Below are 228257 nucleotides of genomic sequence, written 5' to 3'. Positions count from 1 at the left end.
AGCCCAGTCTGGATGGGCAGGATTCAGCGTCTAACTCAGCCGTTCCCCAGATAGGGATAATTTCCTGCTCCAGGGAGGTGGGCTGTAGGGAGGATGCTGCTGTCTCTCCCTGGCTGTCCCCAGCACCCCCTGTCGCTGCTGTCAGCCCTTTATCCTCATTGAGATGCAAGGCTGGCCACTGCGGCCATCCGCTGAGCTGTCTGCTCCTGAAGGCACCTTCCCTTCCTTCCCCCCTCCTCCCGGGGCTGCCTGTGGAGCTATTCTTCAGCCTCTGCATTTCACAACAGCTCAAAGGCAGATGCATCAATCCTTTCAGGGGATGGGGACGTGAGGAGAATGGCAAGGGGGCCGCAGGCAGGTGTTGGTAGGTTCCCAGCCATCTCACAAGCCTTGTCCCCCTCCCTTGCACCCAGTGGCTTGTGCCCAAGGCTTGGACTGAGGCATGGGGCAGGGATGGGGAAGGGAAGAGGATAGGGAGGGAGAGCACTGGGATATGCTGACCCCATAGGCACGCTCAGCTGGCATGCAAGCGATTCCCAGCTGGTCTGCTCACTGCAGCCTTCCCCCGTGCATGAAACAAGGGATGCAACCCTGTCTGCTGAGGGTCTACACCAATATAGCTGTGGTGTGGACAGCTGAGGCAGGGGAACAATCCCATGGCCTCAACGAAAGTGAAGGGTGAGGAGAAAAGGCAAGGGCTGGGGTTGGGGGGGTTGTTCCTCTCATCTCTGCCAGGTGCAGAGAAGAACAGCACTCCTGTCTCACACACCAGAATGGGTTGGGATGAATCAGGAATGGTTTTTAGGATGCCCCTCAGCCCACTGGGGGGTCCCTTCGGTGCCACTGCTCTCCTGCCCCAGAGAGGGAGGGAGGGCTGGGTCCGGCCGACGCGCTGTCTGCGGGAGGGCAGCTGGTTCCCGGTGTGTGTTTTACCCGTAGGTGCCACAATCCTTTGACTGTGTGTTTGAAAGCCTTGAGTCTATACAGTTAAGAATCAGCAAATTAGAAAAATTGTCCTGAAATGTTGGAGGGAGGAAAAAAGGCAGGAAGGCAGAGAGGGGCAGGGAGGGATGGAGAAGGAGGAAAGGGCTTGGTAAAAGAGTTCATCCAGGGGCACTGCCCTGGCTTTGCGCCCATCACCTGTGGGCTGGGAAGGAGGAAGGGAGGCGAGGACAAAAAGGAAGGACTGATTTCACACATTCAGTGCATATCATACAACCGGGGCAGGGCTTTCCTCCCAGAGCTCCTACCCAGGCTGGCATCACTGCTGTAGCCAGACTAGAGCCCTGCCCAACAGCCCGAACCATACTCACAGCAGGGTTACAATTCACTGCTTCATTGCTCGGGGGAAGATACCTTCTCCTTTCTTCTTTTCTTTTCTTTTCTTTTCTTTTTTTTTTTTTTTTTTTTTTTTTAATTATATATATATAATTACTTTTTTGTCTCCCATTTTTTTGTTTCTTTTTTTTTTTTTTTTAAGTCTTATTTTTCTGTAACAGCAGCTTCTTTCTGTATTGGTGTGGAATTTATATAGAGAGAGATATCTATAAATATATATAAGCCAAACTGCCTTACAGGTCATTTTTTTTGTGGGATTTTTGTTGTTTGCTTTCTGTTTTGTTTTGTTTTGTTTTCAGTGTTGTATGTGTAGCAGGCACTTGAGTTTATATGAAGATGTTTGCTTGGGAGCTGAGGGGCAAAGGACTGGGGAGGGGGAGAGGAAAGGAAGGACGGAAGAAAGGAGCAGGGACTTTTGACAAGTGGCCACTGCTAGCCAAGGATGTCCAGGTAGATTGGTGTGGCCTTGCCCAGAGCATGAAGAATCTTGTAGATCTCCTTGATGTTGAGCCGTTGCTGAGGTTCTCTCTGCCAGCAGCCCAACATGATGTCGTAAACCTCCTTGGGGCAGACTCGAGGTCTTTCCAAAACTCGGCCTTGGGTAATGCACTCAATGACCTGAAAGAAAGAAAAAGAAGAATAACTCAGCACGATCTGGGCAGTTTCTGGACGATGTCCTGTCCCGGATACTTCTTGGCCATTGAGGGAATGGGAATGCTGAGGAGCCTAGAGGTCCACAGATCCTCAGTGCTCATCTGTGTGTCAGAAATAATAGTTTTACAGGGAGAAGTTTGTCTCCAGAAGCAGTCTTGAAGCTCCTCAAAACTTTCCTCATTTGACACCTCCCTCCCTCACTGCACCCTTCAGGCAGGAGGTTACAAGCAAATTGCGTGATGTTTTAATTGAAGTTGTCAGGTTTTTCCTGATAGTTGAAGAATGAAAAAAAGAAAAAAAAAAAAGCTTTACAATCCCCAAACTAAACTGATATTTTACACAGCTGAAATGTTGTTTTATTTCCCTGAAAATCAAGAGTCCTTTCCACTGCAAAGCCCAGGAGAGTTCCACGAGAGAGTTCAGCACTTCTCTTTCTACCTTCATCTCCAAGGGCAGCTTTGCTTCATTTTGACACAGAAAAGCAGTTGGAAAAATAAAAAATAAAAAAAAAAAAATCATCTCAAATCACATCTGTGATGGAGAAAAAAAAAAACTGCCGTGTTAACAGTTTGTTCTGGGTCAGGTCAGTGCTGCTAATGAGAGAAATGTGAGCTCTTGGACAGCATGAAATTCTCTTCAGAGGGATGCTAGTGGCATCCCCTATGTGTCTGTTTGAGTTTTGCTCACCGAAGGAATGGATGCAAAGGGAATGAGGGTACGAGTTGTCAGAGAGCTGCTACTACCTCCTGGCCTCCTTGGCTGGAGCCGATGAGCCCTGACATTGCAGTGTGCGAGTGACCTGCCACGCTCTGCTGACAGACACAGATCCCAAGCAGTGTGTTGAGGGAAGCCACCCAGCAAGGGGTGTTTGGAATTTATCAGTTATGAATAGTAATGGCCCTGCCACACAGCTCAATGGATACTTATCGCTCTGCTGTTTGCATATAAATGCAGAGGGGCGCGATTAGGATCTGCTGAAAGCAGGCCAAGGCGGATGCAGTGTGCAGAGAAGCCTGCATCAAGGCAAAGCTGTTGGCAGCATTGACATGTGAGAGGACGTAGGAGGTATAGGAGGTAAGTTATGGTTTCTGACAGGCATCCTGGACATGCAGAGGAGCCCTGCGGTGGGCCCTGTCTCTCCAGAGCAAAGGGCACAGGGCTAATGGACTGGCTGAGGCTTTCAGATTAAGTCGTTCCCTGCCTCATCCACCTGCTGTGGAAGGGTGTCCTCCAGCCTTGAACAAACCTGCTGAAAGTGCTCTGGAGGCCACGCAGGCACTGCAGAAAGGAAGGCAAACCTAAACCTTGGCAATGCCCTCACCCAGCGTGCTGCTGCTTGGCCCACCAGGCTTTATGGTGGCGGCCAGGCTGCGCTGCTCTGATGTCTCCTCGTCCAGGAGCTGGTGGAGCCATCAGTCCCCTGGGTTCTTCCCCTTCTCCATGACCAACAAAATGAGCCAAATGAGAGCTAATACAGCTCCCTCCCAGCAGGATAGCGTGGTGTGGGTGAGACTCCTTAGCTCTCAGAAAGAAGTGGACACAGTGGTAGGACAGGGAATTACACAGCTCTTCCAGGGATGGTAGGAAAACCAATACCCTGCATCTGTGCAGCTCTTCACTATCCCTCCTCCTGCCTGGGGTACGTTTCTCAGCCCCACTACCCTGCAGAGGAAACTGAGGCAGAAAACACGAGGACAGCCGAGCTCTCTTTTCCAGCCTGCCTCTCACCACATGCTCATTTGTGTGTGTTTGTATTTACCCTCCCAGGGAAATGCAAGAGCAGCTCATTAAGTAGCGTGACAAATAACTTCTGTCGCTGTCTATTCCATTGTTTGTGTCTCTAAAATGTTTGCGTGTGCTACTTTGGGATATGCAGTCAGGCCCCATTGAGCACACGAATGGGCAAGTATTAGAGATGTAAAGCAACACCTTGGATTTGCCATCTCTGCAACTCACTTAATTAAGGGATCTGTATCCAGAAAGCAGAAATGCACATTTCTCATTACAAAAGGTGAAATTTCTGAAATCCATTAGATACACAGTAGGATAAAAATGTGCAAGGTTCCCACACACGGCTCTGTCAATGCATCCGGCTCCTCGTCTATAATACCCCCTGCTATTCTGAGCAAAAAATCTTCCAGTGCCTTTCTGCTGATGTGCCTCAGACCTTGGCTTTGACACTCTGCTAATCCTAGCCAGCCTTCCCTCGACTTTTTTTACAGCGCAGCCCTACACTGTTATTCAAAGAAATAACAAGGATGAACCAGCCCCTCAGGTCCCATCCTCAAGGAACAGGGGCAAACTCTATAATAGGTGTCCCCGTGGCAAACAGCCCCACAGAAGTGTGCCACATGCTTCAAACACTTTCTCACAAACTGAAGGCTGCAGTAACGGTGTCAGCTACAAAATAAGGAGAAAGAGAGCATAGGAAATGCAGGGTGACTCAATAACTTATATCTGAGCAGTAATTTGGGTATTCTGTCAGCACACAAGAGTTTATCAGGTGCGGCTGTTACAGAGCAATGTCAGGAACTCAGAGGGCAGAGACTGGGGATAACCCACTGCATGGCTTTGGCAGAGCCCTTTCATTCCTGTGTGCCTTGCTTTCCCCAGCTCTTAAATGGAGATAATGACACTTTTGCCATCTGCAGTTTCTTATCTCTGTATCTGAAAAAAAACAAATAATTATCACGGGTGCCGAGGAGAGGACAATCAGCGTATGGATTGCTTTGCAAGCAGTCTGGAAAGCAGGGATGGTAACAAGCAGTGTTTCCAGCTGAAGGTGTCTCAGCACTGTTGTACCTCTGTGTTTGAGAGCTGGAACCAGGGCTGCTTCCCGTACGTGAAGATCTCCCAGAGGATCACCCCGAAGCTCCAGACGTCGCTCTCCGTCGTGAACTTCCTGTACATGATGCTCTCCGGAGGCATCCAGCGGATGGGCAGCATGGTGTGTCCTCCAACCTGCGGGAGGACAAAGGCATGAGGAGATCTGAGTGAACGGAGCCCTGGGGAAGGGAGCAGCCCTTACATAAAGTGAACAAACTCAGGGCTTCCCCGCGAGCTCCATCAACAAGGAGCTGCTCAAAAGAGCTAGGTTGGATGCTGTCTCCCTGCCCGCCCAGGGGCTTACCCGCCAGTCCCACCTGGTTAATATGACGGATAGGGAGTGAAATGTATCGAGATAAATGATGTTGTCTCCTCCCAAAACAGGCTTGTAAAGAAATCAAATGACAAACTGCCAAGCACATCCTCAGACCCTACACTGGTGGTGAACCAGGAGGCTTGGCAAGGAGCAGAGCATTCGGCAAGGTGCTGGGATGAGTTTTGCAGGGCCTCAGTGCTCTGAAGCATCCTCCAGAAATACAGAGAGGGCTTTGTCCCTCCTCGGCAAGGCTTGCTAAAATCCATACACAGGCATCTGCGCATCACCTAATTACGTGGAAGATTTTTTGCACTCATAAAACTGTGCTACAGGCCTTTTCAAAGAGTGCTTTGAATATGTAAATGACTGCAGGACCGCACTGCAAAAAGGCGGTCTGTTTGTAAAGAACAGGCTCTTACAGGCAGGGATATGCCCAGTGTTTGATGGAGGCAGGAAAGCCAGCCCCTTTGGAGAGCCTGGAAATGGAAGAGCCCATGGATGAGGTCCCATCAGGGCGTGCTATGTGAGGGAAAGGCCCTCTCTCCATCACAGTCTGCCTTTCTCTAGGGCACTTGAGTCCAGCAGGTGAAAACATGCAAAGATGTCGAAAGCAGATGGATTTACCTTCAGATCCACTAGAGGTTTCTAAACAAGTGTCTCTAAGCAGGGAAAGTTTTTTTTCCTCTGTTCTGTCCTATACAAGAAGCACCATCTGTGGGGAAGCAGCTAATTGATAAGCCCTGCCGGTGCTGGGAGCAGCACAGCCATGAGGCTCCAGCACTCGTTTCTGCTGAGGATAAAGCGTCCAAGGGTTTAGCAGTGATGAGAGACAGTGCTTTTGTGATGCTGCTCAGAAGTCTGCTTGTCTCATTACGGACACCAAAAAAAAGCAAGCGCTAAAAACTTTGTAGCACCACAGCTGAATCAAACAGACAGAAATCTCTCTGGTCCTATGAAGGAGTGGGGGAGAGGCTTTCTAGTTTTCCTGCACGTGTGTGCCTATTCAAAATAATGAGATCGTTGTGCTTGTTTGGATGAAAACGTTTCTTGTACAAACAAAAGCTCTCCTCCAAGCTCCTGGCTTTCCAAAGCTCCCACTGGTTTCTGTGCCTGATTAAAACCAGAGTGGGGAAGGGTCAGTACAGAGACCAGCCACGTTTCTTGGAAGCAGGAGGGACAGGGTTGGTGAGCAGTGCTGGAATAGGTTGTGAAATGGGGACAGTGCCTTGCAGGCTTTCTGCATGGAAGGTGCAAGCCAGGCCCTTCTGGGGTCTGACAGAATTTGGACCTGAGCTCGCAGCATTGTGCTCAGAGGTCTGTGGACCAGCCCTTTTTCTAACTCTGAAAGTCTCTTTCTACAAAAGAGAGAAGGAGTTTAAAAAGTCTCGGGAACATCTTTCATGCCTAAGTGCAGGGATGCTCAGAACTGCGATGCGTGAAGATAAAAAGCTCCGTGCAGCTCTACACCTCCTATGCAGAGATGCCTTGGCTGGTGTGGTCTCAGCTTGTTGCTCTGCACTCCCAAGAATGTCCTCCCTTAATGGAAATGGAAATACCCTTTCCTTGGTTTGTTCCTTTGAAACCCTGTCCGCAATTTTAGCTCTTTCCTGCTTTCTCAGCTTTTACAAGTTGCTTTCCCTTTCTGTGAAGGGCTCCAAGGAAATGTTATCGACAGAACATGACATACATCAAACTTGATTGTTGCAAAAACTCTTTTGCACTAATGCTTATTTTTTTCCTCCTTTAAGTAGCTCTAGCTCTTCGGTTTTCTGGCAATCTCAAAATGATTACAGATTGCCAAGCTCTCTGCATTTGCAATGTCCTGAATCTTGCAGGATCATCTGAGATTACAGGTAGTACAATGTATTGAGCACATTTAACTCCCTTTCGAAGAAATCTTAGGGCAGTTCAGAATCTATGAACCAAACCCTCAGCTTACACAAACAGTATTAGCACTACTTCTCGAATGGGAGTGCCCTGAGTCACACCACTAGAGGATTTGGCCCCAAAAGCAGCAGAGAAGCCAGTAGACCCATTTCACTTCTAATAAACTACAGAGCAGTCAAGGTCTTTGGTCTCCTCTAGACACATCCTAGTGACAAATTGCCAGTAAAGTGACATACACAGTCAATAGTTGTCCCAAGGACGTGATGACATGATCTTGGCTTAGATCATATGGTAGAGTCCAGTGACTGCCAAACTCTCTGTTTGGCATCTCTGCCCTCTATGTCACATGAGACATGTCTTTTACTAAAAATAAATCTGGTACTAAGTAATACATTAATTCTGGGGAGAAAACCAAGCCAAGCAACGCCCAGAACTGTGCGGATCCTGGCATATGGCTCAGCTGTGCTCATAGGTAAGAACCTCAAAGGTATTCTCTGCACCTCGCACAGAATACCACATTTTTGAGAGCAAATGTTAAGTCTCGTCTGCTAGCTAACTGTATGCAGAACAAGCATCAATTAAATTGCACCACAAAATCACTCCGATGCCTAGCTTAGCACACAAAGCTGAATATTACATTTTAAAGCATTTCCTTCGACTGTCCCTTGGTGCTCCCACTGCAAACTGATTAGGATTAAAATTCCCATTTCACAGATGAGAAAACAGATGTAAGAAGGCAGGGAAAGGTCCTGCTCTGACACTGTACAGTGAGCAAACTCTAAGTTGAGCCTTCTTGGTCTGCAGTCAGCTGTACCCTGCTTTCTGCTGATGTAGCAAAATGATTTAGAGCTGAGCACAGATGGATTGAGCTACTGATGCCATAGGAAACAGAGTGTGTCCAGGATGAAGGAAATCTTTTGCATAACATGCAATGGCTGTGATCTGTGTTATGCCAGCATTCACTTGCACGTGATTGCCACGGCTGCATGCTTCATTTGCAGGACCAGCCATTGCCAAAAGCATGAAAGCAAAATGATGCTATTAAATCAGGCTAAAAACAAAACAAAACAAAACAAAACAAAACAAAAAAACTAGATGCTGTTTTTTGGTGATTTTTTTTTTTTTCCTTTTGTGGAGCCTGTTTACTTGGCATGTCCTTGGCTCTGGAAGGAACTGCTACTGTGTCATTAGAATCTGAAAGTTTGCTTTGGTCAAGTCTCTGCTCACAGCAGGCTTCTGAACTAAATGACCTCGCAGGACTTGTGATCTTGATGCTCACCATGAGCATGGTATTGCTGAGCCTGTTCTGAAATAGTCAGGTCATCTTCCCACCCATCTGCCTCCATCCCCCTGGGGAGCCAGGGACAGGAGACCCCAGGCCTCATTCAGGTGCACATCCCAAAGCCACTAAGGATGAAACGTCCTCTGACAGCAGCACTGCAACATCTCCCCCAGAGGCACTCCACAACCTGGAAGAGGCTTCTGCTTTCAAGTAAATATGGCAAGCAAATCCTCTGCTGTTCTTCCCCTTAAATCCTACAATGCTGCCAAGCTCACCCTTTCTCCTTGTTATTTTAATGCTTCATAGACCTGCAGACTGGCCTCTTTATCCCATTGCCATGGCTGTCTAGCTTTGCTTGACATTTTTAGCTAACTTCCTCTCCCTAGATCAACTCCTCGTGCCCACATTGACATGTTATTCCCACTGCTTTGCTCTTTCGGTTTGCAGTACTATCCTGGTAATAAATAGAGCAATCAGTGTGTATCCTCTGAGCTGCCAAAGTTTCCTTCTTCTGTCTCCATCTCAGGGTTGCAGCATCATCCACTCATTTCCATCGCCTCCTAATGGTTACTCCCAAGGGCACGACCTGGTCTCCAGCCACATGTTTCTGATACTCCAGGGCACCAAGGCTGTGCTCTGAAGCCTCATTACACATCCAAGCCCCCAGACGGCGAGATAACCAGCCACCCCCTTTGAGCAGCTTATTGCTGTATTACAGCTGAACCTCGGGGAGCTGGGGGAGGTTCGTGAAAGGCCAGCGTTAATGGCCATTAGGGAGAGAGATAATTACTTAATGCTAGTACAGCACTTTGAAGATGTAAAGCTATATAAGTGCTATGTACAAGTAGTATTATAAGGCTCTAGGTTTGTCTGCTAGGAAGGAAAATGGGTGTCTGGGGAAAGGATTCTCCTTGTCCCAGCTTTCTGAATGACATCCAGCTGATTAGGAAGGGAAAAGATGACATGTCATCCCCGATGAGTTCGACAGTACAGCAGCAGGTAGTGGAGCAGCAGCGTTCAGCAAAGGCAGTGCAATATATCTGCAGTTTGGGCCACTTGCAGAGATAACATGAAAAATCAAAACCAGAGCAGAGCTGAAAAACCCTCATGAGAACTTTGTATGCGTGGGAATCCAGACCTCAAAGCTCTGAAGGCAGGCATTAGCAGGCAGCACTGCTTCCCCCCTCCTGGCCCCCACACTAGCTCCAGGGCTGTACCCCAAGGCAGCATTCAGAGGGGGGTACCGAGCCATCCACACCATGCTCACAGCTGAGGGCTGCTTCAGAGATCTCAGCTCAGAATGGAATTTGCTCTCTGGCATGCTATAAGGCTGTGTTTTAGTTTTCCTTTTGTGCAGTTGCCTTCCCAACTTTGAAGTAAAAAAGAAAATAAAAAAAAAAGAGAAAGAAAAAAAAGTAAATAAATAAATCAGTGCATTGCTTTCCAAGGTCATTTGACATTTGTTTTCCAAGGCCATCTGACAGCTGTATTCCTACTCTTGGCTTACTTTGGGGATGTTCTGTTCCTGCTCCTGCCTTGGGAAGTCACAGGAAACACTGCAAGGTGTCTTTGCATGGTGCAGCATTGCTTGAATGTCCCTTAAGTGTGCAGGAAGCCGAGATGTTTGAGTTTGTACAGAATCATGTAGCAGTAGTGGAGACCTTGGAACTATTTCTCTCCAGGAGAACCCACTCAACACATCACCTCTTTTTAGAGGTAGCAATAAGACATGCATTCCCTTGGTTTCTGCTGCTGTAGGTAGGGATGACCCGGGCTCTTCTTTAATTGCAGACCTGGCTGTCATCCCAGGCTGGGCTGCACTACAACACGTGGCCTTTAGACCTCAGCTTTAGGATCTGGGTGATCCCTCGAAGATTAACTCTGAACATTCCCCCAGCAGCCAGATGTACGGCCTCATCAGGACAAAAAAAAAAAAAAAAAAAAAAAAAAAAAAAACCAACAAAAAAAAAACACAAGGTAATGGAAACAAGAAGCACAAAAAGCTGCATGTTTTGGCTAAGTTGAGTTCTTGGACAAAATAAAAATAAAATTGAAAAAAAAAAAAAAAAATTGTAGATTGTGCCCTTGTAAGCTGAAGTTTCTCAAATGAGGTTGGGGCAGGAGAGGGTGGCTTCTCAGGGAGAAGGCAAAGGGATGTAGATGTTTGTGGGTGAAATTCTAGGAGGAAACAGTCCTTCCATAACATCAGTGCTGGATCCAGAACTGAGACACATCCCTCTATCAGTCAGATGGGCCAGCATTTACCTGTGTGAATCCCAAGAGATCCCTGGGCACCTTGTGCAAAGCAGAGGGATCAACTGTGACATGCCAGCCAGATCGGGGCTTTGCTAATGATTAGCTGTCCCAGAGTTCATGGTCTTAACTGACACCTTACTGGGCTCTAAAGCCCCTAAGTAGTTTCCATCAGAGGCAGCTGCATTAAAGTGCACGTTGTGACTGGTTGTGATTCCCCAGTACTTTATCTGTAATTTCCTTTGGGTTTATTCAGGAAGGAAGGTGCTAGCTGCATCTTAGACAGCACCATTTCCAGAGTTATTCTCACCTCCAAAATCCCAAAGCTGTTCTCCTGACTCTGAAAGGCATCACGGCTGTAGCAGCCACAAGCTGAAGCCCCTGCTCCCTCCTCTTCTTAAAAATTTGTAAGATGTCCCTGCAAACTCTCTCAACCAAGGCCTTGCCTTCAAGTCTTGTACCTTTGCTGTCCCCGCTGTCACAACCAGTGCTGAAGGTGGGTTTTAATACTGTCAACAAACAGCAAAAAGCTTCTGCCAAACATTTCAACTTACTTGGCTCGTTGTGTCCTCACCATGCATCACTGCACATGTTTGTGGCACTCTCTGGGCATGGTCTGATCCTGTCCCATCCTCACCCCCTGAACACAACCATCTCTCCCAGGCCCTGGAGGTGCTGTAGTGTGGGGCTTGCAGCCTGTTCCTCTGCACATCAGTGAGTGAAGACACCTTATAGCAATCTGCAAGGGGTCTCAGAGGGTTTTGGGGGGCTTATGAGGTGAAGAGTGACCGTAGCCATGTCTACTATGTGTATGCACCTGCACCGGGTGTCCCAGACTCACCCAAAGCAGAAGAGGTGCCTGCTGCCAGAAATTGGACTTACCCAGGGAGAACATGGGGAAACCAACTGTCCCTGTCGCGAGGTGATGTAAGGAGCCAGATGGACTTGTTTGGGAGCAGGGAGAGCTCAGGCAGGGTTAATGCGAAACTGAGAAGGGGGTGAGACCTTCCTGCTGTCGGTTGGACTCTTTGGCAAGGGGCTGTTTGTTCCCCCCAGCTGCACATACTGTGTTTAAACATGAGCCTAAGAATAAAGCCTGCCATTGACATTGTTTTTCCTTACTTCATTTAACAAACTAGTTGCTTTATGACCTGTAATTCTGCATCACGTTGAATCAAGCAGTGTAATTTGCAAGCAGGGACGGTGGCCTTTCTCCCTGTTCCCCTCATCTCTGCTCCACCGAGTGTGTTTTAATCCCACGGTTTTCAGCATTCCTAATGAGCCATTAACAAGCTGCCAATTACTTACGCAAATGAGGGGGGGCAGACATGGAGGGGTGGCTGTAGCTAGAGGTAAATTCTGCTACCTCAAAACGGCCTGAGATAAATCACTGCTTCTCTAAGAGCTGCCTGTACCCAAGAGTCCTCTCACTTATATTATCTGCCATCTAAAAATGCCAGAGGTAATGCAGAGGATGGTTAAGAAAAGGGAAACAGAGGAGTAATTGCACATATATTTTTAATTATGTTTGCCAATAATCTATTTGGTGCGCTCCTTACTACAGATCACCACTCCCCTTTCCTTTCCAGCTCTCAAAGCAGCTAGGAGAGGGCTGCACAACCAGCCTGCAGAGGAACAAGGGCCAGTTTCTCATCTTCATGTAAAAATAAAAGCTCCAAAAATAATGATCTCCATCATGAACATCAGACATGAGCTATGAGGAAGATATATTTGGGAAGAGCAACCGTACTTTGCAAAGCACTTGGAAAAGAGGTCAGTGAGGCCACCACCAGCTCCTCAAACTCTCATCCTAACAGGTGCTGCTAGAGCCTCCTGCCCCCCAGGCCAACCTACTGAAAGCTTTGTCGGGCCCAGAGTGAAGAGACCCCACATGAGGACATCTCAGACAGCTGAGGGAACTGGTAGCACTGGGATGGAGACACCAGCAGGACACCCAGTGTCTTCCCAGGAGTCCCACTGTTTGGCTGTGGCTTGGTGCTGGGTGGCTGGTCGGAGGGGTGCATGCAGACGGTGGCCTCTGCAGTGTTTTGCACCAAAGCCCCCATGTGGGCACTCTATCCAGCATAATCTGGGAAGCCACTAAACCCTTTTAAACTCCAGCCATCAGATAACCAGTTTGTCAGGCACCACATGGATTTACTGATTTTCTCCACAAGGTAGGAGACCCTGGCACTGCACCACGCTCTTTTTTAGGGCGGACATGCTCAGAGATGTGCAATACCCATGAAACAGCACAGCTATTAGCTGGTTCCAACTTCAAAGGGGATCTGTAGTCTGCAAAGACTGCGAGCACCAACAGAAATTGTCCATGACTGATCTGCATTATCATTTTTCAGTGAGCTGGTAATACTACAAGAAGTGTTTAATAGCTCAAAAGCTAATCAGATAGAGGCTAAGTTAAACCATCACGATGCAAGGAACATGTCCATCAGGATTCCACTCTTGTGGCAACACAGGGAATGAAAATCAGCTCGGTTTCTGGCTCCAGAAAGTAGGAAGAATATTTGACCAATAAATCCTAACCTGGTGATATAAAAGCAACATCTCGACATGGCCTGAGAAATGCAGCTTAGGAAATAATACCAATAAAGCACTTGCATGTGCTATCACTCTATGCTAAAATGCTTTCAGATTGGTATCTCATAATCTCCCCTTCCATCGTTCCTCTCTGTCTGTCCTGACAGTGACTCCCCTCTGGGTACCCAATAAAGCTCCGTCTTTGTCTGCAGCCAGAGCCGTCCCTGACTGACGACTCTACATGATTTAGATAAGGCTCCATTACTTAACTTCTGGATGCTGGATAATCAGTTCAACTGCCTTGGCATTAATCATAATAATATTCAAAATTCATTAGGTTAGATTGTTTGGGAATCTATTTCTTATTAATGTCAGATTCGCTGAGCATAGGCCTGGCAGCAGAGAGACACAAATTTAATACAACGCAGGGCGTGGGGACTCCCAGCAGAAGCAGAACCCCTTCCCTTATGCACAGCTGGGTGCTGAGCTGACAGCCTGTCAGCTGGGAGGGCTGGTGGATAGCAGAGAAATACCATGAGCATGCTGCCTATTGGCTCACCGAGGGGTACCTATAGAAACATGTAGAGGGTGGAGATTTGGGGGAGTCAGATCCGCATGTAAATCTTATAGCATCTGTTCTATCCAAAAATTGGGCAGGCAACTCAGAGCTTTTTGTGCACAGTCATAGTATGGAAGCACACAAAATAGAAGTCTCTTTATGATAGAAATCTGTTCCTTGCTTTTCTGAAAAAGTACAATATTTTAGCTTAGAGGAATGGGCTGTAGTGCTTTACCACAATGAAAAACTTTCAGCAATAAAGTAGCTGGATCATCCCTTCTAGCTGATTTCCTGTAAGCCAGCTGAGGATGGTTCCCAGTGCTGTACCTAACAGTTTTTTTTGGCCTGTTTAAACATTTTGGGTGCTGGTACTTTCCTTCTGGTACAAGTTCTCACCCTGCAGTTGAACAATGGTTGCTCAGCAGGGAAACATCACAGAAATACCAAACAGCTCCAGAAGATGCTTATGCTTTCTCTCCTAATGAAGGCAGTGCAAGCACAGATGGCATCTCACACAAACACGTTGCAAGCCATGTTAAAATAAAGAGCTCATTATCGGAGGCTGCAGTGTCACACCTACTAACGAAGTGATTAAACTCATCAGTGCCTGTGTGAAAGCTGGGCTGGCTCTGGCACTGCTGAACAGAGAGCCATGTCTCACCACAAAGGCAAACCCCAACATCCTCCCCCCCAAACACTCATGATTTCAGCCACTGCAGAGACACAGGAATTAGAAGAGGCTAATGGCTAAACTTCCAAAGTAGAGAAAGTTGCCCTGGATGTGTCCTTCCCATGCCTGCCTCCAGCATCCTTGTTACAATGTGATGTGGCACACTTAGAGACCGTGCGTAGTGGGCAGGTGGAGGAGAAGAGCGCACCCACACCTGTCTAAAGCTGGGGCTTGGCTGCAGGTTCTGATGAAAAACAAGCTAAACCTGAAACTGAAGAGTCAAGCGTTTCATCCTTCTCTACTCAAGCACTTTTTCACCCGAGACTTCCCGTGCATTGAAGTTTCCTCTGCTCTTTACCAAGTTTTGCAGATGTCCTTGATTAGGACAGAGTTGCAGGAGTCCTATGCCTTTTAACCACTGAGAGTTAAAATCCTTCCTCCCTGCTTCACTTAGCCAGGAGCTTAAATAAATAAGCAAACCCACAAACACAGGAACTGGGTTGCAGATGCCATTAGAGTCTTCCAGCACTACGAGGCCATCACAGCGATCACTGGTTGCCTTCTGCTCCCCTTCCTGCAGCCAGCCAGGTGCTCCACGTCACCTAGCCCACTGGAATCATTTTACAAGCCCAGCACCTTGTAGGACACATGTGGCTGTTTTTGCCATAAGACAGGACTAGCTCCTAGATAGCCAGCTCTCTGAACAAGGCAGGTCTTCCTAGCGGAGTCTCCAGACACCAGCTCTCCATTAGGGTTAGCCACAAGAGGAAGGACGGAAAGAGAAAGTGAGCCTAAAGAAACCGCTAATGTTCTGCAGCGTCTGGTAGGATGAATGACCCCCGCAGACATATGCTGAGCAGACAGGACAGTCCTCAATTATGTCATTGCTGGAGCATTTACTTCAAGGAGAAACGTGACTGCAAACGCTGGGCTTAAAGCCCTGGCTGGTTTCGCTGCCTCTGGATAAGCTGCTGGAGCCCAAGAGCATTAGGTATGTGCATGCAGCATGCACAGGCAATGACACGCATGTCTGTGTATGAAACAGCTTTACAGATCCAGGAGAAGAGCTGGAAAAAACCTGTTAAGTTCCATTCTGCCCTCTTTCCCTTGTGAATGAGGGACCTAAAGGATTTGCTAAGGTATTGATGGGCACCAATTCAAACATCCCAGTGGGCAACCCCCAGCTTCCCTCAGGAAATCAGAAGCAAATCTTGCCTACACAATGGAAAATTCCTGCTTGCCACACTGATTTTCCCCTGCCTCATCTTCAGCATTTTATCCTTGTGCTAACTTCTACGTACTTCCCTGAACAATGTTTCGTAACCTTTAGGCTCACAACTATGTAAATATTTGCAATCAGGCAGCACATCTCCCCCCTCTGATCATTGCTTAGCCAAACTATTTATGTACAGCTCGTTCCACCCTGCCTCAGAAATCAATTGCTTCCCCCTGTCTTTGTTTCAGCTTTACCTCTCCAGAAGTAGTTGACCTTATGGATACTCTTTGTGGGGCTAAGTCACAAGAATGTGGCTGTGTAATATTTAAAATGATGATTGCTGGAGAGGCACACAGGGGTTTCCATTTTGCTCTTTGGCATGGGTTCTCCACGTGCTCACTGGGCAGCTGTCACCCCACAAGGGACCATGAGTGGTTTAAAGAGGATGGGATTTATGAGGATGAAGTGCAGCATGGCCCGGAGCAGGCACAATCTCACTTCACAGCAACATGCCGTGTATTGATCATGGCCGATTTGTGTTTGTTAACCACCCGAGAGGTGAAATGAGCTGCTGCTGGAATTTGTGCTAGATAATCAAAGGTGTTTGTCAGTCTTCAAAACACTCTGCGAGTAGGTGCTTGATTTGGGTGCACGGGGAAAAAAAAAAAAAAGAGGTTAGGTTCCCTAACCCCCTGGCTCCCATAGCTCCCTCACAGCCCTGCTTTCTGCCTCAGCTTCCCTGCATTTCCTAGACAAACTGCTCTGTTTTTTCCCCCCTCTTGCTGACTGAGAGGTGCTCTTGCTGCCTTCTCGTTTCACCTCCCCCAACCTGAATTTTAAGCCATTTAACAGCTTTAAATGCACCTAATGAGGTTTCAGTCTGCACTTTGCTGCTGGCCCTCGGCTTCTCTGACACTGGGAAGAAGAGAGGTTTGGAAACCTATGGTGGATTTCCCTGCGTTGGAGGTCTAATTATATGGTAACTGGTGACCCTGTAAGTACAGGGTAATCTGCTGTGTAATGCTGGAGTAAATTATCCCACTACTGCTGTCTTTTCCACTGCAGCCTTCTGCGGAGATGGAAATGCAGCCGGCTAAATGGTAATTAATCTTTGACACCCGCCCAGGCCGGTGAGGAGCAACCTGCGAGAGCCCCCGGCTCTGCAGGGCCACGGGACCTGATCAGGAGCCACTGCTGCGGTGTCACCTGGCCCTGCTGTCACCTGGGGACCAGAGCAGGGGACACTTGGTCACCCAGGTGTCAGCTGCTGGGGGCAGTGCACGTGGGCTGTGGCTCTGGAGCTGGATGAGGCTGGCCCGCTGCCCAGGATTTAGGCATTGCTTATTCAGAGGGACTCATCCAGAGTCATCTGCAGGAGGAAGAGGGCATGCATGGATGGGTTTCCTTGGCTGCTTCCTGGCTGAATTTGGCTGTGGTGGTGTCCTGAAAACACCTGGGAGGGCAGAGCCATGGCCATGTGGATGCAGGGTGGGAGCATCAGCACCCTGAGTCAGCAGGATGGGGACAAAGGTCCCAAGAGGCTCCTCCACAATGGGGTGAGCTGCCTGGGGCACTTACTTTTTCTTATCATAAGGGAGGTGGGTATGAACAGCACCATTGCCTTCCTCTGAAGCCACCCAGAGCAGCTGGGCACAGACCCAAGCATTCACCCATCACAACTCCTGGAAAACCAGAGGAGAGGTCTGCTGGCTGTCCGCCCATCAGGAGATGTTCCTCATTCTCTCCCCACCTTAATCAGCCTGCTGCTCTGGGGCTGGGGGCTGCCCGTCTGACCCCTGGGATCTTTATGGCGATGAAATATATTTGCACACCTTTTAGACCTACTGACATCCTTCCCTCCAGACCGCCTCAGGTTTTTATAGTAACCCCGGTGATGATTTTCAGGTAATAGACTAATAAAATATTTTAATTTGTTAGGAACATTAAGGTGGGCACTGTACAATTCTTATGACATTTAAGTAGTGATTAAAAAAATAATAAAAAAAAAAAAGGGTTTCTGAGTGAATTTCTTTTCCAAACAGGAGCACTGAAATAGAATGTTAAAAATCCCACACGCTGGTACCCAGAACGGCTCTGACACCTCCTGCTCATGCCTGTTTCACTTGAATACCTGCCAAGTTAAATAAGCAACCATGTTTTTGTCAAGTGAGCCCTCCCCCTGAGTGTCTCCAGCAGTTTATGTTGCATCTCAGCCTGGATGTCTCCATGTGCCATTGCTTTCCATGGGCTGACTCTGAACTAATGGGTGCTGAGTTGGCTAACTGCGTGTTTTTGCACCTCTGCCTTTCTCAGCTTGGCAACATTCACCAAGGTCCTTCCCCCCATCCCGTTGCCACTTCACTGTGCACTCTGATTGACCAACAGAACAAGAATGAGAGCAAGCCAGGGCTCTAGAGCATCCCACCATTCCCATGGCTTGCAACAAGCTGCTGCACCGGCCCCTTTCCTCTGGCTCTGCAGCAGTTGTGTGGTTTGGAGAGAGTAAGGCTGCCCTAAGTGAAGCAGGGGCATTTGAGAGGACAGCTGCCCTTGTGGCAATGCAGGTGGAATTTTATTCTGGCTTTTTTTCATGGATTTTCTGTGTGCCCTTGTGCTCTGTGCTTCCCTTCCTAACCTAAAAAGGGGCGATGCAACCCACTCACTTCACAAAACTGCTGTGCAGGTAAGGGCTTGTACAACGAAGCAAGAAATGTCATGGAAAAGCCTGCCAAGAAAGGGGAAAACAGGCAGGTGTTTAGCTCAGGGTTAGTTACACCTTGCACAAGAGACAGGGTGTTACACAACGAATATTATGTAGAAGAATAGCGAAGAAGTTCCTTTGTTCCGTGAGCGTTTCTGCCTTGTACCTCAGCTGAATCATACAAGATTAATGGCAGGCGGTGATGTAAAGTCTGCACTACAAGGCAGAGGCAAGGCGTGTGAGCTGAGGCCTTGCCATTGTCATTACCTGACCTTGCACGCTCCCTTTTGCAACCTCAGCATTTTTTTCTCAATAGTATTTCTGGGTGGTTATTTTAAGAAAACTGTGTTAAGTTTCTTGCTTCCGTGCCAGGCACCTGCTGCGCGGCGAACGGGCCGTGACTAAGCACGGGCTGGAAATTAGAAGAATCTGCAAGTTCAAGCAACGAGATGCTGGGCCTGTCTTCCCTTAGGAGCACATTTAATAGTGCTGCTTGATTATGAAAAGATAAATCTGATGTGATTGATGCAAGAGGGGATTGGCTTTGATGATCCTGGGAATCCCTTCCTCTCCACTCCTAATGAATTTATTTTCTAAGGGCGGGGGAATGGCAGAAAACAGCAAAACACACGGATGCCTGCTGATGCTGGGGTCTCCACCCCCAGATTTATCTACTTCCCATCACAAGAAGGGGGAACAGATCTGTCTCCAAGGTCTGCCTGTCCTGAATGTGTCAAGTGGAGGTGGAAGTAGGGATCCCCCCGCTTCTCTCTTCATATTTTCCAGCTACCAAGAACATCCAAAATTCACTGTCCTTGAACCAGTACACCAAGTGTCTCAGCTCACAGGTTCCCTACATATTTCCCCTGTACTTACCCGTCTCCTGTCTTTTTTTATTTACTTATTTTTTTGGTGGATGTGTATCTCCTTGCTGAAGATGACCAGGGATCACCTTTTAAGAGTGGGGAACTGAGACACAGAGGGACTAGCTGAATTTCCTATGGTGACAGACTACAGATGGCATATAGAAGGGGCTCACAGCCCAGTCCAAGACTGATATCACTTCTTCTCCATGCACCTAAGTGGGGTCTGCCTTTCAGAACAGGAAGAGCAGAGCAGAAAGTGTTTTTTGGGATCCTCTATCAAGTCAAAGGGCCTGAGCTTGGGATTTCTGAGGACACAGTGCAAGGTTGTTTCAGAAGGGATGCAGAGGGTGAGCAGTAATGTTTGTGTTTTTTTTTCCCCTCAAAGAATTATAATTCTTTAATTGCTACTTACTAATAAGTGAAAATGCTGTGATTTCTGCAGGATCAAATGGTGCAGGATAAGCTGTTTATTAATTAGCATGCTTCTAAGGCTGGGAAAAAAAATAATAAAAGAAGCAACATGATTGTAGATGATAGCTATAAACATGACCCAAGCATTACCTGCCATGATATTTTAGCCAAGGGGAGGCTGTCGTGTTAGTGCTGGCCACGCGACCCTGACAGTGAATAAAAAATCTCCAAAACACTGCTATTCACAGACATGTGCTACATCTCTCTGGGGCCTGATCCTGTGAATAACACCAGGTACAGCACTTCTGCATGTCAGTGCTCCTCTAGTTTCCCCAGGGATTGCTCGGGCAACTGAGTGCTAAGCCCAGTGGTAAGTGGTTGCAGGATCAGATTCATAGTCTGCCGAGCATTTGGGATGAAAAGAGCTATAAAGAAGTCACATATTATTATGTCACATTGCAAAGGTCAAGTCCTGTATTTGTTCTGTCATAAGGGCATGATTGAAAGGCAAAAAAATAGTGTCAGGGCACAGGGGGAAATCATTTTTTAAAAGCTGCCTTCAGGCCTGAGGATACAAAATTACATCAGAGCTTAGAACTAAATTCCCATCCACACCCTGCAATTCGGTTTTGGCTCAGAAAGGCATAAACATAACAAAATCACCTTTTGGTGGCACGTCTTCTTAGCCGCTGACATAGCCCCTGTAAAGCCGGCGAGACCTAAACTCACACTCCCTTGTGATTTGGGCAGCAGTCAGAAACTGCCAGAGCCCTGCTCCGGCACAGGTTCAGGAGGGCTCTGCAAACACACCGAGCTGCTTTACACCCCGCAGGCATTCGCTGGATCCCTGTTGCTGCTGGGGCAGGAGTGCAGTGGTGCTGGGAGGAGGCTGGGCACTGCGATAGCTGGTCCTCCATCACCTGGCCAGGAGCACACACTGGGGGGTTGGAGCCTTTAGTTCTCCCCGTCCCCAGGAATTTGTCCAAGTCATGGCTACTTTGTGAATATTTATGTGCGTCTCTTAAGGCTTGCTGGCACAGGGAAACTATTGAGAAATAAACTGGGGAGCCATCACTTTCCTGCCATAACCTGTTAGGGTGCATCACACTCTGCAGAGTGTCTTTGGGTGGATTAGCTCAATCCAAAACAGATTTAAGCAATGGCTCCGCAAGTTTCAGGATCCACAGAATGCTTCTTTGTGCACAAGCAGCAAAACCACAATGGACAATTGAGTTCAGTATTTGCTCCTCTCATCAGCTCCTGCAGCTGACCTCCAGCAGCCCTGCAGATTGCCAGCAGCAGCCTCTGGGATGCAGCAAGTGTTGGGGACCCACCATGCTGCATCCCATCTCGCTGCACCCCGAGGCTCCAGCATCCAGCACACCACACTGGGACTAGGGCTTGCCTCTGTGGGAGAGTAAAGAGGATTCACCAGCCCTCAGCTGGCTGGCACAGCTCCCATCAGCCACCATCTTGGCAAAACCGAGCTGTTTTGCATTGCTGGATCATCGAACCCACGCTGATCTCCCCGTGCTACTGCACCAAGGAGGGAGGGGAGCAGCAGTGGGGCTCTCAGTCTGCTCAGCGGCTGCTGCAGGCACCCAGCTGCTCAGGCACAGGGGCTGTGTCTAGACTAGCAAACAAAAGACATGAGGGTCGGCATGTGATGGTCCAACTGTTTAAATGGCCAGCGTTAGGTCCCCGCCAATTCAACAGCATCCAAGCAACTGCTGAGAGGACAATACAAGGCAGGAATGGTCCCTGGTAGGCAGAGCAAACACCACCCTGCTTGGAGGTGGGAGAGGTTTGCATGGAGATAAACCACGCTGAGCACGCTGCCATCAGAACCAGAGGATGTCCCACACCATTTGCTAGTGCAGACACAGCCTGAACGCCCATGGAGGAGGACTGCACTGAGGAACTTTTGCATTCATCCCGTTACCACTCCATACAAGCCCCAGGGAGCTGCTGGAGTAGAGAAGCACAGACATTTCCCACCGCACACGAGAGCCCCTCGGCTACCACACGCACTAGACCCGACCTAGTCCCGAAGCTGCTTGGCCCCACGGGTGTTTCCACGGCCAAGCAGCACCAGTCCCCCGCCTCCAGCTGCCCCAGGGGTCGGGATCCACTCACTGTTGCAGCTGCCGGCGGTGCCAGTCTCTGTCGCTGCCACGCTGCGCTGAACTGGCCCTTCGGACGCGGCCCTTCCTGACAGTGAATGGGCGAAAACAAGGGAAGGAGACAAACAAAAGAGAAGGGGAGGGTGAGAGAGGGAGGGAGGGATGGGGGGGGATGAAGCAAGGGGACAAGAAGGGAAAGGGTATGTCTTTAACCGAACCGTATGTCTTGCACTGCCTGCAGCACCCCAGCTCTGCGCAGCCCTCACCAGGGGGGACACGGGGCAAGCGAGCCCCCAGCCCTGGTGGCTGTTACCTGGCACCCCAAAGCATCACCTGCACCTGTGCAGAGGGAGGGCAAGGGGCGAGCACTGGTGCTGGGCAAAAGCCAAATGGGGCTCCGGGCTCTTCAGACTTCTCCTTGGCCAGAGAAGCCCCATCCCCTGGCGGCCCTGAGCCCCTCTCTGGACAGCCTGAAGGAATTTTATGGGTCCTGAGAGGTTGCTGTGGATCTAGTAGCTAAGCTTCCAGCTCCTGATCCATTGCCAGCCCTCCTGGGCATGACGCAAGGACCCATCTGTCTCTGCCAGCAGAACAAGACCCAGACCTGATGTCTGTACTCAACCAAGTTCAGGGGTAGCCAGAGAGAAAGGGCATCTTTAGCCAAATGTCCCAGTGAAGCACCTGGTACATCAGCCTGCTTTTCCCCCAAAGTCTTTGTCCCATCACTGCTGTTGCAGGTGCTCGCAAAGCTGAACCCTAGGAAGGGATAAGGGAATTGGAAAATACGATGCTACAATTTCCAGTGCATCGAGGCAGGAAAGGTTTGGGGAATGGAAGGGAGGAGAAAGGGCAAGGATCTCAGCGTGCAAATTAAAAGTAAACGATTAGCAAAAAGTCTGCTGGCTCTTTAGTAAGGTCTTTGTGTTCCCACCAGGACAAAAAGGAGGCAAAATCCCAAGATGAAAGGGCAGTTGGTGAGAGTGGTGGTTCGGGGGCAGGCTTCTGGCTGTGGTCCTTAGGAGCTCAGGCTGACAGCTGCCCAGGGAAAACCCAAAATACGGGCTTAGGGTGTGTCTGGCTAGTCATCACCCCGGGGCGCCTTCCCACCCTGCTCCAGAGGTGAAAACCGAGCTGTTAAATGTAGCTGACAGCTCATTCTGCTTGGGGAATTGCTCTGAGAATGACTGACTCGCCTCCCTTCCCAAAAAGTTGAGGTAGGAAATGGGTGGGGGAAAGGTTTAGAAAATTGTTTCATGATGGTTGTTTAAATTGCCTCTGCGTTACAGGGTTACAGTTGGGGAAAAAGAAAGAGAAATATCTATCACATAAATCCGCATCCTAAAGCCAGCTGTGGCAGAGGTATGGACATTGGAAGGAAGCAGAGCAGATGAAGTCATCAGTAGTGGAAAAAAAACATCAATATAATATAGTGCAGAACAAAGCAAATTCTACCTCAAACGCAGAGCTGAAAGAGAAACATCTTCTCCTGTCAGATCTATTACCATGCATTTATTCCAATAACAAATAACTAACCCAGAGAGTAACCCAAACCTGATTTATTCCTCCATCTAAGTAAATATGAAGAGGCAGCTGAATCTGACTCCAAAAACCACTGATCTCATATGTTTTTCTTGTATGTATTAGAAAAATTAGGAGTGGAGTTTCTGCCTTACTGCCAGGGGATGCTGGCAAAGCATCTGAGCTATAGATATTGTATCTTGTCACTAATGACTGCAGGGAACTAAAAGGGATTTGGATTTTTTTAATGCTTCACATTAATTGATAATTTGGTCTCTGAATCCACAGTGGAACACAGGATTTGCTATATTGGATCAGTCTGGTGGCCCATCAAATCTGGCGTCTTGCCTTGGTGATGCTCAGAAAAATTATCTGCCAGCATCTTTGCTTGCAAGGTGGCTGGCCATTTCTGTAAGGCCATACAGCTGAAACGGAGGAAAGGTCCTTCTGGTCTCTCTAAGACACTGAAACATGGTTTTGGCTAGGCTTATAATCATCCCTGTGTCTTTTCTTTTTTAATGCAAGGAAAAAGCTCTGTGACTACAAACATTTCCAAGAGACGTGCTGCTGTTTTTCCTCTTGGTCACCGCAGCTCAAAGAACAAGAAGGTGAACCTGTGTTTTCAGAGGGTAAATGAAAACACAACCAGGGCTGGGAGGGGGGCGAGATGCCTTGTACTGAGCAGAATGATATTGATTAGGCAGTATAAAGATTTCACTCACTAATTCCTTTAGCAATCTTATCGTGTGTTGCCCACATAATTGGATGGGGAAGAGAGAGGTGGAATCACTTAAGCGTTCAAAGCTCAATACGCACCAAGAAAAGATTCCTATTTTGTGTGTGTGTGCAATTTTGTGCATCGTTGCCCCTTGATTGTACATTGAACATGCTCTCTTTGACAGCCCAGTCCTAAACAGCCTGTTTATTAAAGACAGCTGCTTGCAAACAGGGGCTTTCTCCATCCAGCTGGCGTGGAGAAGGAGCTCTCTGTGGCTGCAAGAGAGGCAGGACTATGAAACAGGGGGGGAAATCAGGAAAGGAAAGCCCATGGGAGTTCCGGCCATGCAGGAATCAGGAGGAAAACAAAATATGTTTTCTTTCCATGTAAATATCTTAATTAAGGATTGCAATGAATAAATTTGCTTCTTATCTTTTCTAGGGAGGTCTTCATTTTGTCTGGAAGTAAGGCCGGTTGCGTGGGGGACATTTTCAAGTTTCACTTGAAAAAACACTAAAAGTCACACAACACATCAGGAAAAGGGAATAAATAAAATACAACCCAAGTCATTTTATCCATGCTCCCCCTAAAATGGCTATAACACCTCTGACTCGGGTTCTCTCACTGCTCACCTCAGGGCTGGGGCTGCTCCCCACCTTTCCTGGCTGATCTCAAAGCTGTCCCCCAGTAAGGACACCTGAGAGTGGGGTGCTGTGGGTGGGAAGGCAGCAGAAGGCCTCTGACAAATGGGGGGCGGTGGGGAAATGGGTCCAACAACCTACAGGAGGTGAGAGTTTGGCACATCCATGCCTCCCCTAAGTGGTGATGCTTCTTCCAAAATATGGGTGATTTTTTGGTATGCTCAGAAACACACACATTGCTTGTGGTGTTCCTGGAGCTGGAATAACGCAGCTTGCTGGCATATGGTTCTCTACCTTCTTCTGCTCTAGCTACACTTTTAATCAGGCCACCTTGGTAAAAAACAGGAATCATGATCTCCTCCAGCCTGCTCCATACACAACCTTTCCTTGTTTTGGCACAAAGGAGCACATTCTGGCTGGATATCCATCATGGGAGAGTCTCTGGCTTAAGCTAGGCACCGTGCTCCTTTCCATGCCTCTCACAGTTTTTAGGCTAATGGGGTGTTCAGAGCAGGGACTGCAGGAGGAATGCAGGACGTTACAAGCAAGCAGCTTCTAGCAGGTGGATATTCACTCTTGGATGGGTCTGCTACTCAAGAAAATAGACTGCTCAAGGATGGGTGGGGTTCACAAGTTGCTTCCTTTGCCTCTCTGGGTCTGTTTGCTGTGTTTGATTACCTCTAATAGATTATTTTTCATCCACAACTCTTTTCAACCACTTTTTTAGCCCACCCTAACTGTTGGCACCTACCATCTCTTGGGACAAGGAGTCCCAGCACCTTACTACCCACTGTAGCACCTCCATTTGATCTCAATGTGCCATGAACATCACCAGCTGCCTGAGATCAGAATATATTGTCTACCGCTGTGATCCCAGCAAACGGGAGGCCAGGTGTTAAAAACCATCAAGAAGTCAAACTGCAAAGCTTCAAATTTCCCCTGCACTCTGGAGTTCAGGTCTGGTGGTTAGGAGAAAGCACACACCTCAATTCACACCTCTGAGAACTGGACTGAGCTTTGAGTTAAAGATCATAAGCTTGATTAGCTCTTGGTGAGCGTGCGAGGGTTTGGGGGGGCACATGGAGGGGTTAAGTGTGAAAGTCAGCATTAGAGACAATATTAAATAAAATATATGAGCCAAATGACTTGCAGTGCAGCAGCAGCAACATATCCCAGGCAGCAGCAACGGTGAACATGGAGGTCAAGTACCGTAGCAGGGAGTTTTCATTTCCCCAAAACAAACTGCTCTTTTGTGTCTCAGCTTCAAAGAAGATGTCACTAGATTGCGAGAGCTCTTCACCTGCCACATCCCTCTCATTACTGAAATGAAATAAATGGCAACAGCATGAAAACAGCAACTCAAGCAAGAGAAAGACAGGTCGACAGTGAGGAGAAGGGAGGGGGGACAAGGTGCGAGCGGAGGGCTTGGCAGGGTGGAGAATTAGGGCAATTACCATTTCTGAGAAAATGCCAGAAATACAACACAACCTAATTTCCCCAATTAATTCCTCTGCACTTGAGCTGTTTTGTGTGAAGGGCTCTTAATGTTTCAAACAGGAAGAAGGGTGAAAAATAAAGACTCTTCAACATTTGTTTTTTTTTCCCTCGGTGCAGAAATGAGCAAGACTTGAGAAAAAATGTCTGTCTGAAACACAAGATGATGCTGTTACATCTTCCTTCCAGGAGATAAGGAGCTGTGCCATGAATTCAATTTGCAGAGGGTTTTATAGGAGCCACAGAGATATCAGAGAGCAGCACATTCAGTATCACACCGACTTTTCCTGAACGCAGAGCACACCAGGACAAGCACAAAGACACTTACCCCATGTACCCACATTTGAGCAGTTCCTTCACCTCCCCTCTTTCCAACCCTACTACCACTTTGGGGAAATTTGCCCTTTTGGCCCCAAACCACCAGTTGGGGCAGCTGTGAGGCACCATGCTGTGAGCCACCCGCACCTCATGGGTCATACAGGGGGTGATGGCCATGAAAACAAGCAAAAAAATAACAAATCAGGGGTTGGGGTAAGGGGACACACGGGCAAACAGAGGTTGAAAAGGGCATGTAATGTTTTCAACAGCATATGAAGGCTCCTGCACATAGCAAGACTATGGCTCTGCCTGGCTGGCCCATCTGTATCTACCTGCACCAGGGGTCTCCAGGGAACATCTCCAGGTCACTCTGAGACTTCCCTGCCCCTATTTGGGCATGACAAAGCAAGACATGCTCTCCAGAATCCCACCTGTTACAGGAGAAAATGAAAGTCCTTTTCACTTCTAAGTCCGTTCCTTACTGTACCGTATAATTACAGGCATGAAACCTTCTCAGCACCCTGGGAGAAAGGGTGGAGAGAGAGTAGCACGTTATATTTTCCACCTGGGAGAAGGGGCAGAACAGACAAAAGGTGATGCTTTCCTGCTTAGCATCTGCACAGCATTTAGCTGCTGGAAATTATCCTCTGCTGGAAGCTGAATGTGGCACACATATTAAACCCTATACACAAGACCCCACAGCACTGCCAGCACAGCTGGGGACTGAGCTTGCTCCTGTTCTCCTGCTGGCATTCCCTTTTGTAGGTGAAGAGGCCAACCTCTCCTTTCCAGAGCTTGCTTCAGAGAGTTTGCACTGTCCACATTTGGGGGAAGAGGGTTGGGTGCTAACAGGGCTGGGCAGCAATTTCCCTCACTAGGATCAATCCCCCATGCTGTAAACATGCTGCATGAGATGGACAGCAAAGCAACAGAGTTTTGGAGGACAGGAAAGCAGTAGTTGCACGACCAAGGGACACACACACAGGCACTGAGGAGCCCTGGCATAGATGCACAGAAAATGCTGGTGGGCAGAGCTAAACCTCTGCAGTGGGTTCAGAGCTGGTGGGGACAGAGCACCGTGATCACTGAGGGACCCTCTGTCTAGGAGGGTGTTGGTCAGGCTAAATCTGCTTTCAGTGGAAGGCTTGTCTATTAGTCTTATCTGCCACGCTGAATGAGCCTCCAAAGGAGCATGACCCAGGCAGCTGCTAAACCTCAGCGATCTATTACTTGCGTGGAGACTTCGCTGGAAAAATAGCTGACTGTAGCCCAGGAAAAAAGAAAACAATTTTGATCTCCAGGGAGGAGAAATAAAGTAAGAGATGGTCTAGATGGGAGATGGTCATCAGAAGGCAGCCTGACAAGGGGCACTGCAAATTATAAAGAATATGGTTTTTATGTAGCCATTCTAAAGCGAAGAAAGAAAACATTTACCGAGTAAACCTTCATGCTTCAGAGGAGGAGACATCTGCCAGAGGAATCCTAGAGTTTTTAAAGAACACTGACCTAAGGCCAAAGTCATAGCAGAACCGTTGTTTTGGCACTGATGGTCTAAGGATGTGAGAGCCAAGGTTCATAGGAAGAGATATTAATCTTTTATTAAACCAACAGATATCACTGGAGAAAAAAAAAAAAAAAAAAAAAAAAAAAAAAAAAAAAAAAAAGAGCTCAGAGAGGACTTATGTGTCTAAAATTCATTCTTTTCTTTTTTTTTTTTTCCCCTCCAACAATATCAGATGTTCCAATAAAAGATATTGCCTCTTCCTGCAACCCTTGTCTCACCCAAATCCAAAGAATGCTCCAGAGTGGTGAAGACACAGAAGTGGGGGGTGGGTTTTATTATTCTGTTTAGCTCTGCATTGCCAGAAATACAAATTTATTTTCAGAGCCATTTGCAAATCCTGCATGTGCCATTTTTTATTTATTTATTTATTTTTTTTGATGAGCGTGTGTCCTCTGCATGATGAACAGTGGCCTGGATATACTCAGGACAGATCTCTGGAAAAGGATTCCTAAACTCCCTAGGGGTTTTGAACCCAACACAGGATTCGGGACAGGCTGCCAGAAGGGCAGCGCATAGCAGAGCTGGACAGGAGGTTGTCTTCATGAAATTTAATTCCTACATAAATCCTTCTTCTACTCAACCCGTGTCTTCACTGCCAATGTCTCACCCATGTCAGCGCATTACCTTGGAAGTTATTGAGGACTGTTGACTAGGATTTAAGACTGTGCTCTCTTCCACAGATGAAGAAATACTGTCCTATCCCTGGGCAGCTGCCAAATGACTTTGTTTTGGAATTGCATTACTCATTCTGGGGCAAGAAAGGGAAATGATCTGGACATCGCCGGAGCACAACTCGGCGGGTGGCTCTGGGCAGGCTCCACGTGCCTGACCTTCCTAAAAAAGCCCCTACTCACATATGGTTTTGAAGGAAAAGTAAAGGGAAAATTTCCTCCCAACCCTTTTCTCTCCAATATGGGTATATTCTGCCCTGTGTTCCCATGGAGCCAAAGCTTACATGGCACATTGCACAACATGTCACAGAAGTGCTCCTTCAGCATCCCTGCCTTTTCTCTTCACAGCCCTGCTGGGCTACTTCTCCCCAGTACTTCCACCTTCCTCTGCTTTCTAATCAGATGCCATTTCACCTCTCCCCTGCCTACACCTCCACAACCATCCTCTCTCCAGCCTGTCTCACTGAAATGAGGTTTAAAGGCAACAGCTGATGAGATTCCTCTGTGAGGCACGAGGAAAAGGACACATCTGTCTCCAGGCAGATAGAGAGGCACAGAGAGGAGAGGAAACAAGCCTCTCTGCTGCTTTTGTTACGCAAATGTTTGTTTTCTGTATCCAAATGTGTAACAGGAAATTAAGCAGTTCACCTTTGTAAAGCACTTCTGCATCCCACAAATGCAGGAGCCAGATGGTGTTTTTTCTTTGTTTTAAAAGATTAAAAATGGGAAAGAAAGGAAATGCCTAGAAGTTAATCCTCAGCCTGGAACACACTCACACATCCACATGCCCATGTCTCTGTGCTCATGGGGCCCGGAGCAGCTGGGCAGGAGCAGACAGAGGGACCCAGCAGACTGAAGTGAGGCCGTCTGCAGAGATCTCCAGACCTGTCACTTTACATCAGCCTCGAAATTGAGTCTTTCACAGTGTTCCCAGAAGATGACAAATTGTGGCGTTCCACCCACCCTCCAGCTTGGGCACACTGGGATGTATTTTATAAAAATCACCTGAAACAGAACTTTGCTCCACTGGGAGCTGCAGGCTGTGTCAGCGGTAAAGGGATGTGCACTACCTCTAGGGATCAGTCCTGAGAATTGTACCACATGTGGATGGGACCAGGGAGAGCACAAAAGAGTTTCAAAGTTAGCTCTTCAGCCACATCTCCACCTTTCATGGGGAAGACCCAGGAGCAGGTTGGTTCTCACATCTGAGGTCATTTGTTTTCTCTATCCATTCAAAAGCCCTCCCTTGGGGTATCTTGGTGGATTTTGTGATGGGTCTGGGTACTTGAAAGGATTGTCTAAGGAGCCTTGAAGAACCAGCTTTCACGCCAGGGGTGTTCGGAATTAAAATTGTGAGGAAGACAGAGCAGAAATGCATGATTGTGAAGCCAGATTGTTTTTCTTACCTATGTTTACAGGAGAAAATAAATGCACATACCAAAGTAAATATGGGCAATCAAACCTTAATTTGCTGGAATCCCTCTTTGGACAATAACAGAGAAAAGGTCTCCATGCGTGCAGAGCACAGAGTTTTTAAGGTACCAAAAGTCAGGGAAAGCAGAGAGAGGAAAACCAGCTGAGAACACAGGGCTGTACTGCTCTGAAGCTCAGCTGTAGCTCTGGTACATGAGTGATAACTAGTTGTTGGTTTGGCGTGCATGGCATTTGTGTGAGCAGAGAAAAGTCCACTAGGAAATAGAAAAGCCTTATGACATTGCACAAAAGAGCACGGAGCAATCATCAGCAGAGTGTTTTGCACAGACAGGATGAGGTTTGCAGGACACCATCACAGAGAAGACAAAAAATCCCACTATGGTGAGCTGGCCTATGATGTTCTTCGCAGTTCTCGCTTCCTGGGGACCCTCCCATCCTTTCTGTGACAATAGCAGCCAATTGTCCCATTGCAGAAAGCTGTTGGTGCTGCGGTTAAACAGCTTCTGCTGGGATTGTCTCAAGCAGCAGGATATCACCTGCAGTAGGGGTTGGTCTAACATGGCTGAAGGAGAGGACCCAAGCAAGAGTGTGGATAGTCTCACAAGCTGCTTCTCCTCCTCCCCTGGGCTCTGTTTTTCCCTACTTGCTGTTTCCTGAAGTTTCTGTGGTGATGGGACCATAGCCCCAGCAGTCCTCTGAGACCTTTTCCCAGCATGGGCTTTTGTGCTGCACAGGGAATATAAGTTCCTTCACTGGCAATTAAACTCAGTGATAAGGCAATGTCCTGGCCTTGGAGGGGTGATAAGTCTCAGCAGAAACTTGATCACATTTTTCTTCCTCCCCAGCTCCACTTGGCAACTGCCCATCACACACAGAAAATCTTTCCAATCAGATCAAGCCCACAGGTCAACCCTTTCTTAAGGTAGCTGATGGAAATCAGCCTCAAAGCCAGGCATCCATGCTGTAATCAGAAATAAACCAGCCTTACACCAAGCACCAGGCAAGAAACCCCTGCTCTTTTCTTTCAAGAGCCCTTCCCTGCTGGCGGATGGCCCAGCCACAGATCCCTGCCCCAGTGTGCTTCCAACACTTTGCTCATCCCGGTTTCTCCTCCAGCAGAGGACGGGTGACAATGCCACTCTCTCCCTGGGGACGTTGCCATCCTGGGCTGATAGGGCAGTGCCAACGGGCACAAAGGGAGTGTGAGAGGCAAGGGGACAGAGCGAGCATAAATCACAGGAGATAAGACTGCAAAGGCATTCCTGACTCATTGAGTCAGTCCCCAGAGACTAGTGCAGGATTAGCCTCTGCACTAAGCCCGGGCGTTTTTATCTAGCTGCTTCCTGAACTTCTTTAATGACAGGCCCTCAGCAACCTACCTCTGGCAAATTATTCCATTGTCTAAATGATGTCCCTGCTGGAAAAAGTGTTTTGAGGTTGAACTTAAATTGCCTATTATTTCCTCTTCCATATTTTATGCACTTATCAGTCAGTCTTTCAGTTGCCTTTTCTCTAGGTCCCTGCATTAAGTTTCTTTAATCTAAGACAAGAGGTCACAGCCTGTAGTCTTTTAATCATCATTGTCACCTCTTTGGATTACCTTTAATTTATCAATGTCTTTGAAAAAAAAATGAGGAAGAAAATAGGAAGGAAGGAAGATCAGGATGACTTCAGAGGCATCCCAGAGGCTGTGGCTGTGTGCTGGGGTATCACAGAGCTCTGTTTGTAGGCATCTGCATGGATGTCTGAACTGCAAGCATGCCCAGGACTGAAAAGGAGTGAGAACAGTGGTTCAGGGATAAGGCACACACCGATGTACCTGATGGACACCTGTGTGCATGTTTCACTGAGGGAATAATCAAATGTGTAGCCCGAGAGCTCCACAAACTGATTTACGGTCACATTTCCTAGCCTCCCTTCTCTCTGAGCATCGCACTGCCGCTGGAGCCGCCTTACCCTGTAGTAATCAGTGCTGTAGACATCTCTTGACATCCCAAAGTCTCCAATCTTCACCAGCAGGTTGGCTCCGACCAAGCAGTTCCTGGTGGCCAGGTCTCTGTGGACAAAGTGCTGGGAGGCAAGGTACACCATTCCAGAGGCGATCTGGCTAGCGATGTGGAGCATCTGGGATAGCCCTAGCTCCCCTTTGGCTTGTCGAGGCTGCCCATCCACGAGGATCATAGCATCTGGGCCATGTGCCCTATAGGGAGGAAGAAGCAAAAAGCATAGGGTTGGGTTTCAAAAGTGACCAGGAGATGGGGATCCCACACAGTCACTGGTGCTGCTGGAGTGGGGACGAGCCCCCAGCTCAGCAGGGGGAGGATGCACACACAGCTCCAGTGGAAAAAAGAAAGGAAAGCTTAAGAGAACAGGAGGTTGGGTGAACATTTGTTGGTTGAGGATGTGCCATACATCCTTCTCCTATCTTTACTCTTTTATCTTCAACCTCTTATGGCCACAGGCTGCTGGGACAGCAGGACCTTGAGGACCTGCCATCCTTCTCTCCAACAAGACCTGTGCAAAACTAATGGGCTTCCAGATACTTACATGTTCGCTCTAGTTAATTCTTACACCTTTGAAACCTTCTCAGATGTGCAGACATAACCCTCTTTTCTTCCACAGCCATCCCGTTCTTGTTGCCAACCCTCTTTATTAATCCCAAACACCCTCCTTTATTTCATCCAAACACATCACCAAACAATCTAGCCCCAGTCAATACAAAAACAACCAGAGATTACATGAAAACTTTCAGGAAAACACCAGCAGCTTCATCCCTAGAAATTATCTTTTATACCCTAAACTATCCCAGAGGTAACACAGGTGCTATAAACTGCGAAGGCACAGGTAGAGGTACAGAGGTTAGACCTGGATGCCAGCAGAAACAGAGAACATCCTGGGCAACAAAAGGAAATATTCTGCTGAACCAAGTGCATTGTAAATGCAGGACTTAAGGTCAGCCTCATCCCTGTCCTGTCCCCTTTTCTTATCCCCTCCCTCACTGAGTACCAAGCCTGTCTTGTCCTGCTCCCTCTGTGATGTCTCTTCCCCAGTGGAGCTCACCCTGCGGTGGACTCTGTGAAGGTGGAATAAAAAAAGCCTTCATATTTAGGGAAAAGGAAGAGATTTTGCTGTGACCTTCCTCCTTGTGACTAAGACGCAGCACAGCATCTCCTCTGAGGCTTTCACACTGTTCTCTTTGAAATGGTTCTTGGAGTTTCACCCCTGCCACCAGCAGTAACTCCGCAGAGAGCTACCAAATTGAAATGCAGGTTCCAAACTTTCTCTCCTTCTCGATACAGGACTGAACAACCCCCGAGACCCAAACTGTTTCCCTCCTCTGCCTCCATTTCCTAATTGCTCTGTTGGGCTTATGGTGCACCAAGGAATTAGCATCCAGGCATTCAGGGTTCAACCAACAGTTGTTAAAATGCTGCTGCCTTCAGCTACCTCCCGCTGCTCTGCCCTTGGGTACATGGCTCCGAAGGTCCCCTCCTGGTTGCAGGACAGCTGGAAGAGGAGAGCAACTCCAGAAATGAGTGCAGAGGGACCAGGAGTGTTTTGGGGAGCCACAAGTGAGTGATGCTGCAGCAAGTGAGGCATGGGCAGATAGGGAGCAGCACCGCAGGCTGCAGGGCTGGGGCTGCCCAGGGAAATGTGGAAGCTTTTGGGCATGGTGAGAGCAGCAGTGTACTGGAAGGACTGCTAAACACAAGGAGAGGCTGCAGAAATAGCTACTCAAAGGTTTTAAACAGCCCTTCCTGGGCTACAGTTTACCCCAGGAAATTACCTGGTGGTGACCACAGATATTGACAGCAGGTGAAGCTGAGCCAGGACTGAGCGGGTTAACTAAAAACTGCAAAGCAGGACAAAAATAGCTCCTAAAATTGTGCTGGACAGTTTATACCAGTTGTGCCTTGCAGTTACACCGTATTTAGCTGCAAATGATACCTGGTGTCATTGAGGGTAAATATTCCTTGGTGAGAAGTGAAGAATATATTGCTCTCTTATTACTGCTACCTTTTTCAAATACATTAGTTGTCCCCAAAGAAGTCTGCATCTGAAGGGAACAGGTCACGTGTAAAAAATGGTCAGCCAATGCCTTTATTTGCCTGGTTCTTTTTACACCCTACTATAACAGGAGATACCTGGGTATGTCTTACAAAATCCATATTCCTCTCTCCATCCCTTTTTCCATCCCACGTGGGTATAGTCCAGAATAAAGAAGTATCAACACACTCATGAGATTAATAGGAGGGATTTTAGTGCATTTAGTTCCATCAAAAAACCTGCAGAGAATACGAGAGGGATCTGCCCATCTCTTCTTGGAGCAAGGGGTTTAACTCAGCTTCACATAAAGGTCATAGGATTGGGTAGATCCCTGCCAAAGAATGGTGGTGTTTTGTTTTGTTTTGTTTTACTTTTAGGGTGTGATAGAGGCTTTTGTCAACATGGGGAGGAAAATCACCTCTCTCTGTGCTCCCTCTGCTCCCAGGGCTCTTTCTGTCCCAAAGCAGTCTGACTGTGGGGCTGCTCCCCTGGGAGGACTGACACAAAAAGCTCAGAACTACACAATTTTTTAAACAAAAAATACTGTCTTAGGTAACAGCAAATGGCAACAACTTACTGTAGATTGCAAAGAGGACTTGTAATGGCAACATGCACATATCCCCACAACAAATTTGCTGCTGCCACAGACAGAAACACAATAAAACCTAGAAAACAAGTGACTGAAGGAAAATGAGAAAGTGATGGGGATTTTCAGTGAGCAGTTGTTGCAGACCCTCCAGCACAGATCTGTGTGCTTGGGAGCCCCCAGACCACGTACACCAGCCCTAGGGATGCTGTGCTGCCTGCAGAGTAATGTCCGTATTTCTCCATGGCAGGATTTTTCAGAACAGGTTCCCGTTTCACTACCCATTTATTTATTTATTTGTTTATTGTGCTTTTCTCCGGGAAGCTGGGTCTAAAGTCAGCCTCTTCCATTTTATAGCTTTTCCAATTTCTGCAGTTAAACTGGGAAGAGCTCACCTGAGTGTCTCTTACAGACACACCGTGCCCCTGGCTCCAGTGCCCGAGGGCAGCTGTCTGCTATGGGCTGGGTGAATCATGCCACAATAAAACCTGCTACTCGCCAAGGGGTGCTCAGCACTCCTGCATCACCCACACTCACTGACCCCTCTTGCAGCTCTCATCCCCCTGAGCCTCCCACTATTGCTGCTGTGAGCAGAGCAGGTAGCTGACCTCACAAACAAAGCCCAAGATTTTATTTCCATATAGATGTGAAGATTCCCAGTACTGGGCCAGGCCCTGGACATTTCCATGGTGGGGGTGGGATGTGGAGGTGTGGTGGTGTGTGGCTGCAGCACCAGCCTTAGGAGCACATCATTGTGTGGAGCAATTATGTGAGGCAGTGGTAGAAGGCATGAGCTGTCCCTCAGAGACAGCAGGAGAGCCAGTTTCGGGCTGGTCTCTTTGGGAGGTCAATTAGAGCAGCAAAAGAGGCCATGCCTCAGCTGTAGTATCTACCTCCTCTAAGGAGAATAAGGCTGCTGCTTCTGCCAGGAAAAAAGATGGGTCAATTTTCTTCCTTCCTAGTGAAGGACTTGAGGAACGTGGCCTCTCACGCTCTGCTGTAGAGTGGCTTCCCTCGGTCACGAGGCTGAGGCTCTGACCTTAACACTGCATCACCAGTCTGTACTATCCAGGGCATGACACAGGGAATGAGCTATAAACTTGTATTCAATCTACCCACTACCATGCCAAAATGAGGGGGAAAACCACTGCAGGGGTGTCCCCGGCCACTGCCCTGTGGGTGCTCCAAGGGATCTGCAGACAGCTTGGCTCTGCTTGTCAGAAGAAAGAAGAAGCATTTGGCATCTTTTCCCATGGTCCTTGTGCTGAGGGTGGTTGCTTAGAAGTGAAAACCTCAGGAAATGATTTGTTTCCTTGTTTTCCTTGGTCAGAAACAGATTGTGATGATGAAAAAATAAATTCAGAGTGTATCCCAGCCCCAGATCTAGACCTGAGGTGCTCAAGCTTCTTGTTCCCACTGCAATCATGCTCCCACTTAACAGTCAAAGCAGGAAAATATCAAGGGTCCAATTTTCTAAATACTGGGAAATAAAACTACTAATTATTTCAAGAGGTAAGTACCACTCCACTTGCACGCAGGTTGCAGAGCGTAATTTCTGTATCAGGGGAGAACAGCACCACAAACATTTCCCCACTGTTGTTCCCTGCCCCTCGCCACTGGTGGATTCAGGGCATACAAACCATCTGCCTCATGCTGATGAGATGGCTGAATGATGGCTTGGGCGGGGGGAATCTAGCAATTTGTGTCTCTCTAGAGACAGGGAGGCAATTACGGCACTTGGTCTGGCCTTGCCAGGCATCTCGAGTAGCACGGTGCCACAGGTTAGGACATTTTGTCTGATAAGATCCAGGGCATGAGCACCAGGGATGGGCTGTGCAGGCACTGCACGAGGCCCCTCCAAAATTTCTCGTCACTTTTCTGAATATAGAAATAAGAATTATAAATCAGTAAATGCCCCAGATTGCAATCAGATCAAGGGCTCTGGAAAGTTTCTCTAGGGAGTATTTTGGTTGTGGTGCGATTGAAGTAGAAGCTGGGTGACATGGGGAGTCATGGCTTGTGACGTCCCAGCCTTGGGAGCTGTAGGGCATAGATACATGGGACTTTCACAGGGCAGAGAGGGACTGCAGCCCCACTTTCTGCACCTCCAGCCTTGCAGGGGTGGGAGAAGAACCATCTGGTTTCCATAGCTCACCTGGAGGACAAGCCCTGGGACTGCCCAAGAGGAAATGCTGGGGTAGGGCTATTAAAGCACCAAATCTGGTGAGGACCCTCATCTCCTTTGAACCACCCACTCCCATTACCCAGCCCTCCAACACCCAGATGACTGCGATGTCTCTGGAGCACCCCATCCCCTGTCCCCCTTCACATGTACCTCAGGAACTTGTTCAGGTCCCCGTGCTTCATGTACTCGAAGACCATGATGAGCGGGTCGCCGTCACCACACACGCCGTAAAACTTGACGATGTGCTCATGCTGCAGGTTGGTGAGCAGCTCTGCCTCCCTCTGGAAATCCTTGCGGGCTGCCAAGGTGGGGTCTTTCAGCGCCTGAACGAAGGGACACAGACACGCACGGGGTGGGCTCAGGCAGGGCAAAGCCTGAACAAAGTGGTTGAGGCATCACAGAGGGGCTGATGGAAGGGGATAGGAACCACTGCCACCACCAGACGTACTGGGAGGGTGGGTAGTTGGTGCTGGTGGCACCACCTCAGCATTTTGTTCATGTATTTACCAGCCCAGCGGGTTCCCCGGCTCATTTCCCAGGAAGCAGCAAACATGCCTCAGAGGGTAATAGCTTCCAATTATTCCCAGCTTGGGCAGGATTCGTACTGGTGACCTAGGGGTGAATGGCTTCATATCTCATTATTATTAAATTCCTGAGCCAGCCAGTCCTTGCTATCCGTCTTTTATTTTGAAATAGCTGACTATACTACCTTTATTCAGAAGATGGATTTGCCTGGCTGTGCAGTTATTGTGTGGATTTTTCAAACTGCCTCTGAAGAAGGACACTGTCAAGTATTTTCTCATAATTTTTAAAATCATGTTTTTATTCCCTGCTGTTTATAACAGCTCCCCTGGCAGACCGATGCTGAAATAGGTATCCTTATGGAGAATATCTCATCTTCCACATTTGAGTGCACCAGATTGCCATCGCAGGGTAGGTTGCAGGCTCTGGGCTGTGTGCTCCAGCCCAGCATTGTAGGGCTGCTTTGAAGATGCTGTTGTGGGTGCAGCTGGTGATTGAGGAGGGTTGCACATGCTTGGGGGCTGGCTTGTCCTTGCATTATTGGGCAGTTGCATAGGACAGCTGGTTTGAAAGCAGCTTGTTGTCATCTCAGGATACCAAGGGAGGGCTCTGCCGTGAGCACTTAGCAAAAAGTTGAAGTCCAGAAAGTTTGACGAGATGGGACAGCCATGAAAATCCGCTGTCTTCACAAACGTTTAAGGAAATGAAGAAGCAGCTGTAGCTTTGAGTCAAAGAATCTCAGTTATATGCTGTCCATCCTCCACTGTTCAGCACCAGGTTGGGCTTTAACCATGCAGCATGATGGGAGTCAAAAAAGACTTAAGGCAGCTTGTTCCAGTTTATCCCAGTTTCAATCTGAGTCCTCTCTCCAGGCAGCTTTGCCTGTAGCAGCCGGGGCCAGCAGGTTGCTCTCCTCTTACCTACACACACACACCTGCCCCTTTCCCCACACCTTGAATCTCCCCATGACAACAGGACAGGTGACATCAGCTGGCTCTAATTTATGAGCAAAAAGGGGTGCTGAACATCCAAAAGCTGTGTCTGGAGGAAGGGGCCCAAGCACCCTGCTAAGGCACCCCAGGCTGGTCTCTGGCTCTGCTGGGATCAGTGCCACCCTCAGCAAAGCACTGCGGCTGCTTTTTCCCATCAAGCAGCAATCCTGCGAAATTTTTACCTAAGCCTTAGGACACTCCTTCATCTCCTTCTTCTGCCCCCAACCTGCTAGACACATGGCATAATTTTATTTTAATTCTGTGTCCTCTGGGATAGCTTGACTAGAGATATTTAGATGGATGGTAGTTACACTGTGCAGATGGCAAAGCATCCATCCTTATCTCAGGCACCCAATTACTTTTAGTCATTTAATATCTTCATAATGTTGATGCTACCCTTTTTTTTCCCCTTTTTTCTTTTTTCTTTTTTTTTTTTTTTTCCTCCAGGAAAACACTCCTCCTCCCCCATCACTCTTTTCTCCATTTTTTTTTCCTGTAGTTGCACATAATATTTCAGGTTGCAGTGAGTTTAGGTTTCTTCTCCTTCACACACTACCATTTCCACGAGGTGTTAGGACTGTGACTTTGTAAATATCACACGGAATAAGGTATTAAAAAACATAGCTGAGGTTGCACAGCCAAGCATTTCGATGCAAAGCAAAAGGAGCTGGAAGTGGTGGAACCAGGAGAGAAGATGAGGACAGAAGGAAGACGAGAGGAGGCAGAGGTCTCAGCGGAACCAGAGGCAGAAATATCTCTCCTAGAAAGGCTTGGGGTGAATTGAAATTTGTGCTTCCTTCACAAGGTTGCTACAAATTATCAGGCAGTTCTCTCACTATCTGTAGGTTGCAGCTCTTGCCACCAATTGTCAGCTCTGATGACATTGCCTGGGAATTTCTTGCTCATGTGGGATCAGGGCCAGGTCTCCCCAAGTGCCGTGTGTTTGCTGCAGCAGCAGGGCTCAGTGTCGGTCTGGTACCTGCTGCCTGGAGCACTGGAAAAGCAGGTCAATAACTCCGTCCTCTGGCTAAGCCGACCGTTTCAGCTCAATTTCCCAAAGTCTCCATCTGCCCTCTGTGAAATGGGGATCGTACAACCCCAGCACTTGTCTGGGAGGCTTCGAAAGTGAGCACTCATCTAGGGAGCTCTCAGACATGGGAGTGAGCATGACAAAGGAGAAGCCCACAGAGAAAAGAAAAAAATGTGTGTTTGGAGAACATGCCCTGAATACCAGCCCTGCCAACATTCCTGGTGCTTGACTCTGTAACCCCAACACTCTTTGCTGACTATACTTTTTGTGCACTTCTTAAGATGTTTTTAGAAGCAAGCTGAACAAAACAGGAAGCTTGTCCGTGCCATCACATCAAAACTCAGCTTATTTTCAGGGCTGTAATCTTTAGATCTGCTGCAGATCTGAGTCCATTGAGCCCAGTGAGGCATGCAGCCACTTTCTTTGCCCATGTCCTGGCCCTGGAAGGGAGCCCCAGACTCACGGTTGTGGACTCAGTTGCCCTAAAAGCAGCAAAGCAGCACGTCCTGCAGCTGCCAGAGCTGCAGTGACCATGGAGGTAGCTCTTAGCCTCTGTTGGGAACATGAGATCTTCATGAAATGCAGCCAAATCTCAACTTTATACACAGAGCCTTTTTGTTTTTCTTTCTTCTTTCTCCTAAGACTGATAATGTGGTCCAAATTAGAAGGAATTCCCCCCACTCCACTCCCCCACCCTCCCCTAAGCTGGGAAAAAGCCAGACTGCAGGGCCCCGCTCTGATTCTGGGTCTTTGTGACCTGGTAGGATGAAAGGCACTCTGGAGATGTAAGCTCGTAATAGCAATTAGCAGAAACAAGTTTGGATGTTGTTTCTGTCTACATGCAAACGAAACTGAGCAGAGACCTGAGAGACGGCATCGCATAAGGGACGGCTGGCACTGATAGGCAGGTGCCAACCCTATAATCAGGCAATTAATCATGTGGGTACCTGTGCTACCCTGGTCTTAACCAGTCTCTGAGGTGGAAGGTGCAAACTTGCAGTTCGTGGCCAAAGCATGAGGGGACAAATTAGCTTAAAAAATAATAAATAAAAGCAAAAAGGCTCAAGCTGTTGATGATTAAAACAACCCTTGGGCATTACTCTGTGTATTTGCTGCCTGGTGCCACCTGAGAGCAGAGCACACTCCTGCCATGGTCCCCTGCCCCAGAGCCATGCTGGCATGGCACAACTCACGTGAGGAGCCCCACAAGGATGCAAAGAGCACAGAGCAAGTCAAACTGAACTAGTGCCGGCCCAAAATCACCAAGGGAAGAGCAATTTGTGGCCCCACAAACCCCACAAACTAAGCAGAGCTGGTTAATTCATCTTGCAGCAAAGCTGTCCCAGCAAACAGATCCCAGCAAGTCAGTTGATTGTGCTTATGTTTCGGGTGCTTGTTTTTCCTGGGGCCTCTTCATATCTTCTGTATGTTCCACAAAAAGACAAAATCCCAGAAGAGAAGCTTCCCAGTCCCTCACAGAGGGGAGTGGGCTCCACACCACACTGCTGCAGCTGCGCGGCGCTGAAACCTCCCAGCCCAGCTCCAGCTCCGTGTCTCCTGGCCCCATCGGCAGGAAGAGGAGCTTTGGCATTGGCAAGAACAGATGATCTTGAAGCGAAACACTGAAACTTCATGTGACTAAGTGGATTTACCACAACCTCCAGCATCAGATAAATCCCCGCCTCTGGCCCCCAGCCCTCCCCTGCCTCCCTTTCCCATGCAGGCTCATCTCTGCACTCTTCTGCCATTTGCCCTCGGGATTTACCTTCACTGCCACCAGCATTTTGTCATTGGTGGGGCTGAGGTTGTAACACTCGGCCAAGAACACCTTCCCAAAGGCACCTTCTCCCAGCTCCCTCTTCAAAACGATGTCTCTCCTCTTAATATGCTGGACATCTGTTGGAGGGAGGGGAAGGAAGAGGGAGAGGGTTGGGGGAAGAATGAATCAGGGTTAATTCAGGGAATGGAAAACAACTAATTCAATTTTCTAGCAAGCTGCAAAGGATCTGAAATTGCTTTGCAAAAATATCTACAAGGATCTTTTTACCCACCCACAGAACGCAGCCATCTCTGGGATGGAGCTAGTCTTATGCAAAACATCTGCGAGGAAAGTACTTGAGGTTTATCACGTCGTCACTGCAAGCTTGTAGCAGCCTAGTCCTCAGGGAGAGGAACCTTTGGAGTAAAATCTGCCACAAAGACCTGGATCTTTTCAGAAATAATTCATCTCCTGTGAGGCGTAGCAGAGGTCGCATACTTCTGATGCCAGGCCAGGTGAGATTAGGAGGTTGAGTTCCCAGAAGCCGTTGGATTTTGCATTTCAACAGTGATCAGTTTAAACCCAAACTCAAGCAGATTTCTGAGGCTGAATTTTGGCAAGTCAAAGAGTTCCCGAGGGGAAGAGAAGCACTGACCCCCCTGCACCTTAGGGCACTAGCAGGAGCTGGTTGGGAGCACCGAGCCCTGCCCTGTAGCAAGACCCTGACCCTGCAGCCATCTCCTGCGCAACCGTTCCCTCAGAAACCAGGTCACCACGGTATAAAGTCCCCGGCAGAACAGATGAACTCCAGCCATTAGTTTCAATGATCCTTTCCACTGACATTTAGGATGGCGAGGACTGACAGAAAATAGCAACTGAGGTTCCAGGAAGAATCAAAAGAGCAATAGCTATTCATTTAACGGGGATACAGAAGCCTATAAAGATTGGTCTGTGCCAACTGTTCACACATCAGCTAAAAGGGTTGTTCATAAGGCTGGATCCACCCAGGTATTAGGCATGTACAAGGGAAAACAACTACAGTGAGATCTCCATAAATGCAGGGCTGTGATTAAATGTCACGGATTGCAGGGAGAGTTTGGGAGTCTCCATGCTCTCGTTTGGGGATGACACTAGGGCACGGCTACTTCCTGACAAAGCTCCAAGCACCTTTCTAGCATTGCATTGCCCATATAACTCCTCTTGAAATATGAAGAAGCATTTTTTTTTATCCTGAAATGAACTGTGAAGGCAGATAGAGATGAACAGCCACCACAGCACTGTCTGCAAGCATGATGTTCAAAACTTCATCCCTCTAAATCTCACTTTGCTGGAGCTAACTGCCTGCCTTTGAAGAGTGTTGTAGCACAGATCACCCGCAGCTTCAGCCTGATGGTCACAACAGGGCAGTGAGAGATACACACTCTCCTCCAGTGCTTGGTGAGCAAAAAGATGCATTAGAGGTCTCCTCAAACCGAGGCATTAGATGGGATAATGCCCTCTTCCCATTCCCACCCTGAGGCTTTATCTTTGCTCTGAACCACCTTTGAATCTTTTCCATCCCTTCCATGTGCCACAGGAGCTGTAGGAGTATGCACCCCTCAGCTCAGATGCATTTCCCTTGCAGCACTGGAGATGCAAGAGATAGAGGTGACCGTCAGCAAATTGTCTGCAGGGAGGCATCACTAACAGCACTCACAACCTGCCACCAGCTCCTGTCGCCCAAGTTTGATTCAGTAGGCACTGACACCAGCCCAAGAGAGCAAATGCCTCACAGCAAGCTAGGTAAAACTCAAAGCATCAACAAGCCAATGGCTTGGAAGAGTAACATCATAATAGCTTTCATACAATTAAGATTTCTCATTAGGAGCCCACAAGCAGGTTTAAGGAGCTGCTGTCTCTGGCTCTTTTGCTTGTTTGGGAAGATGGATGCAGCAAGATTGCATAAGCAATGGGCCTTGTAATGAACGATGCTTCTGTAGAGAATTCCCATCGACCTTTTCATTAATCGTTCAATAGACTGAAAACTGTTAGTAACCAATATTATTAATATTAGCAACATTAATGCAGAGGACGGGAGGCACATCCAAAATGACTTTGGTTTTAAATCCGTAATGACAGCCAGAGAGAACAAATCACATGTGGACTTAGCTTTCTCCACCTGTTTCCACTGGGTGTTTAAGGAATACCTTGAGAAATCTGAAATACTACATGTTGAAATGTCAAGTGATGCACTTAGGTGAGGAAAGTCCTAATCTAAGAAAAGCTCAAATGGCACAATTTACTTAACAGAGTAAGGAAAAGTGTCGTGGTTTTTGATGTTGGCTTTTTATTTGTTTTTTATTTTTTATTTTGTATGTGTGTGTGTTTTTCCTCCCTCTTTCTCTTGGCAAGCATTTCTTTAACACTCATCACTATAGTACCTAGTATTTACTGTATTGACAAACCGTGTATTTGCATTCTAGGACTCTCGATAAACAGCAATCAAGAAAGCTGCAGGGAAATGATCATGTATTAAGAGGAACCCAAGCATACTTAAAAAAAAATAAAAAAGTAGAATCCCAACAGCAATATAGCATTGCCCCTTTTGATGTGAGATAAAGTTAAAAAGGAAACTGTTGCAGAATAAGCAGTGATAGTATTGGAAATTATTAACACATCTAATAATTGGTAACATCATGAGAACTGAAGCAAACCTCTCTTTCTGAACTCCCTAGGGTCTTGCTCCAAATTTTCAGCTCCCAATTTTACTTCCCAACAACATATTAATAAATGATGAGACGTTTCTGAGAGCCAGTGTCCAGACTGTGTAATTATGTCTACATTATTAAAATAATACCCCATCTGTCTTCAAAACCTAGATTTCATAGCAAGTTGTTAGGGTCACCTGTGAAGCTTCAGGGAAAATGCGTATGAAGAATTTAAGGGGATATTATGACAGAAGGAGATGAACCGAGGGAGAAATGCTGCTGAGGTAGCAGACTCATATAGCACTGCTGGATTTAAAGTAAACTTTGATGGTTATTTAAAAAAATAAAATAAAATAAAGCTCATGAAGTTAAGCAATTAGACAGCAACTGGACAATCTTAATGGAGAATGAGAAAACAGTTTTACTGATCGCAATTTCCCTCAACCTTGAACAGCCGTATATTTTGCTTCATAGCATTTTAGGCACAAATGGAATAATAAGTGAGTTACAATAAATTGCTTTTTCACATGCTATAGGCTTAAAATACTGAAGTTTACATCAAATTCTTCCATTAGCAGTGAGATCAGCGCTGTGATTAATCCTGCATTATTATTAAATATGGGCTTGAAGCACAAAGTGGTGAAGAACCTCCCCGGCGCTGTCCGAGCGGCCGTGTTATTGTGCTAACCTTGCATCTACTCTGTGCTTGTCTGCCCTGGCTGTAACTCATAAAGAAGACCGAATAGCCATGAAAGACGCTGCACTGCAAGGGCACCTGGGAGGCTCATCTGCATAAATCTGTTTACCTCCTCCTGGAGGAAGCTGAGCCCTGTCTGATAAACAGCTGGTGTTTATTTGTTTTAGGCAGGCATCGATGCGCTAATCTGTCTCAGCTGTGTTGCGGTCAGCCCTGCTGACAAGGTGTATGCAAACTGTCTTCCCGTAAGTACCACTCTCTTATTTTCCTCCCCCCTGTACCATTAACTTATAAAAACAAGCCAACAAGACAGTTCAAAAGAAGAATCTATGCGGGAACCACAGCAAGACCCGACAGGAAAATAACCAGACTTGACAGCATGATGGGAATTCATTCAAGGCCGTGCTGTATCTACAGGAAGGATGTGAGCACACAACACTGAAGTAATTCCAGTTTAAAATGAAACATCTTGCGGTCCTTGTTTCAGGATTACTATGCTGCTGTCTGATACAGAAGGAGAGTAGGCAGATCCTCCACCTCCCTTCTTGTCCATCAAAGTTTAACACGTGGAGAACATGTTTCAAGCCCTTGCCTCTGCTGTAGTTGTGAATAACACATGAACCGCAGCAGCAAACAGCCGACCTGCAGCTGGTTGGGAATGCCTCACAACTTCGGTTCAACGATGCTAGCACGTGGGTAAGCAAGAAGGTTAGCAAGAGGGTAAATCTGGGATGCTGCACTTGCTTTTACAAATCACCTCCAGAGCAGAAAGCTTTCTGTTTCTCTCCAAGACTCAAGGCAGAAGGGTTGTGGCTTTGGATCTGCGATGGGATCTTGCCTAACCTCCTCTGAACCTCCTGCGGAATGGCTGACTTTATCTGTGCTTAAAGTGCATTCAGTCAGAAAAGCGGCTGTCTAAAAACAGCAGCTTCTTCCTCCCTGTATTTGTTCCCGTGTGTCTCTTAGTTGCATCTGCTCCCGTTCTTGATACAAACATATTCTACTTTACTAACCTTGCAGACCCAGCACAGCAAGGAATATAGGGGAGGAGAAAAGAGGGAACAAGATTAATTCTGCTTTCCTCCTCATACATCAATCTACCATGCCCTGATAGGTAGTTTCTGTACTAGCCCCTGGGAAGGAGCCTGGAAAAGCCAGAACTTTTTCACTTATACGACTGATTCAGTGACTCTTCACGATGTTTTACACCGATATTGCAGAATCTCTCTTGCTTATGCCTTGTGTCAAGGCAGAAAGACCCCAGCTGAACTTCCAAATCCCAGGTAGAGCTTATAGAGCAGATGACAGATGGTGTGCAGTGAAAACACCCTTTTTCCAATAACAGCTACATTTCAATCACATGAGAACAAATTGGGAACTTGCTCGGGCCCATTTCATGAATCTAATTTTCCAATTATTGTCTCATTTTCAAATCAGTCCTGGGGGTCAGGCAAGGAAGAGAAGGGTTCAGTGATACAGCAAATTCTGCATTTGAGATTCCCATCACAGCCAGGGTCCTTAAAACCACAGTTTGATAATATTCTTGCAACCTGCTTGCGCATGATGCAGTGTTTGGACACAGACGACTACAGTGGGAGGTAAATGGACAAATCAAACTCCAAATAGAGTAAACCATAAGCAGAGACAGTACCTAAGTCACAGCAAAATGCAAAACTACTTAAGCTGGATCATCTGTTCCGAATGGAACTAGATCTGAAATTAATTCCTTGCACCTCCTTTCAAACTCCTGAGCAACAGTCTATCTGGGTGCTGTATTTCTAGAGGATTTCTTCTCCTTGGACTTTTAATTCACAAACAACACGTAGTTTTCTGGAGAAACAGAGCAAACCTATGGAAGTCTTTTCTTTTACTTTTGCAGCCCTCTTTACCAGCAGTTTTCTTTTCTATCCTAGAAATGACCAATATGAAATTTCTACCAGTTTCTTCTCCTTTACACATGGCTCCATTTTCCCTGGAGATAGCTCCTTTCCTGCACCTCTCCGTCATCAGCTCCTCCGCCTTTAGCTTTGTCACTTCATGTCATTTCTTCTCGCTTGACCTGGCTTCCTGTTTCTTCCCTTTCTACCTGTCCAGTCTCTGTTTTAATATTGACTTCTTTCATATGTGTTTTTAGGGTGTCCCAATTGGAGTCTGATCCTAGGCTCTTTGTTGTAGTGGCCTTAATTTCCATAAGCTTCTAAAGCTTCATTTGCATCAACAACACTCTATAAATGATAACAACAGTGACATTTTTCAGTAGCAGCTGAGTCATTTGCTGTAACAATTAATTTATGCCAAATAATTGTCTCTTTTTTTCCCTTTATACATAAGTTTTCCACAAAAAGGTAGCAAAGTTCTCAGTTAGTCAATATGATTCATTCACTTCTTGCCTGACACACTGCTAAAATAATTCTTATGAATAAATCCTGCATTGCTTTCCTGCTCCGTGACAATTAAAAGCAAATAAAACAAGCTCGCTATTTGCACTGGAAATTGTGTCATTAAGAGGTGTAACTACCAAACAGAGCGCCTTTCATGTCAGGCAGTCAATTGCAATCTCGATGTCAACCAAGTATCTCGAAGAGTTACCCGATGTACCTGATCAGAGCAAAGTGTGCGGATCGGGTAGGACCAGATCAAAAGCCTTGCCACTGGAGGGCTGATAAGTCATTCTCTCACAGACTTGTAGTGAGAGAGGATAATGCATAAGCTAGCTGCACAGAGTGTGGGTCTGCCTCCTGGCCTGGTGCAAATCCATCAAAGTCAAAGGACGATATTGATTTCAATTGCAGGCTGCCGTGAAGAACATGTAAACAAAGGGAGAATCAGTCCCACCTCATTTTAAAAAATGGAGAAATAAAAAGGCTGTTTCTTATCTCCATATGGACTCCGAGTAGGTAGCCCTCCACTTCTGGTGGCTCCTCTCCCAGCTCTGACATGAGCAACCTTTGGGAAAAGGCCTGGGCACACATTTTGGCAGCTCAGCGTTGTGCCCAGATGCTGGTGCTTTGCCAAGTTCCCCTGTCAAGGCATGCTCCAAGGACTCAGGTTCAGAATAGTTGTGATTATAAGCACCAAGCAGTTCTGCAAGTCCTGTCGAAAAGATCCCAAAGCCATGGAGTTTTAGCTAAAACATGTCTGGATCTCTGGGACCTCCGTGGAGCAGGTCTAGTCCTCGGCTGGACCATGTGGGCCCCAACCCACAGCTGCACCAATGTCCTTCCCCCCCTCTGCTTTGCAGGCCCTGCAAGACCACCTCGGTCACACCTTTCTCTGCACTTCTCAGGCTGTATTTCAATCTTGCTAATTCTGACAGCTCTCACAGCCATTTGTGTGTGTCCACACAGCAAAAATAGAGAGACTTTCCATCTCACATCTACATTACTTCAGCTTCTCTCCTTTGGCCTTGATAGAAACAACCTGAAACGCAACAGATGCTCTCGCTTTCACTGTTACCCCTCTCTTTGCATCCCTCCCCAGGCTTTTCTATCTCCAGCAATCCTATATGTGGCATTTGGCTTCACAGCTTCTCTTCAGACTTTTTCATATCTTCAATCTTACCAAGGTGCTGGCAACTTGCTTTCAGGCAGCCAGCCCCTGGTGCCTGAATACCTATTGCATTATTCATGATCATAGTCATCCGTAAAGACCTTAAAAAGCACCTACATTAGGTTTCTGCAGTTCTTTGTATTTTCTTGTAATTCCCCTCATTCTCTGGGAGCAGCTGCAAGGCACCAGTGCAGATCCCAGATGAGGAGGGGACAATATTGCCCAGATGACCTGGAGCTAATGCAGTACACGCTGCTAAATGGACCTTGGCTAAAATAAAATAAAATAAAAATTAAATTAAAAATAAATACTGTGTGCCTTGATGCGTTTAGCTGGACAATCTGGGCTAAAAAAAATAATAATAATAATCCAGAATACCAGCCTGTGACGTTCAGTTTAATCAGGCTCAAGAAAATGGGAGAACAGAAGAACTACCTCTGCAGTCTGCATCTCTGATCCTTTCAAAATACCTTACATGCACCACTTCCAAGCAAACCTCTGGCAATCAGGCCATCATCAGCTCCTCTGGCCTTTGCTGTTGCGATGCCACGTGGAGAGGAAGCACTGACCCAAAGGGCTGCCTTTCACTCATCAGCTAACTCCACCAGTCCCAGCTTGAAGGAGAGCTGCTGTTCTGCCAAACAGCCCTAGAGCTGCACAGAGCGCTTTGATGAGTGGCAAGGAGCGGCTGGATGAGCCCCTGCTGGGCTGCAGTAACTGGAGCTGCTGCATCTCCGCGGCAGCACCAGCCCTGCTATCAGCCACACAGCATCAGCCAGAGCCCCCGCAGCAGCACTCTGCACATACAGTGTGCTCCGAGGTGAAGGTGAGCATCAAGGGATGGGGAGGTGTGCGTGTAGGAGCTGAGAGGAAGGTGAAACAACCACAATTTCAACCAACAGATCAATGGGTGCATGCCCAGACGCTGCCCAGCTCCCATCCTGCATTAAAAACCAATGCCTTGGTTTGGCTGTGGGTGACACAGGGTGGTGTGACATGCCTGGGGGATTTATACCCAAACCAAAGCTAACTTTCATTTTCTTCCTTTAAAAAATCTGAAAAATAATAGTAATGTTAAAAATGCATTTAGCACCAACCCCACAAATGCCTTTTCAGGGAAAACTAGTCACAGCTTGAAGTATCCATCACTCCTATAAAAACAAAATGATTTCAATCTCTCATCCAGTTCAGTCCCGCAAGTCAGAGCACAAAACACTTGGTAGTTATTTTTACAAAGAGAGGAAGATAAAGCATCCCACAGCTACAGGGTGCAGAGCAGTCTCAGCTGGGATGCACAACACTTTGCAGAGTCTTACAGAAGCACAGCCACACCATGACGATGGCATGTGATGAGATGTCACTGGGTGAGGATAGATAACCTTGGTCCCACCTCTGCAAAGCATGGGTGCAGGTTTGCCCTGCACCTGCCCATGCCTCTGTATACACTGGCTCCTCTGTAGCTCCCAAGGGAGCACAAAATGCTGCTGATGGGACTAAAACCTTATTAGCATTCCAAACTTTAAAACAGACCAAAGATTCCCATCGTCTCCTGCATCCCCTCAAATAATTTCTGGCTGACAGCAGGCTCCAAAACCAAAGTTAAATATACAACTGGCTTCTTCTGAGGAGCAAGACCATGCCCAGCAGGAGAAAGGTAGAAGAAGGACCAGAGTGGGCTGCAGTGGACTTTACTGGGTAAATGCCTTATGACAATGCATCATAAAAGGGGCTTTGCATAAAGCATCATTCTCACCGACTTGGTACACTCCAGGATCTCTCAGAAGCAGGGATCGGGATTCTTAGGAAAAGGGGTTGTGAGAGGGGAAGTGAGTCTTCCTGGCAAACATGTTTTCTTTCCACCAGCCAGGCCCCTAGGTCCCCTGCTGCCAGAGCGCTCAGAATAAAACATTAATTCAATACCACACATTTAATTACACATTATTTGAAAGTGAATTTATTTAACGGAGGAAAATAGTCTTCAGAGAGCATCTGCCTCCCTCAGACTCACGCGTCTGCTGGGAGGGGGGCTTGGAGAAGAGATAGGAGGAATAATGGTTTGTTTTACATCAGCAGCTATAGCTGTTCAGCTCAGCCCTTCAAAAAGGGAGATTTTAAAGAGATAGAGTTGTGTTTTGCAGGAACTTACCGGCTGATTTGATTTTCCAGCTACTTTTCACTTGATTGGAAAGCGCTGCTGCAGACAGATACCACTTGTCTTTCTTTTTTATTATTTTCCCAGGGAAGGGAGGGATTACCGGTGGAGGGACGGAGGAGGATTGGCTGCCCCTTGAGGGACCACGCAGCAGTCAGATTTCAGGCTTAAGGCTTTAACAACACAGTAATCAGACACTTAGCAGCATCCTATTGCTGAGATGGATAATCACAATAAAGCTGGAAGCGACCAGGTCTCAGCAGCAGCCTCTCAGCTTTAAGACTGTCTCCCACCAGGAACACAGAGGCTTACCTTCTGTCCCTGAGGTGGCTTCCGAGACCCTGGGCAGTCGGCTTCCCCAGCCTGAAAAGTCACCACCACGGCTCTGCCCATGCCCCTCAGCAGGGACCAGAAGCCTCCCAGTGCCTGCTTTCAGGCATTATCAAGGCTCACCTTTCCCCAGTCAAATCTCCGCTGCAGAGAAATGGGGACTGGCTCTGGTGCCTGGCACAGGCATCCCCTCCTTGGCTGTGTATAAATCACGATGAACTGCTGCAAAGCCAGAAAAGAGCTCTTAGGTCCACATGAACCTTTTTTCTAACCCTTATCCCTGCACAGAATCTTCCTCCCACTCCTTAATTTGGGAGCAGCACGAGAAAACTCCCTCCCCTCCTCAACAGCTTTGATGAGCCAGCAATCCCCACCTGGGACGGTGATGGAGGCAATGGGACCAGCTGGTACTTACCCCTGCAGAGGGCACATCTCTGAGGGCTGGGTGTCCCAAGGTGAATATATTGCTCTTTTCAGCTTCACCAACCAAATCCTGCTGGTGCTAGCCATGCTGTAGTTTGCATTCAGACCCAGGTAGATATTGCAGCAATGGGTTCAGGATTTTAGGTTAAGCTTTTCCTTGCAATTCTGAGGATGGAAGGGTTTGGGGTACTACTGTTTCAATATTGTCCAATTTCCATGAATTTGGGGTTATAGCCACAAATGTACGCTGCTTCTGCTTAGTCTAATTCTGCTGTCACCATCTTCCTAACAACTTTTAGGCTTAACCTGCTCCACTCTAAGTGCTAAAAAATCCCTCATACAGCAGTGTCAGACATAGTGAATATAGTGAATACATTCTGTGGACTAGGCAGCTATTAGAAAGGTGGCATTAAAGAAAGAGGCAGGGTTTGGAAGCAGTCCCAGGACTGATTTACAGCTGTGGTTCACAGTGCAGAACCCTCTCTGAACAGAGTGAGAGCTGGCCCCAAACTTGGGTGCAAACTGGAGTGGTATTTTTAGAAGAATCACAGTTCCTTCCAGATGTGAAAGTGAGAAAAGGTTTTCAGAAAAATCTGTCGTGACACAATTTCTGGACCAATTCAAAGCAGGTGATTTTGTGAGAGGGCCTGGTCTTCTGAGCTTTCCAACTGGAGCTCCATGCAGGTTGGAAATGCTTCTGACTGTTGTCAGCCTCACCAAAATCGCAAAGGAAAAGGAAAATTTGGACAAAACATGGCATTTTCTACTTTCTGTTGTTGTGGTGGTAGATGATGTTTTCTCTGTTCTATTTATTCCTGGTAACTCTGTGTCCCTGTGTCTTTTCTTGCCCATTGCCCAGTCATTCTCCCACCAGTGGCTTCCTTTGCTGGTCATTAAATGAGGGGCTAATGCAGCCAAACCCATGGAACAAGAAAATTCCAGAAGTGAGGCCATATGGAGTGAAAACATGAGGTGCTGAAAGACAGATCTCAGGCTAAAGTTATGATTTAATTAGAAAGCCTCTTTCCAATTTGCCCAATTTCCATCTCTCTCCTTCCTTTCCCTTCCTTCTCGCCTCCTCCAACTCCCTTTCTCCTCGGGCTAACACAGGAGATGCACGCACGTCTATGGCTTGATGAGGTGTTCCCTCAGACTCATGTTTTCCTAACACCCCAAACGGACCTTGTTCTGCCTTTGTTTCTGCCTGAGGTTTCCTTGGTTTTCTCCCTACTTGTTCTGCGTGCATGACACTAACCCTTCTGCATCTTGCCAACTCCTCCTGCAGAAGGAAACCCCTGAAGGAAGAGTAATGTGAGCCATTTCTGCCTGCTGGGCTCTAAAATTTCTGTGGTTTGGGCAATTTCAGCAATTGTTATGAAGCACCAAATTATGCAGAGGAAAAAAAAAAAAAAAAAGAGAGAGAGAGAAGGATGGATCATACAAAAGAATTAGCTAATCTGATGGGGAGAGCAGCTTGTCCTCATTCAGTTGCACAGGTCTGAGAGGAGCTGGTGCTTCTTCTCTTTTTCTCTGTGTCTGAGTCAGTCACAGGTAGAAGTTGATGAATATCGGACTGGTGCTTTTGTGATGCTTCACACAGTGAGAATTCCCCCTGTCTTCCCATGTCCTTCTTGTTGCTGAAAAATGAGCAGGACCTCTGAAAGGCAGAGCCTTGCCTCTGTGCGGGCTCCAAAAGTGCTCCAGGGTGGGATCCAACTTGTTTCATGGACACTGGCTGAGCAAAGAGACCACCTTGCCAATGACACCTTCCTCTCCTTGGCAGAAACAAAGTGCTCTGAAAAGCCAGGGGTCAAACAGAAGAAGTTGCCTTTGGACAAGGCTTTGCACATCTCTCTGTTACCAGGAGTTCAGGACTACTTAAGAAACCACGTCTTGTTAAGGCACCGCTGTTCTTTCCCTGATGCTATTGCTTTATTGTATTCCCCCCGTGCCCTACTTTTATTATGATTACAAATGAAAATCTGTCTTGACTTGTTGTCTCCAACACTCCCAACGCAGGGAGAAAACAGGGTAATAAAACACTGTAAATGTGTCCATTTTCTGTCTGTCATCCTTCAGTGATGCCTCATGCCATTACGAGCCAGATGGGTTGGGGTAAATTTTCACAGAAAAACATTAAAAACTTCACTGTGTGAAACAAGAAGAAAAAAAATCCTACAGTTTTCTCCTGTGCCAAAAAAATCAGCGTCTGCACCAGGGGAAAAATACCCAGTTAATTCTTTGTAAGGGCCCTGGTGAGACTCAAGAAAACATTCTGCAGTGCTGGTAGCCTCAGAAGACATGATTAATTGCAGATGGCAGAAAGGTGCATGTTCAGTTTTAACCGAACTATGCGTGAGGACTGGATGAATGCTAAGTTGGTATTCGAGACACATGGGGAAGGCAACCTACTAGGATCTTCAGCTACAAAAACAAGATTATATATATATATATATATATATATATATATATATATATATATATATATATCATATACGGCTTAACAGCTTAAATTTTAAACTTGTATGCTGAAGTTTTACAGCAAGACCATACTGCTAATGGAAAGGAGAAAAATGAGCAAGATTACTGGAAAAAAAAAAAAAAAAAAAAAAAAAAAAAAAAGAGGAGGGAAAGGCAAATAATGTTTTGCAGTTAGCTGAGGAAACAAAGGCATGAAAGGGATCTTTGCTGCACCCCCCAAAGCTAGCAATAGCAATCTGCAGATGAAAGTATGTGGGTGGTGCTGCAGAGCACAGAGCGGGGCATAATGGTGGAAAGATCTCTGAAATGCTATTAGTTTGTTCTCCTCACTAGCCTAGGACAGGTCTCGTTTAATCGGAAAATGGCTTGAACAAGAGTATATACGTTGCTTTCCTGAAACACCTTAATTGGAGGGCCAGCAGCAGATATTGGGATGGTAACACGGAAAAAACAGGGGCCAGTTTCCACTAATCTAATCCATCAGTCTGCTGGCAAATCCTGTTTTGTTATTGCAATCTGAGCTTGGACAGTGACCCCGAATTCAGTTTGTATTATAAAGGTCACTTTGATGTCTTTTCTTTATCAATCAGAGTTTAAATCGAGTCCCTTAACCTTTTCCCAGAGTAGAGATTTTTCAAGCTGGTAATGGGCAAACCTACACACATTGAGAGCTGAGTGCAGATGAGCACCCAGGCTTCAAACCTTCGCTCCAACTCCTTGCATCTACACTGCCAGGCTGCAGCTCTTCTGCAAACAGAGCTCACATCAAGTCTCAGTCACAAGGTCTCCAAACCAGGAATCGGAATTGTAGAGAAAGCAGACAAAATTAAAAAATAATGAAGATAAAAATAATTATCAGGCTGTTCAAAATCATATCTTCATTTCTGGAAGGAGTTAATGAAGGAACAGATTCCTACGCTGTCCAGCTTGCTTCATTTATCCTGTCTTCTTAGATAGCATGGCATCTCTGTTGCCTAAATTGCAGTGTGCCCAGACGTTGTCTTCCCTGGTGTGGGTACATTTCTTGTGCTGCTCGTGATATTGCAGGAGGGTCTCAGAGCTCCTCTCTCTCCACTTCTTTTCTCTCGCTTGGCATTCCTCTCTCAAACACATCTCAGACAGCAGATTGCTGGGTGCTGTTGGGACCTTAGCAATAGTCAGAGCTGGTGAAAAATCATTCACATCCGTGGTGTTGCAGCAGGGGTGACTCTGGCTCTTGCTTTCACTATTTCCTTGTAGGTCATTAGCAGCCGTTATGAAAAACACAGATGATTAAGGCTGACCTCCAGGACACATCACGTTCAGCCTCTTTCCAATTGGAAACACTCCTGGCAATAACAATATCTCCTTTCTGTCATTGCTCTTAGGGCAAGATTTCTTCACGGGCTCCTGTTTTAAATCCTACACCAATGTTTCTACCCCCAATCATTAATCTCTGATGCTGATCCTTGTCAAACACTTGCTGAAAATCTGAGTGTAGGATATCTGCTCAATTTCCTATATATCCAGTGGCAGCTAGATCCTCAGGGAATCCCAGCAGATCAGGTAAGTGAGATCTCCCAGTACTTTGAGCCTCGCGTTTGACCTTTCCCAGAGTGCTGCTTTCCCAGGTGTTTTCCCACAGCATCCTTTAAGGTTTCATATTTCCAGGATTTTCCCAGAGCCCGCATTAAACTCATCAGATTGCCTCTTTTCCCCATTATGCCCACCACCTTCCAACCCTCATCAGTCTGCCCCTTTTCAGGCAGGCAAATTAAAATGTCAAAGAAGAGCTCGGTGAGTTGTGTGCATGCCCACACGTGTGGATATTATGGGATGTGCTCTCCGTATGTAGAGGATGCTCACTTTGTCCAGTGCCCTTCACCAGGTGGCCACTGGCATCTTCCTCTTCACCCTCTAAAAAATTGGATGTAATTTTGGCAGATGAAAAAATATGTAAATGTAATTATCTCTCTTTCCACTTATCACTGATATGACTGACTTTTGTTCTCTGTGGCTACTCTAAGTTCTCCATGTATCACTCCTGACATAAGCACTTGCTCCTCCGTATCATCTGGCTCACTGTTCTCCCCAAGCTGCAAGCTCATCCTCAATGTGAGAGTGGTTTTGTTGTCTCTCACAGATACTTGTGTGCAAAAAGACCTTGCTATCTGAAATACGTCCTCAGCATCCCATATGGCTCCCGCTTTCCATCGCTTTGTTTTCTTCTTCCTCCCCTCTGCCGTCCCTGTGATATTTCAGCAGTGCCCCATCATGGTGTCTCCACCTCTTCCATACCTGTGCATCTCAGTCCTTTCATCCCTTATTTCCTTTAGTTTTACTGGACTGAATGTTTAGGGCAGCCTTCCCAACTGTATCTTAAAGACCTGCGGTAAAGCCCAGCCAGCTTTCTTTGACTCATTTTGCATTCCCCATGCGGCGGCTCGCTGAAAGGCCAGTGGTTTCGTGCGGCTGCCCTTTCCTCAGACCCTCCTCAGCACTTCAGCTCTGCGGGGAATATAATCACTGCATCCTAGACGCTCTTCAATTTCAAGTGTATTTATTACAGCCGCTCAATTTCCTTTAATCTGTCATTTCTTCTTCTCCTCCCCCCGTGATTGCCTTCCTTTCACTGAAGTACAAGTGCACTGAAGAAGGCTTTTCCCTCTGACCCTCGCTGCCCTCTCCAGCCCCATCCCTGCATCGACTCGCTACCAGTGTCCTGTGCGCTGATTATTGCTCATTACCGTACGGCTTAACGAAGATGCTGGGCCCTTTGCAAACAAGTGCAATTGCAGCAGAGAGCATGCTCCCATCGGTGACCCCTCAGGACGAATGGAGGGAGGGAAGAACCATTTTCATGCACAAATTGCCTGTATATCATAAGCACTGGGATGACAGTAGGGACTGAGAAACTCTCCTGGAACAGCCAACCTTAAAGTGTGCCCATGTCTGCCAGAGTCTTGCGAAACAGTGAACTACTGGGCGCTTGAACTGTATTTTCATGATGCATACATACCCCTTAGGAAACAAGGTTGAGCATAAAACCACAAACATCCCTGCAGAGCCGGAGCTGAAGCAGCCCGAGAAGCCCCAGCTGATGTGAAAGAAACCCACATGCCTTCCTCTATGTTACACTGTGTGAGCACCCACGCACATGGGGGTTTAATCGGTGTATTAATGCGTTAAAACACCGACACAAACAAACAGGGGCTGCCTTCCCAAGCTAGAAAATCCTTGAGTACGCTGCAATTAACTGGGCTTGTTAAACCACTTAATAAGCAATAGATAGCATGTCTGATGCCCCCGTGCCTTGGCTCAGTGGAAAAACGAGGCATGAAGTGCTTAAATAAGAAACAAGTTCAGTTCTGAGATGAACCCGTAAGAAATATCATTTCGTTCCCTGTCAGAGAGCTTCTGCCCAGGGCAGACACAGCTGAGACCAGTGCCTGGGTCACATCATTCTCTGGTCATGGTCCCCATGCCTGTCCCGGGTCCTGTTCCCTGCCTGGCTACGTGCTCCTACGAGAACTGCACCAGCCTGGGGACACACCGTGCCTCAGTTTCCCTTTCTGAAAACGACCACCAAAATATAGCCTCAGCCAGAACAAGTCTTTTTGATTTTTTTTTTATCACAAAAGTGCTCTAAACACCTTCAATAGCACAAATACAGAGGAAGGGAACAACACAGCAGGACTGTTAAACCATGCACACAACATTTCTCAGCAGCCACCAACACTTTACAGACTAAAGGTAATTTCAAAGGGCTCTTCTCTCTTTTGCAGACTGTCTACTCAGAGCAGTCACCCTGCACATCACTGCACACCAATTTCACACGAGAAAAAATATCTTAGCCCTCAGCATTGAGTAGAAGGAGATGAGGGGAAATATATTTCCTTGTGCTTACCCAGGCCCTTTCCTTTCCAAATGTGGAAGCTGTTGGGCCATATCAAGCTCCCTGAAGACACGTCTGAGAAGAGGAAAGACCTGCCACATGCTTGCTCCATGATCAGGCTGCTCCCAGGCTGTGTTGGTGGATTGCAAGGGAAAGAGGAAAAGGCAGGATTGGGAACATGGGGCAGGAGGCAGTGTGCAGGACACACAGGGGCTTTTACCTTGTCAAGCCTCGGACCTCTTTCCTTGTGATGTCTCATCTTCTGAATATTCTGGGGAAGTACAGCTGTTTCTCAACCCAGTGACTGAGGACTATCATGTGTTTAGCAACATGTTAGCCTCCAGCACGTGGATTTTGGGTGGGATTTGGGGACGCCATACAACACAGTGGTGCTACCCCAACTGCCACCAGCTCATAAAATGTCCCGAAGTAGTGAGACACAAGAAATTATACACAGAGTTTTCTGTCCAGCTACCATTATCAGGACCCACCCTGTGAACACCCTTTCCTTACTCCCTCAGGGGTTCAAGGAAAAGGGAAAACTCAGAACGAATGCAAGCAGAGCAGATGAGACCTCTCAGTGTTACTTAGCACCCCTGGATGCAGAATGGGCAGGCAATGCCTTTGTTTTATGCCAAATTCCAGCACATACCAGCACACCACCACCCACCCATGCCCCCACAGCCCAGCTGGCTCTGAGGCAACCCTGTCTCCACTCCCCCCCTGTTCCCCCCAAGCCCAGCAGCAGCTGAGAAGCAGGGCAGAGAAGTGCCCTTAAATCCAGCTCCCTGCAAGTCCACCCCGGGCCCTCCCAGCTCTGCGGCTAGTCCTAGATCCCAACTGGATTCTTCTTTTCATTCTTCTTTGTTCTGCCTCTCATTCTAGTGCTGAACCCCAGGCCTGCTGCCTCCAAGCTTCCTCCAAATGCTGCATTCATCCATTTTTAAAGGTGACCTTCCAACTTTAAAGGAAGTTTGCAAGCCTCGCTGTCTTCATTTGCCCTCTCCTTCTTTTCAACCTGCTCTGTATTATGAATTGAAAAGGGCCCAAAAGGTTTCTCTATTAAAAAATAAAATCTTTAGAAAGAGCACAGGTTTCCAAATCATTTCTCTCCCAGTTTTTGCAGCAGCCTCCCTGGGTGTCACGGCACTTGCTGCAAGCTGCCAGCTCTGCTGGTGAAACTTTCTTGGGCTCTCGGTCTCCTCGCATCCCCACATCTGCACCCCCCTGCCTCGTGCTGTCGCTGCTGTTTGGCAAAGCAGCACTCTGAAATCTGGGTAAAAATAACCTTGGAAAGGGCAGGGATGGAAACAGGGTTATTTTTAACTTGGATCATGCTAGAGACCTGGGTTAGGCTGTGGCCTCATAAGCTCTTGTGCTGGCACAAATGAAGGGCAGCAAATAAATGAAGTTCTCTTTATCTCACCTTGCTGCCAAAGCTGTGTCTTACAAGCCCTGGGGCCATATAACGATGGAAAGGGAAGATGTCTGCAGCCCTTAGCAATAACAGTATTACTCTTACCAATGAATTGGTCACAGTAATTAAATAGGCAGTAACAAAGCAATACAAGAGTTTCTTGCTGTTGTGGTACATTTTGCTATTTAATCAGGAGAGACAGGACCTGAATTTTTACTGCAATAAAACTGAGATAAGGAAAAAAAATGATTTTGTAAAATGAAAGCTCAACTTCCAACCCTTTTCTTAGAGTATGGCTTCAAACAGAAAGCAAATATATAAACCTACCAACCAGTCCCTCTTCCATCAGAGTTTTCATCTTTTTTTTTTTAACTATGATACTGGTACTGTGGAGACAGACTGGTTATCTTCAATATTTCTTTCTTTTTTTTTTTTTTTTTTGCTAAAGGGTCAGGGCACTACAAAGCAGTATCATGCAGGAACCCTGGATTCACTCATTGCCATCAGCTTCCCTCCATGAAAGCACTGATGCTTTCTGTGCTATGGACTTTTGACTGCCAGGAACGAGGCTGACCCATAGTGACCAGAAATTAGCAGGAGCCCTTATTCACATCTGCCTTGTGCCACACCAAACCTGGAAGAGCCTGCCTCAGTCAGAAAGCAGCCAGCCTCCTTCCAAACCATTCAATTGCATTTTCCCCTGTGACTGTTTGCCAGCTTCAGTGCTAACCCTTCCACCTTCCCTGACCCCAAAGCACACCTAGGGCTCTTCGTTCTCCATCAAACCCCATGTGTCCACATTGTCCCTGGCATCCCCACTGTGCTCTCACACACTCCCTAGGACACACTCTTTACTTCTTTAAAGACCAACCATCAAGCTGCACAACAAGGGAAGTAGCCGACCAGTTTCCTGCTACAATTATCTACTGAAAGTAGAAGAGTATTTCGGATTACATTATCTTTAGAAGGAGGGAGTGTTTCCCAAAGCAAAAGCAGGCTCATGAAGAGAAGGTGCTAGCGGGTCAAGCTTTAGTACAATAAATAATGGAAGGTTCCTTGCCTCACACCCTCAGCCTTTCCTCAGCTCTGATGCTGGGATTCATCTTTGGGATATGAATGATTCATGGGGCCTTAAAATATATATAATCCATACCTCCTAGAACAAAGAGTCCTTATTCAGAGAGTTGTGACGGAGCAAAGAGCAGCGTGTGCAGTGCCAGCACCTGGGCTGGGATGTCCCTTGGTAGAGGACCGCCATAGCTCCCCATCTCTTTCTGGACCCAGAATATGTTCTGAGCTTGAAGCTGAATTCTGCAGGAGTCCCCAGCTTGGTCTCTATGGCACAAGAACATGCTTGCTGATGAGGGTTTCGGGAACTGCTTTCTTGACTCATGCCCAGGACCAGCCCAGGGACAGAATCTCCTCATCCATCCCCAGCAGCCAGAGCGTACAAATACTACCCATGCACTGCAAGGGATTTAAATGATTTATGCGGGATTACAGACAGGGAAGCTCTAGTGAAAACTTACCTCCATGTCACAGGCTAATAGACTGAGGGCTTCACCATCCTGACTTCTAGTTCTCTGATCAGATGATGACATTTACCGACGGTGTCTCTTCTCTTGGAAACCTAACACAACTCTTCTGCCGACAATATTTAATTCCTACTGTGCATATAAACATAGACACACACATATCCCGCACCACAAGCAGTGAGCATTGACTTACTTCTCCAGACATGAATGTTACTTCAAAGAACTGCACCAATGTCATGCCAAGGTACTCTCCTTTCCCACCCAAGTCATGGTCTTCCTCTGACTCCTTGTTGGGTAACCTAAGCATGGGCCTGGGGAGGGCCTGGTGAAAGCCCCAAGCCCATGAGTGTCTGTTCTTACTCCACATCCATCATAACCACATAATGCCCACCCTGCTCTCACAGTGCCCGTGCTGCTTTTGGGGGGTCCCACAGCTTGTATCCAGCAAGCTATGGGATGCCTCCCTCCCTGTGCTGACAGCAGGCAAACCTGAGCTTCAAGGTACCAAAAGCTAAAGGCACAGACATAAAATCATTAAGATTAGGAAAGATCTCCAAGATCATCTGGTCCAACCAGGAGAGCTTGAACCATCCCCTTGAAGAATCACCAAGGTAGCCTGTTTTCAGTGGTTGTTTCAGGATCAAAGAGCCAGGCTGAATTTGTGCTGCATCTACAGCTCATCAGTACTACTTTTCCTTGTTTTTTGGAGTCTTAGCTAATTTATACCTTAGAAGGGACATTGCCAGTCCTCATCCTTTTGACCCAACAATATCTCAGTATCTTCAATGCTTGGGAGTCTTCTTTACTTCCAGGACCAACTCGCAGGAGTCCCCTCTGGTTAACAGGATTAAACTGAACTTTTCTTTTCTGGTTTCCAGCTCTTACCCAGTGCCAGATCTGTAGCATTTTCAGCCAGAAGAACCCCAACTAGTCCGTGAGCAGGGACTGACGCTTTCTCAGGTACTGTCTCATGCAGTTATCCTTTATGCATTTAGACCAGTTCCATCAAAATAATTCCTTCTAGAAGGCTGAATTCAGTGTATTGCACAAAATAGCTCCCTGGAAGGAGAAAAAAATGACACTTACCTGTCTTTAAGCGAGTCCTTTTTCACACAACATCTGTGCACTGTGAGATGTGATGGCTTTGGGGACTGTGTATCTCGCGTTGTTGTAGCAGTACTGAGCATATGACTTACGCAATCCTAAATTTGTAACCCCTCTCTGGCACCAGTCAACGAACAAATGTGTCTCAGGGAACACAAAGCAAACCCGCAGCAACATTCACCAGTCCATGGGGGACCAAACCAGGCACTACCATGCAAACAATGACTGTGCACAGCTGCTCCTATGGTCCCCACACATCACTGGGAACTGATGCAGCAAAACCAAAATTCGGTATTGATCCATCACTTCTCTCAATTACCAGGCACCAAGGCCTCTTGAGGAGATCAACTCTTTGGCCTGGCAAGATGAGCTCACAATTGTGGCGTGTGAAATGTGCACACTGCATTATCACAATGCCACTTTACATCTCCATTATTGTCACCAGGGGCTGAATCCTTGCGGAACCAAATCCCTGGACACATGCAGAGCTTGCAAGACCATGAGCTGCTTCTCTCTTGTATAAGATGTTGCAATACTCTCCCTTGCCTCCTCAGTCTGGGCCACAGACTGCACGTATCCCTCCCTCTCCCTGACCCCAATTATCTTAATAAACAGCCTGGACACATCTCTGACTCACTTAAGATAATGATGACCTGGCCATGATTAGCTTGTTCAGACTTCCTGGCAGTTTACTGAGCCTAATGTGACTCCAGTCTGGCTCTTTCGGACTTCTCATGAAAGAGGCTGACCTCCAGCAGCAGCTGCTCTACCATTAGTGGGTGGAGACCTATACACAGATCAGGCACAGGCTGCTCCCAAAAATCAGGCTTGAGCCATGAAGGCTACTTTTTCTGAAAACAAGCTCCTAACTACCCTGGACGGCAGAGGTAGCAGTGGTTTCTCGTGCCAGCAGACCGATCTGGTAGGGTGGTACCACTCCCAAGGTATCAAATGGAAATATGGGGGCAAGGACAACCCCAAATACCATAGTACTGAAGAGCAGCTCTGCACGTTAACATTTCTGGCTGCCTGTCTGAAAGATTCATTCACCCAACCTGAGAGCAAAAGCAGCACCATTCAGCCAGTCTCACAACATGAATATATGAAGCAAGCCTGTGGAGGAAAAAGGCTAAATAATCTGAAATCATAGGCAAATCCTTACAAGAAGTCAACTCATCTGCAGGAATTGGGCATAGGTCACAAATGACTCACTAAAAGCAGAGCAAATCATTTAACCAGTGCCTGGAACAAATCCTTCTGCTTTGTATAGAACAACCAGAACTTATTCCTGCTGATTAGTCAACAGTTACACTCACAAGTTCAAAATTATTATCAAAGTTCAAATATAATTGTCTTGTACTTGCACTTTGCTTCACTGCTGGAGAAACCATCATCTTTTCTTAGCTAAGGAATCATCTTGCACTTATTTACCAAGGCTGGGAGCGTGGCTTAGGATTTTCTTAACTCTTAATTTGACAAACTCGAAGACAGAACTCCAACTCAGAACCCCAGTCTGCAAAAACCCAGTTAACACCGTTTTGCATTTCTGTACAGATTGCAATAGGAGCAGGCACTTACCAATTCTCTGGAAGCCAATTACCAAATCCCAACAAGGAAGATGGACAAACAACCCCCAAAACTGCTGTGACATATCCAAGGAGGTAAAATTCAGAACAGAAGGGTGACTTCAGGAGCCGAAGCAACCAAACTGAGTTTTCAGCAGCAGCAGAGAGGCACTGTATTTGCACCCCTCTGCCCAGCACGTGTCTTCTCCACATGTCAGCTTACAAGGGCTTGGGTGTAAGAGAGAACCAAAGAAAGCAACATGCATTTCTCAACTGTTTGGTGCTGCTTTTGAGAAATTGTACCATTAGAAGAAACACAAAGGAAGTCCCACTGGGTAAATGACCTTATTTTTACAGTTGGGCTTCCTATGTTGTTTGTTGGTGGGTCAAGATAAAGCTGGTCAGTAGGGCTAAATCGGTGTGATCCCCTGTGGTGTAGAAGTCCTGCAGCCTCCAGTACAGGACTGCATCACAACAAGCCACTGGATATGTGGGGTTGGCAACTGATGCCTTGATGCAGAGCCTGGCACACCAGGCTGCATGTTGGTTCCACTAAGGAGCCTGCCTGTCAGGAGGAGAGTGTGGGAAGACATCAGGGAAACCACAGAAAACAAAGGCAAAGCAAAATGAACCGTAACAGCAGAGGGAGATACATCGCTTTGCCAGATAAAGCACCTTTTCCATCTGTGTGCATGCTGGTCTCCCATCACAGTCTTTCCCATTCGGAGTGGATGTATGCGTTTTCCCACAGCTTCTTAAACTTCTCTGCTAAATGATCCGGGCCTAGAGGCACTGGGACATACACAGTTAACGAGGACTCTTCAGCTCGTTGCATAAATCCTACCAGAAGCACTTCAAAATGTTAAACAAAAATTAAGTCACCCAGCATTGATTTCTTGCATGCTCTCTTCCCGTTGCTCACCCAAACCTGCGTTTTTGAGCTATACTTCTGTGTCTAGGCTTCTTTATCCTCTGCTAATGCCCAGGCTTAACCCTGAGGATCTGCAGCTCACTCTGGGTACAAATTGGAGCGGAGTGATGATGCACTACTTCAGTTTGCTGACACGGCAGAAGCACCTTCCTCCAACTGTCCACAGCTCCCAGGACTTCTGCCCTGGTGTCCTCCCCTAACAGCACGGCACAGACACATGCTGGGAAAGTCAAAGACCTGGTGGTGGGAAGACTACCACCTTCAAAAGAAGCTCCAGCCTTTGGGGAAAGAAGGGCTGACTCTTTAAAAGCACATCTAAATAACCAGAAGAGCAGTAAAGAGCATCGAGACTCATCCTGTGCAACTTGAATAAGCAGCTATGGAGACTTACAGCACTCAGCAGGGCCAACAAACCCTCATCATGACCTTCAGCATCACAAGTATCAAACACTCATCTGCATCAAGTCCAAGCCTAAGGTCCTGCCAAGCCACACAGTGCTTCCTTTGTGCAGAGAGGTATTGTGCCAGAACTATACCATGCCCATCACACTCACTCCAGGCATGGAGCTAAAAATGACTCCATCTTTCCAGATTCAAAACACAAGGAAACAAAACTTCACTTCTCTGCTCATCCCATGCAGGGGTCACACTGTACAATACCCAAGAAGACTTTTGGAAGGATCTGATATGTACCACTGCCTGCACCCTACCAAACCAGTACCCCGACTCCTTCAGTAATAAGCTGATAACTCAGGAGTCACCTGAGACAAGTTTGGAATGGAAGAGCAGAACAGCAATATCAGCTCATGATCTGGCTCTCCTGAAGAGCATGGAGCCTTCATACAAGTACTTCAGGCAACAGAGATGACCAAGAAGCAAGCACAAGGTGAAACAAGTGCCCAACCCCTCCACAACACATAACAGAACCCCAGAGCATAGTTATACTTGCTCCTTGGGAACTGAGCATCATAAGCTTCAGGGGAACTCATACCCAAGGAATCAGTTGTCCTAAAATACCAGCAGCCTATGTAATTGGTTACTCAAGCCTTTGTTCTCAGTGTTGCTGGGCTGTGAAACCTGATAATAGACCCTGGAGTGGTGGGGAAGACAAAGCAGAGCTTCCAACACCCATGTTTGCTTCCCATAGCTGAAAAAGGAGCAGGAAACAAAAAATCCAACACATCTCAGCTGGCCAGCATACGTATAAGGTTGTATACACATCAGGAGACAAACATTCATCACAGGCATTGCATAAATCCCTAAAAAGGTAAAGATCTCAGCCATCATCCATCCTGTGAACAACAACACCCCATCGCTTCTAGAGACATTCTTATCCGAAGGGAAAAACAAGCTGAAATGTACTCAGTGTCATTTTGAGATGTTTGCTTGAAATTCATGCCAGGAAGTTACAGCAACAGAAAGATGCTGGAACACGTTTTTGTCCTGCTCATCAAAATTCTCACCAACTTTCCTTGACGGTTCCAGCACCATCCACCAACATCAACTCAAACAAGTCTCCAGTCTTATGCTCACCATCACCTGCAGGTTGGCACAGAAGCTTTAAGTCACAGAAATGACTTCTCCAAGTGACAATACAGACATGAGCCACAGCCTCTAAGACACATCCTTGAGCCAAGCCCTGCACACTGCAAAGCAGCTCTTCCCTACACCTGGAGCACCCAACCATCCTTATGTGAAAGCCAAGGAGAAACCAAAGCCTGCCACTCACCTGGCACCCCACTGCCTCTACATCACACACATCCATGTTAGTTTAATAGGATAATTGTCCCTAATAAAGGGACAACAGTCCAACACGCAAACAGAGGGCAACTTGCATAGCCAAGCAGCAACAGCATGTCCTGAAATGAGCACTGCAGCCACAACCTTTTAGTGTCAAGATCCCTGAGAGATAAGGCTCCTAATAAAACTCCTTCCACTGAGTGCCAAAACTTGCCTTGAAAAACCCTACCACCATCTCCCAGCAGAACTACCTTGACCATTTTGAGCTACAAAACTCAACAGGTTATCAACTGAGGTCAGCAGCAGAGATACAGGAGCAAGAGCCACACCTGAGCAATGTTCACAACACAACCGTAAATCCCACCCTCTGCACCCTCCCGAAGGTACAAACAAACCAGGCTTCCCACACGTGGATCATCTCATGAAGAAGTGGTCTATAGGACGTGTCATTGTGAATGTTTATTTATTTTGTCTTCAAAGAAGAGACCTGATGCAGCTGTTTCGTTAGAAAATAAAGTGTTTATTAAGAAACTAGACATTGAACACCCCTATAGTCTCTGTGAAAAGGGACCGTCCCATTTCCCATTAGCACAGGATGATAGTTATGGCAAGATAAGAATGCTCAAAGATGGAGGAGTCTCATTGACAGAAAATGAGGTAATGATTTACAATAATTAAAAATAAAATAAAATTTAAAAAGAAAAAAAAAAAGAAAAAAAAAAAAAAACATCCTTAGACTTGCTACTTAAAGCCACCGATCGGAAACGGCCATGACTGGCTTTCGTTTTCAGCAGTAAGGAACCAGAGACTGTAACTGGTGTTAAACAAATTGAGACATCGATCACAGTGGGGAGAACTGTTTTAAATTATACTGTACGGTCTGGAGGATTTCTTCTAAGCAGAGATGGACCTGAGCTGCAAAATTCAACCCTTCCTCTGCTAGGGTGTTTGGGTATAGGCTTCTGGTTCAGGCCCACGGATGTGTCTCTACGACTGATATACACAGTTGAGAGCAGAGTCCCCTGAACAGTGCTAGGGAGAGGAGAGAGTTCAGACGGACGACACATCCCCAGGTCGGGTGGGCGACTCCCAGGAGGTGGGGAATTCAGTTCAGACAAGCACCCAGTGATTCGCACGCTTTGCGAAGCTCCTCCTTACTCCGTGAATCCGCAGAATTGAGGTGTGAGTATCGAATGGCCGCGGCTCCTCTCTCGCGGTGCACCTCTCGCATTTCCAGCTCCGATGCGGGCAGGAAACATTGCTGGAGTTTGGTCGTGGTTTCTGAAGTGATCCAACCCGAACCAGGCCTCCTCGTCCTAACGCAGGTGCCCCCCTACGGCACGTCCGTTAACTTAAAGCAATCTGCCACCATTTCTCCCGTACTCTTCTATTGCACTTTACCTTTTTGAATTAGCGAACCAGGAAAAGAAGCAAGAGAATGGAACATTCCCGGGGACATCCCTATGAGAAAGCTGATTAAAAAACCTCCTGGCCATCTCCAGGGTGGTTCACGTAGGGCACATGTAAAGGCAGGGAGAAGCAGAACATCCCATTCTGAGGCTTCTGCCCAATTCTGGTGGATAGGGACCAGGACTCTTTCCAGTGGCAGCGACCCCTCAGGGCTGGTGATTTGCAGACATCCCTGGTGTGATAAGGTCATCTCAGGCCACCAAGAAGGCAAGCACAGCTGAGTGGCTGGTGAGCAAGCTCCTGGTTCAATACTCCCCTCCGAAAAGGATCTGGCCAAACCTGAAGCTTTCGGGATTTTGTTTTTCCTCTAGAGAAAATCCTCTTTGCTTATAGGTTTTCACTGATATGTGTGAGCAAATCTGTATTTCCCCGTACACGTGACATCCAGAGAGTCCAAGGAAAACCCTGCAAGTTGCCACGAGGGCAGCTGACTTCTCTTGAGGACAGGATCAAAGGGTTTATTTTTCTATCTGAGAGGCTTTGGATGAAGTAAGACAAAAGTGGGAAGGGAGAGGGGGAGAGAATACAAATACCGGCCAGAGAACAAGATCGATATTCCTGTTTATGCCACAGAAGAAGCAACAGAATACTTATTTTTCCTCCCCTTCAGTTGGTCTGCCTCGAGCTGATCGTTCTGGGAACGTGACTGGGTTACAATTAACCTCTACTTGGGTGGAAATACAGGGGAGAGCTAAATGGGGCTGGAAAAGGCCCAGCAACTGGGACCTGCGTGCGCCTGATATGCTTTTCCACTTTGCTTACTGCCCTAGTCCTGTCAAGGACACGGACCCTCCTGCGCTATGGATTCTCCATCCATGCAGGAAGTCCAGGCACCTCCTCAGATAAAGCTCATCATTCAAGCAGCAGGGAGAGACCAGAGCACGACAATGATATAGTCAGATCCAACGAGTTGCTCTAACACACAGACAGACAGACAGACAAAAAAAAAAGCCTCCTAGAATATGTGCACTTCAAAAATAACCACATCCTCTTCCCATCAGAGAAGCAAGATTTTCTTTCCGTTATTATTCCTTCCAACATTATTTTCTGTGCAAGAACTGGGAGCGGGGCTGCCTTTTCTCTTACCAAAAGTCTTCATTCTGCTTTAGTTTCTTCCAGGCTCCCGCCTCAGCTCGCTCTGGGAGACCTCCCATCGCGGTGCCACAGTAAGAGGTGATGGCGGCATTCACTGGGTGTTGCGAAGACACAAGCTTACAAGGAAAACTCCAAGCAGGGAGGAGGACATGACTAAAGATGTCAGTTTGGTTGGCTTGGTTGGTTTTGTTTTGTGTTTTATTTTAAAGCAAAAGTACAATTATTTACTGTGTTATTAGGATGACTCCTTTCAATTGAGTTTAATTTTCTTTATTTGCTCTCATTGCTGCTGTTGTGCCTTGCAGGAATATTTAACGAACACAGCGACCATTGGAGGAAAGAACAGCCCTGTTATCTGGTGACAGAAAACCACAGTTTCAGTTGGCTTTAACGTGTGTACAGGCAGGGCTGTGGAGTCCTATTAGGAGGAGACCTCAATCCATACAGACCACGCTTACTGCTTCCCACCATTTTGAGGGCACAGCCTATAAACTTGACATCAGAACAGGGACTTTTAAGGAGTTTTTAAAAGCCATGACGTCCTTTGCTGAAATAAACACTGACATCCTCAACATAAATGCCTTGGTTAAGAGGTTTGGAATGTCCAGGGAGGCTTATTGGATTCAACATAATTTCTCTGAAACCTAAAGGGGGAAAAAAAACAGAAAAAAGAAAAAAGCAAAATAAAGTAAACGAAAAAACAAAAAAGAGCAAAACTAGAAAAAAAGAGAGAGATATCGACACACATGTAATTATTAAAAAAGAACCAAATGAATAACCAGCAAATGGCTGCAGCTAAATTAAAGCCAAAATGCCTTCTCTGGGCAGGGCTATCTCGCTCTCTCTTTCCACCAGGACCAGGCAATCACTTCACCTGGTGCATGCAGGCACGAGTGCTCTGAGGATAAGGGGCATGCAAGCAGTCTGGATGGAGAACTGGGAACAACTCTCTGCTAGAGATTCCCACTAACCAAGGGTGGAAAAGTCCTAGTTCCTACCTAGTCCACCCTTCCTTCTAGGCAGGGAGTGAGGAAAGCAGAGGATCCTTCTTATATCTTACACTTCTCTAATTATTTATTTAGTCTGGCTTAACATTTCTGAAGCAAAAGAGTACTATTACGAGGCTGGGGAGAACTGACTCTCATAACCCATGAGACTTCCTTAGCTAGCCTCAGCTGTCCCATCTACCCTGAAACCTGGCAAGCTGGAGGCATCTTCTTCTTGGACAACCTCACATCTTTAGAACTAATTTGAAGGTATAATATTTTCCAAAAATACTGTCCAGATGAAGAGGAAAAATAAGTGGAGCAGAGAACACATGCATCCACCTTCCTTCAGCCACAGCAAACTTCGTGAGCAAAGACAATGCTTTCAAGGACAGTAATAACCATCTCTTCATAACGCTCCTGTGTTGGGATGTTATGACCAGGGACACCTACTACTAGCGTGTTTTTAGAAAACATATATTAGTATAGAAAGTCTATATTAGTATAGAAATCATTAGATGTTCTTTACTATTGAAGATGAACATTATTTGCTGAAGTTATATGCAAATATTCAGGACTTGTGAGAGAATAGTTCTCTGGGCTGGAGCGAGAAAACCTGCTGTGGAACCCTGGATAGGACCCCAGGAGGGAATCCTCCTTTGCTAAGTTCATCCCATTTTTGTGTTAAATCCTGCAAGTTTCTTGCAGAAAAGACTCATGTTTGTCTTCAGGTGTCAGCTCATCAGTTTTACATTACTTCTTCAGACACCCATTTGTATTAGTGTTTCTACAACTGAGGCCATCCCAGTGGAATGGGATGAGACATGGCAGGAACAGGCAGATGTCACTGAAGGTAGCTGTTAAAGCTGCAGTGAGGTAGCTCTTGGCTCAGGGCAGGCATGTAAAACATAACCAGTTTTTACACCAGTTTTCAAAATCCTCAATGCAAATCCATTGAGATGCCAGGCCCAAGGCACACATGGCAGCAGTCATGGTATTGCTCTAATCTGTCCCAAATTTTTATGGGCCCAAAGGGCTTTTCCAAGAAAATTAATGGGATTCCTTAGCTACGTGACTGCTCTAAAATCTGGAAAAGTTCCTGTTCCTCATATTGTCACAGGATTCTTAACAGATCAGGTAAGTTAGCCCCAGTCTGGCATTAGTAGGGCAGCACGAAGCAGCCTGGATGTCCTTGTGAATTGATTGCAATAGGAAAAGTGCCTTCCACTAGCCTAGGAATGGAAAATTAATCTAAACCAGATTTTTTTTTCTTAATATTTCTATTACTCTTCCATTTCTCTTTCATTCCTGTACTATCTTGTTCCATCAGCTCATTGACACATACCTCTTTTGATGAACCTGAGGATGCAGACAAAAGCTGTTTGCTTGGTTTGGAACTGCTTAAATTTGTTTGGGGAAAACTATCTGTTATTCTCAGTGGCCCTGATGGACTAATCCACAGGGGAGAGTAAGACAGGCTCAGCTTCAGTTCATGTGTCATGAACAAGATTCATAGGCAAATTCCAAGTGCTGAAATATCACTGGTAGTGAGAAAGAGCCTAGCTCAACTCTCAGAGCCAAAGCAGAATTTAAAGTGCTGATGCTTTGAAAAGTGTATGTAAACTAGTCCATTTCTTATCAGAGCCACTGGGAGACAAATAAACATGGCATCCCTGAACGTCACTATTTATCCTGTTTTGTTTTTCATAATATAAATATACTTTATGGTCGCCAAAGGATAGCTGGGAAAGCCTATACTCAACAATATCAAGTATCTCAGAGGAGCACTCCTGTCTGCTTTATTTTCTTTGCATTTCTAAGCTCTGCTAAATTAAGGCAATTCCACTTCTGCTGGACCACGTGCAACAGACCTAAAAACCCACTGGGGACACACAGCCTCGGCAAAGGGACGTGTGAAAGATCAGCAAGACTTAAGGCTGGGAATGCCAAGGGCTTCGCTCTTGGTTGTCAACACTAAGCTTGGAATCCCAGCTGCAGGGACCTCTGTTAGGGCAGGTTGTTTGCAGGGTGGGACTGGGGTAGAGGTTATCCTATAACCGACATGCTGAGTAGTGAGGGACAATGAGGAATGTGGCAGGAGGATAGCCTCTATTTCTGAAGATAGGGGGCTGAATGCACATACTGATGACTTGGGAAAACAGTGAAGCATTGGTCATTTTGGCATTCTCTCCTGATTTATTAAAGTTCCCAAAGTATCTGAAAAAACAAACATGCTTCTTGCCTGACTGATCATTCCTCTTTCCTCACTGCTATCTCCCATATTGTACTGCTACCTTCACCCCCATTCTCTTGTATGGAGCAGAAACCAACAAGGCTCTTGCTACGTTTCATTATCAGATGTGAGATGGATGATGTTCACTGAGATGTCCAGGGTTAGAATGGGTGAATCTCAATAGGTTCAGAGTTTGGATTCTACAATGACAAATGTAATCTTTCCACTATCAAAGCATTTAGATCATAAAAAAGTAGCTTGGAAAATTCTTAAAGAATGGGCTTTTTTTGTTTGTTTGTTTTGCCCTTTTCTCCCTCCCCCCAAAATAACAACAACAAAAAAAGCATTCACCTTTTTGGAAGGTTGGGGAAATCTTAAAAATAATTCTTTGTGTGAAGTTTCACATTTGTCAGTGCCAGTTGAAAACTGGGAGAAAAAAAAATATTATCTTTGATATTGGTTGTCGATTTGGAGGGAAACTCCTATATATAAAGCCTGAAAATAGTGAGGACGTTAAAAAAAATAAAAATTAAAAAAAAAAAAAAAATCACCAAACAAAACAACCAAAGGAAAAAAAAAAAACTGACAAAAATAAAAAATAGAAAACCATTGTAGATTCAAAGCAAAAGTACTCCAAATACCTACAAAATTGGGAAGGGTCTGACAGATTAAACTTTGTGCTTGTCCCTGTTTTAGGGAGACCGCATTTTATATTAAAACTTAATGCTGTCTGTCTTTCCTAATAGTCATGGTATGGGAGTGGAGTAAATGTATGGAGAGCGTTGGAGAACAGGGGAGGAGGAATGAGCTCAGATTTGCTGTGCAGCTCTAACAGCTTGAGATGGAAAGAGCACATGGGGCATTTCTCTAAGCAGGCTGGGGGATGTGGCAATGAAAGGACGAGAAGATTGAAGGCAACCAAACCATGCAATCAGTTTTTGTCTTCAACCCTGGCCATCCACTTAGTCCTCCAGAGCCGTCTTGAGTTTCTCAACACCCTGACTGGTGAGTCTCAGACACTCCACCCCATGCACACACCCAATCCAAGGTGCTATGGACAGCACCTTGCAAGGAACACCCTGCCTGCACTGACTTACAGCAAGACTAAGGAGACGAGAGAAAATTTCACCTCGCCATCACTGTTTGCTTTCCAGTAAAATTGCAACTGTTCAAACATTTGCCTGAGATTGCTCCAGGCCAGATGATAAGAGCATCAGGGAATGGGGCGTGCAGAAGGCAAGAGAATGACGCAGAAACGATGCACAACTCACGGCAGCCCCACCCACCACGGCGGCAGGAGTGGGGCAGCCCAGTTTTGAAATCCATGGGTGGAAACTGCTCTTAGAAAAAAAAAAAGCAGCATAAATTGCTGTGAGAATGGATGAGAAAAGTAACGGAATGTCATACAATGCCTGGCAAGAATGGATTAATTAAAAATAGCAAATTAGGGGCAACAAGCTGGCCAAACACAACACTGCTATCCAGACAGGGTGACAGAGCTTTGATGTCTCTTCTATGTTACAGCACAATTTGAGATATAAAGGAAAAGCAACAGGAGACTCCAACACCAGCGTACATTATCTTTGTCTATGCACAGATATGAAGTATGAATAGCATCAGAGGAGGCATGAAAACCATCAAGCCTGGACCACATCCAGAGCGAATGAAACAACCATCCATCTAGTGAAAGCCAGGACCGATATATCTATACCTAAGGGGAAAGCAACACAGCAATCCAGTTTTCCTGCCATGGATGGGTTCATCTGCAGGGCTCTGATACAAAATCCTTTCTCTTTCTCTCCCCCAACATATAACAGGGCAAGAAGCAGTCCAGCCTGAGGCTTTGCTTTCCACGACAAAGCAGGTCACAGCAGCCCAGCAGAGGCACACCACGAGGTTTTCCCCAGCGCTCTCAGCTGCAGACAAGCACGTCATCTCCTCTACCATCAAACAGCCTGGCCCTCCTCTCACTTACACCAGCTCGTCACTGTTGACCACAGCGAAGAACCGCAAGACATTTTAGCACACAGATGAATTTCACACCAATACGCAGACCTCAAGCAGACCTTCAAGTAGACGACAACTCTCATAAGGTTCACAGAGAGGTTCTCGGAGCTACAGATGTGCTTATGGTTGTTCATTTTCATAGAAACAGGGTCCTTATCCCCCTCCAGAGCAGCTCACTTTGTATTGTTGTTCATTTTCCAATGCTTAACCTCACAGCTTAGAGTCTCCCACTTTAGTCAGTGAGATCTCACACCACTGGAGACCTCTTGGGGATGTGCAAGATGGAGCTCTAGCTATGGTTTGTGGCACCTTCATCAACCTCAACCCAAAATCACGAGCAGAGGATTGAGGCACTGTGTATGTTTTTGAGGACATGAAAGGGAAGAGATGGGCTAAGAACAAGAGAAACAGCAGAAGCAAGTGGATCCAAAAGATCCTATTTCCACACAAGTTTCTCTTATGCTTACCTATAGTGCAGGAAGGGATAGGACAATACTGCAGACACCCAAGAGCTGAACAATGTTCCTTGAGAAAAGGGCAGTGCTCATGGCTTTCCATGCAATGAACTCTGTAGGACTGTGTAAGACTCATTAAACCCTTGGTCGGAGGAATTCCAGCATCCGTAGCATTTCTGCTGTTGCTGCCGTTAATGTGAGCCATTTCTATATTAGCTGGGATCACAAGTTTGTTTTCTCTGGAACTCCTTCATGGATGGAGGAGTTCCAAGATACTAAACGATGTAGCCTGATAGCTCAGAAGGCAGAGCTCCAAGATTCCCCAACAATTCCCCTTAGGAAAAGCCCCAAAGTGCTTACCAGGGTATAAAATTTAAAAATATAAAATAAAATAAATACAAAAAGGAAGAAAAATATAAAATGTCTATTTAAGACAAAGTGCAAAATAAAAGGGCTATTTTTAAGCCTGCTGCAGCATCTGAGATGCCCTGTGATTTGAGCTGAAGCTACCCTCCCTGTCCAGAGGCACAGCCAATGCTTTCCCCTAGACTGCACAGAGGTGCAGCTATTTAAAGCCACTCAGAGGCCCACTGCATGATGGAAAGCAGCCAGATCAGTTGGGCCTCCTCGGTTTTGTTTTCATTAGATTGAAGCCAGAGTATGTGGAATTATTTATAAGAGGACCAGGGACGGGGGACAGGCTGGGCACCCAGCAAGTTCCACCATAACATACAGAGGTTACTCTCACCTCAGATAAATTGCACAGGGTCAGTGAAGGTTTCTGAGCAAAGAGGATGCCTTATTTTGTCCATCATGACACCCACAGCCCTGCATGGCAAAACTCTTGAGGTTTTCATGCCAGCCATGAGAGCAAGCTGCAGGAAAGTTTCCAGGTGCCTGAGAGCTTGGTGGTAGCTTACATCCCGGGTGCTATCTGGTTATTCTGCCCCTGTCCCTCTCTGTGCTTGCACCAGTACGTCACAGAGCCTTCCCCTCTATACTTCTCTCCAACTTGAGCATCAATAGAATCTCCCTAAAATCCCCATTTCTCACAGTCATGCACTTCCTTCGCCTCTGAACTCCACAAATCCCACAGGACCCAGCATCAAAGATCCCATCCCAACACGTAATACCTTATTCTCATATCCCTTTGGTTTTCAAATACATTCTTTTTTTTTTTCTTTCTTTTTGGCCCTCGGAGTGCTGCTGATTTAAGAGCTGCGCACCGTTTTGCAAGAGCTTCTCATTTCCACTTTGCCTGACAGGTATTCGCGTCCCTCTGTTCCCCAGCCGCTTCAGATAGCAGCAGTTACCCTGAGCGTTTTACATGGAGCTATTGAAACCACCAACTACTCTGCTCAGCAATGAACATCCGCCAAGAAAGAACCTGGTCGGGCTCGTGCTCCGTAATTGCTGATTAATTCCAATTACTGTACAGCCGATCCACCGGTACCGCAGATCGCCACATCAAAGAGCCAACCCGCAAAGGAAGCCCCTAAGTTAGAGCAGCAACAGCCTCGTTACAAACTTCTTTTCAGCCGGGGAGAGCTTCATAAACATTAATTTGTTACGCCTTGCTCGTTCCCTTGGGAGACAGGAGCTGTTGTATTCATTACGCAGATGGCAGAAGTGTGGCACGGGATGGGAATGAAGTGTGTCCGAGGTCCCCAGGGGAATCGATGCCAGGGTGTGAGCACTGCGCAGGGAACAGCCCCAGCTCCTGCGTCCCATCCTGTCCAAGAGACCTGGTGCCTGGAAGGGGATAGGAGAGCTTGGAAAAGCCAGATGGTCAGGACGTGAGCACAGACACCAAAGGAGATGCATACGGTGGGTAGGAAAGCACAGAGCTCTGCAGGCTGCAGCTGGGACCAGACGGTTCCGACAATGCTCTCCTGCTCCTCGGTGAAGATGAGGCTGGCAGAGGAGCTGATCAAGGGCCAGAATAAATTCTCGCTCGCTCAGGTCTCTTTAGTCTGCCATCTGCTCCAGCAATACCTGACTTCATCTGGAAAGGCCAGAGCTGCCTTCCAGGAAGCCCAGGAGCAGTACAAGCCCAAGAGCCTGACGTGTCAGGAGAAGCTTCCTTCGGGAAAGAAGATTTAATAGAGTTTGCAAATCAGGGATGGAAACTGAGGAGCGCTCGAGCTCTCAGCAGGCAAGGAGGCACAGAGCGCTACAGAGGAGTTGTAAATGGAAGAGGATGAGCTGAGGGAAAAAAAACACTGTGAGTGCAGCAGGGAGCCTCGAGGAATGAGGTTTTGTTGATTTTTTCAGCTGTTTGGATTCAGGGTTGTCTGATATTGTAGTCCTTCATCTATGTTTCTCTGGATCTCCTACTCTGCTGATTGTTCTGGAAATGAGTGCTACCACCACAACTCTTCTTTCCTTCATAATTGCCCCACTAGATGGTTCTTAAAACAAGTTGCACCAATATATCTTAGAAGAGTGTTATTAAGCTTTTGAGAGGGGAGATCCTGACTCCATAGTTTCCTTCGAGACCAGGTTTTGGTACCTGCCAACACATGGAAAGCTCTCAAACACGAAGCCCAGGGCAGTCCCAGGACTGAGCTTTCACCAGATGAAGAGGACAGCAAGCAGAGGAACAAGGCTGGTGCTAGGATTGTGCTGCTCCTAGGGAACAATTTTGGTAGCACCAACTGAAAAAGTGGCTGATATTTGTGGTGGACTTCATTCTGCAGGAGAGGAGAAAAGGTACCACTCCCACAAAACACACACAGAACTCAGCATATTTTGTAAGAGAAGGTCTGAAAAAAAACAGAAAGACCCTTTTCATTGCTGCCAGCAATGAGATGAGGTGGGTGGGGAGCCCCCAAACTGCCCACCCAGGGGAGCTCCTGGTGGCTGCTGTGCCAGAAGACCCTCACTCCCCCCTGCAGCAGACAAGGAGCTGTGTAGAGCAGGAAGGTCCTGTACATCACTGCAGGGCAGCAAATGAAGGCCAAACCCCAAACACACAGCGTCTGCAAAAGAGACATTTCCATTCAGAGGGAGAAAGACCAGGGTTTCTTTCTTGTAAGATTTTTCCAGCAAGCAGCCTAGCAGTGAATTTTTTGCTCTGGCAGTCAGCTCCAAGCTTAATAAACTACCTGACTGCCAGACCAGTCTTTGACCCAGTTTCATTTTGGGACTGAAACTAAGTCTCTCTCATTGAGTCACCTAAACGTACAAGGCATTTAGAGCACTGCAGCCCAATCTCATTTCACACCATATCACTCCATGTGAGCCTTTGTGTCTGTCCCACTTGTAACACGGTACATGCCGATCACATCTCAGCACGGACGAGGGACAGAGAAGGGGCTGAGCTCTCAGACCTGCAGACGGGGAGGCACTGCAATGTGGAAAACTCTGGGAATTTAACTGCCCAAACCTCATTTTCCTTCCACCAGAGGACTGCATGCTTGAGAAAAAGGGAAACAGCTGTACTTAAAAACCAAGATCTTTCTTCTTCTCCACTATCCGTTGTGCAGAAGGCAGAAGTCCTGCCTGTTATCCCTGCAGGACACGTCCTCCTCAAAGCCAGAGCTGCCAGAAAGTGCCAGAAGGAAACAGGAGCTGCCGTGTGCTCGAGGCGTGGGCTGGCCCGTGGGTAGCGTGTACGTGGAGCACATGGCAGGGAGTGGAGGAACATGGAGCTGCGAGCACGCACGTGTGGGGCTGAGAGCACAGCGCTGCTGAGCATTTACTCTCACTTTACATTACGGGTTTAATGGCTTTTAACGGGAGACTTTGTAAGCGATCAGGAATCGGAACAAAAGGAGCTGGGGGAATAATTATTCTAACCAGGGGAGCTAAAGAACATGGCAAAATTGTGTGCTGAGCAATCGTGCTAATTAAAGGCACCCAGAAGAATCAGGATAGAAACGCCAAATGGTTTTCACTCTGCTGCCCTAATCCACTAACTGCCTCCTCGCCTTGACTCCCACCAGCTGTGGGAAGGACGGCTCTAGGTGAGTTGGCTCGTAGCAATAAAGGGACCGAGCTAAGCAAGAGCCACAGGGGACCAGTCCCCTCTGTACCAAAGGGCTGAAGCAATGCATGCCCTGCCAGATCTACCAACAGCTCCTTTGCACCGCCAGGCTGGGGGAGCAGATGCCCCTGCTGCCTCTGGCTGAGCACTGAGGTTTCAAACACACTTTGCAGAAGAAGAGCAGCTGCTGGCAAATACCAGCACAAGGCTAAGCACAAGCCACAGTGACCACCCGTGTCCTTTTGTGCCAGTCTGCCCTGCAGCATGATCGCTTCTCTGTAATGGCCATGGCTTTCCAATGGATAAAGACATCTGAGCAATGGAGACCATCCTGATCTTCCAATGCTTAAAATGCCAGTCCTCTTGCTGAGTTTTCATGTGCCACGCTAACATCAGAACAGCAAGAACTAATGCTACAACATGGGAAATTTATCACCCAGAGAAAGTGGAGACTTGGAAAACGTCTACATCATAAGGAAAAGAAATGTATGTACAATTGCTCCAACAGGCTGGAGGCTTTACAGACACAAATAAAAACTTTCAGGGCCTCAGCCTGGTGAAAACCCAAGCCTGATCCCTCAGGATCTGCTGACCTGTTGGGGATGTCGGAGTGAGACCTTCAGATGCCGAGGCTGGTGTATGCAGAGCACACGACACAGCGATGAATTCCCACACTGAGCCCAAGGAACATCTCAGTCCTTTCCACTCCTCTGAGAAGATCCACCTCTGATACCTGCTCCTGGGAGATGGGAATGTTTTTTTCCCTGGTCGTGCAGACCTGGGTTTTGTTGCAGCAGTTCCCGGTGCTGGCACAGAGTATGAGTTACATGTAGGAGAGGTGGAGCAGCAGAACACCCGTGCTAACCATTGCCATCAGGTAACAGCTTACTATTTAAAAAGCAATGGTTTGTTTGTTAATCAGCGGGTCCATTAACATGGAGCAAATGCCTCTCTAATGGACACCCACAGGATCGCAGGCTGAACTATTTGTGTGCAGCATCTTTTGATTGATTCACCCTAAAGATCATCAAGTAAATGAGAGAGGATGTAATATTTCTCCAGGAAGCATTCCGCAGCGGATACATTGATTGCAACGCTCAGCCAGCTGCCGCGTGCCAGTCTCTTCTTAAAGAGACTTCGTGTTTGATTCGTTGATTAAATATTTCAGAAGTGCAAACAAATCATGGGCATTGATTAACTTTTGCCAGATGCTTGGTCCATGGAAAGCTGGTATCCTGCCAAGGAGGATGATGTGAGTGGCCAGTGCCCAGACTGTTCCCATCTCCCTACCCTCGAGCGCACAGTACAGGTTTCACGGTCCTTCCCCAGCCAAACAGGTCACTGCCGTGCTTCTGCTTCTGTGCAGCCTCACCTCCTCCCACCATTAAATCCTTGGGCCAAGCCAAGGGAGCCTGCTTGGTGGCACACCAGGAGCACAGAACTGTTGACTCAAGTGTTCAACTCCACTTGTATCTTAAGCTGCAAAATCACAGTCCGTTTTGCCTGCCAAAGCCTCTCTGACTCCTGCTCTGTCACTACAGTGAATCTCTTTTTAATTGAAAGCCCAGTGAATGCCCAACTGGACAGGAAGAGGCAGGGATGCAAATGAAGACTATCCTGAGAACTAAGGAAGAAAGTCCAAAACCCACAAAAAATAGCTGCCACACCAGCACTCTCAGCTGGCAGAGGTGGTCCACAAGCCAAGAGCAAAGTACTTGCTGCAATTTCCATTTTGTGAAAGTAGGTATTTCTCTTCCTCTTTTTTTTTTTTTTTTTCCCTACAGATCAAACACTGGACTGACACTTCCTTTATGAACTGCTGCAAAACCAACTTCTCCTGAAAGTGCCCTGCAAAAACACCACAATACTGCCAGTTCCTGAGCAAGCCCTGACACTGCTCACTCAGCCCCAGCCCTGATGGAGCTGTCACAGCCACCCTGGAGGAGTCCAGCAGGGCCAGGAGAGCCAGGCTGCTGCCACCACTTCAGAAATGACACGCTTCTTTTGCATGCAAATGAACCACAAATTGAGAGCAGACCCTCCTTTTTCCCCTCTGAGCTACTCGTAAATGACAGAGGTGAAAGGTCTTGGAGGCAGGCGCGGCACGTGCAGGTGGAACACAGAGGTACAAAGGACTGAGCAGCTAATTGGAGGTGAAATGAGAAAGCTAAACACTCACCCGGGTCCCACGGGGAGACACAGCTAACCCTCCCCTCCGGAGATAAACTCCATCAAGAGAGAGTCCAGCCTGCTAGGATAATGACTCCTCGAGGCATATCAGAGGTGCCAGCATCTATAAATGGGGGCCTTTGCCTGCTGGAGCTTCCATCCTTTCTCCCCTTCAGTACTGGCAGGGAAAAAAAAAGAAAAAAAAAAAAAAAGAAAAAAAAAAAAAAAAGCCTGCAGGTCCCATTCAGGCTGAACTACACGTGCCATCGCCGTCTCACAGCCAGGCAACAAGAGGAGGGCTGCAGGTATACGCTAGGCTGGGGATGCTCAGCTCCTGCCCCCATTTCCTTTCTTTTCAAAGAAAACAAGATTGAGTTTGTATTGACTACTGAGAAAACGAGACAACATTATACAGGACACGACCCTCCACAATCAAATTAGGTCATTACAACACCATAACCAGCACAGAATGCGTAGCTGTGATAGCGTATAGGATCAAGGAGAATGTTTTTATGCTGCAAATATTAAAAGACAAAAGGAAAATGAATAATATCAGGACATCAAACAAAACCAGAACATAAGTTTGGAGGGGCAGGAACAAGCAGCACGCATGTCTCAAGGCTTCCCTCACTAAACCTCCCTGTGCACCTTGCTCAGGCTGGGTTGCCACTTCTCAGAGCTTGCCATTAGAAGCACAGCAAATGCTGGCAAAGAGTTTTGCCACCTCCTGCACAGCTCCCTTGCTTCCCTTCCCCACAGAGCTGACTTTCCAAAAGAGCAAAGCCCCTATTCCCAGAGCAGCTTTCCAGCCATGGCCCCCACTCTGTCAGCAAAACAGCCAGCAGCAACATACTCCAGGTGCTGATTTCAGGAGTGCTGAGGTCTGTTCCGATAAGGGACTTAGCGTCCTACATTTGCTTTAGGTCACCACTTCTGCTTCTATATATAAATTACACACGGATCATCAGAAAATAAAAACTGAAGGCATGGTCCAGCTACACAGACTTTGCCATCGTGGCTTGGCACCCAACTCCCCTCCTGCCTCCCCTGCCCAGTTTACGTGTCTCAAAATGTGCTGTCCTGAGCTCTCAGTCTCCCGTAGGAAAACACTTATCCCCCAAGCCATCGCCAACAGAGGCCAATCCATAAAGCTGCTTCGACAGAGTGGGATAAGTGGGTGTAGCAGCAGTGGTATTCACTGCTACTCTGGGACTGAGAAGATCTAGATGTGGGGTCTGGGCTCCACACAATCTGGGAGGTAAGCACTGCCACCCAGGCAGGTCCAAACCCAGCTCAGCAAAATTCTCCCAGCACCTGTTCCTCCCCACTGAGTGGAGGAATATGCACTCATAGTCACCCTGCTAAGTGCAGGAGGGAGGACACAAAGCTTCCTAAAACCCGAGATTTACATACCAGTTTGTGGCAGTGGTTTCCCCACTGCGTAACGAGCACATTAACTTCAGTCAGCCTGGTTCTCCAGAGATGACGAGATGGGAAAGAATGATCGAAGTAAACTGTGATAGAGTTTTTGATTAAGAAGCTGTTGATCAATAAAAGTTATCTGCAGGGCACAGAGTGTTAATGAGCTACCATTCCTTCGTCAAAGCAACACCTGAGCCCGCACTACCTGCTCAACACAGCCCACAGAGGTCAGCAAGACTTCTCCTATTCCTCAGGAATGACAAGGTGAGAACATGGGCCACTGGGCAGGTAGAGAGACCTCAAGTCTCCTCTGTCCCCCTTGTTGTTTAAAGGGCGATAGTGTAAGAAGGAAACAATATGACTTTAGAGAGAAATTTGGCTTGAGAGGAACGAAAAAGCTTAACAACCTGATTCAAGGCTTGAGATGCTATGTTTGGTGGGTGGGCGAAAAGAAATTGAAAAGGCATTCATAACCTTCTCAGACAGCTCCATTAATTCAAAGAGGCCTTCCAGCTCTGCAGCCATAGCACCAGCACCCAGCACATCTGCAGGGAACAGCAGCTCAGGAGCAGGAGGGAGCAGCCAGCCAGGCTACTTGTCCCTGCAAATGGTGATGTGATGCTCAAAATGAGCCACAGCACAGCCCGCAATTGCTGTCACGCTATTGTGCCCCCAGCAGTGATGTAGCTACAAAGAAGCATTAGGTGTTAATACTTATTAACGTCTTAAATTAATCCCCAAAGGTTCCAAAGCATTAATGAGTGGACTTCGGAAAGGGTTTTTCATAATAATGCAGCCACCTGTTTAATAGTACACAGCAGCAGGGCTGAGCAAGGGTTTCAGAGAGCAGGTGGAAAGAAGAGCTTCAGAATAAAGCTATAGAAAAGAGACCAGGCTTTCATGGGGAGAGACAGAGAATATCATTACGTCCACCCGAATTCAGACATATCATCGTAACTAATCATTTTATTCCTCCAGAAATATCCAGTGACCACAAGGAGCTACTACGATCCTTGTATTACATTTCTTCCTGAAGTCATCTCCTCTGACAGCCCAACACAGCCTGCCTGCGAAAGGGATTTGTTTTCCCAGAACTCACTCAGCCTTCCCATCCTTGGAGGGTCTAGGGAGAGTTGAGGAAAAAAAATAAACTGACAGACAGGATACTCTTTCCGGAATGTCCCAAAGGAAACAGAGGGGATGAACACATTAGGATTTCTCCCCCAGTTTCTCAAATTCTCACGGAACTGGGGTTTGCAATCATCCTCTGCAGAGACCATGTCAAGACAGATCATTAATAGTACTTGATGCCGAGTATCTTTAGTATTAAAAAGCACGGCAATTACTTAGTCCAAATCTCTATATTATTCATAAGATCCATATCTATCATGGATATAATATTTACGCTACTATGGGGAAATGTAATAAATAAGCCAATAAGCACTTCCTTCCTCCAGGTCAAGATGAAAGTCTGTATCTTGGAGAGCGATGCTGTCCTCGGGCAGCAAGGCTTGTATCCCAGGCTCCCTGCTCAGCTTCATCAGCCAGAAACTAAAGCCAAGGTAAAAAATAACTGTTTTTGTTCCCAGCCCAGCAAAACTCTGACCAAGCAGGCCAGGAGGCAATGCCTAGGTGGAATGAGGTCAGCACAGCTCCTAGGAGGTCTCCTAGGGAAGATCTTTTCAGAATTAGTTGGCAGAGAAAGCAAAACTTGTTAGGCTGTTGCGTGCCCCCCATGAAAGCGGAAAGAGATTATCTACCTGGAAAGGAGAAGGAAAAGTTCAGAATCCACATTTTGTTGACTTGCTATGTACAGCTCCTAGAACTATTTTGTCCGTCTAAACTCCTGACTGCACTTGGCACCAGCCTGGCTGTGAAAGGACGTCAGGTGGTGTCTCAAACACACGCCGTGGTCCAGCAGGCTGAACGTGGGGCTGGCTGCTGGCTGTCAGCAACCCAGCATGACCTTGAGCAAATCAACATCTTCCCAGCTGCTTTTCCTCACCCATAAAATGGAGATGAAGATTCTTGGCAGCCCCTTGTTGGGCTGTAAGGAGAAATGTATCTTTCCAGGAAGCAGTGGAAGAGCAGGATGCCAGGTTCCTTCTCTCCTTTAAGAACAGGGGAAAATATACCCCACCTCTCAAATATACCCCACTTCCCAAACGCTCAGCTCCCTGCTCTGCTCTCGGTGAGGTTCCCCTGACATCTGGGCTCTGCTGGGATCTGGCACGAGAACAGGACGGTCCCACCCCACCTCTGGAATGTGCCCAGGATTTATTTTTAACACTGCCCTCACTGTGAACGTTTGTGGTGGGATTCGTATGGTCTCACGCTGCTCTCTGTCTCTGCGCTGTGTGGGTAGCTAGTAGCACCGAGAGAGCAGACGGTGCCACAGCCCTCATCCCAAGCAAAGTGCTGAACGCAGGGCACCAAGCATCCCATCTCCCTCCAACGCAGAAAGGGAGCCTTGGGGAGCTGCCTCAAATGGAGCTTCTCATGCTGCCCGGGGGCAAATTTGTTCTAGAGAACGGCACACTAAACACAGCCCAGAATTAGGCTTAAAATGACAATTTCAAAATTGTGGAGCCCTCTGCCAAGCTCTTTATGTCTTTCTGGCTTTGGATTGCGAGCAATGGGGTGGAGCAGAAGCTGTGGCTGGTCCAAGGGAAGGCTTGGAGAGTGGGCTGCAGCCTTCTGCTGCATCGAGACCTCAGGTATGTTTTGAGACATCAGGTCCTTTGCTTTGTCACCCACATGGTGGCCATCGTTTCCCCCTGCTCAACGTTCCACATCAATTACAGTGCAGAGATGTAAAATGACTGATACTTTTAATACAAAGGCCCTGTCATTTATTTATTAGCTGGCGACAGGCCCCGCAGTCCAGGATGGATGTATTATAAATCAGCTGCATTTCTAACCATTAAAAATTCATCCAATTCATAATGTAGGACGCCAGTAATTTCCTTATTAGTGGTGAGTGTGAAGGATTTTTCTTTCTTCTCCCTTGGTTTTACTTCGCTTCTTTGCGTTCCCAAAGATCTTGCTCATCTGAGGATTAGCTCAGCTTAATCCTACAAAAGGGAGGTGGAGGGCTGGGGGAAGGGAGACCAGGGCTGAAGTCATTTTGTTCCAGTGTTTTCTTCTAATTGCAAATTTGCCATATAAACTTAGGAGACGTAGCTGCCTTCTCTCCTAGTCACACTTACAGGAGTCAGGGAGACTGTTCATCCTGAATTTAAGAGATGCTTTTAGGGAAACGAGTAAAATAAATCCCTTTTTTTTGGCAAAGGGGAAAAAGGAGATATAGTGGTAGGACAGGGAAGGTTAATGTTAAAGTTTTTTAAATCTATTAGCAATATAAGAGCAGGTACCAAAATGCTATAAAGTGGTATATTTTTAAAAGACCAAATGTATATATTATATAACATATATCACATAGAATATATATATAAATAAGTAGACGTGTTAGCCGTTAGGCTCAGCGCTCCAAATCATTGTGAAAAATAGGTTAGTAGGGCTGCAAGGAAGGTGTGACATTTCTGCAGATGCATGACTGCTCTGAAGAACTGCTGCACCATCAGCACAAACCCAAGCTAGGAGAAAAGTCTACGCCAAGCTGCAGAGCATCGCTGGCTGGGGTACTGCACCCAGTATGGACTACGCTTAGCTGCGGACAGCAGGACAGTCCGAGCGGTGATGTGGTACATACAGGCATTTTCATGCTCTCATTGAGTCTCTATTTCTGTCTCTTAAACAGATCTGTTCAGATAGGGGCAGGGAGAGAGGGCGTGAAGAGCATTTTCAAACAGGGTTCAGCATTAGGTAACTCGCAGCCTGGTTAGGAACAAGCATGCAGGAATGTGAAAATGGATTATGCAATAAACCCTTCCTTAATGGGAGACAAGCCAGGGCATCGGGAGCAATCCTTACACGCTGTGAATTCAGTGTACTTTTCACCTCGAGACACTTGCACACAAATCTCGCATCAGCTCCACGTGGCAGCGGGTTTGCTGAGTTCTCAGTGTGGTCGGCTCGCATCGGTAAATCATGCCAAATTCAACAAGGCTAGTGCTTTATGCTAAACCATGGTGCACCAGGGATGCTCAAGGTCAGGCCTTCAGGAGCACACCAGGGTGCAAGTGAGAACAGCACCCACTTGTGCCACCGCTACCTCGATGCAGCGTCAGCATCCCCCGTGCCACCAGCCCTGCTGGCAGCCATCCCACTCCCCCTGAAACACCCTACAACCAAGAATGACTATTTCTACATTTTTCTTAAATGAAGATGATCTTATTATGTGGGTCTTCCAGCAGTTTTCAGAATTGAACAAAGTATTTTGATCCGTTTAGCCCAAAATCAGCACTCAAGTTTGTTGTTTTTTACCCTCTCCTGATGGCTACACAACTTCCCTGCTGGATCCTGGGCTGTACTTTTTGTCTGATAACTTTAGTGCTGTGTGTGCTCTTGTGCAAGCCTGCCCCAATTCCTAAACATTAGCAGCTATCTTTAATCAAGACATGTAATTTAAGTGGACAATGAACAGAGAATGAGAGCTTTCAGTCTTCTAACCAGAAGACATCTCCTGTCTGACCACGATGATTTCCCCATGCACCTCTGAGCTAGATTATAAACCTGAAAACCACTCTGGTTAGATTAAAAAGTCACAATGAGATCCTGCAGATTCTGTTTGCTCCCAGTGCCTTTCAGGGTACCCCACTGCCAGGACCACAGCAAACCACAGACCCATCCCTCTGGCCCCACCAGCACAGAGGTGCCCCAGCCTCCAGATAACTTTCCCAGCAGCCAAGCATTATAAGCCACAACAAACTCATTAAAAGCAAGATAAACATTTAACTGATGGCCAAAAGAAATCAGTACCACAACTGTACCAACATGCACATACACTCACAAGCTATTTTAAATCAACCCACAACATAATTCACGCCATCAACGAACCATTAGGAGAACACTCTTGAAACCTCTATCGTTACCACTGGCACCAGCACTGCCTGAGATTGCCGTGCTGTACCGTGCCTCTCTCTCGCCTTTCTGGGACAAAGTACCAGGCACGAGGAGTGGTGGCTGATGAACAGAGCTCCCCTTTCTCTATCAAGGGCATCTCTATCAGGTTTAAGAGCACTGCGGGGTCAACGAGAGCACCTGGACATGGAGAAGCACTGATATCTGAAGACACAGCCATCGCGTGCATGGGAGCTGAGGGATGCCACAAGGACAGTAGGAGGGTGCTGGTAGCAATGAGTGCTTGAACAAGGGACAGAGGTAATACAGACCATCAGGAGCACGTGTGTACATCCTCCCTGAGATAATGCACATCTTGGGCAGTTATGGTCCAGGCTGAGGGACTTTGAGCCCCATCACTTTGGCTGTACAGGAACAGACCACCCATCTGATGCTAGGACAATGCTGCCAGGCAGTGAGGGCTGTGCTAGAGCTGCTCCAAACCCAAGAGAATTCAGCTCAGAGCCTCTCCTCACCTGGCTTGTTCAGTGCTTGACAGCTGACACATCACAGGCTCCCTTCCAAAATCCACCCCAGGTGGGCTAACCCTGCTTGCCGCCCCTACAGACATTGGGATTAAAGTGTCCCAAGGAGAAGCCTTCAGGTCAGAGGAGCAAGCAGATGGTTGTGTATCAGAAAACACTGCCCCTGTCCTGCATCACTGCTTGATGTCTGTATCTAGCAGTATTTCCTCCACCAGAACAGCCTCTCTGGCGGCTGGTCAACATCAGCAGCACAAAGCCATGCTCTGCTTGATTTAAGGACTTCTCTTCCTAATTTATCCCCACCACCAGGAAAGTCCCTGCCTGATGTACCATCACCACCACATCTTTGCTGCCAGCACCACCTCCCTGCACAGGGCTGGAGCCTGGGCAGCCACACTGATTGCAGGTGTTGCCACAAACATTTTTGGTAAGCAGATTAAAGATATACAAATGGATAATGCCAGACTTTCCAAGACAGCAGGAAAAACTCATCTCTGTGGCATCTTCATGGCAGAAAGGTTTGAGGATTGACTCCTTGAGCATAAGGTTACAATTCAAAGAATAAATGCAATAGGTAAGATGAGCTCTCTACTTCTGCTAAAGTAGATTGGGCTTCTGTGTTCTGGAAAATGGGGATATTTCTTCCACTTGCTCTTTTTTCAGGGTTGGATGAAGTGAAGCAGAGTATAAAATAGCTACAGGTAAGTAGAAGGAAGAGCAGCTGAGCAGGCTGAAGAGAGTTGAGCAGGCTGGATCGAGTCCCACGAATGCCCCTGTTAGGTGTTGCAGCCCAGTGAAGGGGACAAGACGGTGATGCCAGCTGCAGGATAAGGTCAGTTCTCCGAGGGGTGACAGGAGCAGTTGGCTTTTGTTGCTCATGCTTTTCTTCAGGAGCCTGCAACATCTGCACTGGAAGCAGCCAGCCAGAGCGTGGGGGGTTTCTGTTCAACATCCAAATCCTTTGCAGGATGTTCTTGTCAGCACCTGGGGCTCAGAGCAGTTTCTATCAAGAGCAAACGTAAAACAGGAGCAAGGGAAACTTGGAGGCAGAAGGTCTTTGTGTAGACCTCCAACACACACACCTGCCAGTAGCTGAACGCTGAAGTCAGGGCTTTTCCTCAGACCTGAACCAGAAAGCCAGACTTTGTTAGTCCAAATGAGGAGATGGAGAGCTGAGCAGCAGAGCACACACAAATGAGTTTAAAACCACTCAGATTAAATTCCCCAGAAGTATCTCAGGCAGTCGGATGATGAAGGACAAGGCCATAAAGCAGCGAGGAGCCCCAGTGCAGAAGAGTCTCAGACTACGTCGGGTCCTGCTGGAGAAGAGCCTAGAGCTTTTGACTTAGAGGACAGAAAAGGAGAAGATAAGTTTGGAGAAAGAGCAGAGGCCTGTAAGGAGGCACTGAGGCCTGTACTTGGGCTCCAGGCTGGGCACAGGGCATCAGAGCGATGCTGTCACTTCACACTCAGCTCCACATTTATATTTAATGAGAATAATATTTGACAAATGCCCTTATTCCTAGGGGTAAAAAAAAAAAAATCCATTTTCCACTACCAGTAGTTTAGGTTTTCTTTTTTAGATAAAAGAAACAGAATACAGCTTAATTTTGTTGTTTTTGATGAAAATGGGAACACGAACTGACCAAAAATAGAAATGCTGCAGAGTTTCCAGCTTCTCATGCCCAGGATGAATAAAACACACTAAGCGAACAAAAAGAATTAACCGTGGCAAGATAAATGCCACAGTTGTAAATGTCCTTGCCATTTTGTTTCCAAGTCCTATTAGAAGCAGAGGTAAGGAAATCCATTTGTTTAAAAAATATGATTTTTGAAATGACCACAATGTTCCTTTTAAACTGCATTGAAAATACAAGATAAAGACAGGGTACTGAGTGAAAGAGTGCTGATGGCGCTTTTATTGTGTGATTTGCCTTGTTTTTTTCTGAAGTACTTCTTTTTAGCCGATAACCATGTATTTACAGTTGGTGTAATTATATCTAATTACTTAATTAGCATGAATACATGTAATTACTAACTTCAAATATGTAATTATGTCAGGGCAGCCTGTAATAAATGAGGTTGAAAAAAACCCTCATTAGGACTCTACGGAAGGACGGCTGCTCCACCCGCGTGGAGGATGCGTCGCCGTCCCGAGACCACGCCAGAAGGAAACTCAGCCCTGCAGGAGGAGAGCAGGGGAAGCATCTGCCAATGACCCCTACCCAAAACCAAGCCCCTTGCCCCAGGAGCAGAGCTTCTCAGCGCCAGTGGGAGCTGAGCATCATCCCTGTGAGGTAGAAAGGGATCTGGAAGGGATCTGCCACCCAGGTTTGTTTCCTCCACTGAGATTTGGATTTTTTTCACTGATGCATGGTGTTCTCCAGACCTGGTTTGTCTGGCAAGAAATACCAGGGAGCAGAACAACGGCTTGACTGTGCCATGGCATTCGAATATGGCTTCAGAGAGCAGATCCAGGAACAAATCTGCATCTGATGCACTGTGCTAGTAATTAATTACTACTGTTAAAGTAAAACAAGCCTCCCAAATGTTTCTTCAGAAACATTACCAGTCTTTCACCACAAAGATCTCCAGCTACTCATAATTACCCATTTTGCAAATTCAAATCCTGAACATCAGGAGACAAAGCTAAGCTAAACAGCCCCTGCTTACTGCCAAGAAGCACATCTATGACGATGTTCTACCTACAGCCTGATGGCCACCTCATGAACTTATTTCAGGCCAATGCTCCTTTCTTTTTTTCCACTGACCAGGAGTTATTTGTTGTACTGAGCTGGCATTTCCTGCCCATAAGGACCAATAGCCATTTTCTGGACACAAATGTGGGTAGACTGGATCTTATTTTGTATTACCAAACCCCCTGACCTCATGACAGAATGCAGAACCACACGGCTCCATCTCCTCATCGGATGTTGTGTCCATGGTGCTTGCCTTACAACAGGCCCTGTTCTTCTCCTCTTATCTGTTTATTTCCAAATGTAGAGAGGTGCAAACTCCTCACAACCTGTCGCTTCTCCTGCCGGCATCTGCCAAGCAGACGTGCCACTTGGTTGTTCTTCCACGTGCCAAAGAACAGGAGGAAAAGTCTATTTTAGGTTATTCTTCTGCAACTGTTTCGTGGTTGTTCTGTCCTCGTTGTCAGTCCTCGTTGCCCAACCTTCCAGGTGGTGCTGAGGATGGCTGAAATGAGGACTGGCTGCAAACCCTAGTACTGCCCAGAATGTCTTAATGTGTGAAGATCGGGGAGCATCTTCTCAAAGAGTTGATGTTTTATCATGAGAAAATGGGATGATGTAGCTTCTTCCATGGCTCAGCCTGGAAGGGAGGAGGACACTGAGCCCAGCTCATCCCTCCTGCTCCTCTAAATCAGAAAGACATAAATTTGTGTGAAGCCCAGAAAGTGAGAGGTGGCTCCAGCACCCTTCATCCCTTCTTCTCTTCCCAGCACCTTCTTCTCCTCCCAGAGGACACGTTAGCTGGTGAGGAGCCCACGGGACAGCCTCACGCAGTGGGATCAAGAGGGGCTGCAGCTCTGTGGGCAGGGAGCTGCTCGCCATATTTCAGCTGCAATTCCATTATGCAGAGCTAAGTGGCTGGGAATAAACATCCGTCATCCCTGCGTGATAAGCGATGTTTGCTAGTATAGAGGGTGACAGAAATCTATATCACATCAATGTACTATTAATACTGCATTAAGCATATAGAGTTCGCTCTCCTCATTGCAGTGCGGTAATGGGTATCGGCATGTCCTCCACCCAGACAACATCCAAGAGCACAGGGACACTTGCAGGAGGAAGGAAAGAGAAAAGCTGAGTGATGGAAGAAGAAATTGCTTGCTGAGGATGTTTTTCTCTGTTAACACTTCTGCGCAAAGGAGAGGCTGGGTGCCACGGAGCTCCTTCGCTTGAGGACGCTGCAGCCTTGCAGATGGGCTGAGGCTCGGCAGGTGACAGGAGGGAGGTGACTCCTTGCATCAGTTTGGGCTCAGCTGGACACCAAGGCCCTCCCTGGGCCAGAGGAGCTCTCCTCTCTCCAAGTGGCACCAGAAATGAAGAAATGTTTGTGTCCAAGTTCTGCACAGGGGGAAAGAAATACCCTCCAGCGAGAAAACCATGGGGAGAATGGGAGCAACAAATACTCTCCAGCTCAGGTTTAAGTTGAGCAGAACACATCAGATCAAACAAAACCCTTACAGCTAAAGCTCCCCAAAGCACACTTAATTTAAAAGGTGAATTACGAAACTTTCCAGCCTCAAGCAAAGCCACCAGTAAAGTCAGAAGTTTTGTCCAAGTGAAGTCTTAGGGACTAAAATACAACACATACCAAATTCAACTCTGCCTGAGGTCTCCAAGACTGCTTTTTTGCATTGTGAATGGCAAGAAATTCCAAAAAAACACAAGAGTTTCCAGCCTGCCAGCATCCAGCTGTGATCTGCCTCTTGTTAGCACCCAAATGTAGCACCTGGGTGGGGAATTTGGCTCCATCAGCGCTGCCTCACAGCCCCAGGAAAGCTGGAACACAGAAGCGAGCAATTTGTCGTGGATTTCCAGGGTGTGCACAGTTATTGTTATCGCTGCATTTTCCCCCTGTGGCACCTTCCACAGGAGAAAAGGCTCTGGGTGCCCCTCAAGGCACACTTTGAGATCCTAATCAAACAGCCCTGTAAAACTCCAAGGCCAAATCCTGCTGCAAGCAGCTTCCCCTTCAACCCATCCCAATCTGACAAGCCCCACAGGGCAAATGCTCAGGGCAAAACTCAGTCCCCTCTGGGTTTTAAGCTTGGCAGCTGCACCCTTGCAACAGCACTCACATACTGAAATGGTTGCACAGAAAGTGATCTGAGAGATAGCACAGAAAGAGAAGAAAAAAACACGGGGGGAACCCCTCCCTCCCCAAGCAATCAGGGTTTGTAAATCATTTTGAGATGAGGTGCTATAAGCAATATATAATGTATAATTAACGGCACAGAAAAACCGCGCTACCTTCAGCTTCTCTGCTCCTGCCTAATCAGCGCCCTCCTCCCCCTTCTCTGCAAACAGACCAAATTTAGTGCATTAACATGAAAATCAGAGGGAAAGCCGGGCACGTTAATTGGATACACCCCTTCGCTCTGGCGATGGAAGAGCTGTGATAACTCACGGCACCCGAGGGGTCTGCCCCAGGGACCCCCCCACAGAGCAGAAAGCTGCGGGTCTCTCTCCTCGGGAAGGAGGAGTGATGCCAGCAGAGGGTTTTATGCTGGCTGAGCTCCTGCAGGTTGGGAGCTTGGCCTCCTCCCAGCGCTCCAGCTTCCAGAGCTTGAGTTATGCTTCCTGCGCTCGTGAGTCAGCAAAGGGGAGAGAGCAGGAGGCGACTTCGGTGCGGCACTCCTTGCTGCTGGGCTGGGCCACGGGAGATGGGACAAGTTTGTTTTTTAAGACATTCCTTTTTTTTTTTTTTTTTTTTTTTTGCAAGCTTTTATTTATTTGCTATTAGATCCGGTTCTGCCTGGAACCAAAGAACGCCAAAGGGATGAGCAATAACAAGGGAGGAACATCGTCTGGACCTCCTGCATTGCTCAGCCTGCATCTCAGAGCTGGTAAAGAGCAGAGGAAAACTGAGCTGCCAGCTGTGAGCTGCGTGTCGGGGGGGGGGGCTGCACCTCCCAGCCCACACGAGAAGCAGTTGGGAACTCCCAGCAAAACATCCTTTTACCCATTGCTTTTCTTTCACGCTCAGAATTTAGGAGCACAAAACGGAGGACCACTTTACCACCACCTGCTATCCTAATGAGCCGAGCTCACAACCCAGATTTACACCGAGAAGCTGCGAAAGCTTTAGAGAAGCCCATGAAAACAAGACAGCCAGCATCTAAGCCTCCTGTTCTCCACGCACCTGCCCCATCTATGGCCACTTGTCCTGAGCTCGTCCTCGGCCCGGCGGGGAGCCAAGGAGGCAGCCCCATGGCTGGGAAGCTGCTGGAGGAGGAAGGGGAGGCAGGTTCTTTTCCCCAGCCAGGCAGCGGGTCACCTCCATCCCCGCAGCTCCTGCTCGTGCCTTGGACCCAACAAGGCAGAGCCCGGCTTCAAATGGCGTTTTTCAGGCAAAAGGGGGGAAGGTGACTGGTGGGTGGCGGAGGGAGGGTGAAGGGAGGTGAAGGTGAGGGTGGAAAGTCTCCTTGGGAAGAACCTACATGTATGTTGTGATTTCTGAGACCTGAGATTCGCTTTGGTTTCTGGACCATACCAAGACCCATTCTCCTCAAAAAAATATATCCTTCTCTCCTTCCTCATCCTCTTAGCCTCTTCCTCCTCGCCCTCCTTCCCCCGTCCCCCCACCCATCCCCTGGCTTTTGCGTGGGCTCCAGCCGGCTCGGGCACTCACACGTGTCTGGCTTGTGGCAGTTGTGACCTTGTCGGAAGTACTGGGGGTTCTCGATGACAGGAATGCGGGTCATGCCGATCACCACCGTGTCCGGGCCAGCGTCCAGGGACGAGGGCGTCGTGATGCCGTGGTTGATGTGGTGGAGGGGACTGGCCGAATCCTCCTCGCCGCTGATCACTGCCACGGGACCTGCAAACACCAGACACATCCATCAGGCACGGCAGAGGAAAGGAGACCTAAAAGTCCTACTGACCACATGGGTACAAACTGCTATGGGTCAGCAGCAGACTCTCACCAACCTGCCCTACCATCCCTGGTGCCATTTCCAGGACCAGTTTCTCTGAACTCACAAGGAAGACACCAAGTTTTTTTCTGCAGATTACAGGGTACCAGATTGAGCAGACCTTGCTCAGCTCGTGCTGTGTTCTGCCACAAAAATCAACATCTCCCCTCACCCTTTCCAGCTCTGAAAGGCTGAGCACCAACAGACAGGCTAGGAAACAGCCAAAATAGTCAAACCCCTGAGATGGGAGTAGCAGGAGTCTCCCAACCCTTCCCAGCCTCTGCCACCCATTCGTGGCTCTCACCAGCACAAGAGCACAGAGGAAGGTTCCCATCCAAGGAGCCCTGTGCCATGCTGAACTCCATCTCGAGGGGCACAGGCTCCAAGACCAGCAGAGAGGAGACCCCCAAGCACAGTATGGAGAAAGCAGTGCCAGAGCTGCACCCCAGCCAAATGCTGCCCTCCCAGGCTGGTCTGCAAGGCCCATAGCACCAATTCCACATCCTCATATCCCTCTTCATTTCAAGTCCTAAAACAGCAGTAGGCCCAAATGCACCCAGAACAACCTAAGATGGCCAAACCAGAGACTGCTCCATCCCCGCCAACCTTCCGACCCAGCCATGGCTCCTCACACCGAAGCGCCTGCACCCAAGAGCATCACTGCTCTAATCCTGCCCTAGCCAGGGGCAAGCTTGTTCCCAAAGGTAAAATCCATGAAGGAAAGAGCTTCCATAACTGAGAGCCAGTGCCTGCCTCTCAGACAGACCTATTTCATGATATTCAGCTATTCCTGAATTTTAGGTATATGCTTTGTTTTATTTTTAGGCCTTCTAATTTTGCTATCAGCTGCCAAGGCTGGAAAAACCTCAGGGGAAAACAGCCCTTAATATATTATTCCCAAATTCCTTCTATTCTCACACATCCCAGGGGCCCGACCTGCCAGCCCACAGCAGCTCCACAAAAACACCTTCATCCTGAGATGAAACCCTTTAATTCCTGCTTCATTTATTGGTGCTACATAAACATGGGATCCCGAGGAGTGGACACTAGAGACCACGCTGCAACCAGACTTACATATTCACGGGAGGTTAAAAGCACTCAGCTAGAAATGTTCCTTTTCTCTTGCATGGAAGCTGCTAGGGACTACCAGCAGGTCAAGCAAAGGTGCTGCATTGAGCCTTTAGACCTATTCAGGCCTTTTACCTAAGTTCTATAGAAAACACCACTCTCCCATCAGCAATCTATTTCCAATTACACAATTAGTTTATTATGCAGCACTAGCAACAAAGAGGGGAGTCTTCAAGCCATTTTCCTCTCCGGAGTCTCTGGGAGGACAGGGTGAATACTGGCTCCACGCAATCATTCTGCCTGCATTAATCTTGTCTAAAGGCTGCTCGTTTTTGAGGCATCAAGTATTGTTTGGTCTTCCAAGTGGGATATAATAAAGTTATTGTGTAATTAGCAGAGTCCTGGCAGCTGTGACAGGTGTTTTAGTCGCAAGAAAAAAAAAAAAAAAAAAAAAAAAAAAGTCTCTCCCTTTATTGTGAATTCCTTCTGGCAGGTTCTTGCTTTTTTTAGGTTAGGCCCTGGGCCAACGTGACTTCCAGCCTGTGAGACGCACAGGCAAAACTCAGCTCTTGCCGCAAGATGCCTCTGGTGGGACTACGTAGGCTGTATTTCTCCAAGCACAAAAAGCAAAGAGGCAAGAATTGCAATTTGAAGTTTCGTTCCTTCACATTATCAATTCTTTGCGTGCGGACCCAAAGGACTGGTTCTGCATGCTCTGCGCCACCGGCTGGGCTGTGCTGGGAAGGGGCCACCTCTGCTTTTTGAGGTGCACTTCCCAAAAACAACTCATAAAAATATCTGCTGGATATGAACTGGTAACAGTGACTTGAGGAGAGACCATAAAGACCACTAAAAGCCCCAGATGATGGAAGCATCCCTCTGGTATGTGCAGGTTAGGACATGGCTAGATCGTAAGGAGTAGGGCATGACCGAGGTACTTGTGAAATTAAGCATCACCAGCAGCTACTACTACTGGATGTTCATATGGCAACTTTCATGCCAATAAACAGATCCAGTCTGATCCTCTTTATACTCTGCAGGTGTTTTGACTGGTTTTATTTTTTTTTCTCCCAGCAGCTCAGTTCTTCAGGGGAAGGCTTTCTATATGTTTTATCCCTGGTTTCAGACCCCATATTTGCACTCCTAGTCCCTAGCAAATATCAGGTACTCTGAAGTGACTCAACTAAAATCAGCAGTGCCCAGCTTGGACATCTACAAGACCTACCAATCCTCAAAAGCCTCAGAGCCAAGCTCTGATACTCCGTGACCCTCTCAGCTGGAAAAAGTGGGAAAACAAGCTGTTGCAGTCAGGACACCACACGGCTATGAAACCACACACGTTATGCCCTTGCAATAATCTATGGAGGTCTTGGAAGAAAAAATACTGAGTCCTAAGGAACATACCATGATGGATGCAATGCTCCAGATTTCAAGATTTCAGAAACGCTTCTGGTCACAGTAGGCAGAGAGCTGGCACAAACCATTTGGGCAATTCCTCCCCAATATCCTCAGCAGGATGTCACTGGGTTAAAGACACAACCTAGAGCTGAGGACTTCTCCAAGTTTCCCCTATTTTTAATGAGGGTGGTGATGGGAAGGGCATGGGGGCAGAAATCAGTGCAACATTAACTCCTACAACACAATCTTGGCTTCTTATCACATTCAGTCTTTCATTCCCATCTCTTTTGGGTGGTCACAGCTGAGATCCAGCTCTCTCTAAGCACACAGCCATTTTCTTGCCCCTCTAAGACTCAGAGGAGCACCAGGTTTGCTGCACTAGCCTGAGACAGACTTTAAAAACATCACCGATATCAAGCAGTCACTGATCACTTTTATACGTTTGACTACTGCTCTGGCACTCAAATATATACTGTTATCTGTAACTCCTGGAAATAAAGCAGCTACCTGCACTTCAATTTTTTTAATCTGTCTTGGCAATATCATATATATTTTTGCTGCTAAGTAGGTAAAGAGGTTTTGTTTCTGATGTATAATGCTGATGAATGGCTTTATTTGGAAGAATTCTCACTGGCCTCAGAAGTAGATTTTCCAGGTAAGGTTAAAGAAAAAAAAATGGAGTAAGAAAAGAGTACAGTTTTTAAGATTTAGGTTTATCTTCCACTTGACAGAGGAATGGCAGAGGACATAGGAATGAAGCCAGTTTTGTACAGTAAAAAATGCAGAATAGTGAAGGGTAGTCTTGAGGCAAGCCCTTGTATATAGTCCTATGATCTAAAAACACCATGAAATATTTTTGGAGCTCCTCTGAAATTTAAAATCTAAAGAGTGATGCAATAGATTTTGTGGTGGATAAATCAGTCTGTGCTCCAGACAAACATATTGTGGATAGTGACTATAAAAACTGTCTATTTGTTAGTATTTTAAGAAGCTTTTGTATGTTCTGAGCATCAAAAGTAGCATAGCTGTATTCTGAAAGGCTTTTGATGCTCCCCTTCCATCCAGGCAGAGATCTTGCCAGCCAGGAGCATCTCCACAGCCTTTAAGGACAGAGTTTAGCTGCTCTCCATGCTAACCACATACAGTTTTCCTGACAGAGAAGCAACGTCAGCAGCAAAGATGGAGCCACAGAGCTGCAGGAAAAGTCTGGGGAGACCTGAAGGAAACTTCAGGTCTGATTTAATTTCATGTTACCCAAAGAGGAGTGAGGCAGCTTGAAAATGCTGTTCCTATAAACATAATGAAAGACTTCACCATTCTCCCTTCCCTTCCACACACCCTCTCCACAGGCAATTCCTCTTCCCAAGAGCACATCTGCCTTGGACAACATCCACCCCAGCCTTTCCTCCACCCTCTTTTCTCCCCCAGCCTAATCAGCAATGCTCCAGTTCTTTTCCTTGCTCCATCTCCATCTTGGTATAATCATCTCTGCAAACACTGAGAAAATACCCTTCCTGCCCTGAAAGCTCTGCTATTCAGAAAATCTCTCATTCCCTACTCATCACTCTTCCTTGTGGCTAAACTGGAGCTTGGCATGGTGGTTTTGTTCCCATCTGAAAGCTCTCTGAAATAGGTTATATGTTTTAGTCCATGCCCATGAATTTCCTGGCTCATTCACAGTGTTATACGGACAACTAGTTATTTAAGAAAAATAAAGCAAATAATAACAAATAGCTTAAGGACCCCCTGTTTGCATGATCATATCATAACGGTAAATTATTTATCAAGACTAAGAGCTATACTTTCTGATAAAGCACAGGCTCAGGATTATAGCATGTTTTATAAATAACCACAGATTAGAGAAGATAAGATAATGGCCACATCACACACATCCATAACATAATGAATGCTCCAAGGCAGACGGGTGAAGAACAACAAAAACTCCAGCTTGCTATCACAGTAACCTCTCCAAAGCAGCAAAAATGATGGAAGGTGTAGAAAACATGACCTCCAAGGGAAAACTGAAAGAATTATGCTTTGTGTTGAGAGAAGAAGACTAGAGGAACACGTGATAACAGCCTTCAAATATGTAAAAGGTTGCAGCAAAGAGAAATATAATAGCTGTTCTCCATGTCCACTGGGGATAAAACAAGAAATAATAGGTTTAAATTGCACTGAGGGAGATTAGGGTTTGAATGTTTTCTCTAATGCCTGGCAGCATGGATGGCTGAGCATGGGAATAGATAACCCAGGGATGTTCCAGGGGGGCTCTGCTGGCCGGGAAGGGAAAGGTTAAAGAAACTTCTCTCAAGGACAGTTTAGCTCTTGGGCCTGATGCTGCTCGGAGCTCTACTCACTTTCCATTTGCAACCAGCCTCAGCAAGGAGAGCTTCTCCCTTTTGGACACTTCCAAAGCAACTCCAGGCTGGGGCTTCACCTTGCTTCTCCGTAGCAGCTGGAAATCAAGGATGTCTCCATGTCGTTTCACAAAGGACAACTCCATCACACACCTGGCCACGTTCTCAGCACAGGAATGAAGTTCACTTAAGCAGAAATGAGAAGGCAAGAGCTCAGGGCTGCAGGGCATCCCCCTCCCTCCACCCATGTTTCTGGGAGCTGTCACTCGGAACATAGTTTCTGATCAAAAACGATCACTGCAAGAGCTAATTGTGCCATCCGCATTTGCCTGTGTAATATAAAGGAGCCATATAATTAACCTACTTAATTAGGAACTGTATATGACCCATAACTAGAAGAAAAAAACTCTTGTAAAGTGGGTCACCATGCATTGTATAGCAGCACTGAAGCAGGACTCATTAAACCCCAATATATATTACATATAAAATCCCCTCCTCCTTTGACTTCAAACCTCTGTTGGCACTTGCACATTTCCCTGATCTTAATCTTAAATGTTATTCTTCAAAGGGACTGTATCACCGTTGAGCAAGCAGATAATCCCAAAACAGGATCTCTGCCGAGCTTTGCAATTGGGAGCTATACATCCACGTATACACATTTATTTATAACAGACAGAAAACTAACCCAAAACTTCAGCTGCTCAGAAAAAAAAAAAAAAAATGTTTAAGAAATCCCAACCTTTTGCAGGAGCTGAAATCAAACAATCCCCCAGGGCTGCTCTCTGAGCCAGCAAGGGAGAGAACTGAAACTCATAAAACAATAAGTGAAAGCACAACAAATACAATTAAAACTCTAGCCATGCTCAGAGTGAGATCACATTTACTGTCTCATAAAAAGAGCCTTGTCCTGTCAGGCAAACAAAAGGAAATCAATTTCTTAATTTTTATTGGCAGATGCGGGCACGGGGCCAAGGCAGTGCTTGGTGCCTGCGTGGGACCCGCTTGGAGCCAGGCTGCCGTGGGCTCCAGCCGTCCCCTGCCCTCCTGCCAGGGGAAGCAGCCACTTCTCTGTGTCCCCTGGGACGCCCGTCCCAACCGCTGGGTTGTCCTTCATGAGATGCCTCTCCCCCGAGCCGCAGCAGATCCCTAGCTCATACAGAATACCGTGGTTTAGCTCGAAAGCCTTGTAAGCTCTCCCTGTCCTTGCTTTATCACCATCAATTTAACCAGATTCAGGATCTTTCCTGATCAAAGAGTGCCACCAAAATGCTGCCATTGGCCAAAGACCATTTCCCTCTTCAGAGACTGAGGTTTCCTTCTGAATTTTCCAGGTGTTTGCAGGAGGAGAAGAAGGTGCATCTTTCCTCATCCACACCAGCTACCAGCATGGAGCGTCACTCGAGCCCAACTTTGGAGGAGTATCCTCAGACCTCTCCCAATCTCCCTGTGTCTTTTTTTCTTTTTTTAACCCACCTTTCCCAGGTTTGTTTATGGAACTTAGGTATGAATCTTCTAAGCCCTCACACTTGGGAACAAGAACGTTAAGATCCTATCATACAAAATGTAAAGTCAATGTGTATGATGGCACAAATGCATAAATCCAGAAGAAGAAGCAACAGAAAATGCTGAGATGACCTGATAATTAAAAAGAGAGGTATTTAACAAGTCATGGCCATGTGCGACAGCAAGGCCCACCAGCAGGAAGGCAAAGCAGGAGTTTTTGCGTCTGGACATAAAGCTCACAGCCCAGTTTTACCAAGGTGCTTCAACTCAGAGCTCACATAACCAGGCAAGGACTGCAAAAACGGGGGGTGGGAGAACCACAGGAGTATTTTGGATCTTACAGCACAAAGACCTGCTCACTCTCCAGCCATGTAATAGGGGAACGATGCTGGATAGTTGCTTTGTTCACCAAAAAGCAAACACTTTCACCCCAGAAGCAGCAGCTCCCAGAGCAATGAAAAAAGAAGAGAAACTTGCATTGGCCAGTGAAGGAGCCTGCCCTGCCTAAAAGGTGTCGGGAGAAGGGAACAAGCAGCAGAACCACAGCTAGGAGCTGACGCCGACATCCCCAAAGCTGGTGGGGAGGGATGGGATGGTTGTTGGGTACCACACCTGCAGTGAGACATCAAAATGAGGTCCCCAGTGCCTCACCTCACACACACAAAGCCATCATTTCCATCCCAACAGGCTGCATCTTGAAGCCAAAACCTCATCTTCTGTCCCCAGCTCTCCAGCTTCACCCAACCAGAGCTGGGCACCATGCTGTCTGCCCCAAATTCTCAGCTTATTGCCACTTACATTTTCCCTTCACCCTTTCCTCCCGACTGGAGCTTCACCTTTGTTATTTCCCAGCCACGTCTCTAAGCTGTCACCTCGGGGGCACCTTGAGCTCCAGCGCAGGGCTTTACGAGGTGCGAGCTGGGCAGCTGCTGGGTGAAGGCCGCAGCAGCGCCCATTAATCTCCCAGCTCACTCATCCCTATCACAGACACGCCGTAAAAATGATATAAGCATTTCATTCAAACGGCACTGCAGAGGGAGTGGGGAAAAGCACAGGGCCGATTGATTTCCAGTATGTCTGCTCTTTACCTCCAGGTATAAATACAACAGCAAAATCAATCGGAATAACATCATATCAGCTCTCTAATCTCTTCTGTTTGCAAGATGCGCTTTATATACTGCAGCAGTTCCTACAGCCGACACTCTTGTCTACAGGAGGCACCTTCCCACCCCAAATCCACCCACCCGGCTCCCAGCCACTGCGGTGCCAGGCTCTGAGATCTGCAGGTCCAAGCCACAGTATAGAGAGGTCTCCCAGCTCAACGAGCCTTGTCCCCGTGAGACCAGAACCACCGAGCCCTTGCTGAGAGTTTGGGTCACATTAGAGCTCGTTAGAAGGGAAATGCTCCCTCCCTGGCATCTCTTGCTAAGTGGCTGGCTGCTCGCTCAGGGTCGATGGGCACCCAGGCGTGCCCAGATATGCTGCCAGACACAGGGACACCAAGGCTGAGGAAGCAGCATATGCTTCCCCTGTGCCCTCAGGACCCCATAGCTGTACTCATCCGAGAGCTCGCACGCGGCCCCATAACATTTCTCCTCCTCACGGGCACCCAGCAGCCGAATGACCTCGTGCAAACACCCAGGGCTGCCTGCTCAGCGCTGAGCACACGCATTTCCTTTCTGCATTTCCTATTTATCATCAGCCCAAGGCTTTTATCCTTTCTCCTGGCCCCCAGCCACTGCAGAGGGAGACTGTGACAAACTGATAAGCATTTTCCCCGAGCCCTTGCTTGGGTGAACGTGCAAACGCAGCGTGAGGCTGGAGAGGGGGCTGTCTGGGGAGGCATCGGGGGCTGTCCTCTGCACACTTCAGCTCAGCCGAGCTTGGGGAGATGCTCCCTCTCCCACCTCAGGCCAGATCCTGGCTGAAAAGCTGCAAGATAGAGCAAAACCAAAGGTGGTTTAAGCTGCACCTTTGTCTTACACTGCAGTTGAGGCAGGAGATGGACCCCACCACAGCTCTGGGGCACTGACCTGAGCCAAGAGCCCAATGTTGCAGGAACCTCTATATCTGAGCCAGGAAATACCTCAAATGCTGAGAACCACGGATGGTCCCAGAGGCAGTAGCTCAGACCACTCCTACCCAAAGCTTTCCCTGACCTTTGCCAAGACCCATGTCCAGCTCTAATTAAAAAACACCCTCCAAGGAGAGAAGGTGCTGTCAGAAGCATCTCCGCAGCACAAGCCAGGGCAGCAGCATGTGCTCCCCACCAGCCAGGACCACTGCACCCTAAATAAAAGCACCAGCCATGGGCACGTTCCTCATCAGCCTCCTTGATGGGCCCCCAGCTGCCTCCGTCCCCCTCCCACTGCCAGATCAGTCCTGGGCCGCCTGGATCTACTTGGAAAGCTCACCCGCCATGCAAGCAAACCGCTTGTCCTCTGGCTCCAATCTCTTACCGAGATTAGTGCCAATGGAAGTGTCACCACCAATTTCATAATATTATTGGATGGACGCAGAGCCGGGCCAAGTCCCATATTCCTGACGGGCCATCAAAGCGGCGGGGGTGATGGGGAAGGAGCCAGGCGGCCCTGACAGGAAAGGCAAAGGCTCAGGATCAATTACCCTGACGAGGCTATCTCAGAGCCACATCGCTTCGTGCTGACACCAGCCCCTTCTCCCCGGAGCCCCGCGGCCCCCGCGCCACGGAGGCTGATTTTCTCCAGCAGTAACCAGAGCCCCTGCAAGCCCAGAAAGCTGCGCGTCCCCTCTCCAGATATCCAATTTATGAGGCTCCCGAGACACCGAGGGATTGCGCTGTCATTACAGGACATTAATTTTCAGGCCTCCCTTATTTTGGTTTAATATTCTGTCAAGATAAAAAATCACGCATTAAAAAATAAATAAACGCCCCGCTCTGCATCGCTCGGAGGTTTCAAATGGAAAGGAGTGCTCAAAATGTAAAGTACCTGGCACAACACATGCTTTGTCTTTGCTTTGTGTTTTTCTTTCCTTTTTTTTATTTTTTTCTTTTTTCCCTCTCCAAGATACTGCTTGGACCGTGAAACTGGTCAGTACCGCCATCTGGTTCTCATGCAGCAATTAGTAGTGCTCTTAATTTTTCAAACAAAAATAAGCTTTGGTTATTGGGTTTTGGTCTATTTCTGACCTTTTTATAGAGGACTTTTTATGAAAGCAGCAAGCAGTCAAGGCTGCACATGGCAATGTGATGGGTTCCCTTCCCACGGACACACCACATGCCTGCTCCCTGTCAGCCAGCAGCAACTGCTTCTGCTCAGGGTGCAAATCTATAGACTGAAACCAAACATCAGGCCCATGCTTAATTTCAGGCAACAAATAAATCCTTATGTGGTCAAAAATAATAATAAAAGCCAACCTTTGCAACCACACTTCGGTTTAGTTCATGCATGAGAGTGATGAAAATTTAAAACTTCTGCCTTGGAAGAGGCCATCATTTTTTTTTTTTTTTTCGTTCCTCCACAGCCCTCCTTGAGATGATCTCCAGCAGTGATACCAATCTCTCAGATTTATTCTATCCCGAAATAAATAGCGCATTTCTTACAGAAACAAAACGTATTTAACGTGTATAGCAGTTTATATCCTGAATCTGCTCCTGTAATATTACAAGACTCTTATGGAATATAAAGTCTATGTCGGAAATATACACAAACAAACCAAGAAATTCTTTTTCTTCCCACCGAGTGATGGAGAGGGGATGCAGGGCTGGGGTTTGGGCAGCCCAGGTGCTCTGCAAGCAGTACTGGGAGCACAGAGTTTTACTTCAAGCCCAGGGAGCAACAATTGCTAAAGGGAAAAAATTGCTTTAAAAAAAAAAAAAAAATGAAAGAGGGAAAAAGAAAAAAAAAAAAGAAAAAAAAAGAAAAGGAGAGGAGAGGTCAGGGGGCTTGTAGGTTTTCCAGAGCCTGTTGTAAATTCATGGGGTGGGGGAAAGCCCTTAACACTCTCCAGGCAAAACTGATTGGCAAAGGACCGATGCATTTTGGCTTGACTGAAACCCACCACAGCATCAACACACTGCTGTTTTCCTGCCACGTCCTACTTCAAAATTTATATTCCTTGTTTGTAAAGGTGGTGGCTTTGCTTAAAAGTCACAGAAGTGGCCCCTAGGGAAAAGCTCTGAAATTACAGCTTTCTGGGAGCTGCTGGCTCATTTGCAAAGAGTATCACCAGCTCGGGGTCTCTGCCTGCCTTGCTGCGACCCTCATTGAGAGGTCCTACAAAGGAGAGGAAAGGGGAGGGGATGAAAAGCTGCAGAACAGGGAGGGGGGCACAAGACAGCTCCCCACTCCGGGAACTTGCTGCATTGTCTATCCACCAGCCCAAACAACCCCTTTAATAAATTAGAGAACTATTCATTGAAATGGCTTCCTCTGTCCCCACGCTGCCAGTTAATCTGTAATTCAGATAGATCAGTCAGAAGGCAAGAGTCCAGCATATAAAATGATTAATTCCTCCAAGGCCCGGGGAAATTTCCCTTTATAAACAGCACAGCACTCTCCCCTCCTCAAGGCTGAGCTACAACAGGCGTGTACGCGGCTCCCGTCAGAGGTCAGCCAGGAACATCGCTTGCATTCAAACACCAGCGCTCGCAAATGCAGAGCCACGTCCCTGTGCTTGTGGTGCCAGGGCAGGGGCTCTGCCACAGCCCTCGCAGGGAGTTTGTCTTCTCACCTCCAGCACCCAGTTAGGAATGCTCTGCCTCTTGCCACCCTGCCAGCCTGACACCAAAGCCTTTCAAAACAATGTTGTTGTGTGTTTTTTTTTTTAATGCAGTAAGTGTAAATCATCCTCCCAAGCAAGCAGCCTGGGTTGCAGAAATGCAGCATCCACTGATCCCAGTAGAAAAACAAGCTGCTGGTGCCCACAGAGCTCGGGGCAGGGCACATCTCCCAGTTCCCACAACCACATCACCCCCACTTCCATCACTGTCCTTTCCAACATCAGGAGCTAACCATGGCACTGACGTGAGCAGAAGTCACAGCACAAGCCTGGATGATTTGCAGGTACCAGCAGCACCCACCAGAGAAGGGGAGGGCTGAGCTTTAGGGGCGGAAGAGATCTCAAGTTGTCACCAGAAAATAGCTTCCCATGCCAGCAGGGGGTCACGGCCTGGGACACAGCAAGGGAAAGACTCAGAGGAGGCCTCTGGCTCAAAGATAGGAGTGAAGAAGCTGTGCAGATGGAGCAGCTTCAGAAAAGGAATGAAGGTGGGAGTTAACCAGATGGACACGCTGCCGCGGGCAGCAAGAAAATGGGGACAAGTCATATGAAACTCCACGTGAGACCAGGGACACCTGAACACGATGCCAGCCCCGGAGGCTGCAGAACATAAACAAGCAGCTTCCTATAGCCAGGAGAGAGGCAAGAAGAAGAGGAAAACCCCACTGAAAAGGGATTACAAAAGAAGGCAAGAGGCTGGGCATCAAAGCAGTCACCCAGCATGGGGCTGGCACAAGCAAGAGTTTGACAATGTGAAGGGACATTAAGGCAGGCTCTTCGGAGCCATGATTTTGACTCTGCTGATTTTTGCAAACTCACTTGCCAGCATTTAAAGTGTAAGAGGAGAAGAGCCATCGCCAGCCAAATCCCTGTCTCCCCGCGCATATTTCACATCCTACCCCCAGCTCCTCCGGCAGCATCCTGCAGGCAAGTGGGAGGGAAGCTGCCTCGCGTTAGCCCGCGAGCCACGAGGGCAGAGAAAGATGGGCTGCTTGGCATTTACCTCCGTGACGATGTGCTGCCTCCCTGCCCCGCACCCTGCACCCCCAGCACACATCTCTAGCTCGGTGGGTTTGGAGCTCTCGAGAGGAGACACGACAACACTTCCACGCTGGGAAGCCAGACCCGAAGACGCGCGGAGGTCGCGTGGCTCCTCCATCTGCGACACCCAGGGAGCCGCAAGGAGCAAGTTGGATAAACAGCATCCTCACCCACAGCACGGTGAGGAGGGGGAAAATAAAAAATAGTAAAAGGGAGCTTGCACGAGGCTGGCAGCTTTCTAGCAGGGGGCAGCCCATATCCACTGAGCTCCAGGCCAGGCATCGCTAGCACAAATCCCACCTCAGGCTGCCAGAGCATCCCGCAGCAGACCCTGCCAACCCCACTCCCACCTTCACCCACCAGGCTGGTAGCACCCTACAGAGCATGGTTTGAGCATGCAGGCAGTGCAGACGTGTGCCTGGAGGGCAGTACGAGGTGAGGACAGGCAGGGAAGGGAGAGCTGTGGTGGCAGAGGCACCTGGACCACAACCAAGCAGCTTTCGAGAAGCAGCTATCGCGTCTCCGCAGAAGTAGTGGAACAGAGCCACTTTTCATCCTACCTCTCAAGGAAATCATCACTGCTGCTACGCAGCCACAATTATGTCTCCAGAGCCTTTTAACGACAGCTCTTTAGGGCTGAGTGGGTTGATGGAAATCTTTTCGTGGGGCTGGCAGTGCACAGCTGGGTAGCGACACTGCCACCGACTCCGTGCCTGGGGAGGGATCACAAAATAAGAGAGGTGTTGGGGAGGAGCCCCAGGCAATGCCCAAGCAACATCTCCTGGGAGAGCCATACCTGTTCCCTTGACAGCAAACCATAGAGGCTAATTCCTTATCTTATTTTTCTAGACCTTCTGTTTAAAGCAAAACAAAACCATTAGAAATGGGGGTGCTGTCTTTTCTTTTTTCCTTCAATTTTGTGCTCCCCTTCTAGAGGCAGCCACCTCTCAGAGACGGGTGGCTGCACATCCATGTAAGCCACATTAGGAGAGTGCAGAGCAGCATAAGGCTGTCTCGTCCCCAACACTCACACCCTCCAGGTAGCCCTAAGCAATGCCAGGATCTGTGCACTGGGTAAATGAGAGCACAGGAGCACACGTTGGCCATCGCTCTCCTGTTACCTTGCCAAGCCCACAACCAGAGCAGAGGGATGCAGGAAGCTCTTACTGTGGGACCCTTGGACCTCATCGCAGAGCCCTCTCTGAGCTTGGCAGTGATGGTCGGGGGCTGCTTTATCATATCTGCCATCTGTTTGCTTGCTTTGCCATCCTCTGCTCTTGCTGGCTACGCTCAGACACTCCTACCTGTTCTCCGAAAGCTTTGCTGGGTCTCGGTAAACAAACCACAGGCAGGGACAGGAACGGGTGAGGGCGAAGGCAGAGGAGGGAGAAAGAGGGGGGAGAGAATCAAAATTTAATTAAAGATACTTTTGCTCCAGGGCCTCTGAAAATTACAAACTCATAAATCTCTTCGTAAATGCCCCGAGCGGTTGCTATGCCAGGCCGCCTACCAGTCCCACCAGGAGGGCCATAAAGAGCGAGCATGCGGCTCGCCGGCTCCCTCCCTCCACCCTGCAACATCAGGCAACCTTGAGCAGCCTGTCAAGCCCATGACAAGTGCTTTTGCAACCAGGAGCTATCAATCTGCAGCCCTGTTAGTGGCACGGAGAAAAGAGCCGCTCCTTTCATCTGCGGCTGTGGCACAACAAGAGGTGAGAGAAGGGAGGGATGTGGGGCAGGAAGAGTCCTGGGAAGCACCAAGTCTTGTTTTCTAAAGAAATGGCCAACAAACAAGTGTAAATCAAGACCTGGATCCACAGGGATTTCTGCTAGGCAGTGCCAATCTGAGACATTATAGTCAAAACCCCATCTTGTGATAATTCCCTAACTAATCAGCCCGCTCTTTTCTTCCGTGGCTGTGACAGAACCTCACCAGAGAACACGTGCATGCTGTCCAGCCCAATGTACTCCTCACCAGGGTGAAGAATAAAGATAGCGAGCATCTGCCACCCAACAGCAGCAGGAACAAGCTGTTTCAACACGTCCCTGGTCGGGCACGCAGCGAGGAACAGACTGAGCGTCCGGCACGTGGGGGTGTCGCACGGCTCTGCTATATTTAAACGGAGCTCTCGGTACCGCCTCTGGTTGTGCTACACACCAACACACGTTTGCCATAGGAATCACAGAATCATCGAATATCCCAAGTTGGAAAGGACCCATAAAGATCGTCGTGTCCAACTCCTAGGAAGGCTTGGAAAGAGGATTCTGGGGTATTTTTCACCCTTTACTCACAGCTTTGAAGGTAAGAGTGTGTTCTTTGCAACGTGGTCAGGTCTGAGCCTTCATCTGCTAAGTAGCCGGGTAGTGAAGTGGTAATACATTTTTGCTTGCTTTCCTTTCAAGTGGGCATCAGTGGGTGGAAATTGAAAGTTTCCCGCAGAAGGAGAGACTGGTATATAATAAAATTGTTTGCTGAGCTATATCATTGGTTAAACTGCAACCAGAAAAATAATAAAGAGGTTCGCATAAACTTTCTGGATTGCTGAACCCACCGTAGGCTACACTTTAAATCATATCAGCTGCTCATTCATCCAGTAACACCTATTTTCCATGACATTGAGTCCAGTGGGATAGACCAGCGTTGGTTATATCAGGAAGCTGAGGCAGATAAAGTCCTCTGCCAGAAAGGAGAAGACAGAACTGCTCTGAAGAAGCATCGCCCACACCAACTTTGGCTGTTTCTAGAACCAAGCTGAACGCCCAAGTCTTTCTAGGAATTGACAAAAATCCCACATCCCTCGTCCTCTCGGCAGTTTAGGTAACTACTGCGATTCTCTTTCAGGTCATGAGTGGAAGCAGAAGAGCTGAAAACTCAGACAGGAGTATCTGCAACAGGAAAGCTTTGGGAGCCAGCCAGTTTTCCAGACCATCCCTGCCAAATCCTCCAAAGCGTGCTTTGAAACACCCAGGACGAATGCAGACTTTTTGACTCGAATTCTGAACAAGCTAAAGGAAGGATATCAACAGTCCACTCTTAGACTTTGTTTTGCGTTTCTACACCATCTGCTAAAGCACAAAACCCCGCCAGGCAGAGGCAGCAGCACAGAAGATGCCATGTTTCCCAATGGGTATGCGAGCACTGGAGGGGTGCAGGCAGCCACCCAGGCTGGTATCCCCCAGCTCAGCACCCCTCATCCTGCTGGGCCAGGAATGCACGGGGAGAGAGCTGGAGGCAGCTCTGAGGTCGGGTGTTGTCATAAATGGGTCTGCACGGCCTTATTGAGGTCTCTCTTCCAAGGCTGCTCTCCAAATTGGCGATGTAACGCTTGGAAAGCTACGGAGTACAAAGACTGGAAATCAACCCGAGAAAAAACAGCAACTTGCCATGCAAATGAGTGCTCTGGCAGAAGCATCAGCAAAGGGGACAAAGAGTTCAGGGCAGAAACAGGGCAATATAATCAACGCATGTCTCTCCTGTTCTACAAGAGCATCCTGCTATCTGTACCAGTTCTCACCCATCAATCTACATAATTATCTACAGTATCTAAGCATTTATCTACAGTGCTTATTTAACTAGGCAGCCTGTCTCCTTATTCTGTTTATCTTTTTTTATAAATCAGTAACTTTTGTCTCTATTTTAAGACAATGTGGTTTTTTTTGTTTGTTTGTTTTTGTTTTTCCCAAAAAAAATCTCAAAGCAGCCCAGTTCCCGGGGAGACAGGTCCCTCCTATTGCTTCCTCGTGGCAATTCAGGGAGAGTCCTAGGGAGGTGGTGGGGTGGGATGGAGATGGGATGTATGCCCATGGGGCAGCAGTGCCTGAGGAGGAGGAGGTGTCGCATGACAATGGGCTTACACACAGGGTTCAGGCTTGGAAGTGTGGAATATGCTGCCACGGGGTATTGCTTTTTTCGGTGTAAGCCAGGATGGCAGCTGACCCAGCTTTCTCCTTCTACCTGCCTAGTTGGATCTTTCTCTTTCCCCGGCTCTCCGTACACGCAGAAATGCACCATCCTGGCAGTGCTCTGCTCTCTCCCCCACGCAGATGACTTTGCTGGGGCTGAAGTGCCCAGCATCTCCAGCTTGAACCCCTGATTTTTCAAGCAGGCTCACAGCTGATACTCTCAAATCAACATCAGAGAATCATGGCATGGAGATCAGCCCCTACCAGCATGGGTGGGGAGCACCCTCAGACCCCACAGACAGGAGAGTTGGTGCTCAGCTCCACGTCCCCCATGCTCCTTTCCCTCCTGGCATTTGTCTCCTGTTTTATCCTTGTTTTTTCTCCTTGAAGAGCGAAAAAGGCAAACAAGAGCTTATAAATTATCAATCCTTCCTGATTGATTTTGCTGAGAAAAGCACATAAAACAATCGCACAACAGAGGAGAAGAAGAATTTAGCATTTCAGGCAGGGAATGGTGATGCTGCTGAGACAGCTCTTTGTAGGCAGAGTGCTCCTGAGCTGCCCAGCAGGATCTCACGGCTCCAGCCTCATCCTCCTGCCCTTCAGAAACACACAGAGTGATGGCCCAGGGCTGACCCACAGCCCAAGAGCTTACACTGCAGTAGAGCAAGACTTCTGCTCCTTTCACCATGCCTGCACGACTCCAGTTTCCACCCAAGGAGCTGCATCACAAGCTAAGCGAGGCTGTTAGGAGCAGGTACGTAAATATCAGCCTGCACCAACAAGTTGCTGCTGTGAATGGTTCGTACAACTGCAGCCCTCCCATTCACGCCTAGCTGCCTACTAGCTGATAGTTTTGAGCTATTTTCCATCTGTGATCTCTTAAAAAAAATAAAAATAATTCTGCCAAGCGCTAGCAGCTCTAGAGTTTCTCCAACACCACATGCAAACTTTCTGAGTTTGAGTTTACATGGAAAATGATGATTTTCTCCAAAAATTAGCAATAACATCACCCCACTATCAGCTACCAGGCTGCATGTTTTGTGTCTCAACAGTTTCATCAAGACCACAAATGCCTCCCTACTTGCCACACATACAGCTTATAGTTTCTGTTACGGAATCAGCACAATACTGGAGCTACAATGTTTTCCAAGGCAGCTGATGAAATCACCCAGTGATTACTTGCAAGATCAGAGACAGGAGAGAGCAAAACAAACCTCCCACGTCCCTCTAGGAGCTGATATCTGGGGACTGGGTCTCTCCAGCACCAGCATGTCTGTCGGGACAGATATGGGCTTGGCTGAAAGCAATAATTTAAAGGAGATGAAGAAAAAGGGAACCTAATGCAACTACCAAAAGCTTTACTTACACATTCTCCCTAGCATAAATAAATGAGCTTGAGGTCCCTGTTGTACCTTCTGCTCATAAACTGCCACCTCTCACAAGTCCCTCTCAAGTGACTCACCAACATCTTGAGTTTTGCAGACCACCAGCCAAAAACCAGCACTAGACCTGATGTTAAATGTGCCACACAGAAAACAAAGTTATTACCTGAGCTTTAAGGCAGCCAGCAGCCACACAGTGTTACAGCAGTGAGGGAGTCCTGTGTTTTGATATGTTTCTTTAAAAATAAAAATAAAAAAAATAAAAGATGCTTGCACTCCTTCCCATCTTTTCTGTTCTGTCATCTCTGGCAACAAGAGCCCACTGTGCTAAACAGACATACAAGCCCAGTAGCTGGATTTTGGATGAAGGAGAGTATTATTCAGTTTGCAGCAAAGATGCTCATGCATGTGCCCGTCTCAGCATCGGATTTCAAGTCGTCTGAGGTCTTTGTTTGCTTGGGTTTAATTCTGAAGAAAAGAACATTTTCCACACTGCCTAAACCTGGCTTACTTCAAACCCCACTGTAAAAGGCAGGAGGAAGTTTTTTGACCACACAGCAAAGTATAATATATATATTTATAGATAATATTTAGAAATAAATAAAGAAGATGCTGAAAGAGGTTGTGGCTCATAGATTAGGAATTGTATTCCTTCTGTGCTGCAGTAATGATCTGATTGAGATCCAATCCTAGCACTTCCTTCATGCACTAAGTCATCTTTACAGAGCTGAAGTTGTCCAAGGGAGAGGGATGACGGGAGGGGTGCGGGCGGCTCCGACACGATGTGGTACCAAAAGGACTCTGCGTTCACCCTCTGGTCACCCGACAAAATGAGAAACTGCCTCGGGAGCTAAAGCACCCTTTCCAGGGGTTTGGCAACAACGCCTCTTTAAAACCACAGTTTCATCCCTACAAAATAAATTATGTGCGCATTTGGATCTTGTGCAGGAGCTGGAAATCCATCCATCCTTTTCAGTCTGTTATTTCCCCTCTCCCCCAGACTTACCACCTTCCTTGCAAATCTGGCTTTCATCTCTCTCTTGCTCCTATTTCCAAGCTGCGTAGGAAACCAAAAAAGCGTGCCAGCGCTGCTCCACCAAGTCGTATTCCTTCTGCTTCTGGCTAGATTTTCAGGATATAGTCAGAATATCCAAATTATTCCTTTTTCCTGTTCTCAGAAGTTAATTGTCTGATCCAGACGATGCTCACAGCCCAGACGAGCAGCTGGAGAACTTTCTCCCCGACTTGCTGCCCTCCTCCAGGCTTCCAACTTGCAGCAATTAAGGACAGGCTCCCTCAAAAGTGGCCCAGAGCCCAGCTAATTCCTAGGGCAGTAACACCCAAACACACATGCCAAGACAAGAGTGAGCCATGGGACAAGAAGCAGAGATGTGACCACCCCAGGGCTACTCGGTCACCCCGCAGAAATGACAGGAGGACAGGGCATCAGCTCCCTGTCCCAGGAGGCTGAGCAAAGGAGATCACAAATCCCAATGTGCTCTCCCCCATCCTTGTAGGAATTGGAGGTTGCTTGGCAATAAAACACCCGTAGCAGAGATTAAAAGGCAAATAAAGGGCGTTTGCTGTCTAATGAAAGATGCGATTAACCTACAAAATCACAAATACAGGACCACTGGCACCCAAAAGGAAGTTTCTGCAGGACTCCAGCGTAAGAACAAATCAGCTCAGGTCCCCTAAATCCCCCGGGGCTGCATCTGCTGGGATGTGGGACTTCCCTGCCAGAAACTTGCCCCACAGCCCTGGCGCTGCAGGCTCCTATGGGGAAGGGCTGCAGTTGGTCACAGTGTGCTACCAGCAGGGCTTCATCCCTCCCTCACCTCACCCTGAAATCATTGCATGTTTAAAGAAATAGCCAAAAACGGACCATTAATCCATTCCTGTAACTCAGGAGCTGGGCTCCTGGACCACAGCAAACTCCAGGCTATTTTGCAGACTCGCGCGTGTCCATGCCAAAGCAGCAGAGCACAGCCCTGATTTGTCACATGCCCACGGGGCCAGAAGGGAGTATTTTCTTCGAGACAGTGACATCAGAGAAAAACAAGCGCTGGCCCAAGCGGCTTCGCGGCCAGAGATCACCGGCTGCAGCCTGCCCAAGCCAGCGTGCCCTGGTAATCTGTCAGGGCTGCGTTAAAGCCACGCATACAGGAACAGCATATCCTCTGTGTGCAGTTCAGCCTCCTTTATCAGCCAAAGCAATGTGTTTCCAGCAGGGACAACGCAAAACGGCAGATCTAAAGCTGATTTGAGCATTGTGACTGTCACATTGCACACGGGGAGCACAGCAGGGCTCAGGGCAGGGCTGTACAAGGCTGTCACAGCCCAGGCTGCAGGCTGGGAATGGCACTCAGGCCAAAACTTCCACAAGCTGCTTGTGCTGTCAGTCAGCACGGAAATAAATCCATGCCCCTGCCTCTATCCACACACCTTCTTTCTTCTTTTCTACCACTTGGCACTTCAAAGTCAGCCAAATTCATTAGCTTAAGTCATGTTTATGTATAAAGCGCACTAAATAGCCACCAAACAAAAGGAAAATTTTGCTCTTGGGCATAAAATACTCTCTAACCATGGCAGCTGAGTTCACAAGGAAAATAAATTCAGTAGGTCTGAGCTGGTGTATGCTACAGCCTCACATCCAGCCACAAAACACTCCTCTAGAACAAGGGCCAAGACTTGCTGTTGCTCTTTAAATGTTGGTTCCCAGGGGTGAGCATCAGTTTATTGCATGTAGGGAAGATAGGGAAAGCTTTCATTCCTGCTCAGGGATTCATTTGGCTGCGTTTCTTGTCCCATCATAAGTTATGTTTTTACTTACACTTTATTAAAGCATCCAGAGGCCTTTAGGAGCGGATGCCCAGGAATAAAAAGGGAAAAAAAAAAAAAAAAAATCCCCACCAGGATCAGGATTGTACAAAATCTCCATGCAGAAGGCAGCAGACTCAAGAAAAGCTCAGCCTGATGGCACCATTTACACTGAGCCCATGACCTGCACTGACTGCCATCCCCACAGTTCTCCCAGTCCCCTCCTCCTAGCTGGTGCTGTCCCCACACCTCTGGGACCTGCCCATGGCACTGGGCAGCACACGTCCTCGTGTCTGGCTCCTCCTGCCACACCGCCAGCGTATCTTGGCTCCTTGCATACATCAGAAGCTGGTTTATGAGCTTAGATGGTTGCTTTAATGACGCTGTGAAAAAAATAATAAAATACTCTAATGCTGCTGAACGCCGCTCCCTCCTCCTGCCTCCTTTGCAAATTACCAGGATATTGTCGCTAATTATCAGGCTCAACAAGTGAAATCATGCCATTTGCTACAGACACGCCAGAGAGGTGGCAGGGGAAGGAGGTCTGGGGGCAAGGAGAAGAGGGGAGTGGGCCAGCCCCACAGGCGGGGAGCTGCGGCACAGCCCCTGGGTGCTGGTCCCGGCGTGTTTGTGTTTCACCGTGTTTGCTTCTTTTTTTTCCCCTGATGTTTACTTCAAGCATCGCACTCTGAGGGCTTATAAAGAGGATTAAGTGGTGAGGAGGTCTCACCGAGTTAGGAGGAATTAATCAAGCGGTAATCAGAAAGGAAATTAATCTGAAGAGTTAATTAATCAGCTGAAGCAGGGAGACTGCAGCCACTCGTCCCTATCACGCCTTACAGGTTGCTAGCGCATGCGCCGGCACAACAGCAGGGAGGGGAGAACACAGCCAGGGATGGGGGTAACCCAGAGACCCCCTTACCAAGCAAAAAGCAGCAGCACAGTGAGGCTGTGAGTTTCCAGCCTCTTTTTTCAGCCTCCCACCAGGCAGGGACCTTGGGGAGAACATCTACGTGGAGGCATCATGAGGAGAGCACTGGTCACCGGCCCGCCACAGCACAGCTCAAAGGTTTCCAAAGTTCCCAGGTGTCCATTACATGGGCTCCTCGGTGCTCCTCTTAACTCTTGCCTTTAAAAGGGGATCTAGATATGCAAGTTTTTGATTGCTTAAATGATTCTCTGCACCCCAAATTCACCTTCCTGCATCCTCAATATTCTTTTTGCTTCTCTGTTGTTCAACTCCTAAATATGCACCACCAGTAATCAACTCCCCTTCACTCTTGCCTATCTGGATTTTCTACATTTAGCTTTTCTTTTTCTTAATCTCTTCTTAAAATACAGTCCCTGCAGAACCTTAATCATTTCAGTTGCTCTTCTCCGAATTCCTCCAACAAGGCAGCAGGCAGAATGTTTTGCAAATCTGCTTTTGCCCCTTCTGGGCTTCATTTTGACTAACGCATATTTCCCTTGGGATGAGACATGCCCCACACAGGCTGCTCAATCGGAGATGCTCAGAGCTCATTACAGCCTGAAGCACTTGGGGGAAAAACACTCTGCAGCTCACGGGGGTTGAAACTTCATTCAGCACAACCCATCTTTGAACTTAGGGAACCTAGGCCAGTTAGCGAAGACATCTGAAATCTCATTAACTTCACCATTATTATTATTAGACTCTTTTTATACACCGAGCAGACATTTTAATTGCCTGGATTGTCGAGAGCAGCTTCTATTGTGTGTTCTTCAGCCCGCAAGCAGAACTTCTTGTCTCCCGCCTGCCTACGACCTGCCTGCGGGGAGCCTGGAGCTGAGCCCAGGGGCTGGGGTCATCCAGCAGCCCCACAGCAGCTCCTTCCAAGCCTTTCCTTTGGAAGCCAGCAGGAGACACCTCTCCCGACGGTCACCTTGTGATGCCTGAGAGGTCCTTACGGTGGCTGCTGCCTTCTCTGAGATGAGTGCCCCAACCCCAGCTCAGGTAGGATGTGTTATCCTGCAGATCAATTGGCCTCCCTCCACGTCAGCAGCCCAGAGTGACAAGGGAAAAAACAGGTATGCAAAGATTTGCCCCGCAGAGCCAGAGCTCTCTCTTTAAGCAGAAGGACATCTCCTTCTGCCACAGTGGGGTATCGCAGGCGAAGTGCCCTGCCTGCTGCAGGCGGTACCACTGCCAGAGAACTGGGACACGATTAACATGCACTGCAACAGAGCGGCAGCATTAAACTTCACAGTAGATATACAGCCTTCTCCCACCCAAACTATTTCAAAACATTAGGAAAATTGCATTTCATGGGAAAGGATCTGAGGAGCTAAAGGAATAGCTGAGAGATGGCTGGGGACATTATAGTACGAGAGGTGACAAATGACTACAGAGAAATCACTTGAAGCTTCAGCACGGCTAGAGCTCACCTGGGTGGGGACCAGCCACTCATAAGCAATGCTCTCCATCGGTTGAAGGCCCTACAAGACACCTCGAGAAGCCTCGAAGGTAAACATATCCACTTCACAACTTATTTGGCTCCTCAGTTGCAACAGCCATGCAAGCTGCTGCATTCATTCCTGACATTCTCTTCCCTTTCACACCAGTATTATTTCCAAGGAAGGCAGGGAAGAGTGCCCTTCTCTCCTAGAGCGTACATCATGCTCACATAGAAAGCTCCCACACCACCTGGGGTTGTCCCTCTCCTACTTAGAAGCTCATCTCTTTCTTCTTTTGATATAAAAAAGCTATTTTCATGCATACTCTAGAAGGAACAGTGGCCTTAAAACAAAACAATACCAAACAAACAAAAGCAAAAAGGAAACACCTACTGCTGTTGCATAAAGAAAAAGCTAAACTTTGCAGAGCCCAGAGGCAACAACGACCTCCCCCCCATTCTTCTGGATATTCTGCCCCAGCTTCCCCTGCTCTTTTCCCACCACCCATGCCCTGCTTGACTGTAAACTGCTGGATCCATTCATTGTTACTCACTTCTGTAACTGTCTGTTATAAAAAAACGGATGTGAATAATTTATAGCCTGCCCAGCACTGCTGTGCACACACCAACAGGTATCCAAAATGCTGGTTCTGATCTGGAAAGCTCTCATTCAGGGCCTCAGACACATCGGCAATCGATGCACCTTGGCGTGGCACCCCAAGAGCTGAGATAAAAGGGACGCCACCGCTGCTCCTCTCCACACTAATAAGGCCACAAAGCGGGCACATTAGCAGGCAGCAGCGCCCCGCTTTGAAATCTGCCTCCCCTCCCGTCTCCAACAGAGACTAAGGAGTGAAGATGTAGTCCCCGGGAAGCTTGCCACTGTGTTCTGACTTTTCAGGGTGCGACGCTTTTTATTTAGGCTTTTCAGGTGGCAGTTCAAAGGAGAAGACATTAACCCCTTGTTCTGCACCCCAGCCTGCTGCAGGAGGATCCCATGGCATCACCTGCCTGGCTGCCACACGGAGCTGGATTAGGATCGATAAAAAGCTAGCATAACAAAATTTCAATTGAAAGAATAAACACCGTGCACATAGGCAGGGATATGCGGGCTTGAACATACATACCCACAGATAAATGCACACCTCTCAGATGATGCTATCAAACGCATTACTCCCCAAATCCCTGCAGAGCAGCAGACCATCTCCAAAGTCATATTAGTGCAGAGATAATGCAATCCCATTACCCAGGCTCCCTCTCCCTCTCTCCGTTTCGATGTTGATGTTTGCTCTCTTAATTTTAAACACCAGCCATGTATCTTGTGGCCCAGCCTGGGACCGCTTTGCTCAAGTGGCAGTAAACACGTAGCTTAATTCACTCGTTCTCCAGAAAAAAAAAAAAAAAAAAAAAAAAAAAAAAAGCTTTTCCCGCATGAAATACACACGCCCGCCAGCACGATGATCGAGGCAGGGCGCTGAAAGCTGCTGGAACTAACTCGGGCTTGGGGAGCAAGCAGACCACGCAGGGCTGTAAGCGGAAAATCTGTACACGGCACACTTGTCAGGGCTAAAATATGCAGGTGGTCTGTAGCGGGGAGAACTGCAAACAGCTCACCTTGCAGTGTCAGGGGGCATTCGCTAATTCCCCAGGAGGGTGACAGGGTCACGGAGAGAAAAGCTGGCGGAGAAGTCTTTAGGGAGCCAGCCCCTGAGGTCACAGCATGCAAACCTCTTGGAAACCTGGCTCTGCTGCTCCGCTCCGAACTCTGAATCACTGCCGTGCTGGACACCTTCCTCCTCCGCCTTCCCCAAACTTCTCCAACCACTCTAAATCCGCCTGAAGTTCAGGCCATTACTCTCTGTCTATTCACCTCCTGAAAACATCTCTAATCTGCCTTTTGCTGCCTGCGGAAGGCTGTGATAATGTATCCTCCTTCGCAGCTCATCTTTTCCAGCTGACACAATAATAAAAAGTTTAATAATAACAAGCTCCAACAAAGAGCACAGTGAAAGAGTGCAGGAAGCACTTCTCATCGGTAGATGCTGGAGAGATCTGCCAGAAACATATACCCCTAAAGATGCTTAGCATGCACTTAGACTTGTCCCAAAACCTGTGTTTGCCCCTTCAGAGAGCTGAACAAATGGCACGAGGATGGTCAACACTTGCTCCCTGAGCCTGAGGAGAGTGTTTCAGGATGCTTTCACCCTAGGTGTGCACCACTCTCTGCATGAGCAGCTTCCACACTAGGGTCAGAGCAGGAGGCACCACCACCCTTCTGGCAGCACAGCCGGGTTGTGCCCACACCAGTTTCTGTGTCTTGGACATACAGACACAGAAATTGCAGCCACTCTCTATGCATTTTCCACAGGCACCTTGAGACCCCTGGATCTTTAAGCGAAGCCCCATGAAGGGCTGCTTTAACCACGCCTGACTGCCATCCCCTGGCTCACTCTACGGTCGGTGGTGAGAGATGTGCGGCTTCAAATGCTTCTGCATTTGCCTAACAAGAAACCTGCCCCTCCTGGATGGCAGAGGAGGCAGCCTGCACTGAACAGTCTCATTAAGCCTCTGCAAAAGTTATTTCAGCATCAAACCGCTGTGTGCGAATTAACCAAGACAGACTTGCTAGCAAAGGGTAAATGAAAACCCAGCCCAGGAACGCTAACAGTCTGCGAGGCAGCCTTTCTGTTTGCATGGCCCCTGGCCCCTACATGCTCCGGATGGCTCGCTTGCTCGTGGTCACAGCAGGGAGCCTGTCTGTCCCCAGGCTTGTCTCAGTCCCAGTCTTCACACTTACACCATACAAAGTTGCTCACTTTGAGTGACTGTGAGTAAACCCTTTTTCTCTCATTAATAAACCATTTTAAGTCCCCTCCCATACTCCCATCATGTATACCTCAACACTTGTTAAACATTAAACCCAGGATTGCCAAAGGATGTTGCAGGAATTACAGTAGGATTTGTCCATTAATTCCCTTCAATACTTCCTAAACTCCCACACTTAGAGAAACGCTGGCACGTGCGTCCTTCTCAACAGGTAACCGCTAATGAAATCCTCCAGCAGCAGAGCTCAGCCCATCGGGTAGGAGGACACCCGGGATGTTCTGCTGAGCTGGTGGGGCTTGAGGCTGCGAGCACGCTGACGAAAGCTGGAGCAGAGGCACGTCAGCGGGTCCTCACGCCTCCAGCAGCTCTCATACAGCATCCACCCACCCCACAGCCTGCGTTTCCTGCATCCACGGCACGAGAAATGGCACAACTGCAGCGTCATCTGTGCACGCGACGTGCCCCAGAAATGGGGATAAGCCACCTTGAGCAGATGAGGAATGCTCATTTTGTTATCCTCTAGGAGCCAATATTTACTAGCAACACTTCCCCCAGCCCACACCTTCCAGGAGATTATGTCTTAATATCCTGAGGACTTTCTTCGGTACCACGATGTGTCTGACCCCCCTGTGCCTCAACAGCTGCAGCACAAGGCAAAAACAGAGGCAGCAGCCTGCAGTGCTGCTGCTCACTCAAAACACGCTGAACAGCAGAGAACGATTACATTTATGTTTCCATATCCAAAACTTCACTCTATCAGAACTGCAGGAAGATGCTCACATGCCTCTGTTGAACCTGCCCTGAGCAGGATGGAGGCAGGAGGTTAACAACCAAGGGCTGCCACCCGGCTGCCCCTGAGAGCAGCACGAGTGCTAGGATGGCCTTTGACTGGCAAGGAGATGGGTTTGTGTGTTCTGCTTTGTTTTTGCTGTTACTTGATTGAGACAGTCCGATGTACCTCCTCAATAATTTAAGCTGACAGAGCTGTGTTTGACTCTGTGTTAACCAAACCTCTTTGTCTAGGCAGCATCCTAGAAGCATCCATCAGAACAAAGTATCCAGACCTGCTACTTAAGGACAAGCAACTGAAACTAAAATTCAACAGCCAGCTCTCCATCTCCCACACCACTAACCAAAATGGGAAACCATTGCTACTCCTCTCTGATCTTCCCAATCCACACCCCCAAACAGACCCAAACACCGGCCTCCCTCTCTCTCCACCACTCAGGACACCCTGAGCCCACTTAGGGAATCATTAGCGTGAATCCCAGCCAAGATTATTTATCCTTAAAGAACCTTCCTGACAGCAAATCTCACTCCAGCCCAGCTCTGCAGCTCGGCGCAGACAAATAGGCACTTAGTGCCAGCTGCTCACAGCCCCATAAAACCTCTCCCTACCTTTATTCCCCTGGGATGCCTGCACAAACTCGCACGCAACACACACACGCTCCCCACACACAAAGCACTCAAATCTGGGTTTCTCCTCTCCATACCTGATTTGTTCAGAGTGACACGAAGCCTCAAAACGCATGCATTAGTCTGACAAGAAAGCGCCTGGGCTGCTGCGTCGCCTCACCCCTTGTCCTTCCACATCCTCATTTGTTCTCATTTTTGGCCACGAGCTTCACGAGGAGATGCCTTTGTGTCTTCGCACACATTATAAAGTGTTGTGGTGTCTAAAACGCTCTGTAGATAGTGCTAGTGGTGCAGGGGAGCGTAAAGTTTTCAGAAGACAGGCATACTGTGGGAGAGATCTCTAATGGTAAGGCCTGATGCAGTGAAAATACATGGTTTTATGATTGGTTGATAACCAGGATTCATCCTCAAAACAGTGTCAGGCAGCTCACAGCCTCCCTGCCTGCCTCCAGAGCAGGGTCTGAAGTCTGGTATCAAAGAAGGCTGCAGCACTGCTGGTCAGTGGAGCCAGCAGGAGTTTGAACTGAGGAATCCTCTGCAAAAAGAGAGCTTACACGGCTTTCTGCAGGCTGCAGGCTAGCTGCTAAATAAATGCTTGTGCTGGTCTCATCCAAATACTAAAGGAAAAAAAAAAAAAAAAAAAAAAAAAAAAAAAAAACAATGTCTGGCATGCATTCAAAGGCCCAGTAGCACGTCAGTAAAAAGACTCAATTGACGAAAATGTAATAGCACCTTTCCTCTTTTAACAAAAATAAAGCAGAAACTCATTGCTTTTTTGGCAGACGAACAAAAAGCCTACCCATACAACCGGTCCCAAAACCACAGGCTGAAACCCTGACAAAGCTTTGGCAGAAGTGCACCCGAGTGAGACGTCCTTTTCTGAAGTGTCCCTCCACCAAACGCAGGCTTCAGCCTCTCTTTTTGGATGCATTGAAGAGGAAACCACTTTTTTTTTGGTGTGACGTTATCACATAGCGACTCCAGCAGAAGTTAAATCGATGCCTTTCCCCACACATCTCAAAAGGTAGGAAGGTGCCCTCCTTTGCCCTTTCGACATCAGTTTTAATACGCCAGGGTAGAATACACGGGCTCTGCTGATGAGGGGTTTTGGCACATGCTGACATCCCATTAACTCCAATATCACGCTAATAGACAGTAGCAGCCAAGAAGCGTTACTTGAAATCTTTAAGCAGAGAGAATAAGCCCAAATCACTCCTAAATATACCAGCAGCATAATAAACTTGGTTAGGGGCAGAAAAAAAAAAGGCAAGAAACAACCAACACATAGTGAGGACCATATGTTTTGCTCTTTAGAATTAAATGACAACATATAAAAGGGGGGAAAAAATCTAACATCCAGCTGTCCCGAAGCAGCAGATTACAAAGGGAATTCTGCAGACAGCCACATCTAATTGCAACTTCTATCATGACGCTTCAGATGAAGAGAGACTGAGAGCAAATAGGAGACAGATGAATTAATACTCATAAAAAGAAAAAAAAAAAAAAAAAAAAAGAAAAAAAAAATAATGGTTAAAGTAACTAAGCAAAGTCCTACTGCAAAAATCAACAGTATTTCCTCTCCTGGTCCCACACCATAGGGACGAACCTGCAGCAGTCTATAGCAGGATACTCAGCAAAAGCACTCAGCAGCCCAAAAGGCATAAAGCGTTATTACCAGATGTTGCTACCGATTTAATTCTGAGCAGAGAAGCTCGTTGACAAGGCAGGCGTACAGTAAATCAGTAGAGAAGTTTCCCGTTTTATACGTGCATGTGTGCGCATATGCACACAACTTGCATTTGTTCTCATGGCTGCCGTGCAGAAGAAATTAAGAAGTCTAACTTTGAAATTTATAGTAAAACATCAAAGGAAATATTAAGAAAAAAAATTATTTAAGAGCCTAAATGATAGCAGGATTGAGAGGATGAAGCAGTTGGTCTATAAAAACAAATCACGCTGAACTACCTCCACAGCCTTATTTTCTCCTGATTGAATTACAAAATTAGTCAATGAAGGCTGCAATATATTTGGGCTTAGTAAAATATTTGATAGCATCTCAGGAAAAAAAAAAAAAAAAAACTTACTTGAAAAATTAATTTAAATTGGCTTGGATATGAGCTCTGCCATACACCAGTGTTAATATTAACAGTAAATTTTGCTTTCTCAGCTAGAGGCGGTCTCGGTGCCCACAAAACCTCCCCAACACACAGAGTGAAGGGCAGAGGGTGGGGTGAATGCAGAGTGAGGGGCTGCAAAAATGGGGCATGGGTACAGCAAGGGTTCTGCTGGGGAGCCTCGCCACCAGGGTTGGTGTCACGTCTGGTTTTATCCGGTATCTTTAGTAATTCTTTGGAAATGAAACATATCCTGTGAATTAGCTAAGCTGTGTATATGTGTCATTTTGAGGGTGGGGGTGCGAGCTGCATAATTGCTGAAAGCACCCACTGATGGGGGCAGCAAACTGTGCAGCAAGGAGGATTCCTGCCATTGCTCTGCTGCTTGCCCACCAACCAAGTGGCACTGCAGGTACAGAAATGACATAGGCAGCACATCCCTGAGCCAGTGCACTCAGCCACAAGTAAGAAAACAAAGACCAAAACTTCAAAAACATTAAAGAAAACCAAATTTTGATGCTGGAGACCTCACCCTGAGGGCTCCTGCATGCATCAGCCCCACACCCACAAGCTTCACCTGTGCAACAAGTGATGCTCACGCCAAGCCACCTCTCCTGAATCTGGCCCCAGAGCATCCTCAGCAACCAGCACAGAGCAGTCCAAGCCCACACACAGCGGGATGTTGCATTTCACATGGCTGCCTCACAGCTCCCAGCAGCCAGCCAGACAAGACAGCAAAACCACCATGCCCAGGCATCCCCAAGCCACTGCAGGCTCCCCGCACAGGGAGAAGCACGAGAACCTACTGAAAATCCAAATGGAAAAAAAAAAATCGATTAAGGAAACTGAATATTGATCCTAGGCTGTTGTTGCCTAAAAATCATGGGGTTTTTCTTTCCTTTTTGCACTATCAGACATTTCTCCTTCTTGAAAAAATCATAGCTTAATAGGTTGGACCACGCTGATTATCACACCCTGCAACAATGAGGAAAAGACCGCATTGTTGTTAGAAGCACTTTAAAGGAAGAAATTCTCTGCTTATTGGCACAGACCTGGTAATTGTGGGAAGTTCCTGCTCTGCTTTCCTTTCCCCAGATCAGGACTGAAGCCCCGTGGGAGCACGGCAACCCCTGGGCCAGATCCAGGAGCATCCCTGCTGGCTCCCTGCCTTTAAATAAAAGCCACCAGCGGGTGCAGAGGTGCCGAGGGGCTCCCAAGCAGGAGCACGGTTGCAAGGAGAAGGGGCAGAAATCAGCCCAGGGGGACGGATCTCCGCAGCACATCTCAGCCCAAGGACAGCAGCAGCTTCACCTGCCTCCCGAGCACTGGCTCCACTTAGCGTAATGATTATTAAGCCCTGTCAGCAGATATGAAACCAATGGATGCCGCTCCACAGGCAGGCGCTTAGAAAGCCGCCGAGACGCCCCTGCTTACAGGTTTTCGTTATCCATCTGGAAAATTGCAGATGTCACAAGAGCTTTTAGAGCATCAAGATGAAATCGTCTTGTCAGCAGCAAAAAGGGGCCGGTTCCCTCGCGCCGATCCCAGCAGCTGCCTTGGTGCCGCAGGCTGTCACTGGTGCTGCGGCAGGACACCGATCCTGCTGGTGCCACCGAGCTCCTGCCCCCCAAATCTCACACTACAGGAAAGCAGGGTGAAGGAAAACAGTATTTTTCCCCTTGTACTTATTCAAAGCCTCTTTGCTGCTGATTGCATGAGGCTGGGAAAAACTTGCAGCTTGCTGGGGACGAAGCATGTGCTTGGTTATAGAAGATAGTGATGCAGGGTCCTGGCACCGGCTCCTCTTGTAGGTGATTCAGGTCAAACGAGAAGCAAGCCAAAGAGCTTTTAATCCCAAATCCGTGTAGATCCATCCATTCTCTCTGCCACAATTGTATGGTTTTGTCAACTTCTGTGGCTTTGGAAGCTGCTAAACTGCTTTGGCTCAGGTGGCTTCAAAGGCAGGTGTTACAAACCCACGTTGCCAAAAGCTGCTCCTCTCAACAGGACTCTGGTCAAAATCAACTTTTTCCCTTTCCACAGGAAAACCTCTCACTGGTCACAAGGCGAGGTCTTTCAGCAGGATCAGACGGCACACAGCAAAGCCACAAATCCACCCCAGCACCAGCACATGTAGGGTGCTTGGCTGCAGAGCAACAGGCCAGATGAACCAGGGCCTTCAGGCATGGCTGGTGATTCTTGCAGGCACTGGGCAAAGCAAAGAAAATGAAGAAAAACTGCTCTGTAGCTAGTGGGAGCCAACAGATCAGGGCAGCAATGGAGCCACGAGATGCAGAAGATGACCATGATGAACACCAGACGACCACCATGATGAACACCAGCTCCAGGCTCTTCTCACACCTCAGGTCTGGGATCAGAGGGGAAATCCTGCAGCTGCTGCCCTCCTGAGCACTCTGAAGGCTGATGATACACCACGGGGCTCCAGGGCCAGCAGCATCTGGGCACGGAGCAAGCGAAGGTGTCCACAAAAGGTCAGGGAAAAGAGCTTGTGGGAACTTAACAAGAAAGAGGCTCAGGGCTTCCTGGGTCATAGAAAACTGCTGAGCTGATTTTTATTTTTTTTAAACTGCTTTTAGTAGCTGCCTGAAATAGATATTTTGGTTTTGTAAAAGTAACTGAAATAGATGCTAGCTGATGGTTGGTCAGCACACTTTACAATTCCTTTATAAATAGGTTATTAGTGCTTCTGGGAGTGGGAATAACTCTTATTTCTAGGTCTAAATAATTGCTGACCTTCTAATTTCTGCTGAAGGCTTTTTAGTGCATCTCCCCAGCCCCCGTCAAGGGTGATTCCCTGCTCCTGCAGGCAGCACCAGCCCATCTTCCAAAGCCTCCACCAGAATAACAAAACCTAGGAAATGGGCTGTGAGTACAGACTGCAGGCAGGAGAGCCTTGGTTGAGACGAGATGCAGGAGCCTTGTCACAGCCCCCTGGGGAGGTGGCATCTCTCCAAGGTTTGTCGAGGAGCCCAGGGCCATCATGACACAGCTGCACCAGTTACCAGAGGCACGCTGAGCAGACCGAGGCACCTACTGGCTGGGGAGAGCTTCATGCTTTATCACCTTGAAGCCACCAAATAAATAAATAAATAGCACAGCTTGCACTTCAGCAGAGAATAAACAGGCATTTATAGAAAGAAGCCCCAGTGAAACCACATGCCCTTTCAATCCACTTCCCAGGCAAATAAAACCAAGCAATATTGAGTGCAAGAAGTACATCAAGGGGCTTTTAAAACAAATAGGAGAGATACCAACAAGGAAAGGCTCCAACCTGAGACAAGGCCATGGGGTTGCTCTGCTTGCACACTTTGGGGGGGGGCGAGGAGCTCTGGTTGCACAACCAGGGTCACAGAAAGCAACAGCAATCGGTTCCAATTTCCAGTTCATTTGCATGGCTCAGTGTGCATGCCTAAGCTACCATGGTTATACACAACTTTTAATGTATGGTTGCTTCTCTCCCAGTTCTGTGCTGGCACTACTTTGTTCTTCCTTCCTCCTCCTGCTACATGACAGGAGGATGCTCTCCCAGGAGGTTGAAATGAAAGAGGCCCGACCACAGACTTCCAAGCACCTAACCCTTAAAGTCGAGCCTCTTTGAGCTGCACAGCATTTTCATTCCTATACAGCTGCAAACTAATAATCAGGGAAAAACAACTAGTGCGTGATTATCGCCGGACTCGGCCAAGGCAATGCAGGTCAGCATTAAGCCTCATCTGAAAGGTAGGTCATGTCTCTTGTATATTTTTTTTCCTCCCTCTTCAAAGCTGCAGCGATAATTGCATGCCGAAGGAGGAAAGCAAAAAAAAAATAGAAACAAAAAAACAAATCAACAAAAGCAAAAAGCCAAGCATCCGATACATCTTTGCAGGAGCAGGTCCTCTTGAATCAGAACCCTGGAATTGTTCTGCAATCGACTCAGCGGACAGTTACCATCTGTTTATGGAAAAAAATGTTAATAACCCCCAATCATAATCAAATAGGCAACCACTTTACTTTAAGTACCTATTAACTAATGCTAAATTACAATGGAACAGCTCTGCAAGTACTTCTGACATCCACATGCACATCAGCAGTGCCAGCACTTTGATCAGGGCTATTAGAACAGATACAGAGTGAACCGAGCACGATGCGATTCCTGAAACATCACACAAAGTGTGGGCAGTGTTTATTTACTGGTCTTTCCTTTCTCCCCCTACTTCCTTCTTGTTGGTTTTATTTTTTTTTTCAGAAAAGATACGTAGATGCACTTGCACAGACGTACACACCACCGACCACAGCAGACCCCATGAAAGCCCCTTCCCATGTGATTTGTTTTTCTGTCCCAGGATGAGCATCTATAATAGATTCCCAGGTGCCCAGGAAGGCTCGAGGTATTTCCATCAGCGGAGCATCACCCGAGTGGTCATTCTTTATTCAGCTCCTTATTTCCATGGTGCCTGTAAAAATTAGATTTCTAAATTCTTCCTCCCTCTCCTCTGGGTGGAAGGGGCCAGCAGATCTAAAAACTGCTACAGACAAAGAGGAAAAAGCAGGAGAGCTGCACGCACACTTGCACGTGCAGGCACAGTGTGAACACACCTTATTTCTTCAGGAAATCAGATTAAAAAGCAATATATTCTTTGCTATCTGTAACAACTCTGAACCATTAGCTAGCACCGCCTCCACCAAGGAGGAAACCTCATTTAGGAAATATACGAAGTTTTTAATCACAGAGCCTGGAAAACAGTTCATCTCAGCAAAACAAGTACTCTCATCTCTGGATTTTTTTTCTAGCTTCTTTCTCTCCATCTCTCTGCAAACACTTTTTTCTTTTTTTTTAAAAAAAAAAAAAAAAAGGTTTTGCAGCACCAGGAATACATCACACAAATATGCATGAGCACACTCTCTTTATCCCTAGATACTTGCAAATGTAACAGGAAATAGGCAAAAGCAGCGTATATTTTAGTCCATCAACCTAAGCATTTATATGGCCTCCATCACTGTGCCATCCGAACATTTTGTTAGTCCCAGGACTTCTCTCTGCCGTTGTTATTGTTTTATGAAATTTCATTTTTGTTAGTCCCAGGACTTGCGTGTGGCTTTTTTTATTGTATTATGAAATTTCATTTCCTGTCATCTGCTGGGGTGCTATTTCAACGGGAAGACTTGGGTTTATGAGGCTCCCGCTTACAAGGCTGACCCCAAAAGGTGAGGCGTAAAACCTTCCAGTGGGAGCTCCGGACATGGAGATGGAGAAACAGTGAGTGAGTGCAGGATGTTGCTGGGCTCCTTCCTCCCAGCTCTTTCACAAGAGAAGCTTCGTGTGCCCCTCTCCTGCCACCTTCACCACCCCACCAGGTGGTCCCAAGCCCCCTTGCCTACAGGAGCCGCTTCACCCATCCCTATCCATGGGATGTAGGCAGTGGGCTCCGAGGGCATGCTACGAGCCAGAAAGGGATGACCACGGGCACACCATCCTCTCCCTGTCCTCCTCCAGCACATGTGCCCTGAAACAGTGATCTCCTTTTTCCACCTAACAGACCAGCCCAGGGATGCTCGCCAACCTCACGGGGTCTCCAGCCCATTAGCCCAAGCACACCTCTCTCAGCAGGCCACAAACCATCTGCTGAACATTCGGCGATGCAGAAGGGAAAAGATGTGCTCAGAGAGGCTCATGAGGTACTTTGGGTAACGTGTCCAACACGAGCACACGATGTTCTGCGTCCCTGACAAAAACAACAGGGAAAAACCTGCTCCTGCAGGCCTGCCAAGCTGGGATTTCAACAACAAGTGGCAATGTATCAGCTGGCTGGGAACAGCTCCTGATTCAGGGAGTGATACACTTTCCCACAGAGACTCAGGGTTTGGTGTTTTCTGTTTTTTTTTTTTCCTCTTAATCCATGATAACATGTTGGATGCCACACATGATGGCTCCTGCCCAGGAATTAATGGGTAACGAGTGACCCAGAGGAAAATGCCAGCTAAAAGAAGTGTCCAGTACGAGGTGTCACAATAAGGTAGGACCTGTACACAAGACCCTGGGAGAAAATCTCAGGACCACTCAGTAAAGTCATCTGATGGTTTGATAGGATCACAGAAAGGTTTGGGTGGGAAAGGACCTTAAAGACCATCCAGTTCCAAACCCCTGCCATGGAAAGGAAAAACAAGATTCTAGACTCATGGACTGGTTGGCCAGCGAGGAAAGACAGTTAGAAAGAAATTACATTTTTCAGAAATTACATTCAGGAAAAAGCAGAGGGGACCATGACATTTGTTGAGGGGGTGAGAACTCAATTGGCTGCCAGGGCATGCCACAGCCAGAACACTGCCAAATATCTCAGCCACTGCAAGGCAATGGAAGAGTGGCATGCATGGTGTGGATGAAATGCTGAGGTTTGCTAGAAAGTTTGTTGCAAGGGAGGAAGATGCAGGCTAGAGATATAAAGCCTTGTGGCATGGCAGTTGACATTGGCCCCATAGCAAAAGAAAAAAGCAGAAACAACACTTGAAAAAAAGCAGAAGGATCAGAGGAGGTAAAGCCATCTGTGAGGAAGACTGCTCACAGGCCAGGAGGATCTGCAGCCTCCAGCAGGGAGCAGAGTTTAGGTGATATGATTAGGCTGCCTTAGCTTAGAGAAACAGAGATAACAAATTAAACACATCTTTAAAACCACAGAGATATCTCTGTAATGAGTCGCAGGTGCCATAGGCACCGGCAACATCATCAATAAAACTTTTAGGAACTCTGCAGAGCTGTGGTTTCACATCAGAGATGAAGAAACACAGCATAATGAAGTGGAAAAGAGGCTTTTCTGGTTAAATGTGTTGTTGTTTTTTTCCTCACAAGGACTGCAACACACAGGTCCGTCACAGCACACCTCTGGTTTCTGGGAACACAGCACACCCACTAACATGCATAGCCAAGCACCTCTGAACAAGTACCACATCTGTTCACGCAGACCGGTTATTCGCATCATGTTCACTCCTCTTTGCTTGTTCCATTCAGGTCAGAAGTTATTTTCCCTTTTCATATTTGTATCCCTCAGCCCCATCAGTGGCAAATGCCCAAACGCTTTAGAAGTGTTCTGACAAATCCCACCAGAAGGCACATAACATCATCTCAGTTCTACAGATGGGGAATTAGAGCAGAGGCAGAGGTTAAGACAGCTAATTGACTACGGACACTGAGTCAGGCAGCAGAAGAGCTGGGAATTGATCCCAGGAACCATGTCTTCCATTCCTTTACTCCACCCACCAGTCAGTACACCCTACCAGATGGTTCCTATCATTGGACATATGGACTAAATATTGCTAAGTTGGTGTAGAAGATTTGCTATTTAATTAAAGTCCTGTCTTCCATCTCCATAGGATGCATAGGGGAAACTCCAGCCAGAATCCCATCTGGACCCACTCAGGATACGTCTCCTTAAAGCAAACAAAGCTCCAGGCAAGCACGAGAAACATTTCCAAACCTGTCAACCTGCCCTACAACGCAGACACCAGCAAGGCCAGGCAGCAGGCTGCGACTCGGGAGCCTTGGCAGCAGCTCATGTTTGCCAGAGCCTAGCTTCAAAACAGCCCCTGCGTGAGCCACCGGCTGGGCTGGGAGGGCTCTGTCATGTGAAGGCTCCTCCTGCCTCCAGCGGGCACCACCAACGCTCCCACCTGGAGGCAGTGGGACGGTCACAGAAATCAGCTGGTAGCCAGTCATCGGCTTCCTTCTGCCACTAGCACCAGCACCACACAGCAAAACGACACGGCTGCTAGCAGGAGTGAGAGGCCAGCTCTGCACAGCAAGTAGTAGAGGCCAAAGTTACTTGAAAAAAACTCCTAAGTGGTTATTTTTAAGCAAACAAGGAAAGTTTCCAACAGAGAGACAACAGAAAGACCTTCTACATCACTGTAAGGCAGGCCAGCATTTGTTTTCCTGACACGGACCTTACAAATTTATAGCAGCACCTTGGTCCCCACTCGCAATCAGGCAGAGAATTGATGCACCTGTTTTTTCTAGAAGAAAACAAAATAATTTCACATCCTTCTGTTCCCCCTCCACACCCTGCCCTCTGTGCCCAGTACAACCAGAGGGAAAACCTTTCATCAGGGCCGCAGAAAGAGACTTCATACAAGCACATCCTCCTCTGAGAGCATCTCCATTAGCAAGTGGCTGCAGGGAGCAGCCAACATTTTTCTGGACAGCCCATGGGCTCTTTTACAAAGAAAACATTCTGCCCAACATTAATACACGTGCACACACTTCTGAACAAGCCACAGTGCATACAGAGAACCACCAGCCCACATAACTCCACTGCTCTCTTGACAAAAAAAGAGGGCTGAACAACATCCTCGGGGCAATATCCTCTTTAGAAGGTTTGCACCGATATCGACAACATAGGAATAAAGCCACAACACCTTTCCATGGGCGCTATAAGGACCTGGCAATCCTGGAAGGTGCCTCCTGCTCGAGGAAAGAGACTGCACGTACCTTTCATCCCGAACTTGGACCGCCGGCCATACTTGTTGATCATAATAAAGAGGACCACCAAGAGGACACAAGCAAAAGCCGCCAGCCCAACCGCTATGGAAACCTGGAAGGAAAAACCTGGAGTCAAGGCAGTGGAACTGGGGAGAGTAGACTGGATGTAGAGGTGCCTCCCTGCCTGTCTGTAGGCTCATACCATCTGCTGCAGCCCCACAGGCATCAGCTGTGGAGGAAAATACAACAAAAAGAGAATCCTGATACAGACTGCAAGCACCATGGGCTGCTCGGGATCCCTTTGTCAGCAGTGCTGGTCTGGCACCAGTTCTCCCAAGCCTCTCACCCCATGTACCTGCAGGGGAGGAGGACCTCTGCTCCAATGCCTGGCCTCTCCCCTCACCATACATCATGAGCTGTCATTTGGAGTGTCCCTATCGGGCCTTGGTGTCACAATGCTAAAGCTATACTGACCTCAGCTTGGAATATGCAGGAGCAGCAGAATATTTAGAGCAATTCTCTCCATCCAGCCATCCCTCAGGACAAAGAACAGGGGGCAAAAAACATAACCACAAAAAAGAGAACAGAAGAAAACAAGAACAACCTCCCCCCCCCCCAAAAAAAAAAAAAAAAAAAAAAAAAAAAAAAAACTACTTTTTTTCCCCTAAAGCCTCCAACGTTTCCCTATTTATTCTAATTTTTAGTGGTAAATATTTATGCTATAGCAATGTCCAAAGTCCTTCACTGGAACTGTGGTTCCAGTGTGTCAGTGAACAAGCAGAGAAAAGAAAACCTCCCTGCCCTACAGGGTTTACCAACTCAGGCTTATTTTAATATTTATGAATATTTATTGCTTCAAGTCTTTGCTCGAGATGCTTTCATTACATTGATGTAAACAACAATTTCTTTGGCATTTGGCCAATTGTTCTCCTGTACTGCGTCTTGCATTGCATTTAAACTTCACTTCATTTTACAAAACTGTCTACTCTAATAGAAAATGTATCATTTAACCAAAAAAGTTATTTTATTGTGCAACATTTTTCCCTGCCCTTGATACATCAGCTAAGATATTTTTAAATTTTTCATTTTACCACACATTATTTTCATCCCCCAGATTGTTTTCTCTGCTTTATATTTAATAATCAGCGCACATTATTACCCTGATCCCACTGTTCAAAGCTTCCACTTCAGCTATAGGAGCGTTTCAGTTGGATGAGAACTGAAACCAAGGGGAATTGTGTTTTGCTCATTCTGTTAACACTTCGTGGATTTCAATATCTTAAAACTTTCATATAGCTAGAACAATTATATAATGTGTTTTTTTCCAAACTTGTACACCTTTTTTTTTTTTTTCCTCTACCTGGATTCTGTAAAAGAAAGACAATGGTGAGATCTGATAAGCCATGGGTTTTCTTTCCTTTTTATTTTTGGCGTACCCTACAGAGCAGGAGGGAGGGCAAACTGGCATTGACAAATTTAAACCAAGCTAAATCCGAGTCCCTCACAGGGCTAGACTTAACAGTTCGATAATAGTATGAAACACACGGCCGGCTGTTTGTTTGTTCTCTGGGTGCTACTTTCTCAGAGCACGAACTTCTGACCTGCCAGCAGCAGCTTCACAGGATGCCTGATTTTCAAAGGGCTGCCTGGTTCCACACTGCAGACCCAGGAGGCTCACATGGTTCACATCAGAACTTTGCTTGCCCGACACAAGTCATAAAATCCTTCTGATTGTTGGTTGTCTTGAATCACAAAGGAAGAGATTTTGCCTTGCAAACATCTCAGAACAGCAGAGGTCTGTAAATACTGAGCCGTCATTAATGAGAAATACATGCAGAGCTGTTCTGGTGAGAAGAGGATGGGACTCACCCCAAAAGTGTCCTCCTCTGGTTTGTGGGTCACAGTGATGGGTGGGGTGGGACTCACTTCGTAATCACCGACTGCAACCAAAACACCAAAGAGAGGATTCAGTGAGACTCCCACAGACACTCCAACCTTACAACTGAGAAACACTGGGGTTCCTGGTCCTCTAGGGTGGGTAGCCTCCCACTGAGCCAGCTCCTAGAAATCTACTGGGTTAAGTAGGGCTAAAATATAGCAAGTTCAGCAGAACTTGGTCTAAAGAAACAATTACTTGGATCATTTTGGGAGGGGAAAAAAATAAATAAATAAAGGGAAAAAATACATGGAGAAAACACAATGGAAATTCAGTCCCACTTCTCATCCTGTTCCATATTACACGGCACATTGAACGTGGGCCATGATACACAAGGTCCTTCTACAGGACCTCACTCACGGGAAGCAAACAGGACTCCAGAGACACCCCAGATGAACCCCCCAGTAATCTTGCTCATGTATGGAGAAGCCAGAGCTTTGTGTGACCTCAGCCTCAACTTGCTTTTGACTCACTGATTTTTCCTCCAGGAGCACATAAGAGGCAGAACAACAGGAGGGAAAGAAAATTAAAAACTCCCACAATATTCCAAGTGCAGGAAGACACTTACTTGAGACAAAGTTGTCCGTGCTCTCTGTGGAAAGGACAAAGAGAGAAGCAATACAATTAGCAGCACAGCAAAGTGAAAGCAGCCTCATTCCCAGCCCCCCCCCCCCCCCCCCCCCCCCCCCCCAGACACACTCTACCCACCCCAAGAGCCCAGGAAACCAAAACATTTCATTTTTTATTCTCTGGGGCAACTGTAACTGGAAATTGCAGCAGACATGTCAGCAGAATATCTCAGGGGTCAGAACAGAGTACACAGGGGCCTCGGGCTGAGACGGGAGAAGAAGGATGCTACAGCAATGCCAAAACGGAGGACAATCAGCAGCATGTTGTGTGGGACTTCTGCTAAATGGCTCAGCTTCCAGCAAGCAAGCAAAGCTCAGCAGAAACCTGTGCTCAGCTGGATGGAGGTGAGGGTAAAGGCAGATTTTGTCAGTCTTCACCCAGGGACAAAGTCCCACAGGGACAAGGACCAGCTCCCACGGAGAACAGCCCAGCTTGGGGCAGAGGGTTACAGGAGACCTTTCCTGGGCTCACTCAAAAGCCTCCTGAATCACTGCTGGAAGCTAATAATGTCTGTACTGGATATGTATAGAGGCAGTGTCTGTCCTAAAGCTGCCTCTTCCACACACCAGCCCCTTGTGTCAGCCACTTGACTGCTCCAGACTATTCAGTAAAGCCCCTTCAGCTCCGAAGACAGCTGAGGGCTCCGACGATGAGGTCTAAAGCTCCCAGTGACACTCAGTTTACATAGTATGAGAACAACGTCAGCTCTCAATTCACTTGCCCATGTAAGAAATTGAGCCTGATATTAACTGGAGTTTACACAGCTTTGCTGGCAGAGAGCTCCTGGAAGGATGAGAAAAAGCTCAGGCTGAAATACGGGTGAGGTTTGGAAGGGAAGCAGGAAGCAATCCCCAGGTGACAAACATGGCTTTCCAAAACAGGGGGAAAAGAACTGAAAAAAAATATTTTTGTGTCAAGTCAAGCAGAAACAACTTGTCTTGGCTTTTCCTAGCAGGAGAAATAATTAATTAGGAAGAAACACTTTATTTGGAGAATTCTTTTTTTTTTTTTTTTTTTAATCTAACACAGACAGTCTAATCATAAAACATTTGCTGACTCTACATTTTCTTCTTTCCATTTTTCTTTGCTGGACTAAAGCTCAGCGGAAACCCACAATATTTATTTTTTTTCCCCACTTAAGCCTCCTTGTTTTGTGAAGCATAAAACATAAACAAGAAATTTCAGTCAACTTGACTTCTGTGAAAAGTTGCCAAAGAACGGAACATTCGTCAAGGGGGAGGTAGGCAGACCAACCTCTGTGGATTAAATAGGGAGATGGCAACCTATGGTAGAGATACCAATGACAACATGAAGTGAGATTTTTACTGGGAATGGCACAAGTTTGCCCTGGGAGCTACTGTCCTTGCTCCTAGAGCCACAACAAGGCAGAGAGACAGGTTATAGAATAACATCTCCCATCCAGTTTGTAATAAAATATTTCTCTCCCAACCCAGGTGTGGTGGTTTTACCGTGCTGGGCAGCTAAACCCCACAACCGCTCTCTCACTCCCCCTCCTTTAGATAAGGAGGGGGAGAAGTAAAGCAAAGAACAACTCACGGGTTGAGATAAGGATAATTTAATTAAAGGGAAATAATTATAATAATTAAATAAAGACTACCATGAACTAAACAACTTAACTAAGGGGAAAATAAAAGGGAAAGGGGAAAAAGGGAGGAAAACAAACAAACAAAATAAATGAAAGCTATATGGAAGTGCAGAGGAAAGAAATTACTCTCTACTTCCCACAAATGAGCGATGATTGACCACGTCCTTGAAGCAAGGCCTCAACGCACGCAGCCGGTGTTTGAGAGGAGGACCGACGTCTTCTCAACGAGAGCCCACCCCTCCCCTCTTCCTCCTGTTTCCACCTTTTATTGCTGAGTGTGACACCACATGGTATGGAATATCCCTTTGATTGGTTTAGGTCAGCTGCCCTAGTGATGTTTCTCCCCTCACTTTTTGCCCACCCCCTAGGAGGGTTAGAGAAAGGCCCAATGCTGTGCCACTGCTGCTCAGCAGTAGACACAACACTGGTGTGATAACACTGCTGTTCCAGCTACAAGTACAGAGCACGGCACTGAATGGGCTGCTGCCGGGAAAGTTAACATTCCAGCCAGACCCAGTACACCAGGCATCACAATCCAGCTTTGTACCAACTAGAGGTTGAACATCAGGGGGTTCTAAAAAAACACTGTCATGGGTTCTTTCTCCATGCTGATAAGCCTTCCAGGTCCTGCTTTCATTAAGCCTAATAACCCCATCCTGGATAGTTTTAGCAAAATTTTTGCATGTTAGAATAGCTATAGGCAATAAGCTTCCTGAATGAATCACAATAGGGAACCTTCAATTTGAGGCATTTTCTGGAGGAATCTACCTTCAAACGGGAAATAAGCGTCAGCTGCATTGAGTGTTAATGTCAGCTTTGGCAGCGGATGGAGCAACGAACTTCAAGTAAAGTAAATTACAGCCTGGATTGTGCTGACAGGGTCTACCAGGGTGAGGAACAGCCTGGGACTTTGGATCAAAAGAAATACGAGAAATGGGTCATTTCTTGCTGGAAGATGGTTCAGAGTCTGAAAGCACTCCACACCAACAACACATACAAGGTGTGGGTGACGATGCGCCAAGGGCAATGTTTTACTTATATTTCACACAAACAGATTCTCCCGGAGCCTCTGACACAAGAGGTGCTTCAGACATTAACATGCCTTCCACATCACGGCACGGCTCAGATCCGTTTCCAAAATCAGCTCTCCAGAACAGCAGATCTGCACCCTTTTCTGGAGGTCCAGCACCTACTTAGAGCTGTCCCCATTTCACAGATGGGGAAATGGAGTCACAAAGGTGGGACCTGGCAGAGCTGACACTGCAAACCCGTGCCTCACCTCACCCACCTACAGTTCATAAGCTGCTCTTCCTTCCCGACAGCAGGAAACATAAATAGGTTGGATAGCCATACAGGGCATCATCCTTGAGGCCTGAATATAAATTTTCCACTCCCATTCATATCAGCTCATTTGTTCAATTGTCAGATCTTCAAGGCAGAGATTTGGGTTTGCATTTATGATATTTGACCTGCGGGAAAATTCTGTGTACATATATGGTGTGATATAAATAATAAATGAGACTACCATTGGTATTTTTCTATATTTAGCAAACGTCCTATTTTGTTGGATTTTCTTGGGCTGCAGGGGCCAATTTAGAGCTGCCACTTTCTCATGGCATCATTCCTGAAGGCAGCAGCACACAGGGATCTTAACCCCATAATGGCCAGCGTGATGCTGCAAAGCCAGAGAGCAGACAAAAACCTTCCACTTTCCTACAGAGCAGACAAGTCGCCACAAGGTCTCCGCTGCCCCCCCAGAGCTGGATCTTCATGTCCTCAAATGCTTTTTTGCCTTTAAGCTGTAAGTCACTCGGGAGCGCGCTGGGGCATTCCAAACAATTGGTTGAGAAATCCTAGCAAACTGATGCAAAGCAACTAATTGAGCTGTCGCCTTTTTTGTAGGCCTGTCAGCCTAGAATTGCTCGTGTCATATTTGGAAAGAAAACAATCCCGACACTGCTGCATCCAGCTACAATCATTTCTCAAATGCAAGCTGGAAGAAAAAAATAAATAAATAAAATAAAAAAGAAAGATCTGCATCACTTTAAAGGGGTTTCCTTTCTTTAGCTTATAACAACAGCCACATAGAAGAAAACTCTATCTCCAAAAATTATCTTCTTATGGGTCCCCAGAGCTGATACAAAATCCAAAATAATTAACCAATCCTATACCCTTCTCCCACTGAAATCCCTAAAGATCTTAAATATATATATTGCAGAATATGTTACAAAACACAAGCATCTAAACAAGTTAGTCTCTCGCCTCTCAGTGCAATTTGGACTGACTTCCATCAAAGCTCCAGATCAAATTCTTCCTCTTGATACAAGCAACAAAACGTGGGATTTCCTGCTATTAAACTGCATTGCGAGCTCAATTCCTACACCAATCCACATCAGGCCTCATCGATACGTGGCTGATGAGAACCAGGACTCCCAACACAACCCCAGCCGGCAGGTTTCAGGTGAACCACATACTCGGGGTCAAAATCTTGCAGAGATGCTGAAAACTTGACAAAAGGTAGATTTATCCCAGTGCCTCTCCTGTTATATACGTCAGTTCTCATACTCCCAGCCAGATACCAGATTAGATACCTGCACCTCTGAACTTTCAATGGAGGCTGATTCTTCTTCACCAACTTTCTTAATTTTTGTATTGATCACTACATTAAAGAGTTACGACACCAAAGCACATTTTTGTAGGAGAACAGTACTGGTCAGAAGATGCCTCCAGAGGTCACCTCTTCCAGAGAAAGGCCACCTTGGGTTGGGTTGCCCAGGTCTTCTCTATTTAGGTGTCAGGATTACTAGTGGTACCATATTAAGATTGGTCCCATATTCAGATTGGAAAAAAAAAAAAAAATGTAAAGAGATAAACTGAATATCCCACCTGGAAAAGGCTTTTCAAGGAAATGTCCCTTGATGGTTTGGTTGGCTGAACCCAGCTGGTTGGTGGCCACAATGGTGTAGTTGCCATTGTTGTAGTGAGTGGGCTTGTTGAAGAGCAGGCAACCTTCCGAGACCTCCCCTTGCTGGTAGAACTCCATGTGGATGATCTCCGTCTCCCGGAGGACCTGGCCATTGTGCAGCCAGTGGAGGGTGGGAGCTGGATTCCCATGCACTGCAAACGCAATGCAGTGCTCCAGGTGCAGCACCGGCTCCTCCAGGGTTAGGATGCGGGGGGGATCTAGCAGAGAGAAACATGGCAGGCTCACAGCAACCCAACACCCACATCAAGCCTCGTGCACCGGGGAAATTAAGATTATGGAATGTGAAGCCTCGAAAATCCCTTGTTCCTTTTATTGCTCCCATGGATGTCTGCAAAGAAGGAAGACTAAGTCATGAGAACCACTCAACACTCCCCAGCAGGAGGATCTGAACCATAACCTTGGGCTTGCAAACAGGGTTACAAATTAAACACGGGGCTGATCACTTTACCAGACAAGAAATAATGAAGCTTGGAGCTGCCTGGTCCACACGCCTATCTATGGCTGCGCTCCTTCCCCCCGGGGATCAGAGGGAGGCAGCCTGTTCCATGGAGGACACCACCACATAGTGCCATCACGGTACATGTGTGTGAGGTGCCCATGGGGGATCTTCAGTCGCAACGAGCGCTTTTGGATTTCATAAGCTGTGGAAGCAAGTATCCCCCAGTGGCTGCCGGTCCTTGAGGGTTTCAACTGCCTGAATATCCCAAAGGAGTTCCCACCCGTCGAGCACCCTCCGGGGGTGTTTTAATTAAAGCGAGGAGAGTAGGACAGAGAGAAAAGCAGACACCACTTGCAATTTATTGCATATGCATCGTCTCCCCCAACCACGGGCACCCCAACAGTTCAAATGCTGCTCTTCCACCACTTCTGAAACCCCCGTTATGACATCTACATACTAGGTCCTGAACCCCAAGACCAGCAAAGTATGGACCAGAAGAACAGAGTTTAGTGCAAAGAGCAAGGACACATAGATGTAGGTCTTCCCTAAACCTCTCATTTACCTGAGAGCATCCAGCTGCAAAGGCAACCCACAAGGGAAAGCAGAAATCCACCAACTTTGACCCCATTTTTGGGAAAAAAGTCATGCATTTTTCAAACAGTAAAGGTGGTAGAAGAGAGCAAGGTACAGACCTGGTGGGAGCAGAGCAAAATTCTCCCCCCAGCCACCCTGAACCACATAGCCATGTCCCAGCCACCTCGCTCCATTTGCGAGCCTAGATCTGCATGTGGCTTATTCACATCTTCCTGGCAAGGATGATTCAAAACAGGCATCCACCTACACACAGAAACCCAGATCTTTTTTGGCGTGAAATTGCAGCCTGAGTGATGGGTCTGGGCAATGAGAGCAGGGGTAGCAGAAACTGTCAGCAGCTTAGAGGATTACACGGGTGAAAATAGGCACTGGCATCGTGCTGTTTAAGATGGGGAGGAAAAGCAGCTAAAACGCAGTGCAAAAAACACCCGCCTGCTGACCTCTGAGCTGATGTCAACTTTAAATACCTCCATTCTTCAGTCCATCAATACTTACTGGGAGGCAGATGAAAGAAGAAAAGCATCTGCTCTCTTCTTTCCAATCCCCTCTGACTGCCCTGTCTTTCCAGGACCTCGTGGCTCCCGCACTGAACATGGACCACATGGGTTCACCGACACCCGCCAGAAGCACACATGGTCTCCTCTGCCTAGCAGGGCTGGGGGATTGGGGGGGCAGGTTTCCAAACTACAGATTAAGGGCAAATGTTACAGACACAGCAACGTATAGTAAATCTCAGTTGCTTGAGAGCACAAAGCTGTGTAAACTTCCTCTTAAGGTCAGGTTTGTGTTAAGTTATATTAGAAAGCACACAGAAAGTTTCGCTACTTGCAGCTGAGAGTGAGCGGTGGAAATCTGACACGTGTGTGTTTACACGGCGCGTGCTGTTTAACTTTGTAGGAGCAGATCTAGGAAGAAGCAATAGCATCCCTGAAATTAGAGGCAAAATTTACACTGGCTTTAGCAAGGGTGACATTTAACCTCTCACACAGCATCAGGGTGAGCAACCCCGTGTTTGTAAAGAGAGTTTTAGCCCCTCTACATCTTTTCCTCAATCAGCTGGATCTGCCAAGGGACAGATGGCAAGACAACCACCACCAGCATGGTTCTGTGGATCCTGCCTGCGTAGTGCTCATTTCTGCAAGAAATTTTGCAGAGTACTGACCTTAAGAGAAACGTACAAGGACCCACCTCTGTGCTCTGCTCCTAGTTCTCGTCCAAGAAAACAGAGTACCACAGGTAGCAACTGGTTCACGCGGTTCTCAGGGCATCCCTCCCCTCCAGCCTCTATCATCAAAACCTTGCCACGGCTACTTACAGTAGACGGTGAGCAGCACGCTGGCATTGCTCATCCCCACCACGTTCTCAGCGATGCAGGTAAGCAGGAACCCGTTGTCCTCACTGGTGACATTCACCAAGGTCAGATTGATGGCGTGAACGTTGGTCCAGTTGAGGTTGGTCTATGCATCACAGAGAAGCACAGGCAAAAATCAGCCGCTGGTGGCTTCTTTCCTCCCTGCTCCTGCTCCCAGGAGGTGAGGGTCCCGGTTTCCACATAAAATGCAAGAAGGGCTTGAAAATTCAAGGACAAGTAGGACCTGGGGGAGGTGAGGCATTTCCTCACCCGATTAAGTTCACCGTTACGTATGAGGAGCACTACTGGGAGGTGAAGAGCCATAGCGCTGTAGCATTGATAAACACAGCTTGTCTCTAGAACAGCTTGCTTAGCTGCCTGCTTCAGCTACAGCTATTGCAGACACCTCTGTAAACAGGTAGTTTCATTAGAGGAGACATGAGTTAAGATTCAATTAGGGAGCACTGAGATATGAAGCTATCTCATGTTCACTTTCCTGTCGCACAGAGGGAAGTTTTTGCAATGCCCTTCAGATGCTTCCTAGGTTCTCATCTGGATAAGGTACAGCTCTCTATTTTCTTTTGGATGGGGCTGTTCCACGTTTCCCATTGCACTCTCCAACATCTACCTGAGCCCTGCCCTACACACGTGGACGTGGAGATCCCCCAGCTGCAGCCATGTTCCGATGTCCCTAATTCCCTACCTGGTGCGTGTTGATGGAGTGGAGATCTGCCACCGTCCAGTCGACGTCGGGCAGTGGCGAGCCCGAGCCATTGCAGGTGATGACAGCATTCTCCCCTTCCCGCACCGTCAGGTTCACGTGGCTCACGCTGATCTCCGGGAGGTCTAGGAGGGCAGACACCGAGGTGCTTAGGTGTGGAGCAGCATTTGCTGCAGCTAGCTGTAGAACATGTACATGTGGACCCAAATCCTGCCAGGCTGTGTGCCAACTCAGCCCTCAGCACATTGCAAGAAGCAGCAGGAGGCAATGGCATGGCATTCTCCTACCAAGGGAAGGAGGGAGCATGGAGACAGGAAATATTGGGAACTCTGAAGAAACACCAGCTGAACAGACCCTCCCATTAGACTTTAATCCAAAAGTTGTGCCCAGTTCTGGTTGCCCATCCCCTCACACAACTGCCCTCCCTATCTATATTTTAGTTCCACCGAAGGTGATTTCAAGGGCAATCACATTTGATGGCAAAGTTGCATGCACTGGGAAAGGACCCAAAGTGTCCCTACCTCTAGGGACATGGCACAGAGTACTCAACACTCCAGGCAAGGACAGCGTTCCTCTGACTTGTAATAATCAAGAGAAGATGACCAAGGATGCATCTTCATAATAACCACAGCTCTCCTAATAAAAGGCGCCCTTGTTCTTCCTCAGTGGTGGCAGCGATTCACTGATCTATGGTGGCCCTGATTTACACGCTTTCTTTGCTTGCTGCCCCAACTACCAAATATCCTTGCAACATGAAACAAGACAGAGCTGGCTGCAAGAAGGGCAAACAGCCCTTCCATCACCCATCCATCATGCTGACCCAAAGACAGGACCCTCTGTGTTCCCAAATCATCACCCTGGTGTCCCCTCAAGTCTAATGCCACCACTGCTGGAGTCACCTCTCTTTCCATCCCTGATCCCTAAATTGTTTGTTTTTTTTTCCCTCTCTAATCCTTACAGATTATTCTTCTGATTTGGGGAGGAAATTACAGTGCTCTCTCAAATCTTTTTAGTTCATCCCCATGCAGGCACGCTTTGGCCAGTTTCCAGAGCTTAGTAAAGGGACATCGTGAACTTGGGAAAAAAAAATTAAAAAGTCACGCAAATGAAAATGCGTGTTGTTTGTCTACTACTGCTGCAAGAAACAAACCCAAATTCCTAGAACACAGATCAATAATCAAAGAAAGAAAACCTCTATTTTTCCTCCTTTTTTCATCTGGAGTTTGACAGCTGCTAGTGTATAGACAGTTTAATTGTTCTGTTGAAGGTACACGTCCTTCCCCTTACACTACAAGGAATGCTTTCCAGTAATAGCAACAGCAGAGCAAAAACTGATACCAGACAGGCAGCTGACGTGTGAACAAGGTGAGGGATAGCTATCGAACACGCCTCATGCTGCTCCTGGAGCCACTGGACTCTGTTAATCAGCAGGAAGCAGAAAGAGACACATGGTCACTCCTGCCTCATCCCTACAGACCTGGGCTTGCAGTTGAAAAATTAAAGCAAGGAAAATGGATAAAGACATGTATTTCCTAGGAGTGTTTCCTCTTATCAATATGCCATTTCTAGGATTTGTTAGACAGAGGAAGAACAACAAGAAACCTATCAGTTCTCACGAGCACAGCATCGCACATTGTCAAGCAGTGTCATTATAGTGAAGGAAATCCCCCAAATCCCCTGATACCTTCAGGCACTCAAACAGCAGCCCCACGTTTACCCTGATACTCTATTTTTAATCCACAAACCACTGCGATCAGCTTCAATCATCTTGTTCTTGACCACGTGGTGAGATATTATGGCATCAGCTTCCCTAAGTAAAGGGGTCAACTGGAAAGGGCAGAACAGGACAGGGCTCCCCCACGGCACGGGCTGCCCCTTACCGCACTGGGTGATGTTCATCTCCTGCAAAGGGATGACTGCTGTGTCCATGTTCGTGCAGTAGAGCTCCTGGGACTGCAGGTTGGCCTCGCCCTTCTCCTGCCAGAGCTGGATCCAGCGGATGTCGCAGCTGCAGTTAAAGAGGTTCCTCTCTAGTCTCCTACGGGCAGAGAGAGAGAAACGACAGTGGGGTGGGGAAGGAGGACCAGGGAGATCTCCTGGCTCTGTGCTCCCCAAGGACAAAGGGCACCAGGGAGATGCAAAGGGCTTTTCTGAGCTGATGGAGAAACTCCTCCATGGGGTATTCTGGAGCACATGGTTCCCATCTCTTCTTGCTCCAGAGAGATGGAGGTTGTGCATCCATGTGCTCACACACACTCCTCCCTGAACAAGGTTTTACATCTTCCAGGTCAACACACATGTACTCAACATCTTTCACTGCAAGGACTGCACAGCCATGGCTCAGTCCCACAGTAATGCCACCCCGACACCTCAGGCATTCATCTCTCAGCAAAGGAGCAGGCAGCTTCACACCGCCCTAAAATACTAATCCACATCCTAAAATTCTACGTCAGTGGGGGTCCAAGACCCTGCTGGGGAAAGCACACCTCTGGCTGCACCAGCACTCAGCAAAGCTGGCAGTTTTTCTCCTTAGTAATGTGTACAAACAGAGCCTCCCAGGGCTCCAGGACATGAGCTAATGTGCAGGATATCATGCATTTTAATCAAATCAAACAGCTCTGTGCTGAGACCCTGCTGACCCGGCCGGGAGAAAAGGAAAAAAGCACTGCCTTTAATGTACTTCATTTAAAACACACTTATACGTTTTATATACGATGAATGTTTATTATTATCGATTTTCCAACCTATTAACCATTTCATTTACATTTTAAAGCCCTCCGGCTCTCTGTGTAGATGCAAGGAGGATGGGTCTCCTTGCATGGGAACAGGGGGGAGACCCCGGTGCTCAGCCAGGACAGAGCTACCAACCCAGGGGGCTGTCTCAGGAGAAAGCCTGGACAAAAGCCTGCCCCCCACATTACCATGAAGCAGAAAAAAAGCAGGGAGCAGAGGATTGAGCACTGAAAAGGTGAGCTCAGTCACCCCAGAAGAGAAGGGCTTCTCCAAACATCAATCCATTGCTCCACGTAGTGTTTGGATCCCTCCCATCAGACAAGGGGAAGCTGCTTTTCTGGTCCGTTCCACGCGTTACTGCAAAATTCATGCTTGCTTTTACAAAATTAATTCCACAGACTAACAGGATTTGGAAACAGCCTTCCAAACACGCGCAGCTGCTGTTGGGTCTGTAACGGCACTGCAAAAGCAGGAGGAGAAGGGAGCTTCTGTCAGCACCCAGGGCTGTTAAACTTTAATCCTAACGGTGTCAGGTTGATCCTCCTCATAGAACAAGATGTCATCTGGTTTTTATTTTTATTTTTAGAACAAACAGAGTTAAACTTCACTTCATGCCTTTTCCTTATTGTATTGCTTCCCCTTCACAAGCACCCAAACCTTCACAAGACAGGTATGAGGCCTAGACAAGAGACTTGAAGGCCAAAGCACCACATTTAAGAGGCCAGAGCAGATTGGCACAGCGATTTGGTGGGATCCAGATGACAAGGCACACTCTCTGCACACCACAATAGGTACAGTCAGTGCCTTGCACAGGCATCACAGCTTCATTGCAGCCCCAAATCCAGAGCCCACATTGTCTTGGGGACCCCACGTCAGTGCTGGCAGCAGGGCTGGATGCTGGGCAGGAGCAGGGGACAGAGCCTCAACATCCCAGGACAGCACGTAAGCAAGCAGGAGCTCAGCTGATGTTAGATCAGGTGGCTGGACATGTACCAGGGGCCAGGCAGTGAACAGGGGGAGCTCAGAGGCAGTGGGGGTGAAATTCTGCTCTGCTACAAATATCCTCATGAAACAAGGCTGCCGGGAGAGCCGCTGTCACAGCACTTAAGGGCAGCTCTGTAAGTAAGAGAAGGCAGCCTTCCCGGCCCATTGCTAATTCATGAGGGGCCATGAATAATACAGGAGGAGCGTGCTTCAGGGCAGAATTCACCCACGACCTGCCCCAGCACCAGTGATGTAACTCGCTCTAATCGAGGCCCCCACAGGGGCTTTTGCACAAATTAACTCCCATCACTGGCTGGACGTGCCAAGTGCCACCAGCTGCTGGCATGGCACCTCAGTGTGAATGCACCATGGGCATTTAGATGTGCACACAGATGTGTGCACCATTTTTCTCTCACATACTTGCAAAAAGCACGCTTGAGGTGTGGGAGATGCCTTTCCTCCTTGCTTGGAGCCTTCCCTGCCACGATGGCTGGCTCTCCAGAGAGGTCTACAGGGATTTCAGTGCTCACTCTGCCCTGGACCTGCCCCCAGAAATGAACCCCCATCTTTCTTCTCAGACCTCATCAGTGTCCCTGCCTTGTGGCATGCATGGCTCATTAGGAGCTGCGGCCCCTTCCAGCCCTTTCTCCTGCAATTGCTCTAACACATTCGCTCTTTCCTGTTGCAGATTTAACAAAAGCTAAAAGCAAAGGCTGGTCACAGGCTGGGCTAATGAGCACACGACAGAAGCGAATGAGGATATAGCTCTCCTCAAAGAGCACGTTGGCAGGGCTTGAACCACTCAGTCACCCCCAGCCAGCTCGGTCACCTCCGTTCCAGCATACAACAGAAATGAGTAAAAGCATCCCCAGTGCCTGCGGAGATAAGCACGCCTCCCCTTCCCTGCAAAGAGGAGAAACACCTCAAGGAGCTTCCACCACGTGCTGTAAGGCACCATCACCACCCAAAGCTGAGGGACTTCGCACACGAAGCAGGTTTTTTTTGAGCTCGGCAGCTAACAAAGACACACACCCTGTCCCCTGTCTCATCAGCTAAAACAAAGCTGTCTGCAGCTAGAGCCTCTCGGAGGGCAGCAGAGATCGCTGCCACACTTGTGCTGTCTGTTTTGATTCACATAAAGCTGCTACCGAGGTTTCTCACGCTCGCAATTAAAACACTCTCCTACCTCAAGACTCAGCCTGCTTCCACAAGCAGGAGAACCAAAGAGCGCCCAGCGGGGAGAGAACAAAATCTATTTTCATTTTCCATTTCTATTTATTTCCCAAAGCCTGTGCTTCTCCTGGGGGTGCAGCCAGACTTGTTGTTTCCAAAGCTCTGCCAGAAAGGGAGGGGCTCAGACAGGGAGCGATGTACGGTGTCCGAAAACTGAATTAGCTAACACTCAGAGCACGCGAGTACCAGCCATCCAGCTCCAACTCTATTACCGTGACTGTTGGTGGCAATAAGTTTTTAAGCTAGAGGCACATTAAACGTTAAGTCAGGCTCATAACAGGGATGCTGCTGTGCCCCATCCCTACCAAAGCCTCTTGCTGTAGCGTTGCAAAAACCTTCTGCAAGGCTTGCTGGCGGGGACTGCTAGTGTTAGAAATGGTCTGGGCAGAGCAGGGAGATGTTCAGGACTACAGGGTTTCAGACAACCAAGGAGGTAATTGGATCCAGAGTCTTAGGTCTTTCCAGGAAGGAATTTCTTGAAATGTCAGCCTTAAGCTCTCAGAGGACATGACAAAGGAAGCCAAGGACATGACAAAGGAAGCCAAGGACATGACAGAGGAAGCCAGCTGTGACTTGTGGATAAGAAAGGCTCTAAGCCCAATGTTTATGAGCTGTTGCAAGTGTCAGACACTTCCCCACGCACACGGAGCTTCAGGCTTCGCAGAGCTGTGTACACACTGGCTTCAGCCCTGCTGGTCAAGGTCAGCCCGTGCCGTGGGAATTGAGGCTGGAGTTACTGGAAACCATTCCAAGCCCTGCTTCTGGCCAGGAGGAGGAAGAGATAATATCCTTTGGAAGTGTGCCTCATTTTTGCCATCCTTTCTTTGGTGAGTCAGCAGGGGACAAGCTCAGCTCTGTTCAACAAAAAAAACTCTGCTTTAAAGAGTTATCTTTCCTAGCTCGAGATGCCTCAAAGGCAGCCTAGAGGCTGTTTTGAGCCCCAGGTTTCCAGCCACCCTCCCCTCTCATGGCGTGGCACAATCTTCACGTGGCATGAACTTGATGTTAGCCTTCTACTCTCGCCTCCACAAGGGGCTTTGTCCGGTTGCACATTCCCTGGCACTTTCCATGTCACACAGCTGTGGCTCTTCTCCCAGCACCCTGCTGGAGACGATCCTCCCATCTCTTCCCTTCCCACCCTCTCTGAGCTGCACACTGAGGTTTGGCCTTCGCTGAAGTCCTGGGCCACATGTTCCATCTCCCTCCCAAATTCTGGAAGCCTCCTTGGAGCTCACCATGCCAAGAAGCTGTCTTCTACTCACCCATCATCTGCATTGCTAAAAAAATAAAATACAATAAAATATGATATTTCTACTTTTGCACATCCTTTACCAATTTGTCTCCAGCTTGGGGATCCATTTATCCTCATTAGCAGCTGTAGCACTCAGGACCACATCCACTCCACGAGAGAAAATATTTCTTTATCTTAATTCCCAGCATCTTTACGTGAATGATTATTCAAAGTGCATAGCTCAAGCTACAGCTCTGTGAGGTCTTCTCTGCAAAGCTCAGCAGTTTCCTGGCCCTGGCAAGGATGCTGCAAGCACATCTCCAAGCCACATTACCACCAGCTGAAACCTTCCTCTTCTTTCCTGCTCTAGGAACCAGCATCACCACATTATCCTGGTTGTACCTGTGCTCATGTGGAAAGAGGGCCCCTGGGGACACGGAGCCCAGAGGGAAGATGTGATGGGAACTAGCAGTGACAAAGCAATTCTTCTGAACACCGCCGACCAGACCAGGCTGTGGCTCCTGCTCAGCAGCAGCAGGCTCTAAGCCCGTACCTCTAAGCTGATCACTTGAGCCCGTGCCAGGGGGTGGTGTGCCAAGAAGCCTGTCAGAGCACGATGGCAGGAGACGTCCAGACAAGTTGGGCGCTGCCAAGCCTCTTCAAAGGAAATGCTGACACCACGCTTCGTGACAGAGCTGCTGTCCCACTCCTCTCCTCTTCCTATCAGCCAGTCCCGTGACCTCCCACGTTCCTTCCCACGTTACTTTTTTCATCAATCAGGGCTCATTATCACTGAGAAAACCGCTCTGAGCACAGCTCCGATGGGAGCCAAATTGTTCACTTCGTTTCCGTTTGCCAGGCTGCAGAGCGCTGGCCCCAAGTGACTCTGCTGACACAGAGCGAGGCCACCTCCAGCCCACCAAATTCCCTGCCAGCATCAATGGCATGGCTCAACGCAGATGCATCCTTCATCTGGTGGGGACAAGTACACTTTGCTGCCCACACAGCACCATCTCGATTCCTCTTGGGCTGGTATTGGTCTTTTAAGCCTGACTTGGAAGACCTGGGACATGCCCAAAGAAAGAAGACAGATCCAAGTGAAACAAAACCACAAAAACGAGCTACGTTGGAAGCATCCCCATCAATCCTCAGGTTCACCATTACCCCAAGCCCTGCCGGTGCCTCTCACACCCAGGACCACAGCCCCATTTGCTCCTCCACACTTCCTGGGCAGGAACCATCAATCTGAGTTTTGCCAGACAGAGCAATGACAAGAAGTAAAGGTCTAAGCATACAAATGACTCACACTATTACACTTGAAACCTGAGCCAGGCTTTAAAGAAATATTTGGGGTTGTAATCAGCGAGAGGACAAATCCCAGATTCAGCATTTTAAGTTTGCAAGCCAGACTCCCCATCAGGGGGGCGTTTCTCTATTTCTAATATCACTATTAGTATTTTTCATTTAACAATTTGACAGAAATAAAATACACTGCAGTAACACCAGTGATAACACACTTACTCCCACTTGAAAGACTGTCTTTATTCCTTCATAAGTCACTTCTGGCTTACAGCTCTATTGATCATCAGCGAGGATGAATGGAGCTTCCCAGGATCCTCTGGGAGAAATCCTACATATATATATATATATTTAGACCCACCAAACAACTATTTCTAAAATTCAACAAAACAGGTCATCAGGGCAACGCTCCATTGATTTCACGTCCACTTTTTCCTCGAGCACAGCACTGAACGCTCCATCAATAATTCAGCAGGCTGAAGGGCTCTGCTGCCCCAGGGGAGACCCTATCTCCTCACCCACACAGGAGCTGGGAGGAACCTCAACTGCTAGAGACCGAGGGAGTCATCCAACTAAAAAGCAGGGTTGTCTTCTAAAGAATGGCCAGCAGATAAAGAAATACAGCTGGTGTCACCCTCCAATAGAGGAAGGCCAAATCTTTGGGAAGATCCACTCAAAATCTGGCCCAGTGAGTATTTCTAAGAGTATCTCTAACCTTTTCCCAGGGTCAGCCAGCCATTTACTACCCCTGGAATGACTTGTTCATCATCCTGACGTTAATTAGCCAGCCCCTGTGAAGTTAAAAGAGAAGCAGTTCTGCTCTGGTGCTCCCATAGCCAGGGAATCCTCCCAGGGAAGGTGCTGACCACTGGACTTTTAGGTAATTATTCACGGGCTTCAAAACAGCTCTATATAAAGCTCCTTCCTCCTCTCAGCCTCCCTCTTCTCCCAGGGGGTACCTCTGGGATGGGACTTACAGTTCGAAGAGCCGCAGCGTCTGGAAGAGTTGCCATGACAGGGTGGTGAGCCGGTTACCAGAGAGGTCTCTGAAAATTAACGGGAAAAAAAGAAGTCACCGTAAATAATTCCCCCTGCGCGTGGCCCTACTGCCACCACAGAGCCCGTCATCCTCTGCAGGGCTGTCAAGCAGCGTAGGACCTAGCTCTAGGGTTCCTAATGAGAGATTTTAATGAGGATGAACCTGAATGGAAGTTCTCTTTTTATTATTATTTTACCCCCAAAGGGAAAAATGGTTTGTATCCTGCTGGAGCGTTAAAATAATAATGAAAACAAAAAAGATTTGTCTGATTCTTGCCCACGAATCCGGAGCTCAACCAACCATATGCAGAAAGAACAAGCCTAATTTTGTAAGTTGAACAAAAAGTTAAGTACAAACATCGTGTTAAAAATATTAACGACCGGGTTGAAGTGACAGAATTATGATTACCCAAGGCATCATCATACAATACTTAGTGGCTGTGCATTAGAAGCATCCTATTATGGCTGTTTGCACCCAGGGGTGTCACTGCCACAGCAGCTGACAGCTCCCTGCCCCTCCCTCCATCTGCCCAAGCTTGCCAAAACATAAATCTCATCAAAATCTCAAAAACATAAACCTCATCTACCTGGGAGAGCTTCATGACCCGGCAGATATCACCTCCTTGGCTGGAGGCCAGAGAGGATAAGAGTGCAAAAGCAACCTGAGAAGTACTAAAAGCAAAAGAGAAGAGGTATTTTGGGGGGCAGGCTACGCAGGGAGAAGGCAGCCACACAAAGAGAGCCTTGGGTTGACAGCAAGGTGAGAAGGAGATAATGAAATCAGGCAGCCTTTGGGGGAGCAGAGGGAGGGTGGCCGCACATGCTGGCAAAATCCCAAATCCTCCCATGTCTGTGCGAGCATCCAGACCTCCAGGAAACACAGGAGGGGGCACTTTGCATCCTCCTTCACCGAGCGCAGTCCCATCCCCATCAGCTCCCTTCCCATCAAGTCCCACCCGCCACCACATGCCCCTGCAAAACCCCGCTCCCAAATTCCGAATTTAGGAGCTGCTGCTGCAGCTCTCACACCAAAGGCTCTTCCTGAGCCTGGCAGACACCAGCCCAAGCACCCCGAGAGCACGGTGCTGCATCATTAAATTCTGGCTCTGCCTCGCATCAGACTACCCTGCTGCGTAAAGCGCCAAAAACCACAGGTTCCTTGCTTCACATGACTGAGATCCCACCATTCCTAAGGCTTTAGACAAATTGCTTCCAGCCGCCAACAAAGTTTAGGAAGGCAGCAAAAAATAGCAAGTGATGTTAAGCAGAAGAAAAACTAAAAAAAAAAAAAGTCACAAAACTCCCTCCTTTATCCACCCCGGAGCACTCGGCACCTGGGAAGTTTGCAAAGACAGATGAAAAGTAGGAGGGGAAGGAGCAGCTCGCTTCTAGAGAAAAGTGAGACAGTAAACTCCCTCCCCCTACACAGGGAGAAGAAAGAAGCGTAAAGGGGATGCAGGAGAGACAGCAAGATGTGGGAGAGAGGCAGAGATGCAGAGGAGGGAGTGAGTCTTGCTAGAATGTCCTTTCTCAAAGGTCATGTTTTGCTACATTAGGCAGAAATGTCAAGAGAAAATTGGATTCTGAAAGAGAAGAGAAAAAACAACAGGCTTTCCACGCAAATAAGGGAATCAAAAATAGCATGATCATGTTATTACAATTTAGGGCACAGAGAGATGGAGAAAGGAAGCGCCCTCACTAATGCAGGCAGCTTTGCCAGGCAGATGCGCTCCGCTTCTCTCCTCCACTCTCTGCAAACCCGCTCCTAGCGCCCACCTGCCCCAAAAAGCCACAACCCACAGCGAGGGTTTAGGGGCAGCGGAGGAGCGTCTTCACGCAGACGTCTGCTCCTGCTCTGGCAGGGCTGGCACTGCCTGATCTGACTGCAGGACAGGTCAGGAGGGATACGCCAGCAGCTCCATGTCAGGGCAGGCAGGACACAGGCAGGGAGGAGCGCGTTCGTCACCCAACAGACACACCAGACACCTTAAAATGTCAGCAAGGCCCTCGTAAAATGGCCCCTGGTATCAATGTGGAGACAGAAATACATCGTTTAGGTTGCAAAGGCAAACACTGGAAAGGTCAGGAATGCCAGGACCGGGTGTGCAGGTGCAAAGGGTCCATCCACCGACTGCACAGACACGGAGCTGCTGCAGAAAAACATCCCTGCACGGCCCCGATCTCTCCCCAGAATAGATCCATCCCCTGCGCCGGATGGGGCAGGTTTCCTGGGGAAAATAGCGTGTGATTATGTAATTAGAGACGGTATCGCAGTACATGCACACGAGGAGATTAAATTACAGCTCCGCGGGTGAACGAAGCTCTGGCATTTTGTAACTCCTCTTCGGCACTCGCAAGGTTCCCACCGTGCTCTAACCCCAGCCATGCACACCAAGCTTCCCAGTGTTTGTAAGGCATAGGAGAGGAGGATTGGGGAAGAGCAAGACCTTCCCCATCAAGGACTAGCCCTCTCCCACCTCCAGCTGCTCACACTGCTTGGGAGGCCAGAAATCCATTATCACTTCCATGTCCCCACCATTTCCAGTGACCTGAGACCACCACCTTCCACTCTTCACTCTCCAGCCACCCCCAAACACTCCTCATCCCCAAACTCCTCATCCACGCCCAAATCTCTTATGATCTTCCCACCCTCCACATCCTCCCATTCCATCCCCAGTGTCCCAATAAGAGCTGCCCCCCACATCTCCCCCCAAAAATCCTCTACCAAACTTCTCCCTCCAAATGGATCAAGAGATCCTACGTGAGACCCTAGAGAAATAAATTTGGGTGCCACAAGGCTGGAAAGTGTGGGTGTCACATGAAACTCAGGCAAGTTACCTGGGAACACTGTAGAAGTCTCCAAGCAATACCAGAGGGATTTCTTTTCCTTTATTTTTAATTCAATTCAGTTTTGGCACACTTGTATGGGAAGAGCAAAATTAAGTCTTTCCTGCAATGCCTGCTCCTTGATGAGCAGTGTTCCCCCCTCCACAGGAGGGATGCAGGTGCTGGGACAGAAGCATCACCAGTGTTTTCTGGCTTGAGCCAAGCAGCCCATTTCCCCCATCTACCACCTGAACAGATTTTATTTGAAACTTGAAAGGAATCATTAAAAAAAAAAAAAAAAAAAATGCCTTCAGCCAGGAGCAGACACCCAACACAGAAAACTTCAGCCTGAGCAATTAAAATTTGGCAGTTGCAGGGAAGTGGAAGCAGTCGTGGAGCAGAGCGTGCCAGACAACCTTTCTAACAGGCTGTGCATCAGCTCCACCTGTAATAAAATCTGGCACATCACGAGCCGAGGAGACGCAGGGGGAGAGGAGCAAAACGCCTTCCCCACGTATTTCAAGGCGGCAAGCACGAGCGTGCCTCGGGACGGAGCTGCCATCAGCACTCCCGTAACGCCGTCAAGCTGCTGCTTTGCCGTGGGACGTGTTCTCCATCACTCACAAGACACTGCTTTCCCCAGGGCAGCCTGTGTAGAAAGAGCTGCCAGGGGGCTTTTTGCCTCCCGAGGAGGTCTCAAAGCTGCAGGGAGGGGCATGAAAGAGGGACCTGGACCCACACAGCCCGGAGCAAGGGGACTTTCCTGAAAGTGGAAGCAGCGTGTTCTTCTTTTCCCTCAATTACCCAGCTGCCAAAAGAGTTCCCACTATTAAAGCCATTTTTATTCAGCTAAATTAAGCCGGATGCCTCATTAATGACACCAACAAGCAAGAGCCCCTGTAATTAAACTGTAAGCTATATTATATGGTTCAGCCCGACGCAGTGGCAGAAACGCTGCTGGGGAGGGACTCTCCTCGCCTGTCCCTCCTCCACTCGCCCTTATTTTCAACCTGACACATTTTCTCCTGCATGGGACAAGTCTTCCACGTATTTTAATAACACAGTGCTGCTCTGGAAGTCCTGATTGCAGGATTCACTGCGCGGAGCAGCTGGGGTTGGAGGAACTCAAGCAACAGCCTGGCACACATTCGAGGTGAAAAGTACCCCCTCAGCTGCCCTCCCCAGCACGGGATGTGCCAGTGGCACCGCACCTGACTGCTTTGGTCCCTCCCGTGCCCTGGACACCCTATCCAGCACAGCGGGTGCTTCCCGTCATCTCACAGCTCACTGGGGATTTGGCTCAGTACTGGTGGCTGCAGGAGAGGACAAGGCTGGCAGCTGGAGGTATAGGGGTAGCTACATCCAGGCTTCATCTCTGCAGCAAGTAAGGCACTGAAGCTGGGTTTGAAACAGCAAAACACTGGAGTCATTCTGGGGCTTACTCATCTCTGACAGACGACTCCGGTGACCTCTAAAAGCAGTGCCACATGCCCCTCCTGCCCTCTCCATCACTCTCCCTCCCTTCCCTGCGTAGTAAGCAGCTTTGTTCATTAAGGAAAAAAAAAAAAAAAAAAAAAAAAACAAACCAAAAAACTGTCCTTTCTTAATGAATGTGCTAAAATTACCCCAGCAAGTCCCAGAAGCAGTGGAAGTATGGTCTCACCACAAATCAGGCTCTACAGACATTGGGCTTAATTGAGATCTCTGACAGCTGAGTGCCAAGCCCCAGCAGGACACACCTGAGGCAGCGCCTGTGGAAGTGCCAGACGATGCCAAGCACACCCAGAAAGTGGGGATAGGCAGGGCAGGAACTGCCCAGGCTCCAGACACAGAGGAGTAAAAAAGCTTCCAAGGCTCAATCTTCCCTTGGGAGCTCAGACACCACAACTCCCTCCTTGCTGAAGTCCACGGCACTGTGCCACACTCCATGAGGCACCTGAACTCACATGGTGCATCCCATCACATCATCTCATTCACCCCAAATTACATCTCATTCTAAGACTAGAGCCAGAATTTGCAACAGTCTCCCAAGCTCAAAGCCTCCTGCGTCAGAGGAGAGTGGAAGACCCTCGTCACGGAGGCAAGGAGAAACCCTGCCACCCCAAGCCCGTGTCCCTCCCCGCCTCCTGCTTACAAGCCCGTGATTTGCAAACCCCGAACGTCACTGAAACAGGATCGAAGGAGGTGGAGAGGGGCTGGTCCTCTGCATTGTTCTTTAAACAATAGCATTAAAAAGCAGAAGTAGCAGAGCAGGGCGAGGGCGTGCGGCACCACGCCTCCGCCGCAGCTCCGCGGCACATCTGCCTCGCCTCTCACCGCCCCTGCCAGCACCGCCAGCCCTCTCCTGCTGCTGCCTCCAGCCCAGACTAAGCACTTTAAAGGCCATCCCTGACCCTGTGATGCCTCCACACCCTCCAAGTCATCTCGTCAGAGGGATGTCCCAGCTGCATTCAGCTTTGTTTGGAGGCACCATCCCTCGGAGCTCGTTGTTGCGCACGGTTTTGGTTCAGCGCGCGGTGCAGATGGGAGCAGCCACCAGATGTGGGTAATAACATCCCCATGCTCTGAGGCGGATCAGATGCAGGGATCCAGCCCTCCCAACTACATTTGTTGTGTGCTGTTTACACTTGCTCTTCTCCGCAGACATCTGGGCTCTCCCAGGACTCGAGGAAAGGTTAAAAGCTAGGTCAGCCCTGCAGTCGCTTTCCCTCTGCCTGCCAGCTTCCCCGCAGGGCAGAGTCCAGCAGCAGCCACAAAACCTGCCAGGCTCCCGCTCAAGGAAAAGAAAATTAGCATGCAACAGGCAACAACCCTTCCCCCTGGCTGTCCTCCTGCCACCGAGATATCCTCAGGGATGCTCTGACCCCACCCTGCTTCTTTTCTCCCAGCCTATAGTCCTCCTAGGCCTGGAACATAACTCTACAGTGGGTTTCTCTCCTGCTTTGACACACAGAAATAATATTGGAGATTCGTACTGATTGAGAAAAAAGGGTTGCCAGCCAACAGCTCCAGCAAGGGGCTGGGTTTATCCTGCCTGCTTGCTTCACGTTGCGTGTTTCTTCAAGACAGAAACAGCAAGCGACGGGGGAATGCCTCCTACTCACAAGTTTCCAGCAGGCCCAGAGCAAACCAGACGGCTGCAGGAGAGAAAAACCACCCCGCTGCGCTGAGACACGGCACAAGGAGACGGCACAGGATGGAAAACCCTTAACGGGCATTTCCCAGAGAGGGGCTGGGACAGCAGCAAGGGCCCTTCAGATCCTCTGAAGAAAGGAAGGGGTACAAAAATTAATACAATCACACACCTATATCTCCCAGCAACAGCAAAACAACAGGGCATAAGGCGGGCTAAGCTCTCGGCAGACACCGCTAAATGGTTTCCAATTAATTAACTGATTACATGATAGAACAGAAGGGGATTCAAGTGAGAGCTGTTGACCTTTAAGAATAATTAATATCATCAGGATCGCAAAACTTGTCCAAGAAAAATAATTAGGAAGATTCTAATATTGCCTCCAAAGCCAGGCTGAAGGGGAAGAGGAAGGTTCTGGTTAATTTGCAAGCACATTTCCCAAGTATTTCCTAGCAAACCCATTTCTCCTTTATATTTACTTACTATAGAACTGATACAGGCATATTTTCCTCTCCCATTAAACCCCCCTCTTCTCTCCAGACCCCTTTTTCCATCATTTTTCCATACCTCACCCCTTGGCCACATGGATCCAGCATGGAAAAAGGGCTGGAGAGGCCCAAAGCCTGCTGTGCAGGAGGCACAGCAGTGAGCTGCCCGGGGAAGGCCTCACGAATACCCTGCAAAGATTTTGCACAAGCAGCCAACATTTCTTGCAAGGGAAGCATGAAAAAAAAATCCACAGCCTTGGAACGAAACCCACCTTCACAGCAAATAAATAAGTTTCCTTTGCTGCTTATTACCGTTCAAACTTCTGCGGCTTGACACTTCACTAAATTATAGATAAAAGGAAAAATGGTCTTCCTGGGCTCGGGAAAGGCGGCGGCTGCCAAAGAGCCGTGTTTACAGCAGCTAATGAAAAGAGAGCTGCCATTAGCCCCCGGCATTCACCCACCTCCCTGCTGGGGGCGGCGAGGTGCCCGTGTCCTCCCATCTCCTGGGAGCAGAGGCTGCACTCTGCGAGGGCGCAGAGCTGGGGAAACGGGGCTGTGCTCATGGGGGGAGGACAGGGTGCAGGGCTGGGGACCACGATCCTCCAAGGGGACCACGCTCCTCCACAGGGACCACGCTGTCTGCCAGCAGATCTGGCAGCTGCCTCTCTCCGTGCCGTGCAGAGGCTCCTGGTCGCAGCAGGAGGTGAGGCTGAGACGCTCTCGCTGCACCCCATCAGCCAAACCCTCAGCCTAGCAGACAGACAGCGCTGAGCAGAGAGCTGCCTCGCTCCAGGCTGCTGCTTCCCCCCGGGGATCCATGGGGAGCAGGTGCCTGAGAGCACACCTGAGCACGGACGTAGCGTTTTGGGGTAGAAATGCTCTTTTTTTGCAGTTGCTGAGCGCACACACAGGGGAGAATTGCGCTGAGCGGAGACTTGCCGACAGCTACACCTGAGCCTTGGTGTGATGCACCTTGTCGTGGCTCCAGGCACACCTAGCAAAGGGCAGCAGGGGGCTGTTGGTGGCTAAAGGCAGCCAGCAAAACTTATTACAGTGCTCACTCAGCCGTGCCAAAAGCAGAAACATGTTTTGTCCTTGGCAATTAGCTCTGTCAAAAAAAAAAAAAAAACGCACTAGAATATCTTTCACGTTCTTCTCAACACATCTTGTACTTAAAGAGAAATACCTTTCCTCCACCCTTTATCTACAAATGTTGGTCACTGTCAGTATTTTTAAATGAAAAACATAATTACCACGAAGCACAGAGTGCTTCAGACTGCAGCAGGCATTCCTTCATTATTCTGCGATAGCAAATTGCCCACAATTATCAACAGGCACAACTGGATAAAACAAACATTTAACCAAGCCCTGTGAGCTGCAGCGAGGCTGGGTGAGCTCAGCCCCAGCCAGCTGCCGGGTAGCGGTGCTGCAGGATGATTCCACTCCTGCTGCAGAACAACGCCGGTGCCAGGAGCCACTGCAGTTCAGAAAGTTTATATTGCATCTGTCAAGCAGGCGTCTCGGCAGCCTCGCTTCACATGAGGGAGGGACAGAAGGATAAGGGTGGCACTGGTGAAGGAACCAGGCTGGGCTCTCCTCAGTGGACTCACACCGGGTTGTTTTACATTGCCACTGTTCCCCTCGCTGCCCTGGGGCTGGCAAGGGAGGGAGGGGATGCGAGGGAAAAGGAAGAGGAGGCAGAGAGGCCATGCGCCAGGTTGGGGCTGAGTGGGAGGCGGGGAAGCCAGGAGGCTGAAGCTGGGAGGCCTGAAAAGCTGGAGGCTGGGAGGCAGAAAGGCCCGGTTAGAGGCAGAAAAGCCCAGACACGGGCTGGAGGCTTGAAGCAGCAAGGCTCAGCCATGAGCAGGAGGATCAGGGTAGGAAGGCAGGAGGCCGGGGATGGAGGCTGGAGGAGCGGAGGGCGGCGAGGCTGGCCCTGTCCGTGGTGCTGAAGCAAGGCCACACGGAGCACGCTGCCCGGGGAGGCCGTGCAGGTACATGGCCTCACGGCTCCCCACACAGCAGAGGATATCCAACACACTCCCTGTTCAACCCAAGGGTCAGATCTGTCCCCCCCAGCTTCCATCCTCCGGTCACCCCCAGCTCCTGGCAGACAGACCTCGCGATCCTACAGGCGGCCTCATCAACATCCCAGCCTCTCGCACCCAATAATTCACAGCTCATTCCTTCACCAATACAAGGAGGGGGGGGGGGCTGGTGGGAAACTTCCCCCCTCCCTACGTTTTTCTAATAAAGTTTTATAATTCCAATAAAACACACGACTGCCTAACTTATGACATTTAAATTCTTGCCTAGTCACACACCATCATGAATTAATGTCCCATCATTCATGCCCTGTCGTGTCTTATTGCTCAAATAACATATGATTTGAATGTTTCTATTTTTCTGCCCTGGTGCTTATTGCCTGTACATCAAAAATGGAAAGTCATCCCTGCAATCAGCCTGTTAGGAAACCAGTATCATGGAAAGAGAAATCCCAGGTGAGATCGTTTGTGTGGTCATGCAGCTTTCACTCATCCTGCTGTGACTGTTCTCTCCTTCTCCCAGCAGCTTCCCATGCCCTCGGGTCCTATCTGGAGAAAGTCCTCCTCCCTGTGCAGTAACTCTTACATTGGCCCAGGCAAATAAGACATATCTTATACCACATCTAATCAGCTGAGCCCCAGCATTTGGGGAGAAAGCAAAAGGAACAGCCAGAGGAGGTTTCTTGAGCACCTCCATTCTGCAGGGACCCCAGGAACAAAATCTGGTCATTGTCACTCCCAAGTCACCTGGGATCAGCTCATTCTGTGCAGCTGGTTTTCTCTTCTGAGAGATCAAAAGAGATGGGGTGAGGTTTAACTACAACAACTACATCTCTGCCTCAGGATTGCATCCAAGAGGAATTTTTGGCATCTCTTTGAAGGGAAGCTCACAACAAGACGTGTCAGGCTATTGTTGCACAACAAGGACTATGTGACAGAGAATGAGCACCTCCCCCCAAAAAATGTACATTTAGAGTTCACTTTTTACCCCATCCTGAAATACTTTGCCCCAAACCTGAAATAAGGCTTGTAAAGAGACCAGAGAAAATCCCCATAACAAGAAACATCTGGGCAACCTCTTTCAGAACATCCCCAACATCATCTGCAGCCTTTTTAAAGGGAAGAAAGGTAAAACAGAAACATTCCAGAAATGCAGTTTCCCCTTTCACACATCTGCCAGAAGACAACTGGTCAATCTTCAGAAAGGGAAATAAATGCCACCGCCACACAACACAACTAGAAACAACATTTCAACATCTCAAAGGAAGGAAGGAGAGCCAAAGCCAGAGTAATATCCTGAGAGCCCAGGTACTAGAGCGATGGGCACAACATAAGAATCTGAGCAGGCAACAAATATTTGTGATAGCATTACTATAACTCATCTTACATTGCAAACACATCCCACAATTCAAGGCTGGATATCACTAGAAAGCATACCAGGTGTTAGGCTTGCAAACAGATTGAATAAAAGTAGAGGAAGCAAATGTTGTTATTCCAGGTGGAGAATCAAGGCAGGATAAATCCTACCCAAGGATGCGCAGTACTTGAGTTAGAAAGTTTCTTTCTCAGGTCCCATTAGAGTGTATAGTACACAAACTCACTGTTCCACCTCCTATTATAATGCAATAAACCTCGTCCACAGCTCACTGAAGCAGCCTGCAGTCAGAAATCCTATACCCAGCCCTCCGAACACAGGTCAAACGATTTCAACCCAGCCTGAAGGAAAGCCACAGTCCTGCAGGGATCTGGGCTCTCCTCTGGCGTTGCATAGAATGCCTGATATAACGCAGAACCTGCCTCTGCTGCTGCAGGAAAATGAGGAGCTGCAGTTACCTGCTTATCAGTCACCTGCGGTAACAGCTGGGAATAAACACGCCATCAAACCCACCGCTGGCAATTAGCATAGCTCTGAGCTCATCCAGGGTACAGAGCAGGCAGGGAGTCAGACAGGAAAGTTTATGGAAGCAGAGGAGACGCTGCTGTTTATTTTAGTGACTGCACTATAAGTGAGCCCATCATTTTATAGAAGAAGTAGAGAGACATGGGGGAAAACGCCTCCAAGTAAATCACAGCACGGAGGCTTGCTCCAGGAAGGCATTCGGGCAGTAACATCTTTAGAGTGCAAGTTGGAATCAGATGGTAACCAGACTGTCTGCTTGGTAAGGAATAACGAAGGAACATTCAGCTAACAGAAGTGAAAGGCTATTTAATTTTTTCTCATATTACTTTTTTTTTTTTTTTGCCTACAGTCATGGGGAAAAAAAAAAAAAATGTTTCCTATTTAGTCCTCTGCAAACGCAAAATATAACACAATAAATTATCAAGGAGCTGGTTTAGTTAAACACATTTTACTTCATACTCCCAGAGAGCTAAGAGCTCACATATAGTCATTTACTGTGCCCCAGCTGATACGCAGGCCTTGTTAGACTGCAGTAGCTCAAGAGTACAGAAAGGAAATCATAAACAATTAACACATGACAGTTTGGATTAGGAGGAGACTGCCAAGATGAATACGAGAGCAGCGTAGTGATGAAAGGACAGAACATGGAGAAGTCATCAGGAAGACAGAGAAAGGGTAATCGTACATCCAGAACCAAGCGATGGATTGCAAGCAGCCAAGGGTGTGGAGTTGTTTACAGGAGGAGAGTAAAAAAGAGAGAATTTAACTCTGCCTCCTATCCACGAGTGGCTCTTTTAGAGGCAGGCAATAGATCATTAAACACAAAGCACGGAAAACGACCCTCAAGCCATGACTGAGAGGGAACGGTGCTATACTTGCAATGATTCAAAGTCTGATATTTTGTTTATTTCTTTATTTAGTGTAAGATCTCGATCGAGCTCCCAGACGCACAGAGCTAGGAAGGTGAACCTTGCCAGCCTTGCAAATCTGTTGCCTGCAGCCCTCGCAAGCAGGCGGGCCTCAGCTGCTGGAAGGCTTCAAGTGCTGTCCCAAAACAGCACTGAAGAACATACAGAGAAACCTGCCAACCCTGAGCCGCCTCAGCCACCTCAATTTTCAGGGGACAGAGCTCAGTTTCTTTCTCAAAGCCTAAAACCATGAACACCCCTGGGAAGTCCTGTGTCAAAGCCCCAGACTACTTCTCCCACCAGGGCACCAGGTCCATGTGATGCTGCACAGCTGCAGGAGCCCAGCCATGACACCAAGGCCAACTCCACCCTCAAAGCAGCAGAGGGTTGTCAAAGGAAAAAAATATATATATATATAAATATACACACATACACACCACTAGCAGTATGACACAGATGAAAACTTCTGGAGATCAGAGGGCCATCTAACCACATGATACTCCAAAAACAAGTGCAGCCTGCACAAAATACTCCCGAAGCCCACTCTGGCTGTACTCGAGGACTCCATTTTTAAGATGCTTGGGTGAAGACCGGAGGAGAAAGCTCTGTCCTCAATGCCATCATGCTCTGGCAGGCAGCACTGAGTGCTCTTTGACAGAAGCTGTGTCTTGGCCAGCCCACAAACCAATTTAGAGCATGTATAAACCTCCAAAGATAGCTTAAGAAGGGCTTCTAAATGCAAGCAGAAATGGCAATTATTAATTTCCTAAATAGAATCTGACTACTTAAGCTTTATTTAAAAGTGTGCCTGTCTCTATAATTACACAGCCTTAATTTGTTTTCTTTACTCCACAATAAATAAATAAGGTGCACACAATTACCCTCTGCAAACACAAGCCCGTGCCTCCTGGCTGGCTGGCCTCGCGTGCTGCTGCCCAGGAAAGCATTCAGAAGGGATCAGCCTCTTCAGGACCTCTTTCCCGGCACAGGGACACTCAGACACTGCAAACAAGTTGAATTAAATTGGCCAAACTGTTCCAGTGTTACTTACTAGGAGGACAGGCAGAGTAAGAGTATGTAGGACTTTTTCCTTAATGAGCTGTGCTGCATATAGTGACATAGTAAGTATGCATTTAGATTGTTTATGTCTCAAATTTAGGAACTATATCATCCTAAAGCCTCCCTGTACATCTCAAGCCAAAGACTGAGGCTTTCTGTCATCACTAAATACCTCCTACGCTCTTCTGCACAGCCTACTATCACTAATTTACACTGATCTGGGCTACGAGGACTTGGTTTTCCACAACCTAGACCTGCAGGTCCTCACATCCAGTGCATGGCGTTCCCCAGGACCCTTCCCATATTAGCCAAAAGACTGTCAAAGCTACATAGAAATAGGAACAGGAACCTGTCAATGCAACTTAGCCCAGAAAAAAAAAAAATCCAGATGTAAACTGGATGACCTTCAGTTTACATTAGATCCGCATCCACCCCATTTAACATCCAAGCAGTGCTTGTTCTAGAAGAAATCAATGGCCTCAGCCCAAGTGCCAGCAGAAGAGGTAAATCCACATTAAAACCCAGCTATATTTTGGATTAATTGTGTCTAACAGTGATCGGTTTCACAGCACTAATGTTTGGACAAGCCGTGAAGCCTTAGCGCTGCTCATTCAAGGAAAAGGATCCAAAGCTATTTCTGTGTATACACCTCTGGCTCCCTGTCACCAATTCTGGCTCCTCTACCAATTCGATTTGTTCAGCTTACATCTTATATCTGTACAGCTGATTTCAAACCTTAAAGGTCAGGAACAACCCTACCAGCCTGCACTCGGGAGCACGTGGAAATCTACCACTTAGGCAGATGAATGCTGAAAACCCCTTCATGGTTTTTCCACTGGTCCCCCCTGACTTTGCAATGGGGAAGGGGGAATAAACAAACACACACACTGAACCTCATCCAGAACCATTATTTTAAACCCCCACAAACCCGAGCTTCTGCAATTACAGCAGGGATAAGTGATCTGCTTGTGATTGCACAGCTGGGGTCTGAAGACAAGTGCGTGCACTGAGGAAGGACCAGAAATAGAAGCTTCTGGGAGAAGGCAGAGAGATCTGGCCCATCTGAGGGGAGGAAGCCTTGATGAGAGGCACTGGGAAAAAAAGTCACTTCAGCAGGAGCCTGGGATTCAACCTAGGATGGGGAAGGATAGGGGGAAACAGCTACTGAGTCCTTGTCATTTGTACAAAAGCTTCGTATGGAAAAATGCCTGCTGTGGTTCAGACCCAGCTTGCAGCACCCCACAAGGTCCAGCCCAGTGCTGGTCCACTTTGACAGTAAAGCCTCTGTGTTGTTTGTTGGACACGTTTGGAGTCTATAGGCTCAACTCCGCCTGCACCCCTCCAAACACTCACAGCAGTAACCCCACAAGCCTCAAGCCCAGCATCCCACAACCCATCCAGCACCGCCACCAGCAGACAACCACCCCATAAGGGGACTGGAACAGCATCCCTCGATCCTCTCAGCTACTGCACCAGTTAAAGCAGCCTGAGACATACAGCAGGGTGACATTTCCATTAATCCTTTTATCCCTGGCACCTGCGTGCAGTGGTTGCAGAGAACACCAGGACCTCAGCGAGCTGACACCAAGCTGAGCAGCAGCTGGAGGGCAGCCGAGGAGGTGCCCCAATGTGCTTGCATGGTCCCATGGGCACACAGGGGGCCCCAGGTGGCACCATAGACTCAGGGTTGGAGAGCCCCAGGAAAAGGAAGCCAGCACCATGCCCCAAAGGGCTCGAGGGAGCCAAAATCCCTGCAAGACCCAGGTCTCCACCCCCAGAGACTGAGCACCCGCCACCAGGAGCAGCCACTTTGCAAATATTCACACACCAGGACCACGTTGTCGAGTGCCAGCACCAGCATCAAAACCCACTGGCAAGCACCAACCCAATAATGCACTTACTTGCCTCGAGCTTCAAAAGGCAAGGAAAGAAAGATGTTAAGAACATGATCAATCTTACACGGCTCAAGCAGTAAACAAACACATATTTCATCACAACATACCAACCTCAGCTCCTGACACAAGATGGATATGTTTCTTTTTTTTTCCCCCATCTCAAAAGTAATATCAAAAGACGAAAACAAACGTTTGCTGAAAGAACAGCAACAGTTGCATGTGCACACACTTAACGACACGTTCAGACTCCAAACGAGTGTACATCTTTCTAATCTCCTATGATAACCAAACTAATTTCATCAGGAGTCAAATGTTATTCATTTTTGTCTGTTATATGCATAAACAGCAACAGCACAATTGACAAACTATCCCCCAAAAATCAATTGCGAGATGTATTTTAGAGAGAACGTTTCCCAGTAACAAACATCAACAGAAAATGCAAAACAAATGCCGCAATCAAAATAATAAAGCATGGAAATGGGGAAAATCCCAGCGTTCCGCGTCAAGGAGGTTTTATTATAACGAAATATGCACTTTTTAAACTCAAAATGGCCCCATGTTTGTTTGCAATGCCCTTAACCATTCATGCCCTTTGGTACTGCAGATCTCCTATTTAGCAAGTACTTTACCGTCACTTAGCAACTGTAACTGCTTTTCAAAAAAAAAAAAAAAAAAAAAAAAAAAAAAAGCTTGGGGGGTTTTCAGTTTACTTCACCTCCAAGCAGACATCAAAAAGACAAACATACCCGGCCCTGCAGGTCGTGTCCACCTCCCCTGACCAGTAACACCCCATGCTGGTGACCCCATGCAGCCACACGCTGCCATTTTTCCCCCACTAATGTCTGTTTCTAAAAAGCAGGGAGATGCTTTTTAGATGCTCTTCATCCAGCCCATCAGCTCACGCCCAAGGCTGTGGGCTTCTCACCAACCCTTTTTCACCCCACTTTTTTCTTTTCTTTTTTAAAATCTTTATCAGAGCCAAGAAGTGGTTGATCTCGGACAGGGTTGCTTTGACAAGGTATTTTAAGCCCAGGAAGCACCATCCATGCTTGCCCAAAATCCAGGGTCTGTTTATCACCTTCGGAAAAGCAAATATATGACCAGAGAAGAAATCAGTGCCTTTGGGCTTCAAACTTGAGCAAATTCCCTGGGACACCGTACCTGATGGCTAACAGTGCCCCAGGAGCTGGGCACTTGTGCAACACCCCACAAAAACACTGCTCCTGCCCTTTGGCACAAAACCTCCCCATCCCATGCTCATGGCAGATGCCAGCTTACAAACCCAATAATTAGGGGCAGAGTTGGCAATGTAAAGGCTACCTCCCAGCCCTGTCCCCTCCAGCATCCTCCCTCCTGCTGCTTTGGGGTGTTGTGGCCACAGCCTCGCTGCAGGAGCAGCAGGGATGGGGACAGGGACGGGAGCAGAGCACACTCACATGTAGCGCAGGTGAGGGTTCTTCGCAAAGGCCCGGGGCTGGATATTTCGTAGTCCTGAGTTCCTGATTGTCCTGGAAAGAGATTTGAGAGAGCAGCAATGGAATCGAGGCTGAAGCCTGCTCTGAAGCCTCACGCTGTGAGTGCCAGAGGCAGCGCCCCAGTGCTGGGAGCCCTCTGGGGACACACATCTCATCCCAGCCAAGTGCAGAGGAAATTGGGCTTTGCAGTTTTGTCTGACATGGTGGCCACATAACTGAGCATCTGCTGGGCAACTCCCTTCCCCCTGCTCCACCAGTACAAGCTGGGGCAGCCCCCAGCACCTCCCACTGCTCCCAGTCTCCACCAACAGCACTGCCTGCTCCCCCCCCCCAGCAAACCCAGCCCCAGGGAAAACCCCTCTGCGTGGAGCCCAGGAGGAAGAGGTGAGCGTAGTGCTCAGGAGTTGTGGACATCAGAGGGGGATCCTCTTCCCATCCTGTTCTGAGGAACCAGGATTTATCAAATACCTGCTGCAGACAAAAATATTGTGGCTGGTTTTGGGGTTCTTAGGTGAGAGGAGAGCAGCAGGCAGCCTGCCTGCAAGGTGTGTGTTAAGTGTATGGATTAATGAGGTACAGTTACTGAGTGCTGACAAATAAACACCTTTCCTCCTGCATGTGGGCACCCTGGACATAAGCTTCCAACAAAACCTATTAGCACCCCATGATTAATCCGGAGCAGCACCGTGCGTCCCAAGGGAGCAGCACCCAATGGAGCCCATGGTGCTCCCAGATCCAGGAGGGGGATTTAAGAGACAAGGGGATACCCAGGCTTCCCAAGCACCTAGCAAACCACTGCTGTCTCACAGACCTCAGTTTCCCCACCCGTGATGGGCAAGAAGAGGCTCTCCCGACACCGGGGGGCTGTGCAGGGAGACACCATTCCCTTATTGTGCAGCCCCACCGTGACCACAGCCATACAAAATGGGAACCAACAGCCCAGCATTGAAGGATCGGTGGAGACAGCTGGAAATTCACATTGTGGGACTGAAATGACTCAGAACAATGCACAAGCCCAGCACCAGAACAGCGGGGGAGAAGGGAGGTCAGGGCTGATGTGTGTTGACAGAGCTGTCAGGAGCTAGCAATCTTCCTTCTCACAGATCCAGCAAGGACCAAAAAAAATCACTTCATCTCCATTTTGTGAAGTCTCACAGCAAAAACACCACAGAGCCAGCAGCTTAAGCAGGCTCCAAACACCACAGTGCAGAGATGGAGGGAAGCTGCAGCTCCTGGCTGGAGCTGTTTGCTTAGGAAATGAGGGGCTGTGCAGCACAGCTCTCCTCCCCATCATGCAAACCATACTCACAGCCTCTGGAGTCCCGTGTACAGCTCCATGTCTACGGCGTTCAGCGTCTGCAAGTTCTTCCAGTTCTCTATGTGTCTGTGAAAGAGGAGGAAAAGCTCAGCCAGGGCATATCAGAGCATCTCCCTACCCAGGCAGGGCAGCACAGCACTGTGCCCCACACCTCTTCCCACCTTGCTTCAGCCAAAACCTTTAACTTACAGAAGGTCTGGGGCTTGGACACACTCTGGCTTCAGCATCCATATCCCCAGACATATGTGGTATGCATCATGCTGCCAAAATAAGCAGTTTTCTCATTCTGCTTTTATTCTGTTTTCCCAGCACTTTGGGTGAAAAAAAAAAAAAAAAAAAACAACATGGTTTTACCCAGAATTTCGAGCATAGGAGGTGCAAACAATCCCCTGCACATCCCTGGCAGAGTCATCGCCCCTCTCTGTGCACATCAGTGAAATAATGCCACAGCCAAGTGGCTCATGCAACACTAGTCAAAGTAAACAAAAACCTCTCTCTCAAAAAAAAAAAAAGGTAAAAAAAGGAAAAACACTCCTATTTATCCATTATGTCACTGGGGTGGACAAAGAGGCTCCTGGTCTTTGCTGGCTGGAAGTGCTGCTGGCAGGAGAGCACCAGAGTCAGTTTGGAAACCATGCCTTTATTATAAATTCCTCCATTGCCCGGGGTGCTGTGGCAGGTATGTTATGGAGAATGAAAACAGAAATAGATCTGTCACTGAGGGATCATTACTCAGTAAGTATTAGAGCTGGGGGAAAGGTGACAGAGCAGCAGCCCCAGAGAATGGGGTCCCTGTTATCAGGGGAACAGGAGCATGGCTGCAGCATGGCCACGGGCCCTGCTAATAAGCCACAGTGCTGCAGGGTGGGGAAGAAGCTTGGTTTTCATCAGCCAGGCCAGCTGAGGCTTTGTCCCAGACCAAACTCAGACACCAGAAAACACATTTTCAAGAAAGTCTTTCTGCGGAGCAGGTAGAGGTGAAGAGGAGAAACATTTCCAAGTGACGGAGAGGGGGTGATGCACTGAGAGCCATCGCCTGTGGTTACAGGATCACATACAGTGGTCCAGAGGGTGACTAAGTGGAACTGGGACTTTCAGCCACTTCTGGAGCAGTCACAGAGGCCACATGTTCCTCCTCCAGCACTCATTATGTCTTGAAAAACATGTTTGCACAGGAACAAACAGCAGTATCTAGACCGATTTGAGCCATACCCCAAATAATACCCAGCTAAAGAAAAATAAATAAATAAAAGTCTGGACTAAACCTAAATTCTGAGCATATTCCTCCTCTGCTGTCACCATTCAAGGAAAGCAGAGACCCACAAGAGTCACCTCTGCTTTCCACATGGTCCATGGCTGTCTGCATCTCCAGAACGATTAGCATAAGGACACAGCACAAACTCCCAGCTGGCTGCTGCGTGACAGCATAAGTTACGGTTCATCCTCAGTGACCTGTGCACCAGCTCGGATCGCCTGTGTCCCAGACAGAATGAGAAACAGGACATTATCACAGCCGTTTCATGTTCCCTGCCAAAGGCCCTTGCAAGCTCTTGCAGAACAAAGCACAGACTGGGAGGCATCACTCAAGTCACTCGACAGCTCACTGAAAGTCTCCAGAGAGAGGGCAGCTCTGCAATTTCAGGTCCTGGGGCACGAGGTTGCAGGTCTGGGTTGCTGGGGACTTGCCACAAAATATCCTGGCCACATTGGGCAAGGCTACACACACAGGTTGAAAGTGTTTCTCCAACCCAAACGAGAGTGTCCTCCAAGGAAAAAGAAGAGTGGCAGGAAGGGGAGGACGTGGGTTTACCACTGGGGCACGCTGGAGCTCCAGCATCCAAGCGCTGACCTTTGGGCAGGGATGGAGCAGCCCCGAGCCAGGAGCTATGGAGCAACCACAGCTGGGGAGGAGGCAGCAGCCAGCTTGGCTCTTGTTTTATTGATTGTGTTTGCTAAAAAAGGCAGGGTTATTTTTGACCTGACACTCAAAGCCACATACACGATTTTAGAAGAGGTAGGACGAGACCTGAGCCTGTGCCCAGTGACGTGCACAGGCAGAATTTTCTGGGGACTCAACATTCAGGTTGTGGGGATATTGACAAAGCTGTAAATCTGACAGAAGCACCAACATCTTGGCCAACTCCAGACTCAAAATTAAATCTCTTTCTGTCCACAAAATGGAGCACAATAACTATGGAGTGGGAAAAGAGAGCCATAAACTGGTGTTATCCCCCATGGGACAGAATGGCCACTGCTCCCCAGGCAGTTAACCCCTACAGAAGTGACATTACACCAGGTTTAAAACACCTCCACGATTTTTGCTCCAGCCTCCCAAAATCAGCCTGTGAGCTTCACGAGCCAGATACACCCCTCGGTGTGTTGTTTAACATACACACAACACAGAGATGAAAGAAGCAACCATGGAAATAAATGCACACACACTTACATACAGGATAGTCCCACAACACAGCAGCTGCTTAACATACAGCACAATAAAGGGCAATAACATCATAGTGAATTAGGTGCACAGGTCAACAAGGGACTTTGAGTTCTTTTAGCTACACAGACACTTCCCTTCATAAGGGCCCCCAGAAACAGCTCTTCTCCTTTTTTATCTGTTTTTTGAACTTAGCAGGAGTCACTTCCTAGCTCCTAGAAGTGACAAACCAGTTTTGGTTCTCAGGCCCCCCGAAGATGCACCTGAAAAAACATTTTCTTTGGTTCCTTTTTGTTTCTGAGCAAGGAGCGTAACTTTGTGCTGGTTGGATTTGCCTGAATCCACTTTAAAAAATACACAAAAATGCATCTTATTCTGAAAGTTCAAGGAGTCAAGCTGTGATTGCAAAATTGGCAGCTGTTGCACAGAAAAGCAAAACAACTAAAGAAACTCCTCTCCTAAGACATAAGTCCCTCTTCATGTCCTTCAGCCTCTCAACAAGTTCCTCCTCTTTTCCTTCCAGGGTTTTTGCGTGCCCTAGAAAGATCATGTCCTCCCAATTGCTGGCCAAACCAGAGACCTTCCCTTCTCCTCTGCCTCAGTTCATTAACCTGGCAGGAACACGTGTGCAAGGTTCAGGCCAAAAAAACAGATGTATCAACTCCCAGCCCTACCCTGCTCTCCACAGTCAGGCTTGGAGGTATGAATTACAGGCAGAGGGTTACTCCCTCCTCCCTGCAGGCTCCTCTAAACACACATCCCCGTGACATTCCCCGGTTATTACTAAGGTAAGCTGCTCTTCTGCGAGATGCAATAGCTTCATGAACAATACCCTACTCCCCAAATCCTGAACTGCTCGCCATATACACATCCACCTAGACTAATTCCCAGCCTTATTATCGAGACCATGTGGAATACATCACTGACGAAGATGACAGTGCTCATTTTCTTGAAAGGAGAGTGAAAGGGCTGCTCATTTTAAGTGCTCGCTTCCTTCTCATTCCTCATGTCTGTTTGGTGGGTCCTGGCCAAGCCCAGGTCTCCTTGCACTGCCTTTCACAGACCAAACAAAGTCCTGTTCAGTAGTAGCTGAATTTTTGCCTTCCCAACTCATCCTGAAATGCTGCACCACAACTTCCCTGCTCTGCTCATTTCTTACCAAAATAGACTCGCAAGCATCTTAGATCCATTTTGTCTTATGTCAAAATAGTCCTTGCTTAAGCAGCTTTTTTTTTCTTTTCCTGGCATTTACTCCTCCTTCCTCTACAAGCAAAAGCCAGACCCACCCAGCTATCACTTATAAATTACACAAGGTCAGCTCTCCTAAGGCAGCACGTCTGTACCGAGCAGTGAAGTGCAAGGCAAATTGTCTCAAGTGCCTTGAAGAGATACTGACTCAGGTCCCAGAAATGATGCAGATATATTGCTCAGACAATCCTGGTGGCGAGGATGTTTTGCTTTTGGTTTCAGACCCGGCACACGACAGGCATTTACTCTGGGTGACCTATGCAATAAGCACCGGGCTGTAAGGGAAAGCAGCGCTGTTTTCTTCACCAGCCTGTTTAAGTCTCCATGTGCCTTCATCCCACTTGGCATTACAGGCTCTTGGTTTTGCAGCATTTCCCCTTGGCCGTCCTCGCCCGCTTTGTGCTCCCACAGCCCCAGCACTGAGCCAGCAGCAAAGCCCACGAGCCTGCTCTTGCCTTTTGTGCTGGTGTCCTCATGAAAGCAGAAGCTAACATCATCCCCAAGGAACCTCAGCACTTATCTCCTCTTGCAACGTGTCCCCCCACCTTTTCTTCTTTACCCAGCTCGTCACCTACAACAGGTGAGCTGCACTGTGCCTTCTCCAAAAATAAAAATAATTTAAAAAAATAGTAACAACCCATTCCTGGCATAACGCAGCATCACATTAACCTCTCATCACAAAGTCAGCTCTTTGCCTAGGCAATCAGTCACCAGATGCAGAGCTAGCCTGACACAAGCTGGCGTTAGGACGCCTACCCTGCCTTGTATCTCAGCCTCCGTGTAAGAACAGCCTTTAATGCCCGATGAAAGCCTCGCAGAGCACCGATGTCAGACCAATGCTCGATGCACAGCATCCCCATGGGAACAGAACAGCAGTTCCCACCACTCCCCCAGAGGTGTTTGACAGCAGGGGCTGGTGTCACCATGCAGCAAGCCTGCACAGCCCCACGTGCTCCTCTTCCAGCTCAGGGCCAACGCGACGAGGGAAGTGAAAACATCATCCACAGGGATTTAAATGCAACCAGGCTCATTTTGTCCCATATGCGTGAGGCAGAGGTGAAAAGGAGCAGCTTACGCCAATTTGCCAAGTGATTAGCTCAAGGCTACTTAATGTCGCTGGCCTCCCTTCACTCTCCTCATACGACAAGGATAATATTTATCTAATCTCTCTCAGCTTTTCAAGCGCTGCGGTCAATAGCTAAAAAAGGCACTCGATAAGCACCGAGTATTATATAGCGTGTGTACACACGCGCTGCCCAAATCTATATCCAGCCCAGATTGAGGAACGATGACTTTTCGTCAGGATGCCATCAGCTCCACTCACAGCCAAAGCAGATGAGGGGATTGAGCCACGCTGCACAAATGCCACATCTCGTGTTGGGATGCTGGGCAGCGAACGTGGGATCACAATCCAGCAAGCAGGCAGACTCTGAGAAACACACACTGCTGTTGGAAAGGCAAGCAGAGCGTTTGACTCCTCTCTGCTAGGGCCACAGGAAAATTGGTTTGTCATCCAGGCACATTATACCTCGTGATGCCGACAGAAGAATTAGTTTTCAATTACCTGATATGCGTAGCATTATAAACAAACCACATGGCACGCCAGTGCCAAGCCATGCAAATATTTTCCCCCTGCCATCAAATTCATAAAGAGAAGTCCTCTATTAACACCTTTGACCACTAAGCCCTGCCTGCTCCAGGCAGAGGTGCTGCAGAAGTCGATGGGAAGCCCCGGAGGCTGGGAAACCCCCGCCACCAGTGCCACCAACCTGGCACATGTCCCATGCCCCGCGGCAGAGCACACCACGGCAGGAGTTTCTGGCCCCTTTTACCCACGGGGTTGAGGAAGCCATAAAGAAATCAGCCATCTTTCACAGCATCATAAGGCGCTTATCGCATGCATTTAATAACCAGAGGCATGAAGGACTTGATTCTCTCAATATGGAAGTTATAAAATTGAATTGGTAACTGAGCATTAAAGGCAAGTGCAGCTGAATAAAGACTTATGAAGGCAATATTTTCCCCATTTAAAGCGTGGGCTTCCCCTTCCCAAAAGCGCACAGAGAAGTCACACAGCAGCAGACAACTTGGCATCATTAAGGATAATTTGAGGTCAGCGAGAGAAAGGGGGGAAGGAGAGAGACGCAAGCAAATCCAGCTTTGTAGAAATAATTATTAGCGTAACCCCACAGTGTAATTATGATTCGTCAAGGTAACAATCATAAAACACAGCACCGAGACACAGCTCCCTCTGCACCAGCTCTGTTCCTCTTTCCAGGGCCACGCAGAGGTACGTGGATGCTGTGGAGGAGGCTCCTGGTTACCCTCCTGTAGGTCCAACCATCATCAGGTTGGGCATCCAACCCAATAACCCAACCTGGGCTCTTCCAGAAAGTCTAGGCAAAAGGAAAAGCCCTAAATTCTCACTCCAAAGCCCCGTGTTTGTGCATTCAGCAACTTCCCTATGATCTCCACACGCCTCCAGCTCATCCCCAGACAGCCTCCACATCCAGCACCAGCTCTGGCTGGTGACTTATGGCGCAGACAGGACCCCTTCCAGGGACAATGTTTCAGCGTTACCGGAGGACAGCAGGCTGCCCGGACCCAGTGTGGACAGATTGCTGCAGGACACGGGAAGCAGTACGTCCCCATTATCACACACTAAAGCCAAGGTTTTTCAGCACAGGTAGAGTTATGTCCAGACACTTGCTTTCAGGAAGGAAGAAATAGGTGCAAGGGGGGCAGTGGAGCTGAAGAAGTACTGCAGGCAGCAGGGCAATGGCCATCATCAGATATCCTCCTTAATTCCCATCATCATTACATCCCAGCTAGTGCTCAAGCAAGATCTGAGGTGTCCCAAATCCCCACAGAGTTGAAGAAACCTCATTTATCAGGGATGACCAATGGTGGAAAGGCTTCAGGAACACATCCAGGGCTGCAGCATCACCTGCATGCAGAGCAGGGAGGGGATGGTGTCCTGATCCCCTGTACGCAGCGTAGGCTCATGGCTCAGCACCTCCTGCAGGCCCACTCCCTACCTCTTTTTTATTTATTGCCTATCCATATCCAACCCTTGCATGGTCTTGGACACCACCAGAAGGCAGAGAGCACAAGATGGGCTCATTCCCACTGATGTGCACATAAATACAGGAACACAACAACCTCAGGATGAGGCATCTGCCCAGTGCAAACAAGAGCTCACCCCCTGCCTGCAGCATCAGCTGTAGCTGTCTCTCCTTCTCCTCCAATTGACAGATTCAAAAATGATGATTTTCCCTCCAGAATACATTTATTTTATTATTCTCAGGCAGGACAGTGCACAAGAAATAACTGTGCAACCGCCTGGGAGGAGAGGGCAACCCAAGGGGAAAAAGACAGTTCCCCTGGGAGTTTTGCGCTGAGCACCAGTCCCAAGACAAGAAAGCAGCCTTTACTTTATGGGGTGCAGAAAACCAAAAAAATCCCCTTTTAGGCAGCAGCTGGCTCCCCACGTGCCTGCCAGGTCAAAGGAAGGGATGCTTTTATCCATAGGATTTCATAGGCAGCGATACCTAGCAGCATGCAGCATTTTGTGGTCTTTAAAGATCAAACAGCATTTTATAGAGGAAGCAGCACCCTGGTCAAAATCAGCTGCAGTAATCATATTCAGCCTTATTAAACCCTCTCTGTAACTTCAAACAGGGTCAGACTTCCTCACACTCCCACCTCCGAACAGGTCCGTGGCTGTTCAGAAATTAAAGTATATAATATACACATATAGATGTGTGTACACAAAAATTCATGTAATGAGACAGAGCTGCCAAACTCTTTCCAGAGGCAGCTGCATGCCTCCCCTGCGGAGCACGGTGCTTATACACATTAGCATGATGAAGGGATGGACCATGGGTATGGGATTGCTGCGTTCAGCTTGGCAGGAGGAACTCTTGGTGTAAGTAATGGCACCAAGCATCTTTCTTTTTTGTTTTGTTTTTTCCCCAGCTTTAGGACTACACCTCCATTAGACCTCATTAGCTCAGCCCAAAGGGGAGCACTGCCAGCCACATGCCCAGGTTACACTTCATTCTGTGCCTGAAGACAGGTAAAAAAGATGGAGAAAAGGGAGAAAATAAAATCTCCCATGGACTGGTTGAAGAACAAGGATGCAGGAGCAAGAGCCCAGTGAGAGCAGACACGAGAGCTGGGGATGGGACTGCAATCCTCCAACCAGACCCATCGCTGCCCCCAGCTCTGCCCTTGGCCGTGCACCCACACAGACCTGCAAGCACGTTTTCTGAAGGCACAGCCTCCCGGGAGTCTAAATCTGGGAACTTTTACAGCCACGTCAGCTCCATCCCAAGCCCTGGGTAAATTTAGCTGCAAGCCTTTGGGCTGCGCAGCGGACACTTCCCCCCGCTCCTCTGCCCGCATCTTGGTGTGGGAAGCAAATTTTGGAGATGCAAACTGCAGGCACGGGAAGGTCTGTGTGCTTCTGACTGCTGCTCGGGGGCCAAACCCAGCACCCTCCCTCCCCTCTCAGCACCCCCATCCCACCACATCCTCCCCTGCAGCCTGGCTCCCAGGGCTTTCCCACAGCCCCAGCACCAGGCAAGCTGCTGGCCCCGCGCGGTGGGGGCACGGCCAATCTGTCCCGGGCTGGCGTCCTGCTCCCACGAAGCGTTTGTTTTCCCAAGGAGCCTGAACTTTGATCCTCCAGCAGTTTGGCTGCCCCGATGTTTACGAAGCTCGAGCGAGCGGGCAGCAATGCCCAGCTGGGCTGGCCGGGGGCCAGGCTCCCAGCCGCTCGGCTCGGGACGAGCACAGCAGCTTGGGGCTGTGAGGGACCTGCCAGGGTCCTCTCTCGGATGCTGAGCCTCCAAACCCACGGGCTGGCAGCAGCTTTCATCAGGATAACACTCTGATTCCTGCAGCCCTAGCAGGGAAAATAAAATCTCCCTTTTTTTTTTTTTTTTTGCCTGCATACATTTCCTATGAGGGACACACCTGCCAGCAGAGGTGGACGAGTAGGAGCATTACTCAGGAGCAGGGGATGCACGCTTTGCAATAGGGTGGCAGGGCTGGAGGAGATAGCAGGTATTTAGTGGGAACACGACCGGCTCTTAACAGGAGAAGCGAGCCAACACGCCTATAAACATGACACGGGCAGCAGGAGGCAGGGTGGGGAACCAAGGAGAGCAGGGAGCAGACACTTTAAAAAGTTTCTCTCCCTGTGCTCCACTTTGTTCATGTAAATGTGAAAAAAGGGCTTGGGAAACACGTTACATGAGAAGACACTGACAGGCAGAGATACTAACTGGGCTGTTGTGTCTGAGTAGACCTAGTAAGGCTGGGAACAGTTTCCATCTCGTACATCAGCTCAGGCTGCTGTTCCTCCAGATAAAGGCACAACTGAACTGCAAAAAGCCTGCTCGCTCAGCATCTGGGGGGAGACCGGCATGCACCCAGCCAGGGCTCTCCAGTGGCCAGAGAGCATTCAAACCAGCCACTGGGGCCAAGCTCCTGCCACGAGACACAAGTACACAATACTTCAGTGCTCCTTGGTGAGGTTCCTACTCCTGGAGTATTCCTAGAGGCTGGCATTACACAGGCAGGCACAAGAACCTGCAGGAGCACTGAGGAACCCAGAGGTCACACCCAGCAGTAAGTGCAGAGGCAGCAAATTCTGACAGCACTGCTCCACTGGTGTTTATGGTGCATTCAGTGGGATACCTTTCTTTTTGGTACTGGTTAGAGTCATGGAGCAATTTCTAAGTAGATCATCAGACGTCCTTGTAAGTGTTGTGTTTTTTTTTTTCCCCTCCAGATTCACTCCACCTTTGCTTCTGCCCCTCTGCAGGACCTGGAGGTCCCAGCACCAGCCCAACCTTGGAGCGAATCCCACAAGCCTGTAGGGTCAGCAGCGAAGAGAATTCCCCTCTGCATGAAGAATGAGGACCCTGTGTGCCTCCAGCCCCAGGAACAGGCTGGCTCACTCGCAGCCTGCAGCAGCTGGGGCCGAGAGCCTGTGCCATGTGCCAGGCTGGGGCTCACTGGGACAGCAGCTGGCAGGGCAGCCCTCCTGCACATCAGCTCCTTTTCCCTCTGTGGGTACTGCAGTGGGGTGGAGAAGGACTGCTGTCGTGCTCCCCCCTGCTCTGCTGCAGGGGGAACGCGGCTGGATCTCATGGTGCCTGATGCCATTGAGGCCACCCATCATCGTGCCCTCTCCAACCATCCCCAGGCCACCTTCAGGCTTGCCCGGTGGCCAGCAAAATGCCCCAAACCCCACTGCTGGACCCCAAGCCACCACCTAACCACAGATACCACATTCGGAGCTGCGAGGGCATCACAGCTGCTTGGCCACAAGGACCGAAGCAACCATCAAGCCAGGGAACCCATCCCATGTGAGGGGCACCCCACATCACACCCTCTGACCAACAGCTTCTGCCCGGGGCAGTTTGCAGCTGGGTTGTTTTTACGCATTTTTTTTTTTTTTAAATAAACAAACCCAAACACATCTTTTCCCTATCTCCCCTTTGAAAAATCCTGTAGTTGCTATGGAAATGGTCTCATCAGTATGGGAGGAGCATCGCAGCGCCAGCCAAAACTCCCTGTGGCTCCCAGTTGACACCACTGCCTAGGAAGTGGTCATGCTGGAGGTGATCCCAGGGCATACCTGGGGCTGAAAGCAGCCACGGGCACCAACTGGAGAGAGATACCTATCCAGGAATCAGGGCAGGGATCTGCAGTTCACCCAGGAATGAGTGAATAAATCAAGACATGCTCACGCTGGCTAAGGGATGAGATGGGCACAGCTGTAACAAGATGCAGCCCCCGTGGCGGTGCCCTCGCTGTGAGCAGGGAGGTGGGCACGGACAGGGCAGAGCTGAGCTTGGCCACTGGTCCTGTGCACATCTCCCAGGGGATTTCTGCCATTTGCTCTGTGCTCCGGCATCCCTACCTTGCCTACTAAGCAAGCAGGGTGCAAACGGCAGCCGTCGCAAGCTGCAAAGAGGGTCGGAGATCAGAGCACTGACCCCAGCACATTGCACACTTGTGTGCCCCAACACCCCCACTGCCCGCACCGAGCCAGCCCCTCTCCCACCCTACAGCATCAACCGCAGACCCCTCAGATCTTATACCATGAGCAGATTCCTTCACCGAAAATCCTGGTGTGGGACCACCTGCAGCACCAGAGCTCAGGCCAGGTCCCTGTGCACCCAAGAGCTCCTGGCACAGGGATGAACGTTCATTCCTATGGCATCCCCAGAGCCCTGAACCTCTGCAGGGTGGGTTTGTTTGCCTGCTGCGTGCATGGAGAGCACGACCTCCAGTCTGAGCATGCTGCAGAAGCTCAGAGTGTCTGCTTTTCTAGACACTGGTAGGAAATGCATCTTCCCCCCAGGAGCCAACAGCATGGCCAGCAGTGCTCTAGAGCTGGGGGTGCTATGGCTGTGTGGATACTTCTGTCACCAACCCTGGGTGTAGGGAACAAGCTGGGACCCCGCCTCCATCACCCCACCCAGTTGGGAGATGTGGGGGACATGGCTCCCTGCCCCAGCACGAGGTGCGTGCTGCCTCCAGCCACACCAAGCAGCTGTGCTCAAGGTGTGTCCATCACCTTGTCACCAGCTGCAGCCTGTGACAAGCAGCAGCTCCCCCAGCGATGACAGCAGGACAGGCTCTCCCCTCCATGGGGTGCTGATGCATGTCTCAGCCACCTGCCCGCAGCCAGCCTCAGGGCTTTCCCCAGCCAGCCCCACTGCAACATCACTCCACGCCTGGTATTTTAACCCCAGTGCATCCTGGTGTTGAGCTACCGAGCTGCCTGGTGGAGGGACACACAACCAAAACCTTGTCAGACCATCACGTGTGAAACTCATTTCACAGCATCACTGCACGTGAAATTTTTCCTACATACATGCTGATGCTGGTCTCACCAAGCTTCTCCATTCTTCCCCAGCAGCCCAACATGAAGCCTCGGGGTCTGTCACACAACACATCCCATGCAAAGGACACACACACGGGCAGTGCCACCAGGCACCATGGTGCTCTCTGGCATCCACTGGGAGATGGGTGCAGGGTGGGTCCGAGCTCAGCACGAAGCACTGTCAGACCCTGCTGCTAATTTGGGCACAGAAGCCTAATTAAAGTCCTAAATAACCACTTGCATCACCAGACTGCAAGGGGCACGTCCAGCTGAGGAGCCTCGTACATCCTCAGCCTTGCCAGATCCTGAGTGCCCTCCCAGAAGAGCACACCCAAGGGAGAAGGAAGGGCTCAGCTGTTATTGAGCCACTCATCTTGGTCAGAGACGCTGCAAAAGCAGCCTGTGCTCTGTGACACACACCATCCCTTCTGGTCCAGATTTAACAGGTTCAGGACCTAAAGTACAAAGCAGCAGCCGGAACACTTCCCACCCCGATCATTTTGGGCAAAGCAGGCAATACCCCGCCTCTCTTGCTCCCTGCTGGCAGAAATTTCATCTCTCTAGCCCAGAACATTTTGCTCCACAGCTCCGGGAGCAGCTTCTGCAAGAAGTTTCATTCAAACCTGCCTTGCAAAGCAAGGAAACCACCTGCAAACGCAATGAAGAGCCCTGATCCGGCCTTGCTTGCACCAGGGACAGCAACCAGGCTGGAGCTGGGGGAGCACCAAGCCCTGTGTGGCCCTCCTAGGGCACCCAAGTGACAACAGGGTCCCCCGTGTGCCATCCTGGCTGCACCCCGAGGTTCCCAGGTGGGAGCCGCCGGCAGCACGCCGCCTCCCCTAGCAGCTCCCCGCAGCCGATACAGCGAATGAGATTACAACAAATATAAACTAATGATACAGCTGTCAAGGCAGATTAGGCTGCACAGTGTAAAAAATTGCAGGGCTGTTTAGTCACAACAATATAAGATTAATTTATCAATACAGCTTATGTGGCACTGGAGAGATAGCAAATTGAGTAAGTGAATCTTTTCTACACCTTGTGCGGGGAGGGAGGCTCGGACCCGATGGGTGCACAGGGCTGGGCGCCGCAAGGTTTTTTGGGCTGGGGATAGCCTGGGGGGGCTGCGCACCCTTATCCCAGTTGCTGGGACAGGATGTGCATGGGTGCCACGCACACACAGTTATTTACTTGCACGTTTTTAACCCACGGAGTTAACACATGCAAAAATATGCGCAGCCACCTCCACCCTTTGGAGGCTACAGCCCTGCAGGCACAGGGAAGCTTTTGGGTACCTCTCGAGGGTACCCAACACCGACAACATCCCCGGCAGGCCCGTATCTTTTCAGATCTCCCCTACATTGCCATCTGCGGGTTAAAAATGTGCAAGTAAATAAATAGCTGCGGCGGTAATGAGCCCAGGCTTCGATCTGTGAAGGTGAGAGCGCAGCAGCAGCCGCCGCTCCGAAGGAAGCGCCCGTTTCTATAAATATTGAAATCCGGTAATTATCATCATTAGGACTGGTTGTGATTTATCCGTAGCTCAATCCCCACAAGTAAGAATGGCATTTATTTGCCACGATTAGAACAGCTAAAAATACCTCCCCAACCTCGCCTGGCCCAGCACCGTCCCCGTACCATCGCCCTCGCAATGGGCTCAGCCATGGGGAGCAATGCAAAGAGAAGGGGGTCCTGGGGAGAGGGGGCCCTGTGCTCCCCCCAAGTGCTGTGGGACCTCAAACTGGTGCTCCTCCACCTTCCAGGAGCCATTCCCAGCTGTGCTCCACATCTCCCCACACTACACAATGTCCCCTCTAGCAGGCTGCCTCTCCTGCAGGGATGGTTTCTTTGTATTCGTAGCAAAAAGTGCCAATTTTCTTGAAGCATCCCTCCCAGACACCTCTATGGATGAGTGTGTTGGAAGCCCTTGTCCTTCCTGACATCTAAGGGCAGGGATCAACCCACAAAACCCTGCAAGGAGCACTCAGCTCCCCATCCCCTGCCATCCCCCTGCCTGGGGGCACATCCACCTATATCCAGCTGTCAACCAGAGGTTTTCCAGCCTTGACCCCAGCACTGCCATGCTGTAAACAAGTACCTGGGGTGCAGGCAGCTGTAGCAGGAGGCAGCCCCGTGATGGTTTTCAGCCCAGAACATGACCCCAGCCAAGAGAATCCCCCATCAGATGGCCTAAATCACCCCAGGCCACCGCCGGCTGCTCCAGCCGGGCTCGCTCCGAGAGCGCAGATTTCCCCGAGGAAACGTGCCCGGCTCCCTCGGTCAGGGATGTTCTTTCTGACAGTCACGCCGAATATTTCCCCCGCTTCTTTGCTAATAACTGGAAAAACAGCCGTGAAATGGGCAGCCTGGCGAGCCCGCGCTGCGCGGGGGCGATGAGGACGAGGCGCGGGGCCCCAGCAGTGGTCGGTGCCAGCTCCATGCCCCGGACCCAAACCCACCTGGCCCCACAGCCACCACCTGCTGGTCCCCAAACCCAGCACACCTTCACCTCCAGCCTCTTCCCAGGGCAACGGGACCCCTCCAAGGGATTTTTCCCCTTCATTTAGCTCTCACTAGTTCATCAGTACTCTCATAGGATGCTTCCAATTCACACCCCATTCCTGTTTTTTTAATTTAATTTTATTTTTTAAGCCCTTTGGTAGCTCTGCTCCCCCAGCGCCCGCTCCCCCAGCCCAGCCCGTTGTTATTTGCTTAGGGCCCTAAGCCACTTTTCAGTCCATTTGGCAGCGTCATATCCAAGGCAAACTGAACTAATTTTAAGAGTAAGATTTGGTGAGACACTATATCAAATGCTTTGCTAAATCCAAATATATTAGGATTTCCACATTCTGCTCAGCCACTAATTTTGAGATTCCATCAAAAAGAAAAAGCAATCAGGTTTGTCTGGCAAGATTTATTCTTCCTAAATCCCTGCTGTTATTGCTCATGCTTTCCTTATCCTCTAGTGCTTCACTTTTCTTAATACTGCAGGGCTGGAAGTGTTTGCTAGAAATTTATTTTTGCTATTTATATGGATTTTTAGAAATCTGCCTCTGCTCTCCTCCGCTGCCCCCTGCCTTCCCCACTGCTAGCAGCATCCCCGTGCTGCCTCCACGCATCTCCTCCTCCATCCTCCTCGCAAGCCAGCACAGGGTGGTACCGTGAGCTGGTGTTAACACACGGCTGGCCTCACTCACAGGATGCTGGGGAAAAAAATAATACGAAAGTACAATGTGTTTTTGCCAGCAGGAGAGAGGTCTAAAGGAAACACCAAGCTGGGTCAAGCCCACAGCACCACCTCACTTCTATCGAGGATTGGGCAGAATTAAACCACAGCTGGCACCGGCAGGGATATCTCCAGCAGGAAAAACAAAATGCACAAGGGGCTGAGATCTCCTGCACTGTTTTTTGTTGTTTTTGTTTTTTTTTTTTTTTCCTCCAGGAGCCAGGCAGATGTCTGGACTCCAACACTGCATGGCAGCCCTACCAGCTCCGTCCCCAAATGCCCCAGCGGCCCCATCCTGCTGCATGAGAGTGGGGCTGAGAGCTCATGCATCCCAGGTGAGCCTAATGAGCTCCTGCTCATTAGGAGAAGAAAGGTAGTTCTGCTCAAGTGTAACCAGCTTCTGCTCCTCACGTGCAGCAGGGTTTGGTGTTTTGCAAACCAAGCGGCAGCCAGCAGGCAGGCCTCACGGCTCTGTGCGCCCACCTAGCAGGGCTCCTGCTCATGCAGCATCCAAAGACTCATGTGGCCACAGAAAACAGTGGGGCTACCAGCCAGCATCGATGCTGAGCCACCAGCTCCAGCACAGCCTGCTGCACAAACGGGAACCACCAGGCTCATGGTGTCCCCACACCAGCCTTTCTTCCCACCCCTAGGGTCAGCACCCAGCCACGGGCACAGCAAAGCTGGGCCACGAGATGACCCTGAGCTCTAGAGGGATAAACGGAGATTGTCTTTTCGCTCTGGCTATTTTTACATCCTCCAAAAATAAAGCTGTCCTGGAGGAGCAGCCCTTCCAAGGGCTGAGGTGCCCACAGTTAGGAGCCAGCAGCACCCAGCTGGCTGCAGCCCCAGGCTGGGGATGACAGCCCCGTGCTGCCCCCCCTTTTAAGAGGGATTAACCCCCAGGGCAGCTGCCCTCCATCACCCCATCCCTGCATCCCCCCCCCCAGCATTACTGGGGTCAGGGGCTGCACGGGGGCTTGGGATTTACGGCTGATGCATACGGAGGATTTACAGGGAAGGGGCAGCTTCAGGGGACCCAGAGCAAAGCACCGGTGATTTATGGGGTCGGCAGCAATTTACACAGCAGGTAGCAGCAGCGAGGAGGCAAGGATTTACAGGGGCAGGAGAGAAGCCCTTTTTTATTGGTGTTTATTGGGAAACGAGGGCCTCCTTCCCCTAATTACTGTGACCCAGGGAGGGGCGCAGAAGCAGCTGGATTTACAGCGAGCCTCCCCCTTGCTCTGGAGGTCACGGGCAGGCCAGCAGCGGGGACCCTCCCATCCCAGTGTGACCACAGATGGCTTCTGCTCGGCCACAGCACCCTCAGGGGCAGCTCAGCACCTCCCTGGGCTGCCACCGCCCCACGGCAGCACTCCAAGGCTGGGCTGAGAGCTCAGCCTCTCCAGGGAGGCTGCAGAGAGCAAGACCTCTGACATCTCAGCAAATCTCCCCTCCTGGGTCTGATCCAGCCCATCCACTCGTGGGGAGGCAGATTTCCTCCTGCAGGGCTGCCCAGGTGCCAGCACAGCGCTGCCGCTGCTCAGCACCCCAGGCTGGAGACAGGATGGGCACGGAGACACACAGATTGTGTCTGAGCAGCTGCCAGGGGGTTAGCCTCTAGGGCTGCACGTAACATTAAGAATATAGAAATATATAAATAAATATTGAGAAAGTCATCTCTGGTTGCTGCTTCACCACATTACAGCATCCTGCCATCAGTGCGGGACACCTGGGGAGGTGGGGCAGCCCCAATGCTGCCCTCTGCCACCCCAGGAGGCTCCACAACCAGATCCGACTTAAAATTCAGAAGCAATCCAGGAAAACCTCAAACTCCCAGCCCTCCCCTACCTCAGCTCCCAGTACAGGCTGAGGGCAGCCTCTGCAAAAGGAGCAGCCCGGAGATGCCAGCACAGCCAGCCACTGCCTGGTTTAAGGCAGACACAGGTACAGGAGGGTCCAACATCGCACCCACGCAGCTCCCTCCCAGCAGGGAAAGCAACCTCCAGCAAATCCACTCAGGCATTTAATTTCGTGCTCCTTTTCTAGCCGCCCTCCAGATTCCCTGTTTCACCCCAGATCTGTGCACACACCAGCAGACCACGCACAAAACTCATGCAGTATTTGCACAGGACACACAATGTTTTTCAGCACTGACTCTCTCAGCATAGGGGTGCAATAGGATTGGGTTCCTCTGGCAGAGGGGGATAAAAGGTGCCAGGCATCGACCCCAAACACAGGCTAACACCGAGCCCTGCCCGGCTGGTGCTGCAGCTCCCACACCCAGCAGGCACACAGCGTCCCATGTCCCCACCAGCCCGTGCCCCCACCCCCCTGCCCCAAAGTTTGACTAAAGCTCAGGAGTATCTTTGCTTTTATAAATCTCTGCCTTTTAATGATGGCTTCAAGGCTCAGAGAAAAAAAGGCCCATTAAACTCACTGAATAAGTTAATGGGGCAGAGAGAATCCATTTCAAAGCCACCCCAGGCTATTTTCCTCTGGAGCTAAAGCCTGAATAAGCAAAAAGGAAAAATTAAAACTGTACAGTGCTTTGCCAATAAATAACCCCTAGTGTAATCTGCTACAGGCAGGCCTCCATTTGCAGAGATAATAGGATGCAGATCAGCTGTAAAACACCTCCCCTTGCAGGGACCACCACCTTCTGATTGCAATTCACCGTGCACGAGAAGCTCCCACCTCCTGCCTGCCCCATTCCACCTGCCGGGGCAGGGCAAGCGCTGAATATCTTGCAAAGAAGCACCAAAATCCAGCACTTGCATCCCTAATATCTGTGCTCCAAGCACTCACCCCTGCTTGTCTGCATCTCCACCTCGTTTTTCCCAGCCATCCTGGCTGCCCGTGCCCTTTCTCCCCCCCTTTCACCAGGGATGCTCTGGGCTCAGCCCTCCCCAACCAGATCCCACACGCAGCTGCTCCTCCTCGAACACTTAAAACGCAAGTGCCTGTCCCAGAGAGGGATTAAAAAAAAATAAATAAAAAAAAAATCCCTGTTTGTAAATGTTGATCCCACTAGACGCAGTTTGTTTACTGTTTAATATTTAAAGATGCTAATTAAGTCTCTGAATAAATAAATCTATGCTACCCGTGCCTTTTGGAGCCAGGAAGCCCTCCCATGGGGCCAGGGCAGCCCAAAGCACAGCGGGGCTGGGGCAGCCAGCCCAGGGCATGCCTGAGCATCCCACCCCAGGAAGGGAGAGGCTCACGTGCAGCACAGAGCAGCAGTGCCAGGTTAGGGACATCAGGGGACCCGTGGCATTTGGAGGCAGAGGGATCACAGGCAAGGCAAGAGCAGGCAGGGTCATTCTGGCACAACTGGTGCCCTGCCCATGGGACCACACAGCTTCATACCTGAGAGCTCCACTCCTCTTCCTAAGCCATCCTGCAGCCTCATGAGGAGCAGAGCATCCCCTTGCTCCCATCAGGACCTTCTCCACCCTTCCACCTGGTTCCTCTTTAGCCTCATTGGGCTCTGCCTCCCCGAGACCAGCTCCACCTGTGCCCTGCTCATTGCCATTAACCCTCTGGGCTCCCTCTTGTACACGCTGCAGCCCTTGGGTGCCTTATACACACTTCCTGAGCTCAGGTTTTGTCCCTGAGGACACCCTCCATCTCCTGTCCCAACCCAAAGCAGGGTGCTTCCCAAAAGAGCACCACATCCACCTGGCTCCGTGCACCCCACAGAGCCCATCCTGGGACAGCTGCAGAAGTGACAGAGCCCCCATGAAGCTCAAGCTGGGAAATTGTCCCCAGCACCACTCTGTTTCCCCACACTGGCACAGCACACAGCATCTTTGACCCCGTGTCCTGCTGAACTCTGCTCCCCAGGCTGCCCAGCAGCAGCCACCAAGCAACCCAAGGGCTTTCTGCTTGGTTTTGGGGGACGTATTTTGGCTGCGAGAGCACAGGGAGGTGGAGACAGCCAGAACTGGGACCAGTGCCTGCCCCAGCAGTTCCCAGCCACGTCCTGGAGGCAGGAGGTTTGGGGAACACGAGGAATCTGCTGGTGATGCAGCTCTGGAGATCAGCAGCACCCTTGGCACAGCGCTGTCCCCCACACAGCCTCGTGCCCCGAGCAGGGTCCTTCATTTATTAGGGTCTCTAATTTATGCACCTGCTCAAACATTTCCACCTTAGCTTTTTTCCTTGCAGGATCCACCTGGGCAAAGCTCTGGGTTTGCTATGTAAGCGACAGCCTTGCACAGCTCGGGGGCAGGGACCACACCCCACTCTCCTCCCATTACCCATTTCTCAGCCCCCCAGGGACAGCACAAACAGCTGGCAAATTCATCAGCACCCCATGGCCCTCACCAGGGTCAAGCATGAGGTTGCTGGGAACATATTTCCATGCAGGAATGAAATACGAAGGGCTGGCGTATGTCCGCTTTGGGGGGGGGAGACTGTGGGGTGAGGCAGGACCGCAAGGGGATGCGACAGAGGGGATAAGGGGGCTGGGGAAGACATGGAGTGGCTGTGCCAAGTCCACTGCCAGGATATTTTTGGTCAAATAAGCTGTTTTCCACCCCACGTAGGCAGGCTGAAGCTGGGAGAAGGGGAAGGTGGTGGTGACGGCGTGTGCTGGACCAGGGACAGTCCCCAGCGTCCCTGCGTCTGCTACAGCAGAGCCCTTGGTGGCAGCTGGAGAGAAGCCTGCTGCGTTCCCAGAGCTGCCTTCTCCTTCGGCTTCCCGACTGCTACGTCACATGAAAACAAGCTCAAAAAGCAGCACATTTTCCTGCTGCTGCTCTTCCAGGCAAGCCAAGGCCAGAGCTGCAGGCGGGCATCACGCAGAGAGGACAGGGCAGGGACCCCGTGGGGCCAGGGCAGGGAATGGGGTGGCACGTTGGGGATGGAGATGTGCAAGCATGGAAATAAAACCTGCATCATCCCAAAACCTGCACCATCCCCAGACCCAGTCTTGACACAAGTTGGCTTCTCAACATTTTTGCATGAGTGGGGCGATGACTGCTGAGCAGCCTTCCAAGGGGCACCCAGTGGAAGATATTTTATTCCCTTTTCCTCCAAGTGGAGCCAGGCCCTGAGCCACGGAGCCAAGCACAGCTCTGAGCAGCACCCAGCTCCCAGCCCAGCACCCCTCCAGGCCCAGACCTCACCCCGAGGTGGTGCTGGGGACCCATTTGCTGTTGCGTTGTGGGACCACTGGGTGTCACAGCCCTTCCACCACGTGCCCACTGCCAGCAGGGAAACAACTGGCTTATCCTTGGCCCCGCTGCCAGGGAGGAGATTTCCTTTGGAAGCCCCATGCTGAGGACGCTGCAGGGTCAAGACCGGTTTCCTACCCCTGTTTCCTTTCTCCATCCCTCACCGGGCTCTTCTCAGCCTCTCTCCCTAGGGAAGGACACACGGCCTCTCTAATCCTCCAGCCTCCACCCAGCCCCTGCAGCAGGGAGTTAATTGGAGGAGCTGAGAGCATCGCACTCACCCCAAGGGCATCCAGAGACAGCTCTCAGCCTGTGCCCTCTTGGCTCTGCATCCAGGATTTCCCTGGGGATGCCTCTCTTGGCTGTTTGACACCACAGGACCGGTGGCCTTGTTTATCCCCCCTTGTGCTGGGCATCCCCCTAAGGCAGGGATGAGCAGAAGGATTTCTGTCCCTTGGTACCACTTGCACCGCTGCTCCGAGCCTCAGTTTCCCCATCAGCGATATGGGCAGAGGTTTTAAGGGCTTCTCACCCGGCAGCTGTGACAGCGGGCGGCACCCCACCCCTATCAAACCCAGCAATTCAAACACACCACCCATGGGTGGGTCGGCATCCTCCAAAAAGCTGCAAACCACCCCAAATCCCAGCTCAGCTCTGGCCGTGCCTCCTGCAGCACTGGCGCAACAGCTCCCTGCGTGCGGGGCTGTTCTGACCACGTCCTCTGGCAGCTCCGGGGGTCCTGGGGGCCGGCGACACCCCGGGGTGCTGAGCAGGGTGACCTGCCCGCAGGGATGTGAGGCTGCGGAGGCACCGGCGGCAGCCTCGCCCGAGCCGTCTCCCGCAGCCGCTTGCCCTCTAGCGGCTCAGCCGCCCTCGGAAAGCAGGAGGGAAGAGGCTGCGAGAGCGGAGGAGAGGCTGGGGAGGGAGCGTGGGGCAGAAACTCGAGTGGGCCGGGGGCTGGAGAGCATCCATGGGGATGTTCGTGCGCAATATGTGACCCTCATGTGTGTCCCGCAGCAAGGAGCTGCCCCTCTGTGTCCCCCCGGCCATGCAAGGAGGGTTTTTGTGCACCCCTAAATGCAGGAGTGGGGAGAGAGAGGGGAAAACTGGGGCGGACCGGAGCCTGCAGGCTGCTGATGAACACACCTGCTTAAAAAGCATCCACGCAACCTGCTCAAACCCCCGCTGCAGGGAGCCCAAAGCTCAAAATTACTGCTATTTGCCTGTGCCCCATAAATAACTCTGAGCAGGTGAGCTGCGAGCATCACGAGCACTCAGATTCAAGCCCTGCATCACTGAGAGCGAGCTGTGGGATCCCCGGGGACATCCAAGGGGGCTTGTCTGGGGGATTCACAGAAAAAAAACAGGGTTGCAAATGCCCCGGGCCAGATGTAACCCATCTCCAAGCCCCAAAGAGCAGCAAGGTAAAGGTTTCCTCAGTCTCTTCCCCCTAATCCTTGCTTTCCTCTCAGTGGAACACCTGCCTTAGGCCTGGAGCATCCTTCCCGGAGCATCCTCCTGGCCCAGGGAGAGGAGCCAGCAGGCAGAGCTGACCTGAAGCTCCCCAAATCCCGCAGGAGACAAGGAGATGCCACACGGACCCCAAAACCCAGCTCCTACAGCCCAAGCCCTCAGTTCAGCACAGCCAGAAAGCCCCAGGGAGTCCTGGCAGGCACCAAAGTTGTCTCCTCCCAGAGAAATACTTGGCATGGGCCCTCGGCAGAGGCTGGGGCTGGGCATGGAGACATGGACAGGCTGCCCTCTGCTCCCAAAATAAAAAGGAAAAGCCGAGCTGAGAACCGATCAGCTCCTCCAGAACCCATCTCTTACAGCACATCTGTCCCTGATCCTTCTGCTCTGCCCCTGCACCGAGCCTGGCAGGCTGCAAAAGCACAGCAGGTCCCAGACATTGCCCGTGCCAGGAAAGTGCCACCCTCCAGGACTGCTCAGCAGAAAGGCCACGGGGCAGGGCACGGACCCAGCAAGCTTAAATGTTCCAAAAAATAGGGCAGCACCCACTTTGGACCCAATTCCTGCTGCAAGGGGCAACACCATGGCAGCCAGGATGGGTGCTCACAGCTTGAGCTGCCTCCAGGACACCAAAACCACCATCCCAAGCATCTCTGCACCTCCTTCCACCCGCACAGCCTCGGGCAGTGCCCACCTCCCCCTCGGTGCCTTGCTCTGGGATGGCTGCTCCATGCAGACAAGAGCTGCCCAGAACAAAGCTGGATTGAATTAGGGACCTTTCGGATGGTCTCTGCAGCAGCCAAAACCTCAGGGACAGGGAGGGACGGAGCGGCTTTGGGGAGGCAGAGCCCTTGGTCCCCGGGGAGCAGCAGCACACGAGGCACAGCGGGCGAGCTGTGGATGGTTCACAGGGGGAGAAGCCTGCACCCTGTTGCACAATTCAGAGCCATCCCAGCAGCACCAGCTCCTGTTTGCCCATTGTACCAGCAGCAAGGGGCTGCTGCAGCCCTGTACCCCCTCCTCCGGAGCCCTCCACTCTTCCCCAGCCATCCCATGCACTAGTAGGGGCTGGCATTGCCACTCGCCCCCCTATGCCCTGCTCTGATGCTGTCCTCCCACCCTCAGCCATGCCCATGGGATGGAGCTGACGCTGCCATGGGACAGCCCAGGGGGCAAGGATGGGGCTGCTCCTCCTGTCCCCAGGGGGAAACCCCAAGGGAGATGCTTCCCCTTGGGCCTGCGAGCAGGTGAAGCCCCGAATTCCTCCATCCCTCAATGCTCCGTGATGATCCATCTCCTCTTGGGCTGTTCTGAACTTGTCCCGTCTATCTGACGGCACCTACGAGCTGCACAGACACCCTACAGCTCTACCCACGGGGGGCATTTTACCCTAAAAAATACATTCTCCCAGCGAGGCTGGATAACGGAGCGAGGCATCCGGGCTTTCCACGCAGGGGACACCTCCCCACCTGGAGGGAGCCCAGGGGGTGACACACACAGGCCACCGCCACCGCCGCCACCTTCCTGGCAGCCCCTCGGCAGTGCCATGGCAACAGCTGAGGAGTGGGGAGGCCCAGATGGCAAACTCCTCCGTCCCTCCTTCCCCACGCGCCGTGCCGGAGCACGCACGCCCTGCCCACGCCGCCAGGAGAGGTGGCTCCCCGGCACGCAGCACCGCAGGCGAGCCCGGCCTCCCCCAGGGCCCTGACGGGGAAATATGGCCTGGGGAGGTGGCACCGGCCCCGTGGGGCACAGCTGAGAGAAGAGAAGCCGCAGGAATCGGAGCTGAAGCCCTCTGGCACCCAGAGGTGAGGCAGCACGCTGAGGGCACCCATGGGCAGGGCCACGGGCTGGGTGCCTCCTGTCCTCCTTGCTGTGGTGGTACCTGGTTTTTTTTTCTGGCATGGAGGTGGTAAAAATAACCCACAGCTCCTGGTGGGGATGTATCGGGGTGGGGGGGTCATGCCCTGCACTGGGTGTGAGGTGGGTGCACCCCCTGAGGTGGACCCTTGCCAAGCTGAGCCTGTATTTTGGGCACAAATACAGCCCTGCTTGGCCCCCCCGTGTCCCATCTTTCTGTTCACCAGCAGCAGAGGGTGGAGCAGAGCCCCCCACCTCTCCCAAACCCTCCCAGGCCCCGAGCATCACCTCCCCCAGCTGTGGGGATGGGGCTAAGCCCCCCTGCTCACCCCCCAGCCCCACACACAGAGGCACCTCTGCCCACTTGCTGCCCACAAACGAGGCAAGCCGCCTAACGAAGCCGAGCCACTGGCGAGCGTGGCAAGCAGGGGAAACACCACGCAGTGCCGAGCTGAATCAGACCCATCTGCTGGAGTGATTCAGCGGCGGCCAGGCTGGGTTTGAGGCGCCGTCGCCCCAGCACTCGCTGATGGCCAGAGAGGAGAGGCCAAACATCGAGCATGGAGGCTGCTGGACCTGATGCCAGCCATGTAAGAGCATGAATCTGGTTCAGCCTGGCTCTGGGGGACTCCTCCTTCGCTAGGAAGCAGCCTCGCCACCCAGAACACCCCCCTGCTCCATCAGCATCCCGCACAAACCACTGCCACCTCCCCAGGAAACGCAGACCTCCCGGGGAAAGTTGGCACTCGTGTTCGGTCTGGGCCTCTCGCGGCATTTCGGGGCTCACCCCGGTCCTGCTCCCTCCTGGTCCCAGGCCCAGACCTAGGGGGAAGGTTTGGGGCCAGTAGCAGAGCAGGGGGGAGATGAAAAGGGAGCAGAGATGCAGCCAGCAAAACCCAGCACCCTGCCCTCACCCCCAGCTACGAGCAGCTCCTCTCCAGAAAAAAAATAAAATTCCCAGCATCTCTGGTTCTGGAGTTGGGTCTTTTTCTTCTGTTCTCCCTCTCCTTTTTTACAGGCTGCTTATCAGTATTTTCCAGTGTCAAAGCAGTAAAGGCATTTTCTGGGCACAAAGGGCTCACGCAATAACACCTCTCGCAGCAGTTCAGACCCGTGTGGGCACCTGACAACACGCACTCGCTGCCGAGCCTTCCCGGCCCTGGCCACCCCACAACGGGTTAAAACCAAACCACAACAAACAGCGAGCACAGGGGGAAAAAAATAAATAAATAAATAAATAAAATAAATAAATAAATAAATAAAACACCGTGAGTTTCTCCGACTTCCCTAAGCATCACCCACGTCCCTCCGGCAGCGCAGAGGAAACGCTCCGGCCCCGCGGCGCTGGATAAATGTGGGGTGTTTGGAGGGTGGTGGGAGCTCCACGGTGGCTTTCCCCCATTCCTGTGGGGTGGGCACAGAGGGGTTTGCTGGCCAGGGTGAGTGGTTGTGTGCTGCAAACCTGCCTGGGCACTGCATGGACCCGTGAGGCAGCGGGGAAAGCGGCTCCAGTCATCTTTCCCCAGCAAAGGTGACGAGCAGAGCTGCGAAAGAAGCACTGCAATTACTCCATGGCTCTGCTGCAATTGCTCTGTGACCAAATAAAACAGCCTGGGGACCCGGCAGAGCACCCTCCCTCCACGCAGCCGTGCGATCGGGGTGAAAAATAAATAACTAGCCCTCCATTAGTCATTCCGAACCTTGCTGCATTTAACTGCCAGAATAAAGGATTCCACCTCTTCGCTGCTCAACTCCCACTGGCAACTTGCTCTGGGGGCTACATTTCCCTAAATGCTCACATTTCAATTAGCATTAGAATAATGAAATGGCTGGGAGTTCATCTCACCCAAAAATGTACTGGAAAATAAAGAGGCGAGATTGGAAGCGATGAGGGCTTTTCACGCAGGCACACACGCACACACACGCAGCAGGATGGATCCAGGAGGAGGAAATCTATTCCTTTCTCGACTCCACGCTGATGAGATTAACATGGGCTTTGCTAACTGCCTCTCCAAACAAGGATAATGCAACTTCAAGTTGATTTTCCAGATAAACAAGCATGCAAACAAACGCAAAGTGCTCAACTAAAAATATCTCCCGGCTCCGATGCTTCTCCCCACCACCACCCCGAGAGGAAAACACACAAACCCTGTCACAGCTCCACGGCGAGCCGCAAAATTATGACAATGCGAGTTAAATTAGCTACTTCAGGGACATCGTGCTCTGCCCTATTCCCCCCCCACACACATACCCCTCACGGAGGCGAAACCGCAGATTCCCCACATACACCCAGGCAGGGCAGAGAAGGGAACATTTTCTCTTGTGGGATGAAAAAATGACACTCTAATCAGCTCCAAAGTCTGGGAAAAAAAGAGCGAGCGGCTCAGAACTCGCTTTTCTTGCCCGATTTGGGTATGTGTGGCTGTGTGTGGCTCTGGCCAGGGTGTTCTCCCCCCTCCCTTGGCAGAAGCAAACAGTTAAAGGCGGCAGCAGCTTCAGCATCCTCGCCTGCTGCTCTCTCTTGCTAAGGAACCAAACCTCATTGACTTTATTCCTTTTAAGCTCCGGCCAAACTGTTGCTGGGCTTTTTTTTTTTTTTTTTTTTTCTTTTCTTTCCTTTCGGATGAAGGAAGGGAAAAGCCCGATCCTCGTCCTCCGCAGGCTGAGCTGGGGCGAGCGGAGCCAGGCAGCACCCGGGGCACCTGAGCCCAGCACCCGCAGCCCAGCCCCGCGCCCTGCCGCCGGGGAGCCCACTTACATCGAAGTGATGTTCCTTGAGATGTCCGTGATGTTGATGCTCGTGTTGCCATTGCTGCTGCCTGAATCCTGCCCTTCCAAGAGAGGGAAGAGGTTCCCATCATCCAGCTTCTTGCAATTGATGTCTGTCTTGCTGCAAAGACAATTAGCAGGGCAAGCCAGCACCGAAAGCAGATAGTCTCCCCAAATGCTCCAGAGCAAAAATACCCTCCAGAAAGTGCACTTGGTAGGGCAAAGAGAGACATCCATCTCCGATTGCTGCTGCTAAAAAAGAGGAGGAGGAGGAAAGGGGGGATGGAGGGAGGGGAAGGGGGGGAAAGGGGGGAAGGAAACAAAGACGGAGGGAGGCAAAAAAAAAAAAAAAAAAAAAAAAAGCACAACAACAAAAAACCTCAAGCGATCAGATGCAAAAATCCTCCAGCAGATGAAATCATGCTGGCAGCTGGCTCGGAGAGGCTGTAATTCCCGCTAGGGCAGCGGCAGCGGGCGGGGATGCATGCTGGCCCGGCCGCCCGCCCGCCGCTCCGGAGGATCGCAACGGAGGCTGGGGAGGCAGCCGGGGAAATAAATAAATAAGGCAAACGGTGCGAAAGTCACCAAGTCCCACCTACTGGGCAGAATTAAAATTGACACACCTGCAAAAAAAAAAAAAAAAAAAAAAAAAAAAAGGGGGGGGGGGAAACAACGCAGCCCCACACACACACACGGACAAGGAGGGAGAGGAGGCTGGGGAGAGGAGGGGGCGACCCCCCCTTCCCATCGCTTCCCTCCCCCGGCCTGGGCAGCCCTGCTGCAGCGGGCACCAAAAAAAAAAAAAATAGCAGGGGGAGGAGGAGGAGGAGGAGGAAGAGGAGGAGGAAGGCTTGCAAAGCGAGCCGGGCTCTGCGCGCTTCCCTCTCCGCAATAAAAAGGATTCCCCACCCCCCTCCCTCTCCGCCAAAATCAAGGCAGGGGAAAGGGGGGGGGGGGGGAGAAAGGGGAAAATCCCACCCCAGCAGGGCTGGAGCCCCAGCCAGAGGAGGAAAAGTTGCAGCTGGGGTTAAATTTGTGCCGGGGATGGGGAGGGGAGGGGGGAGCCGAGGGGCTCTGGCTCGGCTCCTGCTTTCTCAGGCTCTTTGGGAGGACGATGCTGCCTTTAGCTCGGTCCTTGGGTGTCTGCGGCCCCCCCCAACCCGGACAGATGGGTGGAGGGGAAAGGAAGACTGGACTGAACTGGAAGAGCGTAAAAGCCAGTGTGGATTACAGCAATTTTTTAAATATTTATTTATTTATTTTCTTTAGAAGATCCTAGCGAGAGGCTGATCAGACGGCTGGGTGGGAAAAAAAAAAGAAAAAAAAAAAAAAAAAAGCGGCTGGAGAGCACCCAGGAAGGACTTTCTAGAAAACACAGACACACACACACCCCTCCAAAAGGCAGCGGGGGCTCGGTCGGGTGCCCGAGGTGCGGGCACAGCACCCAGGGCCGGGGGCTCCCATCCATCCTCCCTCCCCTGCTTCCCTCCTGCAGCAGATTCTGCAATCAGACATGCAAAAAAAAAAAAAAAAAAAAAAATCCTGAAAGAGGAAGACTGAAGTGTTGAAAAGGCTGAGCTCAGAGTGCCGAAATGGCATCAGGAGAGCAGTGAGTGCGAGCTGAACAGCAGAGCAAATTAAGATGCATGGTGCATTTTTGGCAAGCACAAACCCAAGCAGATCAGAGCGCTGCTTAATTTGCTCGGCTTTTCTACAGCGCTTTTCTGCATGCCTTTTTTTTTTTTTTTTTTTCCCCCAATAGTTTCATGTCTCTGCTCCTCTGCACAGAGGCACGGCGCTAAGGGGACGGGAGAAGGGAGGAATTACAGGTGGAGGGCTCCAAATATTTCCAGGGTCTGCCTCTGCCAGGCTGCACGCCAGGAGGGGAGGCAGGCAAATCTCCGCGGGGGACTCAGCCAACACCTCCAGGCTCTGCTCTGCACCCCGAGCCGTCCTAGTCTGGTTGACGAAGCAATAGGATTTGGAAGGAAAAATTAAAATAAAGAAGGAAATAAAAGAGAAAAACTAATAAGGAAATGCAGAGGGGATTTGTCCACCTCCAGCCATGCCCACGGGAGCTGGTCCCAGCAGGGCTCGCGTGCTCCCCGATTGCACGCCCCCATGTCACAGCCCTGGAAATACCCATGTGGGGCACAAGGGATCAATCCTGCTCCTGGGGGGAAAGGCAGCTTTATGGGGTGCCCCATGGGGAGCAAGGCACCCATCCAGTGAATAAATAGCGAGGTCAGAGGGCTGGTTTCTCCCTTAGCCCCACCTGCTTGGAAATTACTGAAGCGAAACACCCAGGTCCCCATGGAGGAGCCTTTGGGGACACCCCACAGCCAGCCCTGTGCAGGCTGGGTGGGGGGCTCAGCCCCTTCTGCAGGAGGTGAAGGGATGGGGATGAGGATGAGGAGGGACTGGAGGAAATGTTCCTTCTGCTCCTGGGCTGACCTGGGTGGGAACAGGAGGGAAGCAGCTGTGTGTGCTGCCAAGACCCCCAGCAAAATCCTGTCCCCTGTTCCCCCAAGTCCTGTGCTACCCCTGGAGCTCGTTCTCTGCTTCCCACCTCCCTCGCACAAACAAGGCTGAGCCCAGAGGAAGCAGGAGAGGTCTCCAGTCATGTGCTGGGGGCTGTGCTGTCCTGGGAGAGATGCTGGAGCCCACCCGTGCCCTGATCCGCTGCCCCGTGCCAGGCAGACCCGCTGACGGGCAGGATTTGTGCCAAGGCACAGCTTCCTCTGCAGCAAACAGATAAAGCCTCTGCTCGTGGATGAAATGTGGCAGGGCAAAGTGGGGGAATGGAGCAGACGCTCAGAGGAGGTACCGAAAAGGAGCTCTTGGGGGTTCACAGCTCGTGTTTGCCAAGCAAAACATCCCCGTCTTCCCCCAGATGGAAGGGGATGCTCGGCGAGGCCACCCCTTGCACACCTGGATCCAAAAGGGGCCAGGAGCAGTGGGGAGGTGCCGGCGGTGGGACCGTGCCACCCCTGCCTCCATCCCTCGCTCCTGCTCCTCTTGGAAGAGGGAGGCTGGAGCAGGGCGTGAGTGATGGGGCTGTCAGAGCGCAGAGATGGTATCTCGAGCAGAGGCCTGGCCGTTATTGCTCTGAGGGATGCTGGCAAATTGCTCTTTCAAGAAGCATCCCCATGAAGGATGAAATCGGCGCCTCCTGCGAGAGCTCTCCCCCACGGGGACCGGGGGGGCCGTGCTGCAGCTCCTTCCCCCTGGCCTTGCGGTGCCCCCAGAAGCTCACCCCAGCCCAAATGGGGCTGTTTTATTTGCATTTCTGCACTTCCCACCTCCAAAGCATCACTCTCCAGGCTGGCTTTCCTTTTGGGATGAGCTTTCCTTCCACCACTGCTGTCCCCAGGTAAACGCCATGTCCCTGTGCCATGGCCACAAGGCACAGCTCTGCTCCAGGCAGCGGGCAGATGAAAGCAACGGTGCTGGGGGCAAGCCCACAAGGATCCCCGTGGTCCTCTCTGTGCTCAGTCATCACCACCCCACCGAAGCCTCCTGCCTCTGATCTCCATCCCTATTGATCTGGCAGCTCCACGCCGAGGCGCGCACCGCACTGCCTCTTACCAGAACAGCGCTCGCTTGAAATGATGAGCTGACGTTTTTCTGGCCCCCTCTCATCCAGAAGGACGTGCCCCTTTGCAGAGGTTTTGGAGATGGTTTCGGTGCCGGGTGGGTGCTGAGAGGAGAGCCCCCAGCTCACCAAATTAATGCTGGGGGTGCTGCCAGCATTCAGGGGGCACAACATCCCCCCAGCACCACTGGCTTGGGGCTGCAGGAGGGAGACATCACCCCCATGGGGACAAGAGGACTCTTGCCCAAGCCTCAGAAGTCCTGGGAGCATCAAAAAGTGCAGTCCTGGAGCAAATCCCCTCGCTCCCACCACCCCAGGAGCAGCTCTGGGGCAGCTCTCATCCTGCACAGCACCCAGCCTGGGAACACGCAGGGGGATGCTCATACCTGTGGGCACTGTAAGCAGTGTGACAAAAGGTTCGGTCTCCGTGGGGACCTGTCCCCAGCAGGGTGGCAGCAGATTTAGGGGTCCCAGGAGCCAATGGAGCCGTCGCAGCAGATGAACTCTCAGGGACTGTAAAGAAAGTATAGGGGAAAGTACCTAACCAAGGACTGCGTGCCCATATAAATGGGAACAAGAATTTCAAGGGAAAACATATTCAGGGGAGGACGAAAGGAATAGCCCTGTCCCAAAGATAACAAATATTGCTGTGCTTGCATTCATGGCTCCAACCTGAACCAGATTCCCACCTAGGAAGCTCCTGAATTAATGTGTCTGGAGAGGGGAAAGGTCTGCCCGTGGCTGTGATGTCCGGGGAGGACAACGGCAATGATCAAAGAGAAAAAAAGACAGAAACAAGGGTCTTAGAAAGTGGAAGGGAAACACAGGAGTGTAATGCAGAGCAGATGATAGCTGCAGTCAGGACACCAAGGCAGCACGGCTGGGTGGACCTGGCTGGTCTCTCACCAGGAAGAAATTGGAGCAAATCCCAGGCAATTGGAAGGAATCACAGACAGCAAAGCTCCAGCATGGGGCAGACTGAAAATCCTGGGGGTCTGCTTGGAGAGGGGTGCTGGGGACACGGGGATGGGGCTGAGCACAGCTGAGTGTGCGCTTCTGCTCCCCCTGCTTCCTAATGTTAGAAAAGGCTGGCAAAATTAAAGCTGTTAGAAGGATAAAGAAGGCCTGGGAAACTCACTGACATGTGATATCGCCTCAGCAAGGAGCTGAGCGAGGCTCGGAAGAAGATCAAGGAGATCAGCATCAGAAAGCACTGAGGATGAGCCACCACCGCAGCTCCGCCAAGCTCCCTGGGCACGCACCAACCCCTGCTTTCTCCAAACCTCCCCATCACAGGTCCTGCAGAAGTCCCAGGACGGACGGGAGGCTGCGGGTGTGCTGGAAGCAGATAAGGAGAATTACGGTGCTGGCATTGTTCCGCTAATGACCTGCCATTTGCGTGTCTCACGGGTGCCCTGCATCCTCCGGCATCCAGGAGGGGCAGAGCTGGGATAACCCAGGAGCAGGACGTGGTGCTGGGCACCAGGTGAAGCAGCACCTGGGTGGTGCTGGGTGCTGGCTCCGGGTGCTCAGGTTAAGTCACTGCTCACTGGAGAATCGATTCCTCCTCACCCTGTGTGCTCTTCCCCGCACACGCACACAGACGTGCTCCCAGCCCCTGCTCTGGGAATAAATCGAATCGCTTTACAAAAAGCTCCCCAGCCTGTTTGTGACTTCAGCTCCAACCAATTTGCCTTCAAAGGTGACTCTCTTGACTCCGGGAAGAGGTGCCAGAGTGGGCTGAAGCAGGGAAGAAGCTAAAATAACCAGCTCTTCACAAAACAATTTACCAAAACATTTTTCTGAGGGTGCTCTGCCAGAGAGATCTGGTGAAGATGCTATTATCTGAGGCAGGGTAGGGAAAGCAGCTTCTGCCTCTGTCCAAGCCCTGATGGGGGAAGAAAACCCAGCCCCAACTCAGCATCCGGTGCCTTGATGTGCTTCCCGGTGCCGGGGAGAGGAGAGGTGCTTGCAGACCTGTCGGGGAGATGGCTGTGGCCCCAAAAGGGCATCATTTCAAAAATCCCTGCTACCTCTCTCATCCCAAACACAAATCGAGTCATTAGCTGCTTGAAACGGTTTCCTGGCATACCAGGGCAACTGCGAAAGCCTGAGTTTAAGACATCTCCCTACCCCGTGATGGGTACAATTAAGACTCTCAACCCACCACAGCCTCGTAGAGAAAGAATTGACTGTGCCAAACCCAAAGGGACCATAACCCATGCAGCCTGGCTTAGCCAAAATACCTGAGTCGAGCAAGCAGCACCCCAAAACACCCCAAATCCCTACGTGGGGATGGTGGCAGCTGGGGCTCAATGGCACAAATGTGTTTTGATCCCTCTTGCCAGACTTCCTTGGCACAGGCTGGGAGGTGATGCCACCTCGCAGGAGGGATCTATCTCACTGCTGGAAACATCTCCTGCAGGTTCTGCTCACCTGGGGGGCAGAGGGGCTCAGGGCTGGGGTTTGGGGCAGGTTTGGGCTCTGCAGCAAAACCCTTTGCCATCCCCATGGTGCTGGGATTAACCTGCGAGCCCCCAAGAGCTGGTGGGGATGGAGAGGTGGCTGTCCCCAAGCTGGGACAGGCGGTGCCCAGGCCAGCCTCAGATGCTGCCCCCAGCCCCCATGGGCTGCAGGGGGGGTGGGAGGCAGGAGCCTGGCTTGTGAGCTGTGGCGAATGTCCTGCCAAAGCGTCTGCAATAAACAAATCAATAATTAAGGGAGGATATACATTAGCCCTTGAACACGCTCCAGGTAGAGCTTATTTTAGGCCTTTAGGAAAACGTGTGAGGGGAGGAGAGGTGCGGGGCTGTAAGGGGCCACAGTCTGCAGGGGGACGGGGTGGGCTTGGGGCTGGAGGTGGAGGGTTGGCAGGATGGGGCTGAGATGCAGGATGAGGGACGTGGGGGAGGCAGATGGTTGGGAAACCCATGTGGGGCCATGGAGAAGAGGGATGAAGGCAGTTGTGTAGGCAAAATGTCCCCCATCCCATGTTTTCTGGGTGAATCCCACCACCAGCACTTCTCCTCCAGTGATGGAGGTGCCCAGGGCCTGCCCCAGCTCCTGGGGGGCTGGTCACTGGCTTGGGGTGGGCACTGGGTGGAAGAAGTGCTCATCACCACCAGCACAGAATCACCAAAGCGAGATGAAACATCCAGACTGTCTGCTGCGGCCTTTGATGAGCACAGATCTCCACCTGGGGTGAATGAAGGGTCTAGTTGCCTGCACAGAAAACACCTGGGAGATTTTCTTCCCCTTGGCCATAAGGCAATCTTGCTCACTCCTGCCTGGCTCCTCCAAACGTATCCCTTGCTGAAGTTCACTGCATTCCCAAAAGCAGCCCGCCAACCTCACACCTACCTCTCTGAAGCTCGAGGTGCCAAAAAACCTCTCCTACCTCCTGCCCAACTCCATCCTACAGCCTAACAGAGCATCCTGCAGCAGAAAATGATCTCTCAGGTCATTTTGGCCATGGTGACGGACACAGAGCTCCCAGCTCCCTATGGGTTCAGCATTTCAGGGCTGTGGGGCACACCACTGGGGCTGGGAGGCAGAAGACACCAGTAAGCCCTGAAGATATAATGTCACTTTGTTCTCCACATTGGTGCCCGTATCATCACTGCCTGGTCACTTCTAACACCTATGGGGAAAAAAAGCCCAAGATCTCCCAAATAAATCTTTGTGCTACTGAAAGGGCTGAATCCCCCCAACTTCTAGCCTGTTGCTGAGCAGTTCCCAGCACCGAGCAGTTCCCACTATCAGGGTGCTCCCCCTGCCCTTACCGAGAAAGATCTGGCTACCGTGATTTATGCCTGCCGCATATCCGAGCTGGCTTGCCCCACACCTCTGCATTCGGGCTGGAGCTGGAAGCCACGCAGGAGCATCAGCTAATGTGAAACACAACCCACCTTCTCCTCCGGGGGGGGGTCCCAAGAGCCCATCTTTCCATCCTCCCCTCCCCTGGCTCAGTACCCGCTGCCAGGCGAGGCTGCGGGCTGCCACAGCCAAGCCCATCAGCAGCACCGAGCAGCATGCTGCCAGCCCTGCTCTTCCCCCCAAGCTGGGGAGGCTCAGGGAGAGCTGTAGGGAGGGATGGAGGCAGAGCTCTGCCAGCCGTGGTGCTCAGCCACCCCTTGTACCGCATCCCGGGAACCCATTTTGGTCCGAAATCTCCGACACGGGCGAGTTTTTCCTCCAGCAAAGAGCTTCTGCTACCAGGAGGTATCGGTGAAACACTTGTGATGCAGTTCAGCTGAGTAAAATAAATAAAAGTGACTAATGACTGATTAAATATTAAAGGATCACTTTATTTTTGCAAATACACAGGTGACTGCACACAGCTGAAATCTGGAGGTGGCCCCTACAGCTGAGGCGGCCAGGGACAGGCCATGAAATGGCACCGGGCTTTTCCTTGCCCTGCAATGAGGAGCATCTGGACTGAGACTTCTGCTTCCCACCAGGACAGAGCTACCCATGTGCAGATTATCCAGGCAGAGCTCCTGCAACCAGGACAGAGAAGCTGAGCCTCCAGGCCACGCCGTGCCAACCAGAGCCAGTAGGATCTGCCTCGTCGTGCTGCAGGGCTCCTCTGGCTCCCCAGCCTGCCTCGGTGACACGCCAGAGCCACCTAATGAGGTTAAGATTAATATTTCCTCCCGCTGCCCATTAAAGCTGCCTGGTGGGGAGCTCCTTCTCCACCAGTCCCACCATTCTGCTGGCTTCTGCAGCTGCTGTGGCCCTCCCTTCCCCTGCCACGGGGTGGAGGAACCTCTCCTTCCCCCAGGGCACCATCACCTCGTCCCCCTGGGCACCCCACAGGCACGCGGGCTGAGCAGCCAGCACATCTCCAGACGGCTGGGACACGTGGAAAGCACGTGCTCGCTTCCCAGGCAGTGTGTATGGGGAAGAAGAGGCACAGTTTGTTATGAAATAATTCTCTCAGCACCATCTGGTTGCTTGATCCATCCCCAAAAGCCTGCTGGAGAGGACCACGCTGACCCTAAATGCAGCTTCCTTCCAGAGAGATTGCAACTGAGTGAGAATATTTTTTCTTGGTGTTAGTTTTACTTTTTTTTTTTTTTTTTCCAGTAAGAGGGAGTCAAAGAGGCACTGCAGCAACACATCTACACCAGCCCCAGCCTCTGGAGGACCCAGAAAAAGTTGTCCTGGGTTTTTCCCTTCCCCAGCCATCTGCAGCTGGCCATGACCACTGCCCAGGCGCGGAGAGGGAGGGCGCTCGGTGCAAGTCCTGGTTATCAGGAACTCCAAGGGAAAGGAATGAACCAGTGCCAAATGGCGAAGGATAAAATCAATATGGGGAGAGCTGTTATTTAAGCTTCTGAGCTCCGGGGTATTACAAACGTTGGAGAGCAATGAAATAAAAATGATACATAAAGTGACAACACCATCATGTCTGTATAACTGACGCCCTTAGCAGCTGTTTGGTCGGAACAACAGAAGTAAATCCAAATCTGTGCCTGCTGCCCAGGGCTGTCTGGCACTCCTAAGGGGGCACTTTGTGATCAGAGAGAGAGGAAATTACAGGGTCTTTATGCCAACTGGATCGTTTTTAACCTCCTTTGGTCACCATGCCCTGGAAGCCTGGAGGACCACGCCGTGAGCTCCTCACCCTGCTGAGCAGCCCATGGGCTCTTCTGGAAGAGGCTGGGTCTCTGTGGAGGTGGTGGAGATCCCACAGGGAGCCCAGGAACCTCAGGTGGCAGCGAGGATCCCTGGGCACAGGAGAGCTGCCATGGCCAGGAGCTGCCCCTTGCAGGACGCCAGTCCCTGGGCTCCACACTGCACAGGTGGTGCTGGGAACAGATCCAGCAAACGCGAAACCAGGAGGGAAAATGCTAGGCTGGCTTGCGAGGTGTCCTCTTGCTGCCTTCGAGGCTTTCTGGCACCTTCTTATCACCCTTTAAAGCTTCCCACACCAGTACAAAGCAATCATGTTTTCATTTCTCTCTTCATTGGTAGAAAAGTGAGTTTTTTTATGGCTTTCTCTGCCTCTCAATCATCTCCCCTCCTATCAACAAGATCCCGAGCTCTTGGTACCGACTGCCATTCCCCAAGCTTTTCCTCCTGCCAGGGCCCGTGTGGCACCTTCGCATCCCGTGGGGCATCCCATCGGAGCATCCCGGGTCCCCAGGGGAGCCAAACGGGTGCCAGGCTGGGCTGCAGGATGGTGTGGATGGGAAGCGAGCCCCAAAATTATCTCTGGGCTCTTTAGGAGGCAGAGGGACACCGCAGAGCATCCAGACCTTAAACTGCGAGAGGATGCTGCTGCTGCGCGGCGATTCCTGCTGCCACCTTAGGGAGAGCCAAAGAAATGCCAAACCCAGCTGCTCTCGCAGAGCATTCAGCGTTAAAACCCAGCTCCGGCAAGGCCGAGGCAGGAGTTTAACCTCCGTGCAGCGAGAGGTGCTGAGGGACAGCGAGCATGTTAACCCCGCTCCGGGCTGCGCCCTGCAGCTGCCGCCGCATTAACCCAGCTCCGGGAAGGCTCCAGCACAGAAGCTTTTAGCACAGCCCCTGCCACACGGTATGGGCTTGCTGGAGCAGAGCAGCAGCTTCCCGCTCCCCCAGCACCACTTAACCTCCCCGAGATGCTCTGGGAGGTGCTGGCAGGCTCAGTGGGACGTGCGGGCAACGAGAGGAGCGGTGCCAGGTCCAAATCGATGGCATGGCCAGGGGCAGCAGGGATGAGCCAGGGCTGGCCAAGGTGCATGTGCACAGGATTCTCTTTTCTTCTTTCTTGCCTGTGTTCATCACCTTGGCACGCTGCCTTGGGGACACCTGGCATGGTCTGCAGCCCTTCTCTGCCCAAAGTGCCTTCCCCAGGCTCGTGCTTCCTCCAGCCTCTCCCACCGCAGTCCCTGCAGCCCCGACACAAGCTCAATGCTGCTTGGATCCACCCCAGGGGCTGTGGTTTTCTGCCACACTCCTGCCTGCTCCCAGTTCCTAACAGCGGTGGAAATGAGGGAGGTAAAGGGGATGTTTTGGACCATGGGCTTTCTGGAAGGAGAAATGAGATGGATGGGATGGGATGGGATGGGATGGGATGGGATGGGATGGGATGGGATGGGATGGGATGGGATGGAGTAGGATGAGGAGCTCAGGTGTAAAGCTGGGAACATTTCTTGCTGATGCTTCCCTGCATTTGGGAAGAGGTAGAAGGGCCCTGCTGCAGCCACAGCCACTGCCTATCCCACAGGTACCTCCCAGCCCACACAGCATCCCTGGATTTGAATCCTTCCCACCTCCTCTGCTGCCCCCCTGCTGGTGCGCAGCTCCCGCCCAGGACCCCCGTCAGACGCAGCGTGGAGGTGGGCGGTTACACCGCGCCTCACCCACCAGAGGTGTCAGGAGTCGGGGAAAAGAAGAAGAAAAGGGGGAAAAAATAGAAGCAGAAAAACAGCCTCTGGGTTTCTCCTCTGCAGAGCAGCACAGGAGAAAGGAAGAGCTGGGGGGTTGGCGGCGGAGCTTGGTGGGTGCTGGGGGGCTGCGGGGAGCACGTGGAGCAGAGCTGGAGCATCCAGAGCAGGTGGAGCAGGAGAGGCTGGGAGGGCAAAACTGAGGCAGGAGCATCTCTGCCCACAGAGCTCCCGAAACCTTTACCCAGCAGCGTGGGCTTGGCACCGGAGGGTGCCCACCTGTTGGGAGCACGGGGAACAGCCGAGGAACTCGCCAAATTGCAGGCTCCCCGTAAGCAGCAGGTTAAGGCAGGTTTCCTTGGATACAGGGAGCTTTCCAGCTGTTCTGCAAATGGCCAGGAGGAAACCCCAGCCCTGCTCTGCAGAACAGGCAGGGATTTCTGCCCCGTTCCTCTGGCTGCAGGGGAGCAGGGAGGGGATGCTCGGGGCCGGGTGTTGATCGCTGGTTGAGGGGCATCCACATTCATGCCTAAAAGAAGGGAGCAGGCTTCTTCTCGTGGTCTTCTGTCCTTCAAACCCATCCTGCTAGCCTGGCTTCAACACTCTGCAGGATGTCAAGAGACACAGAGCCCTGTGGGAAGGTGTGGAGCCAGTGACAGGGTCCCCAGTGTCCCCAGGTGCTCTGGCAGCACTGCTGACCAAAGAGGGGGTGGCTGGAGAGAGGGAGATGAAATGCAAGGCGTGACTTGTTTATCTGGTACAGTGTTTTCTTCTGTTTCATGCTGCTGGTTTTCTGGAGGGGGGGTTAAGCTGCAGCAATGACAATCTGCATGGGAGAGGAGCGTGCCACTCCAAGGACAGCTGTCCTGGAAATCAGAGCCCAGCTGGAATGAGATTTAGCTGGCCTTCAAAACAAGGCCAGTGTTGCTGATTTAAATGAGGATGCTTCTCTCTAGTTGGAGGGGGAAGGTCCCTGTCAGATGCACCAAGTCCTGGGACAGTGACTGAGATCCCTGCTCCTGCTCCCCCAGCCCTTTCTCATTTCTGCTGCCTCTTCCCCTTCACTTCCTCGGGTCACCATTAGGAAGTTGCTCAGAGACGACACCAGCAGCAACACGAGGGAAAGCAAAGCTTCCACGTCAGTGCACATGACTTGACAATGCAAATAGCTGGGGATGCACAGTGCAGAAGTATATATTATTAAGCAGCGATAAATGAATGAGTTTCCCGCACTCGCCCAGTGGTGGGGGCAGGAGGACTCAGCAAAGACCCAGGGACCCAGCAGCCTGGTCTGCTCCCTCTCTGCCTCTATCGAGTGGCTTGTTTGCCCTGGCCGTTTGAAATTGATTCAATTAAGATTCCTTGTGCATTCAGGTATAATAAAACAGGGACAATTAGACCTAATAAAACTCAGATAGTTGTGTTCGACCCTTCTTGCGCCCTCTTGTTCCTTACACAACCTCATACGAGAGGCCAGGGCATGCCTGAAGGATTCAGCGTGAGGGATCGTTCAACATATCCTACCCTGGATAGCCCCAAAACCCTACAGAGGAGAAGAAAGAGACAACATGCTCCCATCCATTGACCCAGACACCAGCCCAGGTGCAGACCCTTGGATGATCAACTCATAAGGACCATCCACCACCTTGGACCATCTCTTACAAACAAGGTCTCCTGTGCACACAGCGAAGGGAAAAAGGCTACACATCATGCTTAAGGCAGGGCTTAGGACCTGAGAAGTTAGAGGGAAGGCACTGCATTTCTTCCCCAGCACTGGATGAAGAGTGTGTGGTTATGAGCATGGCCATCAATGAACCACAAAGCCTTTTAGCATCCATTATTTGCAACTGCTGCTGAGCAAACAAATGCGACCACATCAGTCACTGGGCCCATCCCCTGCTGAGAGCAGCTCACATCAGCCATGCCTCCCCCCAAAGAGGGAAGAAAAGCTGACCCTGCGGGAGCACGGTGTGCACCCATCCCCCTTTCCTTCTGCGGGTTTGTCAAGGAGGGACGAAACGGGTTATCTTGCCTTGCCCCCTTCAAGGGGGTCTCCTTGGGCCGTATCCTCCTCCCCATGTCAGCAGAGTGACCCCCACTTGCGAGGTGGGTTTGGGAGATGTGCACAACCCCACCGTGCTCCTGTCCTGGCTTTAGCATGCCAAAAAATGGGCTGTTCCCATCGCGCTCTGCTCCCCCTGGATGTTGTGACCAAGCACAACCCTGTTTGTACCCCACAAAAGGTGGTGGAAACCCCAGCCTCCTGGAACAAGGAGTCCGAAACCAGTGCCTGCTGCTCCATGCCTGGCTGGAGTCCCTTCCCCATCCCCGTGCACACCTCAGGGGCAATTCCCCACCCGCAGCCCCGTGCCCTGCCCTGACACCACCCTCTGCAAACCTCCCCCAGCCCTGGTGGGGTGAAAGGATGAGGCTGGGGCTCAGTCCCTTGGGGTCACAAAGGGGAGCCACTCCTGGGGACATGGGGGTTTGGCTGGGATCTCAAGGGCTGGCCACACCGAGCAGACACTGCTCTCCCTTGGCAGAACAGACAGCACAAAGCCCTACAGATTCCTCTTCCCAGCCACAGACCTGCCCTGGCCTCGGAGCCAAGGCTGATGCTTTGCCAGCACGCTGGGACCCCGTGCCCCTCCGCCTGCTTGCCTGTTTAACAGACCTCCTTATTTATTTATTTTATTGCTCTGCCTCTCTTTTCTTCCCCTCCTATTGCTCACTCTTTTCCCTTTTGTCTTTTTGGTCTTTTTTTTTTTTTATGAGTTGTGCTGCACTTCTTGGTAAAGCACTTTAATCCATTTTAATGCCCCAGTTCTGCTCCTCAGTGACAGCCTGGTGGTTAGTCTAATGCGTCCCGCTCACCTCGGGGTTACTAATGAGGTCACAGCGAAGGCAATCTCCAAACTGAATAATTCACTAATCAGATGCTGCAGACTCCAGTGGTAAAATTTATTTCTGACACCTAAACAGCAAATGGCTTTGTGGACACGCACGCACGCACGCATGCCTGCACACGCGCCTCTCCTCTTTTCCATTCTTCAGGGATATTTTTGGTAAATTGGGGCTGTGCCATACGTTTAATGATGGGTTTCACCACAGAGGAGCCCGGCTCACCCTGAGCCTAGGGCCAGGAAGATCTGCTGTGATGGGCAGCTTCGTTATCTGCTCCGTGATGGAGTGCGATGATGAGACCAGAATCTGGGGACAAAGGCGTGCCGTGGTGGAGGTTGCTGTCTGTCTTCTCCTGGCCTTTGCCTTTGGGGAGCTTCCTGGCTGACTGCTTGGAGAGACTTGCTGCTCATCCAGACACAGGGAGAATAAGTTAAGGAGAACCAGTTAAGGAGTGCCAGGGCTAAGGGCTGCTCACCTCTGCTGCCTTGTGCTACCCAAAGAGCACGGAGTGAGTTCCCTCTTGTCCTTTTTCCATATTGAAAGCCAAGCCTGTTTTTTTTTGGACGTGCCACCCCCAAACACCTCCAAGAGAAATGGTAGTAATAACCCAATTAATTAGTATTGGTAATAGTAAAAGTCGCAGGGAGTCATTAATAATAATTAACAGGCAGCATTCCTGGAGGAGGCAGCAGTTTGGGAAATTTTGCTCGTCTCCTGCAAAGCCTGAGAACAGGTGGCTGCTGTGGTGTGCCTGGTGGGTCTTCAGCACGGGGTGCGTGCTGGCAAAACCTCCCCGTGCCTTGGAGCTGAACCAACACTGCCTCGGCAGCCAGGAGGAGCTGGGAAGCCCTGGGAGGCTCCAGGCTGGATTCCTCAGCCCAGAGAGGTGAGGACACAGGGGAGAGAGAGGCACTGCAGGTGCGTTAGGGTATGGGGCACCATCGTGTTCAAGGTGGGAAATAATTCAAGCAGAGAGGATTTGAATTTGCCCAGCACACCCACACGCCTTCAGGACAGCACCCGAAGGTTTGGTTTTGCTCAGAAAGCAAACAAACAGCAAAGTCTGAGAGCAGCGGTGGAGTCGGCACTCATCCTGCGGCCGGCTCTGGCAATTACAGAGCTAAGTGCTCGTTTGTGACAGGACCTGTACAAATTAGCCATATGGCTTGGCACGTCCCTGCTCTCCTGGAGATCCAGGAGATGAGGGGATCCACAGAGCCCGTTCACGTCTGCTGGAGCCAGGGGCACCAAAGCTCCATGCGGGGATGTCCAGCAGATCTGCTGGCCCCATCCCTGATGCGAGCTGCTGCCGTGCAGAACCAAGTGGCGTTACTGAGAGCAAGCCACAGGCTCACGGGAAGGCAGATTGGGCTCTCACAAAGCCCAGGCAGCAGCAGGCAGGGGGTTCCCCGCCCCAGACCCCCCCACAGCCGTTGCAGGGATGTGTGGACACAGAGCTGCCACCCCCTGCCTTGCAGCAGGGGTCAAGCACAGGCGAGTGAGCTCATCCTCGCCTGAGGCTGCCCTTTGATGTCCCCCCCGTCCCCCTGGGGCACGGGTCACATATGGCCCAAGCACGGAGCAAACCCTAAGATGCAACATGAGGAGGGGGAGAAATTCCCTCGCTGCTTCCTTTTGGTAGCACTCTGTCGCTGACCCCTTTTTGCAGCGGCGTTTCAGCAGCACTTCTGTTTGTGGCCGGGTGTGAGGAAGCAGTAAATCCCGGTTCCAGGCTAGCACTAACACAGCGTGGAGCCAAAACGGCCTGGTGATGAAATGTCTCAGCGCAAGCAATGACCTGACGAGATGCCATCTTTTCTGGAAAAATAAAAAATAGAAAGGTCCGCCGTGAAACATCACGAGCCCCGCAGCAAGGACAGCCTGGGTCTGGCCCTGGGGAGGAGGGAAGCATGGAAAGGACAACGGGGAGCAAAATAAGGTGGGTCCAACAAGCACAACAAGGCAGCAAAAGGGAAACCTCAGGCCCTGGAGGATCCAGGAGGAGCATCCCTCACCAACTGGAGCAGGGTACCCGGGGCCAAGAGAGCCTCCTCCGAGTGCCAGGCACTGCCAGGCTCCCCGCCCCACTGCTGAGCGAGATTATGTGATAAATGATTGCATTAGTCCGGACAGCTTCTCATTTTCCTCCAATCTGGCCTGTCTGCCCTCTTAGCACGGGGCTCCTGATAGCATTTCTCCCTTCACTGACTTCATTTTTCCTGGTAGGTTGTCAAGCTGTCAGCGGGGAGGAAGACGAAGCACGGACAAGGCTGTTACCACCCGTGTGCCCGGCGCGTCCTGTGCGTCCCCAGTTCCTGCCCCAGCCAGCCGTGAGGAGGGCTCCTGGCTTGACAAGGGCTGGTTTCTCCAGGAGCAGGGATGTTCCCACCCTCTGCTCATCTTCAGAGGCTTCCCTGGGCATCATACACATCTCCAGCTCCCCTGTTGCTGCCTCTGCCTCCGAGAACACCAAGGATGTGGTGAGGTTTTGGAGAAAGTAAGGGTAGAAAGGTTTTGCAGACACTGTCTAGCTGAAGATTTGTGCATTAATAACAGTCTGGGGGGTAAAATCTAGTGGCTTCTCTGTTGGGTTATGCAGGTTATGCTTGTGAGCCCTTCTGAGATGTGCAGCCACCCCTGTCCTGGTTAATTGCTGATGGAGAGAAGCAAACTGCTGGTGGGAACCACGCCAAGCTCGTTCCTTCCCTGCACTGCCTGCCTGATGTTTCTGCTGCAAAGACAAAATGGGGAGGTTTGGGGAAAATTAGTTTTCGTTCGAGTCTGCTGGGTAATGTGCAGCTTGGCTTCCAGGCGGGCGTCCCTCCTGGCACCACAGAGCTGTGCTGGAGGCTCCAGCGGGGCTGTAGCTGCCCGAGCCTGCCCTGGGGACCCTGCTCCAGGGCAGGCTCACGGTCAGGGTGCCACTGCTCCGACACTCGGCTCCAGTCCCACATAAATCTTAGGGGGATGTTGGGGCAGGATGGTGAGCTTGGGGGTTGGTCTGATTTGGGGACGAGACCAGAGGTGAGCTCTTGGATCTCTCCTGGGTCCCTTAAACCACAAAGGCAATGGTCCAGACATTGTTTTAGGCACCCTGTTTGCACACATGGAGGTTTTTGAAAAACCTCAATCTTTAACTTGACTTCCATATAGAACATTATCCATTTATGGCAGCATTTTAAGTCAATCCATGCTTTCTAAACATGAAAGTCTTCAAATCCAGCAGCCCCTGGGCAAAGGAGTACCACAACATGCAGAACAGGACTCGTTTCACGTGTCAGCCCTGTAAGGGATGTTCCCCAACAGCTCCCCGGAGCTGCTCGATGTTCCTCCATTTGCTGATAACGTTGGCACCTCCTGCACATGTTCAACCCTGTGATGTGCCATGAAATCCTAGGGTGGAACATCCCAGAGCACTTTGCAAACATTGACTCCCCCTACAAGAGGGCTGGGATAGCCCAGTTATTGCTGGTATCAGAGCACCCCTTGTTTTCCATTGGCACAAAGAGAGGAGGGACTCTCATGTCTCATTTCCCCTATGAAAAGTGCTGAAATCAGTTAATATGAGGGATTTTGTCCTTTCAATGCAGAGGACAAAGTCACCTTCCCTGTGTGGGGTGGGAGCAGCTGCTGGGGATGGGCTGAGGCAGGGCAACTGCTCTGCATGCCCGTATTTTAGGATTATATAGGGTCTAGGCAAGAGGCCAGCATGTGGAAACTGGTAAAAAGCGCCAATTTTCTCTTCAGCTACCTTCACATCCCTCACTGCACCCCCTCATTAGATAGCCTGTTTAGCTATTTACTGCTAGATGGGCCTTTTTATTGAACTTGTCAATATTTGCATTTGCTCCCTCTGAAGCAGGTGAAGCTTGGATAAAGAGGCAGAAATCAGGTGGATCTGCACAATTTCCACACACCTCATCTCTCCGGCTTTGACAGATGAAATATAACTCAGGAGCAGAAAACCCTCAGCTGGGGCAAGGGTTCAGCTCAGGAGGAAGGTGCAGAGCTGGGGAAGATGTCTCAGAGATTAATTGCCAGGTGGGGGCTTTCTGAGGAGCCTGAAATTTGGGGAGACTCTGGCAGGAGATACAGAGGGTCTTGTGGGGTCCCCTCTCCTACCATGAAGGTGTTGGAACCATGGCATGGAGCTTTTATACCTTGACACCACATCTCTCCGAGAGGCTGCAAAGCCTCCCAGCTTCCCCAAACTGCATTTCTCCCCCTTGGCTCTCCGACCCATCCCCTCCTCTTTGCCCCAGACAGGCTTTTCCCTTTGGAGATGCCCCCTGTGTCCTCAGACAGCCTACCAAGACGTGCCTACTGCTGGGAGGGGAGAGGGCTTCTCCGCAGGGAGCAGATCCCATAGCTCCTGGTGCACGGCTATTTTCAGCTAATTAATCTCAGAACAAGGAGACATCAGTCACTGCGGGCGCTGACGAGGTGTCAGCCTGCTGTTGGCTGACAAGGGTTGCTTTTTCTCTCCCACTCCATGGAAACTGAGGCTTCCTCGCTGCCACCAACCCTTACCCCAAAAAAATCTCTTCTTTAGCCTTCTCTCTCAACTCTTTTAGGCCCAAAATTTCCAACCATTTCCCCACTTTTTTCTCTTCCACTGGTTCAGAGCTAGGTTGGAGGAACAGCAGGTTAAGTAAGGTGACAACTAGTTCTCTGCAGCAATAACTTCTGCTCCTGAGCCTGTCAGCACAGGGGGACAATTCTCCCCAGAGATGTCAGCTACATGACCTGCCACGTGTCCTCCACCCCTGCTGGAAGAGGTGGCAGCTCCCAGATTTATGTGCTGCTGGCTCAGACCACAAGCCCACCTCCTTCCCTCCACATCTTCCCCAGCCCTGGAGACCAACAGGACTCACCCCACCAAGACTTGCAGCCACCTGGGCACATCTGAGCAACATGGTGGCTTCTCAGTCCGTCCCAAAATCTTCCTAACATGCAGGAAAAGACTTCTCCCAGCCAGGCTCCTGAAGAACCCACTTTATTTCCCATCGCAGTGCGTATTTTGGACCCTGTGGAGTCTGAGTTTAAGGAGATGCTATCATAAAAAAAGGGAAGGAAAAAGAAGAAAAAGAAGGAAGGAAGGAAGGAAGGAAGGAAGGAAGGAAGGAAGGAAGGAAGGAAGGAAGGAAGGAAGGAAGGAAGGAAGGAAGGAAGGAAGGAAGGAAGGAAGGAAGGAAGGAAGGAAGGAAGGAAGGGAGGGAAAGAAAGAGAGAGAGAGAAAGAGAAAGAGAGAAAAGAAAGAGAAAGAGAAAAAAAAAAAAGAGAAAGAGAGAAAGAGGGAAAGAGGGAAAGAGGGAAAGAAAGTTCTCAACCATTTTCTTTTAATACTTCTCTGGAAGGAGGGTTCAGCTCCCCTGGGAACGGCTGATCTGCATTTTGACAGCGACTCAGGGACACGGGGCCCAGCGGACCATGTAAGTATCAATTTTGCAGAGTGGGCAGACCGTGTGTAATTATGGACCGTGCCAGGGTTTATGGCTGGAGAGAATCTCTCCAACTGACACTAAAATGCTTATGAAGTTGTTTTGAATTTTTTCCAGGAGGAAGGGATCCAACGTGGACCATCCAGGCCCCTCTTTCTGCCCTGTCCATACACCAGACCACCACATGTATGGGCTGAGCCCTGGGGGAAGGATAACCAGAAGGCAAAGGGCTAGAAGCTCCAGAAAAGCAGAGTAGGACCTTTGTCTCTCTTCTCTGAAACTATGTGAGAAGAACAAGAGATTGGGCTGAGACTCTCAGCAGCTCTGAATAAGAGAAGATCACAGCTCAGAGTTTGCTTTGGGCCATAGCTATCAGGTGCTGAATGTAGGCAAGGTGCTGGAGGGGCTGGAGATGAACCTCAGAACCTCCTGTTATTTCTCCTGTCTCTTTAGTATCAACGCTTTTTCAGGACCAACCCGAAAACCAACAAGACAAGTGCAAATACACATCTGCTCCATGAGAAATGATGTAGAAGAGGCTCTCACACTGGTCCTCACCAGGAGACTTGATTTGGGTCCCCTGACATAGGCTGAGTCAGCCTCCATCCAGCCTGGTGAAAGCAGCATGGAGAAGGTCGGCAGCCACCTCCAGGAAATCAAAGCCCGTCCATGTCTTCAGCACCAAACCTGGCTGTATGGCCCCGTCTTCCTCCTCGCAGAAGCCCTCGTCTTTTATAAAAAGAATTTCGCCATGAATTACAGGGAACAAGCCATGTGAGACACCAGGCAGTCTCCTGAGAAACGTTTAGACTAAATCTAGGCTCTCCAGTGAGTCAGTAGCAAAGTAGGTGAGAAATAAAATGCTTTTAGGAAAAAAAAAAAAAAAAAAAGAGAGAGAGACATTCTGAAAGGAAAAAAGCCCTTAGAGCAGACTTTTAATAACATGGCCATAAAACAGTGGAATGAAAAAAGGACATGAAATAACAGGATTGGTGCTATATTTTTTCTAATTTCTGAATCATCTCCTCTTCTGGGGTGGATAACCAAGCATCATGGGGCTCCACCCGCGCCCACCTCACTTAGATAGAGGTTCTCCCTCCCTGCCACCTCCTTCCCCCAGCCCTCCTCCAAACCCCCCTGAGCATCCCTCCCACCCGCGGTACGTCCCCGAGCCCAGGAGGTGTCAACAAGGCGATGCTGGCCCATGGAGCAGCCACGTCCCATTTGTGCCATTCCCAGATAGCTACCTCCATGTAGACACCCTTTGTGGGAGAAGAGAGATTTCCCTTCCAAAGTAATTACTCCGCTTGGAAGCACACTAATTAGCCTGGAACAAAGTGGCTCGAGTGTCCGCATGGGGAGCTATTGTGGAATAGCTTATTCTGTCAGAGCTATTCTGGGCAATTTCCTCTCACAAACAGGCCATGAGATTTAATTTTCCTTCTCTCTGCAAACAGATGAGAGGTCTCTGCTAACCAACCCCAAATCATCCCAGCCTTCCCTGCCAGGAGCGAGCAATGGGTGCAAACTGTCCTGAATTCTCCATTCTCCTCTTCTTGGAACTCCTAAATTCCTCCTTATTTCTTTATTTCTTTATTTTTAAGGGGCGGGGAGACATAAATCAAGAAGATTTGCCTCACCACGACTCTGGACCTGCTCCAAAGGGTGATGCCTAACCCGGCATAAATTAACCCAAACAATGGCCCTTGAGGACAACGCTGTGAGCACCCAGTGAATGCACAGAGGACTTACGCAATGCGTGTTTACAAGACAAAGGAAAATGCAGAGAGAGAGGGGAAAAAAAAAAAAAAAAAAAAGAGCAAAGAAAAAGAAAAAATAAGTGGTTTAGCAAAAACAAAACAGTACTCCCTCTTAACTCGGGTTACATTTTTTTCAATAAATGTGTTACACATTTCATTAGCCTAGAATTAAATTCACTTTTTCCCAGCATATGAGATGGGAATGAGGAAGATACTGGGGCAGGAGAGAAGAAAAACCCTGGGCAAAGTGGTGGAAAGCAGGCTAGACCCATCTCTAGCTGTATCCCTGGCTCAAACGTGACCTTCTTACCCAGCTTTCTGGGCATCTTCTTGACATAAGGTGTCTTCTTCATCTCCTTCTGCACACACAGGTCTTGTGGATACGGAGAGGGAGAGCAGACTGGAGGGGATGGTTTTGCTCGCACCTGATCTTCTCAACATCTGTCCCACTTTATGACAGCTCTCTTACTTAAAAATAAATCTTTGGAGAAAAAAAAATAAAAAATAAAATAAAAAAAACACCACTCTGCAATTTGTTCCTCCAAGCCGGGCTGTTTTTCTGGCCCTGATTTTATCAGAGTGGAGACAGGCTGTCCTTGCAGAATGATTTTACCATCTTGAAAATGATTACAGAGCTGCACAATGCCTTCAGCTCCCCGTGTAACGATATTTTTATACGCTGCCTCGTTAGATCGCCGCCCGGGTTGAGGATGTTTTCAAACATCGTCTCTCCATGGCCGGCACGCCGCAGCACCAGGAACAGAGTGACGAATCGGAGGGAGTTCAGAGGGCAGCGGCAATAATCGGAAACCTGATTTACAAGGAAACGTTGAGAAAGCCGAACCCATTTTGTCTGGCGGGAGCGGGGGACTGAGCATCCACCCACAAGGAGCCGGGAGGGCAAGAGGCAGGTGCTGGGGAAGGTGGCTCCGAGCGTACAAGCAGGGGGGAAAAAAATAACAAATGAAAAGCCGTAGGTGTTTTATACATTTTGTTTTCTGCAGATCTGGTGTGTATTCGTGGAAGGATCACTGCTGGAGAGGCAGGGAAGCTAGAGCCCCTAGGGAACAGCCCTGCCGAGGTGGCGATGAAGGGCTTGGGCTCCTCTCCACCCCAAACCAGATGAGGACATCCAGCCTCCAGCACCCGACTGCAGGGCTCACCGCCACCCCTCAGAGCCACGCCGGCCCCATCGCGTGTCTGGAGGCACTGACGTTATCCCTGTAAATCGGGGACACGGCATGTCGCATGTTTTTTTTCTTTTTTTTTCCCTTTATAAATACATGTGCTGTAGCACGGCTGCACTCCGTGATCCGAGGGTGTGAGCAGCCTGTGATTAGAGGAGAGTGAAACGCTGATTGTGGGTTAATTAGCTAGGCTAATAAACTGCCTGTAGCTTCATTTGGGAGAGGAACTGTATTTCATCACACAGAAAATGGCACAGAACACAGAGAAGAAGCGTGCTTTTTCTTAGAAAGATCAAAATTCAGCTTCTGATGAGTTTTTTTCTGAAGCGGCTTTGCTTTCTTCGTGTCTTTTCTTTTTTGGTGGAGGAGAGCTGGGAAATCCCAGTGCCTTCCCAGTGGCATTTCTGCTCCCAGGTCTCGCCACAATGACTGAGCACCCTGCAAAAAGCTGTGGTGGCTTTGCTGGCTCTTCCTGATGCCATAGGTGGCACCTGAGCATCCTGACACCACTCATCCCACTGGAGCTGACTGCCACCAGCCCAAAAACATGCCAGGCAGGGACCGAATGGGGGGCAGAGGGTAATGAAACCCTCCCACGTGCCCATGTCCACCAGTGGAGGAGAAACAACCTCGCGCCCACCTCTGTTCTGGCTGCCAAGGCGCCAGCATAAAAATAAATCCTCTCCTGTCACATTCCAGCATATTAATAATGACACTTAATAACTTCTGCCTAATAGCCTCCACGTTTCTGGAGGCATCTGTGACACACCGAGAACTGGACACGCTGCCTAAGCGCACGCAGCGTGGTTGCCCCATATGTCGTGCAGCTTGCATTAAAAAGGAAAAAAAAAAAAAAAAAAAGAAAAAAAAGGAGAGGGACACGCAAATGGGGAAAAATGTAATGTAACTTTTAGTTGAACTTCATGTTGCTGATAAAATCAAAATCAGGGCTGGCAGCTTTGGAGATCAAGGGTCTTCTCTTTATACTGCGGATATAAGCGCTAAATACTCATGAGCATGGGCAGATCCTCAATCTGGAGGATTTGGTGAGGGTTTGAGAGGGCTTCTCTTGGTGTGCATCGCATCGCTATCCCACAGCCACGGGTGCTGCGGGTACCATGGTTGCTCAAGGATGTTCAGCTCTCATGACTGGGCCTCGACTGTGCCCAAGCCATGCCTGTGGCTTGCTCCCGTACTGACAAGAGATCCAGCCCTGAGGGCAGCTAAATAGCACCATGTTTTTTGGGACCTGGCACAGGAGGGCAGTCAGGCTGCTCAGGCATCCCAGGGGGAATGCTGGAGGCCAAGGTGCCCAAGGCAGGTGAGAAAAGGGGGTCTCCTGGGAGGGGCTCAGGTGGAGGCGGTGGCAGGGGAAGCACCTGGAAAGGTCCCCCCGGGCCTTGGGCTTCGCCCCCCCCATTTGCAGCCCCACTCCTCTTGGCTGAATTTCCACCACGGGTTGTGTTCCTGGCTCTGCTCACTGGGTAATTAAAAACACTTGTTTGAAAAATAACAAAAACAAACAAACTAGGAGTCAGTCAGCCCTCCTCGGTCAGGACTGCTCCGAAGCAACCAGCAGCTACAAGCACAGGGAGGCTCTGATTCCCAGCCTGGTTTGGGGTTAAGGAGAATCACCTTCCCCATGGAGATGAGGATGCTATTTCCATTTTTCAGGGAGTCAGAAACCCCTTCTGCATAAGTCCCTGTGCTTGTTAGAGAAGAACCAACCCAAAGTGACTCACAGGCGTGCACGTCCCGGAGGAAGGCCACCCCGTGAAACCACACTGCCATTTTCTGCCTGGCTCTGATTGCCCCAGGGGGAATTTTATCACCTAAACCCTACACATGGGCTTCAGCCACCTAAATCTCCTGCCTAGATGAGACTATAGAAACAGGGGCGATGGAAATGGAGGAGGGGGGACAGGACGGGACGTGTTCAGACATGGTGATTCAAGATTCTTCCATCAAAACCCTTCTAATTGGGCATTTACCTAAGCTGCATTCTCCGCCACACAAAGCCATTGCTTAACGCAGTGCATACAGTGAGGCAATTGCCTTTTTATTTTGCTGGTTATTATTCCTCACTGGAAACAGAAAGAAAAAGCTATCACTCTGTATTTTTTATCAGGTTTCAGCCACTCTGGCTGATGTTCAATAAAAGAAAAGCTATCTCTGTTAGAGATGAGTAGCCCTTTACAGAGCAGTCATTGCCTACAAAGTAACCTTTAAGCACCTGGCTGTCTCTTAAGTTAATGCAGGTAGAGGATGGAGAGGAAGTTACAGTCACTTCTCCCTGTTTGAAAAATGCAGCTATTTCTCCTAAAATCCAGCAGCCAGCCGCATGCGTTGATTGGTTTCGTTGATGTTGTCATTCCCAGTTTTCGTGAAATCACGGCACAAAGTGGCATGGCGAAGCCCACACATCCCACCCAGCGTCCCTGCAGCACCTGCTGCCCTCAGGGATCAGCACCAGGCTCCACGATGGCCAAGAAAAAAGGAAAATCCATGTGTCACCCACTGCCCTGCTCCATGCACCTCCATCCCCATGGGCACTGCAGGGACAAAACCCCCATGGCTTTGCTGCCCTGGCTCTATGGAGAATGGGGAGCACTGGACAAAAAACTCAGCCCGATCCACGGCTGCATCCTGCCTTAAGAGGCTCAGGATTTAAGGTCCCCCCGGCACCCACCCTGTAAGTGACAAGCAGCTGTCAGCAGCTCGCGGGGGGCTCCGGCTGCCTGCAAATTTCCGCATTAAAGCTGTAAGCTCTCATGCCTCACTTGGGACCAATAAAACAGGATAGGGTAGAGGCTGTCGTGATAAATGGGGCATAAATCACACCTCCCCCTGCCCCCTCCCCTGCCAAGGGGGGTGGTACATCAGACCCCCCCCCGGGCCCCGCTTCAGTACGCCCCGACAGGTCCTCTCCTGCCTGCGCAGTCAATTAGGACTTCATCAGAAATCAATTTGCGAGGCCCAGCTGAGATGTACCTATAGATCAGGCGATGCCAAGTGATTATTACGCTAATGGAATATTCCATTGATTAATTGAATATTTAAGTCCTGAAATGTAAGCCCCGCTGTCTTACCCGCGCCTCGCTCCCGAGCTGAGCAGCTGAGACACCGCACCGGTGCGAGGAGCCAACCTCCAGCCTTGGGCTTTTTGGGGTGAAAGGCAGAGGGTTTGGTGCCGATCACACAGGGGGTGTTTTTCCCATCTGTGACAGAGTGCCCTGAGCTGTTCCTCATCCCTGGGGCAGCAAGCATTGTGCCCTGTGTTTTCTGGCACAGGGTGCTTGGGCGCCTGTCCTGACTTCTCCACGAGAGCCCCGGGGGTGGCCAGGTGCCTCCTGCGGGGGGCTCCCAAGTTACTGGCTCGGTGAAACACCTGTGTAAGTGCTTTGCTGGACGAGGGCCATAATGACCGAGAGAGAGAAATGAGATAGAGACGGGGAAGGAGGGAGGGATGGGGTCAGGAAGAGGAGGAGAGGTGCGCTGCAGCTGGAGGAATCATCACAGGAGGGCCGGCGGTGGGTTAAGGGATATTCCCCCTGAATTGTATTACACAGGAACTCAGCAGAGAGCTATTAACATCACGAGCAAGAGAGAGGGCTCTTGACCTCCCCACAGAGCTCCCACACCAGGCAGGGGGCTCCTTCCACAACTTGAAGTGTGCCCATGCCCAAACCCTGTGGGTTGGCTGCTGGAAGAAGCAGCCACCCAACCCAGCAACGTGCCCAAAAAAATGGAAAGGAGCATGTGGAGGACAAACCCTGTGCCTTTCTCCTGGCTGGAGAAGATTGGGTGACCCCTCTGCACCCCAACCTCACAGCTGCATCCCCCTCGGCATCACTGGGGCCTCCCCATCTCCCCCATTGCCCCCAAAGTGTATTGGGGTCTTTGGCCTGAGCAGTAGAACATGCCATGAGAAGCAGCATTTCCCCCCTTTATTTTTTTCCTCTGAGCAGGAAGGTAAAAATAAATGGAGAGGAAAAACAAGTATTGATGGAACAGCTGGGAGGGAGAAGAGAGCCTTTCGTCTCGCTGAGAGCTCTGACCTTTCAGCAGGAGCTCCAAGAAGCCTCCCGGAAAGCTGCCTCGCTGACGTTTGCTGCGGGTGCAGCACTGGGAGCTGTCAGCCCCTCGCCCAGGGGATAACACTGAGACGTTCATTAACCTGCAGTCCCCAGGTGCCCTGGAGAGCCCAGGAGCCTGGGAACTCCCTGCTGGTGAGATCAGGTTCTGAAATCCCCGTCCTCCCAGCTAATCCAGGACTCACAGTCCATCCTTGCCAGGTCCCGGCCTTGCCAGGTCCCTGTCCTGCTGACACAGAAACTGGAGGGGAGGCAGAGAATGGGCTCGTGCTGTCAGTAATGGAAGGACGAGATGCAGAACGATGGACAACCCACCTCATCTGGGTGGCCTGCGTCTCCTTTGACCTCCCCTTAAGCAGAGGGATGCAGGAGTCCCACAGCAAAGAGATTAGAGCAGAAGATGGACATGCACTGGGGGAGGCACAGCACCTCCACCTCCCGCTGTGCAGGAAGCAGAAATTCTTTGGTGAGCCCCAAAACACAGCCCCTGGGGCAGGAGGCGAGGCAGGACCAGCAGCTGGGTCAGTGCCAAATACCACAGCTGAGTGAAGCAGTGGTCAATGCCCACGTGCTTGTGAAGAGAAGAGAGAAAATCACCAGGACTGGATTTTCTTCCTCCCTCCTGCCCAGGGATCCCCAGCTCCAAAGCCAGAAGACGGGGAGAAAAGCGGAGGTAGCGAAACCATGGCATGAAACACAAGGAGAGTCCAGGTTAATAAATATTTCAGGCTGACAACTATTCCTATCCTTGGGAGTTCATTCATCAGGCTCCCAGCACGGCCTCCACGTCCCAGGACCATAAATACCAAAGCCTATTTTAACAATGCCTTTTGGTGTGGCTAATACCAAAATCACACCAAACTTTTCCAGCCCAGCCTATACCCTTGGTTATTTCAGTGTAACATATAAAAGGCTATATTCAAATATTCCTCTGTTGTAATTACAGCCCCTGGCTGTGTGGAATCCACCCGTAAGCTGATTGCACCTTGTTTTGATATGATTCCAGACAATGACAACAATTTGGAGACAATGGCAGGCATTAGTACCTCAGCCATACACACAGTCCCCATTCCACACGTCTGCTGGTGGAGGGAGAGTCTGATCCTGAATCAGGAAGAGCTGCTTGTCAGGAGCAGGACTCATGGGATTAGCTTTTGGGCAGTATTTCATAGTTTTTCCTTAAACTAGTTACGAATGGCTGGGTTGCCCCGTTGCTACCCCAGGCAGGTCAAAAGCCCCAGTCAGGCACCAGGAGCTTTATGCTGAACACCTCAGCAGGAGGGAACCAGAGCCCTTCACTGAAGCACATCCCTCCCTGACACCAATGGCACAAAATGACAAAGAGGAAACTTGCTCTGCTCCTCTCTGTCTCATGACTAAATTCAGCCCCTTACACCAGCCCCAAACTGCGACACCCCAACACCAACCAGGCTCCTCTGCTCCTACCTCCAAGCACCATCTTGGTCTCCGGCTCTCCAGGCAGAGCCCTTGCCTACCGGGCACTCTTAAGCACCTTTCACTCATGAATTAAGTCCCTGACAGCCCATATCTCCATGATCAATATGTTTGTTTATTAGCAGCAGCTGCTGTGTTTTAGCAAAACGGGAGGGCTCCAGCAGGAGCAGCGCGCTCTAACCACAGCGCAGGGCTTGGGACGGGGAGGAGAAGGACCTCCTGATGGCAAATGGGAGCCGGGCTGGATAAGATTTCACGCTAATGACCCTTTAATTGAAATCACTGCTCGGGACAGATTGCTCAGCTCGGGGAGAGCTGCGCTGATGGCTCCCGCTTTGGCCACTCCTGAGACGAAGCCATTAACTCAGGAGCAGTGAACAAAAGCAAGTGAGGGGGATATGGGGAGGCCAGCCATCGCCAGCACAGTTGATCTGCGTGCCCAAGAAGCCCAGGCCAGCAGCTGGTATAAATGGAGACCTGCACAAAGGGAGGAGAGGGCGTGTGGCTTGCTGGATCTTCTGCTTTTTCTGTAGATCCGGGCTGGATGCAGCCCCTCCTTAGCCCCATGTGCTGGTCTTGTGTGCTTAGGAAAGAGAAAGAGGACATCTGGGTCTCCTCCCTGCCTCTCAGTGTGGCCATAGCCTATGCTATGTGTTTGTTTCACCTTCCTCACAGTCTCACTTCGTGGGCATTACAAGGCAGTAATGCAATACCTGTCCACCCTAATGCATCCCAGGCGGTGAGATGGACACGGAAAAGGAGGAGCTGGGGAGAAAGGAAAATCCTGGTCCCCTTTCTTCTTCTGCAAGTGAAAAAGCAAATTCCCTCCCTGAGGTTCCTTTTCACTTCACGTCCCCTGCCATGGTAGCAGGGCAGCATCATGCAGGAACACAGGCAGGGCTGGCCCTGGCTGGACTAGAAGGGTTGGCACATGCAAACACCCCAAAATATCCACGTGAGATTTGAGAGGCAAGGGTTTGCACCGTGCCAGCCGTGCACCTGAGCGAGAGCGCGCTGCTCCTGGGTGGCAGAGAGCTGCAGGAGCTGCTGCAGGAGCTGCCCACCACCTCCAGCAGGGAACCTCCTTGTACCCCGCACCATTCGTGCCCCAAGGTGCTGACGAAGCCAGGTTTGTCAGAAGCAGGCAGCTCTTCTGGGCCTGTCTGTTAAGTGGAAATGTTGATGTGCGTCTCTTGCGATGCAAAGAGAAGTCTGAGCGCACAGAAAGGAGGGTTACGGACCTGCTCTGAATGCATTTATTATTCCCATTAATTACTATGCCTGCTAAAGAGGACCAGCTGTTCTAGGAGGCTGTGGTACCAATTTATCAGGAGAAGATTCCAACAGAAGTCACAGAGTTTTCCTCTGAACTTGGGAGGATGGAAGATGGAGGTTTTTTAATTAGAACTTGTTATTAATGGGAACGTAGCAAATTAAAAATAGTCTCCCTCCCCCCTCCCTATTATACGGAGCTCTGATCTCAATTAGAAAGATCAGGGACTAACCATTGAATGGGAATTACTGAGATGAAAACTGATTGAAAGACAAAAAGCGAAGACGGAGGCATCGCAGGGAGAGAACGGGGACGGGGAACAATGAGCGGAGGCTGGCGGAGGCTGCGTGCAGCTGACAGGGGCAGAGGCTCAGCCAAGACCTGTGGCTTTCTGCCTCCCCCTGCAGCAAGGACAGCCTCCAGGGATGGCTGTGAGCAAGAGTCTTTCGTAGCATCCCAATCCTCCTCCTCCCATCTCCCCCCACCATCGCTGTAGGACCCCTGGCTCAGTTTGGGGGCTCCGTGCCTCCACCTCTGCCCTCCTGCAAGCCATCAGCCCAGGGTCCTGCACCACCTCCCTGGGCTCATCCTGCTCTATCCCAAACCCAGGAGCCCCGAGCTCAGCAGGACACCATCCCGTTGCAGGTGCACAGCATGGGTTGGGCTGAGGCTTTGAGATCTGTTTGCTTTTACCAACCTCAGCCGTGCCAGGCTGACCAGACCCATCTCCTACATGAAAAACTCAATTAATGACTTCTTAACGAGAACCTCTGCTACTTCTCCTGGTCCTTCTCCGGACACCTGAGGACCAATGCCCCTGTCTTTCTTCCACGCCATATTCTGGGGCAGGCAGGGACCTTAGGCTGAAATTACAGCCTTGCTTACTAATTGCTGCATGTTCTCTCTCCGTAGGTATATCATTGGCAGCAATTAGTGCAAAATCCTTTCCCACTCTTGTTAAGTTCCTGTGCTGCAGTTAAATACTCCCAGATCCCATTTAAATGATTTCAAATGCAATTCATTCTGGCTCGTTAAATAATTCCACAGCAGTGTTTGTCGTCTTCTCTCTCTGTTTTCCAACAGCCACTTTCTCCCAGGAAGAGTGCGACAACTGAAGAACAGAGAGGAAAGGGAAAGAGAGAGGAAAACTGAGAAATCTGGAGTCCGTCCTCTGCACGTATATTTTCTCTTATGTTTACCCTCTCTTCTCCAGCCATGACTTTCCTGGTAGCTGGATTTCATGGGGGTCCATGTGCTGGTAACGGGCTGCTCAGGTCCAGCTGGGACTGCCTGGAGGAGCCATGAAGGTGGCTCTGTGGACATCTGCTGTGTTTCTCCCACTTCTCAGCCTTATCCCTTCTGTCCCTCCCCTTTTCTAGCTTCCACCCCACACCCCCTGCTGCTGGCCCAGCATCCCAAGGCACTGCCCACCTCACCCAGAAGAAACCCTTCACCTCTGATCCCCCAGTAGGTGCAGGTGCAATGGAGGGGAGCAGCCAGGCTGAGCTCTTTGCCTGCCATCTCCACCTGATGTGACATCCCATAGCCCTCAGTCACAGCCGTGGGGTCCTGCCCTAGGACCAGGGCTGCCCCTCGAACACAGCCCTGGTGCTGTCCTCCCCAGCACAGCCACGCTTCATCACCTTTTGGTTTAATTTCCTGGTGGCACTGCCAAGTCTCACGTGTCCGCTGCAAACTTCCCAATATTTAGTGTTTTCCTTAAATCTGCAGCTCCCCGAGACAGGTGATTCAGCAAGACTCAGCTTCCAGTTTACATGGAGAAAGAAAAAAAAAATAAAATGAAAAGTTCTAATTCTTGTTGCTTTGGGGGAGAATAAATAAAAGCTGTGAGTGGTATTTGAGCACAACATACTAGTTCCAGAGCCAGAAGGCAGGGGAAAAGAAAACAGGATTTAATGTCATTGCTTGAATTTGGAGACAAGGCTCCCAAGCTCTGAGCATCAGGGGTCAGCACCACGGCATCGCTGTGCCCCTGTGCTTGACAGGAGGAGAAGGAGCTGGGCTGGCAACCTCAGGCTCACCAGCAGGGAACAGCACCCCGTCCATCAAGAGTATCCAAACGCCCGCTGCAATTCCAGCAGCTCCTTGTTCCCTCCTGTATCCACGTGAAATGCCTGAAAACACTGACCTGCTCCCACCAGGGATGCTAGGGGACGCCAGCTCCGTGCACAGCTCTCCGCAGTCCTCGAGTCCTGGGGGTCCCAGCCTGCGGAGCTGTGAAAAGGTTGCAAGCAAAGCAATTTCCTTCCTGCCACTCAGCAGTCTATTGTCGGCGATGAAAGGTGCAAGAAGAGAGTGCTGGCACCAGGAGGGCAGCTCCCGGGCTGCCTGCACAGAGACGGAGAGAAGTTCACGTGGGCAGAGGCATTCACAGGGTGCGAAACTTGGCTTTGTGTTTAACTGTGTTTGTTTGAGGGTTTCAGGATGAATTTCAGGAGCACGGATGAGCTCCTCGAGCCACCTTGTACCCAGGGCGGAGCACGGCTTTGCTCCCAGCCGACGATCCTCCAGAAACATTTGATGAGAAACGGGAATTTAGTTGGAAGGGAAGGAGGCACCGAAAGAGATGAAAGCGAGTTTCAGAAATGTCACGAGAGTGTTCACACGGTGAAGTTTGCTGCTGAAAATTAACTCGAGTGGCCGCAGACTGGAGGCTGGGACGCCAGCTCAGTGCCAGGCAGTCACGGGACGGTCCTGAAAAACACCTCTAAAATAAGTGGGGTGATGGAAGGGAAATCTCCGCCTGAAAAATGTGTGTCCCCATCTGTTAAACAATATTCAGGTGCTCCTGCATTTACACTTTCTCCAGATTTATGCGGCGATGGCTTTCGAAGGCAGATTGTCTATGAGAAGAACAGATGGAGGGAGCAATCCTCCCATCCCAGCTCTGCTCCAGGACTGAAGAAGTTTGTAATCTGCTTCTTGTCTGCCGAGCCAAGGCTCCAAATGAAGCCCCCTCTGCTCCAACACGCTGGGTAGCTCAGGAACCTGTGGCAGAGCACAGAAAGCCCTGTTTTTCCTCATCCCTTTCTGCAGGTTTTTCCATCAGGTCCTGTGCTGTGGACACAACAACGGTGCCAGGAATTTCTGTGTGAGCACCAAGAAGATGGGGCGAAGGGAGCGGGGCAGACGAGAGCAAATTTCCTGCCTCCCCACAGGTACGGCAGAGCACTTTTCCAGATGTCTGCCTGCTCCCCAGGCTTCGTGCCACACGGGTGAGCGAAGCCTCCAGGGCTCATCAGCACCGAATTTGCTGCGAAATGGGAAAAATCATTTCACGAAAGCAAAATAATCCCCAGTCGTATCAGCATCCCAGCTCTCCATCTCTCTGTTTCCTCTCTCTCTGTTGACATTCAAAAGGAAAACAATGTGATTGTTAATTACAAACTGCTTCGAATGCATGCAAGAGACTGTTTCGGAGCCAGAGCCAGCCCGAGGCAGGAAGGCTGGGGACACGACGTGTGCCGAGCTGCTTTAAAGGGCAGCAGGTTCCGCTGCAATTAATGCTGATGCAATCACCGTGCCAGACACCAGGTGGAAACATCACCTTGCGCAGCTTCCCACCCATCTCTTTTCTACCTACCCGGCTTCCCTTCGGGCCGAAATACCAAGGGAGAGCTTTGCATTTCGAAGATGTTGGTGCATTAGGGATGTTGTGATTCATGAGCTGTCCGTCAGCGCATCGGCGTGCCGGTGCCCACAGATAAACCAGCAGCCCCTACTGAAAGCCTTATGCTCGTCTTCTGCTGGCAAGTCCAAGGAGCAGGGAGCATGGATGGGATTGAGGACCCCAGCCCAAGGCTGGCAACTCAGCCCCTGTCGGGAGAAGGGCAGACCTGGACCTGGGTGCACCACTTAATGCTCAAATGTGTTGTTTTGCCCCAGTCTGGATGATCCTTTTAATCCCTTCATGGTCCATGGGGAAAGAACAGTCACGGCAGCCTGATGGTGTATGGGATGAAAGAGCTGTAAGCACGGGAGAGGGTTGGGATATGGTAAAAAGGTAAAATATGCAGGTATGGAGTGGTGTGCACAGTGCCTTGTGTGTGCCGGGCAAGGGTGAAACAGGCTCAGGTGCAGCCACAGGGACACGTGTGTGGCACACACGGAGCAGACCTGGGTGTGTGGCATGAGGACAGCTGAGAAGCAGCAGCTCGGGGCAGAGGGATGTTCACTAGGTCCTGTCCCTGTGCACGGTGTGCTCCTGCCTTGCACACAAAACCCCTCGGTCAGGAGAGGGGTGGCAGGGACAAGTACGGGTGGCGGAGAGGGGAGGAGAGGCAGAGAGGTTTGTGCTTCCACCTGCTCCCTGCTCTGCCGTTCAGAGGCAGCCGGGCTGGGCTGGCTGTAAGGAAGGAGACAGCAGCAGCAGGCTCCTGTGGTGCCCTCTCCTCTGGTCTGCTGCCCACACACTCTGCGGGACTGGGGGCTGCAGACATAAAGGTAGCTCGTGAGCAGAGCTCGTCCCAGAGCTGAGCCCTGTGCCTCTCGGCCAAGGAACGTGCAAAGGCCCCAGGCTGGGCTGGGAGAGGCTTTGGGGAGCAGTCCCCCAGGGGGCAGCTCCGGGGAGACCTTTCCTCAGCCCCCAGAAGAGCCTGGAGCAGGCAAAGGGGTGTGAGCCCACGCACGGGCTGCAGGGTGCCAGGACAGAGAGGAAAAGCAGAAAAGTCCCGTGGGGCTCTGCAGGGCACAGGGCTGCTGGCCAGGCTGTCTCCTTCCCACCTCTTGCAAACTGCTCAGAGGGGGGCGTCCCTTTGCTCTGAGCCCCCCCAAGAGCTCTCACCCACCCTGTGGGTGCCCTTTTCCCCTCCTGCCCTGCTTCCTCACCCACACCCCAGCCACTGTTCAGCCAAACCGGCCAGGGTGCTTTGCTGTCCCCTGCCCAGCTCATCCCCAGCTTTATCCCCCTGCACCTGGCTCCTCCTCCCCAAAAACGCTGCCCAGGAGCACCGCAGCTCCCTGGCAAACCAAAATCCTCCTGCACTCCTGCTTCTCTCCCTCCCCAACCCCATCCACATGCCCGGCACCTTCCCTCCCCACAGCCCCTCATCGTGCCAGCGGTGCCCCCACCTCCACCACCCCAGCAGCCTCCCCGAGCCCACTGCCACCATTTCGGCCCCCCCAGGAGAGGGACCAGGGGTGGCCGTGGCCTCTCTCCGCGTTGTGGCTGCGCTCCTCTTCCTCCTCCTCCTCCTCCTCTGCTCGCAGCCTTCCTCCCTCCCTCCCACGGGAGCGGTGACTAATGCCGCTCGCGCACGCTCCTCCGCGGCGTGCATCATCCCGCGGGGGTGTGCGAGGGTGAGGAGCGGGCGCAGGTGGAGGAAAGGGGGGAGAGCTGGAGCCGGAGCGTGAGACGGGCTGGGGAACCTGCGTGGGGGCTCGTGGGGGGACAGCCCGGGGGTTGCGTGCAAGCAGCAGGGTGCAGCAAGGGTTGGGGATGTCCAGGTGGTGCTTGGAAAGGGAACGTGGTTCATGGGGTGGTCGTCGTGAGGGGGGTGAACCTGGAGGAGGTGGGAGCAGGGGAGCACTGGGAAGAGCACACTGCTCGTGGTTTTATTGGGATCAGGTGAGAAAGGGGGAGTGGGGGTCAGGGAGAATGGCTGAGGGTAAGGAGGAGACAGCGGGGCAGCCACACACTGCCCTGCGTCCCTTTGGTGGGCTGCTCCATCACCCGGGGGTGTCAGACCTTCAAGAAAAGGAACTGCCCCGGGCAGGCACCTCAGGGACCTTTCCCTGCCCCAGCTGTCCCAACAGCCCCAGTCCCCACACAGGGCAGTGCCTTGGGCACCTGGGGGACACAGGGTGCCGAGGGATGCGGGATGCTGAGGGGTGCGGGAGGCAGCCCCAGAAAGCCAGATCCACACAAATTCTCAACCCAGCCAAGGAAAACCGCACTGCACTGAGGTTTTCTCTCACCTGCAGTGGCCCATCCAGCCTCGGGTGCCTGTGTGCCATTTACCTGTGCACGGGTGCTCCCGTGGGGACCTTGGAGGCTGCTTCTGGGGGCTGCAGGACCACAGCCAGAGCCACCCTTGCTCCCTGTGGTGACCGCAGCCAAGATGATCTCAGGTTTTGGCTACAGGATGGGTACCAGCACGCAGATCCCCAGCTACAGCCACCCCCCTGCTCCCAGGACATCCAGGAGC

The 228257-nt window shown here is 49.6% G+C and overlaps 1 protein-coding gene across 3 annotated transcripts; it reads right to left on the bottom strand.

Moving 5' to 3' along the window:
- Positions 1-1485: 1485 nt before the first annotated feature.
- On the bottom strand, positions 1486-193285 carry NTRK3 (neurotrophic receptor tyrosine kinase 3). Of its 3 annotated transcripts, XM_032195109.1 has the most exons (18): positions 192995-193285; positions 166901-166975; positions 165553-165624; positions 149799-149867; positions 143222-143379; positions 141324-141466; positions 140585-140726; positions 138137-138433; positions 133583-133606; positions 132948-133018; positions 131088-131190; positions 93321-93509; positions 41126-41256; positions 36967-37139; positions 31955-32198; positions 21654-21728; positions 4795-4953; positions 1486-1956 (listed from the first exon to the last, which is right to left on the bottom strand). In XM_032195109.1, exons 1-18 carry the CDS (start codon positions 193240-193242, stop codon positions 1771-1773), a joined length of 2559 nt encoding a protein of 852 aa, XP_032051000.1. In that variant the 5' UTR covers positions 193243-193285; the 3' UTR covers positions 1486-1770. The 3 variants fall into 3 exon arrangements, with proteins under 3 accessions (XP_032051000.1, XP_032051001.1, XP_032051003.1); XM_032195110.1 differs by lacking the exon at positions 21654-21728; XM_032195112.1 differs by lacking the exons at positions 1486-1956; positions 4795-4953; positions 21654-21728; ... (1 more) ...; positions 36967-37139; positions 41126-41256 and adding an exon at positions 66311-68813.
- Positions 193286-228257: the final 34972 nt, after the last annotated feature.

Source organism: Aythya fuligula, chromosome 11 (assembly GCF_009819795.1).
Source record: "Aythya fuligula isolate bAytFul2 chromosome 11, bAytFul2.pri, whole genome shotgun sequence".
Lineage (NCBI taxonomy): Eukaryota > Metazoa > Chordata > Aves > Anseriformes > Anatidae > Aythya > Aythya fuligula.
Note: the sequence above shows the minus strand (reverse complement) of the source record. Positions and strands in the feature narration are given on the sequence as shown.

Bases quoted from the DNA above. Each gene is read 5' to 3' on its own strand.
- NTRK3 (XM_032195109.1), bottom strand. From the start codon at position 193,242: ATGGATGTCTCTCTTTGCCCTACCAAGTGCACTTTCTGGAGGGTATTT. The intron at 140,727-141,323 runs GTAGGGAATTAG...TGTGATGCATAG, and splicing joins ACTCCATCAACACGCACCAG to ACCAACCTCAACTGGACCAA. The intron at 1,957-4,794 runs GTACAACAGTGC...TCTTTCTTTCAG, and splicing joins TCCAGCTCTCAAACACAGAG to GTCATTGAGTGCATTACCCA.